Raw genomic sequence first — 288,358 nt, 5'->3', positions numbered from 1 at the left:
ATGCAATGATGATTTTACCATTCAAAAATTTTACATTTCCTTTTATAGTGAATATCTCATACAAAGAAACTAGCCATTATGTTTGTTAAGAATAACAAAGAAAGATTTAATCGAATAGAGAGGTGAACAGATTGAACTTACTTGACGGTTTCTGTTAATGCCAAGTTCAAATCTTGTGGTAGCTTCTTTCCAAACTAAAATGAATGTTCATATGGTGTAGTGTAGTTCATTCCAAAACGGCTGCTAGTGTTTCGTTGTTAATTCACAAAGTATAAGTACAAAAATGTCACCTAGCTCTATTTAAATCTATTTTCATAAATGTATAAAACACAAAGCTTGTATCTGCATAGCAGTGAGACGTACGTGCTATTCCATATACTTTACACGTTTTACAAAATCAGGCGAGATCGCGTATTGATTTCACACTAGTGATTACGTAATTAGTTCACACGATTTCGTCCATTATTTGTTTTTGTAAATGTCAAGGAATCCTAACGATTTCATATGTCGATTTCAACATTCTGCGTGAGAGATTTGCGCGAACGATAAAAGTTAATATCATGCTTTTCCAATCATACGTTATTATACGATACTTCAGATAATAAAACAATGCACGTATCTCTCTTAATAAGCTCTTTAATAATACTCTCTTTAATAAGCTCTTCGCACGGAGTTATGTATCTAATTAAGAAACTAACTCTATGGCCTATCGAACCTGGAGACTCAATGTCGCGTTCACAGAAGTTCTCCACCGACTTGTATCCCTAGCCAATTGGATCCAGGTTGTACTTTGTATTCCTATTTCTGCGAGATCCTAGGTCCTCATATCTGCGCCTAGGTCTTCCTAATAGTCGGTTTTTGATTGGTCTTCCAGTCAAGATTTTGAAAGCGTTTCTACTTTCTTCCATCCTGCCTACATGACCTGACCACTGAACCTCCTAGACTTCATGATCCTAACAATCTTTAGTAAATCGTATAAATTATGTAGTTCCTCGTTGTGAAGTTTCCGCCATTTTCTTATGGTATGTTCTTCCTTCAGAGTAAGCGACCATGTTTCGCAAACATACAGAACGACAGGCAACGTTATTCTTTTATATATTTTAAGCTTCAAATTTCTTGTCAATATTCTTAACGACAAGAGATTTTGAAGTGAATAATATCACAAATTCCCTACATTTACTCTACATTTAATTTTTTTGTGAATATGATTTTATACAATTACCTAGAAGTACTAAATTTTGTACACAGACGGATCTTCATAAGATGTGATCCTTTCGCTTAATTTTTGGTTCGCAAGCTGAATTTGTATGGTGAAAATAATGAAAATAGTAAATGTAGAGAATAAATACTAGAGATGAGAAAAACCGGTTTTTATTAAAACCAGAAACCGGTTTCTAGAAAACCCTAGATCCGAAAAGTCGACATTTTGGTTTCATCTAAAAATCGGTTCGATTTTCACCGAAACTGGTTTCGTTGAAAACTGACTTGGAAATCTCATAAAACTATTTTTGTGGGAACAGAATCGGAGAGCAACGAAGCACTATTCTGCTAAGAAATAGAACCAGTTTTGAAAAAACCAATTACCGGTTTAGGAGAAAACTGATTTCGGCGAGAAACCGGTTTTTAATACTTTAAAAACCCGGTTTCGGTTTTTCTAAAAATGAAACCGAAAAACCGTTTTTTGTGTCCACCACTAGTAAATACATGTAGCGACGGATATTAATGGTATTGTGCTGTATTTAGCTTTTTATATAAGCTGTCATACTTAATAAGGTCAAAACATACTGCTGAATAGAGAATCCGAACTATTAGTACAATCCTAAAAAGGTCCCCGAAGGTAAAGGTACACAGAATAACCATACAGCCAATAAGAAGTTCCCGATTGATATTAGTGTCAAATCCATAGTTTTTAGCGATGCTCCGATGAAAACTAACAATTACTATGCTGTTAATTCACTGTTGCATGGGTGAATTAAAAATACAATGTCAAAACATATTCAGAATAGTGTCGGATCTTTCGCTTAAGGGATAGCTGGATTTATTGGTGAGTCTCGATTGCATTTAAGCAGAAGTTTATACAAGAAAGGACATGTCAGTTTATTTCATTTCTGTTGAAAGGGAAAGGACCTAAGATGTAGTTTTTTGTCATTTATTCATTTGTTCATGTGTTTAATACATTGCCACTGAAGCTCCAACCAGACGGGCACCAACGATCATGCCTCTTTGGAAGTCTCTCAGGTGGCTAGTTTTACCGCACCACTTTCACACCACGACAATCACAGGTGAAATGGTTACTGTTGACGGAAAAGGAAGGTCCCCACAACGCATGAAAACAAAAAACCTTCGCCAACCGCAACATGTTTTGTACACTGGATAGCCAAACTTACGTGTTCTGTATGAAGTGTAAGCAAAAAAGTAGGATTTTTTTTAAAAAATCGTACATTCCATTTTGATTGCAGACAGCAAAATTGAATCAACTGAAATTCGACACCAATTTGTCGAACAATGCAATGTTAGAACAATGTGTACAAATGTTGGTTTTCTCAAAGATAGTCTGCAAATTTTGGTTCATAACAGTACCGGTCACTTATACACCAAAGTGTTTCAAGCAAACCATACTTGGGGCCGCGGTGGCTCAGTGGTAGAGCGTTCACCTCTGGTGCTAGGGGTACCGGGTTCGATCCCAGCCTCCGCCAAGTGAACTTTGTGGTGGACAAACACCGTGTGCGTGGGTTTTCTCGGGGTTCTCCCGTTTCCTCCCACTTTCTTCATTCCACCATTTCATTCATTACTCATCATCACCGTCTCCTTTAGTCTAACCGGCATAATCGTGGGACATAAAACTCAAAGATTTCATTTCATTTCCAACCATACTTACTGCAAGTAAAATCCTTAAGAAATTTTTAAGTTTTCCGTACCACGCTTATGCCGGTTAGAATAGAGGAGACGGTAATGATGAGAGATGAGTGAAATGGTGGAATGAAGAAAGTGGGACGAAATGGGAGAACTCCGACGAAACCCACGAGCATGGTGTTTGTCCACCACAAAGTCCACACAGCGCGAACTGGGATTAAACCAGTCACCCCAAGCACCGGAGGTGAACGCTCAACCACTGAATCACCGCGGCCCCCTATAGCAAGTGAGGCGTATAGTTTCTAAATCCGCCATCTCCAATTTTCAAAAAAAATGAGGTAAGTAGATTTACTGGTATTCCTTTCCATGCCCTACATGATGGTGAAAAGAGTTGTTTGAAATGTCGCCACCTCCACCCTCAATTACTGCTTTAAAGTTCAGGGTATTCTACAAAAGCCGCCATCTACACTCAGCAGTGTGTTTGTAAACCCCATCATCTCGATTCTATTCTATTCTATGCTATGAATTGAAGACAAACTCTGAAAAAAGTTGCAAGATGTTGTTCAACTCCTAACGAAACACTTCGGGGAGAATTGGCGTGCTAATTCAAACTTAGCCATTTATGTTGGTGCTGAAAAGAGACTGACTGCTTCAACAGAAGAAAGTGTGGATGAGGATTACGCTGAATGCCAGTGTTTCGAACATGATTCTGATGAGAACTATATCTGAAAACAGTGTAAAGATCACTTTCAATCCTTTTCTTGTTGGTAAAGGTGGCATTTATTCCGAAGTTCCCATCCTGTTATGTCAGGCTAAGTTAGGTTAGGCTAGGTCCCAATGGGTTAGATTAGGTTAGTGAGGTGAGGTTAAGTAAGCTTATGTTATGTTAGGAGACGATATTTCTAAACGGGCTGGGAACTTCGGAACTTGACCTGTAAATGTAGCTAACGTACTATGATTATAGCTTCATTTTTTCCTTGTTTGTGCACATTATAATGTCACCCAACAAGTCACTATCGTTGTTTAGATTCAGTTTATCTCCATCTACTGTTCTGTTCTGAAATAGTTATCAGAAATTATAATAGTAATGACTTGGAAGCAAACAAACCCCAAAAAAACTTAAGTACGTTTGTTTCAAAGTCCTCCATGTCCAAAAGTTGTTTTCAAAATCCGCCATCTCCAAACTGCTTTCTGCAATAACCGAGAAATGGGATGAGAGAGATTTTTGTCATTTGGTAGTTTTAATGAATGTCCAGAAAGCAGTAAAGTATTTATAAAAAGAAAATTTTATCTCACATAATCTCTGAGTTATCAGTTTTTCCTGTTTTTCTCGAAACTGTTTATGAAGATGGCGGATTTAGAAACTATACGCCTCAAGTAAATGTGGGAAATCTTATTTGAAATTTTATCATTCATTCCCGATTTACCCACTTACAGAGGGAGATCGGAAAAATAATTTTCTAAGAATTAGATTTCCTCTTTAGCATTATCATTTATACTTTAATAATATTTTTCTCAATTGGATTATTCTCGAGGGATGGAATGATAAATATACTTTGTAATTACCTTTAGGTGTTTTATTCTGTTCATCCGCTAATATCTTCAATCGTTTTCATATTAGTGGTACTGCACGTTTTATCTGATACAGGCAAGATTCTTGGCTGCCATTTTGAAAATGGTGACCCATATGAAAAATGTTCCTCCACAACTTTGTTTAGTGTATGAAGATCTATCGAACGAGATATCACATACCCATATTTTCATTTATAAAATTCTAAGTTGGCCCTGGGTCCTAATGAACGCGGCCCTGGGCGCACCGCGACAACATTATTCGATTTGCCCCATGGCTTTCCTCTTCGAGTTTTGGTTTACCTCATCTATGTTCAACCGTTTTTATATGAGTGCTGTTGGACGTTTATCTGATACAGTTAATATATTTTGGCGGCCATTTTGAACACGGTGACCAATATGAAATATCTTTTGCTACATCTCTTTTTAATTTTTAAGGATGTATTAAATGAAGTGTCACACGCCTGATGTTTCCATTTAAACTTTTAATCTTGGCCCCGGGCCCAATGATGAGCGGCCCTGAGGCACCTCGACATGACCATTCGATTCGCCTTACGATATTTTCAACCATTCTTGAGATATTTCCGTGGAAAAATTATAATAGGCCACCATATATATAAGCTGTCTAAGCTGGGCATATTGAAACGATCCTTACCTTACGATGATAATGTTAAATTTACCTCCGTATCTTGGACACGCAAAGTACCATTTTTTTTTTAATTTTTCATAACTCTTTCGCATTTCGATATGCGAGGCAGATGTTCCCTATTTGCAACTGGAGAAAAATAAACTTAGATTCCCACGATTTGTTCTTGGAGGTCAAAGGCCAGAACACTATCCTGATAAAGGGCTGGTGAAGGAAGATATGAATATGAAAAAGCACGTACAGGAATTCCGGAATTGTTTCACCTATATATTTACGCTATCTGTTTTGGTAAAATCATTAGCTATAACCTATTGCGAAGACCTTTTAATGCGGCTCATTTGACGCAGGGCCTTATGATTCAGGCTCTTTTATACCAGGGCTCTTTTTGGTAAGGCCCTTTTGGCTCAGGCGGTTTTGTTGCGGACAGCTTTCGACGCCTGACCAATTTTGACTCGGGCCTTAAATACGTGACACCATTTCGCCCGGGCTCGTTTGAGGCTGGTCCCTTTTTCTTTGGGCCCTTTTTTCAAGACACCCTTTTCACCCGGGCCTTTTTACGAGCGTCGTTATTATTCGGGCACTTTTGACTCATGGCGTTTCCTGGCGGAAACCTTTTGAGCCGAGCACATTTGTATGGTGGCCGTTTTGGTATGGCCCGTTTGTAGCAGGTCAATTTTTTTCGCGGGCCGATTTGACTGGGGCACTTCTGTCTTTGCCCTTTCGTCTGGCCTTTCTGACATGAAACCATATATATAACGCAGCAGCTGAAATACCTGGAGCAGGAGGCCTGAGGGAGTAGGAGTAAATCGATGATCGATCGATCCAGGGCGCAGTAAAATAAATTTAGCGCTTGTTCATATTACTTTCTTTCTATTCTCACGACATCATGTCTGAAGATGAATGTTCTGACTAATAGGCTACAGCGGCGAAAGACGATTTACGCTATCAATTATAAATCTTATGACTTTTAACTTAATATATAAAGGGCAATAAAACGAAAAGCTCTATATCTGTTTTTTCTCCGCCCCCTCCCCTTTGGAAGAACCCCTGCGGGCGTTAGTGATTATGATGTTGCTTAGTTACTATATTATATTGTGTTATATAGGGAATAAATACTTCAGCGTAATCAGTTTCCATTCTCAAATAATTGCAGTGAGGCGAATGAAGTAATTCACGCACAAATTTAGGACTTAGAAATCCTGCGAATATGTAGTAAATTCCTGAAGAGTGAAAAGCGCTAGTAGCAGTTGTTATCAGTTATTAACTTAAAATATAAGACAATAAATTGAAAAACTGAGAATACGAATCTTTTGACAGATGACAGTGCGCTGGTGCTTCAAATCTATGCCTTTACTCCCTATACCTACGTTATTTCCCTATTCAAAATATTTTTTAACATTATTTACAATCTTATGCAATAATCCCCTCCTTAGAGTACTGCACGCTAACATACCAGTCACGGCGACGTAAAGGCACTTTTGGCGACGAGGATACATTAGATCTACTTTAATGAGTTTAATGGAGGATATCCTTGCACCAGCATTCCTTTCATTCGTATGTTATTTTATCTATTTTGTTTCTTGGGTTTAGTAATGGAATTGATATACAGTTGACACAACATGTAACACACATTGTGTTCCTGGTTAGTAAGTATTATTTCCTGAAACTGGTGATGAGGAAATAAGGAAATGATAAATTAAATCATGTTAAAGTTTGCTTTGTACGCTCAATGGTACAGCGTTCACCTCTGGGACATGGAGTTACTGGTGCAATCAAAGGTCGCACCAAGTGAAAATTCTGGTGGACAAACATTGGGCGCTTGGGTTATCTCAGGGTTCTCCCGTTTCCTCTCAATTTCTTCAATTACACCATTTAATTCATGTTTCATAATCACTATCTCCTTTAGCTTAGCCGGCATAAACGTAGGATAGAACATTCAAAGATTTCATTTCAATTTTTTTGTGGGAGGAGAAGGAATTTTCTAAATTGAATCTTGCTTTTATAACGTTGGAAAGACGTGAGGTGAAAAGTAAACGAAAAGGCTATGAATGTACTTATATTCTAACACAAATACAAAAACATGAGACAGAAACTTAGAATTAAGCTGTTTTTCCACGTTTGTGTCTATAACGTGGTCATGTATGAGACTCCAAATATAGTTTTCCATGATATGTTATATCCATGATATGTTATATCTATGATATGTCCATTATAAGGTGCTTGATAGCGTTGTTCAAAGTTGCGAATATCCAGAGGGAAACGGTCTTCTTAATCCTTATAATATGCCCCATGTTGTCCTTAAATTTATCAAGATGAGCGAGAAGCGACATCCTAGAATGTATTGCTGTAGTTTGTCACCAGAGTATCAATTAGAGTTTCATAACTATGAGCTCTGTGATTGCTCAAAAAGCCACAAATCGCAGGTATGAAACTGTCACACTCATCTTTCTCTACATTCCTAAGCTTCTTTGGGATCTCATGACACTGCATAATTTTCTTGATTTGGAGTCCAACGAAAGCACTAGCTTTGACGTTTGCTTCGTACAGCCTGGGGAAAAGTCTCGAAGATCGCTAAAAGTTTCTGTATCCTTATCAAGAGCTGTTACAAATTTCTACATTGAACGCAATTTAAGGTTAATGGTGGGATTAGAACTTTCTTCAGATCTACTAACGATGTGAAGTGACATTCTGTTTTCGCGTAGTGAACTCTGTCCTTGATGACAAGTGTTTATTGGTGTAATGAAGACCCATTAAGAAAGCTACCATTATGAAATCTCCAAAAACTTCCCATCCATACTCGTCATAAACCAACGCTTCAAGCAACATCGTGAGGGTTTCGTATGCCTCTTGAAGTTGCATGTAATGAGCTAGAAGAAGACAAGGATGCTTGTTCCACTATGTAACAGGATATCTTTCAGGCTTTCAGATGAGCTGTGAGTGATAAGCTGCCACTCACTTCGATCATGTTTCCTTTCAGTTTATTCAAAGAGCCCTAACACATCATGAGAGAAACACAGTCCATCTCGGTGAGTGAAAAGGTGTGGTGTCGCTTTGTATGACCTGTGACTGGCACACTTTAATCTAACAAATCCCACTTTGAAATATGAGGGGAAGGGGAAGTCAACAAGAGGGATAGGTAACATTTCCTTTGCTACAAACAACCTTAGATTCATTGAAATCCACTAAAACTCCTCCCTGACGAAAACAGTCTAAATCCATCAAAGATGGGAAATTCTAAATCTTTAAACAAAAACAGTTTGCATTTAAAGGTGTAATTATTCACCGTAAACGGAACCAAAAATGAAGATCTCAACACCATTGATTCTTTATTTATAGTCTTTCCTTTAAACCACTGTTTGTTGTTTATTTGCACATCACTAGAGTTTTTGATTTTATTAAAGAGATCCAAATTCAAACTATTAGTCACACATCTACTATCTAAAAACTACTCACTGCAATTCCACATACTTAAATTTCAATACACGCAGTATCATCGCATTTATTTAAGCGATTCAAGTTCGTATTAGTCTTATTTGAGAAAGAAGAAAAAGTTTTCGAAGATTTATTTTCTGGGCATAGACTGACTGGATGTGGACCCTGAGATCTGTAACAGCTTATAGTTCTACGAGAATTCTTAAAGTCACTCCCAATGGGAGCATTCGGCATCCCTTTTTGGGACCTCATTTTATAAGTAATCTACTTCATATAAAGTTTCTAGTACCTATATTCACTAATTAGTTTATCAAGTTCATCTGTAGTCTAGGGTTTTGTATGATAGAACAACCGTTCCCTTATATTCGGAAGAACGCCACTGGTAATAAAACTAATCAGCCTTTCGTCCCCACGACGCAATTCAAAAGTTTATCTTCAGTAGTAACACACATTTGAAAGGCTTTTAAATCCTCTTAATTTTCTTGATGGTGATACATGTGTTCTACTATTATTGTGTGAATAGCACATTCTGATAATAAATTATGAAAAACAAAATCACGTGAAATCCCACCCTTTACACGTATGTGGCAGCTCATTCATAATTTCTTGCAGTGGACCCGTAACTTACCCACGCAAAGAATATAAAACCGCAGAAAAAGGAAGGCGCTCATTATTACAAAGTTCATCAATCTTGTCCCTTCTTATTAAAACAGCTGCTTTGTGTCAATTTCAGATTGAGGTTCATCTCTAGCTTGCTTGTTCACAGACCTAAGGGGTAAATGACCTGGCTGACTGCCAACTGTTCGCACACACACACTTCCACCAGGATGAGTTTGTATTATCAGTGCCTCTACCCTGGCCTACTTCACGACCCGAACAGAACCGAAAGGTGCAATCTTTCTAATATCATTGTTATTCTGTTTGAAAGTTTCATGGGCTACAACTGTAGCCCGCGCGACTATTGGTGTCATAAAAGTTCCAAAACATCGAAAGTTTTTTTCATAATACTTTGAGTGTTGCAAAATTCCAGTTCTGATTCACAACGTTTTTCTAGATTGCGATAGTGATGGTGAAGAATATTTTGAAACCGAAGAACTGCACTTTTCGAACACAGAAACAATGAAAATTAGGTGTTATTGAGAATTCCGGGTGGCAGAAATAACTGATACCTGTTGATAATAGTGGTAGTAAAGACAGTTGTAAAGTAAATTATTATGTAGCAAAAGACAATTTCAGATGAAAAATAAAAATTCCTACTCGTAATATTTGTACTCGTGCTCATAATATTTCGCTTCGGTTTCCTGGACCTAAAGGCCAAGCCAGGTCTGCGTTGTCATAACTTGAATGTCTAGAATTGTTTTTAGATGCAAACATTTTCTGACTTACAGTTGATTGTAGCAATATTTACATTGGCAGTGTCAGAAAGAGATTTGTACATGACCATGATGCAAAGCTTACAGACGAGTAATAAATACGTGCACTTCTTGGTATTTTAATGCTTTTGATGAGTGCTCAATGCTTGAAGGAAAGTGTGCATCGAACACTCAATCACTTGTGTGCAGAACATGCTTCGAGGAACTTGAATAGGAAAACAGAAAAAGAAAAATATATGAATGTATACAACATAAGTATAATTATGCAAAATCGTAATCAAACTTTTGAGAGCAAGAAATCTTCAAAAAATATTTCGCTGAAAAGATATATGTTTTGTCGATAATACGTTTATATGTAAGCTTTGTTTGTAAATTTTTTTTGTAAAATAATGCGTATTTTTAAAACAATTTCGACATATATGTTTACGATCAACAAAAGTTCGAATTGCGCCAGATTGGTGCATTTATTGCTAAATACAAATACCTTTTACAGTCCTATTCGTGTATTACTTTTCAAAAGTGAATGGCGTTGATCTTCTTTGTATATACATAGTTTTCAAACTAAACATATTTCTCAAATTGGGTATAAGACCCTTAAAACAGTTTATAAATACATTTCTCTACAAGAAAGATAAAAATATTAACAAACTAGCCAATATATTAAAATAAAAACAAATGGGCTACAGTGGTAGGCCGCGCGACTATCCATGTCACAAAAGTCCGCGCGCCTGTTGCAGGGTTAATGTAGTGGCGCGCGCAACCTGGTAAAAACAGCATTTACGTGCCGAATAGATTATGCATTTTTCTCCGTGTAGGTTTTCTTTTAAATATGATAGAAAAGTGCCTTTCAAACTTAATATTCAATCAAAGTTAATAAGAAATTAATGTTTGCTTTTGAACATAGTTAACACACTTTAATAACATAGTGGTCGCAACAATGGATTTAATGCTAATATAAGCCATTTTGGACATGTTATTTTTATATAATCCTATGAGGATGGGGCTTAACCTGCTCTTCAACGGATTGGAAGTAATAGTATTAGGAGGGAAGACAAAAAAAAAACGAATTGAAAGAGCGCTGCCGTTCCTAGGCGCAGTAGAGATTTCGCCTGGTAGGTGGGTCTAGTAGACACCTTCCCAGATCAGTTAACCAAGCGGTGTCTGCGTAGGAGGTTAAAGTTTAATCGTATTATTGTATTTTCTAAATTGTTCTCGTTTGTCACCTGCGAAATCGTTTTGGCGGATTCAAAGGAACAAGGAGTATTTTAGCTTCCTAGTTGGAAAATCGGAAACGGAAACTTACCTAATGAGTCAACAGGCTTTCAAGGAGAATACTATGAACCGCACACAATTTGAGTGGTTTGGGCAATTTAAGTGTGCTGAGATGAGCATTGAAAATTATGCTCGTTCTGGGTGCTCTTCATCATTTCGAAACGGCGAAAACATCGAACAAATCTGCCCCAAAAAATCAGCGAGGATTGTCGTTCCATGATAGATGATATTTCAAAACAGGTAGGAGTGAGTTGGAGCTCGTGCCAGCATGAGGTTTTGAAAATGAGGCATGTTGCCGGTAAGTTTGTTTCTCGCCTGCTTATACAAAATCAAATCATTCTCCTGAATTTGAGATAGGACTTGATAAATGAGATTGAAAGAGATCAAAAGTTTTTGAGCAACTTGATGACATTTTGCTGAGAATTAGACAAAATCTAAAAGGAAAATGTTTTGATAGTGTAGAGGCTGTAAAAAGAACTTCACAGAGCGCATTGGACGATATAAAAGTTTCAGAGTTCCAGAGGTGCTTCAAACAGTGGAAAAGAAGATGCGAGAAATGAATCGCATTCAATGGAGAGTACTTTGAAGGAGACTGTAAGAATTTTGTAAAAAAATATAATAAATTATTTTTAGAACGAAATTCCGGATTCTTTTTGATCCTCCCTCGTAGTCTGCAATATCCCAAACACAGCTAAGCGTCGTTTCTAATTATTTTTACATATTACGCAATTTAACCATCTACTTTCTTCCTCCATTAAACAGATCTTTTTTAAACGCTGGAATAAGTGTCCATGTTATGTTTCTGGCAATAAAAACTTCGTGGAAAAATGAAATGAAATTTGTGAATTTTACGTCCCACGATTACGACCGGCTTGGCTAAAGCAGACGGTGAAGATGAGAAATGGATGTGATGGTAGATTGAAGAAAGTGTTAAGAAACGGGAGAACCCCAACAAAACTCACTCACACGTTGTTTGGCCACCAAACAAGCTCACTTGGAGCGAATTGAGATCAAACCATAAGACCCTATGCACCAGAGGTGAACACTCTACCACTGATCAACCAGAGTTCCTGCAATAATTACCAATTTGGACCAAAGTTACACTTCTTTATTAAAACTAAAATACATATAAAATATTTATAATAAGTTGTATTTAGTATAATTCTGATAATTTTAAATTATATCTAATAGGCATCAAGAGAGGACTAAGATGAAATTCTTAAGGCAATTGGCCAGTTACAAAAAACAGGTGGCATGCAGATGTTTTGAAAAGACAAACAAGAGTGGATTAAGTCAGGGCTGTTGGCTGACAGGTGAGGCTCGAGGATGTAAGACTGAGTTGGCTTCCCATACAAAAGTTGAATTTTAGTACTTTCACTTTTAGTACATATCTTTATAGTCTGAAAATACCTCTTTCAGTTAGTGTGTGATGAAGATAACGCTAAAGTGTCGAAACTGTTACAGTGTATTTTAGTTTTAATAAAGAAGTGTAGTATATACTCTGCTCAGAAGTTTTATTTCTTTAGTGAGTTCCAGAGTCGGGATGGATAGAGCTGAAAAGGAAGTTCATATGCCGGAATTTATATCTCTTATTTAACAGGCTCAATTTGTTGCGTTAGGTATCCAATAATAAATGATGACTTCCCTGCTCCTGATATGTCTGTCCGGCAGCAAATATCGAAAATACGCTCTCATATGTGATTTGATCTGGTGATCTGTAAGTGTCGAAAATTTGGTTGCTTTAAGTTATATCCTTCTAGGTGAAAATGTAACTTCAGGCATACACATATATACATTATTTCATTTATTAAAGACTAACTGAAATACCTGTTATTTTTTGAAAGGATAAGGTTTATGCAATATATTATTTATGAAAGCAAACAAATTACATTTTTGCAGTTGCAATGCTATTATGAATGTATTAAATACGTGAACAAATGGCAAATAAATGACAAACAGTTACATCTTAGGTCCTTTCCCTTTCAACATAAATGAAATAAATAAATAACGAAGATCAACTCCTTTGGCGTTGCCTCTGTCAGTTAGAAGACCAACTAACGTGTCCTTTCTTGTATAAACTTGGCCTTAAATGCAATCGAGACTATCACCAATAAATCCAGCTATCCCTTAAACGAAAGATCCGACACTAATCTAAAAAAAATTTTACATTGTATTTTTAATTCACCCATGTAACTGTGAGCTAAACTAGGACTTCAGCAACATACTAAATATTACTTTTCATCGGAGCGTCCCGAAAAACTAAGGATTTGACATTAAACCTTAAACGCATGACATGAATTGTATTTAGTTTCCATAACATGGGTCTTTATGATGGGTTCATGGGTCCATAACATGGTCCATAAGATTAGTCTGTTCAGAGTATATATTTCTAAAAAAATCCAATTCAAAGTACAAGACTAGTAGTAATAATACTACTACAAATATAATAACATTTCAGTAAAACAAATACTAATTTGTTATAGTAAAGAACTAATCTAATACTACTATAAAGATTAGTATTAGTATTATATACTAATACTAATATATAATACTAATCTAATATTAAAATATGCCGCGGGTCAGAAATGACCCATGTTATGTATACCACGTATATAAATATATATAATAAAATGTAAAAAATAAATACTAAACCAAAAACTTAAATACATTATTTTTATGTAGTAAACAAACCAATAGAAGATGTCACGGAGAAAAACTACTGTGCAACAAATATTGCAGACAAAAATCTATACATAAATTACTGCTGGGTCAATTTTGACTCATGTTCCGCGTTCTAGGGTTAATATCAATCGGAGGCTTCTTATTGGCTGTATGTATATTCTGTGTACCTTTACCTTCGGGGACATTTTTAGGATTGTACTAATGGTTCGGATTCTCTATTGAGCAGTAGGTTTTCACCTCATTAAGTATCGCAGCTTATATAAGAAGCTAAAATACAATGCAATACCATTAATATCCGTCGCTTCAAGTATTTATTAGTGGTGGGCACAACAACCGGTTTTTTCGGTTTCATTTTTAGAAAAACCGAAACCGGATTTTTAAAGTATTAAAAAAGCGGTGTTTCTCCGAAATCGGTTTTCTCCTAAACCGGTTATTGGTTTTTCCAAAACTAGTTCTAATTCTTAGCAGAATAGTGCTTCGTTGCTCTCCGATTCTGTTCCCACAAAACTAGTTTTATGATATTTCCAAATCAGTTTTCAACGAAACCAGTGAAAATCGAACCGTTTTTTAGTTAAAATAGAAATGTCGGTTATTCGGATCTAGTTTTTTACTAAGGAAACCGGTCCCTTGTTTTAATAAAAAACGATTTTTCTCATCCCTAATATTTATCCGCTTCATTTACTATTTTCACAATTTTCACCATACAAATTCAGCATGCGAGCTAAAAATTAACAGAAGGGATCACATCTTATGAAGATTCGACGTGTACAAAATTTAGTACTTCTAGGTAATTGTATAAAATCATATTCACGAGAAAATTAAATGTAGAGTAAAAGCAGAGAATTTGTCTTATTATTCACTTAAAACTCTCTTGTCGTCACGAATTCTGACAAGAAATTTCAAGGTTAAAATATATAAAAGAATAATATTGCCTGTCGTTCTGTATGTTTGCAAGACATGGTCTTTTGTGAATGCGCCATTGAACCTCCATATTCCAAAGACATAGAGTTAATTAGTTAGTTAGATAGATAATTCTATGCGAAGAGCTTATTAAAAAGAGTATTATTAAAGAGCTTATTAAAAAAGATACGTGCATTATTTTATTATTAGAAGTATCGTATAAAAACGTATGGTTGGAAAAGCATGATATTAACTTTTATCGTTAGCGCAAATCTGTCACGCAGAATGTTGAAATCAACATATGAAATCATTAGTTTTCCCTGACATTGAGAAAAATAAAATAATGGATGTAATCGTGTGAACTCATTATGTAATCACTAGAGTGAAATCAATACGCGATCTCGTCTTAGTTTGTAAAACGTGTAAAGTCTATGGAATAGCACATACGTCTCACTCCAATGCAGATACAAGCTCTGTGTTTTATACACTTATGAAACTAGATTTAAATAGAGCTAGGGGACATTTTTGTACTTTTACTTTGTGAATTAACAACGAAACACTACTTTGAACTTGGTATTAACAAAAACCGACAAGTAAGTCCAGTCTGTTCATTAATCTATTCGATTAAACCTTTCTTTGTTATTCTTAACAAACATAATGGCTAATTTCTTTTTGGTGAGATATTCACTCTAAAAACAAATGTAAAATTTTTGAATACTAAAATCATCACAGCAAGAGTGTGTGTGTTGGGAGAAAGAAGAAAGAGGGGAGACGGAATGTTTTGACATGGATACGTCACATAGTTGAATATCCATGGTTATGAAACAATATGGAATTATTAATCTGTTCAAAGTTAATTACGGAATGAAATATATTGAAATGACCGCAACTAATTTGCAAAGTTCAGACAATACTAAAATAAAATGAAATATGCCGCTTAGGCTAAAGGATGCGATGATTTTGCCAAGTGGATGGTGATGAAAGAATTGGTGGAATGCAGTGTAGGATGGAACATGAGAAATCTGCGAAAACTCACGGACACGATGGTCCTACCACAAAACTTACTTCAATGGTGATCGAATCACGGACCGCACGCACTAGAAGTAAACGCTTTTCCACTAACCTTGTGTGCACCTTCTAACAGTAGTATTAGTGTACTATTACTAGTTAAAGGGAAGTTAAAAGTGACACGGAATTTAGTGCGTGGGATTCCTCGAATTCCCAAAGATTTCACACCCTGAGCAAATTTAGAAAGATAATGAATGGATGTGAAGCACTCCGAATGAAAGGATTTATTTCACAAAGGAAGTGAAAAGAACGGGAAAAACAAAAACAAAATCACTTACACAATGTTATGTGTACAATGCAAAAAGCACGCTCAGGGCCGTCGCCCGGTTCTAAGCGCTCGGGGCAAGAATTTGAAGGTCACGGATAAGTAAAATTTATATATTTATTTCTTAAAGACAACTCAATAGGCCCAATGCCCAGTTATAATGTAGTGTACATAATTATGTAACATAGACTATTATACATACATTATTATACATACACAAATATACGTCGTTTAATTATGCAGAAGTTATTGCATGACAATTATTTTGAACTTATTTTCGGACATACTAACTATATCTACTATTTGAAATCTAAATATTTTTATATGAAGCACACATTCTGCACAGAGGAGACTTATATTATATAATAGTTCTTGCTTTTCTGAAATAGAATGTACCAGTATTTTCTGTTCTAGTTTTACCTATTATGACATGTAGTAATAGTTTTGACAGTAATTCCGGAGAATCCATCTTACTGTTTAATGATTTATAAAAGAACAAGAGACCAAATATCCATTTTTTTTCTTGTAATATTTGAAAACTAAAATTTTTCAGTATGTTTTCAAAGGGGACATACCGGTTTTCTTGTATTCAAGCATTTTTTTTAAATAAACTGTATATTTTCTATTGCAGCAGAGTATTTGGTGACATTTGGTGTCCAAACACTACAACAGTATTCTAATTTTGACTTCACATACGAAAGATACAACCTTATAAATGTTGATTCTTTGTAGAAATCCTGCTCTATCCTATATATTAAACCTATGTATCTATATGCATTAGTCGCTATTGCGTCAACGTGTTCGAACAAATGTTAATTTGCAATCAGATTTGTCATAGATCTTTGATAGTATTTGGGGTAGACAAGGAAGTGACGCTTATTTTATAGGTAAATTCAATTGTATATTTTTAATCGTGAAAAATACAGATTTACAGACACAATTAGGACTATCACACCATATTCGAACTCTCTGTAGATCATATCGAAGTTTCACACAGCCAACAACTGAACTTATTTTGGAGTATAATTTCAGACTGTGGGCAAAAAGAATTTAAGAAAGTTTTAATACACAGAAGAATATCATTAATAATAAGCAGAAATAACAGAGATCTAGATTAATTCCTTTATAATCTCCCGATAGAGTATTGAACTTGAAGATTACCAGTAATGTAAGTTTTTTTCTAGGATTATTCAATTTAAACTCTCTCCAACCCTCTGTGAAAAGTTTTCTTTTTAAATCTTTAAACTTAATATTTGTATCGTTAATTCTATATTCTATGAAATTAGTATATTGATGTGTATCAAGTTCAAAATTAACAAGAATAACACTCGATTTCAATAATTCAAAACTATGTTTTCATTAACTTTTAAGTTTTAACTACAAAAGCCATTCACGCTAAAAACACGACATTATATTATCTTCCTTTATCTTGCACTATGATCTTACAGTTGATATTTAAATCTAGAAGTACAGAATAAACTCTGGTTGTTTCTCGTAACAGACTGTGGGATAGGGGCGCCTTGGAATTCTCGCCTCGAGCGCTCTCAAAATAGATCCTTAGCTTCAAGGAAGAAAACACATCTACTGAGTCAATGCGATTCATAAACAAAATCTTTTGATAATGAATAATAAACGTTGTACAAATACAACCCTGAAGATTGTTCTCCACAGGGATAACGGAAGTTCCCCACATCTAATTTTTTGAATAAATAAAGTAGCACTATTGTCAGACGTTTGCACATTAACGACAGCCAACATATATTCCACATGTAATTAACATATATTCCACATTTAATTAACTATTGACCTAGTGGTTTGCGGTATCTCTAATCTAAAATACGTACTTCATTAATTGAGCGGATCGGGGAAACACAATGCTATGCAACATTTTGTAACTTTTGAGTACATTTGGAAAGATTAGTTCAATCGTTCCATGCAATGCAATGAAATGACACATACAGTAGAAGCTGGCATATGCATTTATCATGGCGAACATAAGTCCTTGACCAGGCAATGGCTACAGCATTTGAACCAAATGCAGGGTATGGGAATTAAATCTGCAATATATGTAGTTTTGCGTGAAGAAGAAACAAAATTGTGAACTAAAGGTTTAAGAAGAAATCAAAATATTAATATGAATTATGTTAAAGGTTATTGGTTTATCATCATAAAAGATGCACGAAAGGCATTTCAAAACGAAGAAAATAACGTAGAAAATATAAGGGGATGCAACGAAACTTAACTTGAACACACTAAAGACGAATCTTTTATCTCTTAGTATTCGTGGACCAGTCTTTAAGGTGCTCGACGACTAATCTGAAGGTCCTCGGATACTTCAGAATTTCTGGTGGAGATTGATCGGCAAGGACACACGTTTTATAATCTTCAGATATTTAAGTATTCGGATGATTGAATACTTGAACTATCAAATCTATAATAATAATAATAATATAATTGACTAACAATAATCACCATCATCTTGTTGTGGGTTAAAAGTTGGGAGCTTATTACCGCTTAGGTCATACCTTTATAAGCAGAATAGTAAAATTTGGCAAGACTATTTCGGTTTTGTTTAGTGTTTAACACGAGAAGAAAAATTTCTCACCTCGTTTATCGAAGAAAACAAACAAAATACAGACAAGAGTTAACATTTTACATTCGAGATGGGACAAGGTTAACTCAAATTATCCTCTCACTTTGGAGATAATAATCGAGACGAGACGGAAAATATCGTAAACACTTTTCGTCTTATCTCTTTTCTCAAAACAGTGAATGTCCATTCTTTAAGAAACAATTGCTCTGTACACTAAATCTTACACTCTATTTTGTTACTTTGTATTTCAGAGTTTACTGAATTATGGTCTGTGTAGGTATTTTTCTAGCAAAGCTTTTATAATTACTTCTGCACATGCTAAAATTTAGTTTATTATACACTTTACTGTCCAGTGATATTCGGTTATTTTTAATACATTTTTATTAACATGTACAGTAGAATACTCTCTAAATGAAACATTAGTGGAACATTTTCGTTTAAAATTTGGGTAGTTGTTGTGTGTCCTGGAGATGCGAACCTCCTCCGCAAATCCGGCAATCATTTTAGGACAACTTAAAAAAACAACATTATTATTATTATTATTATTATTATTATTATTATTATTATTATTATTAACAATAATAATAATAATAATAATAATAATAATAATAATAATAATAATAATAATAATATCACTGATGTTTAGTGAATTTAATGGCTTACCCTATTCCAGAAAAGGTTAAACTCTCTCTGTATTTTTGTTTCGGTCGTAGCTCGCTCAACTCAGGAGCTTTTGTCCCTGGACCTATCCCAGCTCTCGCACAGTGGGCATTCTGCTAGACAAAAAAAATGTTCCTCGCATACTCTTTATTTCACTATTTATTTCATTCTCAATATGGACTACTATTTTAGCTTAGCCGATATAACCAAGAAACGTAAAACTTAAAAACATAACTTTTGTAAGGGCTCTTGTGACTCCAGTAGCCCTACTTTCTACATGAACTTTAATTAAAAACCTTTCATTTAACATGGAAATAGTAAGGATAATCTTAATGCAAGTAAAGATAAAAGTTAAAGTAAAATGAAATTGATCTCAGAAATTAAATCAAACCCTAGATTACACGCAACAAAAAGATACGCGTTACCTACTAGATCATATTAAGTTAACAAGGTCATAGAAATTCTCAATGTTTGACACCCTGTTGGTCTATGCTTCATTTAGCCTCGCTGCTGAACGGGATGCTAAACTGAAACTAAATAATAAAACTAATAACTAATATTCTAGAGAGAGCTCTTCTTCATATTATTTTATTTAGTATAAAACAGGACAAGTATGCACGTATAATAAGAAAGGTACTGTAAAACCTTAAAGACTGGTCCACGAATACTAAGAGATAAAAGATTCGTCTTTAGTGTGTTCAAGTTAAGTTTCGTTGCATCCCCTTATATTTTCTACGTTATTTTCTTCGTTTTGAAATGCCTTTCGTGCATCTTTTATGATGATAAACCAATAACCTTTAACATAATTCATATTAATATTTTGATTTCTTCTTAAACCTTTAGTTCACAATTTTGTTTCTTCTTCACGCAAAACTACATATATTGCAGATTTAATTCCCATACCCTGCATTTGGTTCAAATGCTGTAGCCATTGCCTGGTCAAGGACTTATGTTCGCCATGATAAATGCATATGCCAGCTTCTTCTGTATGTGTCATTTCATTGCATTGCATGGAACGATTGAACTAATCTTTCCAAATGTACTCAAAAGTTACAAAATGTTGCATAGCATTGTGTTTCCCCGATCCGCTCAATTAATGAAGTACGTATTTTAGATTAGAGATACCGCAAACCACTAGGTCAATAGTTAATTAAATGTGGAATATATGTTAATTACATGTGGAATATATGTTGGCTGTCGTTAATGTGCAAACGTCTGACAATAGTGCTACTTTATTTATTCAAAAAATTAGATGTGGGGAACTTCCGTTATCCCTGTGGAGAACAATCTTCAGGGTTGTATTTGTACAACGTTTATTATTCATTATCAAAAGATTTTGTTTATGAATCGCATTGACTCAGTAGATGTGTTTTCTTCCTTGAAGCTAAGGATCTATTTTGAGAGCGCTCGAGGCGAGAATTCCAAGGCGCCCCTATCCCACAGTCTGTTACGAGAAACAACCAGAGTTTATTCTGTACTTCTAGATTTAAATATCAACTGTAAGATCATAGTGCAAGATAAAGGAAGATAATATAATGTCGTGTTTTTAGCGTGAATGGCTTTTGTAGTTAAAACTTAAAAGTTAATGAAAACATAGTTTTGAATTATTGAAATCGAGTGTTATTCTTGTTAATTTTGAACTTGATACACATCAATATACTAATTTCATAGAATATAGAATTAACGATACAAATATTAAGTTTAAAGATTTAAAAAGAAAACTTTTCACAGAGGGTTGGAGAGAGTTTAAATTGAATAATCCTAGAAAAAAACTTACATTACTGGTAATCTTCATGTTCAATACTCTATCGGGAGATTATAAAGGAATTAATCTAGATCTCTGTTATTTCTGCTTATTATTAATGATATTCTTCTGTGTATTAAAACTTTCTTAAATACTTTTTGCCCACAGTCTGAAATTATACTCCAAAATAAGTTCAGTTGTTGGCTGTGTGAAACTTCGATATGATCTACAGAGAGTTCGAATATGGTGTGATAGTCCTAATTGTGTCTGTAAATCTGTATTTTTCACGATTAAAAATATACAATTGAATTTACCTATAAAATAAGCGTCACTTCCTTGTCTACCCCAAATACTATCAAAGATCTATGACAAATCTGATTGCAAATTAACATTTGTTCGAACACGTTGACGCAATAGCGACTATGCATATAGATACATAGGTTTAATATATAGGATAGAGCAGGATTTCTACAAAGAATCAACATTTATAAGGTTGTATCTTTCGTATGTGAAGTCAAAATTAGAATACTGTTGTAGTGTTTGGACACCAAATGTCACCAAATACTCTGCTGCAATAGAAAATATACAGTTTATTTAAAAAAAATGCTTGAATACAAGAAAACCGGTATGTCCCCTTTGAAAACATACTGAAAAATTTTAGTTTTCAAATATTACAAGAAAAAAAATGGATATTTGGTCTCTTGTTCTTTTATAAATCATTAAACAGTAAGATGGATTCTCCGGAATTACTGTCAAAACTATTACTACATGTCATAATAGGTAAAACTAGAACAGAAAATACTGGTACATTCTATTTCAGAAAAGCAAGAACTATTATATAATATAAGTCTCCTCTGTGCAGAATGTGTGCTTCATATAAAAATATTTAGATTTCAAATAGTAGATATAGTTAGTATGTCCGAAAATAAGTTCAAAATAATTGTCATGCAATAACTTCTGCATAATTAAACGACGTATATTTGTGTATGTATAATAATGTATGTATAATAGTCTATGTTACATAATTATGTACACTACATTATAACTGGGCATTGGGCCTATTGAGTTGTCTTTAAGAAATAAATATATAAATTTTACTTATCCGTGACCTTCAAATTCTTGCCCCGAGCGCTTAGAACCGGGCGACGGCCCTGAGCGTGCTTTTTGCATTGTACACATAACATTGTGTAAGTGATTTTGTTTTTGTTTTTCCCGTTCTTTTCACTTCCTTTGTGAAATAAATCCTTTCATTCGGAGTGCTTCACATCCATTCATTATCTTTCTAAATTTGCTCAGGGTGTGAAATCTTTGGGAATTCGAGGAATCCCATGCACTAAATTCCGTGTCACTTTTAACTTCCCTTTAACTAGTAATAGTACACTAATACTACTGTTAGAAGGTGCACACAAGGTTAGTGGAAAAGCGTTTACTTCTAGTGCGTGCGGTCCGTGATTCGATCACCATTGAAGTAAGTTTTGTGGTAGGACCATCGTGTCCGTGAGTTTTCGCAGATTTCTCATGTTCCATCCTACACTGCATTCCACCAATTCTTTCATCACCATCCACTTGGCAAAATCATCGCATCCTTTAGCCTAAGCGGCATATTTCATTTTATTTTAGTATTGTCTGAACTTTGCAAATTAGTTGCGGTCATTTCAATATATTTCATTCCGTAATTAACTTTGAACAGATTAATAATTCCATATTGTTTCATAACCATGGATATTCAACTATGTGACGTATCCATGTCAAAACATTCCGTCTCCCCTCTTTCTTCTTTCTCCCAACACACACACTCTTGCTGTGATGATTTTAGTATTCAAAAATTTTACATTTGTTTTTAGAGTGAATATCTCACCAAAAAGAAATTAGCCATTATGTTTGTTAAGAATAACAAAGAAAGGTTTAATCGAATAGATTAATGAACAGACTGGACTTACTTGTCGGTTTTTGTTAATACCAAGTTCAAAGTAGTGTTTCGTTGTTAATTCACAAAGTAAAAGTACAAAAATGTCCCCTAGCTCTATTTAAATCTAGTTTCATAAGTGTATAAAACACAGAGCTTGTATCTGCATTGGAGTGAGACGTATGTGCTATTCCATAGACTTTACACGTTTTACAAACTAAGACGAGATCGCGTATTGATTTCACTCTAGTGATTACATAATGAGTTCACACGATTACATCCATTATTTTATTTTTCTCAATGTCAGGGAAAACTAATGATTTCATATGTTGATTTCAACATTCTGCGTGACAGATTTGCGCTAACGATAAAAGTTAATATCATGCTTTTCCAACCATACGTTTTTATACGATACTTCTAATAATAAAATAATGCACGTATCTTTTTTAATAAGCTCTTTAATAATACTCTTTTTAATAAGCTCTTCGCATAGAATTATCTATCTAACTAACTAATTAACTCTATGTCTTTGGAATATGGAGGTTCAATGGCGCATTCACAAAAGACCATGTCTTGCAAACATACAGAACGACAGGCAATATTATTCTTTTATATATTTTAACCTTGAAATTTCTTGTCAGAATTCGTGACGACAAGAGAGTTTTAAGTGAATAATAAGACAAATTCTCTGCTTTTACTCTACATTTAATTTTCTCGTGAATATGATTTTATACAATTACCTAGAAGTACTAAATTTTGTACACGTCGAATCTTCATAAGATGTGATCCCTTCTGTTAATTTTTAGCTCGCATGCTGAATTTGTATGGTGAAAATTGTGAAAATAGTAAATGAAGCGGATAAATATTAGGGATGAGAAAAATCGTTTTTTATTAAAACAAGGGACCGGTTTCCTTAGTAAAAAACTAGATCCGAATAACCGACATTTCTATTTTAACTAAAAAACGGTTCGATTTTCACTGGTTTCGTTGAAAACTGATTTGGAAATATCATAAAACTAGTTTTGTGGGAACAGAATCGGAGAGCAACGAAGCACTATTCTGCTAAGAATTAGAACTAGTTTTGGAAAAACCAATAACCGGTTTAGGAGAAAACCGATTTCGGAGAAACACCGCTTTTTTAATACTTTAAAAATCCGGTTTCGGTTTTTCTAAAAATGAAACCGAAAAAACCGGTTGTTGTGCCCACCACTAATAAATACTTGAAGCGACGGATATTAATGGTATTGCATTGTATTTTAGCTTCTTATATAAGCTGCGATACTTAATGAGGTGAGAACCTACTGCTCAATAGAGAATCCGAACCATTAGTACAATCCTAAAAATGTCCCCGAAGGTAAAGGTACACAGAATATACATACAGCCAATAAGAAGCCCCCGATTGATATTAACCCTAGAACGCGGAACATGAGTCAAAATTGACCCAGCAGTAATTTATGTATAGATTTTTGTCTGCAATATTTGTTGCACAGTAGTTTTTCTCCGTGACATCTTCTATTGGTTTGTTTACTACATAAAAATAATGTATTTAAGTTTTTGGTTTAGTATTTATTTTTTACATTTTATTATATATATTTATATACGTGGTATACATAACATGGGTCATTTCTGACCCGCGGCATATTTTAATATTAGATTAGTATTATATATTAGTATTAGTATATAATACTAATACTAATCTTTATAGTAGTATTAGATTAGTTCTTTACTATAACAAATTAGTATTTGTTATAGTATACTTTACTATAACAAATTAGTGTTCCAGTACATGCTGCCATCTGGCGACATAAAAACAAAACATTACAACAACAGTAAAATGAATCACAGATAAGCATAAGTTCCGCCTCTTACGATGAATGGAAGTCTGCGGTCTTTCCTGCTCTTGGCGGGATGAATTATAATTGGTTTTCGCAGCTAGTGATATACCTTTGATCCTACGCTGTAATTCATCTGAAATGCTGCTACAGTAGTTCACACGACAATGATCACATCTTTGTCAATTAATATTTAAGAAACCAAAAATAATTATTTTTCTTATCTTTGAACTCACTTCATTTTTGCACTTTCACATATAAAATACTACACTTTAACGTTAGATTTCTGTAAAAACATTCACTTGAAACTATATTTTTTACTAAAATATTTATCCCATTTCACTAATTTTTTCATTCGTTGCTAATTATGGCGCAATTACTCATGATAAAGGTTGCACACTGCATAATGATGAGTTGAGAGGAAATACATATTGCCAGGAGAATAACTGAGTTTTTGCAGCCCTTTCTGCCATGTGTGGGCGTAAAATCCGTGTCGATCTTCATTCGAAAATTATGTTCGTTGAATTTCTTACGAGTCAAAATGATTGTTTTTCGTGCTCACTTTATTATCTTTTGGGCAAAAAGTTTCGGGTGGTGGTGAGTAACGATTTGGTATCGGGTGGAAGAAGTTCTTGGGTAAAGTTGGTTTTAAATTTTTTGTGGTGTTTCAATTGAAGTAATTTCAATTAAATAGTGTATGTTGTGTCACGGTTAATGCTTTGTAGTGATAAAGAAAAGTGTGCAGTGATGTTTGCCCTTGAAAACTCCTTTACCCTTGTGCGTCTAAATGTGGATTATACTGAGGCGCTCATGTAAGAAGGTGTGTCCTAATATGTTAGCTTTGTTGACTTCTACGAAACGTTAGTACTATATATATTTATACTATACTAGACAAATCTTATGTTTATATAAAAATCGCCTGTATATATGATTAAATAGTATAACTAATAAGATTATAACTAGTGATACTAATATAACTAATAAATTATGTGCAATGTCACTGTCGTGATGTACTATTTTTGGTTTTGATATATGAACCACCTTCGGCTTATTTAAAATCGAGCATGCAGCTTCGCACTATGCAATTAGGATTAAAATCATTGTTCGTGATTATAAAAATGTGAAAATCCTGAATATTGGCGTACATCCTTTACGTTAATTGGCCGTCAAACAACAGAGAACTTAGCTTATTCTAAAACCATGTTAAGTCAAAACAGTATATATTGACTTTTTATATCTACCCGGGGAAAATTATTGTCTTAGCCTTAGAAAACTATTTATTTTTTGTTAATTATTATAAAACTCCTAATGTGGACATCTAAGTCTAATCTTTAACATTCCACCTATATTTCTTTTTAACCCAAGTTTTGTACGATATCCAATGTGTACGCTTAGGGTTGACTAAATCGTAACCGTATTTAAACATCTATTAAGGAAATCTTTGACTTGTGCTTTTTACGGTTCATTTTGCCCTATAAATATATATCAACTACTTTAACTTATTTACTTTTATTTTCTTGTCATTTCTCTACTTTTAATACGTCAATAGCGTTACTGTATACATAATCAACGATTTATTATCTACCTACATTTATTATTATTTGTCACTTCAATTACATTATTTTAAAGAAATTCATTAATATATATATATTTGTCACTCATCTTGTCAAAAAAATGTCTAAATACAGTAATTGTTTCATCTACTACCTATATTTCTGTATGTTGTTATCTATTTCTCTAACTAACTAACTAACTCTATGGAACCCGCAGGTTCAGTGCCGCGTTCACAAAAGCTCTCCACTGACTTCTATCCTCAGCTAATTGCATCCAGTTTCTACTTTGTATTCCTATCTCTGCGAGATCCATCTTAATATTATCCTTCCATCTGCGCCTAGGTTTTCCTTATGGTCGTTTTCCTATGGGTCTTCCAGTCAAGGCTTGGAAAGCGTTTCTACTTTCTTCCATTCTAGCTACATGACCTGCCCACCTAAGCCTCCTAGACTTGACGACCCTAACAATGTTGGGTAAACCGTATAAACTGTGTAGTTCCTCGTTATGAAGTTTCCGCCATTCCCCATTCTCGTTCCTCTTGGGTCCGAATATTCTTCTCAGGATCCTGTTCTCAAATACTTTCAGTCTATGTTCTTCCCTCAGAGTAAGTGACCATGTTTCGCAACCATACAGAATAACAGGCATGATTATCGTTTTATATATTTAAGCTTCAAATTTTTCGGCAGAATTCGCGACGACAAGATATTTTGAACCGAATAGTAACACGAATTCCCTGCTTTTAGTCGACATTTAATTTCTTCGTGAATGAGATTTTCATCTGTTAATATTGATCCTAAATATTTGAAAGTATCCACTTTATCAAAAGTATTATTTAATATTTTAACGCCCCCACAATTTGCCGTATTACGGTCCCGACGCACTTCCATGTATTTAGTTTTCTCTGCATTTACTTCTAAACCCATGTCCCTGCAAGCGTTTAATAAGATCTCTGCATTTATTTCTACTGTTCTCCTATCATCCCCTATTAAATTTACATCATCAGCATATGCCATCACCTGGTGAATACCGTTCAACTCTAGGCCCTGGTTGCTATCTTTGATTGTCCTTATAGCGTATTCCAGCACAAAGATAAATAATAATGGCGACAATGCATCCCCTTGTTTCAGGCCATTTTGGACGTGAAAGCTCGTGGACAAAAATTTTCCTACCCGGACTTTACTTTGGGAGTCACTTAAGCATATCTTAATTAATCCAATTAGCTTTCCCGGTATTCCAAGTTCTGTAAGAACGTTGTACAATGTTTCTCTCCTAACCGAGTCGTAAGCCTTTCTAAAATCAATAAATAGTTGATGTACCGGGATATTGTATTCCCACTTTTTTTCGAGTATTTGGCGAATGGTAAATATTTGGTCGATAGTTGATCGATTTCGTCTAAATCCGCACTGACAAACTCCAATAATTTCATCTGCGTATGGGGTCAGTCTTGCTAATAGAATATTTGAAAGGATTTTATAGGATGTTGACAGAAGAGAAATGCCTCGATAATTATTACAGTCAGTTTTGTCGCCTTTCTTGTGAAGTGGAACAATGATTGATTCTTTCCACTCTTGTGGCAATTCTTCCTTGTTCCAGATAAGGAGAATGAGTTTGTGTATCTTGTTTCACAATTTTTCGCCTCCAGCTAAAATTAACTCCGGAATTTCATCCACACCCGGAAATTTGTGTTTCTTTAATTTCTTTATAGCGGCTTCTACTTCTATTCGATTGGGTTCTGGAATATACGGTTCTGCGGTGTGTATCTCCTTTTATCCACGCGCATTAATTTTTGGCTGCGTGTTCAGCAAATCGTCAAAGAAATCTTTCCATCTATTTAAGAGGCTATCCGTATCAGTGAGAACTGTTCCGTCAGTTTTCTTTAATATATAAGCACGAGGTAGATATCCTTTCTTAAATTCGCCTATCCCCTTATACATGTCCCGAATATTTTTATTTTTTTTTAATATTATCTTCAAGTTCCTTAATTTTAGCTTTCAAAAAATCGCGTTTCTTTGTTCTAAAAGTATTGAAAGTTTCCCGCCTGATATATCTATTTCTCTACATATTCTTAATATCTATGATAATAGTAGTAAGTGAAATTGTCGAAATTTTAAATATTCTTTGTACATAACTAATCATTAACGTTATATAACGCAACGTTACATAACGAAGAGCTTGTTATGCATGTATTTTTTTATTAATATGAAAATATACCACCTAGTACGATTTAATGCGAGCTATTCAAAATAATGTTCATATTTCAAATATTTTATATTTTCTTAACGATTTTCTAAGAAATTATTAAAATATAGTTTTAAACTTTTGTATTACACAGACGTTGTTCTTGGTAAATAGGATTCTACATTTAAAAAAAAAATCACTGCTTTACAAGAGAACAAACGAGGCTATTACCCTACCATTACTCCAGGTACATTTGGCTACCTCTTCTAGTGTTGTCGCCGAAGACTAATGTGATTTAAAAAAAATATTTCTTCATGAAGTCAGGCCCTATGCCGTTTTTAACTTCCTGAAAATTTGACTTCTTGCCTACCTAGGGAACTTATCTTAGGAAAATTTGTTCTAAACTTAATTGTTAAATATACTAATATTTCCTACCATAATATACCAATATTTGAGTATATTATCATCCTATGAAATCGTTGCGGATGCTTACGTTTTTACGAGATATGGATGAAAACTATCCAACATAAAAATAATGCAAAATAACGCACATCGAAGCAACGAGGCAGCAATGGAATTAAGAAGATTAGCGGAAATAAAAAGAATAGATATTGTGGCAATACAGGAACCATATCTTCTAAATAGCAAATTAACAACTTTACCTGTGGGAAGTAGGATCATCTATGGAGGAAAAGAGCCAAAAGCTTTGACTGTAATCATGAATAAGGAAATTGAAATACTGAAGCTAGATCAGTATGCAGATAATTGGATAACAACAGTGGAAATTAAATGAAAAAAAAATAAATTTTGGATAATTAATGAGTACTTTCAATGCCGTCTATCAACTCAATTTTGTAAACAAAATACAGGACATAATAGGACAACAGTGGAAATTAAATAAAAAAAAAATAAATTTTGCATAATTAATGAGTACTTTCAATACCGACTACCAACTCAATTTTGTAAACAAAATACAGGACATAATAGGACAAAGAGGTAAAAATAGTATTCTGCTGTTGGCAGGCACAAATGCAAAGTCGACAATGTGGGGAGCACAAGAAAACGATGACAATGGTGATTTAGTAGAAGATTTAGTTATTCAAAATGGACTGCAAATCTTAAACGTGGGAAATAGACTAAACTTTATAGGAAACAGAGGAAAATCACACATAGACGTATCATGTGAAATCACTGAGTTAGCAAACAGAGTAACAAATTGGCATCTGGGAGACAGTAACACGCTAAGTGATCACGAAATTATCACCATAGAGATTCTGGCAAACCAAACAACCAAAGTAGCAGAGACATATAATATAACGAAAACAAACTGGAATAAGTTTAAAGATAATTTAAAGTTACCACAAATAGAAGAAGATAGTGATGTTACACAAATAATACAGCAAACAGAGTTAGTAACCAAAGAAGCACTAAAAGATGCTACCCCGACAAATAAGGAAATTAAGAAATACGAAGACTTTTGGAACCCCAAACTCCAGAGGTTAAAACGAATAGCAACACCAGCAAGGAAAAGCTACCAATCAACACTTGATCCCATTCTGAAGGAAAGGAGGTTGGAACAATACAGAATTGCTAAAAAGGAAAACAAAGAAGAACTATTAGAGGCAAAAAAGAAAAGTTGGGATTTATTCCTAAAAAAGAATACAGCAGTAGACCCATGGGAAACATCCTACAAACTACTTACACAAAAAGTCAATCCTCTCATCTTGGGCACAGTTAGAAAACCTGATGGAATGCTAACTACGAACAGAGAGGAAACATTAACGGTATTAGCAAATAAATTCTTCCCAAAGGATATAAAGGAAAAAATGAAATTAAATCTTTCAGTTTTACGTCCCACGGTTATGCCGGTTAGGCTAAAGGAGACGGTGATGATGAGTACTGAATGAAATGGTGGAATGAAGAAAGTGGGAGGAAACGGGAGAACCCCGAGAAAACCCACGCACATGGTGTTTGTCCACCACAAAGTTCACTTGGCGGGGGCTGGGATCGAACCCGGGACCCCAAGCACCAGAGGTGAACGCTCTACCACTGAGCCACCGCGGCCCCCCAGGATATAAAGGAGACAGATACGGAAAGTAACATTGAGTTAAGAAACAAAATGATGGAGGAAACCATTGATAATGTACCTGAGTAAGATCTGGTAACAAATGAGGAGATGGAAAAGATAATGGAGTAAATTTAAAACAAAAAAGCACCAGGAATAGATAGACTAAAGAATGAAATATACAAAAAGGCAAAAGATATTTCGACACCATATCTAGCTAGATTACATAACTGGTTACTTAAGAAACAACTTTCCCAGATTCCTGGAAAGTTTCGAAGTTAAGTATCCTATCTAAAGGACCAGAAAAGGAAGCCTCAGAAGTTGGATCTTATAAACCCATTTGATTACTTAAAAACATTTCCAAAACTTTTGAAAGAATAATCCTAAACAGGTTACAAAAATATAGAAATGTTAAGGACGATCAATTACAATATGGTTTTAGAATTGCAAAATCAACGGAAGACGCTATAAACAGATTAGTAGATAATATAATGGAAAAAAGGTACGAACGAAAATATGTCTTAGCACTTTTTATAGATATTGAAGGAGCTTTTAACAATCTTTGGTTTCCCTCTCTTCTAGAAAATATCAGAAAATTAAATTTGCCTAAATACATAATAAACTTATTAAGAAATTACTTATTAGGCAGGAAAATCATAATACCCAACGAAGAAGGAGACATAGAAATTGAGACCGACAAAAGGTAGCCAACAAGGTTCTATCCTGGGACCAACTTTATGGGACATTGAGCTACAACCATGCTTGGAAGTATTAAACAAGATGCAAGAAGTGGACATAGTTCTTGCATTTGGCGACGATATTGCAATAACAGCAAGTGGAAATAGTAGAAGAGAATTAGAAATTAAAACTGCCAAAATAGTAGAACAATTAGACAAATTGAGCAAAGACGGTAAATTAAAGTTATGAACGAGCAAAACTAAATACCTAATTTTTGGAACAAAGTTACAACGAAACCCAATAATGAAGCTAAATGATGTAAACAACTAATGAATACTCAGATACAAGAAGAAATATATACAGAAGAAATTTAAACAATGGAGAGAATTAAAGTGATTAATGAAAGTAAATGAACGAAAAAAATGAAATCTTTGTTTTACGTCCCACGGTTATGCCGGTTAGGCTAAAGGAGACGGTGATGATGAGAGATGAGTGAAATGAAGAAAGTGGGAGGAAACGGGAGAACCCCGAGAAAACCCACGAGCACGGTGTTTGTCCACCACAAAGATCACTTGGCGGGGGCTGGGATCGAACCCGAGACCCCAAGCACCAGAGGTGAACGCTCTACCACGGAGCCACCGCGCCCCCTAAGAAAATGAACGATTGTGACACTTGTTCCTGGTCCGGAGAAAAGACTGCAGGAGAGGGAACACAGAAAAACCGTGTCTAGCACCGGGAACAATTTGAATGAGTGGATGCAACTCCATCCTAGGGACTGGAAGAGGAATTCCGGTGCAAGAGTGTGTGAAGAAGAGTGTGTGAAGTGGAGAGTGGTGGTGGGTTCACGGGAGGGAATAGGATAAAAATAAGAAAGGACATAATGGGAAACACCGCACTTACCGTTCGGGCGCCAGGGGAGGTTGTGAGGGGAGGTTGTCCACACTAAGTGCTCCGAGTGGACCCCGGACCCAGTCTATAAGAACCAGCCAAGATACCAAGGAACGCAAAATGAGCGGTTAAAACAAATAAATAAATATCGAATACAGTAATAAAGCTAAACGAAAAGATAAGTTTTGAGTATGTGGAAGAGTGAAAGTAAACAATAAATGGAAAAACATACAGGCTGAAAAACTAAATGCTTAAGTTAAGCCAGAAATTCGTGTGGTGCAAGGTGAAGTTAATATATATATATATATATATATATATATATATATATATATATATATATATATATATATAAAGTCATATAGGTGAAAAACAAGTGTCAGTGATTATTAGTGTTAATGACAGCAAAAGCACACAGTGTAGTGTAGTGTTAAGAATATTAGTTTTGGTGCACAAGTGTTAGAGTGCAAAAACCATTAGTGCAGTGAAAGAAATGGTGAATACCAAAGAATATATATATATATATATATATATATATATATATATATATATATATATATATGTGTGTGTGTGTTTACGTATATAAAACATATGGGTGTAAAAACCTAAACATACAAGGAAAACCTGCAAAAAACAAGGAGAAGCCTAAGGTAAAAAGAAGAAGAAGCCAAAAGGTAAAAACATAAAGAACATAAATACGCAGAGAACACAGATACCAAACACACATACAGAAATACACAATAAAGAAGCAATCTAGATTGAAACTCTTTTGTTAAATTTTTATAGTTTTGTTTTGTTTTGTTTCGTTTTTGTTATTTTTTTTGGTCTCGTTTCCTTCCCCATCTTTTCCCTCCCAAATTAACCTATTTTTTTTCTTTTTTCACTTATGGGAATAAAGAAAAAAACAAAATTACCATATAAATCATTCGCAATGGTGATAACTCATCGGTTTTCGAATGCCAAAGCTAACCGATTAAGAATAACGCGACTGAGCGAATGTAAAAAACAAAAAATATTTCAATAATTCCAAGTTCTAGCTTAAGTCGACAATTAACTTAATCTTTAATAACTTACTAAATTCCGGAATTTTGCAATACGATTTTGAAAAGAAAACGTAGGTTTTTAGTCCGGCCCAGATGGAGATTTGGTTGAGAAACCAAGTGGTCCGACTCGCTGCGGCAAACCGACTCGCAAAACTACGGTCATAAACCCTAAATAACTTAGATTTGAACACTTAGTTGTATACTATCTAGGTGTTAAATTAATAATAAATCATTCCAATTCTTAATATTTGTATTCTAGACACTTAATACCAAGAAAGCTAATTGGATTAATTAAGATATGCTTAAGTGAATCCCAAAGTAAAGTCCGGGTAGGAAATTTTTTGTCCACGAGCTTTCACGTCCAAAATGGCCTGAAACAAGGAGATGCGTTGTCGCCATTATTATTTAACTTTGTGCTGGAATACGCTATAAGGAAAATCAAAGATAGCAACCAGGGCCTACAGTTGGACGGTATTCACCAGGTGATGGCATATGCTGATGATGTAAATTTAATAGGGGATGATAGGAGAACAGTAGAAATAAATGCAGAGATCTTATTAAATGCTTGCAGGGACATGGGTTTAGAAGTAAATGCAGAGAAAACTAAATACATGGAAGTGCGTCAGGACCGGAATACAGCAAATTATGGATGCGTTAAAATATTAAATAATACTTTTGATAAAGTGGATACTTTCAAATATCTAGGATCAATATTAACAGACAAAAATCTTATTCACGAAGAAATTAAATGCAGGGAATTTGTGTTACTATTTGGTTCAAAATCTCTTGTCGTCGCGAATTCTGTCGAAGAATTTAAAGCTTAAAATATATAAAATGATAATAATGCCTGCTGTTCTGTATGGTTGCGAAACATGGTCACTTACTCTGAGGGAAGAACATAGACTGAAAGTATTTGAGAACAGGATCCTGAGAAGAATATTCGGACCCAAGAGGAACGAGAATGGGGAATGGCGGAAGCTTCATAACGAGGAACTATATAGTTTATACGGTTTACCCAACATTGTTAGGGTCGTCAAGTCTAGGAGGCTTAGGTGGGCAGGTCATGTAGCTAGAATGGAAGAAAGTAGAAACGCTTTCCAAGCCTTGACCGGAAGACCCATAGGAAAACGACCATTAAGAAAACCTAGGCGCAGATGGGAGGATAATATTAAGATGGATCTCGCAGAGATAGGAATACAAAGTAGAAACTGGATGCAATTAGCTAAGGATAGAAGTCAGTGGGGAGCTTTTGTGAACGCGGCACTGAACCTGCGGGTTCCATAGGCCATAGAGTTAGTTAGTTTAGTTAGTTATTTTAGACATTTTCCATTCTAGTTATTAGTTTTGCTTTCGTTCCATTTAAATAACTTATTTCGTCTCATTTCTTCATCTCTAATACTAATGTTTACGTAAATGCCGTGAAGACATGAGTATTCGTTTTTTCATTATGTGACATATCAAACTTCACTTTGTTTATTTTGCTTCTCCGTCAGTAATGTTCTGTCTATATTTATTACTTTTTTAAAAAAAAAATATTATTATTATTATTATTATCATAACGAGGAACTGGATCCAATTAGCTAAGGGTAGAAGTCAGTGGAGAGCTTTTGTGAACGCGGCACTGAACCTCCGGGTTCCATAGTCCATAGAGTTAGTTAGTTAGTTAGTTAACGAGGAACTACATAAGTTATATGGTTCACCTAACATTGTTAGGGTCGTCAAGTCTAGAAGGCTTAGGTAGGCGGGTCATGTAGCTAGAATGGAAGAACGTAGAAACGCTTTCAAAGTCTTGACTGGAAGACCAATCGTAAAACGACCATTAGGAAGACCTAGGTGCAGATGAAAGGACAATATTAAGATGGATCTCGCAGAGATTGGAATACAAAGTAGAAACTGGATGCAGTTAGCTAAGGATAGAAGTCAGTGGAGAGCTTTTGTGAACGCGGCATTGAACCTCCTGGTTCCATAGGCCATAGAGCTATTTATTTATTTATTATTAGCATGAAAATAATATTACTTAATCTAAATATGAAATATCGTACATTAATTGAATTTATATACACAATTTTTCCCTTAACCTATAATAATAACTATTCACAATTTTTTCCTTCGTCACATATTACATTAAAAGGGATCATTTCCTAATTGTGCAGTTAGGAACCACGAGATCCAATACTATGGACTCTATGAAATGTAGTTCTACCCTAGGACTTGCGTCACCTCCAACGGCTTAGGCAAGCCACACGTTTCTTTATATAAAAATGATTTCTTACACTTACTATCCATTATAATTATTTAATAATCTAGGCCTAATAATGTTACTAACCAAACCAATCGAGGGTGTGTGGGTGGTATGGCCACTATCGTACAACTTGAAATACTTGGGGATTTTTATTTGGAATCTTCATCATGATCTGATGAGCTAATGTAAATATTTCGGATTCTTCTCATCTCCAACCATGTCCTGGTTTCCAAATGTAAAATGTTTATAGATTTTGGGACCGAAACGAAGGCGTAAAACTTGAAGCGTTTTAGCTACAAACCTTGAACCATGTCGTTGGGCATGTGTAAAATATTTGAAAATTTGAGATTTCACAGTATCTACCACCATGTTAGCCTGATCTACTCTAGTTCTAAATGAATGTGGGGATTGTAGCTAAAAGAGAAGACCAGACCTAACTTAGAGATATATCTGAAATTTCACTTATGAACATGGCCCTAAAATCTTGGCAAGATTGTGTGCAATGAAAACTAAAACTTGTTCAAAATGTGATCAATGAGGTTGATGTTTAATTTAGAGAGGAGCTTTGCATTCATTTTAGATCAATTTATTGGACATAGAGTTCCGTGTTCTTGGATTGGACGTGCTTAAATTGTTGAAAGATTGTGTGGAATAAAAGAAAGGAAATCTAGGCAAAAAGAATGACATACCTTGAGTACTACTGGATCCATGTTGCCAAGAGTCCTTCTCTGCAGCTCTGTTTCGGATGTTATAAAATGTCCTTGGAAGAATCAAACTTGATAATCGTAAAACGCTTGATAGCAAGAATCGTTCGTAATATCTCCAAACACTTCTAAACTTAAGTGAATTATTTTCTCTCGTTACTCCGTGCGTAGTATTGTATCAAATAGTGACATGCTCGCATGTTTATAATTTATGGCTAACCACTTTTACTAGTTGCTCGCGACTCTTTCTAAAGTCCGCGCTCTCTCGGCTCCCGATCGTTTACTAACTCCTCTATTTCCAAGGAAACAATTTTATGTAACCGAAAACACGAGATTGTAGATTTCAGAGATACTTCAAAACAACGTCTCCAGCCAGCACATGGAAGCTCCTCAGAAAACTCAGTTGAGGAAGGACATTCCGCTGACCTAAAATCCTTAAACTCTGAAGACGCAATCTTCCGGATAATTTAAATTTTGTCAATCTAAGATATTTTTGGAATAGATGAATACAAAGATTCTTACAGGGTTACAAACATTTCCGTATACAATTGTGAAAATAAAATGCTGATTTAATAGTGATTATTTAACAGTTATATAACCACCTCGTTATGCAAATTCTCTTTACCGTAATATTACTAAGTTGCAGTATTTGCTTTTCTGAACAAAGATAACAATTCATTAACAATGTAAATAATTTTAATAACGCTATTCCCTTCTTCGTATTTCAGGTAACATGATTTAATAAACAACAGTGATTATGCAAATGAAATTAGGTTAAATTACTTTCAATAATATAGTGTATCGTAGCGTTACCAAGAACTGAACCCAAATACCATAGTATCCCACAACAAAAGCGCCATAATGCAAAGGAGGAAATCTAATTCCTAGAATTTCATAGGTAGAGCAACAAGTGGTTGAAGGGGGACGAGAAGGAACGCTGAAATTGCAAACGAAGACCTTGTTTTTTTTTTTTTCAAATTGTATCTACACAATAAAATTATCTGAATGTGCTTTTATGAGATATACAAGGGTTTTGAAAAAAAAAAGCTGAAATAAAGCAAGGATGAAAATCATACCTAGTATGGTGCGGGGCCTCCTTTTGCGTCCAAGACAGCTTGGATCCGACGTGGAATGGTTGTATACAGCTCCTGAAACGTGGTTTGTGGAATTTTCTACGATTGTTCCTCCAATACATGCTCCAGTTGCTTAAGGCATGCTGGTGGAGGGTAACGAAACCGAACACGCCTTTCTAACTCAGACTACAATGGCACAATGATGTTCAGATCTGGTGATTCTTGGACCCAGGGAATGTGTGATAGGTTCTGTTCATGCACCTCAAGCCATGATTTCACCGTTTTTGCGTGACAAGGTGCCAAATCATGTTGGTAAATGTCATTTTAAATTTACTTACGCAGACGCATAATTTACAGAAACACTTGTTTCCGCACAACTTCGAGGACAGTTGCACCAAATCCCCTTTTCCTTCTCTACGACAGAGTTAATAGGTTGCAGTTTATCTGAAACAGTTTCCAGTACTTAATAAATTCACAATTGTGTTAAGATATTTATTATCACTCTTATGTAATAATTGTATATACTAAATTATAAATAAGTGTAAAAATGTTTTTGTACTAAGTTATATTTGTTTCTAACAAGTACGATATACTAGAACATTATACTATTAATTAGTAATTGTATGTAACCATCTACCACAAGATATCTCTAACATACAGTATAACCAGTTTAGTTTCACAGGTTATATTTTATTTTTATGCTATATTTATTATATGTAATTGGAATTCAAGTTTGATTGTTTTATAGCAAAATAGTTTAATCATCTGAATGATGTATTTTAAAAAATCAAATTTTTCTGTTACCAATTGAATTGAGAATGCTCCCATTAAAATGATTATAATATGAATCCCTACTTTAATTTCTCCAATTTAACTTTTATCTTTCATAGTTATGTTGTGTACTCCAACTTTAGTAATAACATGTAAGGCAAAAATGAATTAGAAATGAAACCTTTATTAACTACAAAAATAGGAAATTGTAACAACTTTTGACGTAATATCAAGTGACTTCTGAAGTTAGGTCATCTAACCCAAGTGTTGAAAATGTTTTCTACTCTCTAAAACATATATTTGGTGACCCATGTAGACCTACTAGGATTACAAAAATTTGCAACAAATCTAGATTGCTTGAGAAAATTTAAGTAAGTTCGGAAAACATTTTAAAAGTCTCATATTAGTGATTTTAGGGTCATATATCCTCAACTTAAGAATCCGAACACCTGATTATCCTTATAGGGCGTTTACACTTAGTCGATTTGCATTCGATTCAGTTGAATTGACGACACTTTCAACTTAATCGACCGTGTAAATGGGACTTCAACTTAATCGCTTGTTCATCGAAGGCGACTAATCGACTGGCAACTGAATTAAAAGACGTTCTATTTTCTGTGGTTGAAATAATTGAACACATCCATCGATCTGATTCGGCCTAGTTGGTTCGATTTAGTGGCAAGTGCAGCGAGTCGATTTAGTCGTGCGACTAAATCGACTAAGTGTAAATGCACCATTAGATGACATTCTATTCATTTAATACCAAATTATCTACTAATAAAACAAAGTTTAAGTCTTTTGTGCAACAACTGGGGTAACATATTATTCACCAACTACATGCAGTTACGATCCACACCTTAACGTATGCTTTAGGTGAATCAGATAATTGAGAACTAAAAAAATGTTAATATGAAATGTATTATGGTTTACTATGAATAAATCTTTTTATACAGTGCAAATATAGACACTACTTACCCTTGATTTGTATCAAACATTCTTTACCCTTGGTATCGCATAAGTGTTGCTTCTCTGAAACAAAAATATGAATTAGTAGCATTATTGAGTGAGAATAATCTTACTTATACTAAATCATATATTTTACTCGGATTTTACTTTTCCGAGGTTCCCAGAATCAACTACTATAATTACCTCTGAACTTCTAAATCCAATACTTCTATAATGCGTATTCTTTAACTTTAAATGTTGGATTACTTTTCTTTCTGTCTTTAAGAGAAATGAAGACATACCGCAGTTGATACATACCCGATATTTAATTTTCTATTATATCTATAAATGGAAAAGTACTTCTGAAAAAGTGAAGACGTAGTTAACTTCGGTAACATGTGACTGTTTTTATCTATAAATAACAAATTTTCGTTACACTTATCCAAAGCAATATGAAATGAAGTTCCAGATGCTTTAAGTCTGGACATTATTAAAGACATATTTGCAATGGTTCTAGTGCCTAAAACATATATATCTATATTTTTATTCGTGAGAAAATTTATATGCAATCGACAAGTTCTATACCTTATAACTAAACATATCTCAACAATTTCTAAAATATGCCAAGAAAGTATGAAAGATATGCATGAAAGATTAGCAAGCTGCATAACTTTATCCTTGTAATTGTTAATAGTATTCTTGAAATAATTAATAATGGTTTGCAAATGTAAAATAATGTAATCCTCTAGTTAACAAGCCAACACTAACTCAATACCAAAATTAGAGGTAGTGTTTAAATAATCGGCATGACACTGCTTACACTAGTAAAGTATGACGTAAATAAGATAGAGCCATTTTTTTGTACCATGGTGTAATTTTACGAAATACGCAAAGGCAAGAGATCAGTTTTTTTTTCTAATTTTTATAGGTTCTCACCGATAGTACAAACATTTATGACAATAAGTTTCAACGTATAATAAAGTAATACTTAATCTCATTTCTATAGTTCAAACGATCGTTTATATTAGTTCATATTTACACTTTTACCGTCTTATTCAGAGTCGATTTGACGTATGATTAGCGTCATACTAAAGGCCTGACTACTGCAGGAAACATATGTTACTCGCACGTTTTAGTATGGCACTAATTACGCATCAGAACAATTCTGCATAAGGCCCTTAAAGACTAAAAACATAAAACTAACACGAGGAAGATAATGTTACCACTTAACTTTGTTGTCACCTTCAATAATATTTGTACAGTTGCAAAGTGCCATGCTTCTCTCAATTGCACATTGCCATAAACAGGCAGTATAACTGTAATGTTCAAATAACCAAATACCCTCATTTTCATCTGGAAGCCTGCATTTCCTCGAATCTGGTGGAACAGAATGTACATTTTCACTCGATACATCATTAGTTATTGGCAGTGTAGTTTCTACTCTTTTCACCATATATCCAAAATATGTGTTTGTAAATCCCATAGAATCAGTCGGTACTTCGTGTTCTCCATGAAATACTATCTGTAATAATGTTGATATATGGAAGAAAGGTTTGGGAAGTTAAAACATATTTTAAATTAATAATATTTAAAAAGAATAAGTTTGGAAGGCAAAATTTCGTAAGCAAACTCCTTATGACTAAGTGGTAAAAATATTATATTAACATCATTATGCCTAATCAAGACTAAGTATCAGTACCGCAGAAAAATATGTGATTTAGATACTGTTAAAACAGAATGAATAATACTTATTATTATTATTATTAATATTATTATTATTATTATTATTATTATTATTATTATTATTATTATTATTATTATTATTGCAATGCTTTGAATTATGGAGAAAGGATATTAGATATGATCATATATCAAATTGAACGTTATTTCGACTGGTTGCAATTTTGATATTGTTAAAAACCCAAGATTCCATAACTTGGAATCGTTTAATGAGTAAAGATTTAGTGGATCAGTTGAGGATGGATTCCAGAAATATGTAGAGCTTGATGGGTATTGAGAGGTTTGATACTGTATGCAGTAGTACGTAATGTCGAAAAATTATCTTCTGTAGATCCGAATTCCCAAGAGGCTGCAGGACCCAAGAGAAATACTAGGGACAGATTTACCCAGTGATACATTCCTTAGCTTTATTGATATACTTTCCTCTTTAGACCATGGGCAATAAAGGTTTTTGGGATACAACATTGCAACAATAACTTATAACTTGGTGTTTCAGTTCTCTCTCAGATTCTTATGCCCCCGGTTACTTCGAAAACATTTCACTTTTATGAATAACCAATATCCTTTAGTGTAGAGAAGATAGATCAGATACGTACTGATTCACTTATAATCCATATAGCGACATAATGTCTGTAATACATTTTAGGTTCAAAACAGAACGGAACATATCAGCAGTTCATACCAGAGGTTAGAGATATTCTAAAATCCATGTTTGGAGTCGATAATTTCTACTCTATGATGAGGCCGAAATAATCCTTCAATGTGCTCCTAGCAGCGTTAGATTCAATAAGAAAATTTCAATAGTTACGGATTGAGAGGCTCGTCCCGAAATATATATAGGAAATATATGAGAACTTAGATAGTTTGGGAAACGGAGTTGGAAGATATATATAAAATTAATTAATGTTCCTGTTGTTATTGTGGTTCTTCTCCGCTCCTTGTCATTCTCCCGCTAATCGGTACTGGATGTATCTTTGTCCTGCTACAGATGGGCAGAACTCTAAGTGCCTAAAGTGGCTACATCTCAGACTAGTGTAATATTTTTGGAGACATATGCTATCCTGGCAGACAAAATGTAAATTTGCTTTTTTGTCCCACTATCTAGCTATCGACAGACTATCTAACTACTGGGCTAGAAATTACTGTCTTACTGACTGTTCGACTCATAGATGTTTTTGATTAACTGACCATTAGTAACGTTTCTCTTGACTGACTGATTGTCAATAATGTGTCCCCTCTCTGACTCATGTAGAGTATGACATGTCTCGGATGACTACCTTCTTTCGGGTTGATCTGGTTTATAAACCTAAACTCTTTTTAAAGTGGTGTTGATGTGGATCTCGTGTCGACAGATAATTGAAGTGAGAAAGATTAGATAATCGGGAAGGAGCTCTCTGAACTTTTACGCTGACGTAACACTTATAAAGCATGAACAATCTCTTATACAATATAGTAATGTGCGGAAGCAAACATCGTATAAATTCCCAGACTACAACTTATTCATTACTAAGAATTTGCCCTTGCGTAATTTCTTATTCCCTTCTCTGCTGAACAGTTTTATGTAGCTGAGAAAAGAACTGTCCCACAAAATATATGAATGACAATTCTTGCACTGGATATAAGCTCAGAAAGGTTTTTAATGTGCTAATAAATTAATAATTCAAGAGTTTGGGAGTTTGATACTAATTAATAATCGGTAGAGATGCTGATATCATTTACACACACACACACACATGTTTGTGTGTGTCTGTGTAAATCATTGTCATAAATATAATCATGATACTGATTTTTCAGAAATTTCCAAATAAAAAGATACTGTGCACGTAGAAAACAATGCTTTATTGTAATGTTTTTTTGAAAAGATAACAGCTTTTTTCATATAAAAACATGAAAATTAATGGCTTGCTAACATCGGGACAAATTTGTTGAGGGAAGGTGGAAGGATACATATATTTAGCTATAACGTCGAGCTTTGTTTGGTGCATCGCTGCAACGACACCTAGAAATCTGTATCTGAACCCTGGTAAGTACTTCTCTCTTTACTTCAACCAACAGTTGAGTATTAGTCGAGTCAAAATACGGTTTGACCTGGGCAAAATTGCAACCTTTAGTTTTACTTCTGTATTTTGTTTAGTTACCTCACCTGATGAAAATATCCAAAATCCGTCAAAATCGGACCACGGGAATACCCCCAAAAACGGTTTTCAAACTGGCGGACCATGGTTTTTCGAAAAAATCGTAGACCTTTCCGTTAGCGGCTCTAGTAGCCCTCTTAATTGACACAGAGACATGAATGATACCTCGTTGGAACGCTCATAGACAGCAAATTCCAACGAAGTCACTTTTGTACCCATCATGCTCATCCCGTGGAAGAAGAAGAAGAAGAAATTCGATTTTTGTTTTTTAATTGATATTTTTTGGACCCTGGCAACACTGTACTTCCTCATACGCCAGCAGAAGAATTCTCATGCGTAGACCAGACATTGGTAACAACAATATAAGAAAATGAAGGACGTAGGTTCAACAGTAAGGGAGATAAAAATTCGGAACCGCGGACCAAGGAGGGTCACTCTGAATATTTTCTACTGTGGTCTAACTTCTGTTTCTTAGATCAAGCATCCTCCCTAATTGTCACAGAGACATGAAGCATACCGCATTGGAAAGCTTATAGAATCCACTTGCCAACGACGTATCGTTTGTGCCCCCTGTACCCAACCGGTAGAAAAAGAAGAAGAAGAAACCTTGAAAAAAATTGGGAAAATCTACACTTTTACCTTTCTTGGGCTCTGGCAACCCTGATAATCGTTCTATGAATGAAAAAATCTTGTTTCTTTCTTTAAATCAAAGGTCGCTTTAATATAAGTACTATACATAAAACGACTTTGGGAGGCAAATTACACATCTACATTGTCATTGCCTACGCTAACACTGTCCTCACCATATTCATTTAAACAGTTAAAAACATTCGGTTTCTTTGCACACACCACAAGGAACAGGAAATAGAAGATCATACCATAATACAGTGTACAAGAAAATTCGTTTTATAGAAACATAACACCTATATATAAAGCAAAAGAATGGGAAGACGAAATACTTTGGTAGGCAAATTACACATATACTTCGTCATCGCCTACGCTAACACTGTCCTCACCATATTCATTTAAACAGTTAAAACATTCGGTTTTTTGGCACACACCACAAGCAATAGCACATGCAAGGCCATGCTTTCTGCAAGTACAATACGTTCTTGCACACCTGGTAGCACAGTTGCAATGAACAATATGAACAATAGTGAGCAAATTCCATACCCATCAAACACGATTGTTGATGTGCCATATTTACGAACCGTATACTCAGCAAATGATGTAGCAATATTGTCGTACGAACTGCGTTTACACCATGGTAGTCTATGTAACAGAGATCCTCCGTCTAAGACATACAGAATATTGTCTGACTCCATTTCCTCAAACTGTGCGGTCTGCTGCTTGCTGAACTCTAGTATCGCATGGGCCAGTGAGGCTTTGTCTGTCTTAGGCATCATGCTGGGTGACTCAAATAAAGCTGGTGGGTAGGCACATAATTCATGCGCTAAGGTCTCCTCTAAAGATGTGCTGCTTGCATTAGCGACAACTAACAGTCTTTGAAACAAAATATTCGAATCGACGGAGATATCGCTGCTGATATTAACACTACTCCGGGATGCTAGAGTTTTGACTTTATCTTCACGTTTCCACTTCACAGTGAACAGGTCTTTGCCAGATAGTTTCTTCGCAAGCTCTGCCCCAACTGAAAATAAATTATGGACGTTGACCGAGGAATACGCTGTGACGCCAGTGGCAATGTTACTCAACGATTTGTCTCCGTCAAATGGTGAAATGGGCTGCAGTCGTGCAACAATGCGACGTGTGTCACTGATATCACGTGACATTCTTGACGTTTTGGCTTCTTTATGTTGTTCGCTAGTGACATATGCTGTGTGAGTAAGAGTTTGCATCGCTAGATTGTACTCGGAGCATGCTGGCATTGAGAGCACCCATAAAAATTGTTGCATCTCCGACATTCCACTCCCATGAGTTAGACCCCCAGTAGATTTTAGCGATCTCATCAGAACCTGCTCTATCACTAGATCAGAGGACAACCCAGCCCAATAACCGTTGCTTCTTCTAATAACTCCGAACCTATTTTGAAAGCTTTCGCGAACTGTTGGATTCACCGTTGACAGCGTTAACATTGTTTGCAGGTACAAGCACGTCGACTTCAAATAAAATTAAAGTGTCCTGCTGCAGCGAATATGGGAATGCACTCTGCTATAGCATCAAAGTGATCCTCCGAGCTTCCTGTTCGGTATGCTGACACAAGTTTCCTTGCTGTAGTCAACATGCCCTGATATGCAAGCCACAACTGACTTGTTTTTGATGTGTTAATAAGTTTTGACTTTCGTTCTTCTATTTTTTCTCGGGCTTCTTAAACAAGAGGTGAAGAACTAGCTCCAGTTACAGTAATCTCACCCGACATCAGGCTCTGGTAGAGACAGTAAGCATCGTTGATAGTTCTGTGTGTTCCGTTATCGGTCTCCAGAAAAACATTTTCCGTAAGCAATGCACTTAACGCGAGGCCAACCATCATGCGCGCACGGAAGGCTCTTGCTACGGACTTGCCACTTAACGTATGTACAACCGAATTTTCTCCATAAACTTCATGCAAGATTTCACGTAAGCCTATACTATCCATCAGGGATCCAATTGCTTCTAGAAGGTTCATCAGAGTACGAAATAAGCCCAACAGGAGAACCGTGTCCTTAATACTGCTGTTATGTGCTCTGTGATGCAGGATACATGTAACTTTCCAAACCAATGGTTGGTCTAAGGTGATGATTGGTGTGACTATATTTTCTCGCAAGATTATTCAGGTACACTAAAGTGGAATAGATGCATGACATATCAGATGGATGGAGGTCAATAATCGGTAAGCAGAGAACAGTGGATTTCCCTTGATGATGAAGAGATGGATCTGCGTGAATGGCCTGCATCATTCCTGACCAGTTTGGTGTGCGTGACGGAAAGTGCCAGGAAAGTTTCCAAAAAATATCCTGGGAGCTTTCGTTCGGTGATGGTGATGGTGATGGTGACCAGTTCACAGTTCACCTTTTCAAGAATAGCTTTGGCTTCAGTGTATGCATGAATGGGAACACTGGCAATGGACTTCACATCAGCATCAGAGACGGGCTTCCGAAGAATGGTTAGACGTAATAGTGGATGGAGTAATGACCGCCAACATCCCCATAACATGGAACGTGCCTAAACCACTCAGCGTTTGGAGATTATGGTCTACATTATCCACTGCAAAGTCTGGTCTGCTGACATTTCGATCACATGAGAACCAAATGTACATGCAGCACAACGTTCAAACAGCTGCACTTCTGCGTATGAAGAGCAAAATCCCAGGTGATGCAGCGTGTCAATCAGATGTTTCGATCGATAGTGGTAGTGCAGCTGCAAAGGAGTTAATATAGCTCTTGGTCTGGCTGCTTGCATCAAACACTGGCCAATCGATGTTATTTTGGTTTCATTGTCCTTTTCGGCAAAAAGTGTAGGAACAGAATAGTTTAAGGAAAGGTGGAATGTACTGAAGGGATTCCTGAATGGTCAATTCGCTGCGTTGAAGGATATGTTTTACTTCCAGTTTGTAGTTTGGATTTTATGTCGCTTTTGATCAGTCGAGCTACGGTTTCTATTATTCTATTTTTCCTTTTCTTGATCATAATCCCGTGGTAAGTCACGATATGTCCGTAGAATGTGATTGGCAGTTTCTCGAAGTGTAATGAAGTCGTTTTTTCCACTGTCACTTGAAATTATAATTTTTTCACCGAATTACTCCATTAGTTGACGCTTCATGTGCCGTCTGTCATCTGCAATGTGATCAGTCCCTTCGAGAAATGTGCCCATTTTGGTAACAAGTTATCCCACAGTTAGTTGCTCATCATCGTGCTCTTCCAAATAACTACAGATGTCACTGAAAAGGTCGTATTCTCTCATCATTTGTAGGTCGCCCAGCCCGGAATTTTTCTGACGCTGACTGACTATCGGTGCAGTATTGTTGAGGAATTGTTCTACCTGTTCGAAAGTTGATACTACATGATCTGTGATAGACACAATCTGCTGCATGAAGATCAGATTAGAAGTACTCAATTCGACCTCGTACAGTTTTTGACCATGTATCATTTCGTTCATTGCAACACTTTAAAATGTTGTATGGAAATGCTTGTGTTTTCACTCGCACATTTTCTGATTTCAACACTTGACGGTCATCAAATAAGACAGACCCTAAACAAACAGGCAGTCACTGTTGCTGTTGAAGGACCCATCCGACGAGCGAGTAACTCGTTTTTGAATCGGCGATGACGTTTTTCTTTTTATTGCAATCGCAATATCCTTTTCTTTTTTTTATCAATGTAACGTTTGCGACACGAGACATGAACCACTATACCTGCAGCGGCAAGATGTTACTACCGCGAGCCTTACTGCCATTGTTCACTCCTTCAGCTCCCTTTTCTTGAAGTGTGATGAGGTTATCTTCAGGATCTAGGCTTCTGCAGATGATACACAAACGTGTAAGGGAATCAGCCATCGTTCTTCAGTGCCTAGGTTCATGCAAGACTATAACATGTAGAAAAGCTTATGAAACCACATTTCCAACGACTTATCGTTTGTGCCCTCTGCACCCAACGATTATCAGGGTTGCCAGAGCCCAAGAAATGTAAAAGTGTAGATTTTCCCAATTTTTTCAAGGTTTCTTCTTCTTCTTTTTCTACGGGTTGGGGGGCACGAACGATACGTCGTTGGCAAGTGGATTCTATAAGCTTTCCAACGCGGTATGTTTCATGCCCTTGGGACAATTAGGGAGGATTCTAGATCTAAGAAACAGAAGTTAGACCACAGTAGAAAATATTCAGAGTGACCCTCTTTGGTCCCCGGTTCCAAATTTTTCTCTCCCTTACTGTTGAACCTACGTCCATCATTTCTTTATATTATTGTTACCATATCTAGTCTACGCGTGGGAATTTTTCTGCCAGCGTATGAGGACAGTGTTGCCAGGGTCTAATAAGTATCACTTAAAAAACAAAAATCGACTTTCTTCTTGTTCTTCTTCTATGGTTTGGGCATGATGTGTACAAAAGTGACTTCTTTGGAATTTGCTGTCTATGAGCGTTGCAACGAGGTATCATTCATTTCTCTGTGTCAATTAAGAGAGCTACTAGAGACGCTAACGTAAAGGTCTACGATTTTTTCGAAAAACCATGGTCCGCCATTTCGAAAACCGCTTTTGGCGGTGTCCGCGTGGTCCGATTTTGTCGGATTTTGAATATGTTATTCAGTAGTAATTCCTGAATCGAAAATTGTTTAAAAAGCTTGTGTTGCAATTTTGCCCAGGTTGAGGGTAAAATTGCTCTAAATTTCCTGGACTATATGTGATTTTCAGTAGCGCCTTAATATATGCAAGATTTGATGCAAATCTGTAACATATAATATTAATATTTTAACCCCAGGGAAGAGTTTAAAACAACTATATACTGGAAAATGGGAAAGGAAACTGTTAAGTAAAAGTGGAGTCAGGTACTCAAGTGCTTATTTGAAAGGAAACAGTAATTTTCTGCCAAACTTGCTCAGGTATTGGGTGCAGCAATGCATCGAACTTAAAACCTTGTCGCAAAACGGTGTGAATGTTACCTATAACGCATTGATTGGTCCGAAAATAAGAATTTCTGTTGATGACAAGTTCATCGTTCAAATAATAAAATGGAACAGACGGTTGCCGCTCTGGAAGTCCAACAGAGCTTTGGGAAGACGATTTACTAACAGGTATCAAATAGAAGATGGCCCAGTGCCTTCAAATTTAAAAAGTAGGGATTTTTGGAGAAACCATTCTTTCGAGCAGGAAACTATACACAAATATATTCCTGCAACAAAATAAAAAATATGAAATTATTAACAAGGGGAGACGCCACTCTGGACGACAGATCTAAATTCCAAATCTCCGCCATACAATATTTGGAATATATGCATAGTTGTTCTAAGTGTACTTTCACCCTGATATTCTAATATCTACAACAAGGCACGGGTAAACCAGCATTATTGTTTGGAGACGTTTAACTGACTACTGAGTTGAAAGTTTAGTTCGAAATAATAATTTAACGAAAAAGAGTGTCTGACAACGAAAACGTTAAGTGGAAAATTACATCAACAACGATCATTTGCAGCAATTATTTTGTATTACTACAGAATTATCATAATACATATTTTTCTAAGCTACACAGTAATTATCTGAAATACGAAATGTCGTCTGCGTAATCACAAATGAAAGTAGAATACAGGCTGGATAGATGGCTGAGTCAGCAAAAGATTATCTTGTTTTCCTAGAATTCGATATCATTTCCTGGAATTCGAAGGCAAGTTTCAACAAGCCTTTGGTGTTATGTTCATAACGTTTTAGGGCTACAACCAGGAGCCCCATGGAAAAATGTTGGTTGTGGGAACCCTCTGTTGCTATGCTCATAGACTTGCACGCCTACCAGTTATAGAAACAAGTTGAAACATGCCTTTTTCGGGCTTTTAGGGCTACCACTAGCTATGGGTTCATGAAAAACATGCCTTTTCTTGTTGTCTTGTATTGGATAGCTAATTTGGATTTCCAAGCCCCCCCCATCCCGCAAAGAGTACAGGGGAAAATTGTGGTCCTGGGAACCCATGTTGTTAGGCTCATACTCTTGGATGGCTACCGGATCTTCATCAGAGTCCTTTCAGTTATCACGATTGAAGCTACCCAATTGATTGTGTTTTCAGCGTAAAAACTGTAATGGGTGTTTTGTGATACCGGTCGTTCTTATTAAAATAGGTAAGTATATATATATATATATATATATATATATATATATATATATATATGTGTGTTCTTTCTTCATTTAGTTATAAAGGCATTTGAAAGAACAAGTGTATTTATTCATAGCTCAGTTCAGGTTCTAACATTAAAATAAAATACAGACACATACATACATATATGTGGATGTCTGTTTTGCTAGTCTCTTTCTTTCTCTGTTTGCTAGCACATTGAACTCCATCTTAAAATTGTTTAGTTTCAAGAGCAACAGATAAGATAACATTCCAAATGTTTTGATGATTCGTATTGCAACTAGTTAACAGACTGACATATAGCCCTCCTAAACAATTGATAAAAGATAGGGTACATTAATTGTATGTTAAATAATATTATGTCTTAAAATGTTATAATATCTGTCTGTAGTATGTGCTTGGGAGAGCCGCCCTGGAACATCGAGCCACTTCACCTTTAAGTAATGATAATAGAATAAAGATGTGGAACGACAGAAAAAAGAAATGAAATCTATGAGTTTTAGTCCTACATTTATGACTACTAGACTAGTGGAGGGAAAGTGATGATCACAAATGATGAAGTGAAGAAAGTGGGAAGAAACGGAATGGAATCCAATCATTCGGTGTTCGTACACCATAAAGTTCACTTGTCTGGAGCAGAATTTGAACACGGTGCCTCATGCATCACAGGTGAACGCTCCGGGAGAACCTAGAGGAAATCCACGTACACGGTGTTTGTCCAACATAAAGTTCACTTGGTGGGAACAGGATTTTGAACCTGTGACCCCCATGCACCAGAAGTGAACGCTTTACCAGTGAGCCACCGAGGTCCCTGATGAACAAAGTATAAAAATTTGGTCAGAAACACGTCCACCGAACTAAGATGCACTCCAGACTATGTATTTACTTTGCGTATCCGTATTTGATAATGAGACGAAATTCTAACGTTAAAAAACACATACATATAAGCGAACCAGTATGATGTATGATGCTTCTATTCGTCGCACGTTGAAATCTGAGAAAATGACAAAATGGAATTCTTGAATGTTTTCTCACTCGCATTGCAAGTAGATTACAGCTGAGGTAAGAAATAAAGAAGATAGTGGACGTAAATTCGTATCTCTTACAATTTAACATTAAAATAATATTATAAAAAGAAGAGGTATCTTATGTGTTTTAATTTTGATAATACCATTACTACCTGTCTGTTTGTTTATCTGTCTGTAGTATGTGCTCGGGGAGCAGCAAACATTAAATGCGCGAACAATGAAATCTTTGAGTTTTAAGTTCCACGATTATGTCAGCTAGGCTATGCGTGAACAATGAAATGAAATCTTTGAGTTTTACGTCCCACGATTATGACGATTAGGCTAATATGAAATCTTTAAGTTTTACGTCCCATAGATATGTCGGCTAGGCTAGTGGAGACGGTGATGATGAGAAATGAATGAAATGTTGGAATGAAAAAGTGGGAGGGAACGGGAGAACCCAGAGGAAATCCATGTATACGGCGTTTGTTCACAATAAAGTTCACTTAGTGTGAACAGGATTTTGAACGAGGGACCCCATGCACCATAGGTGAACGCTCTACCATTGAGTCGGCCAGCCCCCCTGCCGAAAAGGTATCAAAATTTGGCCTTGGTCACAGAACAAGACGAAGCGAAGATATATGTGTATTAGCCATTGATAATATCATATGATAGCTTTAATTAAATTGTATATCTGTCTATCTGTCTGTGATCAGGGGGGGTTAGACAAGGGAGCCAAAATTTGGACATGGTTTTAGACAAAGACGTGGCGTTTTGGGGAGTTCAACCCGAGACCCCATGCATCATAGGTGAACGCTCTACCACTGAGTCACCGACACCCTCCAGATGAAAGTGCTACAAATTGACATTAATTTGCAACTTCAAATTGAGACCAAGTTTCCGCTTTGGAATTAACCACTCTCCCTTTTGACCAATGCAAGTTGCAAGTACAGATCATCAACATTACTATTTTCAACAAATCGCGGCTTACCGTGGTACCTTCTAGCAACCAGTTCGTAATGTAGGGGTTCTGCTCATACATGTCATATGATAATACTTTAAGCTTGGATTTTCAAATTTTCGAATTGTAAAATTCTTTGTATTTATACTTTTTCTTTATTTTTATAAATAAAATTAATGATGAAAGTCGTCTCTTTAATTTAGTGATGCTATCCCTCCGTATCTAGATTCAGTCAACAGTCTTCATGAATTAAATGGGTTTCGATTTCCAGTACGAGATCTATCTCTGAAATACAAATCCCGTCCCCATTATTGAGACTTTGGAACACTTTCTCATCACCTTGGAAACAGTAAAGCCTAAGACGTCCCGATACTGAGGCTTAAAGGTTGTTGGACTATCACCTTTGACATACTGGGTGGAGAGTAGAGAAGTGATCTCAAATACGATTTCACGAAAGAAAGTGTACACAAAACGCAACGACTATCTCAAAAACACCTAACAGTTTTATAGTGTTCGGTGTTCGCCGGGTTACGAACTGTGTTCTTGAATCCTTGGAACAAGTCCCTGGTGTTCACCCACTTCGCTGGTGAACCAGAAATCTAAGTTGTGATTTAGGGCAAATCGCGAGTGAATTTTATGGAAGATTATATATATATATATATATATATATATATATATATATATATATATATATATAAAATGAATAAAAGACGCGAAGTTTTTCTTTTGACTAGTCAAGTGTTGTGTCTATACTATGTAAAGTCATTAAAGTTCAGTGGTCTACTTGTCCTAGGCGGTGTTCAGCTTATGACTCTCATATACAAGTCTAATCCTTCTGCTCTAAGTAGTGTGATTTATAAGGACTGAAGTGGCGACGAAAATTTTCTATTCTCAACTTCTATCGCTTTATGTTGTTATAAGTCAACGGAATAGTTGGTAGGTTCCGCAGAGGAAGACTCGGTCTATCTCATGACGTCTTCTTGTGTAGTGATGAAAATGTAAAATCGGGACGCTTGTGTTAAGATATAATTCAGGTTTTGTCTCATGTACTTGCAAAACCCTAAACCTGCTAATGATTTTGCTAGTTTTGTGGGAATCACAGTCAGTTTATCTCTGGACAACAGAAGCGCCCGTTACAAGGGATGACAGTTCGTCACGTTTTGTACGGCGATAAGTGGCAAAAGTCCCTACCGTTTACTTTTGGGGATGATCACAGGCAGGTTATTTCTGGACAACAGAACCGCCCGTTACAAGTTATGAATGTTCGTCACGTTTTGTCCGGCGATAAGTGTTTAAAATCCTTTCCCATTCAAGCTTGGGAGTCACAGGTATATTATCGTCTTGGTTCAGCAGGGCCCCCCTTGTCTATACTAGGGGTGTATGTCCGTCGGCTGCCTGGGGATAATTACCTAAAACTCTTAGTCATGCAAATGCTATAAACCAAAAACCAAAATGCAGGTACATGACCCAATGGTTGGATAATTTCATAATCGCCCTGCGTGAAATAAAAGAAAGTAAAGGAAAAGTAAAATGACGTTAAAGAAAAGAAGTAAAAAGCAAAATCACCATAAGTGAATAAATAAGCATTATCTTTAAAATAAAGAACTATCCTGGCACTTTCCGTTTCCCGTTCTAAAAAGTAAAGCATATTTATAAAGAAAGGGAAATTGAGTATTCAAGTTCAGTGGAAGTTTATTGAAAAAAGTAAGACATTGAAATAATAATATGTCTTAATATCTTAAATTGACGTAGCATTTCCGAGGAGCAGGAGTAGCTGTCAGCGATTAAACTCTTACTATATCGGAGGAAATAAGTTGATTACACACTGCCTGGTTTATGAGGCCACTGACTAGGAAAACAGAGTTATTCATCAAAAATGAGCTTCGCACAGAAAATAAAAGAGAAACTCTTAGATTTAGGGCAATCCCATTTAGGGCACCGTTATATTTTGGATCGGCGGAATAATTATTATTGTATTGAATGCAATAAAGTGAAATTACACGGGCATTCTCCTCCTCAATTTGGCCGTTGGAAAAAGAACCCATTACCGAGATATTTGGATACGTGGAGTCAGCCCAAACAGCTCGAAAGAACGACCTCTAGCCCACAAATTCCTGATGCTCCGGCGAGTGTCTACGACTTAACGCAGCTTGCCGCGTCCAGTCTTATCCCGACTAGAAATGATACAGAAATACAAACTGCTGGTCCGAGTGACAAACCAACACCAGCCTCTAGGGCAATATATGTTAATTCAGATAGTGACGAAACCCCACCGGGGGTGGATCCGAGAACTCTAGTGAATGAATTAAATTTAAAAGACGAACTAGAAACCGCAGAACTAATACCTGCAGGTTAGGAATGACATCAAGTATCAATTGAGATAGAATCAACATCAGGTGTAATACCTTTTGTTCCCTCGAACCAAGGACATTTGAACGATAGTAAGTTAACTGATAAGGGCAATAGATTAAATAACTCAGTGTTAAGTTCAGGAAATAAAGATAGTGGTGTCCCAAAGGAACCAGATGGCCCGGTAGCGTTATATTTTCCTAATAAATACGAACCGTCAGATCCTACAACGCCATTAGAAATGCGAAGTCCGACCTTCCAATCTTTTTTATGCTTGTAGTGGTGATGATACAGTTTATGCCGAGATCGGCCCTAGAACTATATATGCCAACTTAAATACTGAATCACGAATTTCAACGAGCAAAGAGCCTATTTACACTAACATAGGCCCCGAAACACGGATATTAGCAACTGAAGAGCCAATTTACGAAATTGTTGGTTTCGAACCCCAGATTATAACGAATAAAGAGCCAATTTATTAGAATATAGGAATCGAACAAGGGGAAAAGAAAATTGAGAGTCCTGGCGAGAACAATGAAAATGAATTGCTCTCTCTGACACAACCTAACCATGAAGCGTTAATAGAGCAGATTAGGAATGCATTACAAACAGAACTGTCTTCTGCAGTAGGAAACTTAATTCGACCTTTAACAAAACAACTACGGAACAAGAAAATACAGGTCACAGTTGTTCGACGCCAGGGTGACGATGAAGAGAAATTACGTATTCTTTTTCAAGATGACCCCTCAGCCCCCTTTGAAGATTTATTACCTGAGGAAAATAATACATCCGAAGTCTTTCAAAAGAAGGGTGTTAGCGTTCAGGCCAAATATAAGTTTCCTAAAATGATCAGGATTTACACGGACCGTGATCTCAAAGTTGCCCTCCCTATTGCCCAAACTACAATTTGGACAGTATAGATAACATACTAAGTGTAGTTACTAAAGTTAGGTGGTGAAACGGAGACATTACTAGTGCAGATTCAGACGGGGATGAATCTTTTAAAGATGAATGGTTAGGATACGAACTGAAGCAGTTACAAATGAAGAAATAGCCCAATTTCAAGAAGACTGCCCGGAGCCTCCTCCTGCGTCATCCCTGTAAACTCTACTTGTAACTCCGAAGAAGAACTCCGATATGACCACTAGGATCCTCCAACGGTTTCTACTCCCCGAGCAGTGAACCATGACCCTCCCAGAGAGAACGCCGATCAGAGAAATGGTCTCGTCGCCCCCGCTCAAATTGTGAGGATGTTAGACAATGAGAAGAAAAGTGATGATGCTTTTCCCTCAGTTTACTCCGACAACCAGAAGCGAATTGAGGAAAAAAAGAAGACAAGGATTTCTTGCCTGAGAGTAGAATAAACGAGAATATTGGTAAACTTTTTGAACACGCGGAAATTGGAGCGTCAGTAACTTGTTTAGATGAGGTAGACTATAAATACGATCCCTCAAACCCTCGAACAAAAAGTGAATCTAACAAACAAACTAACACTGTTAAGACTATTGGATTACAAATTTCAGCTTGTGCTAGTTCTAAACTTAGTTCCTATAATGAGACTAGTAAATCACCTGCGACCAAGGAAATGAAAAAACTAGGAACAAGAGGAAAAGTATAATCTCTTACAGATTGTCTTTGTTTCGCAACCTAGCAGCGTAGTATCACCCACAACTCCGGTGGAGAAATTAGAGTTTAGCGAATTAGAAAAGACAGAAAAATCAATAATTAGATACATTTTATACATCAGAATTTAGACCAGAACAAACCTCAGGGTTAGAAAGTAGAAGCGCAATTGATACCGACTATAGGTCAGTTTCTGAACATTTCAACATCTCAGCTTCTTTAGATCGGTCCTTACACATGAAAGATGAGCCTTTCTCACATACATCAAGTGGCGATAAGAACTTTGGAAAGCAAAAATTAAATTTTTCGTCCTTTTTAAAATTAGATCCTGAAGATAAGACTTGTACAAATTTATAATCTGAGCAAGAAATTAAAACTATCCCGGCTACCGAGCCATCTATAACATATAGTTTTGAGAAACCTAAATTTACACACACAGTTTAAACAGGCCAAGTTAGCACCCCTCCTCCCGAGGGTGACAATCAAAATTCTGCTATTAGTGCTAAATCATAAGAATTTAAGATCTATCCAAATGTTGACATTCCCTCCGTCTCTGGTGATAGACATGTGTGCGTGGAAACTTTATTACAAGAATATGAATCAGTGGCTCTCATACACGAATGGTCGAACCCCGAGATAGTGAATTATCTCCCTTGTTGTTTGAAATGGGAATATTTCTCCTTCTATTCAGTAGACATAGCAAACCTCCCACCCTTAAGCTATAACGAGTTGAAGGAAAATCTTAAATATGCATTTCCTAGTATTGAGTACACCTCAAGATTAGAATATGATGTTGATATAAGGAAACAATAACCCAATGAAAGTACTTTAGCATTTATTTATAAGCTGATGAAGGATTTGAAATTCTTACGAGGTTGGATTAATGAGAGTAAGCTGATGAATAAACATAGAATGAGTTTGCTACCAGACGTCCTAAATAAGCTGTTCGTTGAAGTGGATGATTGTGATAATCTTGACCAGTGCATGCAATATCTTAGTAAATATCAGACAGCACAAATGTTAGTTAGTCAGAGGATTAGTAATGACGTAATATGGGGAAATGACCGCTTGGCCTGATCAAGCACTAAAGAGACTGTCCAACCTGGACTGGTACGGGTTAGTTCTTGTTACTCAGATGTTGTAGTAGCAGAACCGGGCTATAAAATGTATAGGAACACTCACCAAAATACTAATGGCTTTGGCCATGAGAGAGCCCAGCTCAGTGCAGTGAAGATAAAAATTGGAGACATCGGGGCGCAAGCGCTCATTGACACGGGTTCAGAAATCTCTCTGGCTTCGAAAACCTTCTTACCCCAAAGATTTCCACTTACTGAGAGACTGAAGGGTTATGTAAAGCTTCGCGGGGTAGGTGCCCACCCCACAGATTACATTCCTGTGGTGAGAATAGCGTGTTGTTTCAAGTATAACTTGAAGACAACCAGGCAAAGGTTTCTAGATGTAGCTATAGTTGAGCCACTGTTTTGCACCTATGATGTTACTTTAGGGGTAGATTTTTTGCACCAGTATGTCACAACAAAGCATTCCAAATAATTGGAGCTAGCAGATAAAGACGGGAATCATGTGGAAGACCTATGGTTTACAATCCCAAAAGGTAACAATGGACATAGTCAAGGATTAATTCATACTTTAGATTTAACACATGATGAACGATACCCACCGTCAGTAGTTAAGTTAGAAAAAGGATCGCTTAACGACTTTCAGTTGGCACAGGAGGATAACGCTAGACAACCGGCCTTCATAAACCCTCATCGGCGAAAAAAGAAAAACAAACCTATAGGAAACGGAACTTCCCACCAAGGAGTAAGGATCCGCCTCAAATGTTGGCCACAGGTAATCCCCTAAATTCCATTCCTAGTATAGCTAATAAGACACAAAAACTCTCTGCTAAAGAAAGTACATCTCGAGTATTCGTGCATTCCGGGGGGACTAAAAATTTCCCCCGGAGCCTACGAATAGAACGGAAGGAAACGTTAATAGGCGTAAAAAGGCAAAAGGTAAACGAACTGAGAAAAGCAGTGCTCCTGAGCTGGTACCTATCGCTCCGCCCGGCTTAGGGAAAGGGGAAAAGAATCTATCCATCCTTGCCACTCAACCATGGCTTATTGGGACTTTGGTAGCTAATTCTACAGAAATTTCTAGTACAGAGACTATACACAGAAAGAAAAAGAAATCGTTTCGTGCAGCGAAACATAGCAAAAAGAACCAAATCCCTGTAAAGCCACTCCTGGCCTCACAGGTGCCTTATGAGCCTGAAGAGGACAAACCAAATAGGGAACAGAAACATTTGAAAAACCTTTGATAACGCAAGGAAGTATAAATGATCCAGCAACTCACTCTCACCTAGAGAGTTTTGCTCAAGATCATATTCTTTGGGGTTAGATGAAGAATTTTTTGATCTCTATCAGGACACTGCCTATAAAGTGCACCTAAACAGAGATAGTCGCAAAAGAGATCCAGAAAATGTTAAAAAGTAATATTATCCGGGAAAGCTAGAGCCCCTATTCGGCACCAATTGTGATAGAACCTAAAAAACATGGCTCTCCAAGGATCTGCATTGATTATAGGTCTTTTAATGAAATATTAAGGCCCAACTATGTGCCACTGCCGCGCATCGATGATGTATTAGCTTTCTTAAATGGTAGTAAATTCATAAATACATTAGATTTACAAAATGGGTATTATCAGATGCTCATCCGTCCGTGGAGAGAAGACTTCATTCATGTATAGCCGGGGGAAATTCGAATTTTTGAGATTACCATTCGGACTAACCACGGTCGCGGACCTTTTTCAAAACATGATCTTTATTAACATTATGTGGAAGTATGTAATATATTATTTAGACGATTTGGTTTGCCCTAGCCCTTCCTTTGCAGCTCTAATAGAGAGGACGAGAATTATTCTAAATCGGCTCCGGGAGGCGAACCTAAAACTCAACCCTAAGAAATGCTATTTTGGTTATGAAGAAGCTTCGGTGCTTGGTCACATCGTCAGTACACGAGGAGTTTGTGTAGTCCCCGCCAAAATTATGGCTATATCAAAGGTACCATACTAGGGTGCAGCGTTTTACCACTTTTTTTCGAAACGAAATATAATACCTGGCAAAAGTGGCCAACCCACATGGACATTACAGGTATAGATTTTTTCAAATCGCATAATATCTTCTGTGAGAACTGTTGCCTTAAAATTTCACAATTTCACTGAAAATCAGAAAAATTACCAAAGTTCTTCATGAATTTATTTATGTTAAAGTAAAGATTTTTGGTTAAATACATGTTAGTTTCTTAGAAAACTGACATTCAAGTATAAAAATGCCAGTTCTGTGCCCTTGGGGTGATAGGGATGACTCCTCTGGGGCCAGAAAAAGGGGCAAATTCAGTACATTTAAGCTGTTGTACAGGTCCTCGCTCACCTGGTCGTATAGCCTGTCCAAGTGTCCCAGTCTGCCACGTGGAGGTGGTTGCACCTAGGGCTTCTGCGCCAGCCCTACCCAACCAACCAACCATACGTAGGGACGGATGAACTAATCCAATTCGTCACTGTCAGGAAAAATTGTCACAAATTGGGACTTTGATTGCAATTTAGACACAGCTTGCCTAGGAAGTAAGGCTGACCTGATTATCCCGTCCCTAGCATCACTTCCACATACTCGAGAGGCTGCTTCAGTGACTAATTTCACTATCCGTTCTACTTCTATCATGTGGCATGGATAGACAGTGGAGAACTATTCTGGCACAGTGTTGTCAGAAAGTGAAAGTTTGTCCATGAGCCATTTGTTTGATACCGTCCTTAGAACTGGTGGTACAGTTATTGAAACATCAGTGCTTTCCCAAAACATCATTTGAGTGTAATTTTTCGCTTCAAAATTCAGTCTGGGAATGATGTTACATCTAATAGTGTTATGAAGATTCTCTCCTTCGTGTTTTCGAGCACTAAGAATTCATGTAATGCATCTTGTCGGACAGCTAGTAGACCATCAGTCACCATGGCGAAGAGACATTCTCTGGGAGTGCGAGAAATGCATTCGTCTGAATGGACGAACGGATTACAGCCTGGTATTCATTTGGTAAGTATCTAGACCTATGAATGGTCTCAAAGACGTGATTAGGACCATTTGTAATGGAAGACTTGAGATAAGTACCTCAGGTCTTTACTGAGTTTTCTAAGCTCTTCTGACTATGATGAGGTACATTCTATTGGTTTGAAGGACATAACTGGAAGCTTTTCACAGTCAGATAATTTTGAACCAATGGGACCTGTGCAAGAAGTTTGAATTAGGGCCAATATGCTTGAAGAGAGCTCGGAAAGGCAGTTCACTAAAATGCAAGAGACAAATAACCTGTTAGTTCCTTTAACTTTCGAAGAATACCTCCCTTCCAACCAATGTTAGTGTTTGTTCCATCACACCCAAGAACCTCTACTTCATCAAAGCCACCTTCGATTTGGTTCATGATGTACTCGAAAATAGCCGTGGTCTTGTCATGGCCAGAGAAAGAGGATGGTGTCGCGTCACCAACGTATTGAGAGTTAGATGCAGCCACAAGTGATAAGTGCTCTCCTCTAACGATGCCTGTGTGTGTTTTACTGTCTTCCCTTTGACCATCAAAGTATAGGTTCTTAATGGGATCATAATTTCTAGAACTTACTTTTAAATTCCGAGCAACTTTAAGTTTCGCACACCTTATTTTGCTCCTGTCCACAATTAAATCAGAGTTATAATGCTAGATTGTTGAGAGGTTATAATTCCAGCCTTTAAAACTGCCTGAAGCACAGCTGATCTTATATGTTCCATAGTCCTTTCGCTTACATTGTATCTCTGAGCAATCATAGCAGTTTAAGTCAAATCTAGCTTCGGTTTAGATGTTCTGTCTCTGGGTTTGGTTTCTTCCTCAGAAGAGCTTTCCTCTGCTTTATCTTCAAGGGCTGCTTCATTGCCACTGAAGTCATTTTTGTGATATAATAAATAATATTGACTTTTTTAAAAAAAAGAAATACAGAATTTTCTGTGAAAATAGTGTTTAGCAAACTATTAATTCAACGGCCAATTCATATAAGTTGAATGCAACAGTAACCAAATATAGCGCTTGAGAAATGGCGCCCAATTTGAAGCATATCCTGCTCGTTCTTGATAGTGACGCTGAGTTACACAGATCGGGACAGGAGAAGGGCGTTGCAGTATTGTGAGGTGGAGGGGTGGGAGTATCATGGTGAAAAGCAACAATGCTCTGCTACCACTATGAACCACCAGTAGAAGAAAAGGCAACGACGAAAATAGCTGTAGAAATACTTAATTGTACTGAATTTGCCCCCTTTGCCGGCCCCAGAGTAAACACCTCTATCCCACCGCAGGGGCATATAACTGGCATTTTGAGACTTGAATATCAGTTTTCATAGCATCTGGCATGTATAAACCCAAAACTATGTTTACTTTAACATAACTAAAAATAATGAACAAGTTTGGAATTTTTTTGTAATTTTCAGTGGAATTTTGAAACTTTGAGGCAATAGTTCTCACAGAAGATATTATCTGATTTGGAAAAAAATCTATACCTGTAATGTCCATGTGGGTGGGCCACTTTTGCCAGGTATTACATTTCGTTCCGAAAAAAATTGGCAGAACGACCCACCCTAGTACCATACCCCACTACAGTCAGAGAAATACGTAGTTTTATTGGACTTTGTTCATTTTATCGAGCTTTCGTTCAAGGATTCTCCAAGATCGCAAAACCAGTTATTTCATTGAGTAAAAAAACGTCAAATTTGATTTTGGAGTAACCGAGAAAAAGGCATGGGTTACTTTGAAGTCTTGTTTGATATCTGCTCCAGTCCTCGCACACTTTGATCCGACTTCGATCAGATCCATAATCTACTAGGATGCCTGTCGAGATGGAATCGTTGGATTCGTCGCGCAAATTAAGGAAAATAATAAGAAAATCCCGGTAGCCTATTTTTCGATAATCTTTGACTAAGCGGAGCTCAACTATTCTACGGTTTAGCTAGAAGCTTTAGTCGTTACTAAGACAATTTTGCAGTTCCACACCCTATTGTCAGACCGTCCCTTTATTTTTAAGACTGGTGCCTGCGGCATTTGCTATCTAATAAATAATAAGATGCTAAATTCTCGTCTTATGCGCTGGGCCATTCGTTTCCAACCTTATCAGTTTACGATTGAACATGTGAAAGACCGCAATAACGTTACCGCAGATTTCTTGTCAAGTTGTCCGTTGAAGGATGAGTTAGCCTCCAAATTTAGTCAAGATGGTTGTACAGACGTGTGGAACCTAGTGTTATGCCCCAAGATAGATATAAGGCCAATGCAAAGACAGAAAGATAAAATTAGAGAACTAATACAAAAGAAGAAAGATATCCCTACTGATCGTGCTTTAAGACCCTATGTAGTAGTTGACGGTATTCTATATCGAGTCATGAACAAAGATAGGAAACTAGTGATAGCGGAAAAGGCTATCCCCGATATCTTACAAGAGAGCCATTCGTCTCCGCTGTGTGGAGGCCACACGGGATTCTCTCGTACGTACTCTAAAGTGAACAAACGTTACTACTTTCCCAACATGGGGATAATAGTAAAGGAATATCTCCGCTCTTGTGACGAATGTCAAAGTGTGAACATCCCTCGTTGAAAGGTTTTCTTCACTCCTTACCTGTAAAAGAGGAACTATTCTCCCGTTGGAGTTTGGACATTTTTGGCCCGTTACATAGTAGTGTAAGGCTAGAGTTACATCCTGATTATGGTAGAATATCTCAGCCATTTCGTAATATTAGTACTGCTGCGAAACCTGAAATCTCCTAGGGCTAGGGCCATCTTGGACGAGTTAATCACGCGTTTCGGTCCCGCAAAGGAGATATCAACAGACCGGGGAACTAATTTCTTAGCAGCAATAATGGCCGAATTAAACGACTTATTTGACATTAACCATGTTCGAACTGCAGCATTCAAACCGTCAACCAACGGGCTATGTGAACGATTTAACTCTGTCATTGCACATTTTCTAACTAAGTACACGGCTAAGCAGCCCTCCAAGTGGCCAAGTTACCTTAGACGCATTTCATCAACAAATGCCTGTAAAATTGAATTTGTAGCTGTTCACAGCCACACTCAGATTTAACAAAACAGAGATTAAAATAGTACTACCCGCGAGATAGGTGAACTTCAGAAGAGGTATCTAATAATAGTGATAAGGATTAAGCAAGAAAAAATGGTGAACTACATTACTGTGTAGCCGCCTTGAATGTAATGAACAGGCTCTAGCCAAATTTGATGATGCAGAACAAACATTACGCGCTGCTTTTGGAAACACTGACCAACTCTCAGACAGTTATGCTAGCTTTCATAATAGAATGAAAAAAACGAACGAAACCTACTCACAATATTACTGTGCTATGCTGAATCTGTCCCAACGTGTCTCTTGGCATATGAGTGACGAGGACAAATTTCAGCACTTATTGCGAGGCTTACCGGCTGACGCACTTAGTTATGTCATTGAAAAGGGGTGTGACACTCCGGACGAAGTAAAACTGGCTCTTGAGCGGTAAGAAAAAGCTCTAGTATGCTCACAGTTGCGTCGAGAGCAAGTTTCTCTGCCAATCACCACTAAGCCAACACAAAAAGAATTAAAGAGTCATTCAGCCCGGAAAATTAAGCCCTTAGAACCTAACTTCTCCAAATTGCAATCCGTTACGGTTGAAAAGAATCCAAATCTAAGTCTCTTGAAGTGATTTAGATGCGGACGCCCTAAGCACTTGCGCGCCCAATGTTGGGCTAATACTCATATCTCAGGGACTTCACTTACTAACAAAGCCTCAGCAGCTCGCCCACAAGAGCAAACTAACACCCGTAACGTACAGAATAAGTGGAACTCTAAATCAGATGGAGGCAGGCCAAACACATTCGGTGGGGCCTCTCAGAGTCCACAAAAACCGATAGCGACTACTAGAAATCAGACTAAGGAAAATAATCCGTCAGTCCAACCAAACAAACAGAGATAACGGATGATTCTTAGGTGAACATTATGTCAGGTTAAACCATTTATATTTAGTCACTTGTGTGTAGGGGTAAGGACAAATTTAGGTACCATTCAAATTAAAATTAAAAATATGATAAGGTAGGTTAAGCGTAACCCGACCACAACAGCACCAATGTTCAATGTTGTTTTCCCTTCAATTATAGAACTTATACTCTAATATGGCACATTTCTGGGAGGCAAAGGAAGTCCTACAACTGGATGAGGAGGAAGCGGCAATAAACATAAGTGTAAACAAAACGGAAAATTATTTCATTGCTTCCGTTTACTTCTTCGCGCTGGTAAGCCTTCAACTATCGCCAGAAATTCAAATATTTAAGGAGCTATCAGTTTTGATAGTGCCCCCACGGTTCAGCCAACAACTGTTGAATTGGATCCTATTAATAATATTCTAAAACCCTCCATCGCCTATGAGCAACTCTCCCCCGACCAGCAAACTACAGTATGGCTCTAGGAACAAGTTCAGTCCGTAGAGTATGACCAAGGAGAGTGTTATTTAGATGAAGCATTTGGCGAACTCAAAAATAAAATGCCAGTGGGATCTACGGTGTTCGTTTATGGCGAGCCGTCGTCGGCCATTCTAAGAGAAGCATTACAGGAATGGTTTATTCTAGACCTAAAACCTGTAATTACTGTTTCTCTGTACCAGTTGCCTGACCCAATAGTACCCTGGCCCCTTTCGGAACATTTACAAAATCATTTTGAATGTGGAATCCAACAAGTACTTAAATTACACAGTTGGTACTCTAGAAAAACAGAATCACCTTCCTGGGCGAATCCATTTTGTATGTTAGAAGACATAATAAAAGAAGGAGAAGGAGAGCGTTAAAGCCATATCACAGATCTATATTCATTATGTACATTAAGACCCTTCCACTATAAATTTCATACGTACCTCCTTCCTCTCCCACATTTATTTTATTGATGGTAACGGCTCCTAGATCCCGATTTGGAAAGAGATAGGAGAGAGGATTACTCCACAAATCAGGAATAAAATGTTTACGTAAAATTGTTTAGTAATCTAAAACCATCATAAATAAATAAATAAATAAATAAAAGACATAACATAACGATGATAATAATGGTAAACAAGTCTAATAGGACCAGACAATTATTCCATATAGGTCACAATGTATTCACGAAGGTTATATAATTATCACTTCCTCTTTCGTAGAGAGGACAGACAGTGGAAAGTCAGTCTCAGGGCAAGATTGTAAGTTAAATTTTATTACTTAGCTGTACGCCCCATACCGCTCTTTACTCGCATCTCTCAGCGGAAATATTTTGCCAAATTCTTTGTGGCTCAAATTCTATCCACCATTAATCGACAGCTACCCCCAGACCTGCTATATGTCCATTTACCCCCTGATTTCCTAGAAGCCCTAGAAATCATCTGCCTTACTCTAATACACAGACAATTGACCACCAAAACCCTCGCAGATACAGTTAATTACCTAAAGGATCAAACAATAGCCTATCTTCGGCATCTCCAACATCGCTCGATGGATACAGGAACGCTGTTCTTGTTGTCAGTCACCGGAAACGGATACTCCTATGAGTTCCAATTCTGGAAATCAACACTGCCATATTACCACTAATAGGGGTAGTGTCATTCCCCTACGATTATAGACGTACATCACCCTGCGGGTAAGGAAACTCTGGAACAGGCTTTTTGCATTCATCCCTTCCCGACAGGCTTCCAAGATGTTTCCACCTTCTTCCGGTATTATTTACGGCGTTATTTTGCATTTCGTTATTGTCAGATAGGAAACCTTATCCTCTTCAAGGGATGGTTGAAACTCTTCGGTTTAAAAACCACGCGTTGCATGAGAAGTGTGTACGCTACGTATGGTGTAGCATTTCGCATTTTCCTGGTAATGGGGACAGATGATTCAACCCTCCAATCGCGGGTTGCCTCTAGACTCGTAACATGGGATGAGGTTTTGGAAGAGGAATACATTTCTTTCTAGCTCGTACTTCAAGCCAATACATCCTCAGTTATGTAAACCCGACAGTTATATTATAAATTATGATCTTGAAGCTTTGCTGGCGTCTACTATTAATCCTATGCTCCCGCGATTGCTGCCAGAGTGAGCGTTGCTGTGCTGAGCTTTCGTTACCATACAGCGGCAACATCTTCAGAGCTATGTGTTGAAGTGTGCTGGTCGTACATATTATATTGTGGTCTTTGAGAAGCGCTGTGTTCCTATTGGTTGCTTTTGTTGGCCAATGGTAAGCTCTGGTTTTGCTGGTGGAAACTGCTATCTGATTGCCTGATGATTCTTTTCGTACTGAGAAGCTGGATCCAGATGTCAGGCACATGATAACCTTCGTCTTTGTTGATGGATGGCTTGTATGTACGGATGAATAAAATTTCATGTATTTTCCTGTCCCAGAACTGTTTACTTTTCTTTAGTACTTCAGTTTGGTCCCACATGGCCGTATGATTGTATTGTATGCAGTGTTCGGCTATTGCAGATTTTTCAGGTTGTTTGAGTCTGGTGTGTTGCTGGTGTTCTCTCATTCTGTCTTCAATGCTCCTTCCTGTTTCACCTATGGTAGTAGCGTTACATTCACAGGTGATCCTATAGATGCCTGGTGTCTTTAATCCCAATGAGTCTTTTGCACTTGGTAGTAAACTCCTGATCTTCGGTGGAAGCCAGTGTAAAGTCCTGATGTTGAATTTCTTCAATAGTCTTGCTACTTGGTTGGAGTTTTCCCCATATATGGAATAAGTGCAATATTTTCCTTGTCTGCCGTGTTGTCCTCTTTCGTGGTGCAATTTCTTCTGCTGTATTTTCTCAAGGCTGTGTTGATCTGTTTCGACGAATATCCGATGAATTTGAATACCGTTTCCAAGTGAGACAGTTCTGTGCTTATATTATCTATTCTTGTCTGCCGTGGTGTCATCTTTTGTGTTGCAATTTCTGCTGCTGTATTTTCTCATGGCTGTGTTGATCTGTTTCGACGAATATCCGTTGAATTTGAATACCGTTTCCAGATGAGACAGTTCTGTGCTTATATTATACAGACTATTGAAGAAATTCAACATCAAGACTGTACACTGCCCTCCACCGAAGATCAGGAGTTTACTACCAAGTGCAAAAGACTCATTGGGATTAAAGACACCAGGCATCTATAGGATCACATGTGAATGTAACGCTACTTACATAGGTGAAACAGGAAGGAGCATTGAAGACAGAATGAGAGAACACCAGCGACACACCAGACTTAAACAACCTGAAAAATCTGCAATAGCCGAACACTGCATACAATACAATCATACGGCCCTGTGGGACCAAATTGAAGTACTAAAGAAAAGTAAACAGTTCTGGGACAGGAAAATACATGAATCTTTATTCATCCGTACATACAAGCCATCCATCAACAAAGACGAAGGTTATCATCTACCTGACCTCTGGATCCACCTTCCTAGTACGAAAACAATCATCTGCCAATCAGATAGCAGTTTCTACAAGCAAAATCAGAGCACGCCATTGGCCTACAAAAACAACCAATAGGAACTCAGTGATTCACAAAGACCACAATATAATCTGTACGACCAGCACACTTCAACACATAGCTCTGAAGATGTTGCCGCTGTATGGTAACGAAAGCTCAGCACAGCAACACAAACTCTGGCAGCAATCCCGAGAACATTGGGTTAATATTATAAATTGATTCCCTACTTCTCTAATACCAAATATATGTCTAGACTTACCTACTCCATATAGACAAAAGTAATATGTAGCTTCTCTTCGATCACTAGTACTGCCGGAAGTGACTGACTACTTGAATCTAATTCAACGCGTTGCCAGATCTTCTCCCGAAACAACACTTTTCACGCCGCTGATTTTTTTAAAGTGGTTAAATCGGAACCGATCGGTATAACGATTGCAAGGAAATCTCGTAACGTTTTACGTATTCAGAGGCCACCAATGACGGCAACCCCTTCCGTTACATTCCATCACACAACTTGTTATGAAACCTAACAATCTCACGATTGTACAGATATTCCGGAGTGGCGAAATCAGGCCTTTTCACTATATAAACGAGATTTATTACTAGTTTATAAGTATGTTTTTTTTTAAAGAAAGGACGCTCCCGGACATTGGACCCTCTTTTTAAAGGAACCGGTAGAAAACGATAAATGAAGAACAGATAACCTCAATTTGATTATATAGGTAAAATAGTAAAATAGGTAAAATAGGTAAAATAGTTGATTTTTTTATGGAAACAGAAAACTTACATTTCTATGAAAAAAATCCTCACCTGTCCCTTCCTTCCTGTGTTTTTTCTTCTCTTTTCATGCCAATTGATACCTGAGAACCAACTCCGTACTCTCTTTTGAACTTCGAATGAAGTCACACTAGTCTCTTCTTTTGTAAGAGGCCACCGGTAATGTATACCTTAATAATAATAATAATAATAATAATAATAATAATAATAATAATAATAATAATAATAATAATAATAACAGTAATAACAATAAAATAATTAAGATACTGACCTTAAATAGCGATACAAATAAATTAATAAAGAACAAAAGGACTACGCTATACCCTAAATGACTAGATAGTTACTCATCTCCTTCTAATAATAACATTACCCGGTCTAAGCTTGGGTTAATCCACCATTCGAAGTAGCCAACTTATAGCATTAAAAATATACAAATAAATAAATAAGAAATTCCTATCATACCGCGACGAGCCGGGCTTCTCGGCGATATGTCATCATATGCATTTATTTCTATTTATTGTTTTCTTTCAGAGAAATGTTAATTCGCCATTATCTTTTTGTTATATTGCGAATTGGAAGTTCCTTTCTTCCACTATCCGAGCAGGAAAGCGTTCTTTCTGAACTTGCTAATGCAGGACTATATTAGGAACTACTCACTTCTCAGGTACCCTAAAATAACTTAGCTATATTGGCTTATACCATACCCATATACAATTTACCTCAGTTGCATGATGAATTCCAAACTCTTCAGCAAGCATTCACTTCCGGTTATTGCGATCAGACTGGAGGCCCTTCTGAACATTCATGTACATTGTTGAACTCAATCATAGATATCCAAAAGGTATCCTAGATATCCACTGACTTACAATTGCAGCAAGAATTTCTTGACCTCACAGCGTTTCGAACGGATAAGACCAAACGTGGATAAGATTTCATTGGTAGTTTTCTCTCTTGGTGTTGTAACACTGTTTACAAAAATACTTTCGAAAATTACGTCACAAGCCAAAGAAAAATGGGCGAATTATTGATTCAACTAGTAGAATAAATACACTCGGATCATCATAGCATTGTATCGACTAGGGACTCCACAAGAATTTTTTCTTCCCAAGTGAACAATGCGGTACATTCCAATCAGGATAAAGTGAAGTCGCTTCAGCAAGCAGTAAATAGGGTAATCGAACAAGTGGCTCGTAACCATGATACCGCACTGTCAGTGCAAGTACTAGCTCTAAGCAAGCACCTTGTTACGCTCCAGTATGAGCGACAACATAAGGACATCCACACTGCTTGCATTGAAGGAAGCATGTCACTAAAAGGAGTCAACCCTAAACAATTAGTGCATGATTTACAAGTGTTAGCGCTTCGACTTCAGAAACGAGGATAATCATTGGCTATACCACAATCGGAATTATTTCGTTACTATAATTTACGTATAACCACTTGCCACTTTGTAGGAAACAGTGTGACGTTAATTGTCAAAATTCCAATCATTCGTGGGGTTCACCCCATAAAACTGTTCCGCCTGATTCCGTTACCGTTTCATTACCAAAATCAAACGTGTAAAGTAATACATGAACCTGCCATACTAGCTACTATCTCCGAGTGCGAAATTATCTTAACCGACTACGACCTTATCACATGTTTGAATAGACCTGATATGTTTTGTAAAATACCTGAAGGAACAATTACATCTTTCCAAGCTCCGAATTGTATCTATCATTTATGGCAAATATCTTCGGTCGCAGAAATCAATCAATTTTATGCATTAACCTGTCATCCACACGTACAACCCATCATCACTACCTTGAGCGAATACACATATCTTATTACTAACCCTCCCCGTCAAATGACCATGACATGCCCAAACATGACCATGACCATGACATGGGTGAAATTCTTAAACAGGAGCCTTTTACGTCAGGATCTCTCAAAATTAGTTTACACTGTAGATGTGCATCAGAAATTAATCCTCAATAAAGAATACCTCCCCGTTTCCCATCCCTAAGGATTCCATCATGGATCCTGCAGTCAAACGCCTACTACCCTTAACTTGGTTGCCTTTAGAGACTCTTAAATTACCAAAAAATATCTTGGAATTCGTCAACCTTAATGCGACGTTAAATCAGAATTGGTCAGTGAAGGTAACGTACTATAAACCACCATTACAATCTCATAAGCTGACCCCCATTGCACTTCCCCAAACAATTAGAGCATCTCATATCAGTGGCAGACCGTACCTTACTATTCTCTTCGTATGGAAAACTATACTTACTTTATGCTTAATTTATATGACCCTTCGTTTAATGAGCACTCTGTGGCCACTACAACTTACTTATCCCCAGCCGGTAAAAGCTCAAGGCCTTATTCACGATATAACTCAGCCGCTACTTTATGTCATTATTGGGACAACGATGTCTGGAATTATTCTCTTTTATTATTATAAGACAATTTGTATATTATTATAAGACAATCTGTTCTCTGCAACCCCCCTCCATCTACCTCTCAATCCCCGGAGTAACCCTCCTCAAGTCAGGACCGTCGTCTCTTAGCTCCCCCTTGTACTACTACTTTATGACTAGCAGCGATCACGATACTATTTCAGTTTGCTACTAGAGAGGCTCATGCCCTAGAACTTTCAACCCTAGCCCATTCTGGCATTAGTACATACAGTGATCCGCACGTTATCCTTTATGATTCATCTTTACCACTAGTTCTTGAATTTCTGTACGAATCGTTCTTCCCGCCTAATGGACAAAATATTTGGAACAAACTACCTCAGAATAATCTCAAGGTCCTCATGCAAGATCATAGCCAGCAAGGGTATGCCTTCGTCTTTGTCACAAAGGTTCACGTTAAGCAAGCTTGGATTACTAATACACAGCTTCAAACCTTTCTTGGTAACCTGAGATTAGCTCAACATCCGTCCATGATTCCTTGGAAAATCTTTCGAACTGTCCATAAAATTCAAACTGGGATCAATTGGTTTCAACTTGCTTAACGAATTCTATCACCCCTATCTTTACTCCCTCCTGATTTACTATTTAATTTGACTTACGAATTAGAAAAACAGCTTAAGTCAACGGCTTATGAGTTAGTCCTACCCCCATCAGATATTTCGGTCCTCTACTCGTATAAACTTAGTGAGTGTATCATTGCGCCTACACAGGTCATCATGGCTATTAAAATTCCCTTACAACACCGTGGAACTACCTTACATCTCCAGCATTTGCGTATGATTCCTTTCCAAAGGTTTGAGAAAGTCTATCATGTGGATCTACCTACCCAAGATATAGTAACTCGTTGGCCGTCCAATAAACTTATGACCGTAGACTGTGATTTGTCGAAGGAGACCATTTGCTTAGCCCGTGAATTTCAACCGCACGAATTCTCAATAATACCTTGTCTTCTTTCGCTTCTTCACTCAAATTCTTCGGCCATTCGAGACAATTGTCCTATGAAATGTAAACATTTACTGTGAGTTGAACTGTTTCACCAGTTAAATTTCACTACTGTCACTATTCTTGCTCGACACGGATTGTCAAGTCATATTTCGTGCCCTATACGACGTCCCCAGATGATTATGGGAGTTTTCTGATCAATCTTGGATGTAGATGCTCTGTGCGACTACAAGGGGTTGTACAACAATCAATCTATCGTTGGATTACTCATCACGTGGAAAAAGCACTAATTGTAAACTAATTCGTGTAAAACTGTAAAACTAATTGTAAAACTAGCCGGTATTACACTGCTTAGACGTGCTGTATTGCGCGTTCGCCGTACACCCTACTGTCAGCAACAATCGCTGCCGCGTTACTTAAGAGTTACTGAATACACCAAACCAATAAAACACATAACGCAATACAACGATAAACATTAACAATAAACAATAACAACAGTAGCAATAAACCACTCCGTGTAACGTGGGTTCCTGTCACCACGGCATGGCGCGTCCTCAAGTTGCGGATCGAGGAAAAGGCCTCTAGATATAGAGGTTAGCTGCGAATATACTGAATAAGCAGGCGCGGACAGACGACTAGGAGTGGTCCTCCAGCTTGGGGGTTTGGGTAAGGCTAACACCCTCATCCTGTAAAAAAAGGTACTTGTTCAGAAACATTCACAAAAGCCTCGGACAAGGACTGATAACTTGGCACGACATCAGCAAAAGAAAATGGACATGAGATTTGGAACATGGAATATCAGAAGTCTTTATAGGCGCGTTAAAATATGTAACGAGTGAGTTAGAGAAATAAAGGATGGACTTAGTAGGAGTTCAGGAAGTTAGGGTTGAAGGAACTGGATCTGAGATTTCCGGAAATTTTACCTTCTTTTACGGGGGAGGAAATAAAAATCACCAGTTAGGAACAGGGTTTTTCGTTCACAAACGAACATTACCAGCAATTAAACGGATTGAATTTGTTACTGACAGACTTTCTTTTATTACTCTTAAGGGACGGTGGTGTGATATTATTGTTTCAAATGTACATGCTCCAACTGAAGATAAGGGTGACAATATAAAATATAGTTTTTACGAAGAAGTGGAACGGATATTTGACCAACTCCCGCGATACCATATCAAGAATCTATTAGGGGATTTCAATGCGAAGGTAGGACGAGAGGATATTTTCAAACCGATTATAGGGAACGAAAGTTTGGATAAGGAAAGTAATGACAACGGTGTTAGACTCGTGAACTTTGCAACATCCAAAAACCTAATCGTGAAGAGTACAAAATTCCCACATCGCGACGTTCATAAATACACTTGGACATCACCAGACGGAAAAACACATAATCAAAATGATCACGTTTTAGTAGATAGAAGAAGACAATCTAGCATAATTGACGTCCGGTCGTTTAGAGGGACTGATTGTGACACTGATCACTACCTGGTAGTAGCGATAATACGGGAGAGATTATCGTTGAATAAAGGTAATATTCAATGTCCAAAAACGGAGAGATTTAATTTAAAGAAATTAGAAGAGAGCCAGGTAAGAGAGGAATACCGGATTGAAGTTTCGAATAGATTCGCGGTTTCAGAAGACTCGGAGTGCACTAGTGTTGAGGATACTTGGATTGAAATTAGAGATAGCATTAAAAGTTCAGCAATAGGAAAATTGGGACACGCGGAAATACGTAGGAACAAACCATGGTTCGAGCAAGAATGCATTAAACTAGTAGAGAAGAGAAAACAGGCAAAATTACGGTGGCTACAAAATCCGAATGAAATAACTACACAAAATTTCGCAGATATCGGGCGGGAAACTTCCAAAACTTTTAGAACAAAGAAACGGGATTTTTTGAAAGCTAAAATTAAGGAACTTGAAGATAATAGTGAAAATAAAAATATTCGGGACATGTATAAGAGGATCAGCTAATGTAAGAAAGGCTATCAACCTCGTGCTTATATATTAAAGAAATCTGACGGAACAGTTATCACTAATACGGATAGCCTCCTAAATAGATGGAAAGATTTCTTTGACGATTTGCTGAACACGCAGCCAAAAACTAATGTGCGTGGAGAAAAGAAGAAACACACCGCAGAACCATATATTCCAGAACCCAATCGAATAGAAGTGGAAGCCGCTATAAAGAAATTAAAGAAACACAAATCTCCGGGTGTAGATGAAATTCCGGCTGAGTTAATTTTAGCTGGAGGCGAAAAATTGTGGAACAAGATACACAAACTCATTCGCCTTATCTGGAACAAGGAAGAATTGCCACAAGAGTGGAAAAAGTCAATCATTGTTCCAATTCACAAGAAAGGCGACAAAACTGACTGTAATAATTATCGAGGCATTTCTCTTCTGTCAACATCCTATAAAATCCTTTCAAATATTCTGTTAGCCAGATTGACCCCATACGGAGAAGAAATTATTGGAGATTATCAGTGCGGATTTAGACGAAATCGATCAACTATCGACCAAATATTTACCCTTCGCCAAATACTTGAAAAGAAGTGGGAATACAATATCCCGGTACATCAAATATTTATTGATTTTAGAAAGCCTTACGACTCGGTTAGGAGAGAAACATTATACAACGTTCTTACAGAGCTTGGAATACCGATAAAGCTAATTAGATTAATTACGATATGTTTAAGTGAATCCCAAAGTAAAGTCCGGGTAGGAAAATTTTTGTCCACGAGCTTCCAAGTCGAAAATGGCCTGAAACAAGGAGATGCGTTGTCGCCATTATTATTTAACTTTGTGCTGGAATACGCCATAAGGAAAATCAAAGATAGCAACCAGGGCCTAGAGTTGAACGGCATTCACCAGGTTATGGCATATGCTGATGATGTAAATTTAATAGGGAATGATAGGAGAACAGTAGAAATAAATGCAGAGATCTTATTAAACGCTTGCAGGGACATGGGTTTTGAAGTAAATGCAGAGAAAACTAAATACATGGAAGTGCGTCGGGACCGTAATACGGCAAATTGTGGAGGCGTTAAAATATTAAATAATACTTTTGATAAAGTGGATACTTTCAAATATTTAGGATCAATATTATCAGACGAAAATCATATTCACGAAGAAATTAAATGTCGACTAAAAGCAGGGAATTCGTGTTACTACTCGGTTCAAAATCTCTTGTCGTCACGAATTCTGTCGAGGAATTTGAAGCTTAAATATATAAAACGATAATCATGCCTGCTGTTCTGTATGGTTGTGAAACATGGTCACTTACTCTGAGGGAAGAACATAGACCGTAAGTATTTGAGAACAGGATCCTGAGAAGAATATTCGGACCCAAGAGGAACGAGAATGGGGAATGGCGGAAGCTTCATAACGAGGAACTGCATAGTTTATACGGTTTACCCAACATTGTTAGGGTCGTCAAGTCTAGGAGGCTTAGGTGGGCAGGTCATGTAGCTAGAATGGAAGAGAGTAGAAACGCTTTCAAAGTCTTGACTGGTGGACCCATAGGAAAACGACCATTAGGAAGACCTAGGCGCAGATGGGAGGATAATATTAAGATGGATCTCGCAGAGATAGGAATACAAAGTAGAAACTGGATCCAATTAGCTAAGGATAGAAGTCAGTGGAGAGCTTTTGTGAAAGCGGCATTGAACCTCCCGGTTCCATAGGCCATAGAGTTAGTTAGTTAGTTATCAATAAACCACTAAACGAATCAAAATATTGTTATAAATACAACGAGTTATACAAAGAAGGGGAGCCTATCCCCTCCTACAAACATACAACCCCTACGCATCACTCTGTCTCTCTCTCCAGATTTCTTTCTCTTAGGAAAACTATTATATGTTTTTTTTTATTGTCTCCTCATCCTCTAGCCAAAATGGATCCTACACACGTACCATCTGCGCCTGGTCCATCCTACGTGACGAAACTGTTCGATTATCAACTTTTACTGACTGGTCGGTATCTTTTATTTCACCCGCTTCGTTAGCATGCAGTGGATTCTATTTCCTCTGCAAACCAGATAGAGTGGCTTGTATATTTTGCAACTTGCGGATCGTCCTTTTTGAACCAGGGGATGATTCGGATGATTTACACCGTCGGTACTCACCTTCTTGCTATCTAGTACTAAATTTCGCTAAGGGAAGGTCGGAATGTGGCCCTCATCATTGGGAGTATATGCCTCATTCCCGCCCTGAACATCTTTCGTCCTCATGGGGGCAACCCCATGACATTGAATGTACTTCGGAAATCCCAACGGGTGGACCCAAATATCCTCTCTACACTCTCAAAGAACAGTGACTAGAATCATTTTCATTGTGGCCACCCGCTCTAACTCAAACACCAAAGAGTTGAACCGGGACGGTTTCTTTTATGCGAAAAACGGGGACCAGACTATCTGTTTTTTTTTGTGGTCTGGGCCTTCGTCGATGGGAGCCCACCGATGACCCCTTGGTTGAACATGCGCGCTACGCTCCCCGATGCGCATTCCTCTTACTCCATAAGGGTCACGAATTCGTAGATCGCGTACTTCAGAAGGCACCCCAAGATCAATCCCAATCACCTCCACCGCCAATAGTTTTCTCTGATACTGATATTCCGGTAGCCGCTACTGAGATTGTCGACGATTCCAACCCCAACTCGGCCGATCACACTCCCTCCCCTACGAATTCCTTATGAAAGATTTGCCTTCTCGAAGAAGTCCAACTAGTTTTCCGACCATGCAATCATGCCGCCACCTGGGTTGCTTGTGGATATGCGGTCACACACTGCATTGCCTGTCGGACACAAATTACGTCAGTTATAAGTATTTACATCCCCTAACGGGTAGTTGGCCTGCTTGCGTTTGCTTTGCGCTTAGCTGCTAAGTATTATTGTTCTTCGAATTTTCTTTTGTATATACTCTTCTCGTCCGGTAAGTTCTGTCAGTATATATGCTACCTGGATTTGCTTCCTCTATATCACGTTATATGCTCTGACCTGACATTTGTTCACCTGAACTGACACCATTCTCCAATGACCTATATGCCTCCTTTCTCCCCGTGTTCCTCTATCAAACCCGTCGGTTTGATGTTATGCTTATCTGTTTTAAGATGTCTGCCATGCTTCTCATATTGTTTTTTTGTTTACTTCTTATTTTGGTTTTTACATTCTTTGTTGCTATTCATTTAGTCCTTGAGGTTTCCTTTGTTGTGTTATTATAACTATAAGGTTTTCATTTTTTTCTGACAAGTTTGGGCGGGTAGGATTTACAAAAATCTATGGCCTATGACATAGTAGACTAAGAGATGTATAATGGTGTATTATGGTCATTGGAAATAATCCAGTAGTAATCAATTACGTGTCGTAGTAGTTCTCGGATATTCATTTTAATTATCCTTTTTGAATTTGTGCTTTATGTTAGTTATGTTTTGTTTACTTAGGATTTTAACTATTGATTTTCATTATGTTTAATTCTACTAGTATGTTCGTTTGTTCCGATTTGATCTCGGTGGGAATTAAGTGAAGTTATTATATCCGATATTATCAGCCTTTCGTTTCATTATTGTATTTGAATACTAGTTCAGTGCCACACCTTTAGGTTAGGTTTTAATATCTAGATATTACCCATCTTACAGTAAGGGTACCTAGAGGCAAGGAAGTTTAGGGTACGCGGTACCCTTTTTTTATGCAGTAAGTAGAGAGGCTAGTACCCGTCCCTGGCTACACTACTTGTTACGGCGATCCATGACATATCTACTTCTCAGTTATACAAATCATTGAAGATACTGTAAACACAAATAACGTCATTGTTGATCGATTAGCACACGTGGTGTTACCCCTATATCAGTATACTCGTACGGTTCTATCATCATGGCATAACTTTTTCGATGGATGTCGAACAGGACACAGGACGATGGTAAATCACGGTATCACATACACTCAACAAATACGCTAACTGGCAGTGACTAGAATACACCTATAACACATTGATATTCATTGTTACCACAATGAATTCAGTTCTAGTTATCTATTGACATTTACACTATTGCGGTTAACTCTGTAAAGAATCGAATAAGTCTGAGATCGGATCCCGATGAAAGTATTTTTGTTTCAAGTACTACGTACGAACCATTGTAAACATCGATATTTCCTTGCCTAAATTCTCATTTACCATTTTGAAGCACGTAGTGAGTTTCGTACTTAGCAAATTGTTAAAAAGAAACAAAGAATAGAAATCACACAAAAGGTTACTACAGGGTATAGTATCTGAAGCCTAGGCTTCAACTATCGGCCATGCAAAACGCACTCCTTGTAATCACTGTTAAACTGCAACTTCGGACATTATCTTTTGCTTGTTGCTTTCACTTAATTCAGTGATAATAGCATTCGGTATAGGATACTCCTGGGAAACGAACGTCGAATCGTAGCACAATAGAGTTCAGCACTGAACCATGTCAGCACTCAATAGCTGAACGAATTGGTAACTTGAAGTTGAAGTAATTGGAAATGCATGCTTCTAGTATCATACACAAAAAACCAAGGGGGATAGTACTTACCCCTTTTTCTTTTTCTTTTTTTTTGTTCTCCTCTTAGAGGTTCTTCTGGTAACAGGAGACCTCCCCACATTTTCTGTCTTTGGAAACGTAAGTTTCCTTTTTAAGTATACCCCAACAAGTTGAAAAAACATGGACCGCAAAGTCAAGAACTTATTTAAACTCGTTCCTTATTATAGCTAATAATTAGCATAGTGTAGAAATCAGATAATTTCAACCACTAATCAAATCCAGTAATTTTCAACGAACAAGTTCTTTAAATTTGGACTAATAATTATATTACACTATTATAACACGCCGAATGATAATTACTTCTAAATTAAGAAACATAAACATATCTAACTGGTCAGTCCCTGTACTTTACAACGAATGGTTATTGATGGACGATTACTTAAAAAAAGAAAATAATTCTAAATAAAAATCTAAGACAGGAAAAGAATATAAGAAAATTAATGAATGAGTGGTAGAACATAGTACTAATGTTTCCATCACACGAAACTCTCGGTAACAACTCATTTCAAAATTAATACGCAAACACACTGGAGTCCCCGGGTTCAATCTATAATACTATTTTGTGTGTGAGAATTTTTTGTTCCAGAACTTTCATTCTAGAAACCTGTCAGCAGACGCGTGCCCAGGTGAGAGAGGTGAATGAACCTGCGCGCCTTGCATTGGAAATAACGGAGTATTCGTTTTCCTCTTTTATTTTTTGTTAAAAATTATTAATTTTTTATCATTTAATTATCAATTTACTTGTAAAAGAAATGTGTCACTTTTTCTTTGTTATTCTTAGTAAGGTACCTACAAAAGTATACAAATATGATGAACCAATCATAATGTGCAGAAGATAAGACTGTCTCCTCCACAGAGGGCCTAATTTGTTAATAATTAACTCTACAGTGTTGCACCAAAGCTCACAAAATTCCTATAATATTAATTGAATCAATTAATAGCAACTGAGATAACATATCATCAAGGATCTAGTGTGACACTATTTAAAAAAGGGGAGAGAAAATCGGCATTTTGAAAAATATGCACGTTAACTGAGAGTTGCTCAAACGCTTGTTATGCCCGCTTGTGGGATATGTCTTATCTTGAATATTATACGTACACAAGTTGTAATAAGGTGTAAACTAGAATTGAATTTCATTTACGAAACACTACATGTTTCGAATTTATATCAGTTTCCTGAGATTTTTTTAAATTTTCAGTTAAATTAATTGATAAAAATATTGAAGATACCTTGGAACTACCCCCTAATTTTGTTCCTATCCTGGCCAAAAAAATATCTAATATGGATAATTCCAAACCAAAGATAAAAATAGTAAAGTTGAGAATAATTGAAAAGAAAGAGAGAGAAATGCTCCAAGGTACCTTATCAAAAATAAAGCTACGAAAACTACCATCTACATGAAATAATTGGCATAATTGCAAAGGTATAATGAAATTCAATTAAATCTTGTTGAATCTAAGATCTGCTTGATAATCCTATGGTTCACTAGGATACTTGAAAGCATTTCATCAACATGTTAAGTTTCATCTTTGGTAATTTTTTTTAAAAAGAGTAGGATGGAAATCGATTTTTTTGCGATCAAATTTTTATTAGTGTCTAAAGTTATCTAAACTCCGAACCTCCATGCGGATATAGAACATATCTATGCCACAGAAACTTATGAACTTCTGCATGACAATGAAATTTCTTCCATCTACAGACAAACTCCCCTTTCTCAAACATCAGTTCATTTCTTACAGGTGGAAAACTCTTCTCGCACCAGAACAAACAAAGTGGTTGGACAACTGATAATTCTCATAAGCAAAGGGAATAAAATTCTTTCCAATCGGCGTTGTAACAAATCATAAGAAGATTGTAATAATAAACAAACAGCAAACGTCAAGGGACCATGAAACTCTACTCGGAATAACTCAATATCAGTATAATAACCACGATAATAATGTAATAAGAACATTGAAATTTGTTGCCTGATATATAGTTCAAATTCCTATTATTTGGTCAAGTAAAAAACACAAGACTCGTTTCAGACAATTGAGAAGCCTATATGTGATTATGGTAATCGTATCTCCACATTTTCATTCCACTAAGTTAGAGACCGTAATTTTTTGTAACCCCTGTATGTTTATCTATTGTCAAAAAAGGGAGAAAGAACAAGGAAGTATTTTATTGAATTATCCACTGCACATTAAAATTATTCATAAATGCATACAACCTTTGGTCAACAAAAGGATATATATATATATATATATATATAGGTATTTAGTATCTATGTAAAATTACTCTCTGTATAACCAAGACAATTATAATATGTGTTTAATGTTTAGAACAGAAAAGTTCGCCACAGAGGAAGCATATGGTTGAGTTATCACTCAAGGTTATTTGATTTAAAAGTAGAGAACGGAACATACTTGTCTAAAAAAAAGTAAAATCCTCTATCGCAACCATAACTTTTGTTGTGATTAACTTTTGTCTTTAAAATCTAACCTATAAAAACAACAGGAACTACCAAAATGATGGAACACGATCCCTGTTACTTTACGACGTAAATTTCCTTTTAACTACCAAGAAATCCCTCTCGACTTCGTTTTGTATTTAAAGATTTTTTAAAAAAAAAGGAAAAAAGAAAAGAATACAAATGCTAATACAAATACTATTTCTAATACTAATAATAAGAAGAATAAGAATAATAACAATACTAACCTATAGACTCCTCAAACACCCCCCCCCTAATTACGAAGATAATTTATAACGTTTTCTTGGACAATCTCCTTCAAAAACATGTACCCTAATATTGTTAATGTAACTGCCTCCCTGACCATTAAAATTCGCATCCGTTATTACTGTAGGCCATTAGGGCATTGACTAACACACTAGCCATAGGGCCAGTTCTTCAACTATTAAGTCTCCTTCTTGCCGACAGAACCTCTCATGGAAAGTAGATCCATACTTATTTGTATTCAATCCCTAGGAGCGCTCAAGTGCGTTAATCAGCTTGTAATGTATGTGTATTGCTAGTATAGGTAAATGTCAATGTGTCTAGCGTGATGCATATCACACAGGATGAGAGAACCAAATCAAGTTCGCTTCAGTAAACAAAATGAGTAAATAAAAAAATACTTTGATCACTGGGATAGGTCAGAGATATGCAGTAAGATTGAAACGTATTATACTTATTGCAACCAATGTAGATAGTAATAAACAATAATGTTAGTTATATTTTTAGATACAATTAGATTTAATTTTAATATCAAATCTTTATACACGAACTCGAAAAATTTGGTAAGCATTGGTTATTAATCGTTAGTTGCTCATTATTCAACATATAATACCATATTCAAGTTATATTTCATACACGCTTTAACATTTGGCATGCGATCGATTTTGGTGTTACAAGAAATGTTATTACAGGGTATGTAGCATTGTAATTAAATAATTTTCAAGTTATATTTTTTCTTATATCCCATACATATTAAACATTTACCTGATTTCGGTTTATAAGAAGGTAGAGTATCGCCTATGCTTGTTAATTATAAATGATATATTCAATGAAACAACATAATGAACTTTATTCACTAACTGTAAGGCACAACACCATAAGTTTCCAGAAATAGGCCAAAAAGGTTGAGTGTACTATTCTATATCGCTATGTATTTCTCATTTGGTTTATGCCATAGACAAATGAAATTGCTCTTGTAATCTTCTTGTACAGATCAGTCAAACTTTAAAGCGATTCACGCTAATTCTTGGGTGTACTTAATTCTTTTTTTAATACTTAGCTGAATCATGTTAATAGTCTGAGACAATCACATTTATCACGTGTGTCTATCTACACAAAGAACATTGGTTAAATGTATCTGTAATTCACATATGTACTATTCTTCACTCATTATTTGCCAGCAAATTTGATTGTACTTAGCAAATAAGTTTATTCACAAAAAGTTCTTAATGTTTTATGACACTAGCGGTTGCACTCGTAATTGGTTTGAATTCATGCTTAATACTAAGGTGAGAAATTAGTAAATAAAAAACTATTATTTTGATTTCACACGAAATCTTTTTGCAGTTATATGCTAGAAGAATACCATGATTCTAAGATTTCATTTTACAAATTTCAAACCATAGACCTTCGTATATACTATATACCTGTTCTACTGAAAGCAATATTATACATGGTTCTCTAATCTACTGCTTTGTTAATGAGACCATTGTAAGCATTTAAGCGTACTATAGTCGAAAGACATGAAATCTTACAATACCTCTATCTTGTAATTAATTCGTTCATAATCTCCAGATTCTCGGTAATTCTTTAGGTTTCTTAGCGCCTTAAGTGAGACCCGTTCTATATTAACTCTTTAAATTCCTGCAACTTGCCTTGGATAATCTTTTTGTATTTTACTAGATACATTTTATTAGGACAATAACTTTCCACATATTTTTTCCCTTTTTCCTGAGGTCGGCGGACAACTGTTACACAGTTAAGCGTCTAAGTCCTAAGCCGGACTCAAACTATGGGATGAGACGCCCGCGCTATTCTATTTGTGTGTGTAGGAGAGAAAGAGAGAAAGGGAGAACGGAGTCAAGCGAGGCATTGATTTATTAACAATCTGATGTCTCATTGACGCCAACGCACGCATGTAATAGTGGCATGACCCTGGCTTTGATTTGCCCAAATCACAGTGCTGGTTCGCTGCTGTAAATTTATTGCACATCACGCAAGCAACAGATACATAAAAACAATATGTAATTGGAGCTAAACATGAAACAAAGAGGTATTAGTAAATGTAAAATAAATACTTCCGCCCCGGCGTGATGGGCAAAATCACAGAAAAATTAGAAGTCTTGGCCACTATTGGGCTTGCACGTGCAAAGCTTCTCCAAGCTCGTCATGGCTCGTGACGCTAGCTCTCGAGATACGTCAGAACTAGCAGAAAATGAGTGGGACGAAGTCGCTTTGTAAGCGAGGCCCCTAGCCGAACTCAGGTTGTTCGCTTCCGGCATTCGTCTAGTGTACTTGGATCTTTGCTCCGGACGCTCTTATAAGATCAGGTATGTGATTGTTTTTCTAAGTTCCCTTGATATTGGACGAGCACTTTGAGACTTGTTAGAAATTGACATTAAGTTGCGAATTCAAAATGAGACCAAGTTTCCACTTTGGAGTTTACCACTCCCACTTTTTGCCCAATGGAAGTTGCAAGTTCAAATCATCAAAATTACTATTTTCAATAAATCGCGGCTTAGCATGATAACCTTCTAGCACCCAGTTTTGTAATGTAGGGGGTGTGCCTATGCATGTCATGCGGTAATATTTTAAGCTTGTATTTTCAAATTTCTGAATTGTAAAATTCTTTGTATATTCATTTACTTTATTTTATAAATAAAATTAATGATGGAAGTGGTCTCTTTAATTTAGTCAAGTTATTCCTGCGTACTTGGATTCAGTCCACAGTCTTCATAGGTTACCTGGGTTTCGATTTCCAGTACGAGTTCTACCTCTGAGATACAAATCTCCCCCATTATTGAGACTTTTGGTGCTCTTTCTCATCATCTTCTAACCAGTAAAGCCTAAGACGTCCCGATACTGAGGCTTAAAGGGAGTTGGAATCAGTACCAACTTTGACATAGTGGATGGAGAGTAAAGAAGTTGTCTCAAACACGATTTCACGAAAGAAAGTGTACACAAAACATAACAACAATCACAAACACATAACAATGTTTTTTGATTTTAGTAAAGAGTACCGATTTTGACTTATTCCTGGTTACGTAATGCGCTTATAGGTATCAATAATTTATTCTTTTTAGGGTAAAACATGTCAAGACTTAAAACACTACATAGCTGACTTAACACGTAATTTCACTTCAAAAACACTTATTGTTATATCAGCCCTTGTTAGAAATCTTCTAAACAACACTACACTGCAACTTGTAATAATTTTAAATGTGGTATATTATTCGACAGATATAGACACGAAGTGTCAGCAACATTCATTACACAATGACTGTCATCGTGTTCGCCGATCATGGGGCCCGTCGCCACGAGCTCATGAAACCCCCATATATTTTGTGAATAAGTATTTTCATATGTATTTTTTATTGTTAAATGTATAGTTGTATGTATTTTTTATGAATGGGCCCCCCAAATTTACAGAGAAATCAGCGCCGTTGACTGTCGTAACCATAATACAACTTGTGATATCAGTATATTTACGGAATAGATGAAATTTTCTTGCTAGTTAACATGGAACATTGAAAGATTTTACAAGTGATTTTAAAATTTCTATTGTTTTATTCATTATAAACATATTCATTATATTATTTTATTTATAGTTATAAATGGTTACTTTATTATTTGAACCATTAAACAAAACAAGGATGGACTCTAACGGGAATCGAACCCGGGAACCTTTGCATATGAGTTGCACACTTTACTCACTCTGCAACGCCGTCAGTTGATAAATTTGCGCGTCGAACAGTATATGTGGTGAGTAGAAAATTTTTGAATACGATTTTTCTCCCTTATTTCTGCCCATTGCGCTCTCCCAGTTTGTAATATTAACTCTTTAAATGTGCACTACCTCCTCGCAAAAAATGGCCCCGAAGTTCACTTACCAAAGTCTGCCTTCTCCTTGTTAGCAGTGATGGAAAGAGACAAAGATCACTGGTGCAAGCCGTCTTTTTTACACGTTTTATTTCATTATTCTCCAGAGGAATTGATAAGATTGATTTTTTATAAAAAAAACAAAAGCTTTATAACGATATTATGTTCTTTTGAACAAAATGATATAACAACAATTAACGTTTTACACAGATTTATAATAGAATATACCCGCTCAAGTGGTAAATACTTGTAGTCTTTCTTGCGTAATCTTTTATTATGTGTAATTAGTGCTATGATACAAATGAATTAAGAAATAGTGATATTCTTTTATGAGCTCCGTTAGGAATAGCTACCCCCGTAAAAGGCCCTAATCTCTGCTATGTTACGTAGAGGTTAAAAAATGTACCATACTCTTATCAGCTCTGCTATGTTACGAAGGGGGGAGGGGTTGAAAAAAGTGCTCATAAAAGGGAACGAGTTCATCCCCCTTATTAAACAGGAGTGATGTTAAAATAGGTGATCGTAATCTTAGGTAATTTTTGCTACGTTAAAATAGGAGATGGAAAAATGATCCTTCAAGAGAACGTTCATAGTCTTATGTATTATTGTTATGTTAAAATACGGGTTGCAAAATAAGCCATATTCTTTTATGTACACTCATGTCCAAAATGATTGCTGCATATCTATAACTGCCTTCTTGTAAGAATGTAATTTGATAATGATTTTGCAAGGTTTTTTTTTTAAATACCGATATTACGCGTATAATCGGTAAATGTATATTTGTGGTAAATTTCATGGGAAAAGAATTATAAATACGAAAATTAGAATGAGTAAAACAAAATGTCGCTAAATGAACAAGTAAGTTTTATTTTCGTTTTATTGTTCTTACTTACTGCTCCTTTGAGTTGAAATTTGCCACATATATTTCTTTGCCAATTATACACATAAGAACATTTTAAGAAATACCGGGGTAATTCGTTATCAAATTTTATTCCCACAAGAACTTATTTATAAACATTCGACAATAATTTTGGACATGAGAGTACTTTAGCTATGTAACACAGTATCTGTGCTATGTTACAATAACGGTGGAAAAATAAGCCATACACTTTTATTCCCTCTGCTATGTTACATAATCTTATGTAATTTCTGTTACATTTATAGTAATTGCTATGTTACATAGGAGTGCGTTCGTAGTCTCTGTATAATTTCTGCTATGTTAAAATAGGGTTCAAAAAGTGATTATAAAAAGGAATGAATATACCCCCAAAAAGTGGTCATAAATGGGAACGAATCCACCCTAATAAAAGAGAAAAAATTTTCCATTCAATTTTCCATTTCTGGCTGATACGCATGACAGCGTGACAAGGCGAGATCAAGTGAAGGTATAAATACTGGTGAGGACTTTTTGGTTTTGCGTAGAAAAACGATGAACTTTGAAAAAGTGTTTACTGATGCTGAACAACTCAAAATATATTACTATGCAAAACTAAGTAGGTACCCCAATGGTCTTCGGGAGTGCCACGGGGTCCTAATGCCTGTATGTTAGATAAATGGAAAGAAAATATATTTAAAATGTAAAGAACTGACATTCGTTTACCGAAACCCGCAACTCGGTAAGCCTTACGGATACCTAGATACGGTTAAATAAATAGTGACACCATATAAATGTGAGGTTTGCGCACTAGATGGTGCAGTTTCAAAACCGTAATTACTGATGGTTAACAACAACGTCGAAAGTAGTTTCAATTCAATGCACTACACACACGCCCTTATGGGGATTTTGAGGTACCGTGGCGTTCGCAAAACTCCCATTTCTAACCATTCTAAAATATGTCTTAATAAAGTTTTAAAGAACGATACAGATGTGTGTTTACAGAAACATCAAGTCGGTACGCCTAACAGTTACCAAAATATGGTCAAATAAAGAGCGACACCATATGTGTGTCGGGTTTGCATACTAGATAGTACAATTTAGAAAACTAATTAAAATATGACTAACGACAATCAAGACATTGTCAAATAAAGGGAGGACACATATAGTTTTGGGGATTTTGTGTTAAGTGGTAAAAGTTTCGAAACCGGTCATGAAATGTTAATGGGCACTAGTGGCAACTTCATCCTAAAGAATTAGGTTTCTATGGGGTTTTAGAACATCATGGGGTCTACCAAGGTTAAATTTAAAAAGCTTTGGAAAATGTATCTTGACATTTGTTAAGAGTATTTAAAATATGTGTTTACCCGAAACTTCCAACCAGTACATCTAATATCTAGAGAAACACCGCGAAATAAAAGCGTATTAGATCTTGAAATTTCAGAAAACAATTTTTGGTTCCAACAAATATTAAATAAGATGATAGTTCTATGGATTAAGGAGTACCTCAAACTCATTAGTACAATTTCGATGGAAAGATTGGTTTAGGTCTGTTTCCTTCGGGCAATTCCAAGCGTTCACCGAGCTCTGAAGGAGAGTGAGAATCCTTTGTAAATATCTAATATAATAACTTAGATATAAGGAATTATATATTTAAATATAGAGACCCACATGGATTACTAGAGTAGATATTGACAGTGAATTTTCAATCTTTTACACAGCTCGATAATCTTTGGAATTACAAAAAAAAAATCTAGAACTGAACTAATCTTTCGACCGAAAGTGTACTGAGGTACTTATTTAACCCATAGAAGTATCATCTTATTTAATTTTCTTGGGACCAATAATTGTTTCTGAAATTTCAAGATCTCATACGCTTTTATTTCACGGTGTTTCTCTAGATGTTATATGCACCTTCTGGAAGTTTTCAGTAAATACATAATACTTCTAATACTCTTTACAAAGTATATTGTCAAGTATATTTTCAAAAGCTTTTAATATTTCATCTTGGTAGACTCCAAGATGTTCTAACACCCCATGGTGATATCTAATTATTTTGAATGAAATTGCTACTGGTGCTTATTAAATTTTCGTGTCAGATTTCGGAAATTTTACTATGTAACACGAAGACCCCATAACTCTATTGGCCCTCCCTTTATTTGACAATACCTTATAACCCGTTAGTCATATTATAATTCATTCTCCAAAATGTAGTCAAGTATGCAAGCTCCACATACCTATGGTGCCGCTCTTTATTTTCCCATATCTCGGTACTCATAAGGCTTACCGAGTCGCAGTTTTCGGTAAACAAAAATCAGTTCTTTACATTTTGAGATGTATTTGCATACCGGTATATCTAAAATGCCGAAATTAGGTACCATACGGTACCCCTCAACCATATTCAGGTACCGCATTACTCTCTTCTAATACAGTAAAAAAACATCAGTGCCATCAGTTTAAGGTTCAAAACTTACCTTCTTGTCTTTTCTGTGAAAATCGTGAATCTGTTGGATCTTTACCATAGTTGGAAAGACACGTTGATCCTTCCTAAATAGGGTGTTTCAAAACAACACCGACGAAGTTTCGAAGGTGATTCCTGACACCAAGGAAAGACAGAAAGCACAGATAAACTTAGGTGCACAAATGCTTCCTTTCGAAGTTATTGGCTACCGAAAATATGCGAAAATAATCTTTTAAAGTCCATACATCCAAAACTATGGGAACTACCGTAGTCGGGTAAAAATTTCACTTAGAAACTTATATGTGTGCTATAAAAAATACATATTTCATAATCCTGTGGCACTCGCGCAACAACGTTTGGAAGACGTTGGGCTACGGGCTTATGATTTGAAGTACCACCAATTTCCTCTTTAAAAAACCTTTTGCGGAAGAGCCACAGTATTCTGAAACTTGGATATTTGGATAGCACACATATTAGTTTCTAAGTGAAGTTTACACCCAACTACGTTAGTTCCCATGGTTTTGGATCTATGGACTTTAATAAAAGTTCATTTTTCCATATTTTCTGTAGCATTAACTTCAAAAGGAAGCATTTGTGCAGCCAAGTTGGTCTGCGCTTTTTGTCTTATCATGGTGTCAGGAATCACCTCCCAAAACTTTGTCGATGTTGTTTTGAAACATCCTGTAAATGGCCATGTAGTCAGAATTCGAAATCGAGTAGTAGGTGAAGGAAAAACAATACTTTCAAATCCCTTGTATGGCACTAGTAGTCGTCACCCCAAAATCGAAAGTTCTACTTGTCGTTAGGGTTTTGTACCAGTTTTCGTCACTCAAATATCATGACACAATTTATACAAAAACGCACTGTTTATCAGTTTAAAGTTTAGCATAGAGTATAAATTACTAAGCTTAATAACTGTGCATAACTTTTAGCACTCAAGAAAAAAGAAAACAGTTTTCACATATTTTCTAAAGCAATTTCAGAAAGAAAAATAGTTACTGAATTCAAAAGTTAACTGTATATCACTCTAACGTTAAGAGTGCAATATTAAATACTATGTTTAATAACTATACGCCATTTTATGACTCAACAATGAAAATAAACATGTTTGTACACATGTTTTTAAACCAATTTGAGAAACAAAATAAGTTAACTAAATTCAAAATGTAATTATACATCACCTTAAGCATAAGAATACACTTTAAAATACTGAGATTAATAATAGTGCATTACATTAAGCACTGAAAAATTAAAACAAAAGATGCTTTTAGCTACATATATTGTATTTGCATGTTGCTATTTCCCATGAACATTTTTTTTTTTTTTTTTTTTTTTTGATAACTGACGATCTGGCCTAGGGATTCGCACGAGAAAAGATTTGAGGCTATCTCCTCTCGAAAAGGTGCTGTGAAAGTTATGTCTCATGTCAAAAACTGTATTTTTTTCTATTGGAAGAGCTATGTCTTAAGTCGAATTTCATCACAAAAATGATGTCTCATTTCGTCTCGTGCGCATTCCTAATCAGGCCCATAGCCAAGAACTTCAGTTCAAAGGGGATTCGATACGGCTTTGCGATATCCGAACTTAGATATAGGTAATCGATATGAACAAACTATCGAAACTTGTTCGAAATATCGAAAAATACGCAATATCCAAATGCAAGCAATATCCAAAATCGAAAATGTAGAAATATGGAAAGGATCGAAAATATTGATATATCGATCAAAAATTTCGATTCGGTATTTTGATATTTAAAAATATCAATCTTTCGAATGAAATGTCGCACAATCTTAGGCTCCAACTGTTGCCACCTTTAAAATTAATGTGAACATTACTAACTAATCTTCTGTAAGTACATTCAGACTTTCCACTTCAGGGTTAACGTTGCACAAAATACGAAAAAAGTTCCACAGTCCTCTGTCGGGAACTGTAAGGGGAAAGCTTCAACTGCCAACGTAAAATAGAATACCTAACTGGAGTTTGATTATAACTATTGAGGTTAACATCAGTTCTATTACCATAAGGGTTTGTTGTAGGGCATTTAAAGCAGTGACTGTAAAGTCGACAAAATGTGAAAGAAATCACCTACAAGACTTTCTTTCAAAGTTAAATCGGTCGTAGAATACTACAGTGTATAATCGGAGTTTCAAGCAATATTTGAAACTGAAGTGTGAAACGTTTTAAAGTCACAGGAGAGCTAAAATTGGTAGAAGGATGTTTCAACCTCTAACCGGCGTTACTTTGTACCGGCCCAACGTAACTCTTAGATAGGACATTATTACTACTGGTATCTCCTGCCTTCTAACTTTAGAAAAATTTACTGTTTGCGTAGAATTCACATAGAAAGACTTCGTTTATTTAGAAATCATTAGACGTTTTGAAGGGCTTGAAGCGTATACGCACAGGAATGACTAACATTAGACTTTTGGAAAAGAAATCCTGCAATGTGGGTGGGCTTCATCCAGAAAGCCCCAAACCCCGTAAATCTTCCACTCATTACGGTTTGGATGATATTCTTGGATACAAATGGCAGCCAAGTCAAATGAGTTCACGGAGATTTTTTTCTGTTCTTGAGTTGCCATTTTTGTGAGACACGCTAAACAAAGAGAATGTAGTTCCTATGTCGGTACTACAAAGTACATAATTTTCTTTACAAATATCGATGATTCATATAAGTACACCGAGAAAAATAAGTGGTAACCCCGTGGAGGCTAATGGACAATTTCGCCGCTAGAACCAGTTAATAATTTGCAACAACCATTCTGAGACAAAAAAGGTTAATTTTACGAGGTCACCAGTAATCAATCGAAAAAGGTTACTGGAAAATTTGTAGAAACAATGTTTGGTTGTTATTAACCTATAAAGTAGGTTAGAAGAAGGTAACCAATTCAAGAAGGTTAACTTAATTTAAAAGATTCTGTTGTTACTAACAAATTTGCACACAAGATAAATTTAACCCTCCAGAACTAGTTTACTGGTAACACTACATTACTGGGAGCACAAGGTCACTATTTTTAAGAAAGTTTTACAACGATTAGGAACGAAAAGTTTTAACGATTATAATACATCCGAAGGAATGTGAAAACAGTTATTAAAATATGAATTCCACATAAATTAATAGAGAAATGTAAATGAAAATTTCTTTACGGAGGTTTATACATTTTCTGAGATTTAACTCAATAATATTTCATGGGACATGTTTCTAGTAAAAATAATCACACTAAATGCTAGCACGACTAATATTGTAACTGTCGTCAAATAATTCATGCACTCCTAACAATAATTTTGTGATGTTTACAATAAACAGAAAACGTTGTACTATGCTTACGGTACAAATACCAAAAACCTTCTACGTCTTTGCTTATACTAAAGAGTATCACCCATACTGGTTCTCACTCTTAGTTCAGATACTTTTTATATGGACAGTGTACATGGGAAGTCAATACATACTCTCCCAGAGCTTTGCTTTGCTTTGCTCTGAAGCGCCACTTGAGCATAGTGACGAGTTTTGTTCTATCCTTTCCCACTATCCTGGTCACTGAAGCTTGATATCTGTGCGTATCAGTTGAGAGACTGATCTAGCCCAACTCATCAGATACCTACGCAGGTTGATAGGCTCTTTGGCCCACCTAGACCACTATCCAAACGGGTGGTCTTCTTCAAACCTACAACCTTCCTAAATAGACGAACCTCACTATGGCATCTGGACAAGGCACCGGCCATTCTGGACTACCTCCTGTTGTCGCACAGAGCCCTTCACTGACGGTGGCAAAGATTGATAAGCGCAAAGCCCGCTAAGAGTCAGAACCGAGCAGTCCAACTTGTCAATCTGCAAAAGCTGCTACATTTGGTGCAGCACTACAGGTGACACCTCCGACAAACGTAATCATACTTTGAGTGAGTCATCGTCAGCATCCAGCAAGATGGATGCCGAGATTATTGCCAGTGCAACATCACCTAAACCTATCTTTCATTCTTTTCGCCTCACAAACTACGACGCCAAATATCATGATCTGAAGCAGAGCTACTTACGTTTACTTAAGGACGTGCCACTATCGGACGTCAAGCAGCTCATACCCAACAAGAATGGTACTATAATCCGATGCACGGATTCTAATATGGCAACCATACTTCGCAATACTTACTCTTTTGAGATCTTTGGCAAATCGGCAAACCTTCAAAAGCTTACTTCTAAACAAGCGAAGCAGCCTCCACCTCCTCGCAAGCCTCCGACTCTCTCTGTAGTTATCGGAGGATTTGATCCCCAATACACTGATGCTGAGATCGCTGAGGAACTCAACATAGAGGGTCATGCAATCATTAAATGTATTCGCATTAAGAACATATTCGGACCAACCTACATGGTCCCTGTTCTAACCAATAATCAATAGACGGTGGATGATCTCCTCAGTAACGGTGCGTTCATATATTCAAAACGGCATCGAGTAGAACCTTCTCGTTAACCACCTCCACTTCGAGTGCGTTGTGAGCGCTGTCAATCCTATAACACACATCATACCAAAACTGCAGGAACCATTTCAAACGTGGGTATTGTGCCGACCCACATTCGACTAAGTTGTGTACCAATCTTACTAGTGCACCGCAATGCTCAACTTGCCCGTATCAGTATCCCACATTTAGTTATAAATGTAAGGCCAAACCTGCTGCACAGATAGTTCAACCAGAGCTCACTGTTCCTATACGCATCCATAACGCCGATTCTACTACACCACTCCCTACCTTTGCACATTAACCGATTACCATTGACAAATTTTTGGCATTTCTTACTGTCACATTACAGAACATTCACCCCTTCCTTCGTCAACATATTCTTCAACAAGTGCAACTAACCGCAAAGACCATCCTGCATGTCAACTTTACGGGCACCTACGCCAACAACTACGCACACTTCCATTCTACTGCACATGAATCTGTAGTTTACCTTCCTTATCCGTCTAATTTCCTTACTATTCATAATGGCAGTTCAGTGTTTATTTCTGAACATTGAAATAGAGACAAGACGTGTCTAGGGAGCCATTTGTAGAGGAAAAGTAATTGACTCAAGAGAGTCAATTTAAATTAATTAAAAGTTCCAATATCGGGCTTCCGAAGACAAAAAAACCTAAATTAATTTTGTAGACCGTGTCCCTGAAGATGACTCCCTGTCACGACCTCTACTTCAATAAAGAGAGTAGATAACGAAGTTACAAGGAAGAAGAACAGAAGAGGAGGAGAATAAAAGGTAAGAGAGAAAGAAAGGAAAAGAGGAAAGAAGGAATGGTAGAAATATTAGAGGATTTTCTTTTCCGTATCCTTCTTGTATTACATACCGCTCATACCACTCTGACCTGGATCCAGGTAACTATGCAATTTTAAGTTACCCAAACCTAGCACATTTTATCAGGAGTGGCGATTATCTTTAAACTATATATATATAAACTGATATATTTGCTTAAATTCTGATAATACTTTGAGTTGCTCAAATTTAAATAAAAGAAATATATGTACACACACACACACACACACACACACACACATATATATATATATATATATATATATATATATATATATATATATATATATATTATTATTATTATTATTAAAAATTTTAAACATAAATCTTTACTTGACTTTAGTTTATTCTTTGATGTTAGCTTGCCTTTCAGAGCTATATCAAACTAGAATTTACGTTATCACATTTATATGACTATGATGGGTTTTATAAACATTCACATATATTTATATAATTACTGCACTTAATATCACAAGAAAACAGTAGTACTTAAAATAAAAAAATCCATCATCATCATAAAAAAATATATATCATTAAAAAATATATATGTGATGAAACGAAATAAAACAATAAAAAAGAGAAAAACGGTAAATTTTGCTTGGAAATGAGTTCATCTGTCATGTTATTATTAACTTCATTTCTTAAAGCGCACGTTTAATGCACCATGTTAGGTGTCCTTGCACTAAAGTGCACATCTCTTAAAAAATTTAAGTCCTTGCACAGAAGTTCACATTAATTGACCCATTGTACTACGAGAGTTTGCGAGCGTTCATTAAGAGGAAAACTTATGTTCGCGTGGGGTTTCTATTACACCTTTCAAAACATTTCTAGTGGATATTTTCATACATTATACAGTTTTTCCACAACTTAGTTCAAATCGGTTCAATTTTCTCTAAAGTTAAGTCCAAGTCTCAAATTGAAATATACTAGAAAGTTTATTAATTATCATAAAGTTATAATCGTTCACCGGAGTTACAGGAACATCGGAGGGAAGTAAGTTTCAAATAATTACTGGAAAACTTATATTGGTTGTATCAATTGTAGAGATTAGGATTCTTTTCTCTTTTAGTTCAGTTGCCTCATCTCGCACGATTAGATCTTAATATCCGTCGCACTGTGACCACGATTACGTTAAGGCGAAGAAAATGGTTCTAAAATATGGAGGCTAGGGAATTCCATTTGTCACTATTTTAACCTGCCCTTTAATATACTTCATGCTGTTACATACATATAGAGTTTAGTTTGTGACACAGGGTTTATATTTCCCGACATGAAGGATTCATACGCAATATGGCATAGTGCTTTACATTCTACAACAAACAATGATTATCTAACTACGTGCAACATATTTATAAAAATTATGGCAAACACACACCGGCGGGGTAGGTAAAGACCCTTTAACACATTCACATATATTATCAATATTCACTAATATATTCATCATATTATATTTGTTTTACTTATACTTGCTTTACTTTTATTTTACGTAAAATACCCCGTTTAAATAAATTTCAAGCTTCATTACTCATTGCCACACATGAAATACAGCAACGTAGTTAAAAAATCACAATAAACATACCAAAAAATATAATATATTAACGAATCCTTAATTGTTCTTTAAATAAGCTACCCAAAATTTTCGGCAAGTATTACAGATGTTTCTAGATTCTCATGGTAACCGTAGAAACAAAAGTGAAATTTTAAAAAAAGACGGGATTTTCAACAAACAATTGATAGGCCTGTACTATATATATATATATATATATTATATATATATATATATATATATATATATATATATATATATATATAGGTCTCATACCGTGCGATCGATCTCAAACACAACTGGCCGAAACTAGTAGCATAAAGCTTCGTTGGACTTCTATGAGAGCAAATAACCTTACCAGTTCTGTCTGTCAATGTCTCAATTGAATGTTTCAAGTTCACTCTGAGTATGAACGATTTCATAATCAAATGCAAGCATATAAAATTAAAAAAGAAGAAAAAGATAAAATAAAATAAATAAGGGGGAGGGGAGGATTAAAAAATAACACGTAAATAGAAAAGTGCAAGAAAGCAAAGAAAACGAAAGAGAGGGAAAAGGGTCGTTAAGTGATAAACGAACCTAAAAAAGTACAAGTGTCGATTTTAGGCCGAAATTTATTTCTATTTTTCGAAACGGGGCGGGCTTAAATAACGCCACGCTGGGGTGTCTTCTGATCGGAAAGTTTCGCAAGTCCGTGCCCAGATCAACACATTTATAGGGAGGAAATAGTCCCCATAAATGTATTAATACTCACTGTATCCGGCCCAACCAATCAGAATTACGAACGGTCTAGCCGTAAGGTTAGTTAGGTCTATGTTTTAGAAATTTCTAAAACAGCAAAATTGTTCGATATCCCAACGACAAAAGTATGAGGTAAGGTAATAGAGATTTCAAAGAGACTATATCCAGACGGGGATAACCAGAAAAGATAAAAAAATAAATTTTGTACTAACTAGTTGTTTGCCAAATTCTCGTTAGTGGCTTTCAGTACACAAGGACGCTAACCTTGAAGTGTCGTGTAAATTTCCAGGCTATCTAATCTTATATTAAGGAAATTCAAGATGTAAGGGGGTCATATACAAAAAAGGATTTCTTTAGAATATTATTCACTCTTGTCCCATCGACAGACGACTGAGAAAGAGAAAAAAAATTAAAAAAATCCTAGGGGGCTAACTCACATTAATTCAGGTTTTTAAGATTAGTTAGACACTTCGGTCGTATTACTTTCATCAATGTATTATTACTTCTAATCTGTAGCTAAATATAAGCTATTCAACATTTATCGGTATTTGTAATTAATTTTGCTGAGAAAACCATTTCGTTGCTATCTTGAACTTTTAACAGCTATTTCTATCTATTTACGCTTCGATTTCTTAGTCATTCATAAACAGAACTTGAGTCAGCAAATATTATGAATTTATTTCTACAAGGCAAACTCAATAGCCTCACTTAACACAACACTTGCTTCATGCTAGTTTGCAATGTCAGAGCCAGTGGTCAAGTGTTTTCTATCTAACGATGAATATTTAATAAGAGGTCAAGCAACTCAAGATATCTGTAGTGGCAATATTCTCTTGGCACAAGTATAATTTGGGGTGGCCATTGACATAAACAACAATGACTAATTTTAAAAATTGTATTTACTTATTATTGCGACGGCTCACATTTAAAGCACACCCAATCATTAATTTAGCCATTTACACCACTATCATTCAATATATTAAAAACTTCTAACCTACATTCACACTACTCTTTAATAAATCCTCTACTCAAGTCAACATATTGGAGGAAATACAATTGACCAATGGCTAGTACCAATCAAACTCCCATGAACAAAAACACTTGTATCCGTAACATACCGAATTCGTGTTTACCTTACGTAAATTATTAGTAACGTGAAAATTTTAACTATTGGGTTGAGTAATTTTACACGCATATTTTACTAGAATTCAATCCTAATTAGTCTTAACAGGTGGGTAGATAAAAGAACACGAGAGAATGGCTGTTTGTAAAATGACTGAACTAGTTTTTATGCTGTTAGGGTTCTAGAGTACAGACTAGGAAGTTCGGTTAAAGTCAAACGCGAAGTTGAAATTTTACGATTACATAACTATTTCGTGTTGGAAGAGGTAAAAATTTACAAATACCGATTCATCTAAATACAACCTACTAACCTGAAACGTTGAAATTACTCCATTTGCTATTATTTTTCGAAACTATAACAAACTATGCTCATTTTGTTAATATCTACTTCCATAGCCAGTCGACGACAATTGACTGACGCTTGTGCGTACGCTGTTTACCTACTAGAGGGCACTGTGAATGCATAAACTGACCTTGTGCTAATAAAATTTAAACAACTGAATTTTGAATTACGTACAAAAGCAAGAATGCAATTAATTTTGTGGTTAAGGTTTTTGTCCGAAAAATGTAAGAAAACAAGTAATTAATTGCTTAAATATAACACTAAATCGTCCTCAATAATCCACTCATTCACACACACAACTATTCATCTACTGCATCATAATGGCATCAATTACATAAAACTACACATAATATAAATACGAATTACTAATCAGAATCTACAAGTATAAATATTTCACTGTACCAATAATATGGCTCTGAATACATAACGTAAATATTTAAAATAAATTTACGGAGGAAACTTTTCGGGGCCATTTGGCCCTGAAGTTCTCACTAAATCATTGCTAAGTTCAAGAGGACCTATCAAATGGTTCTTTGAAGTTCCCCCCCCCCCTGAAGGGAGAGGAATCTTTGTTCAATTTACCTACATTGTGAAAATATCTTACATTATGGGAGCGACAAATCAAGATGGATAGAAACCCGGTTCGAAATTTAAGCTGTCAAAGTGTCGACCGACCAACTTAGCACACCTCAAATCACAAGCATCATGTTTGAAAAAAAATCCTCGAACAAACACACTGTACAAACTGAGGATAGGGACTGGTTGTTCCTGGTCTAAAAAAAAAAAAAAAAAAAAACAGAAAATTTTGATAAAAATTAAAAAATGACGATGACAAACTCCTAAACCTCCCAATCTTGTCTGTGATAACTAACACTTTTTACTCACTCCTTGAAGACTAAAAGTTGAAGTATCCAAATTTAGTCCACATCAATTCCACTCACAAGTCATGGTAACTGAGTTCCTTCAAATCGTTAAATTCTTTGCAAGATAAAAATTCCGGATTCTAAATATTGTCCACTGATTGCTTAAATATGTTATGTTAAACTGGTAAAGTCTAGGATCACAACTGTTCCTGAACTATAAAGTATAATACCGAAATAGACACACTAAATTTTAAAACGTCACTGCATCGGAAATCAAATGTTGATCATTCGATGACTGATGATAGAAGACAAGATCCTACCTCTCGACCGAGATGAGCTGAGATCTCCCAGCCAATCAAAGCCAAGGAAAACACCCTTGTGACTAACGCTATGACACTGCAAAAACATCTGGCAGTATTTCTGATTTTGGAAATCTCAGAAGGGCGAGGGGGTTCTAACATATTTTATTAATTTTATGATTGGAGGATTCTTTAAGAAACACTTGTGTGTCTGTTCTGACAGATGGTTTGGAAGAAAAAAATATAAACCAGATTTTTACCCATTGTTGTTGGCCAAATAAATAAATGAACATAGAGAAAATTAAATTACTATTAAAGAAAAGAGAAATATCACCAAAAATATAAATTTGGTCTATTTCTTTTAGTTATTATTGAATTATATGAAGAAAAATTTAATTCTTAACGTAAAATGAATAAATTTAACAAATAGATGGAACATTTTATTATTAAGAGCCATTATTATATAGGGTGTCCCATTTCTAATTTCACCATAAAAAAATATTATACCTAACTGTAATAGGTATATTATAACATTCGTTCTCTCCATAAAAACAGTCCATTGTTTGAACAGCTACTCCTTGAGGAAAACATACATCGCTTTCTACTTAATGAGGCATTCCTCAGACCAAAAATCTCCTCTAAAATTCCATATTATCATCTTCTTCGCCACGACAATTCGTCCCAGCTCGCCGTGCTAGTGGTGGTATCGCTATTGGTTTTCCACAATCTATGTCTCATCGGCTGCATGCTACCGGAGACCTAACGCTGCCTGAACAACTTATCTCCACCTTATATTTCAAACATTGCTACATCACCATCTATATACAACCCAGCCAACCAATTCCTCTCAGTTTTTTTCACTATATATCAGACAACTTTCACAGCTACAGTATCATGGCCAATGTTAACTACCACAGTCGCTCAAATCACCAAATGTTACTTTTAACAACTATCTTCAGACCCGCACGACAGGTTTCTTTCATCATATCCCTAAACCGCAGATCCGCGCGACAGATTTCTTTCATCATATCCCTAAACCAACAAGGCCTTCATCCAACCTAACTCATGATTTTGTAGTAACTTCACCCAACCTTCTTTGTAAGCTTACCTTGACTGTACTTGATCCTCTGGGGAGTGATCATGTGCTATCAAACTCACTCTTCAACAACAGGGACCTATTCCACCACTTCCAACTGCTGTCCGTTCTGTAGCTCCTTTTGACCGTGCAAATTGGCCAGGGCCTTTCTAATAGACTCACATCTGCTTCAGCCCCTACTACAGAGCCAGGAACAGAGGGTGAACGTTACGATACCTCACATACTATCACCGACTGTATGCATCAGTCATCCGCTCAATTCATAAACCAGACTACAATAACTTCCTATAGACCTAGGCTACCGCCACAGTATTTACCATTAATACGCCGTTCCCGCCAGTTCTATCGAGATTTTACTCACACAGGCAATCTGGAATCGCTTCGGCAACTTCGCCAATACCAAAGAGCAGTACATAACTATATTGTTGCCTACAAGACCAGAAACTGGATCAAAACCTGTAATACTCTCTCCAATACAGTCCATCCAACTAAGTACTGGAAACGATTTCACTCGCTCACTGGTCAAACCTCTCGTACTTCTTATCCCCTCATCCTTAATGATAGGCCCTTACACACTGACGAGGAAAAAGACAATACTTTTGCTGACCAAGTTCAAAGTGTCTTCACGCCTCTTGGACCTGCCCTTACAGCTCCTCCTCATCCTAGAGCTCTTCTGAATCACAATACACCATCACTTCAACTTCATACCGAACATCCTCTACTCGACGATTCACCTTTAACATCTCCTATCACTGTCACAGACATTACTACCATTATAGCTCGTAAGCTAGATTCTATTACTTACCGCCACATCAAAGAACCATAGCGTACATTCTCCAATATCTTCTGTCTCTCATTTTCACGTTCATTCTTCGTACTGGATTTATCCCTACCGATTGGAAAAAACCTAAAGCTTTAATGTTCCTCAAACCAAAAAAGCCAGCTACTTCTGTGTCTTCCTACCGCCCAATACAACTCACCCTTGTTTTCAGCAAGATACTAGAACGAATTCTAGTCTCCCGCCTGCACATCCATTACACCGCTTACAACCTTTTTTCTCTTCATCAGGCTGGATTCCGTCCAATTTTCAGTATTAATGATCAACTGCTCCGCCTGACCACGTACATTACTGCTCAGTTTAACCAATCTAAGCCTTCCTGTCTTGTCCTTTTCGATTTAGAAAAGGCGTTCGATAAAGGCGTTCGATAAAGTCGATAATGTCTTCTATACAAACTATTTCTTTCCACCTTCCAATATGTTACATTAGGTTCATCTATCATTTTCTCGCAACTCGCCTGACCTATGTTTCCATCAATACTGCTCTCTCACACCCTGTGCTTATCCATTCTGGTGTTCCTCAAGGATCAGCTATGTCCCGGCTTCTTTACATACTGTATGTTGCTGATTTTTCTGCCCTTCCTACCAACGTCAGTCTATTTCAATATCCGGATGATACGGCTTTTCTGGCAACGGCAAATACTATTCAACACATCAATTGCATCCTTCAACCTGCCATTGAAGTTTTCATTCAATGGTGTGATACCTGGCGCCTTAAACTTAACACCACTAAAACCCAAGCAATTTTTTTTTCCTAGCACCACGTAAACGCAGTCGTGTTCATCGCAATCCATTCAATCTCAGTATTGGGATTGAAGGTACAACACTTTCTGTTAGTCCCATAGTCACATATCTAGGCATTATCTTCGACTCCTATCTGAAATGATCTACTGATTCCAAAAGTCTTGCTCTTAAAGCGACCAACCGTCTGAACTTACTGCGACGCCTAACTGGGACTAAGTGGGGCCTGAAACCTAACATACTTCTAAACACCTACAAGACGTTTTTACGTCTGTTTAAACTTATGGCTTTACAGCCTCGCTATCAGCGCCAGAGTCACATTACCGCAGGGTACAAATTCTTGAGCGCCATGCCCTACGCCTTGCCTTTCGAATTAAATTACCAAACCCTACACGCGACTTATACAAGAGAACACCTTTTCCACAAATCCTCTATCGCCTAGAAAACCTCAGACTCCGTTACGTTACGAAGCGATTCCAGACTCACCATCCATTGCTCTTTGATGCTATGCACAACGTAGCCACTCTCCGCAAACCTTCAACTATTCGGCGGCATTCTCCAATCTCTCTGCTCTTTACTCTGTACCACTACGTTTTCCCACCAAATAGTCGCGACTTTCAACTTCTTGAAGATTTCCTCATTGCATTCCCTCCACAATATATCATTCCATGTAATGTTGCACAGTGACTTCGCCGCAGTAACAAGGCTCCACTCGTCTCCATTACGTCCAGAGTTGCCGCTGGACAGAAGATAACATTCATTCGTCTCTCTAACACTCATCTCTGTGTTGTGTTGTGATGTCAAGTCCACCTCATTGTTTCATTTCTCACCACTGTTCTGCTTTCACGCTCTCCTGATGAATTGCTGGTCAGTGTACATATGATTTCCTGTCCTGATGAATATGGTTAACGGTCATAATGTTCTTTCATTTTAATGAACTTGGATATAATAAAGTTAATAAAATCTCTTTTGCCTCACGACAATCAACCTACACCTGCAGTTCCTATTAACTCCGCTTCTCAAATTAAGGGCGTAACCCTTTGGGTGGGTGCTAGCTACAGCTAGCATAAAGTAAAATAAAAAAGATGTCAATACTACAAATGAACAAGAAATTTAGGTAGTTGTTACCTATTTTAATTTTGCGTTTCTTGATGCTCTCACATCATCAGTGTTGTCAGAGCTACTGATTTTGCAAGAGATCTCCTGTTTTTTCTACGTTCTACTGATCTACTGTAAAAGAAAGTGATAAGTGAACAATCTGCTTTTTCCTTACTTCGGGAAGTTAAAGAAATATTTTCTTATGAACACTGAATTTTCATTTTTTCTTACATAAAAAGAGGAAATTTGTTTGTTTACATACATAAAGGTCTGTAGCGCATATAGTTATAGGGTTTTGATGTAGCCTATATAATATGAATTCAAGGATACAACTGTACGTCATCTTCTATGTGCATGATGTTTGACGATCTTTATTACTTTTCCAAGATTTACGAGTAAGTGTTGTTTAGATTGGGACTTGGGTTTAAAGCAAGGTGAAAGTGAGGGTTATGCTGGGGGAACGTCGTTACCGCACTTCCGAAAATATCTATGGTGTCCCCCACTTCCTAAAAAAATACAGTAAGTAAACATAGGCAAGGGGCCTGTTTCTTATCATGCGTCACCTACAATTTGAGAACCACTTTTACCCCTCGTTGGAAGAGTAGTTTAGATCACTTCTCCACGATCGTCAGCTCTTATTTTGTAGTAATTAAAATTCAAATTTATGTTTTGTATGTGTTGTTTTATTTAGAAATTAAAGTAATAATGAATTCTGGACCGCTTGTTTTGAAAACTGTACCCTTATTAATGGCAACTGTTTTGGTCACCCTGGATTTGCATTTAAATACATCCACATTATGTGTCTACTGTTTTCTCCTGGTTATGTTCGAATCTTTTGATTTTCCAACGATCGATCTGGCAACAGTTGATGCGATTGAAAGAATAATACCTATTTCTGGAGTTAATTAAATATGTTATATTAATCAAAGTACACGGCTAGAAAGTTGTCGCACCCTGTTTCGCTAACTGAGCCGTCAGTTTTTGTAACATACTAACAAGGTTATCCGTTACAGGTTATGATCGATAGTGGTAACTACGTGATCGGTTAATATACACCTGTGAGTTATTACACTGTAACCTAGCAATATTCACCTGTAACGCAAGGTTACAATCCCCTTCTCTCTCAACGTTTTTGGCTTGGTTGCTAGCACACACGGTTTTTTAGTCCATATATTGACAAACTAACTTGGTTACTGTCCACCTTTTTCTTGTTTACTATTAAGCTTTCTTTTTTGCGTGTACTAATACCGGTCCCCTCATTCCAACATTAATATATGTAGAATGGGTGCAGTTTTGTTTAGGAAGTGAAATGTATACATACATGGCAGAAAACATTGCACAGAGACATTATCTTTGTATGCTGAAGATACTTTTTTGTATGTGGTGCTAAGTATCTTCACCTATAGGTTTACTTTGCACCAAAGTTTATATGAAATAAAATGAAATGAAATCTGAGTTTTGCGACCCATGATAATGCCGGGTATGCTAAAGGAGACGATAATGATTAGAATTAATGAAATAACAGAATGAAAATGTGATTGAAAACGCTAATACTCCGAGAAAACCACACACAATGTTTGTTTAACACAAAGCACATTTAGCTCGTGCTGGGATCGATCCAGGAACTCCACGTATGAGAAGGGAATCTGAGCTACCACGTTCTCCAAAACCCAACCTCAGAATATACTTCATATAGAATAGAAATAACAGTAATTTGTAAAAAGTGGTCGATCTGGCGGCTACTCGATTTATTTACTAGCACTGCTTAATTATCAATGGTACTGAACATCACAGTACGAATAACATTATGTCACATCGTTTCAAATGTATGCAAACTGCAAAGTAGACCTGCTTTGCTTCGTGATGTCCGAAAAGTAGATGGAAGCAGGCAAGCAGAGTCGGATCTAAAAGGTAAACACTGGGGAGAAGGGCTTATAAACTTATAAACTTATAAAACTACATTAATAATATCTTACATTATTTTTTTCACTCAAAAAACTGATAGGTCTAGGCCTCTCCGTTCCGGCGAAGATCCGCCAGTGGAGACAAGTAGCACACAAATTTAGGATGTTCAAAGCGCTGTTTTAAAAAAAAGGTAAATTACATACGTAGTTCATGTAGTTTTTGGACTTAACGTACAGCGGGCGTATAACTGAAAACACATGTTTTATAATACTTTCCGTATAAGTGTTCAATCTGTACGTACTTTCCGTATGAAACAATATAGGCAGTCAAAATATTACATACAAATGGACATATAAAGCTGACGAAGGTATCACACATATATGTATGTAATATAAGGGAGACTGTTAGATATCAGACATCCTGCAACTGCGATATCTAAGGGCAGTGCAAGTGTGACATATAAGGTCAGTGCCTATGTAACATACAGACAACGTATGCTCCGTACTGATTTCTGTGGTATGGAAGAGGATTACATACATTTATACAATATACCGCTGTCCGGAGAACGGATTTTTCTCAGTGTGTGTACTGGATTATAATATAGACTCTACCTAAAAATGTATATACGACAAACAAAATGCGTACACACTTATATGATACAAAATACCTGGGAATAGAACGAAATATGCAGATGCAAAATCAGGTGAGCTGAGTGATTGAGATACAAGACTTTTATTAATCTTGGTGAAAAAATTCCGTTGGTGAGAAGCGTAAACAGCTAGGAGCATTGGCATGGTGCAGTATCCATCTTTTGATTTTGCAAGCTTCTCTCTCTTCTTCCTGACAACATTCTTCAAAAGCCCTACCATTTCTAAATAAATACTATTTATTTATAGTGCCTAGAAATTGAAGGGTTCGGAGAAAACTGGACTTGGAATATTTCAACGTTGATGTAAAAGTAACACTAGCTCCACTTTTCACCTCTCAATATAACGTTGAGCGTTTTTTAGGCTCAACTATTTTCTAAGCCACTAGAGAAATGATCAAAAACAAAGATATGTTGTGGTAAAAGTTTATGGTAGTGACATTTTTTTTCGAAAATGTAATAGTTATACCAATGGTGTATTTATCTTTTAGTTTCGTTGGGCTTTGCTAACTTTGTTCCTGGAAATGTGAAAATGGTGCAATATATTTCATTTACTTTAATATACTATATACAATTTTGGGAGGGCGTAAGCCCGGAATCCCCATTAAATGCGCCACTAAGTTATTCTTAGAAGAAAGAAACTGCCATTTCAAGAAAGCCGGCTTGTTTGTGTCAAGGTTTGCATAATACAGTGCATTGTTCTCAACTTTCAGAGATAATCTTTAATAGAGCACTCTCGTTGGAACCCAAACGCGGACTTGTTGGTCGTCAGCTACAAGATAAATATGCTTCGGTACTCTAGCTGGTAAAGCACCTATCGGTAGCAGGCTTCCAGGAGTTCCAAATGCGACTCCTCGTAGATACTGATTATTATTCTTTGCCTTCCCCAATAGTAAGAAGGGTTAACCAACCATTTCATAGTTAGGGTTCGACTTTTGTGTCTAGCTTAGAAAGAATTTAGCGAATGGAACGCAATTCCTGGTGTGTCTAGCTTAGAAAGAATTTAGCGAATGGAACGCAATTCCTGGAATCCTAGCTATCCAAACTACAATAAAAACGAGAGAAAAGGGCATTTTCCATTTGCAAATACAAAGGGGGTAGAGGCCTGGAAAGGGCTGAGATTTTAAGTCGGGGCCCGGCCCGGCCCATCAATTTATAATGTGGAGCCCGACCCAAGTTCGAAATATGTTTTAGCTATTAGGTCCGAGCTCGGCCCGAGCTCGTGTGATAATTTGATAATCAAATGAGCACGAAATAATCCCAAATTTCAGAAACGTAATAAGTAACGAAAAATTGTTTTTTTATTAACTGCAATTACAAATTTAATTTTGCAGCTGTGACTTTAAAGTTCTTCAGAAAGAACAGTCCAATAAATATCGTTGTACCGAATGTTTACAATGTTAGGACGGAAAAGACCCAATATATATGGTTGTATATTTAAAAATTTAGGGCCCGGGCCCGAAGTAATATATGTTTTGTAGATCCGAGTCTGGCCCGAGCCCATGCAGACCTCTAAAAGAGCAACAAGGTACATGTCCCTCAAAAGTTGTCAAAATGCGGCAAAATTGAAAATTTTTAATTCGAGTAACGAACTAAGACAGATAATTTTATTTTACTTTTTTCATTCCGACCTGGATTTAACAGAGAGGGCATATTACTTTCTAAAAACCTATAGTTAAGCGGTTTGGTCTAGCCTAGAAGTAATTCACGGAATGGAACGAAACTTGCAGGATTCTTAGCAAATAACGAAAAATAAAATATTACATTTCCGCATACAGAGGGAGACGCACGAGTGCATGACGCTCAAAAATTGTCTAAGTAGGACTAGAGGCGAACCATAGAATTTTATGGAGTAATATGCCCTCTCTGTTCTCTGCCAATAGGAATTTAAAAAAAATTAAAATCATTCCTGCTCTAAGGACGTTACACAGATTATTTTTTTTAAGTTTCTTCCCATTTGGACATTTTTATGGTATCCTTTTGAGTATGCAAATATAAAAAGTAAATTTCGTTCCAATCACTCAACTCCTTCTAGGCTAGACTCAAGAGAAGAATCATGGTATTTTATGGGGAAATGTACACACTCTGCTCTCTGCAAATAGGAATAGAAAATTTTGTCTGTTTCCAGTACGTTACGCAGAATAAAATCTTTATATCTATCCCATTTTAACAATTTTCTAGGGTAATGCTCCCCGTCCCACCTTTGAATATACAAATGGGACATGTTATTTTTACGGAATTTTATTGAAAGCTGAAGAGATGTGAATCCTAGAAGTTTCTCTCCAATCACTGAACAATTTCTAGGCTAGACCCAAGAACCGGAACGTCCATCTACTCCTTCCAAATAGGAGTAGAAAGGAAGTCCTTCTACAGAAGATTGTATCTGTTTGGTTTGTGAAGAACCGTACGAAGAACAGAATGCAGAAGCAGACTGGGTACAGTGTTTACGTTGTGAGATGCGGTCTCATTGGTCGTATGCTGTGAGAAATCCGTACTGCATCTGTATAGACTGTAAAGACATTGACTGCCACAGTGAAAGTGAGTGAAGTCATATTGAAACTGTAGACTTGATAGTACTGACTGCCACGGTGATAGTGAGTTAAACGATATTGAAACTGTAGATTTTATTGCATTGACTGCCAAAGTGAGTTAAATCTTTATTGTTGAAACTGTATATTTGATAGAATTGAGTGCTACTGTGATAGTGTGTTACACGATGTTGAAACTGAAGATTTGAAAGCATTAAGTTTTAGTGGTAAGTCCGATTGTTGCAGCTTAAGTCAGATGATGTAATTTACACCATGGGTGGAACAAGTGTCGACGGTCTGACTAATTCAAGAAGTCGATGTTATCAAATCTATTGTTCGGTGTTTTGCATTTGAATTGTTTTAGTATGTAGCTTAGGCATGTACCTTTAGTCCATTCAATATGGCTTGTTTATCTATAATAGTTTGTGAGTAAAAAATCAGACCCGAAAAGTGTTGTAACTAGCCCCACCTTCCTCTACAAATTTTATATTTCCTCGTCATGAAGATTCCGCTATACCCTATTACCGACCTTCCTGTGTCAAAATGTTATGGATATGGATATGGAGTTTATTTTCAAATACTGACAGTCATCTTTTCAAATACTATCATATAATAACATTTTTTATATTTTTCAGTTTCTTAAACATAATTCTTAAAGTCAAGGATTTTAGACTGAATAATACAACGAATTGCCTGCAATGTGTTGATATTTAATTGCTTCGTAGTTATGATTTTGTTCTCTGTTGATGTTTATATAAGTTATATCAAGATCGCCAATTTATAACAAGAATTATATTATTATTTAACATGTCCATACGAAGTACGGCCAGGTCAGCAAGTATGTATTTACATTCCCCTACATTTATTTTAAACGTATGCCATGCAAGCGTTTAAAAAATCTGGATTTCTTTCCATTGTCCTCAAAATATTTCTTATCAGATTCACGTCATTAGCATATGTCTTTAGATGTTGAACGATATTCCACTGTAGAACATTGTTACTACCTTTGATTACGTATTCTGATATTTTATTCTAGAAAATATGTTAAATAAATTGCGATATGGAATCTGTTTAAATTATTCCGTTCTCTAAATCAAAGTTCATGGCCAAATATTATCTTACTACGACGTTATTTTTCAATACTCTTAAATAATGTTTCCTTTGAACATAAATGTAAAATCTTTCTAAAATAAATAATTAATAATGATACCGAATTATTTAATTCCCGTTTCCTTTCCAGTATCTAACGAAATATTCAGTAGATAGTTGATCCATTTCGCTTAAACCCGTAGAGCTAGTCTTGAACATTTCATCTCCATATGGAGTCACAGTTGCTAACATATTGTTTAAGGGGATTTTATAGATAGTCGACGGAAGATATGTACATCGGTAACTATTTTAATCAGTGTGGTTACCTTATTTGTGAATTGGTACAATGACTAATTCTTTCCATACTTGGAGGCTTCAAAACAATTTCTAGGTCTTCTATTGGTGAACTGCAGAAATAGTAATGTATGTTGTCATATCCTTTGCTGGAAGTTACACATTCATCTTCGTAGAATTATCTTGTATACACCTTTCCGAATTTATTGAATTAAAATTAGTAGAACAACTGACGGTTTCTATAAGTAACAGAAATCAGCATTCCCCCTGTTGAACCATAAAATAAATGAATCTGCTTCTTGATGAGCTTGAGCTTCTTTTATATGGTACATACATACGATAAGTATCTGCTGGAGATGAGTCTTATTTCAGAGTTATGAATATGAGATGTTTAAGTAATCAGTATAGCCAGTGTCTTGATATTCTTCTTGCATGGTCTTACTGAGTTCCTCATTTTATATTAAATCTGCATTTTAAATTGGATCGTTAATTTTTTCTGCAAGTTGGTCAGACATCTTCATTAATTAACTTGTCGTATTTCAAGATGGCCCGGGAGCACGTGAACGTAATTTATCAATCGGTAGTGTCACTTGTGCAGAAGGTGGAAGGATGTTTAGGAGAGAATAATTGGCTATCATAAGGCCAAGAATTGGGTGAAATATTTAAAATGGTATTAGTGTACACGTTCTTGGAATAGAAAATAACTTGAGTACTTGGTTTGTTAAGAACAAGGAAGGCTCTGAGTAGCCTGTTCCTATGACATATTTTATGACACGCAGTTCAGATATTCTTATCTAGTTGGAGACCATACTGACTCTGATGGAAAAGTGCAAAACGAAGGCAAACGCATTTTGCTCGGTAATAACTAGCGGAGTGCTCCTATTTACAATTCCGGCATGCAAGAATGAGTGGCGCACTTATGAATTCTTTAAGTCTGTGTTGCTTGCTTAATATGAAATTCTTCCTTGAATGTCCATGAATTACTTGGTATGGGTACTGACTAAATAACCTGACCAATTTTGTGACACTACTATCAGATTAATTACAGAGGAACTTACCACAATTTAATGTTTGAGCAACAAGTTCTTTCTTGGTATCAGTGGGACGTGCGTTATAGTATTTAAATGCAGGTTTCTTCATCAGGGGCCTAATTGGATTATTTGCCTTGGTTGTACGATTTTCACTTTTCTCCCTTTTCCATTTCTTTTGATTAAGTCACAATGGCCGTGAATTTGACTTCCTTGTCAGATCGCAGGATTGCCTCAATTAAGAGGATGAAACATTTACGTTCATTTTGGGTGGGATCCTGTAATTGGTCATTGGAATAGTCGCATCTTTGGATTAGAACATGAATTGCTGTCTTCAGTTTAAGCTGTACACATCATATATGCACACCAAATTCATAGGAATAAGAAATATATCAATTGGGTTTTCCTACTCATTTTGGGAAACCGTAGATAAAAATTATGATCGTCTGTACATCCAGAATAGTTTGCAGGTGAAATTCGATATTACTAACGATTTTACTAATTGAGTATTGTTCTTGAGAAGACTACTTAGAAAATGGTATGCACTTAAATAACTGATGTTGTAAGAATGTCCAAATCTTCCAGAATGGTATTTTCAATTTCTTTTTCTTTTCCACCATCGGATGGCCTGTGTTTATCCTTCTTCAAGGTATCAGTTGTGTATGTAGATTTCAATCATACACCCGACTCCGAGAGTCATCAGGGGCTACTCCATTTTTGGTAACTCCCTAAATAATGGAATATAGCTATTGAAGTTATTTCATCGTGTCTATTGTGAGGAATTATTTACACCACTACGCAATGAGGATAGCGTTTTCCCGAATTTGATACCATGGAAAACTTAAAATACACTAACGGGTTTGAAGTCCATTGCTCTAATAACAAAACTTCCAAAATATTGCGAATAGTCTAATATTTCAATAAATCATTAACTAATGTTTAATATAAAGTACGCTTATAATCCGGCTGTTTTTCTCTTGCAATAGGAGAAAGAAATACGTTCTTATAAATGATAGAACAATTTCAATATTTCTGAAACAACACAACAATTTATTTAAAAGAAGAATTTATATTCACATCAAATTCATTGAAATAAATAAACGTATATTTCTGTAGTTTTAACATATAATATTATAAAATCAAAATTTAACAATTATAAGAGAGAAAAACGAATCATATTAGTAAAAAACTAAGTATTTTAGAACACTTAGTACTATTACACAATGAATCAAAAATAGCTGAGCATATTTACTATCTTTCCTGGTATATTTAGAACAAACAAAGAAATCAATTACAAAGAAATAGGCATGCATCTGATGTAAGAGTCTATAAAGCCTTACATACTTTACAGCTAACAAATCTTACATAATTCTACACTTATTTCCGTAAGTATATTATTATATAAATTAATGAAAAGGTAATTTAGCTTTTAATAGATCACCAATTCATTTACGCTAAAATTGAAATGATATTCATATGTAGTATATCCAATAAATTAATTACTACGTTCACTATTAAACTTAATACTTTTGCATAAGTAAAATATACATGCGACAACCTGACTGAAAATTTAAGTTATTCCTGCTAATGAGAAAGCGAAGTTATTATTTAATAAGACAAAGAAATGGTGTGATGTTTTGCAATTATTATTTGAGATTGTTTAGAAAGAGAGAGAAGAGTACATTATGATTTTCATAAGAAATGATTTTACATTTTCACTTTCTGGAATTTCAGATAATCTACAATATGAATTTGTGTTTCAAATACAACGGTATGGAAGAGTATCCGGATGATATACTTTTCTGCAAAATATATTATAAACTATTTATATTTCGAAGAATCATTGTCTTTTATAATTATTTAAAATCAGATTTAGTAATGAAAGACAAGTGTTCAGTTCCAGTATGCCCTTGTTGACACATTCTAAGAATTTCTAGAGGTTACAGTGATAAGTGGAAAATCACAGTGATAAGTGGATTTACATAGGAAAACTAACTGTAAATCTACGAAAGCTATTAAATTCGGTATTCTGATACAAATTCCATAACGTTTGAATATAGATGAATATTCGCATCAAATTAACAGAACTAGTCGTCCAGTTAGAAAACACAAGCACTATTTTTGTATTAATTTCCACGGTAAAAAATACGATCTGTTATGCACCAACTGTTAAATGAATCTCTGAGACTTGTTTTAATAAGTATATTGCCAACTGACAACTGAGTAGATAAATAAATAGCAAAATTATTTTTTCATTACTTTTACAAACCATTCATCTAAATATTTATTTTTATTTTCTAAGCAGTTCGTTATCCTACAACAAAAAATCGTCCTTGCCATCTCATTAGAGAAATGAAAATCCTAAAATACAGTAGAAATACTCCTTCTGAAACTTCAAAGGCCGTATGAATTACCAAGATATAGTAAAGTTAAAACTTTAAAATTGCTACTAGGAAATTCTATTTTGTTACTGGTTTTCTTGCTTCTCTTCAGATACATAGGTACATGACATCATAGCAACTATTAAATCTAATGGTTTTGATTAAAATGAAAGAAAATGTTAAAGAAACTTGTTAATAACCAAACTCACTCTGAAAGTATTGACTCATCTTATGAAGTAACTCTGTGCTATGTTTGAGATCTTGGTGAAGAAGTGTCTCGCTTGGTACTTAAACCCAAAGTATAATCTGAGAAAGTTTCAATGTGGTTTTGCTCTAGCCCATCCACTACTACAAGTTGATTAATTTAGAAAGTCAGATGCAAAAAGCATTCTTTCATGTCCAGCACGTTGCTCCTATAATTGTTTCCATGGAAAAGGCTAATGACATTTGGCTTTATGGAAATTGAAAAGAGCTAAATGATTAGAGTTAAGAAACGATACTCATAAAGAACTTACTGATATCAGCAAGGAGATTACGTACAAAAGCAAAGTGTATTAATAAGTTAAATACCAGTCTGATCACTAACAGTAGCATTTGCTTTTACACTATTGATAGCCATCGTTACCTTTTTGCGGTTAATACATTAAAAGAAAATGAATCTCCTCAACAGTGTTAATTATATCCATTATAAATAAGTTCAAACACATATAAATAAACACTTCAAGTTTGCAAAACTTCATTAAGGTCATCTGCAGTATATTTATGTGTTGCTTGTTCATGTTTTCTACTGTTCTTAATATTAGTTTATTTTGTTTTAAAATGTTTTTAATTTCCAGTGCTGTTAGCACAATTCTGGAATTTATGAAATAAATAATTGCATAACTTTCGTAAAATTTTCTATTTAAAAGAATGGCCTTTGAGTTTTCATTGCAAGATCTCGTGTACTACCTAAAAGAAGAATTACGTGTGGCTATTAAATTTAGAAATTGTTTAGTTACCCTAAGGAAAGAGGATCACGATACTATATATACTTACTGAGTAGGGATAATATTGATGCATTATTCAAATGGAGTAGTTACTCTATAGACTGAAAGCTATACATCATCTGGGAATAATATTTCCATATTAGGATAAACTAGAGCTTCATTCAAATTATTTTCCAGTAAACGGAGCGGAAAAGCTCAAGTGATTGAGAGTTAGTTTCGCGTTTGGGAGGTCGTGGTTTGATTCCCACTGCCTATCATCCTGACTGGGGTTTCCTAGGATTTCCTTTAGTTCCACCAGGCTGATGCCGGGATGACACCTACAAAACAGGTCCTGACTGATGCCTTTCCAAATCATTCCTATTGTTATTGTTGTTGTAAGATGTCCAACATAAAATGCCCCTTGAGCTGTATCTGGTGACTGTTAAATAAATAAATATGTATTTTTTACTTTCTTCGATGTATATGTTTACTAATAGATAAAAAAGAATCGTTGCAAGATGTAGCAGCATAAACTAATAATTCATCATACTTAACTTCTGGCTTCATATTTTAGGTGAAATCCAGTTTGCATTGCAATGTGGAAGTATATACAAAGTGGAGTTTTGTATCTATCTAAAGGGAAAGGGTGTTTATTTATTTTATTTATTTATTTGTAGCTTATCATAAGCCGTCCGAAGTTAAGGCTATGTAGCTTTCTGCGAGCACTTAACCACGTGCATACATTCTTTAAAAAAAATCACCAATACACAGAAAATGTTAACAACTACAAAAGAAAAGTATTGAACAACATAAAAAACAATATGCCACTTAAGCAAAAAACTTCAAAACAAAAACTGAAAATAATATACAACAGAGGAAACAAAAGAACATCGAGAAACCTAAATTGCATATTGCATATAGCGGTACTAGAAACATGAATATATATATATAAGCTGTACAAATTAGCAAAAGTCACTTATTGGTTGTGTGTTCACATATGGGTTATTAATAAATTGGCGAATCTCTTCTTCATTGTTTCATTTTATCATGTTAAAATTAAATAAACTAAAAATTTCAACATTAATTTAATAAAAAAGGCATTTGTTGTGAAATGTTATAATCGAATTTTTTGAAATTGGCTTTTCGCAACCTGCGTAGAAAAATCAGATTTCAGGTACTTCATTCCATGAAAATATACTCAGTATTTGTTTTACGTAATGATGTACCCAGAATTGCAGTAACAACATTCTCTCTCTCACATAAATATCAACTCCAAAACTATACATTTTCCGTTCTTATATTTTTATGAAGTTAAAACCTGCAGTTGAAGCTGGTTGCTTCCCACCTTTCGGTTTGTCCTAGTTTAGGACACTAAGACCGAGTGTAAACTTATTTGAGTGAATAACATATGAGATATTGTTCTTTCAGGTGTATGATATTTATGGTTATAGCTATCGTTTTTTTATCTAGTTTTCAGTAAATGTGTCTCGGAAGAAAAGAGAGGGAAAAGTGTGCAGAGAAATAGAGTGAAGTCGTTACTGTTGATTATCGAAATTTACCGAAAGTAGAAGCCATTGTTGGTATATTTTGCGATATCGCTGATCATAGAATAATTAAAGTACTAGTAACGACAAAAAAATTGATGAATGAAGTCACGATGAAACAGAGTTAACAATTACAGGGTGATTAAACTGTTGATTTGCTAGCGGATGCAAATCGAGAGAATGTTCCCAGAATTATCATAGAAGCTTTGCGTCTACGCTTAATATTTATTTAGTGCCAAATAGATCAATGAAAATAATATATAGTAACACAATTGACGCAGGACCAGTACAAAATACACCCACGTAAAAGCATATATACAGATATAAGATTACCACACAAAATAAGATCATAAGCACTGACACTCCATATGAAATAAAGGGTGTCCTTTCAAGTAAACCTTACGTTTGGGTGAATCGAGTTGCTAACTGAGATACATATGAGAAAGTGGTACTAAATGTGGTCAGTATTTCAGTGAAGTTGAGGTGCGAAGCTCCAGGAGTTTAGGAGATACAGTTACCAGAACATCACATGGAAGTACAGAATAGTCTTCATACAGTTGGAGGTAAAAGCTCCATAAGACCTCTTGTAACGACAAAAGGTGAATAACAAATATATGGGTATATATTAGGACTAGGGGGAAGTCATATAGTAAGGGTTTACCTGACGGCGGGCTTCTTGAAATCCGCCATTTTGAATTAAGGTTAAGTTTTTAAAATAGGAATAGGGACATGTGAAACATGATTTAAGGCGCAAATTTAATCAGAAGAACAATGGTCACGTTAATTTTGAGTTACGCACAATTGGTAAAAAGTTACAGAGAAATTAAACATTGTTGCAGCATATGTATTAGTCCTTCACCCCACCTTGTAAATTTTGTTTTAATGATAATAATTAAATAAAAAGCAGGTGGATAAATATTATGTCTATGGTAAGAGTTGCCTTGATGGCGGCCACGTTCAAATCCGCCATTTTGAAGCAGACAAAAGTTTTAAACAAAACGCATAACATTGATACCTTATTAATAGCAAATTTTATCATAAATCCAACGGCATAACAATTTTTCCTAAATCATGAACCAGCATTTGTTATCGCATTCACAAGTTGCTAATTTAAGGCAAAATGACCAAAGAGGAATTGGTTCATAATTGAACTTGGGTCTTTCTTCCAGAAAAGTACTCAATTAGTACAATCAATATGTAGTTCAGAAAAGAGTGCATCACTTGCACAAATGCTCTGCTCACAGTGAGCACACCTGACAAAGGCAATCAAGTTACACTTGACACATCTGTCATTAACAATTTCGTCAAAGCAGTAGTCGTAAGGAGCGATCCATTTAATTTAGTGCTGGTTAATGATAAAGCAAAAATGGTTATACCGTTGGAGTTATGGTAAAATTTGCTATTAATAAGGTATCACTGTTATGCGTTTTGTTTAAACTTTTGTCTGCTTCAAAATGTCGGATTTGAACATGGTCACCATCAAGGCAACTCTTACCATAGACCTAACATTTATCCACCTTCTTTTTATTTAATTATTATCATTAACACAAATTTTACATGGTGGGGTAAAGGACTAATACATATGCTGCAACAATGTTTAATTTCCCTGTAACTTTTTACCAATTGTGGGTAGCTCAAAATTAATGTGACCATTGTCTTCTGATTAAATTTGCGCCTTAAATCATGTATCACATGACCCTATTCCTATTTTAAAAACTTAACCTTAATTCAAAATGGCGGATTTTAAGATGCCACCGTGAGGTATACCCTTACTATATGACTTCCCCTAGTCCTAATATATACCCATATATTTGTTATTCACCTTTTGACGTTACAAGAGGTCTTACGGTGCTTTTACCTCCAACTATATGAAGATTATTCTGTACTTCCATGTGATGTTCTGGTAGCTGTATCTCCTAAACCCCTGGAGCTTCGCACCTACAGCTTCACTGAAATACTAATCACATTTAGTACTACTTTCTCATATGTGTCTCAATCAGCAACTCGATTCACCCAAATGTAAGGTTTACTTGTTAGAGTCATGCAATCTAATCTCAGCTCATTAGAATGGTTTAACTATGATTCGAGATGAAATAAACCCACCACAAACAAGGAAGATCTGTATTTTAACTATGTGTGGGCCATAGAATCTTGTGTGACGTTTTAACGTTTGTCCTCACGTATTTCACAAACAAGTGGATATCCATCGTTCTGATATTTTGACCCATTTTCTTGAGAGCGACGAATTTATATTCACACAACGATTGTAAGTAATATTCGGAAAATTCAGCTGAACCTTCCTAGTTTAGTTGAAAAGTTGCATAACTTACAAAAGTTTTAATGTTTTGTAATATCATGATGGTATTTTTCGTACCGTTATTTATACCCTTAGAAGAAAACTGTTTGTAACTATGGGATTTGAAGCAATTTGTATGAATAAACTCCAAGACACTATATTTAAATCGTAACAAGTAATTTTTTCTATATATGAGTTATAATAAATTAAGAAAATGAATCAAATAAAAACAAATGTATAGCGGTGTCTGAGAGAGTAACTTATTTCTTGAGGGATTTAAAAAAGAATCCAGAACAAACCTTTCAACCAAATATATATAGTTATCACTACTACGGCAAGATGCACCTAATCTACGGAACACATTGTTATCTGATTTAGTCTAGATCACTAGAGTAAGTCTAAAAATTTAACATTTAGACTTCGATAACGTATTGGGATTTAGGAAACCCCTAACTTATGTCATAAGTAATTTACTCTAAACTAAATTAGCCTAACAATGACACTATACTTTAACAACCTGTTCTGGGGAAGTTAGTTGAATCTATATATTAAGAAGTTAATGAAGAAATTATAATTATTTGTGCAAAAACGATTTGTATCCAATCAACACTCACATAATTCAGAAATCCTAATGCACTTCAGACTTGTGGATGTAAATTCAGTTTTAAGAAACCATACCCAAAACGATAAATAACATCTCGCTATGTATTTCATAAGACAAAGGTGAAGTTGTATTTCAAAATATTGAAAAAAACTTACTTGTCTATCTTGTGCGATACATGTAACTAACAAGATTGTAAGCAACAAACATAATACACTTCATTCACTGTAAATACAGATTATACAATGTTTATGCGTTCAAATCCCCAACATAACATACACGATTTTCATATCTTATTTGATGGGAGTGGTATGTTTAATATTTCACTTTAAACTTATTAATCTTTGTTTTGTGTTCCAGAGTCCATACAGAGAATATCAAGGTAATGTTCGCATGAATTTTGCCATGTTCTTATTTAAGCTATGTTATACCTGGACAAAATAACATGTACATATGAGGAAAAAGTTATGAATATGTTACTAGTTCTGGTTATCCTATAGTCACTAATAAATTAGCTATTCAAATTAAGACTGTGAAGTTTTCCTTTGCCACAGCTATACATTAAATCATCTCAGAACTGAAATATAGACCACTTATTTCTATTGCAATCTTTCACATATAGTTTATGTCTCTCAAGTGCAATATATATCATATATTATGGCTCTCAAGTCGCATAAAATTTCCATCGTTCACCCATATATTTTCCATTTCCTTGATATCAGATAATATAATATTCCATAATCTATCCAAGATTATACTTTACTTCTTCCGTGTATAGAGAAGAAAGAATGGTCTTATAGTAAAATGGTAAGCAAACTCTGCCACACTGAGAAAGCTGATTCCAATGAAAAACGAAATGGTGCCTCCAAGTGAGACTAGAAATAAATATGTTATAGAAAATCATAATTTTAGTATTCAATTTAAATATTTTATATTTTATTTATATAATCTTCCTAATGTTATTATGTAAATACCAACTAGTCTGTTAACATAAATGAGGTAAAACACAGAAAATCACACACACACATGCACACATACATACATGTCTGAGCACACTACCGATCTTTCATAATTATCAAAAAAGCGCATGTAATCATACAAAATTCAGTTTATTATACTTGGTCTCCAGGGTAAGTGCCATCCCTCATACAGATAAATTAACAGGTAATGTCCTATTTCCACTGAGACCAACTGAGTATGTTTGCAATCACTCAAAATGCTAATCCTTAACCTTGATAAAAGCTTTTCATATTTCATTCATTTGATATATTAATGTGTTTAATGTTTCCTTTGTTAGATTTAAAGAACCACCCAGGGACTTTCAGAATAGGTTGACATATACTTATTCTTCTAGCAAGGTCATCTTACAAGATTTCGATTGGTAACAAATCTGGTGACTGAGGCAACTTTTCGATTGCCGGTGAAGTTCTTTGCATTGCAATCTACTGCTTTTCATAAATGTTAGGAATGACGATGTAGTACAAAGTTACTGCTCAAATTCACGTTCCTGATAGAATTCTATACGTCATTTAAATACTGTGAAATTACTTTTGTTGACTGTTCAATTCATTTGACTCGTTATTTAATTTCATTTTATTTCCAAAAAAGTATCATTTTGTAATGTTTCCTCCTTTGCTGAATCGTTTGCTTACCGCACTCCTATTTTCAACATCCTATCCCGAAACCTCGAATTAAAATGATTTTTGAAATATTGTTAACGAACCTTGTAAGTAACGGTGGAATTACGACACTTACCTTTTAACAGCGCCTAGAATTTCAATATTAAAAGCCGGTCTGAAAGATATTTGACCACAACGGATGAATAACGTGCCTCTTTTACAGTAATTCGAAACACACTCTTCTTCTAGTTGATATACTAAGCAAGTTTTGTATGTATGCTTCTTATCAGAATTAGTTACCTGGATTGCTACGCAATATTTTAATTACATCACGTAGTGGACCCAGTTGATGGTGTACATACGTAACATCATATTATATTAGATAAGGAACAAAGATTGGCTATAAAAAACTTTATGGGTATTAATAGATTAAGCAATGTCACAAGCGGGCAAAGAGCATTTTGTCGGTCATTCTGCCGTATTATAAGACTGTGTATTGTGTTTGCAATTATCTCATAATTAATATCGGCATAGTATGCGCTGTATGTAGCACGGAATTCGGTATGAATGTATATGCCAGCTTTGGTTTTTATTTATTTAATTACTATTGTTCAAGAAATATATTGGCATTTTCCTAAGAATTCCGAAGGTCTTCTATTGTGAAGATGATGTTTGCACCATAATGCATGTAATTCTCGATCAAAATGGAAGCGTAGTAAGTATTATAACAAGCGAGTTTGATATGCTCTGCTTATATGATAGGTATAATCAAGAGAGTAAATAAACTTTTTATATAATGCCATGTTTAAGTATTCAAGTACAAAGTATTGCCAAAGCTTAAGCTACAACTCATTTTTAACTTAGTTGTCCTTTGGTAATATAGTCCGTGAAGCATATATCGAAAATACCGTTAAATCCAAATACGTGGAGAAATTTAAAACGAAAACTAATGGTTACTTGCCAGAAGCTTTACAGGCATCACATGATAAATTATCAACGGGAATGGAAGAGTAAGTCCCATGATATGTACATAAATACAACAAGAATTAAAGCATGTTCTGCATTTTTGTTTTAGATGAAACGTAGCAACTCATATGAATCTTAGATATCATGTTCAGATTTTTAAGTCAACACATAAAAAAACTAAAGGGTTGGTGATTCTGCATGAAGATATAGTTGGGCTGTTTACGCATTATTAGAGTACTATCCGTGAAATCCTTCCATAAGTTATACATTTCTCGATATTTATTAAAAAAAACCGTGAGGGAGAGTAGCAACGTAATTAATATATTTTTTAATGATAAAGTGTCGCTACCGATAGATTATCAACTAATTTAAATTGAATAGATTTATCCACTAAATCGATTGTGAAGGTATTTGTGTGTAAGCCTTAGCATTTACACGTAACAATGGAGAAATAAAGCTTAAAGAATACTCATTTACTTCTTAAACTTAAATGTTGCACATATTGTTTAATATACTGAGCAGTTTGGGAAAATACTTATAAAGCTTCATAAATTTGACCATAATTACGCGGAAGAGAACTAATTATAGTATGTTTAACTGCAAATCGTTCCTTAGATATTTTTACCGTCCTTGACTGTCCGATGTTATGAGTAGAGACAAAGTTGCTCCGAACAAAGACTCCATATATTCATTATTTATAGAAATGTGGCATTGTGTGTTTAGATTTTGAGCCGAACTAGGTGGCTAGGTAACTCTTCTCGCACGTATTAGTTTAAAAGGCTCGAATAATATGTAAAACGCATACTATATGCCTTGATCTACTGAATACAGTGGGGTTTACTTAGTGTGGGAAATCTTAGTTTGTCGCAAAAATATTTATCTCTGGTTTGACTGGGTGATTTTAAATGGAAACTTATTAACCTTTTCTCCCCATTAAAGATTGGTACTCAGGCTAAGAATAGATGTATCAAAGTACCAAAGTGAAGTACTTCTCAAAAATTTGGAAACTTGTATATATGTATATTCTCATAATGGCAATGTAAGGATCGCTAAGGTAACAGGTTCGAGCTTTACTTGATAAATAAGTAAGCTACTGACATAAATGTGGCCCAATCTGCGGGAAGAGTAGAATATGTAAAACTAATGGCGGAGATGGTGTGTGAAACTTGGCACCATACAACATCTAAACTCTATGTGTCTACTACAAGTATTATATGAAGATAAACTGAAAAATGAAGAGTGAAAGATGAGATCTGGTGAATAGGATGTAGAACTATGCTAAAATTCAGGTTCTGGATCTATTAAAATAAACATTTGCTAAATTGGTTGAAGAAATATTGCCTCACACTTGTTTTATGAGAAACCAAGTAGACATGAAAATTAACTAATTTGATGTGATGAAGACACGTTCATTTCACAGACCACCAATTTCCTTAAATAGTAAATGACTACTGTAACGTGCGTTTTATAAAAAGGATAAAGAATTGAAACAGTAATATCGCATCGTCACTGGTCAGGGTCACAATACGCCACCCCCAAAAATTGTAGTAGAGAGTAATCAGAATTAAATCGTTTAAATAAGTATATAAGCATCTATAAGCACTCAACTTTTAATATACTCTATTAATCTGCATATACGGTATTAAATTTGTTAATTTCACTTCTCAGTTCCACGTACCAAAAATAGTAACGAGTGTTCAAATATCTATAATCAATTAGGTTAAATAAGAAGATTATGAATTTAATGTAAATAATTATTATTTTCGAATTGAATAAGAAACAGGAACAACAACTTTCAAAAAATGTAACATTCAATAATGGTTCCAGTAGTCAACTACCCCAAGAGCTCAAACTATAATTCATGAAATTTCTAGAATTAATATTTATAACAATTTCTAATATTAATTTTTGGCTCATGAAATATCGAAATTTAGAAATATATATATATATTAAATTTTAAGACAAAAGCTGAATTTACCAGTTGAGTGTTAAGCAATTTAACCTTCAGGTTACAGTAGTCAAATTAATTGAATAACGGTCAATAACAGATTCTAAAGATATAATTATCTCCAAATAGCAAAATCATAGAACAAACTCACCCAATTTTAGATGTTTAACACTATGTTATTTCCAGAAATCACAATAATTAATTATCAACGGATGAATATTATAGACCATTTTTAAAACTTTAACAACACTTGGTCAAAAGGTCCGACCAGTTTCAATTTTCCCTGAATTCTGACGTAAACCGTATCTACAGAATTTCACGTTCAAAACAGTCACTAGATGGCATAGTTACCAATTTATCAGTGTTACCAACACTTGAACATTTATAACATTTGTTTGACTTTTTTTTTTTTTAACATACAACAACATCGAGAGGCCCCCATAAAATAAAAGTAGTACTTTTATTTTATAAATTATTTTGATTATAGCAGTCTTGTGTCAATTTGGTTAGAATATCAACACCTACTCCACCACCAACTACTAATACCAGACTCATTCTCTCATACACCACCAAATAAAAGTAAAAACTAAAAGCAAAAAAAAAATATTTTCCCCCAAAGTCTCATTCAATTAGCATGCATCCATCTGACTCGCCCGACCTAGCATATCCCCGTATTAGTAATATAAGGTCATGAGTAAATAATCGAAAATAATTTATAATAACAATTCCAATAAGATCGAAATACTGATTTCCACAATTAATATTTCCAATTTTAAATAATTTCCATTAATAGGAGTCCTTCAATATAATTATAATTATTAATTTCCTGAAGTAATAACAGAATTTTATAATTGAAATGAAAACAATAACTTACATTACAGCAGCTCGGGTAGTTTCAGAACAACATCAAAATGAATAATTTACCAGGATAACAAAACTTGCGTACAGCAAACAGGTTACAATCCAAATTGAATACACGAAGTACATATTGTAAAGGACAGTCACACGACATTCATTCCAGGCCTGGAATACAAAAAATATATTAACATCACATACATACAATATTTAAAATATATGTTGACCAAGTTGTTTATTTGTATAATTCTATGTTTAATTTAATTTACTTAATTCAAGATTCTGACTAGAAACAGTTGATCCACAGAAATGAAATTTACAGTTGGTTTGATCTTAATTATTAACAGATAATCTAGGTTCACGATAAATTTTTGTCATTGAAACGTGTACTTTTCTTACATCATTAGGATTCTCAATTGATCTAACTTGTAATGTATTCTTTGTAAGTAATCTCAAAATCTGGAATGGGCCAAGCCACCTAGGACATAATGATTTAGTCACCTTATCAGCTAGACTAGATTTAAATTGGGACTTTATTAAAACCTTATCATTAACTTGATATGTTACAGGAGATCTTTTCCTGTCATATTCTCTCTTCTTACGGTGCCACGCTTTTTCCAAATTTTCTAAAGCTGTTACCCATAAATTTTTGTCCTTTTGTCTGATTTCATAGTTATCAATTTCCCATTTCACATCTAGGGGATCGCATACATTATAATTATACACTAGCTCCATTGGTGAACATTTTGATTCAGTATGTTCTGCTGAGTTTATAGAAAATTCAATTTCATGGATACCCTGATCCCACTTAGTTTGTTTATTCCGGAAATAAATTTTCAGACAATCCTTCAAAACACGCAAATAACGCTCCGATGCGTTCGAAGCAGCGTGGTACGGAGATATACAAATATCCCTAATTCCTTGTCCGTACAGAAAATCTTTAAATAAAGATGAAACAAAGAGACTTGAATTATCATGGGAAACCGAATGGGGAAATCCGAATCGGCACATAATTTTATACAGCTTATCTCGTACAGTTTTAGCATTTAAAGTTCTAAAAGGTTCTAACCACATAAATTTAGTACAAGAATCAACAACAATGAGACAGTATTTACCAGATTTTGATTCACATAGTGGCCCACATACATCAAAATACCAAAGGGCGTTCGGAATTTTCTCATATTGAGAAATGAGTTGTCCCATAGACTGTCTATTAGTACTTTTATTTATTTGGCATTCCTTGCACCGTGAAACATAATCCCTAATGTCCCTAATTATTCCATTCCACGTGTATCTTGCACAGATTTTAGAGATACTTCTCTGCGTTCCAGCATGAGCACCCGGTAATATATTATTATGATAATAATCAATTATAGATGTTATCAAACTCTTAGGAATACAAATTTTAAAGGGATTTTTAATAGCTTTCGTCTTTTTACATAATATCCCTTTTACCAATTTATATCCATCTACGTTTACATTATTTTCTAATTGTTCAATTATTTTCATCAACTCTTCATCCCTTCTTTGGTGTGTAAACACAGCCTGAGACGCAAATGGCATTAACCACAAGTTAATTTTACACATATTTGTTACCTCATCTTTCCAAGTAGGTTCTAAATCAACTGACTCGAACATCTGCGTGTCATGGACCCTGGAAATAAAATCTGAAGGCGTGTTTAACACACTAGGTACATGTTTGACTTCAAAATCAAACCCTAACAGCCGATATAATAAGCTTCCATAGATTTTTACTTTCTTTAAATTTCGTATGGCATATGCTAATCCTTGGTGATCAACTCGTACCTCGAATTTATTATGTAAATATGTTTTAAAACGTTCCATACATTCAACCAAGGCCATTAATTCCAATAAATATATAGGCTTATTTAAATCATAAGGACGAAGTTTTCGACTAAAATAAGCAATAGGCCGTAACACCCCATTACTATCATATTCTTCGAGACATCCCCCTAAGGATTTTGTTGATGCATCTGAACTAATTACAAACTTACCATTTAAATTAGGTAAACATAATACAATATGAGTCTCGAATAAATCTTTTAATTTATCAAGTGCCGCTTGCTGCTCAGGACCCCATACAAACTCAACTTTTGCTGACCTTAATCGGTTAATGGGTTCCAGAACTTCCTGAAAATGTGGAATAAATTTGGAATAATATTGCAAAAACGCTGTTAAAGCTAACAAACCTCTTCGATTTTTGGGGGGAGGCAAATTTTTAATAATTTCAAGTCTAGAGGGATCTAGATACAAATCATTTCCGTCAATAATGTATCCAAGGTATGATACTTTAGTCTGAAATAAGGTTGACTTACTTAAAGATAACGTTATCCCTGCTTCTCTGAATTTCTGCAATACCAATTCTAATACACGCTTATGTTCCTCTATAGTATCTTGAAAAATTATTATATCATCGAAGAACCACTCAATTCCTAAATGTTTTATTGGATACAATATTTCTGTCATAATTTTTGATAACATATGGGAACCTGCTGCCAAACCAAATGGCAAAACACGCCACTGAAACAGCCCCCTATGAGTCATGAAAGCAGTGTATTTGCTAGAATTTTCAGTGAGAGGAATTTGTAGATACGCCCTCCGGACATCAAGATTTGATCTTATTTTACCTTTAGATATCTCAGCCAATATATCCTCCATCCTAGGAGTATATTGAGGATTTAAATATAACCGGGAATTTAAATCCTGATAATTAACTATTAATCTTTTGTCCCCCGATTTATTATTAACCAAAAAACTTGGAAAACACCATTCACTATCTGATTTTTCAATCACGCCCTCTTTTAACAATTCATCTAGAATAATATCCATATGCTTCTGATCTTGTTTACTTAATGGATACGCCTTTTTCCTAATTGGTGTTTCATTATCAACACGTATTTGATATTCAACACCTTTCACCTTCCCTATTTTCTTACAAAACACGTCAGAATAATTATTAACAAGTTCATCTACATACCCTTGCAATGTATTGTCTTGTTCCAAAAATACTGGATCTACCATCAGAGGATTTGTACAGCTATTCTCCCCAAGACCGCTCTGCAGTAAAGAATTTGGTACTTTTCCTTCCGTACAGTTGGCAACTCTGCTACTCATTGGGCCACTCACATTGGATGTTGATTCTCCAATAAACCATCTGGACAAGGACCCCTTCGGAAATTGGCTGGAAAAACCAAAACAATCACCAGCATCATCGTTGTCTTTCCTTGGATAAGTAGGAGAAATTTCTGACCCCCCACCTCTCATTGAATCTACCGGCGAATAAGTTAAAGGCGCAAATTGTCCTTCTAATTTCAACCACAGTTTGTTAGCAACCAAATCCAAGTTTGCCTGAATTTGCTTAAGTTCCCTTATGCCCACAATAAAAACTGGACTCAAATTAGGCACAAGAAAAAACTTCAAATTATAGACCCTTCTACGGAAAGTTATAGGTAACACCACATATGAATTTAATGTCAAAGTTTTATTATCCACACCAACACCAGTAAAAGTTTCACTTTTCACAGTTATAGGTTTTGTTATGCATGAGTTCCAACGTTCAAATTGCTCTTTATTTACCATTGAAATAGTACTGCAGCTATCTAAACCACCGTAATATTTTTGTCCCATAACAAAAGCCTGAACAAAAACAGCAACGATATGTTTTAGACGTAAAGAGGTATCTGGATACTGTTTATTAATTTCAGAACTTGAAGGTTTCATAAATTCCTCAACACTTGAATCACACCGGGATTTCACCTTCGTGCGCCCCATACATATCATATTACGTTGTTTTTCCGTGTTATGCTCAGACATAAATTGCCCCTTTTTTGAAGTTTTTATTTTGGTAGAACAGTTTATAGTAGAAGTTCCTTCCCCACGACCACTATTAACAGAACCAGTTTCACACATCAGATCACTATTAGTAGGCCGGGATTGATTTGAGGAATGTACATTACGAGTAGAGGAGCGATGCCGATCACTCACGCCCATGTTTGTTTTCACGCCAACTGTCCGCCTTACATTACAATATTTATACGAATGCGCACCACCACAAACATAGCACTGTAACTGCCTCTTTTCTTTAACACTCGAAGTGGATGTCAGTCCTTTATAAACCAACAAATCGTTTTTGTAAAGTTCATATTGATTTACTGCACTCAATAATGTTTGCCAACTTTCCGGTTCTTTATCGCGAAATAGATCGTACCTAAGTTGCGGATTTAAACCATAATAAACTTGCCGAAGAATAGCTATATTATCCGTTGCACATTTACCCTCCAGCAACTCATAACAAAGGCGTATTTCCCTAATATATTCAGAAGCACTTTCATTAGGATATTGTAGCCGATCAATAAACTTATTTCGTAATTCTCGTTTACCCAGCACCGAAACCATTTCATTAAGTATATGAACACAAACAACCAACCAATCGTTTGTTGTTGTAAACTCACTTATCAACTTCGAATGCAACTTACCCGAAGTCCGAGATAGAGCAGAAAAATATAAGGCCTCGTCGGGATATAACTCAGTGGATTTAATATAATATATTGCCTTCAAAAATTTAAATAATTCTTCATAACGTGAACCATCACACTGTGGAATACTTTTTATTGCTTCTAAAAAGCTAACATTTGCAGCTGACTGAGTCACCTTTGAAAGACTTGTACGTAAAGTTAATCCAGCACAACCAGCTGGTGGAACAAAAGCACCTTTGCTTTCTTTTTCTTCGTGAGTATCGAGGAACGGGTTTGAGTAATCGCCCTGAACACCTGTTTGCACAGGTAACTGACCTTGACCAACCAAATGGTTATCAACGACACGTAATCTATTGGGATTATCAGTCAAGGACGAATGTCTTTCTCTTCGTATTTCTTGATACGAAGTCGAAGATAAAAATGGGTTTGTGCTATGTAAGGTAGCGTTTATGGAAACATTTCCTCTATTTTCAAGAAATGATAAATCCCAATCAAGGGGATTATAAGGTTCCACTATCCCTCCATCGCCATTTGGGAAAGAATTTAAATGTAATTGCTGCCTAATCGGATAATCTCGGTTAACCTGCATTCTTACAATTTAGATAATATAATAAGTTATAAGATACAACTTATGACAAAATGGATCGCTTTTGATTAGTAATATTTCTAGTCAAAACCTATAAATCTAATATGGTGAGTCGTAGTTCCACACTGATACTCCCTACTTAGATTATCCTACCATTCACAATTTCTAACATATCAAATAACTACAACCATAGACAAAATTTTAATTTTCAACAAATGCAACTTTCTGGCAGGTGAGAATTCAGGGAAAATCATGTGCAACGTGCGTTTTATAAAAAGGATAAAGAATTGAAACAGTAATATCGCATCGTCACTGGTCAGGGTCACAATACGCCACCCACAAAAATTGTAGTAGAGAGTAATCAGAATTAAATCGTTTAAATAAGTATATAAGCATCTATAAGCACTCAACTTTTAATATACTCTATTAATCTGCATATACGGTATTAAATTTGTTAATTTCACTTCTCAGTTCCACGTACCAAAAATAGTAACGAGTGTTCAAATATCTATAATCAATTAGGTTAAATAAGAAGATTATGAATTTAATGTAAATAATTATTATTTTCGAATTGAATAAGAAACAGGAACAACAACTTTCAAAAAATGTAACATTCAATAATGGTTCCAGTAGTCAACTACCCCAAGAGCTCAAACTATAATTCATGAAATTTCTAGAATTAATATTTATAACAATTTCTAATATTAATTTTTGGCTCATGAAATATCGAAATTTAGAAATATATATATATATTAAATTTTAAGACAAAAGCTGAATTTACCAGTTGAGTGTTAAGCAATTTAACCTTCAGGTTACAGTAGTCAAATTAATTGAATAACGGTCAATAACAGATTCTAAAGATATAATTATCTCCAAATAGCAAAATCATAGAACAAACTCACCCAATTTTAGATGTTTAACACTATGTTATTTCCAGAAATCACAATAATTAATTATCAACGGATGAATATTATAGACCATTTTTAAAACTTTAACAACACTTGGTCAAAAGGTCCGACCAGTTTCAATTTTCCCTGAATTCTGACGTAAACCGTATCTACAGAATTTCACGTTCAAAACAGTCACTAGATGGCATAGTTACCAATTTATCAGTGTTACCAACACTTGAACATTTATAACATTTGTTTGACTTTTTTTTTTTAACATACAACACTACGATAGATGATAGGTATATGTAGCCCATTCTGTGAAAAAAGGACGACATGCATGATTTAGAAGACTGCCTTATGCTATGAGAGCAAATAGTTTAGCAAAAAAGCATTGACATTATCTTTGTAGATAAAACCACTTACTACTCCTTGTTTAACAGGAGAATTAAATTAATTAAGACCAATAATTGTAAAACTAAAATTATACTTAAATATTACACGAAGAGACCAAAATAAGGCGTTGGAAAACATTGTAAACATTGCACAAATGTATGGAAACGATCTCACCAAATGTTAAAGAGAATAAGTATATCTCATCCACAGGAGAGCACTATTTTTGTACATTTTAAAGGTGATACGTACTCATTCGCCAGTGATCTGCGTGACATTAATATATTATCATTTAGTATATTCCGATGCCTCACAAGCCGTTACCATTAATTTGGAAAGTTAAACTAAAAGTAAGTTATGTTTCGTATTCAACGGCACCGAGATTTTATACGCTACCACAATCACTAGTAAGCTATTGTATATTCCCATCAATTGTGGTTTTTTGAGTCTCTTTCGAGGTCCACGATATGTCATCGTGGACCATGTTATTACTACGATCAACTGATACATCCTTTCGTGATGTTTCATCCATACGTGGGTGAGTATTTCTCCTTCAGAAACTTGATCTGCCTTATCGTCGGGGTAGACTGGTCTACTACATTGGTATTTATTTAGATGGGCAATAAAATTCGGTCCGTAAAATGCGCTCTTTGCATGGATGGGTAGCGAAGAATGGCGAGATTTTGAGATTAGTCCTGTGGTAGAAAGCCATGTTTCCAGTGGTAGAAAGGAAACTCAGTTTAGTTATCAATATTCAAAAATTGTTTTTTCAGTGGAAGATTAAGAATTCCAGAAAGTTGTGGATACTGAGAACTTCATAACTGTGAAGGAAATTTGAAGTTCAGACCCTTTCTCATGGGTAATTCTGCAATAAAATATTCTTGTGAATTACGCAATAGTAAGCTTCAATTGACTTATAAAACTACAAAATAACCATAATCACACACTGTAATAAATGAAAGTATTTTTTATATACTTTCGAATAGATTAATTTAAAATGTATGCTTCCGACAGGTAACATACACATCTTACGTAGGGGCGCGGTGGCTCAGTGGTAGAGCGTTCACCTCCGATGCTTGGGGTTCCTGGTTCGATCCTAGCTAGCGCCGTGCGAACTTTGTGGTGGACAAATACCGTGCTCGGGGTTTTCTCGGGGTACTCCTGTTTCCTCCCACTTTCTTCATTCCACCATTTCACTCATTTCTCATATTCACCGTCTCCTTTAGCCTAACCGGCATATACGTTGGACGTAAAACTTAAAGATTTCATTTCCTTTTCATTTACATCTTACGTGCAATGCTCGTCACGTAAAAGCCACGGTTACAGTGAAATTTTTCTTCGTGGTTTCCTTTCCTTCCTTCAACTAAATGAACAAACAAGACATAAATTAAATGAAACCTGCGTATTTCGAATGCTAAATAAACTTTCATACCTCCTCTCCTTTTCCAAGAAGCAAATGTGTTTGTTTCTTGCAGTGGATGGTAAAGCGAATAGTGCAGTGATTGGCTAGTGACAAACGTATATACTATTAATGTTTGATTATTAACATTTAAGGTACAGGATTACATGTGCTCTCTTTACTGCATGTTATTCGAGCAAATTTGATTATGTAATATCTTCACTTGTGAGCTGAATGCAATCATTATGGTTTGAAAATTGATTACATGAAGGAAAAGTTAATATCTTTGCTTCATAAATATTCCATAATATAGAAATAGCATTATGCTAATTACCGTATGGGAGAATATAGGTAGTGTCAAGTGCGAATATATGTATCGGTTTTGCAAACAAACCTGTGCAGATAGAGTAGAGCTCTTCATTCAAATGTTAAATTTACGTTAAAAAATAGTTATTTCATACTAGAAAAGCCGTATCAGATAATACGTAGGTAATTTCTGCTGGCGGTTTATATTAATACAATATAGTAAAGCTGTATTTTATATTTACCAGTACAGGTTTACTAATATCAAACCATGGCATCTGAGAGCAGTTAAAATGTGTAAGTGTGCAGTATATAAAGGAGTACTCTATCAATTCTTATTTTTCTACTTTTCATTATTTCTACTCAGTGAAAAGGAGCTGTGTTTTGCTTGCTAGTATAGCCTTAGTGGTATAACCATTACAAACGAAATAAGAGCTCGTATCACTACGAAAACGCTATTAAGGCATTTGTAAATACAATGTACCTACTTAACCTTCCCTAAAACGTTTTAGATTTTTAAATCTCTGGTACCTGCACAATTAATTGCATGGGGATTGATAGTGCACCTGCAGACTGATTGGCTCTGGAAATGAATACGTCCTACCCTAGTACCTGTTATCCTTTTATACGCAATCATTCAATAGGGACTTTGAACGCAATCAATCCAACAGAGAATGTTGGAGGTGTTAACTCTAATGGAACGAAGAAATCTCGATTAGTAACTGAAAGTATAATTTCCAAGTAATTTTGGTCGTGATTCTTTAGGAAACGAAAATAGTAATAGTAAAAGAGAATAAATTTAGTTTTAAAATAATCAAAGAGAAAAGAAGATTTAAAGAAAGCAAACATACAGTTAATAGTGGGAGATGTTTAGTTTCTGTTGCACTGATGATTGATCGACTTAAACTTCAATTGATTCAAGCTAAAAATCCAATAGTAAATATATACATTATTATTGCTCCCTACCTTAGTTATCGTAAAAAGACTAGGTGATTCACGTCCCTGGCTTCTCTACGAATAAAGAATATATGAAATGTATAGAAATAGTAGTCCAGAAATGACAAGGATTTACAAACCCATTACGAGTACGGGTAAGTGTTAGAAGTAATACCATAGAAATTTCAAAAAACTGTAGCATTGGACCATGCAAACATTTGGAAAATAAATGTAAATTAAAATGTGTTTACCTGCTATATCTAAGAAATCACGTATAACTTTTAAGAGTCTCTTCTCCTTGGCAAATTTCACAATTGCTGTCGTATGACAGTAATCACCCATTTTTGCTTCATCTGCAGAACTATAAAACATATCATAGTGAGTTTACATTTAAAATATACATTAAAGCTTTACACAATGCCGTTATTTGTCGAAACTGATACAAATATAAATGTATTGATAATAGTTATGTATCTGTCTTAAAGGTGAATATTTTGTTTTCATAAAGCGAATTATTGAATGTTTCATTAGTATAATTAGGAAAACCAATTCTATTAATGGTTAGTCGAAATTATAATATCAGTATACTGTACATAAAGATCAAACGAATAGTTATATAAATATTTTGTCATCAGACACATTTTACAAACTAATCTATGCATTTGCAATCTATGGAGAAATACTATGGTGGCAGAGATTGACTTAAGTTTTGGTTATTTTTCCCACCCACAATGTTCTTCATTTCATTAACATGCTCAATAATTGTTTTACTGTTTAGTAGCCCCGCATACCTTAGCTGAATGAAAATCCTCAGTTCGGTTACTGAAGGGAACATTCGAATATAAAGTTGTAACATTCGTTTCAGGCCAGCCATTGCCAGTAATATTTTGTTCGATTTTTCTCACTTGCAGCAGGCAAATGCCAGGATGGTCTGGCATACTTGTACCAGACAGCTTGCTTCCCTTCCCATTTCGTTCTTTCTCACTCTCCCTGGATAGTATGATTACAGAGGGACATCTCTTTCGTACGTGTCTGGCTTTAGGTTTCGGTAATGCCCGGAAATATGTAAAAAAAAAATTAACAAAAATAAAATAAAGACATTTTGTCTAATGTTAAACAGAAATAGTACTGAAGAAACAATCCCGTATCTACCAGGTTTCTGGTGTCAGGACATAGCGGGACTGAGTGTGGTTTTAACCATGGGAAGATCGGAAAACTTAGAAAACGACACCAAATTTCCATTTTCATAATCATGACTGGACACAGTTAATAAGAGTTGTTTCCAAGAAAAGTTCTTTTGAAGTAATTGAAATGACCCAAGACAATTTACTTGATTTCTCCACACGGGAAAAACAGCTACAGATGAAACTCAAACAATGAGGGAGCAAACTTTATATGGTAGTCTGTCAAATGGCTCTGTTATTTTTGTAATGAACCACTAAAGCTACATTATAAAACATCATTTATTGATGACAAATTTTGTGTTATGGGCCTTTCTCGTCAACGCATAATGAAATTCACTTTGGAACCTCGTGTGTGTTACAGTTCATTATTGCCAATCTCAGCAGAGAAAAAGATAGATTTGCAATCTCTATTGCCTTATATTCCACCAATACTTCATAACTTCTACACAGGTTTACCGAATGAAACCAACGTGCAAGATCCACTGCTTGATTCTAAAGATGATGATTAGATACATTTGGTGAGGCAAAGTTTGTACCTATCTCCTTACAGTGTCATCATATTACTTCTAATTATAATATAAACGGAGGGAGTTCTTTTGTAAATATATTCTTGGTCGGTGTGCTCGCAGGCATACTTAACCATATAGTCATTTCTAAAGCGAAACATGACTAATAGTTTTTGTACTTTACAAGAATTTCATAGTTAGAAAGTATATTTTCCATTAAATGAATAGTAAAAACATATTAATAACTTCACAGCTTTCATTATATTTTTTAAATTTCAAAAAGTATATAAGATTAGAAACTATTTTATATTCCAATAATATAATATTTAAGAAACTTTTTATTGTTAAATATAAGACATCATCTAATCGCATCACCAACATCGGTTGCTAAACATTATAAAGAAAAAGGAATTTTAACACACGCAGAAATTTAACACAGGGTGAGGAATAAAAAGTTGAAAACCTCAACGAGTATCAGAGATTTTCAAGTTGTATTGCTAAGTCGTCCCAGCCGCGTGTGTTAAAATTCCTTTTTGTCTTTTTAATGTTTAACAACCGATGGTGGTGATGCGATGAGACAAAGTCTTATAAAAAAGGTTGAATAGTGTTGTGAACTACGTGTGTTACAGTTTCCCAATCTTTATTTTTAAATAGTGAAATTTCAGGGATACGATGTAATATTGCTGAAAACGTTCTAGCAATATTATGGGTTATTTGGACACTTAGTAAATCAAAGTATGTACCAATGTAAACATTTGTGTAGTTTAACACAACAGTTCTACAGTGTTCTATTAGAAACACAACAACTATAACTGATTATGATGATGACTTGTTCCTTTCTTTACCATATTCCTTGAAGTTCACTTATATATATTGATATGTCTCATAACATATTGTCGTTAATAATATTGGTTAGAGTAAAATTCCAATTTGTAACTTCAAAGTATTTATAACGAAACATATTGTAAAAAATTAAGGCTTTAAAATTATTTTCCTTAGGTGTTTTTACTATACCTAAATTAATTTTTTGGCTTCCTGGAAAATGAATAAAAATGACTTGTTGCTTTTTACATTGAGTCCGTCCAATTTATCTCACAAGATTTCTCTAAATAAAAGTATGTATAGGCAAAGTGCTGACTATAAAAGAAATCTGTTAGAATCCACCTTCAAAGATGAATCATTCTTTGTAATGTAATTGGAGAAGCGAACTGATTCAGAAATGTGACTTCAGAAACCACACCATGAGCTTTTTAATGATAAACTCTAAGAGTATCCAAACGAAATTCGTGATTGCAAAAGAATATATCTTCATATTGTGTCATTCTTGATTTGATGGATCTGAGGCCCATGCAGCCAAGATGTGATGATATTACCGGAGCGTGTAAAATGAAATAACTGGAAAATATATGCTAAGTGTTATGCGATTCGTGCAATGTCGCAACATATAATAACTCGTATTTGTTGATATGTTCCATAATGCGCATATTGCTGAGTAAAATCATGATAGGTAAAGAAAATATTGTAATAGTATAAAATAGCCCTAAATAAATATAAACGGTAGAGCATGAAAACGATTTGGAAGTATAGTGTGCAGAGTTGCAAATAGAGAAGAGAGGCAGGGTTGAAATGTAGTCATCCTTCAAGGTTAGTCAACAGAATTTACTTCAATTTTAGACCTATTTTTTATATTGACATAATTTACTTATTGAGAGATTCCGTTAACACATAATATTCAACGACTGCAGCCACTGAGGGTGGCAAATAATATTTGAAATTGATTGCTTTACGGATTTGACCTAAGCTGACATCGTAAAATTTAATATTAAAAAAAACGTTACTGAGGTTGTTGTAATTCGCAATTAACCATAAAATTCTTAAACTCAGCCACGAAAGCGCCTATGGCAGCTGCGTTTGGTAGCTTTATATCAATATATGCACAGAAGTCATCAGAGGTATTAAGCTTACTTAATCTACAAATATTTGGTTAGGCAGCATGCTATAAATGGAAGTTTGGATGATGAAATATATTGGAGAAAGCAAGACCTTCAATCGCCAAGGGTACAATGATTTTGATGCGCTCTCCTTGTCTGGAAATTAGTATGGATAAACGCTGGGTCAAGTAGAACGTTGGGTAAACTAGATACTCTGTTCTTGAGAAAGATCTAAATTTTTTTAAGTAATTCTGTAATATGTTAGAAAGAATTATTTAGACGCGCTGGCACCCACTCATTAAGTTCTCCAACAATCAAAACGGGTAGGTCTAATTTGTTGTAGAGGAATAAGATAAAATATTAATATTTTGAGAATGAAATATATCGAATACACGTATGACTAGAACGCAGTACCGTGATATCGACTAGCCATTTAACAGCTATAGATAGTGAGTAAATGAACATTTACATAGTTCATAAGATACTAAAAAAGCGCAAAATGTTTTGAAAACTGCTATAGCTTAAACGTATTAATAATAATAAGTTAATTTGATGTGAATGCTTAATTATATTTGCTTTCAACTTTCGTGGCACTTACAAGATTCAAATCCAAATGAATATAGAATTAATATGCAGTAGGTGCTGAGCTCTTACTATGATTTGAAAGGATCCAGTACAGAAATCAAGTTTAAGTAGTCTTTTCTTTTGTTTCACATTGGTTGTTACATCAAAACACACCATTTCATATTTATAGCAACTTCTTAAATTATATAGTTGTGGAAGTTATTTTATATATAACCAAGTGATACAGTTGATAAATCTTTCATATTTAGTAGGGTTAGGTTAGTGAGGTTATGAAAAATGAGGAAATATATTGAATGGTTTTTCATTTCTATGATCTAAATGATACCTGATTTTCTGTTACAGGTAAAACTATTAGTCCTTCAAACTATGCTTATAAATAGTATCAGAATATTTATAGAATAGTAATATCCGTTTGTATGTTCTTCCGTCCGTTAGACTGTACATAGTTATCATAAAAAACATGGTATGAGATTTAGGCAAGCTGTTTTTCAATATACTGAGGTACCCAAAAATATATTTTTGCATAATCCGGTAACTCTCACCAAACCAAGAATGTAGAAATTAATTACTTTCAGTTTTTATCGGTTCTTCCCCATATTCCAAAATCGGGAAGAGATAGCGAAGAACGGTATTTTGAAATTGATTTAGGTCTGAAAAATAGGTTGCAATCCTCAAAATTCCTTATTGAAGCGACAAATGGTAGAAATAAGTAATTTCTGGTTTTTAATATCTTAATTGATATCAAGTAGCTATCCTCTCAAGAACTTCCACGTATAATATATATATATATATATATATATATATATAATCAGATACCGTATCTCTTTTCTGAAACTATTAATGATAAAACTATAATTTTGGTTTCAATATTAACAACGATAGACCGAGAATGGAATTAAAAGCGATAAGTTTTCTTTTATGTGATTCATAGTATCAACAATACATTATGTGTCTTCCATTAATCATTTGTTCAAAGAATGGATGGAAATCAATCATTTAGAGTTTCAAAATGTCCATCACTTAATATAAACGGCAATTAAAAGCAGTCAGTGTTGTTTCGAAATAGATTCCTTTCTACCCTCATCCTTTTACCAATACAAGAATGCAGAATTTCTACTACCGCTTTTAATATTGACCTCCATATTGTCCTTGACTTATATACTTGTAAAAATTGTGGAAGTTCGCAGTGTGATTACTACGCCCTATTCTTTGACCTAATTTAAATGTTTGGGGTAAACATTTCAATTATCAATAGACAACAAAATTAAACTTTGTATTTCTTTTCTGGATGGAAGTACGTACCTTCTATGTATTTTGACCTCCTGAATCTGAACCTGAAATCCGTTTATCTGTATCTAGTCTAATTTTTCACAAGGAGTGAAGTACATTTACAAAGCGTATTGTAATATTTGTTGAAAATGTATATTACTAAATAACTATGAAGAAAGACTGTGCCTACAAGATACAACTATAAAAGTACAACAAAATATAATCAGGATTCCTACTTGAAGTCAGTGTCTATACACTTTGTAGAATATTCACATTATGGTACCAGTAAAACAAAATAAAACGATAAATATTTCAAAGCAAAACATGGTTTTTCATTGTACACTGAAAATTAACTATGGTCATCTACACTGTGTTTCCACTGTTCAACGTTCAGTCTTACTGTTAAATACTTCTTAATATTCATTGACAAAACACAACATACCCTATTACAATGTCTTTCTTTTGGTTTGGGGTATCGTGTCCTGCGTAATACTCTAACAGTAGTCTGCTAGAAGTTTCTTCCTAGTTACCTTTGTATCTTTGCTCAAAGATCTGAATTATCAGGTGAAATCTTACACCGTGCTCCGAAACTTCTCCAAGGTTAACAGGAAAGAAATCAAGATGGCTATGAGGGAAATGTTCTTTGAGCGACATGCTACAACCATCGCTTGGTACTTTGACAGTAGTTCCACCACTACTTTTTCCTAGTTCTCATTTTAAGGTTCCGAACAAAGCTACTACACACTGTTTCCAAAGAAAGAAATGCCCTCTTCTCAACGTCAACCAATGTAGTTTTCAATTCCTGATTGTTTATCAATGTACGTATTTCAGGCCCAATCAACGCCCCTTCTTTGAACTTGGCATTAGATAGGTTTTCACAATTCCCCCTCATATACTGAAACCCTGAACCCTCTGGGTCCAATCCTTTCACGAACTTCTTCATTATCCCTAGCTAGATGATGAGAGGTGGTAAGTACACTCTCTTGGAATCCACAAGTGGTTCTTGTTACACATTCTTTTACTTGATATTAGAAAGGGACAGGAGGGACACTTTCTTTGAATGTAGTGTGTATTCCTGGGTCTACTGTTCCATTCGCGTAAAAAAACAGTACTTGGTGTACCTTTGCTGCAAACCTAACAACAGACCGACCACTTTCAGATCACCACAAATATGCCACACATGTTACGAGTATTGTATTTTTTCCAGTTTGATTCCTTAGATTTTCGGAGGATTCTTTCATGGCAACGGTGTAATCAATTGGAATAGGTGGGTGAAAATTCCCGTTATGGAGAAGCACACGTTTCAAACATAATTTCCAATAAAAACCTCCACTGATCTCTGTTTCAAGAAGTTCGCAATGCTTTCATTATTCCTTCCACGTCTCTACAATACACACCATTACCACACCTGTTAAAAACAATGATACAAGGTGACTCTATATTTCGGTATGAGGTAACTTTAACACTCTTTTTAAGTAGATTCCGTGCTCGTAATCGTTAAGCAAGGAGTTCTAATTGTGTTTTTCACAAACTCAGGTCTCACACTAGATCGCTTAAGGCTCCTGGGACAAGAAGTGTGGTTCATCGAACAACGTATAATTACGATTATTTATCTAATTATCACTATCATCATCATCACTTTGCCAGTCACTATCACACACTGATGCTTCTGTTCGCGGCACTCGGGGTGGAAGTTAATCATTATGTGGGATAGGTCGTCTATCAGGTGGTATGTCCGGGTAATCCACAGAGTTTCTACCTTAAGTTGTCCCTCGAGCTTTGCATAAACAGAGGTAAGAATATAGTGTGTGGTCACATGATTCACTCCACATTATAGGCACAGCGAAGGGCATTGATTTATTGTTACCGCGTAACCATTCCCTGAGATTTGTAATACACGACTTGCAACACATATTTGGATAACATGATTTACCTTTAACAACTTTTGAAGTGAAGTCAATTCATAAGCCTTCTTTATCAGTGGTGTAATTGCAGTGCTATTTGTGGTCGCAGTAACCCTTCCCCTTCCACATACATAACTGAATTGGTTTAAAATATTTTGGCACTTTCTCGCCCTGCTTTATGTTGATAAATTGTTTAGCATAGACGAAATAAAAGGCCACACGCTTCCCGCTTATATTGCTGTGCAATGATCACGTGTCTTAAAACGGCAAATATGTTGGAAGTTCCAATCTTCCTGCACTAATGGACTTATGGTAACTTGATAAACCTATACAAGCGCACATACACAAGGTTGTATAGAAGTAGCCAGCAGTTTGGTGTGGTTCTTTTTCCACACTCGTTAGTTTCGAAATGTTGCCGTTGCAACTTTATTCGGTTTCCCATAACGAAGAAATGTAATATCTCGTCATTAAGTAGAACTTCCAGTCTCGCACAAAAGACGCAAATTAGTGGTAAGAATTTAAAATGTTAATGTTAAGTACAATTATTATAAACACAAGATTAAAACATCTTATTTTAAACGTAAATGGCTTTAAAATCAAAGTATCGAGAATGTTTGCCCCAAAATTATGAATTTCCTCAAATTGATACCTGATATGGAAAAGTTACATGTATTTTCGGCTTCAGCAGTAAAAGCGTTTTAAAGAGACACGTTAGTTTAGAGGAAAGAAAAACTGTATTGTGCAGTGTCATTCTCACTTATCTCAAAAGATGTCATTTTCTAATATGACCAGCAAAGAAGAAACCAGCATACATGATTACATAACAAAGTCACGTAGGAGAGCTATCTTGACGTCTAATCACAGTTTTTCAAGATATGGAAATTCAAATATTACCATAGGTTTGCAACATATAGATATTTTGTGTATGCTATACCTAAAGAACTCAAATAGTTGAAGGATATCCTTTTTCAATAGAAACAATAAAAACAGATGAAACATTTATATACATAAAAATGAATAAACCCATATTGTTAAGAAGAATATCTTTAGGCCTATTATTACTTGAATCGGTATTTGCACCCAATCCGGAACGCTGGCCGATATATATATATACAGCTTTATTTTATAGAGAAAAATATATTATGTATGAGGTTTTAGTTAATGATTAATTTCAAGATTCGATTTCAGATTTCTATATTTTAAGTTGAAACGTCTAGTTGCTATTTTCAACATCAACTCAAATAAACATCATTTAACTGAGTACCACAACGCAATAGCTGAAGACACTACTAAGACCTTACCTTGAGGTAACAGTTTCAGTAGACTTTGATAAAGAGAATTATTATATGTAATGTAGGAGTATAAGTTACATATATAAGCTCATCACCGAATGGTTGTATGCATGTCAGAGAATCCACAGATATAAAACATGATGGCGTGAGAAAAAGAAAAAAATCATGATACCACAATTTGTTACGTATTTTATAGAATGATATGAAGGTATGAAGAATGATATAAATAATGCACTTGAAGAAGACTTTAGACAATGTAGTAGCAAAAATGCAGCAAATTTCACAATCGCTATTGAAAGAAAACAAAATGACTACAACAACCACGGTTAGCAGACCTTCCTCGTCTTGGAGCCAGTGAAAATCGTAGATGACCTTTCCTTTATTATTTGTGAAAACATAAAGGCTAAAATAAGCGAAAAGAATGAAGTATGATTTTTAATGTGAAGACAATAGAGCCCACACACTTCCGGCAAATCCAAATTTATTTCAAAATCAAGTGTTAGATCCTAGATATAGATTGATGACTTCATTTGCACCCAATGTAGTCCTATATTGAAATGTATAACACTTAATCTTACGAAATATGAGCGCCTGCCAATTGTTAAACTGCCAATTGTTAACTACAAAATTGTCATAGAAATTCTAGGTATTCAAGAAATGAAACAATTTATTGACAATTTGCTCAGTAACATTTTTTTTCACGCGGTTTCAGAGTCACAAAAATACATATTGTTTCGGGTCTTATCTATTCCATTAAGCTAAAAGTGGAGGAACTCAAATATATTGATCGCAATACTGATAGAAATACTGGCAAAAAGAAAATAGATGGATACTAGCATTTCTCTATAGATTCCACACTACAGAAATATCATTCATTTTCAACTTTATTTGCCTATTCCAATCGGAGCTGATTCCAGCTTCAATAGTAATTTATCGCTATAGAGCAAAGGCGGGAAGAGGTATTGAGGTCTGGCCTGCCTTATGAATAAACGTATGTCTGAGGCATAGGTTCTACATTTGGTCTCATCTCTCTATTTTAGCAAAATCTCTTATAATTATACTACTTGTAGTTTCAGTATTAAAAACAAAAGAGTTTGGAAATCTAACGTGGAAATCTAAATATTGTGAAGCGATGTTAACTTACTGGTAAGTTATAAATAAAATGACACGCTTTTTAGCGTGTTTGTTAGTGTAATAAAAAAACTTACGCAGAAGCAAAATTCACAGAAGCACTCGATTCAACGCAACTTCGAGGACAGTTGAACTTAATCCCCTTCACTTTGTGTACAACAGAGTTAACAGGTTCAAGTTTATCTGAAACATTTTCCAATATTTAATAATGTTATTATTGCAGTGTTATATCTATTATCATTGGTATCTTCAAGAATTTTATAGACTAAAGTATCAAGAAATTTGAAAGATGATGTTCTTCGATGTTCTAATATTTGTTTCTAAGATTTGTTAGAATGCTCCACGATTAAATTATATCTTAGTCTTAACATCTAATAAGAATATGTCCAACACATGTTATGACTAGTTTAACAGGTTATACCTCACTTTATACGTTATATATAATATAATATCGATCCAAATTTCATTGTTTAATATCTACATAGTTTAACCTTCTAAAAGATTAGGTATTATAAAATCATCTTTTATAGTTTTCATTAAAATGACAATGTTGCCATTAAATTTATTACATTTTAAGCAGTACTTCAATTACCCCCATATATACCGTTGTCTTTTAAAAAAATAAAATGTAATCATATTTCAATTTAGTTCAATTCGTAAATATGTGTGCTATGCAAGACGAAGAATAAAATTCATAAAAGTGCGTCTGAAATGAACCATTTATAAACTACATGTCTGCTATCTTTCAAAATATAAATTTGGTGACATACAAAAGTTGGAGTTTAGTAATGGCAACAGCGGTATATCTTGAGAAGTAGGGAACTTGGGATGTTTTACAGGGCCGCGATGTAATTACCAGCATTTTGAACCACGCGTTCCCAGCGATTTGGAAATCGCTGGATGGAGTTGCCAGTGTCTAATCTCTGGATAGTGCGGATTGAGCTATCGGTCGCCCGTGGGAGATCATCAGCTGTAACAAAACTTGTCCTACGAAATGGTTCTTTCACTTTCGGAAAGAGGTTTCAGTCCCATGGTTTTAAATCTGGAGAATAAGCGGGACGATAGAGGACTTTCCACCTCCAACGATGCAACAAATCAGTGAGCGCAGCTGCTGAATATGCCCTAGAATTGTCATGCAGAATGATGGATGGTTACGTTAGGAAGTGGCATGGTTTTGTCTGTACGCTGAGCGCAAATTATTTTGCAAAAAACTGCAGTAGTCCTCTGCAGTAACAGTATGTTTTGGGGGAAAGGTATGGCTTATGATTACACGATTCCAGTCTTATATAATGATGAGAATAGCTTTCACATTAGTTGGGATTTTCCAATCTGTTTTCTTTCGCAGTGACCCACGATGACTTCTTTTTTGATTGAGGTTTCAGCTCTAGTTCATATGCTCTGGCACAGGTTTCATCAGTAGCAATGACCCGCCGTAAGTAGGCCTCACATTCACGTCGATACCGCTCCAAATATGTTAGAGTTCATTTTATTGTACGAGTTTTATTAGTTTAGTTTTATTATTAATTGTATTACTCTACTTGAGATTTTCTTCTTCTAGATTGTTTATATTTTACTTTTGAGGGCTCATTAATTCCTACATTATTTTTGATTTTGGGTTGAGGCTATCAACCCGAACGAGTGCAGGCAGGAATATACTTGTTGTTTTATACCTTATTTGCTTCGTTGCCACTTTTGATTGGTATTTTTTATTTGCAATATTTAAGGGTAGCTTATTGGTGGTTAATATGAGAAGTGTAATAGATTTAGGAATTACATATTATATATGATATTTTGCTTTAGTGGTTGCTTTTTTAATTAAAATGCCTATATTTCTAGTTCATCTTTGGTCACCTATGGCACATGTTGAAGCACTTGTAAGTGGACAATAATTCTGGAACGGAGTTTTATTGAAGCTAAGGGGTATGGACTATTACATATTATATATTTCATAGAAAATGTAGCTGTAAATATAAATTTAATTTGATTTGGTATTAAAGTTGTAGGTATTTGATCAGTTAGATTAGTATGCTTACGACAAGTTGATGTGAAGTCTTTAATTGCTTACTCTTCTGTTGCTCATATAGGTTTAGTGTTGATGGGCCTATTAACGATGGGATTATGGGGATTTAGTGGTGCCCTTACATTAATAATTGCTCACGGTCTATGTTCTTCAGGGTTATTTTGTCTTGTAAATATTTCTTATGAACGTTTAGGAAGTCGAAGACTGTTAATTAATCGAGGAATATTATCTTTTATACCGAGCTTAGGGCTGTGATGATTTTTACTAAGCATTGCTAATATAGCCGCACCGCCAACATTAAATTTATTAGGAGAAATTAGTCTGTTAAATAGAATTGTTGGTTGATCTTGGTTGAGCATATTAGGCTTAGCTTCACTTTCTTTTTTTTCAGAGCTGCTTATAGATTATATTTATATTCATATACTCAACATGGAATGCCTTATTCTAATTTATATTCTTGTTGGGGAGGAAGTGTGCGAGAATATTTATTATTGATATTACACTGATTGCCTTTAAATTTATTGATCTTTTTTGCGAGGCCGAGATTCTTATGATTGTAGTTGCTTGAGTAGTTTAGAATAAAATTTTAGTTTGTGGAATTAAAGAAGGTTTATTTGCCCTTAAGCCATGGTTTGGCCTTTTTCAATTTGTGTGACTAGATTTGCCTTTTTAAATAGAATAAGTGTTTTTTATTCATAATAGGATTGAGTTTTTTAATCAATATATATAGTGTATTTATTGAGTGAGAAGTTATTTATTTTAATAGAAATAAAATTATTATAACTCTTCTATTTGATTGAATATCATTTATACTTATAAGATTTGTACTTTATATTTCTAGAATGGTAATTTATTACAGTAGACAGTATATAGGATCTGAACGATATCTCAATCGGTTTATTATACTTGTATTAATATTTGTTCTTTCGATAGTTTTATTGATTGTTTCTCCTAACTTAATTAGAATCCTCCCTGGGTGAGATGGGTTAGGATTAGTATCATATTGTTTAGTTATTTATTATGAAAATGTACGGTCTTATAATGCTGTCATGTTAACAGCCCTTTCTAATCGTATTGGAGACGTAGCAATTTTATTAGCTATTGCTTGAATATTGAATTATGGAAGTTAAAATTATGTATTTTATTTGCATAGAATTTTAAATAATAATGAGATAGTAACTATTTCTAGTTTGATTATTTTGGCAGCAATAAAAAAAGTGCGCAAATTCCTTTTTCTACATGATTGCCAGCGGCAATAGCTGCTACTACACCAGTATCAGCATTAGTTCACTCTTCTACACTTGTGACTGCTGGAGTTTACTTGTTAATTTGTTTTAGAGACGTTTTATTGAGTGCTTATGCGGGAGATGTGTTGCTTTTATTGTCAGGATTGACAACATTTATAGCTTGTATTGGTGCTAATTATGAATATGATTTTAAAAAGATTATTGCCTTATCTACTTTAAGTCAGCTTGGTCTTATGATAATAATTTTGTCTATAGGGTTTCATGTATTAGCTTTTTTTCATCTATTGACGCATGCTTTATTTAAGCCATTCCTTTTTTTTATGCGCAGGGGCAATTGTTCATGGTGTGGGGGATACTCAAGATATTCGTAGAATAGAAGCACTTGTAAGTCAGATGCCTCTTACTTTGTATTGTTTAAATGTAGCTAACTTGGTTTTATGTGGAATACCATTTTTAGCTGGGTTTTATTCTAAGGACTTAATTTTGGAAGTTTCTTCTTTGGTTTTAATTAATGTAGTCAGCTTTTTCTTATTTTTTTTCTACGGGCCTAACTGTATGTTATTCAGTATGTTTAAGATTTTATTTAACACGCAGGGGCTTTGGGGGTACTAATATTCATTCTATTAGTGATAATGAAGGTTGGGTTATATGTAAGGGAATATTAGGATTAACAGTGATTGCAATTTTAGGAGGTGCAGCATTGAGTTGATTGATTTTTACAACTGTTAATTGTGTTGTTTTACCTTTACACTTAAAAATAGGTGCCCTATTTGTAAGTGTAGTAGCCTTGTGGGTTGGTATTTTATTATCAAGTTATTCTATTGGGCAGTCTTTAATGTGTGTGAAGTTTTATTTTAGATCTACAATGATAGGAAGTATATGATTTTTACCTTATTTATCAACAAATTATATTATTAAATTTCCTTTATATGTAGGGGTGCATATTATAATAATATTGATCAAGGGTGGAGGGAATGTCTTGGTGCTCAAGGCATGTATAGTAGTTTTAAGGATGGTTCAACATTAATTCAACAATCACAAAACAATTTATTTAAAATGTATTTATTAATTTTTTTAATCTTTACAAATTTCCTTTGTTTCTTTATATTTCTAGCTTATACTGAAGGTAGCTACTGTAAGTATTTAGGTAGCTTATACTGAAGGCACTAAGAAGAAATTATATTCCCTAAATAATACTCCCTGAAAAGAGCACTTTTTTTACCTCGAAAATGTAATGTAATATTTATACTAAGGGGGCTATAGTCATTTTATATTAAGAGATATTAACTGTCTACTCCGCTAAAGATAAAAGTTAGCAGCTTCTTCTTGATTATTCACATCTCCTTAGCCGGGGCATAGAATCCCAATACTATCATTAACAGTGAAATGCCTCTTTTTGGCTTCAACTAACAAGTAGAGGTCAAGAGACCAAAGGCTCAGATCGAAACTGAGTGCAATTGTTTGCTTCCTACTTATGAGATAAGTTAACAGCAAAACCTATTGGATGAAAACCAAATATATTTAACTATTATCCTATTTCATTTAGTCAGCTCATGTTAGGGATAATTGATTTCATTCGTGATAAAGACCTATTAGGGGAATTACTAAGAATGTTAGTCTGACGAGAGATCAGGATAGTGTATTAGTGTATTAATATTGATTGTTATTGGGAGTAGAAGGGCAATTTCTACATCGAAGATGAGGAAAATTACGGCAATTAGGAAGAATCGTAGAGAGAAGGGAATTCGGGCTGATGATTTAGGATCGAATCCACACTCAAAGGGGGAGTTTTTTTCTCGATCATTAATAACTTTCTTGGAAAGAAGAGTTGAAATGGCTATAACGATTAAGCAAATAATAATAGTTAATAGAATAGTGGTTAAAACTGTATTAATTGCCTATTTCATTTAAGTGATCTTTTGGATTGGAAGCCAAATATACTATATATATTAAATAGGCTAGCCTCCTCATCAATAAATAGAAATATAAAGGAATAATCATACTACATCCACGGCCTGTCAATATAAAGCAGCGGCTTCAAATCCAAAATGGTGGGTAGGAGAAAAATGTGATAAAAGGTGACGTAATAAACAAGTGGCTAGGAATGTGGAAACAATAATAACGTGAAGACCATGGAAGCCTGTTGCTATGAAGAATGTTGAGCCATAGACAGCATCTGCGATGGTGAATGGGGCTTCATAATATTCGTATGCTTGTAGGGCAGTAAAGTATAGGCCTAGGAGGATTGTGAGCAGTAGACCCTGTGTGGCTTGAGTGTGATTACTTTCTATTAGTCTGTGATGAGCTCATGTTACAGTAACTCCTGAGACCAGTAGAATGGCAGTATTGAGGAGGGGAATGTGTATTGGGTAAATGGTACAATACCTGCTGGAGGTCAGAAAGATCCAATTTCTACTGTTGGTGTTAGTCTACTATGGGAGAAGGCCCAGAAAAATCAAACAAAAAAGAATACTTCAGAAATAATAAATAAAATTATACCTCACCCAAGACCTAATGTAACTTGTATAGTGTGTAATTCTTGATATGTTCCTTCTCGAGTTACATCTCGTCATCATTGAATTATAGTTAGTAATGTAATTAGTATGCCTAGGAAGAATAGAGAAGGGCCATATTGGTGGAATCACTTAGTTTGACCTGTGGTTGTAATTAAGGCTCCTAGGGCTCCAGTAAGTGGTCAGGGGCTTTGATCAACAAGATGGTAGGGATGATTTTGCGGTGCTGACATAAGTAACTTCTCTTGAATATAGTGTGACTAGGACTGCAAATACGTATGATTGAATTACTGCGACAGCAGATTCTAATATTAGGAGGGTAATTTGTCCAATTATTAGTAATGAAAGTATGGAGAGAGATAAGGAAGGGCCTGTATTACCTAATGAGGTTAAGAGGAGATGGCCTGCAATTATGTTTGCTATTAGTCGAACATCTAGGGTTCCAGGCCGAATGATGTTACTAATTATTTCAATGCACACTATGAATGGTATGAGAGGGGCTGGAGTTCCGGAAGGAACGAGAATGAAGGTTCTCTAACCTCTCAAAATATTTTACTTACTGTTGTTTGGCATTTTGTATACCGCCGTAGTTGAAGGTATTAAGGAGAGGTTAGAGACCTTCATTATCTTTATTGAGGGAGACATCAGGTCAAGGTGCAGCTTATCAGTAAGAGGAGATAGATTACAATGGAATGTTTATACGGATTTTATTATGAAATTATTTAAATGAAGGTGGATTTGAATGTAATGATAGTTATGTTGCTATTATGAGTAGGGCTATAAGAAGCGGTATCTTATCGCAGCCACTTATGTTGTTCAATCAGATCAAGTGTAACCCACCTTGAGGCGACTTTACGCTACCCAAGTTCCTCATAAAATTTTCAGTACAGTGGAATGCCCTAGTTATGTATCATTGGATAATTGACGAATCGTAGCGCTTCGAACTGCTAGCACTAACGCGTTCCCATTCTTCAAATTTTCTTCACTTACAGGAGAATGTTATTAAAGGCTTTGACCCGCCTTGCTACTGTACAGATTGTAATGCACTTGCACCGCAAACATCTTGCAATAGTTCGTAACACTGTTTTGCATTGGTACATCTACCGCATAAGATTTGCAACCAACTCCCCTGCACTTCCTTCTTAAACATTACTGTATTCCGCGAGTACTCACGTGTGTGATTATAGTCCCCGAGTACTCCGTCAGAATTATCTTTTAACTGCTGACGCTGCGCGCGCATGGAAGGCAGGCGAGACGAGTTAATGTTCTCTGAGAGAGGAGCGGCATCTACCCTACTGCTGGTATGAATTTTAATGGTTTGCTTTTTTTTTCGAGTATATGTATAGCAGTGTTGAAATTACTAAAACTCCAACTCTAGTATGTAGGCATACTTGGATTACTTGTATCCACTATAAATCCAGTTCGTTCGAATCTCTCACTTGTGGTACGGATTATTTGTCAAAATTGAGGTTAAATTCCGTAAATAATGCAATAGTCTCAATCACATCTCTGTAATTGTGGTCACGTAACCACCATTTTGGAATTTCGAAAACAAATCTCTTTTAATAGCATCATATTAAACGAAATTTCTTTTTGCAAATAAAGTCCTTGATAAATCTACTCTTGCAACATATTATTCGCAAACTACGTCTATCACAAACCGCATCATAAGATATGATTTAGTTGAATCAGATATTTATAATATAGTCAGTTGAGAACGGGACATGCTAGTATTAAGTGAATTATATGTCACACTGTTAATACACTGAAATGTGTGTACACTAGTTACCCTTGTTTTGTTCCAAACATTCTTTCCCTTTTGTATCACATAAGCGTTGCCTCTCTGAAACAGAAAAATAAATTAGTGCTCCTCGTAAATGCTGTCCATTTACTTGTCTCCTTAGCCAATTGGATAAAGTTTCTTCTTTTATTCTTATTTCTACGAAATCCATCTTAAAATAGTCCTATGGCTTCCTAATGGTCAATTTCTGATTGTATTTCCAGTTAAAACTTTGAATAGTCGAGAAATTGCAGATTTAAATTTTAGACCTCTCTCAATTCTTGGTAAGGTTTCTAAGGTGACTTGATCCTAGTCATTGTTGCTAGTATCATTGAAATAAATAATAATGATATATATAATAGTATAGTCAAGAAGTTAACACTAAGTCAATACAAGTAATATAGTCAATTGTTAATCATTTGGATGGCACTGTTTACACTCGTAATCTATCAAGTAAATAAGAAAGAAACCTACAGATAGTTTATTCTTCTAAATTTACAAATGAAACCAACATAAGTTTAAACGATTTAAATATTAAATTGCTTGCCCTTTCTGCGTTGTAGTTGATTACAAGAAATAAAAGTGCAAGAGGTGCAGTTCAAGAACGATGTACACAAAATTATTTTGTAATTCCAAAAGTATCTATCGTTATCGTTCATTGGTACGAGAATTTGTAGATGATACAGAAATTGGTTGATTAATTTATTTACTGGGGACTTCAGCGCAGATTCTGTTGGTCTTAATTTTTTTAAATGGAGTACGACCTCCATACAATTACAAAATAAAACATTGTCTAAAAGAATTAAAGTAGAAGGCATGAGAAAAGTAGTAGATTAACTGAATCGATTACAGCAGAAAAGCTCTTGTCCTATGTCTTGTTGCCTTTTAAAACTATACAAAATCTACTTAAATCATTGACTGCCAGGCATTCTTATTTCAGCCTATAATTCAGTGTTACGCTTCCAAAGATTTAACATGTTCGATCCTTTCTACAAACCAAGTTGTGTGTATCCTAGGAATATCAGGAAAGTTCAAAAAACAAATTTCAGATGATTGCGACTCACATCCTTTTTTCAACAATTTGTTGAATTGAACTTCTAAAAAGTATATTAAAAATATTTATAGAATAGTACGCATAGTATTAAAAGTAAACGAATATGTGCAAAGTATAAAACAAACAGTTTCAGAAAACGTTAAGTATTTCTTCTCACGAATAGAAGCAAGAAAACCACTATTTAAAAGAAAATTGGTATTTCCAAAAACCTAATTGCTATTATTATTATAAGCAAGGTATTTCAAGTGTCACACTCCGATTTGCTTGAAATTCCGAGAGTGAATAAAGGAACAAAAAGTAGGCAATACGTGTTTTTTATATCTTGCAACGTGGGAGATGAAGGGGTAAACACCCCCTAAAGTGCGAATACAGGACGATATGAGACAATTCAGCAATCCCATAACTAGCAACGCGCAGTGGGAATTTGCTTGAAACTCCTGCAATGAATCAAAAGTAGGACATACCTTTTCTAGCGGCCAACGTAGGGGACGTAGGAAGTAAACGCTCCCCTAAACTGCATACGTACGCAACAGTGCACCTTTTACGAAGACCATAACTAGTTATGCCGTTCAAGATACACATAAGGCTAATGTTGAAAAACATATATAAGTTAGATCATTTTACGTGAAACAATATTGACGCCCGCTTAAATGCTCACAAACATATTTTTGAGACCCTAAATGAAGCGAGGTTATCCTCTCGCTGCAGATATAAGTCATGCAGCTGTAAATGTGCAGAGGCGGGAGTTTGAAAGTTCTGAAGCACGGCGAGTAACACCTCATGTAATTTTCCTTGTTTGTTCCATCTGAAAACACTTGCTTTCCACACAGTAGGATTGTTTTAGGAATGTTACTTGTTTCTAGTGTCGCAAACGGACGTTACAACAGTCTGTTGTTTTTCAGTCTTCCAAAATTCAACTGAGATCCACTTGTGTTCCAAGTCCACAGGCTCACCACTCAGAACATCGCAAGTTTCCGATGCTGACCTCCACACACATATTCCTCATAGGTTACATCCAATTCTCCAGAGTCAGTGATATCATTTGGTTCCTTGACACTCTCATTAAAATCAAAGTAGTAGCAATAACGTTTTAGTTGTATATTCATATCGCTCTATCTGCAGCCTCATTGATCAATTACCAGAAGTATTTGGCAAGGTGTGTCTTTGCCCTGTTTTGGAGGTGGATAAGGGATTACCAGAATAGCAAAATCGACTGCAAGTAGACGAATGACATTTAATGGGTATACACCCATTTTGGATAAACTCTATATTTCGACTTATTACGGCTTTGACTATTAAAACACGTATGTCTTAGTTTTGATTCCTTTATTCACTTAAATTCTCACTGTGCGTTGCTAGTTATGACTTTGCTAAAATGCGTCATAGTAGCTATGGCGACACTTGGCTCCGTTTTTCTGATGAATTTTAAACTTTTCCCACCTCAAGCCTGATCCGAAGCACTCGATTTTCCAGTGTCGTACCATGTGCTGTGTCATGCGTTTCGCCCAGCCATGGAAAATCGAACTACCCAAAAACTCGTTCTCTTTTATTAGAGTGAACTCGATCCTCTTTACAACCAGTTTTTAAGAGTAGACTCGTTTAATTTTATGAGCAATATTTTCAACCCCTATTTTAACATAGCAGAGATAATGAAAGACTATGAATACAATTTCTAACCCCTAGGTAACATAGCAAAACTTATATAAGACTACGAACACGTAGCAGAAATAATAAAATATTAAACTGTGAATATATTTCCAACCCTATTTAACATAGCGGAGATTTGACCAGGTATAGTAAACTGTTTTATGACACATTTTTAGGGGTTTTCTCGTTCTCTTTTATGCCAACTTTTTTCAACCCCTATTTTAACATAGAAAAAATTACGCAGAGACTACGAAAACCTATTTTCGCAACCCTCTATGTATAAAAGAGAATGACCTATTTTAACCACTATTTATAGCACAATTACAACCCCTATTTATCCCGGGAAAGCCCATTCTTACTACACAGTGGGTATTGAATATTTTTTTGTTTTCTGCGTCTTTATAGACACTAAATCGAGATTATCAGGAAAATAATTCCATACGTGTACCATATGAGATATAGGATGACTCCTGTAGTGGACACTGGGAATTAGAAATACAATGGGCGCATATTGAAACGACTATTGACTTAAAAGATACAGGTTTTATTGTAAATAAAATATAAATGAACACAAATATCACGTATACATAGAATAACTATTAAAGAGGCAAAATATTAAATACGGATATTCTGGTTATAACATTTCAATACGCTGTCCAAAGCAAGGTAAAACAATAGCGTTAAAGAACGCAAATTACAATATGGACCTTCAATTTTTACTTTTGGCTGTGGGGGTCATATCTATAAAGAACATGTAGCCGAATCTCGCAGCTTTCGAACATGATTCGTATATGTTTGTGGCACAAACCACAAATGTTTTGTTCCCACATCTGTAGTACATGGTCCTTAGGGTCAGAGTTGAGGTGAACGCCATTCGGAACTCGTTGATCTAATGGTGCCCTAAAACTGACACTCTTTGCAAGTGGTTTCCCATAAGTAACGCAGTAAATTTAAACAATCATTCTACGAAATTGACAATAAGTGAGTTTTTGACCTTGGCCGCATTCTTTTACCATTTGCCATGCATTATGAAAATGGCATCCACACCAAACGCGAAGAGAGGCAACCACCATTTTTCCTTGGAAAGCAATTCGTGTTGAATGTACATTTTCATAGAACCTGTCGACCCCCATGTATATTTATTGTATTTTTGAATAAGAGATGGGCTGTCCGCAGAGATTTTTGTTCTTCTTCCGGCAACAACAGCAATCCTATCTACTTTCTGAATCGGCAGTACACTATGACAGTTTGACACTACATTCACAATAATATTATCATGCCATTTCACTAAAGCCATATTACTTTTTGCTACGAAAGAGAACGATTCTCTCTTCTACTTCCTCAGTGCCTCTGTCTCTTACAACAGTTATTTCTGGATACTGTTCTCTCCTACTGTAACAGTGCCTCCATTTCCATGCGCTCACAAAGTTTCAATAAGTAGCAATGTTGTGAAAAAGTTATCAAAATAAAAATTGTAAGCACCAAGGGCTTGCTGTAACCTAGACTCCATATGCAAAACAACAATTGGACCTAAACCAAGATCTCTTGATACGGTGGCTTGCTATACTGAGCTCCGTGATAGGGTTCAAAAGCAATCAAATAACCTGTTCCGGTGGCAGCTACCACAGTTTATAATTAAATCTGAGTGAATTTCTACAATTTCATGGAGCTTGAGGCTGAATAGAAAATTAGCTTCACGTAAATTATCACACAAAGCACAATCTACTTCATCATAGAAAACGTAATCAAACAGATTGAGCTAGGGAGATTTGATTAGGTTTGGTTTGGTTATGTAAACTTCAACAATACAATGTAATGTTAATAATTGTTTAATTTTTACCTTACTTACAACAATCATTATCATTCTTATGTAGTAGTTACATAAATTCATCTTGAATACCTTTCTGTAGACAAGAACCGTTCTCGAAGGTCTTTTTCGCCATTGCGAAAAACTAGACGTACATCAAACTTAGTATATAATAAACAAAATATCACGTATCTATATTGTATACAGTGTCAGAAATCTACGACATAATATATACAAACTATGTCCTCAAAATCGGAAATTATACAAAGAAACAGATTATGTACGTACAGTGCCCAATGTCCCCTATAGGGGACAGCTTCTTCTTTTTGCAAAATTATAAGTACTTTTATTCATTTGTGACCAAACCTTTAATTTTTTATGTGAACATCAATGTTTCAAGATTATAAGCCAAGAGTTTTAAAAAAATATAGTTACGTGTTTCCTTTCTTGGCAGCCATTTTCATGCAATGAACTGTGCAAACAGCCACTTCATATCTTCGCCGCTAGGTGGATCTGAGATCGCACACTAGTGCTAGGTGATCTTCAGACCAGATAGTTTCAAAAACTCCAAACATTACCGAAATTCTTCCTTCAGGTGAAAAATAGGAGACATTTACACTGCTGTCCCCTGTAGAAGACACCGGGCTTTCCCGGGTCAATATAGGACCAAAAGCAGGTGTGTACACGTTCCCTTTTTCAACACTTATGTAACATAGTAGAAATTACACAAGCATTCATCTAGCACTGCATGTCCCAAACGTAGTGAACATCGAGGTCAAAGTCAAATTATTAAACCCGAATAAATCCTAAATGAAGGAAAATATTGTGGTGTACTTTCCATATTTATTAATAGGTCATCAACTACTACATGTCACATAGGTACAGACCATGTAGGTCAAAGGTCAAATATTTAAACTCGAAAAACTCGTAAATGGAGTCACATGTTGAGGTCCTGGTCCACATTTAACAATAGGTTATGAACTACTACATGTCCCAAATGTACTGACTATCGAGATGAAAAGTCAAATATTTGATTCGAATCAGTCGTAAACGGAGTAACGTATTGAGGTGATGTTTCCACATTTAGTAATAGGTTATTAACCACTTCATGTCCCAAAAGTACTGACCATAGAGGTTAAAGGTCAAATATTTAACCTTTAGCAACTTTTAAACAGAGCACCGGATAAATTTATACTGGTTTGTACTAAGTAGAAAAAAGCGAAGGTCTTTTTTTAGTGGCTCAGCGTTTGTACTATTTTGTAATATTTAAACAAATGAAGGAATATATTTATACCAAGCAGAAAAAGAGAAGAAGGAATAAATTCGAGTGGCTTATTTACTTTTGTATTAACGAGAAAAAAGCTAAGAAAACCCACTTTAACAAGTTCAGTATTTTATACATTTTTCGGCTAATCAACAAAAACAAAAAATAAATTCATATCAACAAAAAAGCAAAGATATGTCATTTTAAGTAGCAGTTAATTTTATATAACCCTGTAACATTTAAATAAACGAAGTGATCAATTCGAGTGACCTACTCAAATTTGTACAAGGTAGAAAACCATTTTTAACTGGCTCAACCAAACGAAGGGATAAATTCGGGTGTCCTATTTCCTTTTGTACCAACGAGACAAAAGCGAGGAAGGACCATTTTTATCTGGATTTATATTTTTATATCATTTTGTACTACTCAAATTAACTGGAAAAAGTGAAAAAGGGCCATTATGAATAACTCAGAATTTCTGTAACTTTATGAGCTATTCAAATAAATGAAGGAATAAATTGGTACTAACCAGAAAAAGCTAAGAAGGACAATTTTAACAAACTCAGATTTTATGCCGTTTTGTACTACTTCAATAAACGAAGGAGTAAATTTGAATGAAGTATTTAGTTTTGTACCAACTAGTAAAAAGGACCAAATGTAGCATGTTATCGTTTCTACGACCGCAATTTTCCCATTCCAATTATTTTGACCAGCAAAGAAGAACCAAACTAATTATACAACGTTACAGAGCGCGAAGTATTTCCACAACTACAATGTTAAAGTGAGATTGAGTAAGGTGCTTTGAGCATAGTACTTTATGATGTTACAAACATAAAGTTTAGATGATTAGAAAATACATTTACAATTTAAACAATTCTCATTGCCGCATAAAGACTTGGAGATAATACATATAATTCTATAACATATTCGATTTTATTCATTCTGGTATATATGTAATTTTCGTTTTTAATATTTGTTTTAAGATGTTCATAATGTTTTTCTTATCTAGATGGTAGTTTTAATACAGCTTTTTGCTCTTCTTCTTTAGGTGATAAAACAGCATAAATTTCTCCATTAATAATTTCATAATCAAAAGCATCTTGTAGCTGTTCTAAACGAGTGCTTTTAACTATGGTATATTTAAAGTCTGGTTTATTTTTTACATTCTATACTTTTTTAGCATTTGAATATCTTGGCTTTATGTTAAATTCTTTTTGACACATTAAACATGTTAAGGGTGATAATGTTTCGTACAGACATTCAAAACAAAAATAATATTTTCTATATATCTAAACTGAGCTTTATATTTTCCTTTCTTACATTTCTTACAAATTTTGTTTTAGTATTTTCTTTGTGTGTTTTAGTATTATCATCCTTTTCTATTTCTAGTAAGTATTTGTTACATGGTTTACAAAGTGTCTTACTCATATTTGTAAAATATAATAATTTTCATATTTAAATTTCATTTTTATTATATTATCCCTGTGAAAACTTTATAGTTACATCCATAAAGTTATACTTATATCTAAACCTAAAACTAACTTATACCTAACTTACATCTACATCTCTTCTATACCTAACTTACATCTACAAAATTTTCGAATATATCTGCTAACAATAATACATCTGTTTTTAAATATAAATCATGGTATTGTCCGAGAATCTTAATGTTGATTTTTTTTTCCATATTTTAAGCATGTTCATAATCTTCATCATTTATTTGTGTGTTCATAAGCTTGTTGTAGAATGCTTCTTTTAGCGGTAAATTTCTTTCTCTAAACCTACTCCAATTGTTAGCAAAATCATATGGGTAAACACCTTTTCTAATTACAAGTTGAAACTGTTCCTGATTAGGATAAAATGTTGGGTATGTATCATTTGTTCAGGTTTCAAGTTCGATGACAATTTTTCTAAACTAGAAGCCATAAGTCTAAATGAATCTACAAATTTCAATTTAATAGTTCCAACGTTTTTACTGAATGATATGTATCTTTCTTCATTATGAGTATTAGATCTATTTGTTCTTTATTACATCCAAGCTCTTTTTTAAATAAGTAACAGTCATATCCTGTGAAATTATGTATGATCACTGGTACAAACTTTGGTACTCTAACTTTTAAATTGCAGTTATTACATAGAGATGCTACAAATTTTCCTGTTATATGATTATGATGCTTAACTTTATGATTTTCTTTAATATACTTCTACTTACACTAATAACAACATTTAGATTTATTGAACTCTTTTCTCCGACTTTTTGTTAATGTTAATTCGTTATTTTGTTTGTATATGTTCTAGATGTGTTTGGCTTCTTTTGTTAACAGTCCTTTAAATTTCTTAGCAGCGTTCTTACCTCTATACAGAACAGGATTGGTTTTACTTCCATGGTTCTTTACTACATAATAACAAAATCCAGATGGTTTATATTGTTGATATTTCTTCGTATATGATTCGTTATGTAGATAACATTCTAGACAACTCATAGCTTTATGTAACAAGTATTCAAAATGAGCATAAATCACAAAAGGCATTTTCATTGTGTATTGTTAGTTTTTAAATTCAACGTATTTGCCTTCTTCAGGCATTATTATTTTTACTGGCTCATTTGACAAACAATCTTGTTCAAGTTTATTTAAAGAGTCTTGGGAGTAAAAGTATAACAAACATCTATCACATAAATATTTTCGAGCTCTCTTTTTAGTTAACTATGCACGTACGAGTCTGGTTATATCCTTAATCCTACAATAATGTGTTTTAATTTGGTCTTCATTTTGTTCTTTTATATATAATAAATTGACATGATTTTCTTTCTTGTTTTGCGTGTGATGTAGTATATAGATTGAACAATGTGTATCATATGCATATACATTTATAGAAATATTAAATTATTTTTCGGCTTTTCAAATATCACTTAGTTTTACAGGAAAATGGTTATATTATATTTTTTTCTATGTATTTGACAACTTGCTGTACTTGGAAGGTCGCTGTGGATCTTTATTAGCTGGGTATAGTGCAGAACAAATTGAACATAAGAACAGTTTTCATCTTCGTTCTTTACATTTATGACTGCTTGTTCATTTCTAATTTTGTCAGGTAGATCTAAGTATGTCGACCCTCTATATGGTGTATATTTGACGATTGCTAGTTGTAAAAAGTTAATGTTTATAAGGTGCCCAGCAAGAACCTCTAGCTTGTAACTCATCCATTCTTGTTCTTCATCTTAGTTATTTCTTCTCTTAAATTAATTGATTGATATATTTCTGGGTTTTCAGTGTTAAATAGAAATTTTGAGTTTCTTCACCTTTCTTATATGTACAATTTATATAAAGATTAGCTCTCAATGAACTATATTTAATTAAGCTAATTTGTAATGTGTTTAATATAGCTTTAGATGTTGCAGTAATATATTGTTCGAGTGGATCTTGTGGCTTATAATCTTTTTTAAATCTCCATGTTTCTAATATTGATTTTAGTACAATATTTTGACGTTTTACATCGATTGGTATTGATTCAACTTTGATTCTTGGTTGTTCAAATACGTCCTTTTTAAATGGAAACAGTTTTAAAGCTTTCTTCCTAACTAATCTCTTATGTTTTGGGTTTTGAAAAATGTCTTCTTCAAAAGGAAATGTTTGATTAAAGTTTAATCTGTTATGTTTGTCTTCATGTTGTTTAATACGATATAGAAGTTCTGCTTTTCTTAATCGGGAATAACCTTTTATCCCCTTTCCTTTACATACGTTTTCCAATTCAATTACTGTATGTTTATTCATAATTACTCTATCGTTTTTTTTATTATACAAATATAATTTAAGTCATTTTCGTTCACTAATACAACAGCTAATATTCATGTGACCTAGGAAATCTCGATGTCTATTAGCATATTGTATTAGAACATGGCTCTCATGGTAATAACCCGTCAGAGCTACTATTGATCTAATGGAAACTAATTATTTTTTATTATTCTTTCTTAAATCTTCCGCCTCACCATCATATATAGCCTCAAGTTCTTGTTACTATCTCAATTTGATTCTGGTGTATATCTTTCTAGTACTCCATTCCTTTTTCTTTTAATAACATTTCTTTTTATACCATTTCTTGTTCTTTAAATAATATTTGTTTTTCTAGTAGTGCTGTTAAGAGTTTAAGATCTTGATGAGTAAGACTAAGATTATTTTGTACCAAATTACAATGTGCTTCCATATTATTATATAGAAATTTAGCAAAAATGATTATTATTTTTTAAAATTAATATACAAAACGAGACTATGGAAAGGAAAACCAATCCCCAACATAAACAATATTGCAGAGAGAACAGAATACGTGGTTATTCAAAGCTTACGAAAGCAGAAATAATAACCTTAATAAATGATCACAAAAATAGGTCTCTAAAAATAACTACCATAAATTCACTACAACCAAGTGAACAAGATAAAACAGCTGCTACAAATTTACAAAGACTAACTAAACTTATAAAAGACATGAATAAAAATTAAATCCTGAACATATCGTAAAGAAATATAATTATAGATGTACTTAATAGTCGAAATTTTGGGGAATGGAAGCAAATTTCAGAAATAAAGATCTTATCCGATGACTTTCTACATACTTTCAAAAACAAGGTACATTGAAGTTCAGTTACACCAAACCATAAACTATCACTTTCCTTTATTGAAAACCATGAAGAACACATCCTTTGGGTCAGATTATCAAAAAGAAAAGATCTGCTATACCCGGAAACATCATAACAACTATGGTGATAAACTTTTCTGGGACAAATTATGTGAACCAAGGTATAGATCAAGGTGTTATCTTCATTTAAAACCATAATTCATATTAAAACATAAATAACATACAAAACAACATATTCATTGGGATTACTACACGTACGAATATGCTCAACAAAAGAGTGAAGATTTTCTTAATGTGTTTAAAGAAGAGATTGATTGGCTTGCGTTGAGTGAAAAAAAACTGGAGAAAGTATACACAGAAACAATCTATTGAGCTTTATACACATTTCAGATAATTTTTACATTGGGATATAGTCTCTCGTCAATCAAATTTGCTCAAACTTACATTCCTAAAAACATTTAAAGATAAAATCCTTTGGAATATAAATAGTGTTGTATCACAAGACAAGAACGAATAACCTTCTTCAGCGAATTTAATTCTCTTATAGATTGGAAAGCTATCACAACACAACTAGATCAAACACATGTGAGAAAACACCAAAATAAAATTTTTTGGCCAAAAGTTGGTTTAAATGATAAAAGCGAAAAATTCATTCTCGAGTTTGAAAGCAAATTTTTAGAAATAGACCAGATAATATACGCATGTTGGGATAGGATGTTGTCTGAAAGCTTTCTATTGAAAATCAAAAACAACATCAATATAGCGCAGTTCTTAAGAGTAAATAAGCATGTTAGCACTTCCCTCAGAGACAAACTAATATGACTTTCATTAGGTTTACGCTTAATAAAAAACTCAGAAGAATGTCCAATATGCAAAGAAAAAAACTAAATTGTGTAAAACAGCATATTAATATGTGTTTTGTGTTGAGTTTATGCTTACCTGGTTAAGAGATAATAACACTTGTCTTTTGTGTAGAACGGCTATACATAACAACAACAATGGCAACAACAACGACAACGATAATGATAAACATGTTGAATATTTCTGAAGAAGAACTTGATTTTGATAACCCGTTTTATTCTAGATATCCTGAAAATCCTGATTTTGATAAAACGTTTTTTTTCTGGACAAGAGTAGAGTTAGTTTAGTGGAGATTGTTAGGCTTTTATGAAATAATAATCATAAAAGTTATATTTTAAGTTTTTACATGGGATTAGATATTAACCGATCATATAAACAATCAATTTCTTTAACCAAATCTTCTTCTGATAGGGATTTCCAAAACTCATTACCCTTACCTTTACGAATATCTAGTTCTTGCAGCGTTATTTTGAATAGCATAATAATGTTAGGATCTCTAAACTTTTCGTATATTATCTCACTATTCTGATATATTTCTTCTGCTTCATTAAGAGGTTTATATAGGATTCTCTTTTGACATCTGATTGCAAAATAAGGTAAAGGATCATAAAGTTTGTTCTTCTTTTATATGATTAAGAAATTATGTTTTTATTTATTGTCTGTATATGGTGCTGCAATTTTTTAAGCCATCGTTTTGAACTCTCAATCTTTCCATTGGTTGTTCTATCTCTTCTACTCTTGTTTGTAATTTTTCCAGTGTTCTCGGTATTGCTTAAAATCTTCTGTGAAGTAGTTTTCTATATCATAACACATATCGTAGAAATCTTTCGATAACCAATTAGCGATGTTTAAAGATATCTTTTTGTAAACATAAGTACCTGAAATTAGATTGTTGATTTCACTACCGGCTAGTTTTACTGTAAACAATGAGATTCCAAAGTAGCCCGAATTCGGTCCACTTAGTTTGTTATTGTAGAATTCTAATATTTCCTGTGATTCTTTATTTTCCAACCATTATTTTAATCTTCTACCATCCATAGCACACAACTTAGTAGCATTGAAATATCGTGTGTTCTTATCTATAATCAATTTGAAATCACCAAAAACACCATACCAATAATTATCTTTGATCTGCTCGTAGCAAATATCGTTTAAACTAAGAGAACTATCCATAGTATCCATATTTATTTTATAGAGAATATTTTTTATCTTAATTTATTTTGATGATATTTGTACGTTTTGAATCAACTATGTAAATTGAGTTTTGGTGGTGCTGATCTGGCCTGCCTAATTTCTTGTTATAATATAGTAGGAGCTCCTTTGATTTGTCTAACCTCGTCCTACGTTTAAATTCTTTTCCTCCACCCAACGTTTAAACTCTTTTGCTTTTATTGTTTTGATTTTAAAATAAGCAAATACAGAAATGATTCTTTAATGAATATAGTATGTTTTTCACTACGATTCAACCCCGTCATTTTGTCGGGTTCTAATTTTTCTTGTGACCGTTTGGATTATTTAGATAGACATAGCTGTTTATATATTTGTTTATCTTCTTCGCCTATGTGAACTCTGATCGCCTTATCTGTATCTTTATATACAAATATTTCGGCCACATATTTAGCTTTGAACCATGTCTGTATATCGTCGTCTTTAACAAAAGTGAGGTAGTTTACATTCCTTGTTTTGTAAACGAGTAAATTGTTTTGTAGATCTGCCCATTTATCTGTTGAAAAATATTTTAGTTTGTCCCATAATATTTAAGTTTTATTAAATGTAAGATTTAGGAATTTACTGGATTTAGGTATTTTGCTTTATGTATTTATATTATATATTTACAGAAATACGTTGGTTTTGCCTTGGTGTTATTATGCAACAATGGGGTTATGCTGGAAGAGGTCACATAAGCTTAAAGAAGTCCGGCCAGTAAATTACTTAAATTGGGCAACTCCCGCCCTAGCCGTCGGGAAAATCCCGTCATTACTCTAAATGTAAATCAATAACGGAAAAATCCTGTTATTGCTTTGCATGCAAAATTTAAAGGTCAACGTATCATAATCAGTACGCTAAAACTGAGGTATTAAATTACAAATTTAGTATGTAGATATCATTGAAAGTCCAATCCACGCTAATGTTGGAAGCTACGTAGGCAATCGATAAATGTTGCCAATTTCTATCAATATATTTAAGCAACCTTGTCTTCTTTATAAAACAATAGCCCTTCAGGCATGCAGAAATATACAATTTGATTTCGTTTCATATGTTCAGTCTTAACATACTTATGTAATGCCTATGTTATCAAGAAGACTTTCGCTTAAAGTGACAACCGAACCGCTGCTTTGTTTACGAATAAAAGAAGGGTAGTGGGTCGACTGAGAATTGAACACGGGACATCTCGATTAAAAGGTGAAAAGGAAATAAAACTAATGCAAATGGTTTGATTTGAAGAAATGTCACTATGAAGTTCACACGATTCGCATTTATCGTTCTTTTTATTTATTTTTTAGTTTAAACCAGTTGTTTATTTTTTTAAATTATAAACAGCTGATGTGATCCAGCCAAACCTAAAAGTAGATACTTCTTTTAAAAATACACAACTAACTAGCAAAATTCTATGTTGTATTTTACCTTCAAAATATTCCATACCCTCTTTTTGGAGCAAATTAAAATAAAACATAACAGAAATACTTAGATTTATATGATACACTTACAGGCTGCATATATAGAGCTTTTGGTTATGTATATTCTTGAAATTCTACAGTTTTATATAACTACCATCACGGTTTACTCTGTCAAGTTCTCTGAATTTTTAACAGGAGGGATTCAACATATGAAAGGTGTGTGGCAAGAACATGGTAACCTACAATTTTACTATTTTAAGAAATTAGAGATTTTCTGCTGCACAATCCATTTTGAAAGTTGGAAAGCTAATTTTTCACATAAGACTATACATGAAGGATTAAACGAGGCGGTATGCGTTGCTCTCTATCTGGTGCTGCAAAACTCAGCAATTGAAAGTTTGTTGGTTACCATGTTCTTGGCTCACATTCTTCAATTCATTACGGAACTCTCTTTCCCCCACCACCATCACCACAAAAAAAGGACTACGGAATACATTTAAGTTCCGGTAAGATAAATACAACTGCACAACAAACGTGACTGAGTGGAGCTTTGGCGCTTCTATCGGGGAGTCCGGGATTCAACCAATCATTCGACCATTCTGACAAAGCTTTTCTTCATTCCATCTGTGAAGTAGAAATAGTGCGTGTACTGTGAGTTGGCCGATTTCCTTGCTTATTGTTTTTAAATAGTTATTATTATTCATTACCAGTAGTGACGGTTTTGCGAAGGTTAGGGGGCGGTCTTTCGGACTGAAGCCTGTTCCCCCAAATTACGGAATGCCTAAAACAAATGAAATATCTATTAGTTATGCCTTTACTTATAAATTTAAGCTCCCGTCAAATAAAAATTACGAATGTTTAGAAAAGCTGAACATTAGTAAGAAAATCCCCTCTGAAAATACTTTTCTAAATCCGCCACTGATTCTCAGTATAAAATTATCTTCAAGGTTGTATTCGGAAGATCATCGTTAAATATATAAACGAAACGAAATATTAAATATGCCTGTACTCATAAACTTGAAGCTCCTCAGAAATAAAATTAGGACATTTTAGAAAACGAAACAATCAGAGAAAACTCTCCCAAAGTAGTTTTCTAAATCCACTATTGAATATTTATAGCGTATAAATTAGTATTAAAGGTTATATCAGGAAAATTAGTGCTAAATCGTTCTACAGCTACAGTATAACAGAAATGTGAAAGTACTGTTTGATGGATATATTGAAAACCGAACGCTTTGACGGATATATAGAATAACATATGTTCAACTTTTGCGCTAAAAGCTAGAGTACTAAGCTCTTGGCAATGAAACACGGATGACAAACTAAAATTATCTAGAGAAGAAAAAAATGTCGATAACTCAAAAGTTAAAATAAAGTTAAATAGCCTCTAAAATTGCCCTCAAATACTACATTCTTCATGTCAGCTTTTATTCGTAAAACATGTGCTCCATTCATTTTGATGGTGAATTTCAGAGCGAAATATGGCATTCAGGTCATGTAATTCTTATCTACTATAGAATATACGATAAGAAAGCTATTTAGATAGAAAAATCATGAAAATGAAAAAAGCCAAAATTTCCAAAATTCTTTTTTTCTAAAAAGCCGGCTTTTTATGTGAAAAAAACCATCGATTCAAAAAGCCGGCTTTTTTGGATCTCTAATCCGCACCCGGATCCGTAGATAATGAGGTGACAAATATATACAACTTACATATTCTATCCGAATCAAATGAGACAATATATTATATCAGTTTCCTCGTGATCAAATACCAACTACGATAAATAAAATGCAATATAAACCGTGCAGATACAAATCAGAAATTAATGAATGATTTATGTACTTACCCAAGATCTTTAAATGCAGATATCGGGCCAAAATAATGCCACGTAGGTAATACCTCCCCAATCGACTAATTTTAGAGCACGTCACTAAGTTTTTAAACTTGATCATTACTCATAAAAAAGGATCATTTGTTCTAAACACAAAGGCAAAATAGAAATAATCATTATTAAGAAATAATAATTAATCACAGGACTGCAAATACCCCCACATATCCCGAACGGACACTGGCACCAGTAATTGCAGTAAATAAAAAAAAAAATAAAATAAGTGACGAAACTAACAACGCAATACAATGCATGCTTTCACGACCAAGCGTCTTCGTGGCTAAGCGATTAGCGTACACGCCTTTGGCGTGGGAGACCCCGGTTCAATGCGCGGCGGGAGCTCATACGGTTCGGATTCCACGTTAATCGGTAGGTCCACGTATCATATAGCCTCGCTGCTGAACGGGACGTTAAACTCAAAATCAACTCAAGCTTTCACGACCAAGCTTTTACTGAAACTAGAAGTGAAAATAACTTCGAATACAAATATGAAGTCTATAGGCAATAGAGGAAGTTCATAATTTACTGCTTTTCTTTGCAGCCCCCACTCTTTGTTTGACACATTTAGGGTAGGAGAAACAACGCATTGGTTGTTGTTTCTTTCTTGACCAGAGGACCAGAACGTACATACATATACACATACACACAAGAAGAGAGAGAGAGAGAGAGAGAGAGAGAGAGAAAACAATTGCTGCTATAAAACTCCAATCCCTCAGAATGTTCAATGAGGTCCGTGGCACCTCTCCGAAGAGAGAAATCTGTGGGATCGCAAACGTGCATATTAGCTGTACTTCAAAGGAAACAGTAAAGAATTTTCCTATTTTTTAAAGAGAGGGAGAGAGAAACATGAGAGTATAATGTGATTTGCTTACTATTTCGGTGACCTACGCGCTTCTCCAGTTTGTCACAAAAAGCAAAGATAATTCTGGTGACCAGTTTTCAGTTTATGGAAGGGGATGCGGTGTTTTAAATTAGGGTTTTGGTTCCTGACTTCTCAGGCTAGAAAAACGTTACTTGAAGACATTTCTTCCTCTTCAAGGCGAATGGTCTGAAAATTTTCAGCTTTATCAGAGGGGCTTTGGCGGCAATTATTTTTCTTGTTTACAGTAAATAGCGGTAATTGAAGATTAGCCTGTCGCTTCTTTCTGTTTAGGTCAGAGATGTCATTCACCAACAAAAGGGCTGCTAAAAATATTGAAAACAGCAATAAAAGGACAACTCTCTGGTGCCATTTTTTGTCCTTTAGCTGTCACTGAGTCACAAGCTTCAAACACACATTTTTTTTATTTTAGTATTTTCAACTGGCTTTAACTCTTTTAATTCAAAACGAACGATTCTAATGCCCTTTCCACATTATCAGAAAATTCACAGATTTTTTTTGTACAAAAAATGTAGAAAACACTATCTGCAATTTTATCCGCTATTCGCACAGAAAAGAGATATATATCCGCAAATACCCATTTTAATGCGGATTTATCCTCGGCTATCCGCAACCGCGCAGACCTCTACATACAGGATTTTGTACATAAAGTTTATATAATGGTCTATATTAAAATATTAAATAATAGTAATTATATGTTTTAGCGCATGAGTATTAGTGAAGTTTGCCTCCTGCTCTTTCTCTGAAGAAGTGATTTGGTTAAAATTAACAAAACTTCACTAGATCAAAGAGCATATTAAGAACTCAGTTTCATTCAAGAGAACATTATTTTAATGTGCATTATTTTGCCATTATAGAAAAGCTTATAACCATTAGAAAGATTGAATATTCTAAAGATTAGTCCCTTAACATTTTTAGCTCTCAATCGGCACAATAGAGATATAGTTTCTTTCTGCATAATTAATTTTAAGCTGTCTCTCTTTTGTAAGTCTTCTTTTGTAATGTGTGTGTTTTGTAACGTTTCTAATATATCTTCAATTTCTTTTCTATCACTCTAATTGACTATTAATACTGGCTTCTAATGATTGAATTGAGTTGAGTTGAGTTGAGTTGATTTTAACGTCCCGTTCAGCGGCGAGGCTATATGAGACGTGGGCCTACTGATTAACGTGGAATCCGAAACACACATGAGCTCCCGCCAGAAATCGAACCCGGGTCTCTCACGCCAAAAGCGCGTACGCTAACCGCTTAGCCACGGAAAAGCTCTCTAATGATTGAAGTTGTTTACGTCAACATAATTATTTAAATTCTCTAGTAGGTTTAATTTATCTTCATTAATGACATCATTGTTCCTACTTTTAACATTTCCAAAGATATCCATATTTATTATATACAAAATATTATTTAACAGCGAGATGAACAGTTATACGAGCTCCACCAAAATCAACTAAATCACCATTCTCATCTCGAATTGAAACTTTGATATTATTAAATTTGTTGTGAGGTATTGGGAAAAATATTTTTTTCTTTAGGCTCATATATAATTGGGTCTCTAAATTCTGCATTTGTTCTAAACGTTGCTATTAAATCTCTCTCGTTGTGTGTTGTATCGTTATCTTTTATAATCATACCTTCTGCTAAATCACAGTGAATATTTATAGTATCGACTGGATGAAACTTTGGTACCTTATCTCCAATATGTTCTGAACCTTTAGCTAACTTCTTCTGACTAAAACCTAATACAGTGTTAATGGTATCAAAGGTTATATCACAAAGTCTACTAGATATTTTAACTCTGGTTTTCTTTCTATCTTCGGTGAATTTAGTATCATTTCCTAAAGTGTGATTAAAACTATCGGAATATGGAAGAATTGACTTAACATGTTCTTCTAACTCTTTTAAACTATACTGACCAGATTGAACTTGAAAGTGCTTCATGGTTACAAATTGTCAACTTATTATTTTTCTGTAATGTTTGGTGTTAAATATGTTGTATAAAATCGTGCAACAACTACTTCTAAATCGTTTTCAAATGTATAATGGAAGTACATGCTTAATACAGATGAATAACCGTTTAAATTAAATACTTTCACTTATTATGTAATAAAAGTTGAAATGAATAAATGGAATATCAGAGTAAGGTTATCAGACCAAACTGCAAAAAGGAACAAGAATGGTAAGTTGTTACCTAGTGATATAAGATGTTTAATTGTAGGACTAGGGGTTGTGTACAAAACACACTAAAGATTGATATTTTTTTACTAGCACCAGATTGGCTTAAATATGCAAATGTTTATATCTATTCTTAAAGTCTACACCAGCCAAAATATCAAAAGCTAATACAACTTTTCCAAGACATAGAACGAGATACTAATAAGACAATTGCAGTAGTAAAAGGAAACAACGAAGCGATTATTTCGTTAGATGAGTGCGAGAATGATTCTGTAGTTATGTTTGATGATTTCATTTTAGAACAACAAAACCATGTTAAAGAATATTTTACTCGGGGTAGACGTAAAGGTTTAAACTGCTTCCATCTCGGACAAACATATTATAAAGTACGAAAACAGCTAATAAGAGACAACTTAAATTTTCTTTGTATCTTTAGGCAGGATAACACAAATTGAAAGCACATATATGATGATTTTTTTGGATCTGATAAGATGTTTGAAAAATTACAATCACTGTGCAATAGGTGTTGGGAAGAAGAGCATGGTTTCTTAACAATAGATATGACTAGGTAAACGAATAATGGGAAATACAGAAATAAAATTAAAAACTTTTAAAAACTATAATGAACATCATCGAACGTAATTGAATGTACCTGAACGTACTTGAACGTAGGTGAACGTGTATGATATGTTACGTTTTTATTTTTCTTTATATAACAAATGAGTGAGTTAGATGCTGCTGAAGCTAAGAAATATGTAAAGTTAAAAAAAAGAACATGTGAAAAGATTTAAGGAAATTAACAGGCTAATCGAGGTAAATATGAGAAATATATGGAACAAGAAGAGCCTGTTTGGATGCAATTTAAGGCTTAGGACAAAATATAACTAAAGTAGTAGAAGAAAATAAAAACTCAAGAATTAGTTCCAGTTGCGAAGAAAAGTGCAAGACTAGATTCTGATTGATTTGAAACACCTCCAAGAACAAGTTATAATAGTTGAACAGGTGATGATGATACATCTGTAACTAAAGAGATTATGCATATGAGGAAATAAAGATAAAGTAGAAGGTATAGAACCAACTGAAAAAGGAACACGGTTTGGTAATGTTGCTACAAGATATTATACAACAAGAGGTGATAAGGTTTTCGGAATACAAGCATATAATGAGGATGGGAAAATAATAAATTTGGTTGGAGATAAGGAAGATAAAATAAATGGTGATGTCTTAATAATAAACAATCGATATTATACAGGAACAGAAGGCTTATGACAAGAAACAATCCAACAAATTATGATGAAGATTATTTACAAAAATATACACAGATAGTTATTGATTCTAATGTCACATTTCAAGATCCAAATAGAAGAAAATAAAGGTCTAACAGAGGTAAAAATATCTTGAAATCATTAAATCTATTTGGTATGAATATACAAAACCAACACTAGAGCCAATTCCTCCGAGGAAGAAAACACAAAAGTGTGTAGAAGGAATCAAAAGATACAACGAATTACCTAAAGAATATGTATGGATGATGATGTGAGAAAGTTGGAAGAGCTGGAAATGATAACTTTGAAGAAAAAGCTGGAAATGATAACTTTTACAATGATAAAGTAGATAAAATGGATATGATTAATTCTAAACTCGTACAATTTATTCCTAATGATCCAAAGGGTATAGGCTATTTGATAAGGATATTGAATACATTACCACCAATTTTTTAAATTGTGAGTAGTATGGAAAGGGCTTAATAAGTAGGATGTTAAACGTGAAGGGTATACCAGAGTTATATATTCTGTGGACCTCTTACGAAGCTGCAAGAAAGGTTAGAAAGAGGTGATAAAAATATTAACCCACTAGAAGAATTTTGTAGAGAACATGATATTACTACAGAGATAACAAACACATATCTTCTACACATATTGCAGACAAAGAATTAGAAAATAAAGCAATGGAAAGAGCTTTTGCTAAAGATGCTGACTTCTTAACAGAACGATTATCAGCTTTGAGAACTGCTTTGGCTACGAATACAAAAGTAAGGTTTGGTTTAGGTTTATAAGTATTTGTGTTTAATTTTTATGGATTTTACCATAAAAAGTTTATAATAAATATATAAGTATGATGTTGACTAGTTTTACAATTCCTAACGAAGAACTTAAACAATTAAATATTTATCACATTTTAACTAAGAAACAAATCAAACATAAAGAGGCAAAACTAAGTAAAGGAGAACGTATGTCTTTAACTCTTTCTGTACCACAAATTAAGAAAATAAACAAAGAAATAAGGGCAAATAATAAAGTTCACTATGGAGGTTTTATATTTACAATTTTAACCATTCTAGCTTTAATAGGTGCTCTTGTTTCTGCTGCTGCTGGAGTTGCTACTGTAGTCAAAACGGTAGAAGATGTAAAAAAGAATAAATCAGAATTAGAAGAGCAAAAGAGATATAACTTAGCAATGGAAGAGAAACAAGGTGGAAAGGTTTCAAAAAACGAAAAGCACAAAAAGTAAATAAAAAGAAGAAATTAAACCTTTAAGTAATTTAGACCTAATACAACTTCTTAAGAGACTTCAGATATGAACTTTTAGAGGTATATTTATGAGTGATTAATTGCCTACACAGCCAAGGAAGAATGAGTGTGGTATTGCTAACTTTCATCCATCTAAAAATATAATAACACGTTGGATTTGTTGTTGGAAACAAGGAAAAAGAACGTATGTGTTTGATTCATTCGGAGGAAATCCACCAAAAACACTCGTAAAATATCTTGGTCATAATTTAGAGTACAGTAGCAATCGAATACAACATTTTAAGAAAGTTGTCTATGGACATTTATGTATTGTAGTGTTAAAAAAGTTTTTCGGAAATCATTATTCAGGTGAATAGGAATAAAGCTATTGGAAGAAGTTATATTAAAGCTGTTTTATGGGTTTAATTCACAAAACGATAAGAACACATTTTCTTTATAATAAATATGGATAAGATAGAGTCATATGAGTTACAGATCTTTTAACCTAATCAAAAAACAATTGAGAATTTAAATAAACCAAACAGATCTATTGAGTTTGATATAGATGTTGGGGATGGGTACATTCATCCTTATTATGCCGATATTTATGAACTTTCGAAATTAGAGGTAGGGATGCTAATGGAGAATATACTGCTGGTCAAAATATTAGACTTGTTAATAACTTCTTCCCGCATCTCTTTTTTCAAGTACAAGTTAGTAAGCATGGACAGATATTGGGCATTATAGATTATCCTGGTTTAACTTCGACAGCTGTAAACACATGTACAATTTCGAAACTAGAAACAAATCATTATGATGAGTGTGGATTGGAAGGAATTACAGGGCGAAGAGCAGTTGAAGAATTAGTATTTTTACTAAGACTTTTACCAGGATTTTGTTCTGATTATAAAGATATTATGTGGAAAGGAGGATTGAAATATGCACTTAAAAAAGTGGTTCTGATGATTATGCATTTACTATTTGAAAAACTAAAAAGCAGGATGGAACTATGAGAATGATCAACTACATCCAGGTAAAGTTAAAATCAGAAATATGAAGTTGAGAATGCCTATTGTTAATTACGAACCTAATTATGCTACCTTGCTAAGAACTAACATGTTAAAAGAGGGTAAGATTCCTATTTCCTTCAACACATATCAATGTTTACAGAAATAAGTTACAGGTAAATATTTGGAATTTGATCTAACCACACATTTCAACTCAAGTGAATTTGATATGCCTAATTTTGTGATTGCAGTTTTCCAAACTGATAGGAATGATAATCAAGAAAGAGATTGAAGCTATTTTGATGATTGTAGAGAATATCTATTTTCGTAATTCTAGAAATGAGTCTTTTCATTTAGAATCTTTGAACTTAGATTTTGAAAAGCATAAATATCTTAAAGTTTACGAAATGTATACGATATACAAGAGAGTTACAATTGGAAACACTGAGATGTTTTATTATCCTGAAGAGTTTTTAGAATATAAAACAATGTTTGTGATTAACACAAACAAGCATAAATCAGTAACTGTAAATGATAGAACTAATTTGAAATTAACTGTTAATTTTCAGAGCAAAGTACCAGATAAAACGATTTGCTGTGTTGTAATGATTGGCAAGAAAAACTTTGAATATGATGTGCAAAGAGAAATGATTTATTATCAAATTTATTCCGTTTACGAGAATACCCCAAAATGGTACAATATTCTTACCTTTTTAAAATGATATTCCTTTGCTTTTTCTCGGTAGTACAAAACTGAATACTTTATCGTTTAACTGAGTAGTACAAACTGATATAAAATACTCAGTTTCATAAAATAGCCCTTCTTCATCATTTTTAGTTTAGTACAAATTTATTCCTTCGTTAATTTCAATATTACTAATGGTATAAAATTCTGAGGAAACTAAAATGTTATTTCCCGTTCATACAAAATTGGATAAGCCACTCAAATTTATTCCTTAGTATATTGAAATAGTTCAACACGATATAAAATACTCAGCTAGTTCAATTGGACGTTCATTTTCCCGTTGTTATAAAAAGTAGAGCACATAACCAATTTCTTTCGTTCATTTGAATAGCACGAAAAGTACAGAAATTATGAACCTGGATGTGAGAAAATTAAATAGCTCACTCAAATTTATTCCTTTGTTTATTTAAGTAGTTCAAAATTATATAAAATTTGGAGCTTGTTAAAATAGCCATTATGTGCTTTTTCTGGTTAATACAAATGTATTCAATTGTTTATTTAAATAGTACAAACTGATATTAAATACTCAGCTATTTAAAATGGTCCTCCTTCGGTATTTTTTCCAGTTGGTAGAAAACTAATTACATTATGCAAAATTTATTCCTTCGTTTTGAATTAGTTAAAATGGTCCTTCTTAGCATTTTCTGGTTAGTACAAATTTATTCCTTCGTTTATTTGTATAGCACAGAAAGGTACAGAAAGTGTGAGATATTTAAAATAGCCCTTTCTCACTTTTGGACGTTTTTTTGAGTAGTGCAAAATGATTTAAAATTCTAAGCCAGTCAATAATGGCCTTTTCTTCGCTTTGATATAGTTGGTACAAAACGAAAAGAGACACCCGAATTTATCCTTTCGTTTGTTTGATCCAGTTAAAATGGCTCTTACTCGTTGGTAAAAAAATTGAATAGGTCACTCAAATTGATCGCTCCGTTTCTTTAAACAGTACATAATGATACAAACGTCCCTTCTAGCTAAAATGTCATATCTTTCCTTTTTATGGTTGCTTTAAATTTATTTTTCCGTTTATTTTACTAGCCCAAAAAGGTGTAAGATACTGAACTAGTTAAAGTGGCCTTTCTTGGCTTTTTCCTTAATACAAAAGTAAATTAGCCACTCGAATTTATTCTTTCTTCTCTTCTTTCTGCTTGGTATAAATTTATCAATTCGTTTGTTTAAGTATTACAAAAAGGTACAAAATGATGAGCCAGTTAAAATATACCTTCTTCCATTTTTTTCTGCTTAGCGCAAAAGTGAATAAGTCACAGAGATTTATATGCCGTTCTAATTATTTGTTATTAAGACTTAAATATTTGACCTTTGACCTTCATGGTCAGTACTTGTGTGACATATAGGGGCCGATGGGCTATTACAAGATGTGGAAATCGCTCCTCAATACGTTACTTTGTTTACGAGTTATTTTAGTTTAAGTAATTGCCCTTTGTCCTCAATAGTGAGCACTTTTAGGACACGCAGTAGTTGGTGATACCAAACCTGGAAACACCACCTCAATATGTAGCTCGATTTAAAAGTTATTTTCCTTTAAATATTTGACCTTTGACCTTGATGGTCCATACTCTTAGGACATGTGGTAGTAGACGACTTGTTACTAAATGTGGAAAAAGCACCTCAACATATTCCTTCGTTTACGAGTTAATCCGGTTTAAATAATTAAACTTTGTCCTCCATGGTCAGTACCCTTGGAAAACGTAGTAGTTGATAACCTATTACTAAATATGGAAACAGCGCCTCAATACATTGGTGCGTTTAAAAGTTATTGGGGTTTAAATATTTTACCTGTGACCTCGATAGTCCACACTTTTGGAACATGGAGCAGTTGATGACCATTTACTAAATGTGGAAACATCATCTAAATATGTTGCTTCCTTTACGAATTATTCGAGTTTAAATATTTAACCTTTGACCTGGATGGTCACTACTTTTGGGACACAGAGTGGTTGATAATCTATTACTAAATGCAGAAGCACGACCTGAATACGTTGTCCGTTTTAAAATTATTTGGATTTAAATATTTGAACTTTGACTTCCATTGACAGTACTTTTCGGACATGTAGCGGCCGATGGCCTATTTAAAAATGTGGATCTTTTACTAAATATGGAAACAGCATCTAATATTCGCTTCCTTTACGAGTTATTAGAGTTTAAATATTTGAGTTTTGACCTCCATGGTCTGTACTTATAAGACATGTTTAATCGGCATGGAGGTGACATTATTCACTCACATCCTGCGTGTAATGCAATAATGTTTTGATTTCAAAAAAACTAATAACATTTCACATAGAGGTGTGTGAAGAAGACAAAGACCAATAATTTTCTTTTAGTCCCACTTAAAATTTAATTTCTTGAATGTTACCTTGAGATAGGATATAAGTTTCTTGAAATCTCCAGACGAAAACAATCAAAAGCTTATATGTTCATACTAGGTATATATATATATATATATATATATATATATATATATATATATATATATATATATATATATATATATATATATATATATATTATATAACGAAATTCGGGAGCAAGTATAGTAATATCTAAGAAATAAAGATCAGTTTTGTGCCCTTCTGATCACCCTAAATGTGGAGGTGACAAGTAAATATTATTGAAAATCGACCAATATTAGTGACGAATCCATACTTTAATGAGTCTCTCAGGTGAATAATGTCACTTCCACGCCATTGTGTCCAACTTTAGCCCGAAACGCCATGGAGATTCACATGCTGGGCGCTTGTGCGATTGGTTTAGTTCTGTCCGTCAGTTTGTTATTTATTGAACTTATTTTTGTGATTGATTCAGAGGAGTAGTGACGGTGGGATAGAAACAAAGGCACGTAATATCTCTTAGGCTCTCCTAAGAATCTTATTAATAGAATTAGGGCCTCAAATACTATATCATGAGCCGGTAACCTGTAGACAAAATGTATTTATTGAATTTATTGCTTATATTCAACAATGTCCGTAGAGACGGTGGCCTAGAGGGCGAAATCAGCCTAAATTTTCTTTTTTCGATTTGAAATTTACATTTGTATAGACGATAACTTCTCTGACCCTCGCTTCTTTAAATCATCTGTTTTTCTTCTTTATCTTATTTATTCTCTTCTTTTTGTTCATATTTTTATTTCATAGTTAGTTAATTCATAAATTACATTTTGAAAACAATGTTTTTATTCATACCTAACTAAAGGAATGTTTATGTAGATTGTGAGATCATTGAATGGCGATATAAGAACATTTATAATTGCCAATTACTGTTTTCAATTACATCCATGTTACTTTCTTAGGAAAAATGAAAAAGGTTTTGGCGACACATCTTTAGTAAATTCATAATCAAACAAAATTGGAAAATGTGATTAGTTAAGTAAACACTATTTCATTATGTATAGTAATATAAAATTCATGCTTAAATCCATACTGGTTACTTAAATAACAACCAGATTTATTTCTACAGCGTACATAATACTTATTACCCAGAAAAGCAATACGTTTTAACATCACGTTATGACACTAAGAATATAAATACGATGAGAGAATTGTGTTGGGACTTAAAGGAAATTTTCTCCGTAATGTTCCTGTGAGAGAAGAACCATTTATTTCGAAAATTACTAAGTATATATTTATCGAATAATGTACAGGCTACTTCACACTTTTTCAATATTCAAATTTAAATTCGAAATGAAGCATTTTATTTGAAGTGTTTGATAGGGATTATTTTGTAGAAAGGGCGGTGTTTGGGAAATCATGAAGGAATATTAAGAAAACAAAGTTACAGGCGAAAGTTATATTAACACTAAACTTCTATTTTGAAATTTAGTTGCAAAGCATGTGTTAATCTTTTTCCTGTTAGTTATTGATTGTTTGAAGAGAAGATGGTTTGATAAACGTAAGGAACATTTAGAAAACAAAATTCCAGAAGTACGAATATTATATTTACTCACACATAAAAATTAGATTTGAAAAGATTATGATTGCTTGTATTCCTGTGAGTTACTATCTGACAAGTGAAAAATCATTGACCAAGGGAAACAAGTCCACTTCTGGTTACAAAGATAGACTACCTTAACATCAGCATCAGAAAGTCCTATTATACCTTATAAGATCCTGTCTCAAATATTGCCAATACTTCTTGCAATGTAAAATACAGTAAAAAAGGTTCTATGAAGTTAACTGTACCGTATCAAATTTATGCCTAATTTTTCACAAATTCGCTTTTAACAAAATTGGTTCGAGAAAGATAATCGACATGTTATTTTTTTATCGTACGTTATATATAAGAAAAAAATAATTGATATATGTTTTAAATCCAAACTTAACCTCCCAGATTAGACCAAACAGTTCTATATGCATATTCGTCGAAACAAATAAAATTTAATTAACTAAACAAACTATTGTGTGTATACATACGTGACCTAATCTCAAACCTTAAATTAAGAAAATGTCGAAGTTGACTGTCCGTATTTTCCTAATTATTTCTTTACGTTACAGAAACAAATTAATTCTAACCCAAAACAGAACATACCTAATGCAAACAAAACTATTGGCGTGTTTTACATGCAATTTTCTAAATAGGGACGGTTAGTATACAAGTTGGACACCCACATTTGCTTCGCAATCATTTTTATCGACACAAATTACATTTACCAAATCATTAATAACAAACTTTTTGGTTACGGGATTTCATTTCATAACTTGAATATTGAAATGTCGGGATCGCAAAGAGTGGAAAAAACACAAGTAATTATCTTCCATGACGTAGATCGCAAACAAAAATCGCAAAATTGGCATGACGGTGTTGGATACGGAATGAGCCTATTGAGTCTGATGTCAAATTTGAAGCAACTGTGATATCAACTCATAAGTGGTTCATTTCTTCAAAATAATCGTTAACTACAGGATAAAAATATTTCCTAAATCCTAATATTAAATTGAGTAGGTCAATGTGAAAAGGGCTGAATGCACACTTGTTTACTAGATGTTTCTTTACTTAAAAAATATGTTTTCTCCAAAAGAAGAAAATGAAAACATACTCTTTAACTTGAACTTAGGTTTGAATGAGTATTTTGAATCTAAGTTTGAAATTGGAGAAGTAATGTTACATACGTATATTCAGCAGTGTTTTTTCCCTTACATTTCGGTACATGATATTAGATTTTATCCCTATTTGTCACTTTGGAAATCTATCTAAAACGTAACGTCATTTGTATATAATACATTTAGAGCTTTATTTTTTGGTATAAAATATAGATTCACTATTAATATTCACTTACATTCTACAGTACGTATATTTATGATATATACAGCGTGATCTTTTTTAATACTCACGGATTTCATTTCGGCCTAAAATTTCTAACTGAATTCGATTTTCATCCGGTTTGTAGCAAGTAACCTAGGAAGGATGGGAGACTTATGGGATTATGTTTATTGTTTTTAATTCATCCGGAGTAATTTCCAGCACGCCTCAACAAAAGCAGCAAATACTCCAAATTGAACTGTACCTTACAATTGAAGTGAGATTTGGGATTTTTGAAGCGAAAGAGCAGAATGCAAATAATGTGTTCTTTAGAATACAAATTAAGTGTTAGTGGTAACACCCATAGATTTCATGTTGAATAGCTACAGTCGGTTTCTGTTTCTGTCGGTTTCTGTTTCACTCAGCAGCGATTCTGTTTCTTGCAATGTGTTATCTAGCAACCATATTATGTTCTTGTCTGGGACAGGAAATAAAGCAAATTCGTTTCTAAATGCCCTTTGCGTAGCAACAAGAGATCCCGTTTTTACTTTTTACGATAAAATCATGTTGCTCGAAGAGTACTCCGTTTTCACTTTGTCATGATCATACTTGTACAGTAGCGCAGAACTGAACAGCACAATTCCCAATACAACGACCAAATTACCTATTTCGTATTGACCTCGGCGTTGTTGCCATCTAACGAAGAAAACTCATATTTTCACATCGCACCAGGCCTCATTCCAATTGTAAGGTACACTAGCTAATATATAAATGTATTTGATGTTTTTCTTGAGGAGTGATGGATATTACCCTAGATGCATTTAAACCAATAAACATAGTTCCATAAATCTCCCGTCCTTCCATGATCATTGGCCACAAACTGCATGAAACTCGGACCTCAATTAGAAATTATAGACCCAAAAGAAATCTGAGAGATTTGACAAATCACCCTGCAGTTTCAGACTAACAGAACTAGTATTTTTACACATGAATTTCGTTTCTATTATTTACTTTAAATTATTATTTTTGTTGTTTAATAATTTATGATTTTAAATACTAAAATATAATACTAATAGTAAGAAGTAGTTACCCTTATTATCACCTACAATAACATTTGTACAATTGCAAAGCTTCATGCTTTCTTCAATTACACATTGCCATAAACAGGCTGTATAGCTGTAATGTTCAAATAACCAAATACCCTCATTCTCATCGGAAAACCTGCAATTCCTCGAGTCGGGTGGAAGAGAACGCACATCTTCACTTGCAATCTCATTAGTAATTGACAGTACAGTTTCTAATCTTTTTACCATATATTCCATATATGAGCTTGTAAATCCCATAGTTGCAGTAGGTACCTCGTGTTGTCCGTGGAATACTGCCTGTAATATTTGAAAAAGATTTTAGAACTTAACATCATATTTTAAATTAGTAACACTTGAAGAAGTAGGAATTAGAAAGTCAAAATTTCGTAACCTGACTTCTTATGACAAAAAAGGTGAAAATATTATAACTACCGCAATATACCAAGCGAGACTGTATCTTAGTATTAGAGAAAAATGTGTACATCAGATACTTGAAACACGGTATGTAACCTTACGTTGCAATTGGAAGCTTTCCGCCCTTTCTCTCGGAATGGACTTGATCAGGAGGAGGGCAAATGGCTGGATATTAATTGTAAAACAATTAGGTTTGTGCGAAATTACAAAGAAGCACGAGTATTCAATGATATTGGTTTATTTTTGCTTTAATTATTATTGGTTAATTGTATAGATGCTTCCTTTAAAGAGCTTTGTCTTTTTTAAAAGAAAACTCAGGAGGATTATTGAGAAAGAAAGAGTGAAAACTTGTTATGAACATTGGCAATATTGTTCTCGCTTTCGTGGTAAGCGTGTGGTTTCTTGAGCGATAAGCTAAAGGTTATCGCCCTAGGTTTGAAGATCAACTGGTTGTTGTTCTCGTTCCCTCCTTTCTTCGTCACGCAGGTCATGTTTTGAGTGCTTTTAATGGAGTAACGTATGACTAGTGAAAGTGAAGTGATAATGTCAGTTTTTAAAGTGGTTATGAATTATTTTTGTATTTGCTCACTATTTGTACTTTTGTAATTTGCAGCTTTTTCGGTGTGGCCTAGCTTGATAACCCCTTATTAGTACATTTTCGCGTATAAAATAATTTCCGTTCGATTATTTTTTTGTATTTATTTAGTTTGGGTCAATGTTTCGTAATTGCACTTTATTTGGAATATTGCGTTTTGCTTTACCTCTTGGAGGTTTAATGTTATAATTGAGTCGGTAAAATTACGAATTTCACCTCATTTTCTTATGGCATTAGATCAAGATAATTCTATGTTTAATTCAAGGAGAAAAAGTTTATTTTTTTTAAAAAAAACCGGAAGAAACATGGAAAGAAAATGTAGGTAAGTCTATTAGCTTTAATGTGTAGTGAGTGTGCATTGCTAATTGTTCTGGTTGGGGAAGTACGGTTGAGTTTTCGTTTGAATATATATTTGAATGAACTATATATTTTTATATTAAAACCCCTCTTATGCTATTTTCTGAAATAAGATCTTGTTCAACCTGGTAAAAATTCATGTTGATCAGTGAAATATTAATCGAGTTTCACTCTTTTTCCTATTGATCCGTGATTTGAGTTGATTTGTCGACAACAAATGTCAACTCTCAAAAGGATAAATTCTCTCTCTTTTGTTGGGAAAGTTTGATACCAGTATTTATCATTCCAACACTCAAAATTGTGTGTTAAACGGACAAAATTATTTCTGTGATGCATTTGAGTGTTGAAATTCTGATATCAAAAATTATATTTAGGTACAAATATTTTTTGTGTGTAATGAGTATTATTCGCTTCCCTTGAGTTCTGTTTTGAATTGAAGCTAGAAGTGAGAATTATTACATGTTATTACAGTTAACTTTAGCTGTCAAATTTAGTATTTAGGGGTTAAACTGATTGTTGAAATTGCGATGCCTTAAGCGCATTTCTTAAATTTTGGAAATAAGAACATCCAATTGAGCAATTAAGTTAGAAATTATTAAATTAGCTTTGAATTTCGGTGGATAAAGAATAGATGGGCAAAACATTTTTTGGGTTTGAAATGTGTTTTCCCTGTTTAACATTAATTATCAACATTTTTGTTTGAACTTGGGTATTACTTGCTTGATTGGGCATTGTCTGAAATTGATTGTAAATATAAGAATTTTACACTGCAAAAAACCTAATTTACTTTAATAGTAAAATTTGGTAATTTGTGACTAAAATGTGATTGTTAAAATTGCACTGCCTAAAGCGCTTGTTTCAATTCCTGGTTAAGAAACATTTAATCCAACAATCAAGTTAGAAACTATATTTTGTTTAAATTTTTCGATTAAGAATAATGCTGTGAAACGTGTTTCGAGATTGAAATTTGTTCTCCATGGTTAAGATTGGATACGAATATTTTTGGAGAAACTTAATGAACAACTTACTTGATTTGACCTTAACCTTAATGAGATACTAAATGTCATAACCTTACGTGTCAAAGCCACATTTACTTTAGATGTCAATTTTGGTGTTTAACAACTAGGTTCTGATTGGTAGAACTTTCATTGCCCTAAACGCTTGTTTCAAATCTCGGTAAGCGATTTTTTTTAAAAACATTCTTAATATTGTTAAAGTTGCTTTAAATTAGGACGGCTTCATAATGAATGATTTGAACTTATTTGGTTTTTGCCTATTCAGTGTTATTTTAGTTACAAAGAAATAAATAATAAATATTAAAATCTTGAAGAGTACCTTTCATATGATTCGAGTTCAGAAGGAATATAATGATTTGAATGATTAATCCGGAATAAAAATTCAGATAGATTTTAAATTGAAATATACGAGGATTGTTCATCTGACCTGGAATATCGGAATTAAATTTCAGGATGCTGATTGAGTATTTCCATATTATTTCAAAATCGTTTCGTGTGTATATGCCCATATCTAAAGCATATTTGCATATACACCGCAGTTTGCCTGGTATCCAAAAGGAATAATAAAGTTGTTAAAAAATAAAATTTTGATTGGTGTTTGATTTGTTTAATTATTTGCTTAAGTTCTAATATTTATACCTGAATACTGGATTAATTCATCAGAAGAACTGAGTTCACGGGTTTGGTTGATTTTGGCTCCTGTAGTCCCTTCTGTAGGAGCCTCTCGAATGAATAATTTATATTTTTATATAATCTATCATTGTTTCTATGGGCTCTGGTGAAAGGAGATGTTACAAGTATGAGTAATAATAATAATAATAATAATAATAATAATAATAATAATGAATGCGATACGTACAATTGTAGAGAAAAATAAACCAATATGGTCATGTGAAACATGCTTTCTAATGGACGTAAAATTTCCTCTTTTATTAATTTTAAAGGCCAATAACCTGTGAATCACTGTCCGAATTAAAATTGAATTAATTAATTGAGTAAAAGTATTATGTAGAACTTGATAGATATTCAGAAGTTCTGTATTCTATGCGGTTGTATAACATTATGCCAAAAAAATGAACTGCAGCATGTATGTGTCTAGTGTACTGTGGTGTATTTATGTCGTCCTCAATTCAGCTATTTAACTGGTATCTTGACATTACTGGTGTAGTTTACTGATCTACACTGAACTGTAAGTACTCGGGAAAATCATGGTTTAATTTATATACAACCATATAAAGACTCGCTCCAGTAAACTGAAATTTTACATTTATGTGTAACGTCAACAAATGTAAACAAATGTACAGTCATCCAGACATACATCATCCAGTGATATTAATAAATTGTATATATGAGAGAACACATCTTCAACATAGTTTTCATTCTTCCTTCTCTCTTTTTAGATCAAAATTTGGGAACTTGTAGTAAATTCTTTAAAATGGAAAATGATTTAGCGAAGAGGATATAAACTCTTCATTGAAGCTTTCAAATGTGGCCTTGTACAATCCGCGGCAAAAAAACCTGCAACATGAGGATGTAAGTTTATTGTGAAATTACGCCTAACAGCACAGGGAATGAACATAACGTCCGAGTGGAACGAATCACACCAGGATAAACCTCGGCCTCCTCCCCTGAACACTTAGTTTGGACCAAAAGACTTTGTCGTTTCACAATAAACTTATATGCTCATGTTGCAGGTTTTTTGCCGCGGATTGTACCAAGTGTGTAAAGTACGACGACGAAGTATGGGTAGTTTGAAACCTTTCGACCCATCTCCCCAGTTTCCTTCCTTAAGTGAGATGTATAAGTTATTACTGTCTATAAAGGTTGAATTCAATAATCTTAAAAAAAATTAATAAACAAACTGAGGAACAAAAAAGTTAATCTTTGAATTTATGCCATTAGCAATTGGATAACAATTCAAATTTATTGAAAACCAAAGTGAAGCACTACAATCATGTATGGAAACAACTGATAATATTAAGTGTGAAAATGTAAAATTACACAAACAAATTAACAAGCTTCAAACACAGTTAGATTATTTTCAACCAATATAGTAGATAATAATAATCTAGAATTCTATGGTATTCCTGACATACCAAATAGAGACTTTCAATATACTGTTAAAATGTAGTCCGTACTCTTGCTATAAATATGGAGGATATTATGATCATTGCGTGTCAGATTAAAAACGTTCACTGTCAAATTTCTCCAGATATAATTGTAAAGTTTGTAAGAAGAGTAGACAAATATAAAGTTTTACAGAAAAAGAAGGTGAAACTTAAATTGAATTGTGCAGATATTGGTTTTTCTTCTCGTGCTACCATTTATGTCAATCAGACTCTTTTGGTACAATGAATACTAGTAGTCCAGTCAATAAAACGCAAAAAATACGCTTTTGTCGGGACTAATTACGAACAAGCCGAAACTTTGCCAGTTATTGCAACATCGTAAGGGAAGTATTTCCTCAAAATTTCCCAATCCTCCCCCTCTTGCTTCCCCCCGGCTCTAGTCATGCAAATTTGCATACCTGCATTAAAGTGGCAATAACTCGATTAAGCCAACTCGTATCAATTTGATTTTTCAAAGTTAGATTCCTCACATTACGTTCTTGAAATTATCTCGTGATGTGTTTTCATCTAAAGTAAGTAATATATGGCGCTATTGAGATAAATTGCAGAAAAAGTAAATTTTTCAATATAATGTTCAAGATTGTGGTTATTACTAATAAGAATCCTCATAACATTGCAATAAAAGTTTCAAATGAAACTCTTATTTTAAAGCTAATAAAATTGTTTTATTAGCTTTAAAATCATATACGTATTAATAGGTTTATAGGAATGAGAACGATGTCTGGAGAGTTCTTAGCAAATGACTGCAGGTGCGGGAAAGTCATCCTGCCGGACTGGCTGGGCGTGGACCATAATCCAGGTTTGACACTGTCTAGTTTCATGTGTCCGTTTCAGTGGGAGATTTATGAAGCCTGTATGTGATAAGTGATTTGTGTGGTAATAGTAGGAAGTACTTAAAGACTATCTAGTAGATTATTTTTTCTGTAAGGTTTTCGGTTTGTAATTTGATATATAGACATATAATGCTATGGCTTTAGTATTCTGATTTGTTATCTTTAACTAGAACGTACCATTTTTTTACATGCTCATAATCAATTTAGATTTTATAGTTTAAAAAATATACAAATACATTTACGTTAGGTTTAATTGCAAAATAGCAATCAAGTGAAAGGCAAGCATTGAAAGGTTTGATCACTACATGATTATTCACAGTCAATTAAAATACAGTATAAAATATATAATATACCTGGATAAAAATCCAAATATGCTTCATTTCAAACACTAAAATTCAATTTAAAATGCAAAATTCTTTATAATGTTTTGTAATTATACAATATTTAATCATGTTCTAACTGTCAAAATTACTTTTTCGTTTTGTTAATATCACTTACCGTAATTAATAACAGCAAATAGAAGGTTAGTTCCTAATTTTAAACTTGAATTCCCATATCGTTTTTAATAAAACTTAGTATAATATACTACATTGACAAGAGTATAGTCATTTCATATTGTTCGAGGATATCTTAGCAACATTAATAATATTAAAAAATAATAATTTTTATTTCATTTGTGTAATTTGTGGAAATAGACTTAACGTAGACATTGTAGTTGTAAAAATTGTGTACTTTCTATTCGTGAAGCTAGTCTACAAATAAAAGACGATGTGCACGAAAAGTTACAGAGAAAGTGTAATAGGAAGTGCAAATTTTAAGAATACGACTAAGTAAGGGATTAAAAATAATAGATAGGGAATGGGGATTCTGAAGTCAAATTTATTATTAGCCCATTTTAACTATATGTCACCCTATCATCTATAATAACTTCTAACCTACTCCTAATAATTAATAGCGCACTCCCTATCCCAAATAACTTCTATTACATCTCAAATAACTTACTATCTTACTCATAATAACTTCTAATGCATTCTATCACTAAATCTAGTTACAAAAAATCACTAAATCTGTTACAAAAAAGTCACTAAATCTAGTTATAACCGGTTTTGACTTCAAAAATCATTAAATCTGGTTACTAAAAATCACTAAATCTGGATACAAAAACAAAAATCACTAAATCTGGTTACAAAAATCTGGTTATAACCGGTTTTGACTTCAAAAATCATTAAATCTGGTTACAAAAAATCACTAAATCTAGTTACAGAAACAAAAAATCACTAAATCTGGTTACAAAAAAATCACTAAGTCTAGTTAAAAAATAAAAAAACACTAAATCTAGTAAAATAAAATTACAAAAAGACTTTTATGATTTTACCATAAAAGTTAACTAAATTCTACATAATTACATAATAGTTACAAATTAGTATATTGATAGTGAAATCTTCCGCTAACTTCATTCTCTATTGAAAATAATGATTTCTTAAACTCAGTCCATTGATCATAGTTCAAACTGAATAAACATCCATTGATTTCAAATACTACTTGCGTTTGATCTTGTACATCTTTCACAATCACATTGAATGAATTAGTAAGAATAAATTTCTTCTGAGGCTCCACACTAACAGCTCACTTTTTCATAAGATTGTTTTTATTTGCATCAATTTTCTTACATACAGAACTCAACAGTTGCATAATTATCTTTTATACCAGTATCTTTGATTTTTAATCCATCTTTAACAATTTCATGAATCATCTTATCTGTTAAGTGTTTTATAAATCTAGGTGCAAGAAAGAACTTAAACTTTTCACATTCAACTAAATGCTTTTTCCAAACTTAGTTTTAATCTTTTCCATTTTCTCAATCTTATATTCTGTATCTAATTCTAATTCTCTCAATCAAATAACTTGATTTTGTTCAAGACTTCCAAGCTTGTTTAAAAAATCAACGTGTTTTGCCATATTTATTATATAGAATTTTTTCTAATAGTCTCGAATTTCGTTAAGTATGTCATTGATTCTGTTAACAATATCTCTTACATTTTCATCTGTTAATTCACCATTCATGAGCTTAATTACATTAAGCTCATCTTTAAACAGACCAATTCGATTCACCATATTTTTATAATATTCTTTCTTTGAAGCTATATTTAACCGTGTTGATAGACCAGTGGTAACAGCAGAAGCCGAAGCAAATGCAGTTGTAATAATTGAATACACTGTAACAGCAATAAATACATTGATGAACCCTGTAGAAGCTGATAATAGAATTGATAACGTAATAAGAGTAGTATAAACACATTTTATTCTCTTAAACTTCCTTTTGTTTTTCATTAATAACTTCTCAAGATTTAATATAGTATCTTCAATTAACGCAATTAAATTCTCACGTGGAATGTTATCAGGAATAGTCATTTTATTAAATAAGTTTTTATGATATTGTCATAAAAACACTTACAAACTAAACAAATCTAATAAACATATAATTGATTTATATCTTCTCAATTATTTTTTCTTTCTCAACATCATACACTAAATTTTTCTTACCAATCATAACAACATAGCAAATTGTTTTATCTGGTACATCGCTTTCAAAATTAACAGTCAGTTTCAAATTAATTCTATCACTTACAGTTACTGATTTATGTTTGCTTGTATTAATTACAAACATCGGTCTATTTTTTAAAAACTCTTTCGGGTAATAATACATCTCAGTGTTTCCAATTGTAGCTAGCTTATATACCGTATACATTTCATAAGCTCTCAAATACTTATGTTTTGCAAAATCTAAGGTTAAAGATTCTAATGAGAAAGATTCATTTCTAGAATTACGAAAATGGATATTCTGAACTTTACAATGATCAAAATAGCTTCAATCTTTTTCTTGATTATCATTTCTATCAGTTTGGAAAAAGGCAATCCAGAAATTAGGCATATCAAATTCATTTGAGTTAAATTGTGTGGTTAAATCGTTTTCTAAATACTTCCCATTAACAGTCTTCTGCAAACATTGATACGTGTTGAACGAAATAGGAATCCTACCTTCTTTTAACATATTAGATCTTAACAAGGTGGCATACTTAGGTTTATAATTAACAATAGGCATACTTAACTCCATATTTGTAATCTTAGCTTTAACTGGATGAGGTTGATAGTCTTCATATGCTCCATCCTGCTTTTTTGTTTTCTAAATAACAAATGCATTATCATCAGAACCACTTCTTTTAAATGTATATTTCAAACCTCCTTTCCACATAATATCTTTAAAATCTAAACAAAATCCTGGCAAAAGTCTTAGCAACAACACTATTACTTCATATCTTCTTGCCCACGTAATTCCTTCCCATCCCCATTCATCATAGTGATTTGCCTCTGGTTTTGAAATCGTACATGTGTTTACAGCTGTTGAAGTTAAACCAGGATAATGTATAATATCCAATATCTGTCCATGCTTACTAACTTGAATTTGAGAAAACAAATGTGGGAAGAAATTATTAATAAGTCTAATATTTTGACCAGCAGTATATTCTCCATCAGCGTCTCTACCTTTAATTTCAAAAGTTACATAAATATCAGCATAATATGGATGTATGAAGCCAACACCCAATATCAAATTCAATAGACCTGTTTGGCTTATTTAAATTCTAGATTGTTTTTTGATTAGGTTTAAAGGATTGTAATTCATATGATTCTATCTTATCCATATTTATTATAAAAATATTTGTAATCGTTTTATGAATTAAGCCCATAAAATAAACCCATAAAAACTTAAATATAACTTCTCGAAATATCCTTATTCCTATTCACCTGACTAATAATTTCTGAAAAACTATACCCACCTTTAAAAATTTTTAACACTGTAATGCATAAATGTCCACAAATTACCTCGTTAAAATGTTGTATACGGCTGCTATTTTACTCTATATTATGACCAAGATATTTTACGAGTCTTTTTGTCGGATTACCTCCAAATGAGTCAAACACATACTTTCTATTTCTTTTTTTTCAATAACAAATCCAATGCGTTCCTACATTTTTAGACGTATGAAAATTAACAATAGCACACTCATTCTTCCTTGGTTGTTTGGGCAATTCATCACTCATAAATACACCTCTAAAGTTTCTTATCTTAAGCTTTTTAGCAAGTTGTATTAGGTCTAAATTACTCAAAGGTTTAATTTCTTCTTTTTCTTTACTGTTTTGGAGTTTACGTTTTTTGAAAGCTTACCACCTTGTTTTTCTTCCATTGCTAAGTTATGTCGCTTTTGTTCCTCTAATTCCATTTTATTCTTTTATGCATCATCTACAGTCTTAGCAATAGCAGCCGCATCTCCAGCAACAGAACATAGACCACCTATTAAAGCTAAAATCTTTGGAATTGTAAATATAAAACCACCATAATGAACTTTATTATCATTCGTCTTCATTTCTTTGTTTATTTTTTTAAGTTGTGGTATAGAAAGAGATAGAGACATACATTGTCCTTTACTTAGTTTTGCTTCCTTTTGTTTGAGATGTTTGTTAGTTAAAATGTGATCTATATTTAATTGTTTAAGTTCCTGATTATGAATCGTAAATGTAAAACCTTTTAACTGCATATTTATTATATAATTGAAAGCTTTTTATGAAAAATTTCCATAAAAAGTACATATAAACCTAAATCCAAAAAATACTTATAAATCTAAACCAAATCTTAAATTTTGTTACTTATAAATATAAACCAAATTTTACTATTGTATTCATCACTAAAGCAGTTCCAAGAGCAGGTAGTTTTTCAGTTATTAAATTAGCATCTTTAGCAGAAACTCTTTCCCAAGCTTTATTTTCTAATTCCTTATCTGCAATATGTCTTGATTCTGTATCTTTATTATCCCTATAGTATATATCATGTTCTTTACAAGACTCATCTAATGGGTTAATACCTTTATCACCTCTTACTAATCTTTCTTGAAGTTTTGTACCCGGACCACAATATTGCAATCCTGGAATATGCAACTCAAATGGAAGTTTATTAATCAAATCATTTACTAATCCTTTACCATACTTCACACCATTCCAAAATTTTGGTGGTAGCGTATTCAATATCTTTATCAAATAACCTATACCTTTTGGATCATTAGGTATAAATTGTGAAAGTTTAGAATTAATCATATCCATAATACCTACTTTCTCATTATAAAAGTTATAATTTCCCGATTTTTCTTCTCCATCAAAACAATCAAGCGATCAACCAGTTTTCTCACATCTTCCATCCATATGTATTCTTTTGATAATTCGTTATATACCTTTATTCCTTCTCCAGATTTTGGTGTCTTTTTTGAAGATGTTGTTGGTTTCATGCATTCATTCCAAATAGGTTTGATAATTTCCTTATATTGTGTACCTTTACTAGATTTTTGTTTTCTTGTATTCGGATCATTATTATGAAATGCAACACTACAATCAATTACTATTTGTTTATATTTTTCTAGATCATCATCATTATAATTTGTTGGATTATGTTTTGTCAATAATTGCCATAAACCTTCTGTTCCTGTATAATGTCGATTACTAATAACTAAATCATCACCATGAATTTTAACTTCTGCATTTCTTATCATATGTATAATTTTCCCATCTTCATCATATGGTTGTATTCCAAAACTTTTATCATCTCTAGTTGCATAATATCTTGAGGCAATCTTACCAAATGAGTTGTTGCTAAAGATTCTATTCCTTCTACTTTATATTTAATTTGTTTTTTCATGGGTTTTATTTCTTCTGTTATAGGCGAATCACTTTCATTTATAGGACTGTCATACAAAGATGGTGTTTCTAATAAGCTTGAATCCACTCTCGCACTTTTATACACAACTGGAACTAACTCTTGAATTAGATTTTTATTTCCCTCTGCTACTTTTGATATATCTTGCCCTAAATGTTAAATTGCATCAATAACAGGCTGATCTTGTTCTTTAAATTTCTCATACTTATTTCGATTACTTTTTCTAATTTCCTTAAATCTTTTAATAAGTTCTTCTTTTAACTTAATGTACTTCTTAGCTTTATTAACATCCCTTTATTATATAAAGAAAAAATAAAAACTTAACATAACATAACATAACATAACATATAAGTTCACCTGTATTGATATACGTTTAGTTTACACTTTTAGAAATTCTTTAATTTTATTTCTATATTTACCATTATTCACCTTCCTAGTCATATCTATTGTTAAGAAACCATGGTCTTCACTCCAACACTTATTACATAATGATTGTAATTTTTCAAACGACATATCAGATGCAACAAATTCATCATATATATATTTTAAATTTACATTGTCCTGTTTAAATATGCAAAGAAAGTTTAAGTTGTCCCTAATTAAATGTTTTGGTACTTTAGAATATGTTTGTCCAAGATAGAAACAGTCAAACCCTTATGACCACCTCGAGTAAAATATTCTCTAACGTGATTTTGTTCTTCTAATATGAAATCATCAAATACTACCACAGAATAGTCCTCACATTCATCTAATGGAATAATCTCTTCATTGTTTGCTTTTATTATTGCTATTGTGTCTTTAATATTATGTTATATATCTCGAAAAAGTTGAATTAAGTGTTGGTATTTAGGTTGACTTAGACTTTTAGAATAGATATAAACATTTGCATATTTTAGCGATTAAGGTGCCAAGAAAAAATATCAATCATTAACGTTGTTTTAACACATCCACTAGGCCCAATTATTAACATCTCATATCATCAGGTAACAAATCGCCATCCCTCTTTCTCTTCTCCGTTTCTTCTGTTAACCTTACTTTAATATCCCAATTATCCATTTTAATTATTTATTATATAATAAATGAAAGTATTTAATTTAAATGGTTATTCATCTGTATTAAACATGTCATTGCATTACCCATTTGAAAACGATTTAGAAGTACCTGTTGCAGGATTTTACACAACATACTTAACTCCAAACATTACAGAAAAGAACAACAAATTAACATTTTGTAATAGTAACTCAAAATTTACAAAACAACTCATAATTCAGCCTGGTCAATATAGTTTACAAGAATTAGAAGAATATATTAAATCAAACCTTCCATATACCAACGATCCTTTTAAAAATATTCAATTTACTGAGGATAGAAGGTAAAATAGAGTTAAAATATTTAGCCAGCAATGTGATATAACCTTAGATACCATTAATACTGTATGAGGTTTTAGTGAAAAGAACTTGGCTGAAAAGATAAAACATGTTGGAGATAAGCCATCAAGTTTTCTTCCGTTTGATACTATAAATATTCGCTGTGATTTACCAGAAGGTATGATTTTAAAACACGATGACACAACACACAACGAAACAGACTTAACTGCAACAATTAGGACAAATGCAAAGTTTAGAGAACCAATTATATATGAATCTAAAGAAAAGATATTTTTTCCAATACATCACAATAAATTTAATAATTTCAAAGTTTCAAATAAAGATGGGAATGGTGATTTGATTGATTTTGGTGGAGCTAGTATAACTGTTTTAATTGCTGTTAAATAATTCAAATTATTATATAATAAATATGGATATTTTTGGTAATGTTAAAAGTAAGGTAAGTGATATTAGTGAAGAGCAGCTGAAACACTTAAGGAATTTAGATAATGTTGTTAAGAATGAAGAATTTGAAAAATATAGAAGAGAAAATTATTACACACATCAAAATTTAATGAGTCGTACAAATTTTAGTTCTGAACTAAATAAAATTTTCACAACAAATTATAGATCGAGGATTGATTTTACACGAAAGAAAATAGTTAATATAACTAATGCTATTGATCAACAAGATAAACCACCTCGAGTCAGTGAAAAGCGATATTAACAACCAATTAGAAAGTGAGAGAAACAAATTTGAAAATGTATTAAAATCATTACAAGATACACATATAAAGAAAGATGATATTGAGGTTTTAAAAGGTGAATATATGGAAGAATTTAAAAAGACCAATAATAATGTTACTATTCTATTTAAAGCAAAACTTCCTGTTTCTGAATTTAATCAATATAAGTGAGAAATATCATCCCTGTTAAATACACTTAAAACAAAAGAAGATTTCCAAATGATGAAGAAGGAAGCTTTTAATCTAATTATGCCAAAAGAAACTATATATTTATTATGTCGATTGAGAACTAGAAATGTTCCAAATCCAATCTTCAGAATATTTAATTTATCTAGTGGTTATGAGTTTCTCTACAATGGAAAAATAATGCATATGGAATTAAGTTTGGATAGATTCTTTTTAGATATATTTTTGAACAATACTTTAGTGGTAAATTTTCCTATAAACATTAAAAAGGGTGATATAATTAGGTTTCAAGCACAAAAATATTCAGCAATGGAAGAAGGAAAATTATTGGAAGTTATTATGTATATACAAAGAGAACCTTAATTATTTTGTTTTAATAAATAATGGTGTATTGTGTTAAGTGTAGGAAATCAACAGCTGCAATGAAAGGTACCATTAGAGTAGAACAAAAAAGAATGAGAGATATGTTAAGAAAGGTATATGTGTTGTATGTAGTACTAATAAATCCCATTTCATTAAAAAGCCCGATTGACTATATGAAGGTGAAGGTATTAGAGAAGACATTATAGAAGAAATTCATAAACCATCTAGAAAGAATTATCCTAGGTTAAGTGTTACTGTTAAAGGTATAGATGATTTATGGCAAGCAGATCTTGTGGAAATGGATAGTGGTGTGGTAAAAGGCACTTCCAAAATCAATAAAGGGTATAAGTATTTGCTAACGATTTTAGATGTCTTTTCAAAATATGAATTTGCTGTTCCTGTTAAAGATAAGAGTGCGAAGAATGTTACAGAAGCATTTGAATCAGTGTTAAAAGTAAGAAAATCTAATAATTTACAAACAGATCAAGGGAAAGAGTTTTACAATAACGAATTTGAAGATTTGATGAGAAAAAACAATATTAATCATTACTCAACATAAAATGGTAAAAAGCTTCTGTTGTTGAAAGATTTAACAAAACACTTAAACAAAATATATGGAAGAAATTTAGTGTTCAAGGTAATTATAAGTGGTTAAAAATACTGCAAGGTTTGGCTGATGAATATAATAACAAAGTACATAGAACAATTGGTGTGAAACCTGTAGAAGGGAATAAGAAAAATGAGCATGTGATATTGAAAAAAGTGTATAAGAAAAAATATAAGTCTGTTAAGTTAAAGTATAAGATTGGTGATTATGTTCGTATAAGTAAAATTAAAGGTTTAGGTTTCAGAAAGGTTATACACCAAATTGGTCAGCAGAAGTGTTTGTTATTAATGAGGTTATACAATCTAATCCACCGACATATAAAATTAAAGATTTAAACAATGAAGAAGTTAAAGGAAGATTTTATGTACCAGAATTATTAAAAACTAAATATAAGGATGAGTATTTGATAGAATAATATTGAGAAAGAAAGGTAATAAAGTGTTTGTTAAATGGTTAGGGTTTGATGATTCACATAATAGTTGGATAAATAAGAGTAATGTAATATTATAAATGTTATATTTTATGGTTTAATAATTCACATAATAATTAAATAAATAAATAAATAAAAGTAATGTAATATTATAAATGTTATATTTTATAGTTTAATAATTCACCTAATAATTAAATAATATAATATTATAAATGTTATATTTTATGGTTATTCCATAAAAGATAATTAGGATAAGAAGGTAAGTGATGAATATGAATATAATAGTGATGATTATGATGATGAATGAGATTGTGAAAATGATTTAGCTTTTATCATATTAATATTGACTTTGATGGGGTGATCCCATCAAAGTCGTGTACTAAGACAACACACTAATATATGTAGACAATGACAGGGGTGTACAGATATTAACAATTGTCTTAGAAAATTGAGTATGCTAATGTTGGTATATATAACATGAAAAAAATTATGAAAATGCTCTAAAAAATTTGGTGAATATTAAAAAAACGATACAGTATTTTTTCATATAAGATGAGTATTAATAATGTTAATTTTACTGGTGAGGAATTGAAGGAGATGTCGATTACAAAACTAAAATTAATATGTAAAGTCAAGAAAATCCGTAGCTATAGTTCTTTAAATAAGAGTGAATTAATCAAAAAATCGAACAATATCAAAATGAACCAGATGAATTGAAAGTTATATACACAATGAAAATTGATGAAATAAAAAACGTTGTAAAAGGAAAGGAATAAAGGGTTATTCAAGATTAAGAAGGGCTGAACTTATTGATCTTATTAAACAGCATGAAGATGAACAAAACATATCAGAAATTAGAAACATTTCCATTTAAACAAGATGTTTTTGAAGAATCGAGACCACAACGAATACCAATTAAAGTAGAAACAAAGGAAACAGCAATACAGAAACGATTATAAACTATTACAATTGAAAACATAGGAGGATATAAAGATCCGATAAAGTTTTTAAATATAAGTGGGAAAGTAGTTATTAACAAAATCAAGGAAGAATTAAAGCACCACCCATTAAAAGTCAACCTTGTATTCATTTGTGATTATATTAAAAATAACGAAGTACAAGAACGCAATTTTAAAACTATGAATGAAAGAATATTACAATCAACTGACTTAGAAGAATATATAATCCATGCTAAACAAAAACTATGTAGAGATATAGAGGAATTTCAAGGTAGAGGATTAGGATGGACATTATATCAAATTAAACATTTAGAAATCAGACCAAATAAATATGTACCATTACGAGCTTCTTGCTATATTGACCTTCCTAAACCAATTAAAAATAAGAAAGCAGTAATCAATATTAAACATCAAGATAATAAATGTTTCATATAATTCAATTGCAAGTTATTTAAAACCTATTGATAGATGTTTTCATTATCAACGATCTTCACACTGTACAGAAATTGTGGATGAGTTACAAAATAAATATTGTAATGGTATTGAATTTCCTGTACAATTAAAAGATATAGTAAAGTTTGAAAAGAGAAGTAACATATCCATTAACGTGTATAGTTACGATGATGAATATAATATATACCCACTTCAAATCACAAAAAATAAGCAGGAAAATATCAATTTATTATATGTAAAAGATGAAAATAATAGTCATTTTTGTTGGATAAAGGATTTGTCGAGATTAATAAGAAGTCAAGTAACAAAACGTAAGGAGAAATTGTACTTTTGTGATAGATGTTTAGTAAGACATTTTAGAAATGAGAAGCAATTACAACAACATGAGCTATATTGTAAGGAGCATGAATCTGTTAGAATAGAACTTCCAAAACCATATGACAATCAAATACAGTTAAAAAATTATAATACTACATTAAGAGTACCATTTACGATATATGCCGATTTCGAATGTTTGTTATGTAAAATGGAAGTAGACCGTAATTGTTCTAAAACTGTGAAGTATCAAAAGCATTTACCAATGAGTTTCTGTTATTACATCAAATACTCAAATGGTATGTATAAAAGTCCTGTTAGTTATATTGGTTTAGATGCTGCAAAGGTGTTTGTGAAGAAGTTAAAACAAGAAGCAATAGAAATAAAGAAAATATATAACAAAAAAGTTGAAATCAATAACCTAACTAAAGATGAGGAAAATAGATATAATAATTCCAATAGTTGTCATATATGTGAGAAAAATTTGAATGATTTACCACCAGCAATTGAAAAACAAATAAATATGTTAAATAAGAAAATACAATTCGCTAAAGATAATGATAGCATGATTGAAATGTTAGTAGAATGGAAACATGAATTAGGAAAATGTTTAAATGATATAAATAAAAATGAAGCATAAGTAAGAGATCATGATCATTTAACTGCAAAGTTTAGAGGTGCAGCTCACAGTTATTGTAACTTAAGCTATCGAAATCCTAATTTTATTCCAGTATTTATTCGCAACTTAAGTGGTTATTATACTCACCTGTTTGTTAAAGAACTTGCTTATGATAAGAATGAAATAAAACTAATTGCAAACAATGAAGAAAAATATATAATATACTCGAAATATATGAAAGTTGATAAAAAGTATTTATTTCACTACTGATTTGTTAGATTTAGTAATTAAAAAAGGTGTGTACCCATATGATTATATTGACTCAATTGAAAGATTAGAAGAAACAAAACTACCTTCAAAAGAAATGTCCTTTAATAAACTTACTAAAACCCACATCAGTGATGAAGATTATGAGCATGCAGAAAATGTTTGGAAATCATTCAATATTAAAAATTTGAGTGAATATACAGAACTTTATAACAAGACAGATGTCTTAATATTAGCTGATGTATTTGGAAGTTTTAGAGATGTGTGTTTAAAAACATATGGTTTAGATCCTGCTTGGTATTTCACTGCTCCTGGTTTACCGTGGGATTCAATGTTAATGACGACTAAGATTAAACTAGATATGTTAACTGACTATGACAAAATATTAATGATAGAAAAAGGTATAAGAGGCGGAATTTCACAATGTAGTAAGATATATGTAAAAGCAAATAATAAGTATATGAAAAGTTATAACAAAGACGAACCTTCAAAGTATTTACCTTATCTAGATGCAAATAATTTATATGTATGGGCTATGAGGCAATACATGCCTTACAAAGACTTTAAATGGGTTCAACCTTACATGAACATAATGAATATTCCAGATGATTCAGAAACTGGCTACATATTAGAAGTTGGTTTAGAATATCCAGAATACTTACATGATAAACATACAGATCTACCATTAGCTCCAGAAAATATTTGTCCGCCAGGATGAAAACATTCAAAATTATTAACAACGCTTTACAATAAAGAAAGATATGTTATTCACTACAGATACTTAAAATTGTATATGTCACTTGGGATGATATTAAAGAAAATTCATAGAGTATTAGAGTTCAAGCAATCAAACTGGTTAAAGGAATGTATTGATTTAAATACAAATATGAGAACAATATGATTTCGAGAAAGATTTTTACAAGTTAATGAACAGTAGCGTATTTGGTAAAACAATGGAAAACATTAGAAAGATTCCATCTATTACCTCAGAATGTGATTCAATGAGGGTGGAAAAGTGAATAGCGAAACCGAACTTTGATTACAGAACAATATTTACTGAAAATATGTGTGCGATACATATGAAAAAAGAAAAATTGACCTTCAACAAACCAATATATGTTGGTATGAGTGTGCTAGATTTAGCAAAACTATTAATGTATGACTTCCCTTACAACATTATGAAACCTAAATATGATATCGATATAGACTTATGTTACACGAATACGGATAGTTTTATATATGAAATTATTACAGACGACTTCTACAAAGATTTAAAGGAAATGGTTGATCTATTTGACACAGGTGATTATGGAAAGGATAATCAATATGGAATACCACTAGTAAACAAATAAGTATTAGGAAAGATGAAGAATAAAATAAATGTAAAACAATGACGGAGTTTATTGGTTTAAGATCAAAGATGAAGCTGAGAATGAAGAGGAGAAAAAAGCAAAAGGAATAACGAAATGTGTAGTATCAAAAGAATTACAACTTGATGATTATAAGCAAACCCTATTCAATGATGTGAAAACATATAAAAATATAAATCTAATTCGAAGTTGTAAGCATGATGTATATACTATAGCTGTAAATAAGTTAGCATTAGATTCGAATGATGACAAAAGACATATACTAGGGGGTGGTATAAGTACATTAGCTTGGGGGCAATATAAGATATAGTTAAAATGTATTTATGTGTAGTTTAGTTTTAGGTCATATTTAAATAATTTTCATTAATGTGTAGTTGATAGGTGTTAGATGGTAATTATGTGCAGTTAATTTTAAGTAAAATTTATATTTTTAAGTCATAAAAGTTCTTTTAGTAATTTTATCCTTAGACTTAGGCAACCAGTAATACATGAAAATAATTGTCTTGTAGTCTAGTATTTATGTCCAGTTTACATTTCCTTAATACATTCTTAAATAGTGAAGATGTTTTATTTTTTTATAATTTTATTCTTAGACATAGACAACCAGTAACGCATTAGGAAAAAATTATAAGAAAATAGAAACCATTTACCGTTTGAATTTTTTAAATCAATGAATATTTGGTGAAGTTATAACAAAATCAAAGTTTCGGGAATTTTTTACGGGTTTAGTTATAGGTTTTCGGAAAAATGTTATTCTTTGAAACTGTTTTAGAATTAAATGTGGATTATGGCAATATTTTTATTTTTTCGATTTAGTGAAAATTAGTAGAGATATTGAAAAAAGGAGAAATGTCCTGTGGGTTATGCAATATCTTATTCATTTCATAAAATTGGTTAATTTATTAGTATTCATTTGCCGTTTGAATTTTTGAAATCGGTTAATTAGCGACCGAGCTATCGAATTTTAACCTTATTTGGGGGTGAGGTTGCAGTGTTGCCAACTGACTTTTAACAATTATCATATTTATTAGTAATGGGGTGAATTCATCCTTATATGTTTAAAAGCGATATCTTGTAAAATTAAAATCCTGGAACGTTCCGAAAAAAATATTGAGTTGGAGACACTGACTTTTTTGAACATTGATGCTGAAGTTAAATTTACCAGCTAGGTGGCTATGATCAAGAAATTACTCACCTACTCAATAGATTATGTTACATATCATGTAGTTTATCACTGAGTGTTGATGGGAAGGAAAGAGAGAAAGAGACTCGGGTGATATTTTGTTGTGGATTCAGTGACGTCGTCTAACAGCTATTATACAACGTCATCGGTACAGCACTCTCTGGTGAAGACAAAAAGAATGCTTGAATATGTATATATGACGTTGTCTAACAGGTATTATACGACGTCATCGGTATACAGCTCCATCCCACGAGTGCTAGCTAAAAAGTTCTGTTGGCATGAGGAGGCTAATGTATATATATGTATGTTAGTGTGAGGAGAAGAAAGGAAGAGAGGCTATAAATCTCATGTACATGTATGTTATTGTTCTCTCAACTGAAACTTGCTTGTAAACTGGATATATGTATGTGCATGTGCTAGAGTGTGCACAAACCTTCTGTGTTGGATTGTATAAATATAGGCGGCAAAATGCTAAATTCGTTATTTTTATCCGATTTTAATAATTCAAACGGTATTTAAAAGAGTATGTATCAGAGTTTAAAATGTAACTGTTCATTCTTGTTAAGTGTTGTTAGATTTAGTGATTTTTTGTTTTTGTAACTAGATTTAGTGATTTTTGTAACCAGATTTAATGATTTTTGAAGTCAAAACCGGTTATAACCAGATTTTTTAACCTGATTTAGTGAATTTTGAAGTCAAAACCGGTTAAAACCAGATTTTTGTAGCAAGATTTAGTATTTTTTTGTTTTTGTAACTAGATTTAGTGATTTTTAGTAACCAGATTTAATGATTTTTGAAGTCAAAACCGGTTATAACCAGATTTAGTGATTTTTTATAAGAGATTTAGTGAATTTTTGTAACTAGATTTAGTGATAGAATGCATTAGAAGTTATTATGAGTAAGATAGAAAGTTATTTGAGATGTAATAGAAGTTATTTGGGATAGCGAGTGCGCTAGAAATTATTAGGGGTAGATTAGAAGTTATTAGAGATGATAGGGTAACGTATAGTTAAAATGGGCTAATAATAAATTTGTCTGCAGAATCCCCATTCCCTATCTACTAAAAATCTTATTCCAAAAGTCTTTACATTTCTACATCACAGGTTACAAAAGAACAACTTCAAGTGAGTACCAGAAAGCTGAAACTAAGTGCGTTGTCATAAATCAAAGTCTCGTATTTGCTGTATGGCCTTGATCGTTCCTGTCATCCATGTAGACAAGCCTTGCTCTAAATCTACTTCCCTTTTACGCTTCAAAACATTTCGTAAACATATTTCATCAATGGGAGTCTGAACATGCTACGGTGAAGCCACAATCTACCTAACATTGCTGGCTACCCAGCTATTCATTACATGTTTTTCATCATGTTGACATAAATTGTGTGAAGTCTTGATAAGAAAGGTATTTTTCTTCCTATGGAAGGGATTCATTGTGTCACGTCAAGTATCTGTGTTGCGTAACAGTTAAGAGCATTCCAATTGAGCCTGTTACTGTACTAACACCGCAACTATCCGAGACTACTTACATGCAAATAAAAAGAGAAATACAGATCTTTCTTCAATGGGCATTGAAGACTTAAGTGAACTTCAATAAGTAAGATCTCTTACGGCAGAATCTTTACAATATATATTTCTGCTCAACCTTATATGACTTGTAGGCTTACAGTCACAGCCAAGATGGATTGGATTTATGACTACCAGAATAAAAAATTCGTAAAAATGTAAAACCACATATGTCATAGCTGTATTGCAGTTGATCGAAACAAAAAAAATGAAATTAATTGTTGTGATTGATGTAATATTTCTTATTTAATATGTTCCTTGTACTTGCGGAAATGTTATTCAAAACTGTAGCGACTACACTAGGTGTCCACTGAATTACGACCGCGTACTTAATACTTTTTTGGTCCAGTTTTGCTTGAAGTGGACAGGGTGTGGCATGTATTCTGGTAGTTGCTGATATGATTCCATGGGGATCTGATACCATATATTCCTGATGGCATCCAACAATGCCCTATCAGGGAGTCGCGGTCGGAAAGAGGGATTACCGCTGGATACGGTGGTGAGCCGCCGGAGTAGCCAGCACCCGTCCGAGGCGGCATGGCGATATACTTGTTCAAAGTTGCCGACCTTTTGCCGAGGAGGCAAGCGGTCGAAAATCGTATGATAAAATGCCCCTGGCCGACTCTTTGCCGACTGTTGCCGACCGCCAGAGTCAGCAAAACAATCGAAAAGTCCTCTTCCTGACCCTCTGCTCAACCAGAGTAAATATAGTAAATACCAGAAGTAAATATACTCTAAGATGATTACATGGCCCCTCAGCTCAGTTGTTAGTAAATTTGGAGATACCTGCAACGTTAACTTTTCAATAGCCTGTAATCCTAAAGCAAAGAGAGTCCGATAAGAAATAAAATTGGGGTATGTTTTAATGGTGCTATGAGTATATTTACTTCCCACGCGTTGAATATTATGCACATTAACACCTTTAAGGATGTTAGTGATTTTACATATTAAGAGTGTAATTATTTAGAAATTTTCCGCATACCAATGTGGGTAATGAGATCCACATCAGTGTTAAATCTACTCTAAGCTCAGGATTAGGTCCGTCACTTGTTCTAGTCACATTCCTGCAAGCAAAAATTACATTAATTAGCAATTGACATTGACAAAAAATAAAAGAAGACATTCCTAGAATATGCAAATATATTTAACTGTTTTGCTCAATGGTACAAAACAATTTAAAGAAGTACGTTTCTTGTAATACTCATAATTATTTTTGCTGTCTTATTTATAAACTAATATATATTTCTTTATAACAATTATGACAAAGTTAAAGTTCCTTAAGCGGGAGCCTCATTCATGATAATCAAATTAATATTCAAATGTTAGTTATAATTGAAGCATATATACCAAAAGTCCATAGTTTATTTTTTTTGGCCTAGTCGCCTGCATTAAGAGTTAAATTATTTTGGTCATGGAACTGGACTCAGGCCAGTATCCAGGGGTCTAAGGGGGCCACCACTAAATTTATGCTGGCTCCCTAAAGTTTTCACGGTGGGCTTTCAAATGAAATATAGTATGGTTGGATAGGGGCCCCGCTAACTTCAGCCGCACCCCCCCTACATTTTTCGGCTGGCTACCGGCCTGAACTGATGTATTCTATCGTGTGGACTACTACTGGTTCAGACCCATAACTGCATCATCCTAAAATTACTTGTTGCCTGTCTTTTATTGTCTAGTGAATCACCCAAAAAACTGCATAGCGTATATGCATGTATGTATACACACGAGCAAAAGTGGATTCGCACGTCAATTCTTCGTATCTTGCAACATTAGACAAGAATAATACTGTTAGGATTCACTAGTTGAGAACTACATAAGGCGTTCTACAAGTGCAATAGTTCTTTCGAAACATGTCAGTGTAGCAAACAGCAAAAAAGTAGAAAAATATCCATGCCTTCGTGACGAAAACAAAAATCTTGGAGAATACGCCTTTTAGTATGTACATAGTGATTGATATCATGAGAAAGTCACAAAGAGATCTTACTTAACCTTAGACATACCAATGAAAACTAACTGTTGGTCAAACATTCAGTTTATTTTACAGGTCACAGTATTTTGTAAAATCTCGGAATATTTTACATTGTTGGTTTCAACATTACCTTCACATTTGTTAGTTATCAGATTTAAAATCTCTAGTAAAACTTTATGAAAAAAAAATCAGGTTGTGTTGTTCTACATGCTATCTCTGTTTTGTGAGAATATTTTATCAACAAATCACTCGTAGTTTTTATTTTTTAACTATATTATTATTGTTATTATTATTATTATTATTATTATTATTATTATTATTATTATTATTATTATTATTATTATTATTATTATTATTATTATTATTATCCATTAACACATTAAACCTAACAAGAATATTTTTGGAAGTTATATTACTAGCTTCCAGTGTATTCGAAAATTAAACAAAACAAACCAACTTCAGAAATAAAAACAATATATGCAGTGGGTGTTAATTCGATTTGGAAAAAAAATACATTGCATTAGTAGAAAACATGTAATATGTTTCAAATATGACAAACAGTCGTATTTTGTGTGCATATAACATGAGATTGCCTAATTTAATCTCCAATTGGTGATATATGCATATTTTCATTAGAGTCATGAAGAGAATACAAAAGAAAATCAGTTCTTTTGTGCAATATCAAAAGAAAATGAGTTTTCTCTTGTAATACGCCATAATATATCATTCATTATCCCTTTCTATATTCTAAGTAATCGAGACTGTAACTTAGAATAGAACAAACAATAAACGAAAATGAACTAAAACATAAATAAAATATGAATGTAAATGAATGTTTCCGATAATATTTCATTTGAAGATATCTCGACTCTCTCTTTCTCTCGGTTAACATATGCATGATTCCTGCATCTCATCTGTAGATGGAGTAATTTGAGCAAGAGACATCACATACCTTACAAGAACAAATGTAATTTAAAAGTATTAAACTGACTTCAGTGCTTTTGAACTCACAACAACACGATTTCTAACCTACTCCTATAACACCTCGAGTATTCTTTCACTACTGCCGCTGTGTCCTAAGTTGAGAGTTTTTTCATGAAATGTGATAGGAGGGAGGAGGAATGGGAAAGAACGTTTGATTTAAAAAAACACATAAAGAAACACAGAAACTTTCAGTTTGTATAATGAAGGCTTAAGTACCCAAATCTCGGTTAGGACAATCCTGTTGAAGAAATCTTGAGTGAAACACAATATTTCTTTTCAACCATATAATTGTATGTGTCTTGATAGTTATTCAATTAAATACGCTGAAATCTAAAAGAACAGTCTTCTGTAATAAAATAATACATTACTATCTGTCAAAAAGATTTTTGTTGGGGGACTACATTTTCTAACCATTCTTGGAATCGATATTATGAACAATCAGTACATACAACTAGCATCAACGTCGTAATTTAATTATATTAACAAAATCTATGCAAGTAGCATATATAAATAAAATATATATTTAAATTTATTTTACTATTTCAGTTCACACAACAAACTGTAAAAAGATAAGAAAGAAATCAGATCAAATCTTCATAGGTTAGCATTTAACGCTAATACAACGAAAGTATTACAACTAGTTTCAGATATTAAGGTTGTTACAAAAACTTCTATTGTGTAATGTTGGGTGAGTGGATATAGTACTTGACCACTGAAATAGCCATTAGGTGTCCTGGGTTCGACACTCGTAGTTTACGATTCATTTTTTAATGCTTGTTAAAAAAACATAAATAGAAGGGAACACTTCAATCATTTTCATATGGAGCTGACCACGTGACCCTTGTGCTTCAGTACTATGTCGAACAAACGTTTGTCTAGTGTGAATATTAGTCCTCGACAAAGTCATGGTGACTGCTTTGAAACCAAATGCATAGTATGAGCATTTAATCCGATAGTTTGGTGTGCGAAGAAAAAAAACTGAAGACCAACATTATAAGATCAACTCATGTTAATTATTAAAACTATGCCATTTAAAATAAATACGAAAGACGTTTTGAAAAGAATAAAAATTTCGTAGAAATTCGCAAGCGGAGGTAAAATTACCTAACGTGAACAGACTAAGAACGAACCTTTCACTGATCGTGGTTCAGCAGTGTAGGCGCTTGACCAGTAATCTGAAAGTCCTCGTATCGGATCCACAAAAGACAAGTATTTTTTTTTTCTTTAGAATTTTTGGGGATATTTATCGGCGATGAATAAATTTTTATTATTTTCACATATGTGAATACTCGCATGTTTCAATACTTGAACTATCAAATTTGTTAGGAATAATAATAGTAATAATAGGAAACTAAAAATAATAATTATTATCTCGTAGACGATTAGAAGCTAAAAGGTTATTATCGTTCAGGTCAGACCGTTACAAGCAGAAACGTGACATTTGACAAGAATACTGTGGTTTTATTTAGTGTTGCATAACAGAAGAGAAATTCCAAATCTAGTTACTAAAACAAGACAAACAAAATCGAGACAAGAATGAGCATTTTGCTTTCGGGATGGTACAGGGCTAACTCAAATTATCGTATTGCTTTGGAGATGAGAATGGAGACGAGACAAAAAGTATCGTAAACATTTCTCCTCTTTTCTTGATTCTAGAAATATTGTATATCCATTTCTTATCTAATAATTGCTGTGTAGACTGAATCTTAACCGCTATTTTGTTGCTTTGTATTCCTGAGCATATCAAATTATTGTCTTTATAGCAAAGTTTTTATAATTAGTTGTGCATATTCTAAAATTTAGTTTATTATATACCTTACTTTTCAGTGAAATTCAGTTATGTTTATTATAGTTCTTTTCCTCAAAACGTTCAGTACAACACTTTCTGCATGAAACTACAATTTCTGCGTTTACTGGAACGCTATCCTCTAAAATTTGGGTATTAGAGTTTTAAATCTCTGCGTAAATAGTTCCCCACAAAGTATCATAATATTTCTAAATTCAAACGTTTACAACATTTTGAACTTAACACCTTTTAGGTAGCAAACACATGTATGTAATTTTTATATGACTAATTGTTCCTAAATTGAGCTCCGGGGCTCAAACTAACCACTGTCTTTGCATCATGAATGAAATATCTTTGATATGAGTGCGACTACTTGTATGAGTTTAGATGGCAACTGTCGCCGATCATTAGAAAGTGAATACGGGAGAACTATGAAACGAAATAAAGAGACGCATATCATTTCGTTATAAAATTACAACAATGCGAATGCTTTTTATCTGAATCCAAACAATTATTGTCCAATATCCACAGTTAAGAGAGCACTCTGATTAGCAAAATTAAAAAGATTTCAACGATTTATTCCTTCACAGGCGGTTCTTTTCAAAGCCTCCGTGGCGAAGTCGGAAGAGAATGCGACTAGTAATTACAAGGCTAGTGGTTCTAGCCCATCCCGGATATTTTTTTTAAATTTCTTTAGTGTTTCTAGAATCACTGTAATGTAAAAAAAATCACGCATATTGGGGAATTAAAGCATTTTGGTGGAATAACTTGTCATTCATTGGCGTCCCGTCGCGTCTCAGCCCCTGGTGGGCTAATACTGGTATAATTTTCAAAACGGAAGTGGTGTCGCCGTGTAGGGTAGCTGCGAAGTCGCCAGTTTTTATCGACATGTCGTTTTTTCCCCATTGGTGGTTCGTTATTATTATTATTATTATTATTATTATTATTATTATTATTATTATTATTATATTTGAAGTTTCGTGAATTTAATCGTTCACCCTGTACCAAAAAGTTTAGGCGCTTTCTTTATGGTTGTTTCAGTTGTAGTAAACTCAGCTCTGGAGCTTGTGTCACTGGATCTATCCCAGCTTTCCCTTCTTTCTACATGAAAATTTACTGGAAACCTTTGGTTTAACATTTAGCTGCTTGTAAGAATGTACGCAGTGTGTATGCCCCGGTGGTATGGACACTTCTCTCCAATCCTGACTATTTTGTAATTTTGCCTAATGCTAGGGGCCATTTTACAAATTTTAATACAATCTATCCTAAGACGAAATTTGTATTCTATATTCTTCTTATTATTATTATTATTACTATTATTATTACTATTTTGATTATTATTATTCCTGAAGATTTGACACCTCAATATTACGTCCTATTGTATCCAGACCGAGGATAATTTGGTTTTTTTTTTTTTTTTTTTTGTGGTACACTCCTCTGAACTTGAAAACTTGTACAGAAACTAAATCCGAAAAATGTAAGCCTAGATCAGCCACAATTCCTGCAGATTTATACAGGGTTAATTGGATTTTCCCTATGCCCTTTATATAGACACTATCTGCGAGCTGTAAAGACGAAAGTAGTTGGCAAGCATGTTGAGTCTCTCTGTCTGTGAAGATCGAGAGTTCGTTACTCTCTCTGGGAAGTCATATTTATTTTTTAACGAGGATATGATAAAATAATTAAAAGTCTTATGCTCTTTACATTTGTAAATTGCAAATTTAATGATTTAATATTAAAATGTGTGTTTACTGCTTATATTGCATATTTGTTTACATTTAGTTCAAAAGATCTAGTTATTAAACTTCTCGGTTTAAAATCTCTAGAATGGATGAAATTATAGTGAAATAAATGCAAACAAGCATAATGAAAATGATAGGGAAAAGGAAAAGAAATTGTTTCTTTACACTGTCTAAAGGTCAATTGCCTTATAAGATATACTTTAAAAGGAGTAATGTCTAAACCTTAGGTCCTAAGAATGAGCTTTATTTATAGACTCTGATTTTAGTCATGATAAAATATTATAGTGTAGGGAATTCTAATTTGTATCATGAAACTTAAGAAGACGCACAAGTGCGCAAGGACATGAAGGAGAAAATAGTCTTGAGAGTCATTCGAACAATTAACTGGGACCTACTGCTTTATACGTATTTCTCTTTTGTTTTTCTGATTCGCCGAATATATCTCCTTAACTTCTACTTTGTTAGATTCGTTTTACAGTTCTATTACCTTGATCGACATTCATTCGAACACATACCTCGAGAACATTTAAAATTTCAAAGGCTCTACCATTGGAAGTAAATCCAACCGGGACCCCGACTACTGAATTATCTGATGGGTGGGGTAACTAGATCGTTCCTAAGGGAACAACATCGTGGTCGTTGGTTTTGTCGAAAAATTCGCGTACTTCCATTTCCTCCCACTTTCTCATTCCACTCATTCATCTTTCACAATTCACTTGTTTATGCATGGTTCCTCTAACCTGAAAGTAACAATCGTGGGACATTAAAAAAAGGAATTATTTCATTTCATTTTCAAACGGTTAAAAGGAACCACACCGAACCGAAAAACAGTTGTATTTTCTATTGCTCATTAACGTGTTCTCTCAAAAATATATAGAGATAAAACATGGGAAGTCCTATTTCCACTCAAACGCGAAATGGCAGATTCATAATACGTTAACTTGAAACGAAAGCATTACAAATATTTCGGAACTTTTTCCAACATAGATATGGATATTCTAAAAAAAAGAAAAAAAACGGCAATATAATGTCTGTTTTTAAACGAAACTGAATCAAAACTGTAGTTGATGTTTCTATTATCTCGTGAAATCAACTGCCATTAAATATTGTGAATTTGGAGATAAAGACCCTATAGTCCCATATTTCCGACCATACATACATACGTACATACATATATCTGCTTATGATTATGAAACCAAATTCGAAGCTTTGTGGCACCCAGCGAAAAGCGTAGAGTATATTAATTTTTATATGAATAATATGTCACTGTAGACTGTTCCCATAATGCCCACCGATTTCGATTTTGCAAAATTTGAGAGATAAATTTAACTTTTTATTTTGTGGTCAACTTGAGGGCATTTTAATACATTACCATCAAAAACCCCATATACATCATCTTACGAATCAATCACTATGGAACAATTTCATTTGTTAGATGCAGCAGTGATACCAATCTTTGAAAGTTTCATTTACAACTTCTTTTATGTTCTTAGTAATGGCGCGTTTATACATACATACATACATACATATATATATATATATATATATATATATATATATATATATATATATATATATATATATATATATATATGTATATATATGTTTCTCGATCCCGGCGTTAGCATGCGCAAATTACCAGGTCTACTTCCGTGTGTATATATGTTGGTGTGTGTGTGTGTGTGTGGAGGGGTGTAAGAAGTATTTATTAAAATCACATAGTGAAATTTATATCGTAATAATCCGCACGATAACTTTTGAACGAATGGGATTTTTTAAATTCTGTTTTACGCATTAGATAAATACAGTGATTACCTCGAGGCAATTTGTTAATGGAGGTGATTTCGCCAACTGGAAGTGGTAGAAATGAGTCATTTCCGGTTTCAACATTGATCACTGTATAGCAAAAACTGCAATAGATAAGGAGAAACGGTTTTCGGTAATCGATTAAACGTATCAAGAACAATCATCTTCATTTTTAATACTCTAATAAAATCGGAAGTGGTGTGAATAAGTCATTCCGGTTTTGATGTTAATCACTATAAAGCCAAAACGATAATAAATAGTAAGAATCAGTTTTCGGTAATCCATAAAGTATGTCAAGGATAACTTCATCATTAACATTCTACCAAATCCGGATGTAGTAGATATCAACCACATCCAGTTGAACATTATAGAAAGGACAGCGAGAAGAGTTTTATGTAATTTATTAAGTGTGCAAGAGTATATTCCATCTCGGCAGTAATCCCTCTTCAACTCGGAAGTGAAACAAATATACTAAACTCAGGGGTGTCAGTTAGGGGGAAGTGAGTCGCAATTAACTCCCCATGAGTTCGAGATTTATATAGATTTATAGTAAACACATGAAAAATGTGAAATTTTTTTTATATCAAGGGGTCTTCCCCGCCAAGCAAAAGATGAAATGACGCTCAATCTAAAACTTCCAAATCAATTGAGAAAATTTTACGTGACCCTCTTTGCGGGTTTACTATTAGAATCACATTGTGGAACTTGTAACATCGTAATGTTAGTACGTACGTACGTTACTCCGTGGGGTAACATTTGAATCAATACAAAATTTTAAATTGCTCTTCTTAGTAGATAGATAGAGTGATTATCTCGATGGACTTCGTTAATAGATACGTTTCGTCAACCGAAAGTGGTAGAAAGGAGTAATTTTCGGTTTTAACGTTGATCATTATAGAACAAAAACGCTAATAAACAGGGAAAATCAGTTCTCGGCAATAGACTATACGTTTCAAAGGCAACTTTTACTTTAATCTTAACTGTCTAGTGAAATCGGAAGACGTCGAAATGAGCCACTTTCTTTTTCAGAATGATTAAATATTCGTCAGAATGATTCAGGATATCAGATTACCCCGTTTCTTCCAAGTATTTCTCAAGGTCCTGAAACCACAAGTGACTGTTTTTCTCGGATACATCGTATCGCGCCTTGTTCAAAGTTTCGGGAGTTTGATACACGATTTGCGGGTGTCTTCTCATGTAAGCATGGTACCAGGTTTCACCAGATCGATTGCCTTTGAACTACGTTTTAAGTTTATCTGCATCGACAATACTTCGGAAGATCTTGTTTCTTCTGTGGAAAGCCCATGTGTTAGGTGTGGTTCTGGACCTATTCTCCGCTCTTCGGGACTGCAATATGAAGTTTATTCATCAGCGTTACCCGAGGGATTCCTGATACCTTTCGTATGGAGTGCTATTATTTGCCACAAGCTCCAGAGCTTTTTGTAAATCTTCGTTTTAACAAAGAGCTTCTACTTAGGCTCATTGTTTCTGAAAGAAAAAGAAAATTCATAAGAATATGCAAGGAAAACTGGCGTATTCCAGGCTGAGAGTACGTATCCCGCTAATAATATTTGAATGCAGTTCCACGACGAAGCAAGAATGGTGTAGTTCAGTATTAAGCGAATTAGACCAAATATAAATGTATTATTCAAATAAAATGTCATACCCTAACAGTTCCGTTAATTTTGCAAGAAAATCTAGGGAAACTGCATTCAGTTAACTTGAATTTGAATTTATGTTATGGCCTTTAGGCATCTAAGGTTCCGATCAGGATAGGGTGAGGAGAGAATGATGGAAGGTAGATGGTCAGGGCTTATTTTGTAGGTACCATTCCAGCGTTTCCCTGGTGTGACTGAGTAAAAAACCTGTAGAACCTCAGTCAGGATGGTCGGCCGCTGGGATTGAACCTAGGGCCTCCCGAATGCTAAGCCAATGCTCTACCATTTTATAAAGGTCGTCTTAACTGACACATTCAGCTTTAAGGCTCCTCCACCGATTTGGCGTAATCTCATTATGACAGGGACACGAACACAAATATCAAGGACAGCAGAGAACGTCCTTGCTCTTCAGAGGGATTCGAACTCAAAGTGGATTGCCGCCTCATGATCCGAAGTCCGAGACTACTACCATTGAACCACGGCCGTTCGATGAATATTCCATTACTAACAATAAGATTCAGCAGATGCTTATTCAGATGTAAATAGATCACTTAATTAATGCTTGAATCAAGGAATTCTGCGAGATAATACAAACGCAAAGCATGATCGGACACTGAAAAAAAAGTTAATCCTCGACCAGTACAGATGTATAATAAAAAGTAGTGGTCGAACACTAGTAAATGTTTTTGTATACCATTATAACTTCAGAATTGGTAACTAGGGATTCATTTCATGCAGATGAATCGAAAGTTAGTCGTTATTGACGTTTGTATAATTTTTCAGTTCTCGACCACCCTGTGGTCGAGTACTAGTTAACAAAGAATATTTCCTAAGTCATTGTCCGACCACTACATTTTATTGATATATTCTCCAAATCTTACAGTTATCACTAAAATTTTATTACTGAAATGTGCTCTACAGTTCCATGCAACAGAATAGTAGGTGCATTTCCTACATGGTGCGATAAAATTACCGAAAATCACGAAAAACAGAGCGTTGTTTTTCCCATTTGCAACAGATTAAAGCTGTCGAAAACTCATCCCTTCTTCCGAAAGCATGCATTTAATTGGCTATTACCGAATGCACGTGCAATATATTTTGACAGTATCTTTAGGATTGGTTCAGAATAAGCTGCAATTCAGTTATAACGGAAAATCATGCTTTTCTATCGGAAAATAAGCCTAATATAGGGTTTTAAAGTCAAAAGTGGTCGGGAACTAGGGGGTGGTCGAAGACTGGCACATCCACCCTAGTAGAAATTGTCCATAACATTCGGTTTCAAGTCAATCTATTACTAGATAAAGTAAAAACTCTAAGATATAGGGGGAAGCTGTTCTTGGTAATCAATTTAGCGTTGTGGAAACAGGTATTATCCATTTTAAACTTCTAATGAAACCTGAAGTACTAAAACCCAAGTACTTCTGGTTTTAGTGTTGATCGCAATATGACCCGTAATAAATAGCGAGAACCAGTTTTTTCTAATCAATTAAGTGTCCAAGAATATGTTCCTTCTCGACTCTAATCTTTCTACTAAAACCGGAAGAGGAAGAAATCAATCACTTCCGGTTCTAGTGAATGGATAGTGCAAACGAGTCTTATGTAATTTAATATGTTCCCCAAGGTTTTATTCCATCTCGACAGTAATACCTCTATTCAAACCAGAAACGAAAAAAATATGCTACAACTTCTGATTTCCGTATTTATTGGGAACATTATTTTATTCTTACTTCTTTTACCAGAGTTTATTTTTGAATAAATACTGGCCGGATCTTTGCCAAAGGTGGTGAGCAAGTAGCACATTTCCTAAAGAATAAAGGCGACAGCGGAGGCGTAATGCAAACTGGGGCCCGGGGCCAATTAAGTAGATCGGGGCCCCTTTTCGAGCAATCATGATTTATAAACTTCTATTTATGATATTCATTTACATAATCATTCTTTCTGTTTACTACTCCCCCCTTTCCCGTTTGTGTGTGTGTGTGTAGGTTTAAACCAGCGTTTCCCAACCTTTTCCAACTTGCGGCACACTATGGGTGTTGCTTGGACTCTCGCGGCACACTTGATATTATTTGTAAATATAAAACACAATGGTATTTTTCCTGTGATTATTGATCTCCTGCTCACAAAGAAGAAAGCTCGAACAGTGATTTTTCCCCGTGGTAAATCATTATGCTTATTTTTCATTTTAATTTAAAAATAGAAAACAATTGCAATTAAATATTGTACTCAAGTTTATAAAAATACTTTCTTTTTAAAAACTGTATCCATCCTTTTACTAAGAAGAAAAATCACTAAATAACGAACGAACAAACAAACCTCATTGACTTTTAAAACATAAATGTAGGTAATTTTTCGAAAGGATTGAATGATATTGTAAATTTTCAAGCTACGAAATAGTCTGCAAAAATAAAGAAGCAATAATGGTCATAAGAATGAAAACAAATACTTTCTTCAACATTAGAAATGTACAGAACATTAGCACGGTATGAAACTTAAAATTGTAGATTCATAGTAGACGTTCATAGTAATGTGAAATACAAATATACATTTTCCTCTATGTTTTACAATTTGATTGCTATAAATTTAATAATTTTGTTTCGATTCCTTGCGGCACACCAGCTGCCCATTCACGGCATACCAGTGTGTTTCGGCATACCGGTTGGGAAACGCTGGTTTAAACCATCCTAATTTGGGATATATTAAATAAATTTGGGTGACATTCAGCATTCCTGTCTATTTTATTAACTCTAAGAACCGCCTTCAGGCTGGTATCTAAAAATACAACCGGACCAGAAGCTATCTTTGCATATATTTTTTATTCCTTTTTAAACAAGGGACACGATAGAAAAAGGGTCAGAGATACAATTTTAACGGAAGCTACAAAGAATCCAAAGATTTTTTCCCTATAATTAGTCCCATTCACTTTTATATTCAGTTTCTCTCCAGTGATCATACACGATACTTAAACATTTTTTAACCGAAATATTAGTACATAATGGCTAGAATAGATTTGTCTCCTGCCTGTCTTCTTAATTAATCTTTTACTATGTTTCTCTTCAGTGATAATATACGATCTGTTTAGTCCCACTGCTTTTGCCGAAATATCAGTGAGTAGGTACGCACTAGTGTTTCTCTCGTGCTTGTCTTTTTTACTATTGTTTCCATATTTCACACTTGTATTATATTTACGTCATATTGTGTATAATAATTCACTCATATTTATATTCTCTCACTTATGCCTTTCATTACTATTTACTAACATGCTTAGTATTAGAATATATAATAACAAAAAATCCTGAATATATTCAATAATTGGGAGTATACCATAGATTAAATATGTGAACACAGAATTCTATTATGGGTTTACCACCCTGCGTTTCATTACCACCCATCACCAGTCAATTCACAGAACTTCACTGCTTTTTATTATTATTATTTTGGTACTTTTGTATTTTTACTGTCTTAACAATGAACTACTTTCAATGCTATTTCCACTACCTTAGTAGCCTGTGTTCCACCAGCATTCAGAATTTTACCTTTCTTGCTTTGGTTGCTGCGGAAATCTCAGTTATATTATCAATATCCAAAGTAGATGTTATTTCATTTTCAATGGAAAGAATGGCCAGATTCGTGAGTCATTCTTGACACATTGTGGAGTGCAAGTTTGATTTTATCAGCTTAATTTGGTGAAAGACCGTTGACATGATGTGACAGATACGGGCAGTGTTATCAAAATCTGAAGAGCGGTTTCCAAACTTTTGTAACTTCAATCCCCATTGAAGATACATATTTCAGTATGCTTTGTGGGGAAAAGTCAAGTTGTTCTTTAGCTTTCTGAGCACACGTTAGAGAACGGATTATATCCTTACAATCCTGAAATAATTCTACGTCGTCCAGGTCATTCGGGTAGAACAAAGTCAAACCAGAGTAAAATGCTTTTAGCCTTTTTTCGCTCTCATCATCTAGCTCTGCACAAAGTTGGCAAAGTAAAAAAAAAATATAGTTCTATTTTATTTTCATCTAAATATAGAATTAAGTAATATAACAGATAATTCACGTATCTTTTTCTTTTGAATATTTGAACATTTTTTATTGAACATTTTCTTCATTCTATATTTGTGGAGTGGAGTGTAAATTCATATGTCAAAAAACAAGGGCAAAAAAGGGGAAACTAGCTAAGCAAAAGGGTTTCGCTCTCTGAAACTTCGACTTGTAAAGGACAAAAGAAAAAAGACAAAAGAAAAACAAGTGAATTAGCGAATATCGTATAGCGTCTGCACCAAAGAGCTTTTAGTTAGCAACAGAATGCTAGTAGTCTAATAAAGCATTATGCACGTTGATACCTTCTTTGTGCCCTTCCCTTGAACTGATAAATAAATAAATAAATAAACAGTGGTATTTTAGGAAGCAGGCTAGCAGAAGGGGCTCCATTACTTGTTTCATAAGACCTTAGAATGTAAACAACACCATATAATTCTACTTTTATTATATTTTAATCTACACTCAACTTTTTCCTTTTTAATCTACTCTTTATTTTATTCATATTTTAATCCACATACATTTTTTTGCTTTATGTTCCATATGTGCCCCAACAGAGTGAAACGGTTGCATTATATTTTTTCACCTACATTCAGCTTCTTCCTTTAAATTTCTTTGCACCCCCCCTCCAAGAGCACGGAACGTTTATTTTATTTACTTTTAATATACATTCAGTTTTTTCTTTAAATTTATTTCCAGGTCCCCATGAGAGTGTAGCCCTAAGCTATAGCTTGTTTAGCTTACACGTAATGCGGAACTGATTAGTTTTATTAGACAGACATTTCTGTTGTTTCATTTGTTATTTTGTGTAATATCGATCGGCAATTAATTGTGTTTACTTTTAGGGAAGGAGTGGATTATAAACCTTGACGGCCTTTGTACGGCTCATATTAACAAGGTTCTTTAGTATTATTTTTAACTACTGTCCAGGGCTCCCCACGAAGTGGGGCCCGCGGCGGGGGTACCGCTCGCCCCGCCCTTACGCCGCCACTGAAGGCTGATATGTTATGTGGTCAAGCTCGACCATGAATAGGTTGGACTCGTGTTGCATTTGATACTAACTAACTCTATGGCCTATGGAACCCGGAGGTTCAATGCCGCGTTCACAAAAGCTCTCCACTGACTTCTATCCTTAGCTAACTGCATCCAGTTTCTACTTTGTATTCCAATCTCTGCGAGATCTGTCTTAATATTGTCCTCCCATCTACGCCTAGGTCTTCCTAATGGTCGTTCTCCGATTGGTCTTCCAGTCAAGACTTGGAAAGCGTTTCTACTTTCTTCCATTCTAGCTACATGACCCGGCCCCTAAGCCTCCTAGACTTGACGACCCTAACAATGTTGGGTAGACCATACAAATTATGTAGTTCCTCGTTATGAAGTTTCCGCCATTCCCCATTCCCGTTCCTCTTGGGTCTCGTCTCAGGATCTTGTTCTCAAATACTTCCAGTCTATGTTCTTTCCTCAGAGTAAGCGACCATGTTTCGCAGCCATACAGAACAACAGGCACAATTATCGTTTTGTATATTTTAAGCTTCAAATTCCTCGACCGAATTCGCGACGACAAGTGATTTTATACCGAATAATAACACGAATTCCCTGCTTTTAGTCGACATTTAATTTCTTCGTACTTAATTAGTCCGTAGCATAACGAAACAGATCTCTGTACTTGGTGGGCGACCACGGGTTCAGCTACGCTTAGCTCGGTTTATGTGGTGCTTTGTTTAGAGGTGTTATGCCCCACAATTATTCTTGTTTATACCTTTTGCTTTTCATGTTGTTTGTTTATTTGTATCTTTTGCTTTCCTTGTTTATATTCGTGTTTGTCCATTATGTAGATTTTATTTGTTATATGTTTTGTTATATGTCAACCTATTTCTTGGTCGGTATCAGAAATTAATCCTTGGAAAACTAAATTTAATTTATTTAAAATATTAGAGGAAGAAGAAAGAGATATAAGACAAAAGAAAGAATTGTAATTGTGATTGGTAATTGTGAATCCGTTAATTCTTAACTGCAAATTTAATGAAAATAACAATTTCAGAAGTTATTAATGTGTTTGAATCTTTATCTGCTAAAAGTTATATAATTTAATTCGTAATTATTCAAGTTTTGAACGTGTTGTGGATATTTTAACGGTGCCAGTAAAGTAATAAATATGAAGAATTAAATACTTTCTTCTGGGGCTTAGGCCCTTATTCTTCCATACCGCCACATCACCTTAAATATGTTTTGATAGAAATTATTATATAATCTGCAAGTATACAATCGAAATTCTAGTAATCTTCTATACATTTACAATAATCATAACGTCTACTATGTTACTGAATCTTTAACGGTATAACTGAATGCAATATGAATCAGCGTAGCATTAAACATAATCTATGCCATTGTATAAAACAGAGTTTGTCAACGAAGTCTGAATATTGAACCATGAAGTTAGATATCATATACAGCAATGCCAAAACGATTACGATATATACAGAGGCTATATAAAAAGGGATAAAAGATATAATTATAAATGAATATTAAAAGATAAACGTATTTATGGAAGTTTTAAATAATGTGCTTAATATATAATAGTATTTATACTTAATATATGTTGCCTTTGTTGAATCAATGAGCTTTAGGTAATGCTGACTATATAAATAGTAACTTCAGTGTCATAAGAAGATAAACTCTGACAAGGTATAATGCTTATGCGAAGATTCTTAATTAATTTCAGTGACCAAACCAGTATTATTAGTTTGCCTTCAAATCAGCTGCTATCTATTTAAATCATGTTATTGAAATCCGAAGTTTACTTGAATATTTTTCATACATTCAATCAGTTAGTCACGGTTTCTTTTCATATCGCACCGTGCAATGTGATCAAAAGGTCTTCATGATGTTACTTACTTCCGAAATCAAGAATCTGGATCTAAATACGATTTTCCACGTTTTGCATAAACGTGGTGGCGACTCAGTTTTAGGGCTAGACTTAACTCCTTGGTCTATATAAAATAAAAGTCAGATATGTCAGAATATGGAGCGGTGCCGAGCATAACAGAATTTGGCGACCTTTCAGCCAGGATTGGATAAAGAAGTCAAGTCGTCGTGAAGATTTTAATAAATTGCTCTAGCGAATGTATGAGATGAAGGAATTTTGTTGAAATCTCCCCCTAAATATTAACTGTGAATACGAGGAAGTAAATATGGTGAGTGTGGCGAGAAAGAAGAAAAGGTGCTACGGTCCTAGAAACTACAAATATTAATATGTCCAGTATTGAAGTTGAAAATGATTTTTAAGATACAGAAGAAGACAAAGAAAAAGAAAAGGAGAGAGAGTTGGGAAAAGAAGAAGCTCAACGGAAAGAAGAAGTACAAAATTCAAATGAAGAAGAAGTGCCAAACGAAGAAATTAGACAGGAAGAATTGCAGAATTCGAAGGAAGAAGGAGAAATTGAAGAAAAAGCGCAGGCAGATAAAACAAAAGATATTTGTATTCTGATGGAGTCAGTTGTTTTACACGAAGCCAAGGAACAACCGAATGTGTCATCATCAGAGCTAAATAACCAAGAAATGTTCAAACTGCTTATGCAACAATTATCCCTATTTCGATTAGAAGTTACCAATAATCTAACAACATTGGCTAATAATATGCAAACTTTCGGGAAGGAATTGAAAGAAGAAATCCGAAATGACACAAAATCGGCAGTAGAAGATTTAAAGAAAGAAATTGTAGAAGATCAAGAAGAGCATCAACCATGTGACAGTTTGATAGAAAATAGTCAGAAGAATACCACTGAGGGAGTAACAAAATTTATGGAAGATATTAGTATGTGTGATGAAAGAATCGAGTATGAAACTTTCTCATGTAGAAGTTCGAAAACTTCGAATGGGCTAATTGAGAAACCTCCTAAGAAGTTAAGAGAATCGAAAGAAGAGATCAAAATACGACAGCTGGGAAAAACAAATATGAGAATATGCAAAGATAGAAACTGGAGAAAAAGAAAGAAGAAAAGGCAAAGCAGAAGCAGGAAAAGAAAAAGAAGAAAAATCACAATGGCAGAAATCGACATCAGAGATCAGAAAAGGAAGAGAAAGAATTCCGATAAGAAAAGATATTTGATGAACAGGCCGAAGAAGAAGCCACGAAGAACAGGATGTTCGAACAGAAAGAAATCTAGAAAGAAGCCTAGAGAGAAGTACTGGAAGAAGAGTAGCACAAAATCCCAAGAAAAACTATGGAACCTCCAGAAAAAGAGGAAGAGAAGAAAGAAATTTGAACTGGACAAGAGATGGAAACATCATAGGAGGAAAGACAACAAAGGGAAAAAAGAAATAAGAGGGAGAAACAAGCATAGAAAGAAAGAAAAAAAGAAAAAGAAATATAAGGAAAGAATAAGTAATGGGAGAAGATGGAAAAGAAAGAGAAAACACAACGATAAATGGATGATGGTTGTTTTTTCTTCTTGTTGTTATATGTTATTGCCATTGTTCTGTTTGCTATTTTGTTTATTGAATTTCTAATTACACACTTATATCTTAGTTGACTGGTCCCTATATAATAACTGAATTCTGAAGAAATTATGCTGCTTTTGAAACCTAAAACTTGAACAGAAAATTAAACTAATGGAAAAATATGCTATAGAGGTGACTTAAAAAAAATTATCACTGATAATTTTTTTTTCTTGAAGGAGGGGGAAAATTGTTATGCCCCACAATTATTCTTGTTTATACCTTTTGCTTTTCATGTTGTTTGTTTATTTGTATCTTTTGCTTTCCTTGTTTATATTCGTGTTTGTCCATTATGTAGATTTTATTTGTTATATGTTTTGTTATATGTCAACCTATTTCTTGGTCGGTATCAGAAATTAATCCTTGGAAAACTAAATTTAATTTATTTAAAATATTAGAGGAAGAAGAAAGAGATATAAGACAAAAGAAAGAATTGTAATTGTGATTGGTAATTGTGAATCCGTTAATTCTTAACTGCAAATTTAATGAAAATAACAATTTCAGAAGTTATTAATGTGTTTGAATCTTTATCTGCTAAAAGTTATATAATTTAATTCGTAATTATTCAAGTTTTGAACGTGTTGTGGATATTTTAACGGTGCTAGTAAAGTAATAAATATGAAGAATTAAATACTTTCTTCTGGGGCTTAGGCCCTTATTCTTCCATACCGCCACATCACCTTAAATATGTTTTGATAGAAATTATTATATAATCTGCAAGTATACAATCGAAATTCTAGTAATCTTCTATACATTTACAATAATCATAACGTCTACTATGTTACTGAATCTTTAACGGTATAACTGAATGCAATATGAATCAGCGTAGCATTAAACATAATCTATGCCATTGTATAAAACAGAGTTTGTCAACGAAGTCTGAATATTGAACCATGAAGTTAGATATCATATACAGCAATACCAAAACGATTACGATATATACAGAGGCTATATAAAAAGGGATAAAAGATATAATTATAAATGAATATTAAAAGATAAACGTATTTATGGAAGTTTTAAATAATGTGCTTAATATATAATAGTATTTATACTTAATATATGTTGCCTTTGTTGAATCAATGAGCTTTAGGTAATGCTGACTATATAAATAGTAACTTCAGTGTCATAAGAAGATAAACTCTGACAAGGTATAATGCTTATGCGAAGATTCTTAATTAATTTCAGTGACCAAACCAGTATTATTAGTTTGTCTTCAAATCAGCTGCTATCTATTTAAATCATGTTATTGAAATCCGAAGTTTACTTGAATATTTTTCATACATTCAATCAGTTAGTCACGGTTTCTTTTCATATCGCACCGTGCAATGTGATCAAAAGGTCTTCATGATGTTACTTACTTCCGAAATCAAGAATCTGGATCTAAATACGATTTTCCACGTTTTGCATAAACGTGGTGGCGACTCAGTTTTAGGGCTAGACTTAACTCCTTGGTCTATATAAAATAAAAGTCAGATATGTCAGAATATGGAGCGGTGCCGAGCATAACAGAGGTAACCACCCGCCTCATCTCAAGCAATCTTTTTTAAGCGAGTAGCACATCATTTAAGGAATAACGATCGTTATCATTGGAGCCGAGGTCGGCTTCCATTTTTTTTTGTAACTACTGGCAGAATAGGAACTAAATTTGGTGGATAGCAGCCCTCAACCTAACTAATTATGATCGCTATATTTGCCGGGCGAGCTTGGCCAAGTTCTGGGCTCGATTTGTCTATGGTACTTTATTTCTCGGTAATCTATTGCCAGATCCAATCTAAAGGAATTACCAATTACAGAAAACCACCCGTCGGTGTTATCGATTTTGCTTTATAGTGATCAACGTAAAACCAGAAATGGTTTAAATCTATCACTTTCGTTTTTAATATAGTATTAAGAATGGAAATAAAAGCTATTATTGGAATGCTCAATCGATTGCCAAAATCTTTCTCCCTATCTATTAAGGTTTTTGTTTTATAGTGGTCAACGTCAAAACTTGGAAATGGTTGTTTTCTACCACTTCCGTTTTATAAATCACATAAATTACTACCTTCTCCGATATAATTACTCTAACCATAATTTCCATAAAGAAAACGAATTTAAAAGTTTTCTCTCTTTCAAGAGCTATGATGCCCAGATGACATTATTAACATGATGGTCAAACTATTATTATTATTATTATTATTATTATTATTATTATTATTATTATTATTATTATTATTATTATTATTATTATTATTATTATTATTATTATTATTATTATTATTATAAAGTATTCAGCCTGTTCGGACTAGTCAGCATCCTGGGACTAACAAGAGGTATGGGAGTGTGTTTTCTTAAGTTTCGGTGTCGAAATGCTTCTTTCACCTTTCTCGGTATTCAACTTCCTCTTTTAATTTCCAATATTTTCTTCCATTATTCAAACCATTGACCAGCTGCATTCTTCTTCTTTCTATTCCTATATTACCTTCCATCTCTTAATTTCAACTGTTTTCTTCCTCAGTTAGTTCAGGAGGGTCGAAGATGCTAAGACATTATATCTCGGTTTCTTACAATTAATACCAGACTGTAATTTCTTCTATCTAATTTTGAAACTTATCTTTTATAGTTTTTTTTCTTTTTAAATAACAAGTGAATTCTTAATTTATAAACAGACCAATTTCTCTAGTTCACCATTACAGGAGCCTCATTAAATTGGTTTCGTCAGAAATGAAAGACATTTTTTCCCTCTAACATTGATACGATCTACTCCACACAACGAAACTCCAAATTAACAACAGAATTGTCCATGTATATGCGTTATGTGCAATTTTTCTATTTTGCAAAAAAAGAAGAAATCACCTTCCGTTACATCTGCCAACAATAGGAGTGAAATTGTTTCCAGATTTGAAAATACCTCCTTAATAAGAATTTATTTTGGAAGAAGCTTTATGCTTATACCATTTCCGGTTGAAAAGTCATACCATCTCCAAATCCGGATAGCGTTCTGAATTGAACACGCTGTATATCTAAAAAATTGTGAGTGACAGATACAAACAATTTTCTTATATGGAATTAGCATGAAATACTGCATTAGAAAAAGTAAGCATTATGTTAGGTATCTACAGTTTGTTTTCAGTGTAATGGTCCATTTCAATTTTTTCCATGTGGACCCCCTTTGAATTGTCACTAAAGCTCTCGTCTTTCGGGCGTGAGGTCGCGGTTTCGATTCCCGGTGGAGTCAGTCGTCCGAAAAAGTAATAGCGTTTTCAGTTCAACAATCCTGAGTGAGGTTTTTCTTGGGGTTTTCTCACCCACACCAGGATATTTGCCATCCATCATAGCTTTTCACTGTGGGTTTTCAGTATCTCTTCGCCAATTGTAATAATCTTAAAAAAACGAAGACCAGTAAGTTTGAATAGCGATAGTGGTAGTTATTAAGTTTGTTAATGTATTGGAACTACTAACTTCGTACGTACAATCACATACACATCGTTACTTTACAAAATCTCTAACACTATTCTCTTTATCGGAATCCCTTATCTTAAAAGCTGTAACTTCTTAACATAAATGCTACCAAACTTATTTATAGTTACAGAATCACAACAGTAAATTAAAAACTTAGTGGCACTACACAATAAGTCATTATAGGCCAATCAACCACTGTCACTCAATCACTCTCTAAAATGGTGACAGTGGTTGAAGAGACCCGAAAATAGTGACGCCGTTTCCGTTTGTCTAGTAGCAAGCACGCGCGCTTTTCTTACACGGTGTTCCATGTTTAATTCCCGGTAGAAGTTCCTTACAAAAGTTGAACGATTACTGTGTTCGGATTCCATCTTAAGCTTTGCGTCCACGTCACATGTATCCTCGCTGCCGAAAGAGGATCCTAAATTTAAATAATTAACTAACTCGAAAATGACGAGAGCACAAAACTCAGGGCTTAGGCAGAAAACTAGCACAAAACTTTAGCATAGAATAAGCACCAAGTGTCCAGTTCGAGGGGGAAGGAAAGGATGGGAACATAGACGTAAGACCATAAACACGCTATTGAAATGGCAGCCACTGTTGATTATTGAGATGACTCGGGGTCCAGAGCTTCGAAATTCCTCCCAGGGTATTTCCCCGAGCGTGCTCAATTTGAGTTACCAGAATTTTTGCAGTACTATGTTTACCCATCGTTTATTCTGTCTCCCCGCCCTGAAGAAATCATGAATGAACATTGCCTCCTATCGTGCTCAATGTGAATTCCAATTATTTTCCCAGTACCGCTTTTCACCTCTAGTGTAATGAAATTCCTTCACGAATAAATCTGTAATCAACACTGTCAGTAGATATGTATTCGACTAATATACATTTACAAGTACAGCTTTACTTTTGTACTTTTTTCACAAGTTAACCAATTTAATACTCTATTATAATTCAAACTACTTATCATGTTTCTATCGTAAATACGAATATATAGTCAACGTCTTAAACAATTCGCTCCACAGGAATTACTTCAGTGCGTGTGAAAAGCAAAAACAACAGGTTTGGCGTCTCAGAAATGGCAAAGGAGAAAAAAGAAAAGCAAAAGCAGTGCTCACAACATAGTTTCGGTCGTCACGTACACCGCTAACTCTACAAGTGGTGCACAAGAGTTATACAGTTACAATATACGTTATGCCACAGTAGCGCTACGGGCGGAATGTGCACGAACTATAAATGAATGTATTTCTTGCCAGTATCAATCAACCTTGCACCATCTTTGTATTCTATAAATGCTTTTTCGTCCCACTATTTGACCTTGGTAAGCAGAAGTACCAGGCTTTGCGTTATGACAATCATAAACTGTTTGTGTACATAGTTTACTTTTAGGACTTTGAATGACTGTGATTTCGAAACTAAGGCTGATGATCGGACGACTGCCAGCTGGAAGAAGATATAACTTTTACACTATTAATGTAAAATTAGGAATTCTTACTGAAAAAATGTATGTTTCTTTAAACAAAATTAACAGTAAATTACTGAAGGTTATTGGTTAGTCACTATATTGTGGACGTAACCACAAAAATTCATTTTTCCTATGGGTGATTAAATGCTAATTTTTTTGAAGTAGTCTTCTCCAATGATTATTAGTAAGGATTTTGGTGCACTTCAGTATTATTTGTTACAAAATGTAATAACACTCATCAAAAATTATAGAATAGTTGTTTGAAACTTTATTTTTAAGACTTTCAAATTGCATTTTGGGCACGCTAGTAACGGTCAGCTTAATCACAAATATAACATAATTAATGTTCCAATGAACCTTGCATGCGCCAATGACAGGTATGGAGCTACAGGCCAACTTCCGAAAATCACGTAAAAAATCACCATAAATATAATTAGTATTTTCTTTGGACCAATTAATAAGAAATTCGGTGATATTGTAGTAGAAGGGTATGTGTATTTTAACATAGGATGTTATTTTGATAACGCACCCCATTACTTCAGCACAGGAATCGAAACATATGATTGTGAATCTTTATATCAATTCCAAATTTTACTCTGGAAATCGCAATGAGCGTCAGATTAATCTAAATTTCACAGACGTACTATTTCGATGCTTCTTGTATGTGCCAGTGACTACAGCTCCCGTCTAAAATTTACATAAAAATTCGGCATAAATATCCTTGGCAGAGACATACGGGAAGAAACTTTTTGAACAATTAATGAGAAAGTTGACGTCCAAGTAATATAAAAGATATGAGTGTTTTAAATGTCGATTGCTGTTTTAGTAAGGCAGCGCCTTCAGGGCACAGAGGGCATAGCAGATCTTTATACAAACTCCAATATTTTTTTTGAAAATCAGATAAATTACAAATGTCTCGGAATTAATATTCTGATGCTCATTCATGTGCGTATGGTGCTACGTTCCCCCTTCCAAAAGTTATATCTATATACACGAAAAATATCCTTAGCATTTATATATGGGAAAAAGGTAGAAGTTTTATTTAATCATTATTGCAGATAATCTCTGTTTTTTTTTTCAAATCTACTGTAAACACTTATTTTCTATCATTGTAAGATATTATGCATATAGTTTTGTTGTTATGGCTTAACCGGAATATAATCAAAGAATTTGCATTTGTTAAAAATCAATTGGAAATTTTATAGCAGTTGATGACACACACAAGTCACCACCGTATTGTCCTCACACATAAGCAAAACCAGCTTGAAATAGTACATAAAATGACAATGGAAAATATCCCAGGAACAACAAAAAAATCTTAATGAAAAATAACATTTTGTAAGTTACAAGTTTAGTAGGTTAGCTTAGACAATAACTGTATGATCCCACTTTCTAGATAATAACCTATTCATAAGTGCTGTATTATCTGTCAAACTAATTTCTGCATGTTTTCCGTGGGATAGAATCTTGCACCTGGTGATAAGAAACCAAATACTACACATTAACCCATATTATTTGCCAAGTAGTTGCCTATTTGCAGATCAGTGAAAACAGTATCCCTGGTCATCGTAGCAAAAAATGTTTTTGTTTTTGCGCACATTGTATGAAAAACAGAGAATGAGGGCAATTAAAACGAAGCAAGAAAAAAAGAAAATGCGATGTACAGGGCTTGGACTCTACAAATTATTCAATGTAGTGTTTTCCTGACAAGAAGGTCTTGATGTTGTAATCGGCAACACCGTGGGCTCAGATTCACGGGATCCTCAGATCGATTCCCTTTGAAGACATACGTTTTATTTTTTTACAACAATAGAAATACTTTTTATTTACCCAATCATCCGAGAAAGGGAAATTGTGTATAAAGACAATATAGCACTGTTGTATACACATTATGGCGAAGAAATATTAACATTTCTTGCAATTCAAACCGTGGACTATAAATTACTGAATAATGTTTTTCGATATTTCTATAAACAATGTCGAGTCTGTTGTCGTCGGCAGAGTTCTACACTGTAGACGTTAAAGACGCAAGTTTCTGAGGAAAAAAGTATTATTGATATTCATATTCATATTAATATTATTCGAATGACAAAAGAAGGAAAGAGAAAGCCATATAGTCGAAGCTCTTGGTAGGAACAGATGTATTTTAGGTTTGCACATGAAATTAATAATATTATTACATTTATGGATTGACAGATAGAACTATTATATTACGGGAACAAGAAATGGAGTACAAATATTTGTTAGCTGGTAAAAGTAGTGAATTTTGTTTCACCCTTCTTCTAGAAAGTTTGAGTTAATTTTGAGCTTAACGTCCATTTGAGAACCGAGGCTATATGAGACGAGATCTACTGATTAACGTGGAATCCAAACCACATATACCTCCCGCTAGGAACCTAACCCGTATCTTTTTCTAGATAGACAGGTGAGGTGAGATCTAGAATAGAATCGTTCTTGTAAATAAAGTTGTAAGTTAGATAATTTTTTCTAATTTGTGTCACTCCTTTAATGCTTTATCAACGTTGCACGTAAGGATAAAGCTAATAAAAACTTATTTTCTAAATCACGTGTAAAATTTGAAGACCCAGTTATTTGTGTAAATAAGCGCACAGATCGTGGTAAGGAAGATGGAGTAATTTGCGTATTTTTCTTGAACAAAGAAATCAGTTTCTCTGCGCTGACCATTCTCCCTTTTACAATATTCGATAGGAATGTCGTCTGAAGATTATGTAATCCACGGATCGATTTCCGCGGAGGCTAAACTATCGTTATTTCCTGAGCACAACTAAAAAACGCAACAGAAACCGAATCGATACGCATGAAGTTTAGAGCTAAGTAAGACCGAGCCAAATATATGGGTCACTACCTTATTTGTTTAAAGAAATAACAAAATGGAGGAAGGTTGTTTTGTCTGTGTCAAAATAAAAGAAGAAACTTCACTTCCGTCCAGAATTTAAGTTGCATATCATTCAAAATTTCATAAAGAGAAATAACTATCTTTCTTATGGTAGAAAATGATAAGTCTTCTTAGAAATATGCAGAAAAACAAAGCGCATATTCATATTTCCGATCGATTGTTCAATCAATCGATTACTATCAGCTGTGACGTACCAGACGTCAGAACAGCTGCTTTTTGAATTCCTTCCCGTTCCTCATCCTGGGTGCTTCTCCACGCCATTTCTTCGAGCACTGTAGTCCAGACTGATCAAGCCAAGGGTGTGTAGTGCTACAGATTTGGTAGGGGATTCTACTCCACCTTGACTACTATCCGAACGGGTAGTCAGACCTTTATCACCCATCACATCATTATCACCTACATCTGGAACTCTTTGCTACATAGCTCCTGGGCTTTTGCCCACCGATTTGGCTATTACGATGGCGAACTCAGGCAAGACATCTGGCTTGAAGAGCAAAAGTCGTCATTCTAGTCTCCCGCGCATCGTAGCCGGACCATCCGTTCGTGCCGGAAAGGCAGAACCACGGAAGGACTCTGGTGCTACACATAGACGCCAGCGGCGATGTTCACAGACATGTGTAGCCTCTATTGTCTCTACTGGCTCTGTTGGTTCTCGGTCACCTCCAGAAAAAGAAACCTATGCCGCCCGCCTCAGCACTTCGCCTCCATAAAAAAAACAACATCTGCACTCCGATTCAGACTCAGATGCAATGGTCATTGCCGATACTCCAGAAGAGAACTCCAAACGTACTCCACAGCAAACTATTCATTCTATGCTTATAACCAATTTTGACAGCAAGTTTTCAAATTCCAAATTTGTTGCACTTCAACTTCGAAAGTACTTACCACGCGCAGCCATCTCCGAGATCGTCCATACCCGCAATGGTATCATACTGAAGACGACAGATCAAGCACTATTCCAAACTATCAGAAACAAAAAACCCGCAATTAACCTCACTTCTAGACACTCGCCGTAAGCAGATGCCTCCTCCTAGACGCACAACATTACTTTCCGTTGTTATTAGAGGAGTAGATCCCTCATACACCGATGAAGAGTTGCTAGAAGAACTAAAATACGAAGGGCACACCATCACAAAGGCCATTAGGATCAAGAATGACCGAGGTCCCACCTACATCGTTCGGGTGTTGACGTCACACCAAGCAACCATCGACGATTTGCTAGCAAATGGTGCTGTAATCTATCAACATAAGCATCGAGTGGAACCACCCTTGCCCGTGCGCTCCGAAAAATGCCAGCAATATAACACACATTCAACTTCCGAATGTCGGAACGCGCACAAGTGTGGTTACTGCTCCGGTCCACATTTTACCCGTGCTTGTACAAACCTAAAGTCTCATCCGACTTGTGCCACTTGTCAGGAGCAACATCCTGCTTATAGCTATAAATGCAAGGGCAAACCAGATCCACAACGGGACCATCCTGAATTGGTAGTACCTCTTCGTACACCAGAACAATCTATCACACATCATCATTCTACAGACGCTCCGATAACCCTTGACCAGCTTCTGACCTTCTTCACCTTGGCTATGCAGAACATCCAACCATTCCAACGACCTCATATTCTCCAGCAAATCATTCAAGCCGCAAAGTCCACATTCCATATTAACTTTACTGCCACTTATTCTGGGAACACCGTCCACTTTCACACCTCATTGCCAGATTCTTATTCTCATGGCTCTAGTGTTCCTCTTTCTTAATATGCGTTCATTTCGTCAAAACAAAGTTCTCATTGAAACGTTGCTCCTTGAAGAACACGTTACAGCCTTTCTGTTGAACGAAACGTTCTTAACGCCATCTATGGGTTTTCGGGTACCTGGATATACCTTACTACGTGAAGACTGTAAATTACTTGCCCAACGCTCTCATGGTGGTACGGCCGTTGGCTTCCTCCATAAAATTCCGCATCGACGACATATTTGCAATACTCTTCATCTACCAGAATACGTCCTTACTTCTCTATATTTTCGAAACATCACAATCACAGTCGCAACTATTTACATTCGTCCTGGTCACCCATTACCAACAGCGTTTGTTCAATTTATATCCAACTCATTCAATCACTACATCATTATGGCCGATTTTAATATGCATAGCCGGCCCGATCACGAAAGAACTAACTTCAAAAAATTCCTTACCACCCACACGACTGGTATCATACAAGATCTACCGAAACATACTAGGCCCATTTCAAATACAACGCCGAACATAGTCATTTTATCAACAACTCTAGTCTCCCATAGTCTTGTCGAAATTTTAGACCCACTTGGTGGTGATCATGTGAAAGTAAAACTTACCATTAACACTCATAGCTCTAACACAACTCAAGCGCAACCAATTCTCTCCACCAGCCTTCGTTTTGATAAAGCAAACTGGAATAACTATAGATCACATCTTACTACCAGCACAGGTCACCTCACAGAACCTACAACGGAAGACGAGCTTTACACTGCAATAGACACTATAACTGTCGCAATCCAAGAAGCTAGTACACGTTTCATACCCGCAAGTACGTCCCGCCCATATCAGCCTACTTTGCCGCCAAACTATCTCACCATGGTAACACGTTCTCGAAAGCTGTATCGTGAATATACTCCAGATCACCCTTCGCCATCATAAACAGTTACAACGCATAGTACGCAATTATATTCGCGCTTATAAACTTAGATGTTGGATTAAAACATGTAATAAACTATCAGACACAAGTCATCCTTCAAAGTATTGGAAGCGGTTTAATGCTCTATGTGGCTAATATACAAGGACTCCATATCCTATTTTAATCGATAACTCACCAGCACAGGACGACATAGACAAAGCAAATGCTTTTGCAAACAATCTACAACGCATCTTCACACCCCTACCTTCCGACGATTCTTCACATCTAGCCGAAAAAGTTAATGTGAATTCTTACTCCTTACAACCCAATACCCGCCATTCCCTCCTCCCTGAGACACCGTTAACTTCACCAATACAGTCGATGAACTCAGAGCTGTTGTCAACCGAAAACGGAATTCCGCCCCAGGTTTTGATCAGGTAACTTACCGCCATATCAAAGAAAGCCCTTTATCATTATTGACTCTTTTAGCAACTATTTATACTTTCATTCTATTCACTGGATATTTCCCAACAACATGGAAAACTTCGAAAACACTTATGTTTCCTAAACCGAGCAAACCTTTAGATGATGTTTCATCATATAGCCCAATTCAGCTTACCTCCACATTTAGCAAAATCCTCGAACGGATACTGGTCAAACGACTCCATACATACCTTGCTCATCATCACATTCTTCCGGCATATCAAGCCGGCTTCAGACCTGCTTTCTCCATCAACGACCAACTTCTTCGACTTACGAATCTGATCACCACACAATATAATAGCGTCAAACCCAATTGTCTGGTACTATTCGATTTAGAAAGACATTTGACAAAGTCTGGCATCTAGCTCTCATTCACAAACTTATTCGCCTTCATATTCCAATCCCTTATATCAGATTTATTTTCAACTTCCTGACTGGCCGTCTTGCATACGTTTCCATAAACGATCATCTATCACATCCAATCTTTATACTTTCTGGTGTCCCTCAAGGTTCTGCGTTATCGCCTCTTTTATGTCTCCGTCTTTGTTACGGATATGCCTCAACTTCCAGACAAACTGCACATGTTTCAGTACGCTGCATTCCTTGACCTTTGTAATACAGTCCAGGAAATCAATACACTTTTACAGCCATAGATAATTTCTATCAGTGGTGCAAAAAATGGCATTTATTAATTAACGCTTCTAAAACTCAGGCCATCGTCTTCCTACCGCCGAAAAAGTCAACCAAAGTACGCCGTAAACCAAACCGCTTAACGCTTCAGGTAGACGACGTTCCAATACAAGCCAGTAAGATAGCTACATACCTAGGTGTAACATTCGATCGTCATCTTACGTGGAAGAAACACCTTACTACGATTACTAGTAAAGCCTACAATCGCCTAAATCTTCTGAAGCGTTTAACTGGCACAACCTGGGGCTTAAAACCTGCCACTCTACTCAATACTTACAAAGCCTTCTTGCGTCCGACCCTTACACATGGCCATACAGCTTGGGTATCTGCTCCAGACAACTTTTACCACAAACTACTCATACTTGAAAGACTTGCCTTCCGAATTGCTTACCGCATTAAATTACCCAGTCCCACACAATACCTATAGTCTCATTACATTTCCTACCCTACATTACCACATCGAGAAACTCAGGGTAAATTATATCACTCGACGTTACCAAGAGCATCATCCTCTTTTGTTGGATACGATGCATTATTCAGCAGTACACCCCGCACCTTCTCGCTTTATGCACACACCCCTGTCACTCTTATTCACACTGTACTGCTACACACTTCCACCGAATCATCCTGATATTCCTCTACTTGACGATTTTCATACTCACCTTCATCACCCTCTCATCTTCCCATTATATAGTGCACAGTGACATTCCCTTTTAACTAACATGGGTTTCTCTCTGTCTCCATTATAGCCTAGAGTAGCCCCTAGGCAAGAAGATGGTTTCATTTGTGTTCTTACATTACCTGCGTCTTGTGGCGTAATTTGCACCTCATCTCATTCCTCATCTCCATAATCACAAGACTTATTCCTATATCGATGCCTTTATCTTATATATAAACATATGCCGTTAGCATTATCTCACATCATTATCACTTTCCTTTCATTGATCGGCCTTGCTTAATAATATGAATAATACTTTGTTTCTCAATATGTATATCGTGTAATTCCCTGATTCTGTGTATCTATTAGAGCATATATTGTATTTATTTATTTATTGTTTTATTTTCTTTTGCTGTTCCATCGAATATGTTAAGGCCGCAAATGGCCTTAAGTCCTCTGTTTTTGTTGATATGTTTAAATAAATAAAGATTTTCTACTTCATAACATCCCTTAGACCAACCATTATCCTTGATAAAATAATTGTTCCGCTTTCCCTTACCTAAAAGAGGGCGTAAATCTCTAACAGTGTGCTAGCCGTTGGCTAGCTAAAAAAAAGCACATATTCACACAACTTCGAACATAACTCCTCTTGTAGTTAGTTACTGTACTAAGCACTGATCAAGTATTGCAGACGTACTTGTGAGAACGGTACAGATACGCTACTTAGGAGTGTGACAGAAGATCCTCATCTTCTGGAGGTTTTTTTCTAAATTTTTTGAAGGTCATTGTTTACAGTCATACTCTGACCAACTGTTCTGTCTTTTGTAGCACGTATTCGAACGGGGCGCTTTTCGCGTATATACTACCTACTGCTGTGTATTTCTTGTTTCCATTGCCTTGATCCCTTTGGATGATGCAGCGGTTACCGGGGATAGTTGTGCCTCCCACCAGTAACCCCTCGAAAGAAACAGGAAGGGATCCTCGCAGGAACCGGCGCGGTCGACCATTATCAGAAAGTAGTGCTGAATCTGTAGACATACGCTCGCGATCTCGTTCACCTGCTTACATACAGAAACCACCTGTACAAGCAGAAACCATGCAATACACTACAAATTTGTCGCCGCAATCGACATCTACTTCTGGAATGCAGCCAAACTTTATTGCATTTCTCACACGGCCAAAGATACATTATTTTTGCTTACCGATGACGACAACAAGTACAACAATAGCCGTCATATATTTAATCAAATAATGAAATACCTTCCTCGCGCTAGTGTCAAAGAGATTGTGTTTACCAGGAATGGTATTATCATTAAATCTGATGACGAAAGCTTTGGTGTCACGCTTGGTAACAAAGACAGCTACGAAATATTTGGAGAAAATGCTAAGCTTACCAATCTCAGTGCTAAGATCAAACAAAATTCACCGCCCTCTCGTTCAGCGATGATGACTGTTGTCATTCGAGGCGTTCTGCCAGAAATAACTGACGAAGAAGTCTTAGAGGAGCTTAAAGCCGAGGGCATAGACGTAGCAAAATGTCTTCGAATCAAAAATAACAATGGTCCAACTTATATGGTTCGGGTTTTGACCATGTCTCAAATATCAATCGATACTTTATTGCAAGACGGTGCTTACTTATTCAATGAACGACATCGTGTTGAGCCATCTCGTACCAGTTCTCCTCTTCCACTTAGATGTGAGAAATGTCAAATCTACAATCACCATGTTACTTCCAAGTGTCCAAATGTTCCCAAATGTGGGTACTGTGCAGGACAACATGAAACAAAGGACTGCTCAAATACAGGGAAGCCACCACATTGTTCAACATATTCAAGTAATGCACATCATACTTCCAGTTATAAATGCAAATCTAAGCCAGCAGCCAAACCAGATCACCCGGAAATGACTGTTCCGCTCCGTACAACAGACGCTTCTGTTCCTTTTTCCCAATCTATTGTTTCTCCTCTCACCGTTGAGAATTTCCTGCGCTATATTACTCTTATCTTGCAAAATATCTTTCCATTTCAACGACAGCTAATTCTTGACCATGTTATTGCGACGGCCTCAGTTATATTTCAAGTTAATCTCTATGCTACCTATTCTGGTCCGTATGTTCATTTCCATATTGTACCACGTGATACCGCAGTTTAAACCCAAAGCTTTCTGTCTCAGTATGGCTCTTGCTATTCTTTTTATGAATATTCGGTCGTTATCTCAACACCGAATACTATTTGAGCAGCTACTCTTAGAACAACATTTGGATATATTTCCTTTGAATGAGACAGCCCTTAAGCCCACAACATCTATACGCCTTCCTAGGTATTAGTTACTAAGACATGATTACGCAGATACTAACGCTCGAGCACAAGGCGGCGATGCTATTGGAATCTACCATAAACTAACTTATAGAGCTCATTCTATTCCATCACTTGTCCCCTTGCCTGAACATTTGGTGACAAACATATATCTACCAAATATGGCTCTAACCGTAGCTACAATCTATGTCCGTCCAGGGCATGATATTCCGCTCGATTTATTCCAGTACCTATTCTCGCTGTATCGTCAATTATTAATACTAGCGGATATCAATATTCACAGTCGATCCACCAGGGAGAAAACTCAGTTTTCTGATTATATTTCCCTAGGTCTGCATTTGCATATATATCAACTACCCAAACATACCAGGTCGAGTAGTCAGACTATTCCTGACGTTATCATTAGTACAGCTTCAATAGTTGCTAAAACTTCTATCACGGTTCTTGACTGTATCGGCAGCGATCATCTACCAGTAAAAGCGATAATTAACCATACACCACCACCATCGTCTCCACAAGTAACAAGAACTATTTTCTTATATGATAAGGCTAACTGAAAACAATATCGGACTGATATCAATACTGCAATAGATCAGTTACAACCACCAACCTCTGAAGCTGATCTGAACAATGTCGTTCATAGCATTACAACTGCTCTTAACGACAGTGCTGCAAAGAATATGCCTACATACCGTGGGAAAACATCAGCCAATATTACCACCGCAATATCTTACACTTGTACGAAAATCCAGGCAGTATTTTCGTGAATGTGAGAAGACAAGAAACCCAGAATATTTAGCCCAAGCACGTCGATGGTAACGCACAGTTCACAATTATATAGTTGCCCATAAAAAGACTTACGTGGACTAAAACGTGCAACAAGTTGAACACCGAAACACACCCCACAAGATACTGGAAACAGTTTCACCTGTTAACTGGGCAGAAAGTCAGTACATTATACCCTCTTGTCCACGACGATCAACCTTTACACACTGGTCATGCGAAAGCGGATGCTTTCGCATCTCACTTACAAACAGTCTTTACGCCGCATCTATCTACACATCGTTTAAGTCCCCGCATATCTGAACCAGCAATTAACCAACTGCTCCAACCATCAATCACTGATGAGTTGGATACAACACATCCTTTAAATCACGAAATTACCTCAGATGATATAAGAGATGCTTTAAAGCGGAAACGTAATACAGCACCTGGTTTTGATCATATATCTTATCGAGTGCTCACTACAGTTTTTTCTCTTCTTGGCAAAGATTTATACGTTTATTTTAAGAACTGGATATTATCCACACGACTGGAAGATGTCTAAACTTTGCATGTTCTTAAAACCAAACAAACCACCTCACTCCGTGAAGTCATATCGGTCCATAGAACTGATATTTTCTTTGGGAAAATTATTTGAGAAAATACTGGTGCATCGTCTCCATCCGCATTTCAATGATCATCACCTTTTACCTTCTCATCATACAGGATTTCGTCCATGTTACAGTCTCAATGATCAATTACTCCCTCTTACTACTATTATCACAAATCATTATAACAAAGCACTACCGTCCTGCCTCATACTCATGGACCTTGAGAAAGCATTTGATGGTATATGGCATTAAGGGGTTATTCTATAAATTGCTGAAGCTCGGTGTTCCTCTAAATTATCTTCGAGTTATCTACTCTTTTATATTAAACCGTATTGTCTATGTTAATATCAACGGCTCTCTATCACATCCGATTTTCCCTATACGGGAGTGCCACAAGGGCCAAGTTTATCACCTCTTCTGTTATATCCTATATGCCTCCGATTTACCATCTCCGGCACCTCATACATATCTCTTCCAATATGCGGATGACACTACTTTTCTAACACTCGGTAGAACAATTCAGCAGATTAACGTCCATTTGCAGACTACAATTACGGACTTTCTTCGCTGGTGCAAAAAGTGGAGACTTACTGTGAACGAAGAAAAGACAGAAACTTTAGTTATTTTACCTCCCAATTGTCGTAGTAAAGTCCATTGTAATCCGAATTTGCTTGAGATACGTGATGGCGATCATCTCCTCCGACCAACTAAAACTGTTACTTATTTAGGTGTCATTTTCGATGATAAATTGAGATGGTCAACACAATTACAGAAACTTATTACAAAAGGCAAAAATAGACTTCAACTTCTTCGTCGCCTTGTAGGTCAAACCTGGGGTTTAAATTCAACATTGCTACTGAACACTTATAAAGCATTTATCCGAAGTATTCTCACTTTTGGTCATGTCGCCTGGTGTTCAGCCCCCCAAAAGTTTTATAACAGATTAGAGATACTCGAGCGTCATGCCTTTCGGCTAGAATTTCGTATCAAACTACCTTACCATAATCACGATATCTACGACAAGATAAACTTTCCGCCGCTTGTACAACACATTGCCCAATTACGTAGAAAATATATACCTAAATGCCTTCACGACTACAAGGATATTTTTCTAGACACCATATTTATAGATTTGAAGCAAGAATCGCAGTTCAGATACTTTTATACGCCACTAAGCATCTTACTTTTCATTTATGCTCGCACTCTACCGGATGATCACCATCATGTCATATTTTTCCAACGACAACTCATTCATCATGACATTCCTCATCTTTTTCCATTATAGCACTGTTTATTTATCACACCACTAACAAGGGCTTCCCAGTGTTTTCTCATTAATCTTGAGCCGCCCCAAGACAGAAGATTAACCTGTATTCGTCATACTTACAAATTTAATTGTTTTGTGTTGTGATATCAAGTGCACTGCATTCATCATCATCATCATCGACTGTCGTTCTTCCAATTCGACGTTATTTGAATACTGTTATTGCTTTATATATTTCTACATTCATTTCGTCGCATTCTTAGTACCTTCACTGTTCTTTATCACTTTACTTCATTATATATTTCATATATATTAGAGAGTTATATTTTTCTTGACTTCATTATTTATTTCTTCTATATTAATTAGTTATATTTATATTTCCTATGTTAATTTTTCTTTATATTTATGCTTTCTCTTAACTTATCAATATATATGTTCCTGTAATGTATTAGTTTCTTTGATATTTATTAATTATTAATCATCTGTATATTTCTCTACAGCTCAATGCCCAACTATAAGTAAAATAAAGGCACAATTGATGCAAACACACCCCATGCCAAGAGAGAGGGCGAAACCCTCTAGTAGCAGATTAATCTCATCTTCTGATTTTGAAACAATAAAGATGTTCCCCAAACCTGTCTCCCTCAAAAAAACACATACTTCCGATCGATTGTTCAATCAATCGATTTATCAGCTGTGACGTACCAGACGTCAGAACAGCTGTATTTTGACTTCCTTCCTATTACTCATCATGGGTGCTTCTCCACGCCATTTCTTCGAGCACTGTAGTCCAGACTGATCTAGCCAAGCAGTGCTACGGATCTGGTAGGGGTTTCACTCTCCCTTGAGTACTATCCAAAGTGGTACTCTCACCTGCATTATTCGTTTCTCATTATATCGTCTGGACACAGCTTTTTTCTTTATCCTGGGCTCTTTCCCGTCGGCTTGTTCAATACTATGGCGGGCTCTGGCAAGACAACCGGCTCTAAGACTAACGGCAAGCTTTCTAATCTCCCGCACGTCGTAGCCGGACAATGCGTTCGTGCTACGAAAGCAAAACCACGGACGGCCTCTTGCGCTACAAATAGACGACAGCGGAAAACCTCAAAGCATCTACAACTTCTATTGTTTCTACCAGCTCTGTTCGACCTTGATCTCCTCAGGAGAAACAAAGCTATGCCGCCCGCCTCGCTTCACCTCCAGCAAAAAGGCAACATACGTATTCAATTTCAGATTCTGATACAGACGAAATGATCATTGCCGATCTACCTCACGAACAATCTTCTATGCATGGAAATTCAATCCAATCTTCTATTCTATGCTATTAACAATTTCGAAACAAAGTTTTCCAATGCAAAATTTGTTCCTCTTCAGCTACGAAAGTATCTACCACGAGCAGCCATTTCTGAATTAGTTCACACACGCAATGGTATCATCCTCAGGACTTATCTCTGTTTTCCACTATTAGGAACGAAGATCCTGTTGACATTTTCGGAATGAACTATCAATTAACATCATTAGAAGACACCGTCGTAAACGGGCACCTCCTCCTTGGCGTACGCCCTTGCTCTCAGTGGTCACTCGAGGAGTAGATTCTTCATACACTGATGAGGAAATTTTAGAGGAAATGAAATTCGAAGGGCATACAATCACCAAGACCACTCGGATCAAGAACGATCGAGGCCCTACCTATATGGTTCGTATATTAACCTTCCACCAGGAAATGATTGACGATCTGCTAGCGAACGGAACCGTATCTATCAGCACAAACACCGAGCGGAACCATCTCATTCCTCATCATCATTGCCAGTGCGTTGCGAGAAATGTCAAGTTTATAACACACACCCTACTGCTGAATGTCGCAACACACATAAATGTGGTTATTGCTCCGGACCACAATCTACACGTGTTTGTACGAATCTAAACTCTCTTCCGAAATGTCCTACTTGTCAAGAACAACATCCTGCATACAGTTATAGATATAAAGGCAAAACTGAACCACGAAAGGATCATCCCAAGCTTGTCGTTCCCCTTCGTACTCCTGATCAACCTATCACTCATCACCATCCATCAGCCGCTTCAATCACTGTCAATCAACTACTGACGTTCTTCACTTTGGCTATGAGTAACATTCAACCCTTTCAACGACCGTATATACTTCAACACATCATTCAAGCAGCCAAATCTACATTCAATATCAATTTTACTGCCACCTATTCTGGAAACACAGTCCATCTTCATACTTCCATACCTGATACTTCCAACCATAGTTCTGGTGTTTTTATATCTTAACATCCGTTCTCTTCCCTAAAACAAAGTGCTCTTCGAAACGTTACTAATGGAAGTACATGCCAGTGCTTTTCTGCAGAACGAAACATTTCTGATACTCTCTATACCATGTGGCATTCCAAGATATTCCTTGTTACAAGATAACTCCAAATTACCAGCTCAACGTGCCCATGCTGGTACGGCCATAGGTTTCCTTCATAAGAATCCTCATCTTCAATGCTGCTCATCTTCCAGAATACGTTCCATATCTCTTTATTTTAGAAACCTCACCGTCACTTTTGCAACAATTACATGCGTAGGTCACCCATTACCTACTTCATTTGTTCAATTCATTTCCGATAACTTCAACCATTATATCATTATGGCAGAATTCAATATGCACAGTCGGACAGAGCAGGAAAGGATCATCCCAAGCTTGTCGTTCCCCTTCGTACTCCTGATCAACCTATCACTCATCTCCATCCATCAGCCGCTTCAATCACTGTCAATCAACTACTGACGTTCTTCACTTTGGCTATGAGTAACATTCAACCCTTTCAACGACCGTATATACTTCAACACATCATTCAAGCAGCCAAATCTACATTCAATATCAATTTTACTGCCACCTATTCTGGAAACACAGTCCATCTTCATACTTCCATACCTGATACTTCCAACCATAGTTCTGGTGTTTTTATATCTTAACATCCGTTCTCTTCCCTAAAACAAAGTGCTCTTCGAAACGTTACTAATGGAAGTACATGCCAGTGCTTTTCTGCAGAACGAAACATTTCTGATACTCTCTATACCATGTGGCATTCCAAGATATTCCTTGTTACAAGATAACTCCAAATTACCAGCTCAACGTGCCCATGCTGGTACGGCCATAGGTTTCCTTCATAAGAATCCTCATCTTCAATGCTGCTCATCTTCCAGAATACGTTCCATATCTCTTTATTTTAGAAACCTCACCGTCACTTTTGCAACAATTACATGCGTAGGTCACCCATTACCTACTTCATTTGTTCAATTCATTTCCGATAACTTCAACCATTATATCATTATGGCAGAATTCAATATGCACAGTCGGACAGAGCAGGACAGAACGAACTTCAGAAATTTTCTCACCACTCATACCAATGGGATTATTCATCACCTTCCTAAACCAACTCGCCCCATATCAAATACAACGCCAGACATAGTCATCACGTCACCAAATTTTGCCTCACGGAGCCTCAAAGACGTTCTAGATCAACTTGACAGCGGCCATGTGCCAATCAAACTTTCGATCAACAATCACAGCTCAAACCCACATCTAAAACGTCCTACTCTTTCCACAAGCCTTCACTTCGACAAAGCGAAACTGGGACAGATACAAGAATCATCTTTCCACTTCCATCGCTCATCTTACAGCACCCTCAACAGAAGACGATATGTATGCTGCCATAAACGCAATCGCATCTTCCATCCAGAAAGCCATACCTACCATACTTTGTTCATACCTATCACTACCTCTCGACCATATCAACCCAATCTACCGCCTCATTCCCTCACAATGATAACACATTCACGTCAGTTTTATCGTGTGTATACTCTCACCCAAAATCCCGATTCATTGCGTCACCACAAACAGTTACAGCGCACAGTACGTTACTACATACGTGCTTATGAACTTCGATGTTGGGTAAACACTTGCAACACAATTTCAGATACTAATCATCCTTCCAAGTACTGGAAACAATTCAATGATCTATGTGGCAAATACACCAGGACGCCATAACCTCTGTTAATCCAAAACTCACCTGCTCGAGATGATATAGAAAAAGCAAACGCAAGAAAAATTACCAGATAGATTCCCGGTAGGAGATCATGTGATTTGGATTCCACGTTAATCAGTATATCCCGTCTCATATAGCCTCGCTGCTCAAAGGAACGTTAAACTCAAAATTAACTCAAACTATCTAGAAGATGGGTTAAACAAATTGCATTACTCCTACCAGCTAACAAATATTTATACTCCATTTCTTGTTCTCGAAAAATAATAGTTCAATCTGTCAATCTATAAATGTAATAATATTATTACGTTCATGTGCAAACCTAAAATGCATGCTACATAAAGTATATCTCTTCTGTTCCTACCAAGAGCTTCGACTATGTGACTTTCTCTTTCCTTCTTTTGTCATTCGAATAATAATAATAATAATAATAATAATAATAATAATAATAATAATAATAATAATGATAATAATAATAATAATAATAATGTTAATAATAATAATAATAATAATAATAATAATAATAATAATAATAATAATAATAATAATAATAATAATGATAATAATAATACTGTTTTCTCAGAAACTTGCGACTTAAACGTGTACAGTGTAGAAATCTGCCGACGAGAACACACACACAAATATCGAAAAACATTATTCACTAACTTATAGTCCACGGCTTGTATTGCAAGAAATGATAATATTTCTTGGCTATAATATGAATATAAAAGTGCAACATTGTGTTTCTACCAAATTCCTTCTCTCGGTTGACTGGGTAATTAAAAAGTATCCCTATTGCTGTAAAAAATATGAAACATATGTCTCCAAAGGCAGTTGATCTGAGGATCTTGTGAACTTGAGACCACGGTGTTACCGATTACACTATCAAGAACTGTATGAGGGGAAAGCGCAACATGGAGTCATTTGTGGAAAGATTGCAAGCACTCTACATCGCATCGTATTGTTTCCTTCTTTGATTTTTATTGCGTTCTCTCTTTGTGTTTTTCGTATAATGCACGCAAGAATGCATACATTTTTCGCTACGATGCCCAAAAACGTTGTTTTAACTGATCAGCAAATATGAAGCTACTGACAAAATGGTATAGGGTAACCTGTGGTATTTTATTTTTAAATCACCAGGAGGCAAGGTAGTATGCGACGGAAAACATGCATAAATCTCTTTGACAGATAGGACACGTAAATACATCAACAAATCGTATATTATGGACACAGTTAAAATACAAACAAATGAGAATTATTTCTTTAAAATTATTTCTTAAAAGCAGCACTTTGTGGCTGTATCATCATTAAATTTTTCAAAATAAGATTAACCTAAGTGAAGGACAGATAATATCAACTTACTTGTATTCAGCATGTTCTCGTGAACAAGCAAGACAAAATATTGTGCTTTAATATAGCCATTGTGAACACCTTCTCCAACGTTTCTTTAGTGATCATCTCTACACCTTGGACAATTCTCTGTTTCATGTTATCTGGTAAGTATGTTACAATATATGTTGGTTTAACTGAACATATTATTAACTGATACATGAAAGAAGCATCGGAATTTTAATTCTGAGATGTTTGTTTTTAATCTGGCATTCACTCTTATTTTCAAAATAAAATTTTGATTTTTTATAGATTCAACATCATATTTTATACCTCCTCTGCCTCCTGAGGAGCTGCCTTGCTAAAACAGCAATCCAAATTACAATCTCGCATACTTTTTCGCTACAAGAACCCCAATTAATTGACGAATAAATTTCTTTCTCTATGCCCCTCATAAAAATATTTATGCTGAATATTTATGTGACTTTTTGGAAGGAGAACTGTAGACCCATATCAGTCTGTGGCACATACAAAAGCATCTGAGCATTGATTCTGTGATTTTTATGATTGAGCTGACCCCATACTGACGTTCCGAAAATAAAATTTATGAATTTGGCGACACTCAACCCACCACCTTTTTTACGTCCCTTGCCACACAAAACAGAAGTCTTACCAAAAATAATGTTAGAGATAACTATACTATCATTTGGGAAATGTGCTATTGCATTTTGTAACAACTAATACAGATTTGCCACATAATCATTGGAGAAAACTGCTTGAAAAAATTTAACATTCAATATATCTTAAGGAAAATGAAGTTTTGTGTTTAAGTATCCAAAACAAGAACAAAATGAATTTCTTTCAATTATTGTTAAACTTTGAAAGATTGAGATAATTCTTAATAATAATGCGAAATTTCACATTAATAGTGTGAAAACTTCTTCCAGTGCTGTAAAAAATTATATAGATAAAGGGGACTATAGGATCTTTATCTTCAAATTTTCACTACATAATGGCAGTTGATTTCACAAGATAATAGAAACATCACCTATAGTCTAGCTGCTAGACGCGTTCCAAATCCCTGTTTACTAGTTTCGGTTCCCTTTAAGTTTGAAACAAAATGTGTCGGTTTATTTAAGAAACCGATTTGTTATTTGATTCAGTTTTGTTTGAAAACAGATATATTGCCTATTTTAAAATATCCGTATCTATTTTGGAAAAGTTCCGAAATATTTGTAATGCTTTCGTTTTAGGTTAACGTATTGTGAATCTGCTATTTCACTTTTGAATGGAATTACGACTTCCCAAGTTTTATCTCTGTATCTTTTTGGGAGAACAAGTGAATGGCCAATAGAAAATACAACTGTTTTTCGGTTAGGTTTGCTTTCTTTAACCGTTTGAAAATGAAATGAAAGAAATTTTTTGATTTAATGTCCCACGATTATGCCTCTCGCGTTAAGCGAGACCATGAATAAAACAAGTGAATTATGAAGGACGAAATAATGAAAAGAGAAAATGGGAAGAAACTGGAGTACGGGAGCTTTCAGAGAAACTCCAGGAGCGTGATGTTGTTCACCTCAAACTTACTTGCCTTTGCGACGATCCATGTAGCCCCCCCCCCCCGGTGGGAGAGCCCTTGCAATTTTAAATATTCTCGATGTTTTTGTTCGAGTCCCTATCGTTCATGGTTAATGGAACTATAAAACGAGTCTAACCAAGTATATAAATAAAGAAAGATAACAGGTATACTTTCGGTGAATCAGAAAAGCAAAAGAGAAAGTGGTTTGAAGCACAAGGTTCCCGTAAAGGTTTCAATTAGTCTCAAGACAATTTTCGCCTTTAAATCCTTGCGTGTTTGTTTGTATTCTTTTGATTTGAAATTTAAATTTGAATTCTCTGCACTATAGTATTTTATCGTGAATGAAATCATAGTGTTTCTCCCTTATTAAAACCTTTCAATCATAAACGTGTGTGATTTCCTACATACACGAGTGTTTTTTCCTATTACATGACATAACCGTTTGAGAGTAGAGTCGTGAGCATTTGTTTCTTAATTAAAACTTTCGATTCCTCTTTAGGTAATTAGGACAAGTTTTATAATTTACTCTATTGATAATTCTGATGTACAATAGGATGAAAAATATTTCTCTAAGCCTTAGAGTTGAAACGACTTTCTTCACAGGGCTAATACTAACAACATGGCGACACATGTCTACAACTTTGATTCGTATTGTTTGAGAACGTAACGTGTTTAGGAAACAATTCATAAATACATAAGACTCATTCTTAAGGCCCAGGTTAGGCACTACACCTTCCAAAGTATCCCTTATAAGGAAATTCATCTTCAGACAGTGTAAAGAAGCAGTTTCGTTTCCTTTTTCCTGTAATTTTTAGTTTGCTTATTTGTATTTATTTTCCTCTAATTTCAAGAGTCTTTGATTTTTCTAGAGATTTTAATCAAAGAAGTCTTACAAGTATTTTTAACTAAATATAAACAAACATGCAATGTAGGAAGTATACATTGATTTTAATATCAAATCATTACATTTGCAAATTTCACATGTAAAATTATTACATTTTTAAATATTTTATAATATCTTCATGTTATGAAAACGAATAAAATATCCCAGTCAGAGTTTCCAACTCTCGATCTTCAAATTCTTCAAGTTATTTACGAAGGCAGAGCGGCTCATCAAGCTTGCCATGCCTGGCGGCAAATGCTTGCAGCTAGCGCCTATATAAAGAACAGAGGGAAAATGCATTTCCTCTATAAAACTGCTAGCATTGTGACGGATCAATTTGTTTTCTTGTAATTAGTGTCTGAACAAGTTTCAAAGAATATGTGAACAGGAATGAATCAGTGAAACAGTTCGAAAATATCTTCAATCTTGTTAAAATCAGAAGTAGTATTGAGATGTCAAATCTTCAGTAATAATAATAATAAGAATAAGAATAAGAGTAAGAATACAGAATACAAATTCCGTATGTAGATAGATTGTAAAATAAATTTGTAACATCGCCCCTAACATTACGCAAAATTAGAAAATAGTCCGGATTGGAGAGAAGTGGCTTACTTCCAGGGCATAACACTTGCGTACGTTCCTACAACTAGGTAAACATTAAACGAAAGTTTTCCAGTATACTTTCATGTAGAAAGAAGGGTTACTGAATTTACATGAGCTGTACTAGAATTTATGATTTTAAGTTTTACGTTCCATGGTTATGCCGGCTCAACTCAAGGGTAGGTCGATGATGAGAGTGAAAGAGATAGTGGAATGCGGAAAGTGGGAGAAAACAGAACCCCGAGAAAACCCCCAAACACATTGATTGTTCAACACAATACACACTGGGGAGAGCTGGGATAGATCCAGGGACACAAGCTCCAGAGTTGAGGGGGCTGTGACTGAAACAACCATAAAGAAGGTGTTTAACCTTTTTGGTACAGGTATTAAAATTTTAAAAGTTGTCCTACAATTAGGCATAAGTTACAGAAAAATTGGGATATCGGGGATGGGGTCCGGAACTACAGAAGACAACTATGCATCTACCCAAATATTAAACAAAAGCATTCCACTTAAGCCTTATGTAGAAATTACGTTTCAAGCAAAATAACTGCAATAATAATAACCGAATATCAGTGGACACTAACACATATAATAAACTAACTGTTAGGATATGCCTGAAGCAATTATAAAACTTTGCTGCTAAAATACCTACAGAATCCATAATTCGATGAGCTCAGAAGACAAAGTAACAATATTACGTATAAGATTCAGTCTTCATGGCAATTTCTACTTAAAAAGTGAACACAAACTATTCAGAGAATTGAGATAAGACGAGAAATATTTAGCATGCATTTAGTCTCGTCTCGTTTCTCATCTTGAAAGAGAGATAATAATTTGTGTTAGCCTTGTCGCATCTTGAGTAAAATATTTATTCTCGTCTCAATTTTGTTTGTTTGATTTTAGTAACGAGATGAGTATTTCCTCTTCTCGTGGGCAACAGTCAACTGGTCAAGAAAAACTTAGCAGGTGGGGATCCAACAAGAGAAGCTTCAGATTACTATCCGAGCGCCTTGACTACTGAACCACGGCTACTACACATGACTTGTTTGTCTTTAGCGTGTTTACGGTAGGTGTGTTTGCCTACAGTCACAAAGTTATACGTTATTTTTCTTCGTTTCAAAACGTGTTTAGTATTTCTTTCGTTATGATATAAGTAAATACTCTTTGACAGTTTTTATTAATAACTTGAGTTGTTCTTAAACCTTTGGTTCACAATTGTTTCTTCTCCACACAAAACTTCAGATAAGACAGATTTAATTCTTATACTTCCATTCGCTTCCGAAGCAATTGCTATTACCTGGTCAAGGATTTATAACATCGAGTTGAAGAGGGGTTAAACAATGTAGATCCGCGACAAAAATGTTTTAGACAGATAGTAATGTATTATTTTAAGGACTAGCACGGGACAGTAATACTCCCGAAAGTAGGGACTAAATACACGGTTCTGTTTAGTTATCCGTTTCTTCCCAAGTACCATTTTAAATCAAACCTTTGGTGCTGTCGGCCCTCGTAACAGAGCGTGCTAGTGCTACTGGCTAATAACGCCACTTGCTTTGTCCGTGGGTTCAAACTGAACCCAAGTAACGTTTTTTACATTTTAATTTTCATAATACCTTTCATTAAATTAAGATGAAAATAATACTCAGAAAATTGATCTACTTATTTTTCTGCAGATAAGTAGTAATAGTAATAAAAATAATTGTAATTGTAGTACTACAGGTTAGAAGCCCCACAGGGTTCGTTTTGTTCAACCTTGACCACAACAACTGGCTAGGGTAGCGTATAAAAAAGCTGGCTACGGTAGCGCGCGAAAGAAATGAACTTCCGGCAGTATTACTCTCCTGCACGGATCGTTTGTTTTAGTACACAACATGCTCCTTTTAGATTTCAGCGAAATTGTCTCAATACCTACCAAAACAGACAGATTTCAATGTTAGATAAAAATATTTTATCGCATTCAAGGTTTCTTTGAAAGGGTTCTCTTAACCACTGGCACAAATCCCGGGGGTGAGGAGCACATGTTCCCTCCAATCTTGGAACTGCGGGTTACTATATCAACAATAATCCGATTCGAAATGTGTTCTGGTATTATGATTTTATATGATGATTTTGATGATTTTTATCCGATTGCCACAGTGGAACGCGAGATTAAATTGTTGTCACCCCAGAAGAAGCCTCAAATCTGCCCGTCTCCCAATGTTGAAGACCATTCTGCTCCCCTGGTCTTCCTCAATATTGATTTTTAACTTCATAATATTTTGGAGATGGCTTAAAAAATTATGGGGTCGGTATTACTCGCCCTATCCCCAATGATCAAGACACATTTGCGCTTCTATTCTTAACCGAGACTTGGCGACTTGGTAGGCTTTCAGGCCTACCTAAAGATTCTGTGTTTATTACTTTTTTTTAAAAAAAAAATCCAACTTTTGTTTCCGTTCTTTCTCCCTCCGAACCTAAATTCATGACAAAACTCGCAAGCTAGCAGTAGTGAAAGAATTGTCAAGGTGTCATAGGCACTATATTAGATGCCCTCTGGTCGTTGGTTCAGATTCACTGTAGGTCAGTTTAACACTTTTAAACTGAATTTGTTCTTGCAAGGTATATGATGACCTCTTCACTCAAAATTCCCCATCTAGGGAAGAGATGGAGGAGTGAGAGAAAAAGAGCGGAGTTATCTGCAATTTAAATAGTATCCGAAACATTCATCCATATTCGTATTTGTTTATGTTTTATTCATTTTTTGTTTATTCTTCTTTGCGAAATTACAGTTCTCGATACTTAGAATATAAGAAGGGATAGTGAATGATATACTACGGAGTATTATAAGAAAAAAACACGTATCCTTTGATATTGTATACGCTTCTAATATAAATATTCTGGTATTATTAATTCGGGATATAATTACACAAATTCATGTTATGTGCACACAAAATATGACTATTTGTCATATTTGAAACTTATTGCATGGTTTCTACTGATGCAATTGTTTACGCAAAACGAACTGATACACACTGCAACTCTTGTTTTTACTTTCTTAGATTGTCTTTCTTTTTTCTTTCTTTTCGTTTTTTCCTTTTCGCTTCATTTTCCGAACACATTGGAAACTAGTACTATAACTTATGAAAATATTCTTCTTAGCATTAATGTGAAAGTAATAATAATAATAATAATAATAATAATAATAATAATAATAATAATAATAATAATAATAATAATAATAATACATCTTAAAAGAAAAAAGCTACGATAGTTTTGCTGATAAAAATGTTGTTACAAAACAAAGATGGGAGTCAAATCATCTTAACCTGATAATTGTTTTTAAAAAGTTTTAGTAGGAACGTTCAATCTAATAACAACAAAATTGAATGGGACATTAAAACCAATAATGTAAAACATTCAGAGATTTTACAAAATACTGTAACCTGTGAAATAAAATTAATGTCTCACCAGCATTGATTTTCTTTGGTATGTCTAATGTCAGATAATATTTCTTTATGTCTTTCTCATCATATCAATAATTCTGTAGATACTAAGCGGCGACTTCTACCTGGTTTTTATTCGTTGCAGAGACATGGGAATTCTTCTATTTTTTTTCTTTTTTGCTGTTTGCTACACAGATATTTCAAACAAACTAGAGCGCTTAAACCGAGTATAGCACTTAATATACATTTATTAAGCGCTATTAAGGTGTGTTTAATTACTGAGAATGTATTGGTGATAATGGTAAATATAATAGTAAATTAGCAGATATGTATATAGTGTGGAATGCTATTAGATATAACATGTATTATCGGCTGCTAACTATTAATATCTACGGTCCCCTAGTGCTCATTTGAGTATATTTATTTTAATACTACGTAAATATACGGTGTTTCAATTCAATCGCATCTTTACAAATTTTGTTAGTCAAGTACTTATTTGAGGACACATTTAGTGCACTCTGGGTCTATTGGATGGCAGCATTGAGCACACAGTGTGAGATTGAAAAGAATGGCTGCAGCAGGAGAGGAAAGGATTGAAGTTCCTGACGAAAAAAAAAAAAAACGTGAGTATATTCTTTTATTTAACTTTGTCATAGTTCAAAAATTACTTTTTTGTAATTTAATATCAACTTCATGATATAAAGGTATTATTTGTAGCAGGGACGTTCTGTACATTTCAGAACTGACAAGTAAACCTTACGTTTGGGTGAATCGAGTTGCTAACTGAGACACATATGAGAAAGTAGTACTAAATTTGGTCAGTATTTCAGTGAAGTTATAGGTGCGAAGCTCCAGGGGTTTAGGAGATATAGCTACCAGAACATCACATGGAAGTACAGAATAGTCTTCATACAGTTGGAGGTAAAAGCTCTATAAGACCTCTTGGAACGACAAAAGGTAAATAAAAAATATATGGGTACATATTAGGACTAGGTGGAAGTCATATAGTAAGGGTATACCTGACAGCAGCCATCTTGAAAGCCGCCATTTTGAATTAAGGTTAAGTTTTTAAAATAGGAATGGGGTCATGTGATACATGATTTAAGGCGCAAATTTAATCAGAAGAACAATGGTGACGTTAATTTTGATTTACGCGCAATTGGTAAAAAGTTACAGGGAAATTAAGTATTGTTGCAGCATATGTATTAGTCCTTTACCCCACCTTGTAAATTTTGTGTTAATGATAATAAATAAAAAGCAGGTGGATAAATATTAGGTCTATAGTAAGAATTGCTTTGCTGGCGGCCATCTTGAAATCCGATATTTTGAATCAGACAAAAGTTTTAAACAAAACGCATAACATTGACACCTTATTAATAGCAAATTTTACCATAAATCCAACGGTATAAGAATTTTTGCTTTATCATTAACCAGCATTTGTTATCGCGTAAACAAGTTGCTAATTTAAGGAAAAATGACCAAAGTGGAATTGAGTCATAATTGAACTTCGGTCTTTCTTCCAGAAAAATCCTCAATTAGTACAATCAATATGTAGTTCAAAAAAGAGTGCATGACTTGCACAAATGCTCTGCTCACAGTGAGCAAACCTGACAAAGGCAATCGAGTTATACTTGACACATTTGTCGTTAACATTTCCGTCAAAGCAGTAGTCGTAAGGGGCGATCCATTTAATTTTGTGCTGGTTAATGATAAAGCAAAAATGTTTATACCGTTGGAGTTATGGTAATAATTGCTATTAATAAGGTGTCAATGTTATGCGTTTTGTTTAAAACTTTTGTCTGATTCAAAATGGCGGATTTGAAGATGGCCACCATCAAGGCAACTCTTACCATAGACCTAATATTTATCCACCTAATTTTTATTTAATTATTATCATTAACACAAAATTTACAAGGTGGGGTAAAGGACTAATACATATGCTGCAACAATATTAATTTCCCTGTAACTTTTTACCAATTGCGAGTAAATCAAAATTAACGTCACCATTGTTCTTCTGATTAAATTTGCGCCTTAAATCATGTATCACATGACCCTATTCCTATTTTAAAAACTTAACCTTCAATCAAAATGGCGGATTTCAAGATGGCCGCCGTCACGTATACCCTTACTATATGACTTCCACCTAGTCCTAATATGTACCCATATATTTTTATTCACCTTTTGTCGTTCCAAGAGGTCTTATAGAGCTTTTACCTCCAACTGTATGAAGACTATTCTGTACTTCCATGTGATGTTCTGGTAGCTATATCTCCTAAACCCCTGGAGCTTCGCACCTAAAACTTCGTTGAAATACTGACCACAATTAGTACTACTTTCTCATATGTGTCTCAGTCAGCAACTCGATTCACCCAAACGTAAGGTTTACTTGTGAGTAAAAACTTGCATCTATTCAAATGAGTACTTTGGTACTTACGTATATATATTATTCCCCTGTACTCATTTGAGTATTTTTCATATTGCTAGATATTTAATGCATTTAGAAATAAATATGCATTCGATGCTGAATTAAGATGTGTTAAAAGCAGTAGAGATATAAATGATGAACTAAAATGAAATCTTTACCTTTTACGTCCCACGGTTATGTCGGTTAGACTAAAGAAGACGGTGATGATGAAAGAGGGAAATGGTGGAGTGAAGAAAGTGAGAGGAAACGGGAGAACCCCGAAAAAACCCACGACCACGGTGGTTTTGTACCACGAAGTCCACTCGGAGCGAGCTGGGATCGAACCAGGGAACCCAAGCACCGGAGGTTAACGCTCTACCACAGAGCCACCGCGCCCTCAAGAGATATAAATAATGTAATAAAAATAGGTTCGTATTGTAATATTCCGTTTATAAAATCTTACATCTATTTACGCTACGTATATTTAACTAGAAAATATTCAGAAATAATTTTTTGGTGCAGTAAAAAAAAATCAGGTCAGAAAGAGGTATCAGATAGAGGTTAAGAGTAACATCAAAAGTGACCTGTGCATAATTGTGTTTAGAAAAGTTCAAACACGTTCCTTATCACTAATTGTACATTTAGCTCTCAATTCGCTAAAAGGCACGGTTTTATCTACTATTTCGAAAGCGATGTCCCATATCAAAGATTTCTATCACCTGTTATTTCATTTTTTAAGATCTATCAACTGTTGCAATTTCTGATTTACGAGTTGACCTCAGCGGCCTCATGTGGCGAGCCCTTGGCACACTTGTTCCTCACGGCATTTTGTCTGGTTCTGAGATAAGTATATTCATGTGCAACTGATTTGTCACATGTTATCATTACGATAATATTTGAAGTCATAGAATTAGGTGCGATATACTGTATATTTATCTATATATATCCCTATCTATCTAAATATCTATTCCTACATGTAATTGTGTGTTTATAGCCACACGCAGGCCAAAGCTAAGCCGAAAACTAAAATTTTGGGGCACTGCGTTTGATTTGTGATCTACAATACCACTCAGGAAGGAATATTGACACTCAACGGTGAACGCGGAAGAAGAGAGATGGAAATTACGATCTTCGTTGACAGTGCTTTTGAACCTCTGAAGCTTATAGACATACAATTTGGCATTTGTACCTCTCATTTAAAATAAATATACACGTGATTCACGTTTTATATTTGTTCTAGAAAGCAACGAAAAAGTTGGGACTAAAAAGGGTGAAATCACAATTGATATAATTGGATCGCCATATCTCAAAACTGATTAAGGTTAGAGACTCGCTCATATTTTATTCATTTAAATTTATTATACCCTGGCTTAGTGCCTGAATATTTAAAGAACACTTTCAGTTTTCTAGATGTTTTTCTTGAAAAGGAAGAAAGAAGACCGAAAGAAAAAGCGTGTAATTCTTAAAATAAGATATCTCGCAATAGCCATATCTCGAAATCTACAGATATCAGAGACATACTACTAACATGAGAAGCACTAGGCAATAGGCCAAGCACATTTAGTGGTCTGGGGGTGAAATCTCAAACGATAACTCAAAACCATAAAGGTTGTCTTCGACATTCAAACTAGAAACTACATTACGTTCTTCGAAGTGTAACATATAATCCATAGATTTTATGGATTTTATGTCACTGGTTATTAAATATTTATAGAAAAGGTGTCTCTAGGAATAATTTATATTATATTATTTTGTACCGAAAAAGCTTTTTCGTTCTTGCCTATTCTTTTGTTTTTGTTGGTTATGCCCTCTGGTGGGACGTACTAGCACGACGGACGAGCTATCTCTATAGGAGGCCATAGTTGTGCTGGAACGTCCGAGGGAGGAAGTATAATGGTTGTTTCGCTACTATTATCATAATTTGTGATCGAGTTCTTGTATCAAAAGTTATTCTATATACATAATCTACGAGTGATATTCGAAGTATAATTATGTTAAAGTTTAAAATTCGGATATAATCATGAAGTTTAAAGTGGAGTGCTGTAACCTCATGTCGGCTATTTGTTCTATTCGATAGCACGGATTGGCTTAATAAGGCAGCGAGGTACGTAAGTTTCATGTTTTTTCCTTCCTTCATTATAATTATTCTTACATTTAAAGGGCCGTTTGCCATTTTGTTAGTTTTAGGCACTTTGCCTATAAATTTTCTACCTTTTTTCTAAATTGAATTAGATTCCTGCATTATTACCAATCGGCGTGACTAATTAGAACAAGTTAGCTGGTACTGAGGCAAATAAGTTACGCTGCTAATTGGATAATAGTCTAAGATTGAATCTATTGAAATTCTCTTTCCACTATTACGAAGACCATAATGAAATACTGACTGTTGAATTGTTAAATATATGTTGATTATTGGGTTCTTGAAAGTTTAAATATACTGTTTGAATTTCTAAAGGAGATCGGTTGTACGAGTATTATTTTATGAACTCAAATCCTCCTACTACTATTCAGAGATTTATTTTCATAGTGTTGCTTGTTAGTAGCGATAATAGATTACGTATCCTTTCTATATTTCAGTGTGGAATTACGAAACCACTAAAATTAATATCGGGGGAACCGATCGATGTGTTCTCCTCTCCCACCCATACATATACGCTAGTTTTCGAATTTGAGGTTATATATGGTTTAATTGAAATTAAAAAGATACCGAAATTAGCGTAACATAAGTATGGTTACAGAAGGTACGTATATTACGTGTTGTTTAAAAGAAGTTAATATATTTTGAGAAATAATTTCAATCAGTGAATAATCATAACAAACTTGTTAATAATCTAAAAATTAGTTACATAATACTTTATCACTTCTACACCTAAAAGACACATTATTCATTTACAAAACAATCCTTTCCAAGTGATTATTTTTACCTGAGTCTGTTTAAAAGAACTATTTATTAGGGTGGATCAAAATAAATATTTTAAAAATAGAATCCCAATTGCACAAAGAAATTGAACCGTGTATCCAAAAGTGTAATTGTATATTTTTTTAAAAAACGAGGGATCTCTTCAGTTCACCCATTGAGGTCAAAATTTCGACAAAAATAAAAAATCGTAAATTTTGTAAATTAAAATCAAATTCATTTTTATAGTTCTAATAGGTTAGTGAATTTCCCGTAAGTACGTAGAAATATACAGAAGGAAATAGAAAAGAAAACTTGTAACCGTATGATACAGCTCATTGAACTTTCAAGTAGAAAAATTTTAATTTTTAAATTAACCTCGTATAAAGTACTCTCAAGAATTGTTCTCTCAGCCAACAAACGAATATGCATATATGTATGTGCGTCTCGTGTGAGACGGAAATTGTAGTGTTCCTCTCGCCTCCCCAAATAAGGAGCTAAAATTCGTACCCAGGCGGGTTACAAATATGTCTTCCCGAACAGGGATAGGCAAGAATCAAACCCCTGCGGGTCATGAAGTAGCATCCCGAAAAGGGACAAACGGTAATCGAACCCCAGTGGTCTTATAAAATGGCGCCCGAACAGGGACAGAATTCCTGTACCACTAAATTGATACTAGTGATTTATGTACTGGAACGTTTGGTAAAACCACATAAAAGCGACGCTAATTGTATGTTTGATCAAGATGAATAGTAGTGCTTTTAGTGCTATTTAATTTTGTTGTTTTCGCAGTAAATTAATCATCATGTATGGAAAAATTATACCTGTTATGCATGAAATGCGAAAAATTTTAAAAGAAACAGAATATTTAATAGTAGTAAGGCAATTCAAATATAGAAAAGAACTGATAACATTGCTAAAAGTTGAAAATGCTTTGAAGGTAGATCAGGAAGTATCTAAAATTCGTAAAAGAGCTAAACAGGAAGCTGCAAGGTTTCTTTTAGAAATGAATATAAGATATAGAGCTGAAGTTGAAGATGAAATTGTGTCTAAAATTCATGAATTACGCAAATCTGAGCTTTATCGAAAGGTCAAAGATGAATGTATTTTTAAATCAAAATATGTTTCTTTGTCAGACATTAAAAATAAGTTGAAGGTCCATTATGAAATTTCAGAAGTAGTAAGCATTGCCAAAAAAAGATTAGCTGAAAGGGTTTATAAAAAGTATCTAAAGTATCAGACTCTTAGTAGCAATAAGGATTCCAGTGAAGACCGGAGGATAAATTGTAAAACAGTGTCACCAAAACGGGTTAGGTTTGCTGACTCTCCTGTAAATACTAATAACTTAGAAAATATTCAAAATTACGGGAGTCGTGAAACGAAGACAGTACCATTAGAAATAAAATTTGCTAAAATTAATTTAGAATTTTTTAGACCTGAGTTTGAAGGAATTTTGTGGGACGTTGCTCCGTAGCTCAGAAAATATACGAACGAACAGTGAAAGATGAATGTATTGAAAGTTGTACTATTTTGCCATGTGTTAGTTCTCAGTCACCAGCTATTGTTCTAAATCAAGCCAAGGTTGAATTTTTGACAACAAATTTGAACAGGTTGAAGCAATATCGAATTGTGAATTAAAGATAAGAAAAGTAACCATTCCTGTTGTCAGTCACGTTAATGTTGAGTTAGTCCAAGCCAAAGAATTTGTTGTGTCTCTTTCGAATAGCATTCTAGAAAGAAAAGAAACGGAAAGAAAAAAGAATAACGACCCAGCTGTTAGAAAGATTTTTCAATTGCAACCCCCAACTATCCAGTTAGTAACGTCTAGCCCTGCTGTGCATGTGATTCAGCGGTTGGTTCCTCCAGCTATTGTTTGTTTGTTTTATAAAGGAACAAAAAGCATTCATGGATGTAATGCGTGCTTCACTACGAAAGGATTTACTAGAGTGGCAATAAATTGCGTTGAAAATGCAGGCAAGAGTAGCCCATTCACGCATCATTTAATGTATCATGTTTGTTAAAGCAAGGTTGTTTCTACGGCACCTTGCTAAGCAGTAACTTAGAATGTGTCCCCTTTCCCCTTTCTTTTTTGTGTCTGTCACGGTTGTAGAGATTTGTCAAGAGACGAGTAGTTTTTTAAGCTGTGAGTTGAAAGTCAAAGAAATACAGATAGAACGAATAAGATGTGTTACTTTTTCCATTCTTACTTGCACTCAAATTGTGTATTTAGAAGATAGTACAAACGGCTTTATGCCAGGTAGGTCTAATGGTAATGATGATAGCTCAATAACGTGGGAAAAGAAATTGAAAACCTGTCAAGAAAATTTTAGTAAGCTACAAAACGTTGATTGTCAAATGGTAAGGAAATATAGTTTACAGGTTTAATATGGCAAAAAGCACAGGCAATATAAAAAGAAAGTACCTAAAGTCAGACGGAAACTAAAAAGAGTCAAACGCATGTTGTATTGTTATTCTAAATTTTTTCGTAAGTTTTCTTTCAAAAATAAATGTCTCAGTCACACCTATGCTCAGAAAAGTAGTCGTAATTGTAAAGTTGTTTTGTCGCACTATGGTAATCAATATTATATATGTATTTTAGAAAGAAGTGGCCAAAATTTTAAATCGAATCACACTAGTAGCTTAGCAATCAATAATTTATTAAAGGGGTCAGGTGCTGACCACGCTTCACCTGCAATTAACAAAAACCACGAACCTTTTCAGGAAGAATGTGGTAATCGGGTGAATAAACCTTTTACGTTTAAGAGATTTGAAAGTGAACGTAATAGAAAAATTAAATGTCAATCACCAACTACTATTAGTGATGTGCTATCAGCTGATTGTGACGTAGTAACAAAGGTCAAACATACAGGTAAACGGAAAAACTGAGTGAAAAGAAAAAAACAATTTAGTGTTAATTGCGAATACAGTGAAATTGACATGCATAGAAAAACGTCACGAAAAAAAGTAATTGCCTCTCAAGGAGTGATAAGTTAGTCAATTTCTTGTGTGACGTAGTGATCATAAATATTGAGAAATTAATTTCGTGTTGTGAGCTACTGCTTTTTAAAGCTATCAGGATTGGTGAAAACCACATAGTACTTTATATATTCACATTAATTGCTTGTTGGCAAACGAAACCATTTAAAATTATTTGTGTGTTGAAAAGGCCTCGAATAGGTGTAGGATAATTAAAAACTTCGTTGTGCCGGACTGCTTGTATTTTATGAAATCGACACTTGCAATGATTTTGATATTTAAAAGAAAATGTTTAATATGATGTAAGCAGGCATCTGTGATCAGCAATGCGACTTCCAGATGGCCGTTGGTATTTTATTTTCCAAAGTAATGGAAAAACTAATAAAGATGTATGCCAAGTCATTGAGATAAGGTTCCCTCCCACTTTAGGGTAACATTATATTTATGTAACGTTCGGCGTGGGCAATTTTCGCATTATATCCTTCTCTATTCTTTTAATATTAACCTTTTACTCTATTATGAACCCTCATCTCGGGTTGGAAATAAATGAAACAATAATGTGTGTGGTATCTTCTAAATTTAGGATGGCAGACACTTGAAAAAAGTGTAATGGTCTAACAAACCATCCACTGCTCAGTCCATTCTTGGTTAAGTTTTAACCAGAATATAATAAATGTAAAATATTATGATTAGTTAGTATTGTTGTAGATTTAAGTAAAAAAAATCAGCTCAGAAAGCAAAAGTAGTCTCTAAAAATTCCTACTTATGGGTTGTCATAGCTATTTTTAACTTTGACATCACCAAATTTCATCGCGAACCGAGCTGTTGCCTAGCAACGCTAGGAGACGGAGAGAAAAGTTTATTAGTCTAACAAGTGTTCTGGGTGCAACAACAGCGAGTGAACATGGAGCTGTGTTCCCGCAACTAAAAGATAACATTTTGTTAATCACGGCATAAAAGAACATAAATCATAAAAATGCAGTTTCAAGATTATTAATAATTTTAAATTTGTTGGATAATGAAAAGCTACTAGTTCGTCGGAAAGAAGATGAAAGGAACGCAACCCGCAACCTTCAGGACATCCCCTCTGGAATCAAATGATTTGCCTTCAGCCCCAAAGTGAGTAAAGAGTGACAGTGAAATTGTGGAAATCAATAATGTAACATAATACAACCGATAATTCGTGACAACCGCGCCTCCCGCGTTTACCACAAAGTAAATGGGCCAATTATAAAATCTTATAATTATATTCAGTTATCTAAATTAAAGTGCCTAAAAGTCATGTAATATATGTTCGTAAAATTATAGTGTTGTTAATAAAAGTGAAAGTGAAATTTTGAGTATCCTTTCAAAATAATTATCATGGTTCAAATTTACATTTGTTAGTTTTAAGAAATGATCTAATTTACTTTTTTCAGCACAAATGACCAACGCCTATGCAACGTAATAATTTCCAAATTATTAAATTGTATCAGCGCTGAGAATATAATTAGAGTTAGCTTTGTGCCGGTTTCCTAAAACGTTCTGGTTCAAACTTTGAATAGTGTTGTTCAGTAGCTATATGGTACGCATAGATGGATGATCCAAATTGTTGTTAAATACCAAAGGAGACTTATTTGTTATAGAGGATCGAATCCCGGACCATCGTAAATGTCCAAACCCACATATGGATCTGTAGGATCCAAACTACGTACTGTTATAAAAGCCTATACCCCGACAACGCACAAGTGAGGATCGAACCCAGTACTGTTACTAGAAATGCTTCCCGAATAGGAACGGACCGGAATCGAACCCAGGCGGGTTACAAATATGTCTTCCCGAACATGGGTAGGCAAGAATTAAACCCCTTCTGGTCATAAAATAGCATACCGAACAGGGACAAACAGTAATCGAACCCCAGTACTCTTATAAACTCCCGTTCACTCATCCCAACTTAAAAATCGAAAACTTTACAAAAAATGAAAATAACATCTTCGATCTGGAGGTTCAGCTTTTCTCTCATTTCTGAACTTAAAAATTACCCAAAACGCTCGAAATGAAGGTGACAGTACTTCCGAGCTCCACCCACATTCTTCCCGGACACCTGATCCTTGTAGGCGTTTAACATTATTTCTTTTCTATTTCTGTAAGAACTTTGAAGTCATATTTCGTATTTAAATCTATCATTTCAGAGCGAGACAGTGTGTAGTCCCAATAATACCATCTCTGTTTAAGAAGTCATACTTTACGTAGCTGAGGACTACTGCTGCTAAAATGTAAATGAGTTCGGACTTGCTACTTGTCGTATAAAGATAATTTTTGGAATCAGCAATAGACAACGGAACAGGAATGAACTCATGTTCAAGAATAGATTGCATATTTATTACTCAATGTGATTCTGAAGCAACCAGCAATCTGTGAGAAATGTCTACATTTTAGACTAATTTAACTTTTTCTTCTTTAGCCTGTTGAACTCATGGAATTTCTGTCACAAATATTCCCCAAAGTCTTGATATGTTACAAAAACTCTGATGTAGGCACTGAACAAAACTGTTCATAACATCAGTTCCTCGTCTATGTATCGGCAATAAAGACTTTGTAATATGATGTGGCGCCAGATTATTTGTCAATATAATCATAACATTTCCTTGATTTGCAGGGAAAGTACCGAATTTCTCAAATTCATGTACAAGCTTTCTAACGTCCCGTTCATGTCTTTCGCATCTGGATTTTGAAAGGTCTTTGGATTCTTACAAACAATAGTCTTCTTCCTTACTCCAAGACCAAATCTATCATAGGTCTTCTGCACGGAACGATTGCGTTTGTTTAGTGTTATACACCACTTTTCTCTTGCGTTGTCAGTAGTGCAACATGGAGGGTTTCAACTAAGTACATAATTTTAAATTGATGCACTAATATTAATAACCTTGTTTAACATGCTTTGGCTTCATTTTAAACATTTTTTGAATGTTGCATCCCTTTAAACATATTGTCTCATTTCAAACTTGGTTAGGTTATAAATATGATTACGACTGCCATTTTGAAAATTCTTGCCCACCATATTGAAAATATACTTCATACGTCATAGTGTCACATTTTAAATAACGTTCCTAACTTATACAACAACATATCATACAAATATATATCAAATATACACATATAGAGCGCCTAACACGTATATTTACGGATAAAATAAAATATTTCTGACAACTGTTATCACTTTCCAAATGGCTCCTGACATAATTTTAGAAATTCAAGAATGTCAACAAGCCATACAGATTCTCATAAATTGCTATTTTTCTCTCACCTAATTTCATTCGTTTAGCATGACACAACTTTCACTTTTACTAACAGATGGGGCTAGTATCAACGTCTACCAAACTAACTGAAAGTTCTAGGAGTAACGACAACTCATTCTTAAGTCAAGAAAAGAATTATGAAGATGGCTGAAACAGTAAAACAACATGTTGGAAATAATCTTCAGATACCCTCAAAAATACGGCTATATCATTATTTACTCATATAATTTTCTTTACTCTACGTATTCCAGCATTAAGTGTCATCTGGCGACAATTAGTGTAACTGCTTTTAGATTGGTAGAACAACGATAAGGGTACAAAGTTAATCTACAACGTTGCAACATAGTGTAATTTTTGGTTATTCAAGGAGTTTAAGGAGGCTTACATGATACAATCATATTATATAGCGTTTTTGCTTTCTTTTGATCTGTAGAGCAGTGTTTTGTAGTCAGACGACATTTTCAGAAAATCCCATATATAGTGTAAGAATGCATTATCGCATATTCTGTAAAATGGGATACTCCTCTCATGGCTTAGGAACAAATATAGTAACAAATAAACGATGGTAAACATTTATGAGTCGAAAGGGCACAAAATGAATTATTTAGTGAAACGTTAGTTTTAAGAGTGCGGTGTTATCAACATTATACATTCAAGTAAATTGTTTATCTCCCACAGAAAACTTATATACCATACTATATACCGGTACATTTTATCAAATAGCCGATGCACAAAATCACACTGAATTTTCCAAGTGGTTTGGAAATTCTCTAGTCTCTCACAATCAGTGCGTTAACTCACAGTTCATAGTCCATCGTTTGAGTGGCTGAACGTTTCTAGATACAATGCTATCAAAGACCATTCATTTATGAAAATAATTGGATATTGTATTACATTGGAGGAATTATTGCACCAGGGAATAATATAAATAACGAATTTGAGATATGCTGGGTTTATTCTAGCTCAATTGGTAATACGGCTGACCTAAATGCAAGAGAAACTTGTTCAAATTCGAGATCAAAATGAAAATCTTATGGATTATTCGTGTGGGTGCCGGAGCCCCGGGGCACCATCACCGTTGGCGCGATTAGTGGAATATATCACTTTAACAAGTCAATATTTATCAATACATTGATTGATTTAAGTAAGATTTGCGTAAATTGAAGCAGAAGCTTTATATATATATATATATATATATATATATATATATATATATATATATATATATATATACACAGTGAATCAAAAGTCTGGGCACGGTGGAATAAATCGAGAACTTAACTTCGAATCGAAAAACCAATAAACACGTGTTTAGTAATATTAAAAAAACTATCTGATGAAACCAAACTCGACCCTCTAGACCCACCCACTGGGGGCTGGGGTGGGGTCAACTTTGAAATTTCAAATGGAAACCCCAATTTTTTATTGCAGATTTGGATTCTACGGCCCAAACTATGTAAGGTTTCATCAACACTTTTCCGTCGATGCATTATATGGCGCCATAATCGGCGAAATTAAGTTAACTTTTTGGGGTGAAAAAGAAAGACATTTTGCTGTTAGACCGAGAATCGTTACCAAAAGATCCGTCACCGTTAAAGACCTGCCACTTATAAACGAATCGCTCAGGTGAACGTCGCTTTAACATGTGAATGAACGAACGAGCAATGCCATCCCAATGTTGCAATCCCATGTCACGTGCCACTAAACGTGTTATAATTCACACATCCATACATTGCATGTGAGAAGAGAAAACAATAATGAAACGAATAACACACACACACACACACACACACACAGGTATCACTTCTTGTACAAATGCTCCACTATAATGCCCAAATTACAGGTTACGCCTATAACCTTCGTCATGTCTATCCCGAACGAAAGTTCGATCAACGTACTTAGGAGGACTCCATGCCACGAAAATGAAATGAAATTTTTCAAATGAAAATGAAATCTTTGAGTTTTACGTCCCACGGTTATGCCGGTTAGGCTAAAGAAGACGGTGATGATGACAGATGAGTGAAATGGTGGAATGAAGAAAGTGGGAGGAAACGGGAGAACCCCGAGAAAACCCACGAATACGGTGTTTGTCCACCACAAAGTTCACTTGGCGGGGGCTGGGATCGAACCCAGGATCCCAAGCAACAGAGATGAACGCTCTACCACTGAGCCACCGTGGCCCCATCCATGCCACGAAATTAAGGTGGTACCGTACATATGTATTGAAATGTGCACTCTGTTCACATAATGCTCTTTACTGGTAACTCCTTTAGTTTTGAAATTATATTGGAACGACAGAATCTAATCTTGTCTAGAGTCCGATGTGATCAATTTATTGATGACACATTAATAATGTCGTATTTACGATTTTGTTTCGGGAGGGGCTTTGCTAACTTTCGGGGGGACTTTTCCTGGAAATGTGAAAATTCTGCAAGATATTTCATTTACTTTACTATACTAAGTAAGATTTCGGGGGGCTTAAGCCCGGAAGCCACCCCCCTAAATACGCCACTGCACATTATAGACATTTAAAAATTAAAGGGTGAAAGGATTAAAAATAAAAATAAAACATACTACTACAGACTACTACCCTTTACAGACTACTACTACTATCACTACTACTACTACTACTATAACTACTAGCAGATAATAATATAATATACTATAATAATAATAATAATAAGGAGAAGAAGAAGCAAAGAAATAATTCAATAATAATTTCACCCATCTAAAACTATGCGAGACTGCGAGCAGTCTCGTGAGTCGCAGTCCGACTATTCGCACAAATCAGGCGAAATGATGGCGAAAATCATGATGCCGTCGCTTCGGGGGACGACGTCGTGCCACTGCTGGGCCAAGACAACTGTCTGTCTCATAGCTGCCGTTCCTGAACAGCGGCGGGGCCGTCACGGTGTTCGCTGCCAAGCCGACAAATAGGCAGCCGCCTTTGAACCAGCACTAGCACACCCTTTTCGCTGCTGTCACCCAATAATCGACGACGGTCGGACAAACTTCGTCGGCAATTGTTCATGGGGAACGTCTCGGTTCGAAAACCTAATAGAGGTTCGGATCTCACTGCGAAAAAGGAACGATAAACACCCTAACAAACCCAATAGTCACGCATTTTCTTTTGTTTTTTGATCACATGTATACTTCTTTCATCACGTCTACAGCATTGAAGCTAATTAAAGTTCATGTAGGAAGTTCTCCTGATTTCGCCATTACAGCGCCACGTCACACAGCGACAACGATGTTTCGACTAAATCTTATACAGGTTTGTGCGCAGAATCCGACTCTGCAATAAGAAATAAAAGCTTCCATTTCAAATCTTTCAGCTAACCCCAACTAGCGGTAGGGTGCGGTATCGTGTTTGGTACCATTGAATAACTTTGTTGCTCCGACGCGTATTTCTCAAAATACTGCACCTTGTACAGACGGTCGGAGCTAATATCAAGCTCATAAACGAAGAGGGGAGCATCTAATTTCGCCGATTACAGCATGATATCACACATCGACGAAAAAGTTTTGATTATACCTTACATTATTTGGTATGCAGTCTCCGAATCTTCAATAAAACATTGGAGTTCCCATTTGAAAAATCAATGCTTCCCCCTACTCCTTTTCTAAAGGTGGGGGCGGAGTGTTGCGTTTGATATCATCGGATAGCTTCTTGAAACATATTAAATACGTTTTTTGCGCTTTTATGATCAGAAGTGTATTTCTCCAGTTACTCTACCGTGGCCAAACTTTTGGTTCAACCGTTATTTCAAACATAAATTAGCTTGACAGTTACAGGCTATTTCTGATAATTTCACACCATTCCAACATTTGCACGTTATAGGGCCAATTCTACACTATCCTGATATATTTTAATCGTCAGATAAGATAACACTGGTAGCAGTGGTCATGTGTTATTTTGTGTAAGATGAGATCTACTACCGCGACAAGGTTGGATCATTCCGATAATTTATCTTTATCAGAGAATGGTACAATCGACCCTAATGAATGTCATATTTTAGCGATTAGAAAACAGTTATATCAATACATTTTCATCTTAGACACAGAAGTAAAAAAAAACAGTGCAATAAGCAGATACTTCAATAGCTATACTTTTCTTCAATTTTCCTTTTACTTTTAATTGTTTTATTTTTTGTCCTCTACTCGCCGCTTTTGAATTTCCTTGTTTGTAACACTGATACTGCCCGAAGCCCGAATGAAGAAGGTGTGCCTTTCTCTGTGTCTTCTGTCTGTGTGTAGTGTGCTTCTATCTAGTGACGAGAAGGAACAGAGAAGTGAACCAGTGACACTGAACGAGAACAGAAGTCAGAAATACTACCAAGCTCATGAACGAAATGGGAGTATTTAGGGGCCATTTATTTTCCCCGATTACTGCGCCATGTTATGCATCGACGGAAAAGTGTTGATGAAACTTTACATAGTTTGGGCCGTAGAATCCAAATCTGCAATCAAAAATTGGGGTTTCCATTAGAAATTTCAAAATTGACCCCACTCCAACCCCCAGGGGGTGGGTCTAGAGGATCAAGTTTGGTTTCATCAGATAGATTTTTTAATATTACTAAACACGTATTTTTTGATTTTTCGATCCGAAGTTGAGTTCTCGATTTATTCCACCGTGTCCAGACTTTTGATTCACTCTGTATATATATATATATATATATATATATATATATATATATATATATATATATATATATATATATATATATATATATATGTGTGTGTGTGTGTGTGTGTGTGTTTGTGTGAGCAATATTTAAGGTAACCAATGACTTACCCGTCTTCCATACCAAAGATCATTGACACGCAACTGAATTCTCCGTAAGTGATGTTATAGAAGCGTGCACAGCAGTCAATTTTTTTACCATTAATTGAGCAGTTCCTTATCAATTTCTCACATGGACTGTAACAACAAAGAAATGCATATGAATCTTACCAATGAGAAATTCAATAGGAAATTTAAAGGAAATTAAATAGGAGAAAGTAATAAGAGATATGAATTCATGGACATTTACTTTTTTCTTTGTTGTTTTCAGAAAAGTGTTTAAATATATGTTACAATTTATTGCAGATTATGTATTTTCTCACGTTTTCAAATATCTTAAATCGTTCTTTTGTATAAATTTATTTTCTGAACACACCTCGTAATCTTAAAAGTTTTCCATATTATACCAAAGTATACTATCTAAAATGTAAATAGTTATTTATAATTGATGGTATAGTATTTTAGGTGATGTATTTATTTTCTTTTAAATATGGAAATTCTCAATATAATTTGCTATTATTGTGCCAAGAAATGGAGTTTTTAGGTTTTTAGTGCATTGAATTCCCACAATACAAAAAGACAAAGAATATACCCTATACATCATGTTCCCAAATGTCACCGGGCGCCACTCTACGTCAAGTAAACGTCCCCAGTGTAACGTTAATACACATCATCGACATTATAGCAGGCGAAGTTATATATAAGTGAAAATAGAAATGTTGGAGCATCAAACGCGTATTGTGTGTCACGATGAGTCAACCGAATGAGTTAAAAGAATTAGCTTGATTTTAGATGCCATAAATTTGGATATATGGTTAGGTAGATTTCCCAGCAGCTAAAAAAGCCCTGTCCACAGTTTACGATGTCATACTCAAGTAGAAAGGCAATGGAACTACTCAGCCGAAGTATTCCCCTGGTATTCAAAAGAAAGTAAGTGATCCAGACCGAAGAACCCCGAAGCGCGTTGTGCGAAATTTTCGGCAGGATATTTGTCATGGTTTGCTCAGCTCAGATACACAGTCCAGTGACACGACTATCTGACGAGAAGTGAGAACACATGGTCGTGCGGCCGCCAGGAAGCCCCTAATCACACGCAGCAATGCGCGGAGGCGTTTGCAATGGTGCAAAAAGCGCCGTAATTAGATTTTTGAACAGCCTGAGAAAGTACCGTGCAGTGATGAATCACTATATCTGCTGTGCCATTTCCATGGGCGCGTAAAGAACGAGCAAATGATTGGAGAACCGCATTTACCGGAGCGTATCGCGTGAAATTTTGTGGTGGTAGTATCCTCGTAAGGGTCTGTTTCTCCTGGTTTGGGTTTTGCCTGTTAGTTTTAATTGACAGGTGGATAAGGTCTGTGTGTACGAAAACATTTTAGACAACACCATGCTGCCGACACTATGGAAACAGTTTGTGACAGTTCTCTTTCTGCATCAATACCTTAATGTTCCTCTTTATACACCACGCGCCATTCAGTCGTGGTTGATCAATAATCAGGTGGAACACTACCCTCGCTGGTGCAAAGTCCAGACCTGAACCCTAAAGAACATGTTTGGAGTGAATTGGAGAGTTGGTTGTGTGCCAGACCCTGTTGATTAAAAACCAAAAGTCACAGCTCACCGTACTACGGGAGGAATGAGCACAATAATTACGCCAATAGTGTACAAGAACTTAGTGGTTAGCCTATCGCGAAGAACAAGCACTGCAGTTCAAGGTAACAGAGACCTGGCATTCTATTTGTTATACGTGTGATTCCCTTCAAACCAACAGTACGGGTTATCCCGTGACATAGCTGTGTACGAAAAGTGTAACTGTAGTTATGCAAGTATAACCGAATGCGAGTGAATAATTTTCATGAAGTAATACAATGGAGACTCTGAACGGCATAGCAGATATTTACCACGGAATTGCAGAGCAACATCGTGGAACCAAATACTCTCCGAGTACGCTATAATTAATTATATTGCCATAACTCTGACATATAATTTAAGGAAATCTAAGTTTGCTCTTTCTTTTTCGCTTCATTACTCAGAGGAAGGAAAAGTAAAAGATACACTGATAAACATCCATCTTTTGTAGGGTATGAAAACACTACATAAAATCATGTATCATTGTAATATATTCTAAAATAATACGTTTCACTATTCTATATACATTTTCAATAGGCGGTTATATTTAAACTGTCGCGAGAACGTTAAAGTACCAACAACGTAATCCATTCTTCAGCTGAAGGCATGAGAGGTTCCCAGAAAATATTTTTAACTAATTGTAGCGGTACTGATGTAAAACGTGTTCAACTCGAAAAGGAAAGAGCTGAAACGTGAACATAAAGACGAAAAGTTAGTGTAGATATAGAATAACAGTTAACAAAAAAGTACCAGTGTAAAACCAAGACTTCCAACATATTGACGAAAACATATATCGCTTTTAAGAATTCAGAACAAGCTAAGAAGAGTAAGTCACTTTCGAAATAGATATTATATAAGATTTTAAGATTTTACTAATGTATATATATATATATATATATATATATATATATATATATATATATATATATATATATATATATATATATATATATATATATATATATATTGCTTCCATTTTATGAGTGATAACTTATAATGATGCTGCCAAAGTCTGTCTGAAGATAGACTGAAAAGAGCAGAAAGAAAGATAAAAACCTGTCTAACTGTTTTCGATTTGTTAAGCATTATAACCATTATACATTTCACAGTTATGAATTTGGTAAAACAGAGTGATATATAACGAATATTTTCCGTAATTATTTTTCACTTTTTTGTGTTCTAAATTTTTACCAACTATTAACGCTGGAACAGCGAGTTTGATAAACAGTAGAATAGGCCGAGGGAAAGATTAAAATTCTTTATGAATGTTGAAATTGAGAGATAGCTTTAGGAAAAAAAATATAATCGTTCATAACTTAACCACCCGATTTAGAATTAAGGAATTAGAACCGAAGTTAACATAACTTTATATAAATTCCTTTCATTTTACAGTTGACTGTAGAGGTTACACCTTTGGATAACTCTCGCAGGTATATATATATATATATATATATATATATATATATATATGGGTTGACTGCAGAATCTGTATTTAGGCCTTAGTCTTCCATCGTTATCATTATCATTCGCACAATTCACATTTGCACATTCGCACAATTTCTATTAATAATAGAAAATATTAGGTTATTTTCTAACTAAGATACTCATGGACGATATATATTTTATATTATTTGTTGTACTTACCTGTTGTGAATAGACTTGTTTCTTCTTCTATTATACTTATATATTGTCTTCTTCCCTAAATCCCTCTGGACATATATACATTTCTGTTGATTATCTCTATTATTGTATATTGATATTTCATAATATAAACTATTGTCACAATTTGTGTGTAGGAACTTCCATCTTAACGGATTTGGATTAAATTATCATATGACTTTTCCAGAACTCAATTTTGTTTCCAGATCTATATAACATAGCATGTTTCCTGATGTTTTGATTGATGTTTAACAACCATCGTGTTTCAGGGAATATGGAGGTATGATAAGCAACCTTGGGCCGGAACATTACCAAGGCCATTGTGAGTTTCCACCTCTATGGGCGCCGATCTTGATACGTGATATTAGCAACTCCATGATGCGATAAAAAAGATGCACCACAGAACATCTCCGCAAACGAGCTGGTCGATAGGGTGAACGTTTATTTCAATATCAGAAGTTCTTCATACAGTCTTACTTCCTACTTAAGAGTACATGTCTTGTTATAACTAGTCAGTAACTGAATGAATAGTGATTTGTTGGCTTGAGAATTCAGCTTCAGGTCTCAAATTGCTTTTCTGCATGCTTATATGCATGTGAATTTATGATTTTGTTGTAAGTAGCTTGATTGTGCAGGAGTGTAAAATTTCTTATTTTCCTAATAGTTACACATCCATTTATAAGGAAAGTTTCTTTCCGAAAGCAATTGTTTCTCAGCACCCCAATTTTCTTCTCTTAAAGAATCGTAACTAGGTGATGGAGGAGATTAGAATGACATTATAAAAACATTTTATAAATAAAATGTTTAAACATTAAATACTGTAAATACGTTCAACCTTTAAGCGTTTGAGATATAAATGAAACAAAGAGATATCGGTGAAACTTGACTTTCGAAAGAGTTAATGTTTTACAATTCTTGTTTAAAATTTAATTTCAGAAAGAAGTGTCTAAACGCAGTTCATTCGATGCTTTATGTTTACTCCAAAGATTTAGTTTGGAAGATATTTTTATTAAGAAATATTTTGTTTGATAGAAAACCATCGGTTACTTTTATTCTTCGTATGTTCACGATTTCTTTGTAGAAAACTTAATCTTATATATATGTATGTGTGTGTGTGTGTGTGTGTGTGTGTGTGTGTGTTTTCATTACAATTAGGTAAACAATAAGTGCAACGTAACAATCGTCTACAAGCTAAAAGAAAGGTAAGAAAAACTAAACTTTCTAATATGATTTTTGTAAAATTACTTCAAATTTTTTTAGGGACATTTAATCTTTTCATAAGATTAAAATAAAGATTTGGAAAGGCCTGGTTTTCTTCGAATAAAAGTGATGTAATATTGTAAAATACAGCGCATTTTATTGAGCTAAGCACTAAACAAAGAACATATCTTCCCGTTTCTGAGGGACTTTCTTAGAAAATGAAAAACGATCATGACATTGACAATTTGTACAAACTTTTTTGGGAACATATCTCTGTTCTGTCATTAACTGGGTGATTTACCGTAAAATTCAATACATTAAATTTACAGAATTGCTTCGAAAATTCGATTTCCACTAATGCAGTGAATTTGTTACTTACATATTCTATTTTATATAATCGTTTTCTGAAAGTCAGACGTGATTGAAACATATTAAAACAAATTCCTTTCCTCGTAATTATAGATGTATATACTTTCTTTGAATATTAGGCTTATCGCATGGAGAGAAAAGGGCATGTGAAGAGTTGAAGCTGCAGGACTATTTTGCACTCAGTAGTTGTGATAAAACACCAATAAAGTCGAACTGTTTTGAACTAAACATTCTTAGCTTAAGAAATATAAACTTGAAGTATATTTTAAAAAGAACCTGTTAATTTAGCTATTTATCTTTCATAATTGAGCCGTGCAGATGCGAAACCGATTAACTCCATCACACGAGACTTTTCAGTAGTGAACATTTTAGTAACTTAGATACAATATATTTTAAAGGGAGTGATTAGAACGTTTACGTATTCTACTGGCAAATTGTAAGACTATGGATTTAAAATATTTTATCTCTGAAAAGAATTTATCTTTTTCCAAGTCAAAAATATGTACAAATAAATAGCAACGAAAAAGGGAGTTAATCGGTTTGACTTCTTAAAGCCTCAATTCTCATCCTACATTGAACTACAAATTTCAACGTGTAGCAAATAGGGAAGTATTCAATATTAATTTGTATACTGAGAAATAAGTTGTTAAAATTAGAATTGAGTATTGAACGCAGGTGAATGGTTGGTAAGTTGTTATGCAAAAGTCAATGAGCTAAATTATTTGTATTCATTTACTAAAGGTCACATATTACATGTAGTTATTGAAATATAATTGTTATGAAGTCTAGTATGGATCTATTCAGAGAAAATCACGTGTTATTTTGTTCCCAAAATATCTAAATGCTTTTACATAAAATTAAACATTTCTGTGTCACAAACCACGAATCATGACTTTGCAATTAAATGGGTGTAATATAATTTGATTTAAAACAAATTTAGTTAACGACTTACATTTCTGTCCAGTTTATCTTCATCCATACGCAATTTGAAACACTAATTGTAGTGTCGTCTGCGTTGGAATCTCGAGAGTAGGTTTCGTACGTAACTGCGTTTTCATAATAAAATCTTCCCAGGTGCAGAGCCACATATGCAGAAGCCACGAGAAATAGTATCAAAATGAAGAACCAAAGTAGTCTATAAAAAGTATACATACAGCTTAGAGAAATAATATTGAGATAGTGTTTCTCATACATATCCACACGTCTATTGTTCAAAATATGGAATTAATGGAAATAATTACCAAAACTTCAAAAATTGTATAAAATACTTGAATCCTTAAACGTGTTAATGCAGTGTATCCGACATGAAGGGATATAATTTTTGCCTATCTCACTGCTTGTGTCACATTCGTTCTTTTAAGAATGAAATTGCTGTTACAAGGAAAATACAGTGTTATAAAAATTTATCGACAGGGTGAAAACACTTCGATGTAGTTGTGAAATTAAAATAGACAAACTACATAGCTTACATACTAAAGATATTCGTGTCACGCTAAGTATACCAAATGGCAAACGCAAGCATATGCAATACATTATTGAATGAAACCGGAAAACATTATGGAATCATAAATGAAGTGACCAGTTTTATTTTTATTTCCTTTTTTTGAAGAACGTGAAAGAATTAAGTTATCTAGTCTTTTATTACAGACAATGAAATAGGTTGTATTTACTCAATAGCGGCATTTTAATTGTGATTAGGTTATCATGTGATAATCAATATAATCGTGGATGGAATCTATAAAACAATTTCGTTCTGTACTGTCACAAGTTGAATGATATTTCAAGAGAGAGAATTTCTCCTCCTTCGTATCTATTTTATTTCAGAGCTAACAATTTGCCTTAGAGCAGCGGCCGGTACAGAAATTCCATATTGAAACCCCAAATCATAATTATTTATGAAGTTTGACATGGAGTGCATGCTACGTCTGTAGTATCTTCGTCTGAGTGTAATGTCGCTGATAGTTTCGTACCATAACCAACATTTCGCTATGATCCCTATGCTGATCTCCCATACCCTTCAAATAGCAATTTTGTGCAATAATGGTGTATGTCACAAGACTATTCCATTTCTCATGCATTATCAATATTTCTGTACTGAACGCAGCACATGGATCCTCTCTCGCAGCAGACGTTGTTGTAAATTTTGGAACTCCAGGGTGTTACATGCTTTCAGAAGGAGGTCCCAAAGGTAGATGTGCAGTTGTATACGTTTCAGATAGTGTCTGACCAATTCTCCGGTGCATGACGGCAGGTAAATGAGTTAAGAACAACAGCGTTGCAAATAGTATTGCGTAACAAGTTCGCAATGTGGGGGTATCGAACCGGTAGGAACAATGTTGGGTACGATCTATCATATGACAAAACTTTCGACAGCATTGTCTCATCCTGCAGCCGCTGGTGCTGGTTAGCTTAATCTTAGATAAAAAAAAATGGAGAAATGGTACTCATACCAAAAAATACTACACTACAATATAATACATTCGCCAGAAACTATTTTTGATATTTCAATTCAAGTTTAATTGCTGCCATTCTACTAACAGTAAATTTTTGCTTACTTCTCTGTTCACGTAAAATACAGAGAGTCGGAGAGCAGTATGTTACGGACCGAAATGAAGATTCGGGTTGATTGGTAGTTCCTATATTACCCATTATTGTAAACTACATTTAATCATGCCATAAGCAGACTGAAAAAAAAACTACTAATCATCATAAGGAACTCAAGTCGAAAACTTGGTTCCGTCTATAAAAGATTATTGCAATACGGTTTATTTACATTTGAGTGAATATATATCCTGTATACTGTATAGAATTGGAACTGCGTGCATGCGTTCTATTTTGAACTTGAACTATTCACAAAATTTGACCAGTTACTTTGGAAGGTTGAACTGGATAAAATTCAAGATGCGAAGCACATGTTACATTCACTTTTATTTAAGAAACCAGAGTAATTAATGTACCGTTTTCAATAGCAGCACGAATCACATGAACGAAATATCAAGAGTAACGAAACATCACTATTTTCTCTGCCAAGGCATAAAACTAGCATAATGTACAACTGTGTATTCGTTCACAGTTGAAGCCGTGAATTTGTGGAATTATGTTCCAGCAGATATTTAATAATCATCTTCGATAGCCGTGATTAAAAATCAACTCAAAAATTATTTCAGACTTGCCAGCATAATAACCAAATCAATACTTATTTCGTTATGTATTCTATTTAACACATGGACATTACTCTTATTATTATAACCTTTTTGTATTTTAAATGTTTTTGTTTCTATGTAACCTCCTTTTAATGTTATTGCCATACTCAATATTATTTTTCTTTTTTCAGCCCTATTTTACTTTTATTTTTATTATTGTTGACAACGTAACTATGTGTTAGATACAGTGCAAGATAATGTACAAGCCTTATCTCAGTCTTTTATAAATTGAAATTGAAATTGAAATTGAATAGTATGAGATGGAGGGAAAGGACAGTACGTTTAAAACGAAAGATTTCCTAGATGCAAAAGGGGAGAGAAATAACAACAGGGTATTGACGTTTAAACCAATTTGTTATTACTATTTACTCTGATACTTTTAAATAGAAATATTTTCATGATACTTATAAAATAAATGTCTGTTATATTTAACTCAGTATTTCATCAAATAAATAGCTGTTATATTTTGTTCCTATCTAATTACTGTATTCTACTTCGCTTCACCCAATCTACATTCCAAAGCAACATTTTATATCCCTTCTGCTCTTTCTAATCTCCCGATGATCTATAAGTTAGTTTGCTGAGGCAAAATATAATTATTAACTACTCTGTTTTTAGTAGTTACTTACTTCCAAGAATAACCATATCACATGTGTGTTAAGATATGTTATCGTAAAGGGTAACAGTGGGTCAGTGATAGAGCTCTCACCAGTAGCATTTGAGATTCCTAGTGGACAAACAATTTGTGCGTAAATTTTCTTGGGATTCTCTTGCTTCTTCCAAATCCAATTACTCCATTTTTCTCATTCATTTCATCCTAAAAGTCTCACGTAGCCGAAGTGCATAATGTTGAAAAAGAAGTAAATGATCCCATGGCATAACTCTAAAACACTTTCTAAATTGTATTACAGAAACTTAAAAATTCCTGTATTATTAATACATACCTTAAAATCCAATGTAGTTTTCGGTTTCCGACAGTTTTAAGACCATCAACACTACTCTGATTTACATATTCCTTTAATGACTGGTGAAACACTTGGTAGAGTCTTGTACACCATGACCTGTAAAGGAATTAAAGTAGCTATGCTCATGGTTGCACAACTTCAGAGTATGAGATATTATTGTGACACTTATTAAAGATTTAAATAAAGAGAGCAAATTTCCCAATAACTTACCATGCATGAAAGAGGTATAAGGTAGTTTGTGACAATGAATATATCTTTATGAGCAGAAAGGGAAAACGTATACTAACAGAAATGTCAAGCAAACAACTAAATTCAAATATAGTATAAAATTAATCAAAAGGTATTAAAAATTTGAAGAAGCCTTAAAACATTGGGTAAAAACAGTTATTAAAAATTTTAATGTGTTCATGTTTTATGTTACTACCAAACGTGGAAATTTCCATGTATAAAGGGAAACAATATGTTAACAGGAATTGTATAAGGCACAGTGGCAAATAAATAGGTTGAATGCAAAATATATCTAATAGTTTTAAACACAAATTCATACTTTCCTGCACTATAATGAAATCTATCACTAAATAACTTTAATTAATGTCTTTACTGTAACATGTCATTTTATGCTCTTAAGTCGTTATGCAGATGAAAATAGATATTTGTCACATTTTTCACTTCCAGCAATTCTTAAAAGAAGTTGTTTATGGCCTATTTAAAGTCACTCACATCTTTCAAAGTGGCATTGACTCTTACAAATGTACACATGTCGTATACTATTATATTTGCTAAATGGGTCTGAAGTAAATTCGAATTTAAACTAACTTGGTTATTAATTTGACTTGGACAAATTTGCCAAAAGACTCACGTATACATGAACTGAGTTAATGAATTTAATACATAATATTTAGCTATAAATCCAAAAAAAATTCGTGGAGCTTGACAATTCGGAAATCAATGTCAATCTTTAGCAAACACTCGCTTCGTTCATACTTCAATAAATGACAGAAATGTTTAGTAAAATTGGGTTAAGAATTTCACAGTGTAGCTTAACCGATTTACAAATAGGAAAAAAGAAAACCTGCTCCTTACGCACATTATAAGCTACCTTTATTCTAATATTAGGTTTGATTGGTTTGAGCCCTATCTAAATTTTATCTTTAGGTTTGAGATACAAACAAACAAATTTCACATTATACTTCGCTGCTTGGCCAGTAGCCTTCAAATTTTCTTGGACTATAAGAGCTCTAATATAGTCGTTTCCTCAATGGGGAATTGTACTCGTATTGAAATGCTGTTCATCCCTGATCTTTTTTGCAGATATCTGTGTAACTCTTCAAGAACTTTTTTTCAATCATTTTAGTTTCGTTGTGCAGATAATAAACATTTGTTTATCGAACCTCATTTAAGCTGATAGATATTAAAAATTTATCCGCTCGCGTACTGCCAATTCACATTTCCGCTCGCGTCGACAGCAATCTGGCCGTCATCGATTACTCACGTTTTTCAACGTTGTGTGTTTTGGAGTAATTAGGTTTAGTAAATTAAAACAAATCATTGTTGACCAAAAAATATATTTACATTAAATTAAAACACTGCAAAATATAAATGAACACAGAGTGAATAAAGCACGAAAGAAGAGAATCCAACCTAATCAACATCCATATCACTGTCCTCGTTGTGAGATTGTTGCCATGTATTGCATGTAATAGTAATGGTTGAGTGCTTTTTGTATACTTTTCTAACAATCTTTACATTCAATCCGACTTCTGTTGTTTTGTCTGGACCAGCAAATGTAGCAAATATCTCTTATGATTGGTAGAACTGGTTCATCATTTGTAGTTTGCTCCCTGTATTGTGCCAAGGACACTAGCAAATATTTTGGTAAAAGTTGAGGTTTTAGAACTATTTCAAGGATTTCACTTATTAGCTCTAATGCTAAGGCATAAAAATGTGGATATCTTGTATTATTTTTCATGTTAGGCATTTACAAATGAATCAGCCAATGAAAGATGATGAAACTTTTACTTTCATTTCTATGTAGTTGTGCAAGAAAAAAGTTCACGTTTTCGCTCGCACTGACGGCAGATCGGCCGTCCACCCTTCACTACCAACTTTGGGTTTATACTGAGCGGGAAGTAGGCGCTGTTTAAACTGCAGCCGCACAAAATCTAAAAGGCGGGAGTGTAAATAGAGAACATCCCTTCAGCAATAATTGTAGCGCCCTGGAAAGACAGGCATACAAAAACAAAAAAGGGCGGCAAATTTGCCGCGGGCACGAGCGGCTGAAGGATAAGTAGACCTATAATGTTTCTGACGGAGATATTTCTCAATTCATAAACTACATCAGAAGGTTTTTTGCTGGTTTCCTCTTTTGTTCTTAACTAATTTGATATATCGTTTTGATCAATTTAGACCATACAGGAGAAGTAGTGTAAGTGTCCATTATACATATCAATCTTGCTTCAAATTGTGGATGTTACCACATTCGCTATTCGCGGGAAATGATCTTTCCATATTTAAACTATATTAATTTTGACATTTGATCTTCACATATCTCAACTACATAACTAAATACTATAGTAGCAGAACGTCAAAAGCTGTTTTAGACTCTTTTTTTTTATTATGGTTAAATTTAGCACAATTATTATCAGCTATTGACAACTTGTTTCTATCATTCTAATTTTGATATGAGCTGAATTTTTGAAATCATTGAGATATAAATACTTAATTTAGTTACAAAATTGGCGCACTTTTGGCTGAATTCATATATCTTGCCAATATATTTTATCCTGTTTGATCACATTTGCATTTTATTTTTCAAATATATTGAAATTGTTTTTCTCCCATTTATTTAAATTTAGTGTTACGGTATTTGAGTTTTAGTTTTAACAGATTTTATGTAGTATTGCCTTGATCAATAAATATATCATTAAATGTATTAATAAACATTCTAATTCACAACTGTTAACTTCTACTTCAGAAATGTATTAGTTCATTTTGGCGCCAAACTTTGACCTTGGAAGAATTTGCCTTTCTGGCTAGAGAGGCCACAATTGAGTTTAGAAAAGCACAAATGTACAAAATGAATTATCGTTATATTCTTTATCTTTAGACTTTGTGTTCTGTTCCGGTCTATCTGTAAAAAAAGAGATCTGATTGCTGATTGATTATGAATAGTTTCCTACTTTGAATCTGGCTTATGCGTTCTTGTTTTACTCAATTCATCATACGTTTTCTCAAATTTAGTACTTTGAATAATAATAGTTTTAGGAATAAATTCAGTCACATTTTCTCTTCTCTCGCGGTTCCGTCTGCCCACCGAAACGGATTCTTCTACTCGGTCACGAAAAGTATGTGGTAACATGATGTTTAAGAATATGTTTTGCTCTATGATCCAGGCGATCATTATAAACATCCAAAACAGAAAACGTGAACAGAAAGCAAAATAAAGATTTACGAATTACACTATTTACCAAGTCCCTCATTGATTTCATTCAGAGTTACAAAAATCGTATAAATAACTAGTTTCTTCTTTGACCGTTCCTCATTTGCATATAGCAATAATTGTCTATACACTACATGATGCAGCTTCCTTTAACGTAATATAGAAAATACTCTGTATTATATAATTTCGGTATGACTAACCTTGACTTCCCCAGCTGAAAACAATGTAGTTTATTTTCTAAGTTGACAACATTATATTTCAATATCTATCTTCAGCTGTTCGAAAAACAAAAACCATGTTATACCAAAGTCTACAAAACCAAATATACATAGGTGTGTGCAGTTCTACGAATATATATATAAGAATAAACTTTACATTATGGAAGTAGTTGTGCTTTTGTGGTTAGAAGATCTCCTTACCTTCGGAACATACATACATCAGAATGGAGAGAAACATTATCAAGTAATAGGACAATTAATCTAAAAAAGATTGAAGATAAGTTAATAATACCATCAGGTATGTTTTTTGATCAAACAGTACCGCATGTGTTATGTGACGCCTGCCCATTAAAAATTTTGGACATGAATCCACGACGGTTGACTTTGACTAACGTGTCTGCTAACGATAGTAAATACTAATAGATGCAGTTCTACGTATATTAGACATTGCATGGTACCATCTAACTCCCTTCTCAGGTTCCTAACTTACAAGGATCTATTACAGATATTTGTAATATATTGTATACTGTAAATTCATTAAAAACTTAGGTCGCTTGAACCATCATTTAATATTACAAATTAGGTCTTCCTTACTCTCATTAGTTATTTTGGTCGGATATGGAACCGTTGTTAAGGGTAAAACTCAAAACATATTCAAAATTCAAAAATTAAATAGTTATATAAGACTCGGTAATACAAAAAATATATTACAATTTCTAACTTTCGGATAAGTTGTAAAAATAACATTCCCATCGACTGTGTCCATAATAATTCACGTAGCGGAACGTTTTTCTTAAAAATACTGAGTTGTTGTGCCTTTATAAGACTGCGTGTTTCAGAATTATAAAACTGGATCAAGTACAATTTTACATATGGAACTCCTTTAAACAAAATTGGACAATTACGAAGAGATGATTGACGTACATACTGTGGAACATATACAGGGGTTGAACAAAAAATCTAAAACGTTTGCAAAAGTGTGAAAATCATACCTACTATGGAGTCGGGCTCTCTTTTTCGCCCAAAATTTCTTGGACCCGACGTGGAATGGATGTATATAGCTCCTCAATCGTGGTGTGTGGAATTTTGTACCAATGTTCCTCCAAAACATGCTCCAGTTCCGTAATGAGACCGAACACTATTTCCTAACTCTTGCTACAATGGCTCAATGATATTCAGGTCTGGTGATTGTGGGACCTAGTGGAGGTGAGACACCTCTTGGTCCTGCTCCCCAAACCACGATTTCACCATTTTGTAGCGTGGCAAGGTGCTAAATGCCATCCACATCAGGGAACAATATTTGGGCATGGGTAAAGCCTAGCCCCCAAAGTGTCCTCATACGCCTTAGAATACATCATTCCATGCAGGGCTATGATGGGATCTGCAGAAAACCACGATATCACTGCCAATACTTTTTAAAACTCTCCCCGAAGCTTTACAGTTGGGAGCAGACAGTCTGTATCATAGGCTTGCGACGGTATTGTCCATACGTAAACACGACCGGTTGTTGGAAACAAAGTGAAGATCGATTCATAGGACCACATTATGTGTTTCCGCTGCTCAGGAGTCCACTTCTTGTGGTCCTTGTACCACTGGATACGCCTCTTCGCATTTACTGCTGTAACTATGGGTTCGGCGATAGCAGATGTGCCATATAGTTTTATTTTATGCATTTTCCTTCGCACTGTTCTAGATGAACCCGGGTTCTATATCTCGAAATTGAGTTCAGACGTAATTTGCATTGCAGTGTTCTTCTTGTTAGCTCCTACAATCTATTTTAATGTCCTCCGATCCCTACCTGACAGGATTATCTTTCGAAAATTGTAGTGCTTTGCAGACGTCGTTTGCCCATGAATTGTTTACGCCCTCGTGACATTGGACACAGAGCCTTTCGATACCCCCAATATATTCACCACTGTTGTCACGGATGCTCCAACCAGACGAGCACCAACGATCATGCCTGTTTGAAAGTATGTCAGATGGCCCATTTTACCGTACAACTTTCACACCACGACACTCATAGGTGGTCTGATTACTGCAGACGGAAGAGGAAGGTTCACACAACCCACTGAAAACAAAAAAACGAAAGGCAACCGCCACACGTGTTGTACAGTGGAGGTCCAAACTAAAGTATCGTGTATGAAATATTTTTAGATTTTTTGTTTACCTTCTGTATTTCGTGTATTGCCAATTGTCACTAGTTGGAACAAACAAAAGCACAAAGCCTGAGAGATTTGTGATCTTATTTACATATCAGCAGCACGATTTGAGGGATGGAAGGGGAAGCAATTGCCCTAAGCTGATTTGAAGAGTTATATGGTTTTAATATATTGTGTATGTATAATAATTGAAAACGCGTAAGTCTTATGTCACAGAACAACTGCCGCCCTGACTAAATCTGACGTGACACTATACATGGGAATATTTTTAGAGATCAAACACGCCGTTATCTAAAAATTAGGAAAAGAGCGAAATCTTAGTAATAAACTTTATATTCTCCAAACACGTTTATTGTACACTGTGAAAAGCAAAGAATATACCATGTGTTTTACGTAACAGAAAATTTCATTAGGAGTTATGAATAAGCAAGGAGTAATGAGTGATCGGATAATCTGAGACGAATTTGTGTTTTTGGAATTTCAACATGTTATATTACTTTAATTTTTATTCGTTCAATTTTTTATTACGCTGGTAGACTTGCATAAAATCATATCCAGTAGCAGTTATTTATCATGCAGGTCAGGCATGTTTAAGCATGCAATTCATTTAGAAGTACAAAATCTTGCGTTGTTTCACATTACTTATTTGGTTCAGTAAACAAACATGTTTGCTGCGGATTTATTTAAAGTCATATGGTTGAAGACTCACTTTTCAACAAAGTAAGTACTGATTTCCTTATGCATATTTCTTCAATACATCTATAGGTTATTAGGTTGTTTTAAATAAATATAGAGACATTATCAATTTTCACTTAAGAAAATTACCTTAATACGTCACGCATGATTGGACGTTCTCCTCTAATTGTCACACCATCTACAACAAAATGCGTAGGATAGTCACATGGTCTCACTAGAACTCTGTTTGGTCTACTTCCTATGTTTGCTTCTACTGGTTCTTCTAAAATCCTGTTGCTGGAAATAACTCTTGGCATCGGTCTCTTTGGCAGGATCTTTCTCGATTTCCGACATTGCTTTCCACAAAATACGTTATAGATAATATCCACAGCCAAATAAAACAAAATTTCTACAATAGATATCGCAGTGATACCAAAGAAAAATCCACCACTGCCTCCAAGAGATACTATAAAATTTTAGAAAATAATGTAAGATTAAATACATATAATTATATATTATAATAATGTTTTAATCATTATTGGATCCCTATTTTACCACAACCCTGATTGGAGTTTTCAAGTATTTTAAAGTACAGCAAGTTGAATATGAGAAAGCACATTTACGTTTATTCCATGAACAACCTACGAAAGTTCTACATCATATTCGAAGCTCACTTTTTCAAGTTTTAGATAAGTACACAATTGTGCATAAGTGCACATTATATATAATATAGTTTTCTATTAAATGAAAATAAATATGTGTTTTTGTCTAATACCATCACGCAGTAAGTACTAAACCAAGTGTGTGAGTCTAAATTCGATCTTCCGTAGTATAGTGATATCTTAATGAAAGAAATGAGTAAATGCAAATAGCAAAGACTTTCTGACGAAATAAGTTTGACAAAGTTTCATGATGCAGATTTAGGTCACACATTGTTTAATATATAAACTAAATTGCATAATGGAAAATTTAAGTATTGGCTCTGTACATTTGAAACAATTTTCCATATTAGTGAAGGCTATTCAAATAAACGCGAAATTGATGTAAAATATCATCATAAGACAGGAAACAAGATTTACATGTACAATGGTGAATGGTGAGACATCACTTTGTAAAGTAATACACATTCTGCCAGATCTTAGCTCAAGTGCTTCCTTTACCTGTTGTCGAACTGAGTGTATATAAAAAATGTATAGCTTACGTATTTGTTTTTCTTTCACCATGATTAAATAATAATACTAGTAATAATAATAATAATAATAATAATAATAATAATAATAATAATAATAATAATAATAATAATAATAATAATTTACACAATTGAAAGTCGTTTCTTTTTCAAATTTACGTTTCTCCTTTCCAGAGTATTTGCATAGATATATTAACAAAAGGCTTTCCTTTAAAATAGGTTGGCCTACAAAAGATTTTGTGACCAAATGGATATGCTTAACCTTCGAGAAGTCGCGCTGAAAAAGTAACGCGAGTAGTCGCGCGCGGTCAAAAGGACCGCACGAACATAATGTGTTGCAAATATCGTTTTAAACATTTTTCTTGTATTATAAACGTAATTTTGTATATTTTCTGATTAAGAGGGAATAACATTTTTATTATTGTAATACGTTTTACAGTAATAACTATTAGAGAAACCTACAATTAGACATGTCCTTTTTGTTATTTCTCATTTGGAATAAAATGTTTTTTTCGTTACATATTTCTTTAGATAGCACTGGTTTTATTGAAAATTCTAAATTTGATGATGATCTTTTTGTCAACGCTGGTACGTCTAAAATTAGAAATGCAATAGTAAATTAGTTAAAAATATACTATATAAACATAACACTAAAACAAAGCTTCACAGCGCATTTTACATTGAATTAGAGCTCACTCGTAGGTAAGCGGTTAACATACACGCCTTTGGCGTGGAACTTCCGGCTTCGATTCACGGTGGGATCTCATGTGGTTCGGATCCTTCGTTAAGCAGTAGGTCCACGTCTTACATAGCCTTGATGCTGAAAAGGGCGCTAAATTGAAATCAAATCAAATTTACATTGAATTATTTTACGGTCCTGCTATTTTGAAACTTCACCTATACAGCACAACATTGAATTATTTTAGCTTATCTTCAAATTTGCGATCTTTACGAAAGTTTAAGATCTTCAGATTCGCTTGCATACTCCTCACTTCACCTTTCGTGTTCACTCATATATATTTGTTATCATCTTCCTCAGAAAAAGCTTCCACGAGATCATCTCGGCTGATTTATCCAAATAGTCCATTCCTAACATTTCCCTCCCATTTGTTTTAAGCTGTTCATTTATAATTTTCTCTTTTTTTCATACCTGGTATCAGTTTGTTAACTCTGTTGACTTGTCCATTAAAATAATATTTATGTTTATAAAGCTTAAAACATCTCCAAAGCAAAGGTCACGTGCAGAGCGAAACACTGAGAAAAAACATTACACGGTTAGTCGCGCGCGGTGGAAAGCACCGCAGAATCACTAAACAATCACTAGTAGTTAAACTAAATAGCGGATAACGGAGTGATTGAGCTGGAATGTTCGGGAAGGTGAGGGGGAAGATTAGGTAGACGGTAAAGTCTGTCGGACAAACAGAATGGACACACGATCAAAAATAATTTCCCTGCTGTACTTTTGACCGCGGCGCGACTACTCGAGGGTTAAATTGATCTACCTTTACGGAATTACACGGAGACATGCTCACAATATTTACAAATTAACTGTTAAGGAATTTCATGTTTTAGCTCCAAATACTGTCATAGGATCCTAATTATTTTTAAGAAATATGTGAGAAAACATACTCACTGAAACATCTATTGTTAACAAGTACATCTATGCTTAGCTTATGAGTATGCTTAACATCTATGAGTATGGACGCAATGCATTCGGTTCACTACTATATTAACCCTGCTACCTCAACTCTAGCTGGGAGTCAAAACTGAGTCACTTTGCCAAAGACGTGTATGTTGGTAACATAACTGTGAGAAGGTTCCTTAGTGTATACGGAAAAATTATTAATATTCAAAACAACTGTGGTTTATAGAATAGAATGTTTATCAAGTACTTCTTCCATGACAAACGCAACAACAACACGCAACTGTTTTGCACTTGTCAGGCATCGTCTCAGACGATTCATCTGGACTAGGTGAATCGTTGCTGATTTTGAGAAATGAGAATGTTGTTCATTTAATTTTGATCAGAAATTTGGGAGCTCATATACACGAACTTGATATTTGTTCCAAACGTTTCGATGTAATTCCCCAAATTTATGGTCAAAGATCCTCCTTTAACCATAGTAACGATTTCTATGATACTTGTATGTTGTTCTCTCACCATCACATTGCTCCTACATGGGAGTGAATGGTTTTAGCGCCATGAAAAATTTTATTTGTGTGTACTGCGTTAAACACCATTCAGGTAAGTACACCCTCTTAGTATAAATATTGGAGTAACACAGCAGCCATGACAAGTGTTGTTGGGCACGATTGGTATTACTCTTGATGTTGAATCTTACGTGTTCAATACACCCTTATCGGAGAATATCTAAAATCTAAGATCATATAATCTTTTTGAGAACTAGTACGTATATCTCATCCGATAATGTCAAGCTAAATTTACGCTAAAATATGCAAAAAATCTCTGCATAAGTGAACATCGTCCCATTCTACCTACGCATCTCCTCTCTTTGAGGATTGCAGTGGTAGGAAGAAATAAAAGTTAAAGCAAATCAGCATGTTTGCAATGGAGGATATTGGATAGTAAAGTATGCAAGATGCTCGCGCACTTACCAAGAATTGTGCATTGAGTTTGGTGATGGGTATGATAGAAGAGTTTCCGTAAATCTCAAGCAACAACAAACGAACAAAATCTTGATTCAATGAATTTTAGATTCCCTTTCGGTACGGAAGGTATGCAAGACGCAGATCCAAACCTTAACTTATGATCCAAGCCAAATGAGTTCACCTTGTTAACCGAATCGAGTTTCTCGCTCTTAACTATATATCCACGAACGAGTTCTAAAAGGGAGCAGAGCAATTTGTTATAAAAGTCACGATGTCTTGTTGATGTTTAATGGAGAAATATAAACAGATGACTAAGTTCGAGCAGGTTACAATGATAGAGATGCGGTAAATACCACAGTATTATTGAGGACATACGACATGCAGTCGTGCCCATACTTCAGTGAAACATGCGTGGTCAATCAGGTATGGATTCTTACTTGAAAGCATCGATCGGAAAAAATGTATCCAAACAACGGAATAAAGTAAAGCTTGCGCAAGTGATCATGACCAATCGTACAGTATCTTCCATAAACTTCCTTTATCATTATTGCACGGTCAATGTATGAACATATCTGCGTATACGGTTCAAAGCATTATAATGAACACTGAACTGTCAGCATGCATGTCTTTGCCTCTGCTCTAGGTTCTCATAAGTGACTTCTCAATATCTTTTGTATGTTGGGTAGTAGATGGTTACATTTTCAGACATAATTCAATTTATCATGTCCTGAAGTGATAACCGAATACATGTTATATAATATTATGAGTAACAATCTATTAGCATATTTATATTTAAGTGTCACAATGGCCGAGTGGAATGCGTGATGTTGGGCACTTTTCGGTACTATATGCTACCTTGATTCATTGATATCGAATTTAACACTATCAGGGTAGATCTAGAGTCTGAGGTCGTATACTCTTTTCGAAAATATCACACGCCATATATCTTTTCGAGAATGCTCCGCTACAGCTATACTAGCATATGCAAGCCATTTTTCAATATAAATAACATATAACAAGAGTGGGCCGTCCTTCGATACTTCGTTAGTCATATAACTGATTCGAGTCCATAAAGTGGAAGTTTTCAAACTGCATCTCAGAGATTCAGTATAAATTTTGTCAACAGCGTTTGGTTCATAAATTTGCCTGTAACAGAGAGATTGAATAATACTGTCGATTTTTACAACGTGAGATATGGAATCACGTCTGTATTTTATTGACCATGGAAGAATGCATAATCTAGTAGCTCAATTTTAATTATTTTAAAGCATACTTACCTAGCAATTCAAGTTTTCCAAATATCACATCTCTTTTGAACTCGATGTATGGAAACGAAGCCATTGTAATAAAAGTGCCTACTATATCTTTCAACCTGAAGCGAAATACAAGAATAAAAATATTATAAATTTTGACAACATAGATGCATTATATACCGTACTAAACTTAACGAAGCATTTTTTCTAATGATTAATTTTCAATCGCGTACTACATTAATAAGAACAGTGCTAGGCGTAACCAGTAAAACATCTAACTGATAGGTAGACGACCCGTGTTTCAACCTAGTTCAATGCGACTCTGAGTTTTACCCAGATTATTTGAAATGGGAGCTTGGAGTAATTTGCGGAGGTATAATGACCAAAATGTAGTGCTGTAATCACTTCTAGGTTTCAAAGTCGGAGAGAACAGGCGGAGCATAACTCCATACACATATTTTGTGACTTCGTAATCTATCTACGTAGATTTCTTTGCAACGTGACATATTTGGCATGGACTATAATTAATTTCCAAAGGCCCAATTTTAGTAGTTAATACAATAGGTTGTTTTCTGATACACAGCAAATAAAATATACGAATCACCGTACTAAATTTCTTCTCACCTGTGTCTTAAAAATACTTTTATTTTGGAAACCTTTATTTGTGAAATATGAAGATGTTCCTGGGACATTTCGTCAGAAAAAAAACTTACTGGAGACATAAATTACTCCTGGTGACATTTTTAGAGAAATTAATTTAAGCAATGTTTTTTTGTTTATTAATGATATATTTAATTATGGAGTATTAACAAAACCGTTTAAAACATGATTCTGAAATTGTTCTTAAAACATCAACACTAGTAAACTGCATGTTGTGGATTATCAGAAAATAAATTAATATATATTGTATTAATAATATGTATGTATTAATGAAATGTGTGTAAATCTTATTCGATATTAAACTCATCTTTTTTAATGTTGTCTGACGTTAAAGACGTAAACAAATGTCGAGTCAAGTGTTCTAAAGGTAAGCTACAAATCAATCGCCCTTGCCATTTGGGGGCCCGATGACTCAGTGTTGGAGGGCTCATTTTCGGTGAATGGGGTTTCTGGTTCGATTCCCGCTCGCCACAAGTGGACGCCGTGGTGGACAATCACCGTGTATGTAAGTTCCCCGTTCCCTCCGAATTTCTTCATTCCAACATTTCATTAATTTCTCATCATCATCGTCTCCTTAGGCCAGACGGCATAAATGTGGGATATAAAACTCAAGAATTGTTTATCATTTTTCTATCCATAATTGGTAGGAAAAAATGGTTAAACTTAATATAATAGGTATCTTCATGTACATTGCTCAAGATGAGACTGGGTAGATTAAACATACCTGGTATTGTTACAACAAATAACCTCAAGAATTGGGTCACAGGACTGATCTCTATATTAGAGTTTTTAAAAATCAAGCAAAAATGTTTATCATGGAGAAACTTAGAAGGCTTTACGAAATTGAGGCTTGGTGTTCTGAGAGTTCCTCATGAAATATTAGCAATGTAATCACATTAAAGACAATCGCCGAAGAGGACGTGTCACTCCTCCTCTCCATAAGGCAAATGCTAATTTCCTTCAGAAGCAACCTGATATAGCGGCTTATACTGTCTGCGAGTACCAAAGTATATTTAACGACACTCATGACCTTAGTCAGATCATACATTCCCTTTGCCATAAGTGATTTATTTTCCTGCTGCACAACTCATATCTTGGTCCAGATATATACAATTGACGAAGTCCGATAAGTAGTTAAATCTTCTAGTACTTTTGGTATTTCAGTGCTTGCTGTTATACCTTACACGTGATATGAAAAGTATTAGTATATGATTGATTCGGGCATTCTTAAAGTCACTCATATATTAGAGAGATTGATCAGATGTTCACCACTTTGCTACAAGGATCATTGTTTTAATATCAAAAGAGGATAAGAAAAGACTTTGAGTCGTTACTACCTTATTATTATTATTATTATTATTATTATTATTATTATTATTATTATTATTATTATTATTATTATTATTATTATTATTATTATTAAGTATTCTGCTTTTCACCAGGTCCTGGCATAAATAGTTTTTTTTCTTTTTTTTAATTTTAAATTTAGGCCTAAAAAGTTTCCTCCAAGTTTTTCGATCCTCATCTTCCTCTTTAGGTGCGTGAACTTGACCTCCCCCCTACCTGGAAACAAACGAAGAGATTTGTGTCATTCCTTACTGCTTCGTTCGTGCTTTACTAGTTCCGGAGAGAAAAGCGAAAAGCAGGTAGGGGGCAAGTTCACGTTGGCAACCCGATTGTAGTGTAATTCATTAGTGTATCGTTTGCCATCGTTTGAGCATCAAACCCCATCGTTTGTGTTTCAATAGTCCCCGACTTATAAGTCAAAAACTAAAACCAGTGTTGGAAACTGGATAGAAATTTTCGATATGGGTTTAGAAATAAAATGCTTGCATTTCTCCCACATATGAAGCACAAACGAGGAGAGAAGTGCAATTAGTTAGTGCATTGTGCTCGTTTGTGAACGAAACTCCATCGTTCGTGCCTAATATCTTCCGGAGATATAAAGTCAAAACTGGTAGAGGGTGGGGGCAAGTTCACGCTGGTAACCCGACTTCGACCCCACAAATAATGAATGTAGAGCCGTTCGTTAGTACATTTCTTGTGCCGTTTTCTACCCGTCGTTTGTGCATCAATAGTTCTCGACTAATAAGGAGAAAAGTAAAACAGAGTTGGTAACTGGATAAAAATTATCGCTGTTTCTTTCGAATAAAATGCTTTCACTGGTTGTGGTTAGTGCTATTGATTAGTTCGTTATGTTTGCTCATTTGTGAACGAAACACCATACTTTGTGCGTTGTTAGTTTCAGAGTTATGAGCGAAAAATTGGTAGGAGACCAATGTGATCTTTCCGGCTCATCCTCAAGAAAAAACAACGAAAATAGAGGTATTCTTCAGCACTTCGTTTGTGCTCGTTTGTGCAGGAAACCCCATTCTTTGTTCTTTAACAATTCCGAAGATATAACCGAGAAACTGATAGGCGGGGCAAGTACTCGCTGGCTCCCTACTAGTTTTTCGCCCAACTCTACTAAATTAATAACGCACAGACGATGAGGTTTCGTGCATAAACAAGCACAAACGATACAAAACCAAACGACACTAGTTTCGTCGTTTTTATTTCATTTCGGGGGGCCAAGTTTACGCTGGCTCCCTGCTAGTTTTCAGCACAAATCTCCGAAAATAATTACCCACAAATGACGGGGTATCAGGTACAAACGACCACAAACGCCGCACTAACCAATGACACTAATCTCGTCGTTTGTGCTTCACATGGGGGAGGAATGCATGTATTTTATTTCGAAAGAAACTTCGAAAATTTGTATCGAGTTTCCAAATCTATTTTCAGTTTTTGGTTTATAAGTCGGGTATTATTGAGGCACAAATATGGGGTTTGATGCACAAACGAGCACAAACGATACACTAACGAACGAGACTAGTTCCGTTGTTTTACTTGAGGTCGGGGGGCGCAAGTTCACGCTGTTTCCCTTCTTGTTTTCAGCACAAATCTCAGAAACTAATTAAGCAGAAATGATGGTTTTTCGTGCACAAACGAGCAGAAACGATGCACTAACTAATTGCACTTGTCTCATTGTTTGAGCTTCCCATGTGGGAGGAATGCAAACATTTTATTTCAAAAGGAAATGTGAAAAATTGTATCCAGGTTCCAAGTCTGTTTTCAGTATTTGGTTTACAAGTCAGGAACTATTGAAGTATAAAGGATTGAGTTTGATGCACAAATGAGTACAAACGATGCACTAAAGAAATATACTGGTTTCGACGTTTTTATTTGAGGTCAGGGAGCAACTTCACGCTGGCCCTTTTCCAGTTTTTCGCTCAAGTTTCCGAAACTAATAACGTACAAATGATGGGGTTTCGTGGACAAACGATCACGAACAATGCACTAACTAACTGCACATGTCTCATCTTTGTGCTTTACATGCTGGGGAAATGCAAGCATTTTATTTTGAAGGGCATATCGAAACTTTCTATCCAGTTTCCAACTCTGTTTTCAGTTTTTGGCTTATAAGTCGGGAATTATTGAAGCACCAACTATGGGGTTTGATGCTCAAACGAGCACAAATGATGCACTAAC

Source organism: Thermobia domestica, chromosome 5 (assembly GCF_964235325.1).
Source record: "Thermobia domestica chromosome 5, izTheDome1.hap1.1, whole genome shotgun sequence".
Taxonomy (NCBI): Eukaryota; Metazoa; Arthropoda; class Insecta; order Zygentoma; family Lepismatidae; genus Thermobia; species Thermobia domestica.
This window is presented reverse-complemented; position numbering follows the sequence as displayed.